This window comes from Oncorhynchus masou, chromosome 1 (assembly GCF_036934945.1).
Source record: "Oncorhynchus masou masou isolate Uvic2021 chromosome 1, UVic_Omas_1.1, whole genome shotgun sequence".
NCBI classification, from domain to species: Eukaryota; Metazoa; Chordata; class Actinopteri; order Salmoniformes; family Salmonidae; genus Oncorhynchus; species Oncorhynchus masou.
The window spans coordinates 58,103,310-58,389,699 of NC_088212.1; the positions used below are offsets into that span (position 1 = coordinate 58,103,310).

Below are 286,390 nucleotides of genomic sequence, written 5' to 3' on the forward strand. Positions count from 1 at the left end.
CATAGGGCTGCGCACAATTGGCCCAGAGTCATCTGGGTTAGGGGAGAGTTTGGCCAAGCGGGGCTTTACTTGGCTCATAGCGCTCTAGCAACTCCTTGTGGTGGGCTGGGCACCTGCAGGCTGACTTTGGTTGTCAGTTGAACGGTGTTTCCTCTGACACATTGGTGCGGCTGGCTTCGGGGGTAAGTGGACAGGTGTTAAGGAGTGTGGTTTGGCGGGTCATGTTTTGGAGGATGCATGACTCAACCTTTTCCCCTCCCGAGCCCATTGGGGAGTTGCAGCAATGAGACAAGATTGTAATTGGATATGACAAATAAATAAATTAAAACTAAGAAGAAAAAGAAATAACGCGTCAGTAAACCCACTAAAATTTAGCAGTTACATCAACGGGACCAGATGGCAATAAATGTGTAAAACCAAAACTTACCTTGACTTGATAGTGTTCCAGTGTTGGATAGCCATAGCTAGCTAGCGAACATATTGTAGCATCCCTCTCTGTTTGAGATGGGTGTTTGAGTAGGCTAAACTAGCTAGCTGCATTCACTAGCTAAGTGAAAGTGAAAAAGAAAATAGCACGAAGTATAGCTCTCGCTCTATCTCTCTTGCTTCTCCTTCCATTTATAAATACATTAATTTGTTCCAAACTGTTCAACTATCGTCTTTCTCTCTCTTTGTGTCAACTATTCACCACATTTTATGTACTGCACTGCTAGCTAGCTGTAGCTTATACTCTCAGTACCAGATTCATTATCTGATCCTTTGACAACACGTGGACAACACGTCAGTTCATGCTGCAAGAGCTCTGATAGGTTGGAGGACTTCCTCCGGAAGTTATCATAATTACTGTGTAAGTCTATGGAAGGGGTGAGAACATTGAGCCTCCTAGGTTTTGTATTGAAGTCAACGTATGCAGAGGAGGACGGAAACTAGCTGTCCTCCGGCTACACCATGGTGCTACCCTACAGAGTGCTGTTGAGGCTACTGTAGACCTTCATTGCAAAACAGTGTGTTTTAATCAATTATTTTTGATGTGAATATATTTAATAAAGTTTTAATCTACCAATAGGTGACCTTTTTTGCGAGGCATTGGAAAACCTCCCTGGTCTTTGTGGTTGAATCTGTGCTTGAAGTTCACTACTCCACTGAGGGACCTTACAGATATGTGTGTTGGGTACAGCAATGGGGTAATCATTCAAAAATCATGTTAACCACTATTCTTGCACACAGAGTGAATCCATGCAACTTACTATGTGACTTGTGAAGCACATTTTTACTCCTAAACGTATTTAGTATTGCCATAACAAAGGGGTTGACTCATCATTTCAGAAACGTAATTCCACTTTGACAATATGGGGTATTGTGTGTAGATTAGTGGCACAAATGTAATCCATTTTAAATTCAATCAGTAACATACAATATATGGAAAAGGTAAAGGGGTGTGAATACTTTCTGAAGGCTCTTGCTAAATACATGTATTTGACAATACTATACTACTGAATGCAATAGGCCACGCACCCGATCCGCGCCTATTGGTGTCAGATAGTTTGGTCAAGTCTTACATCATTATCAACCTCAATTATTCTAACAGTACATTTATTCACATTTGTAAGTAACAATGTCTGATTTGTACGTCTTTGTCTGTCTATGATCAAAACTCCTGAATGTGGTATGTCATTGCAAAGAGTTGGGGTAATTGTGTCCGACAATTCGTGAAAGTGGTCTGTTACTTTACATACGAAGCGTTTCATCAAGTCTACATCCGGGTTTTTTTCCTAGGCAATGGAGGCAAATCACCTCCGTTCCTTAGGCAAAGTGAAATAAATTCACCGCACCGTCACATAAAGTAGTTCCTCTACTAAATGCGATTTAATCTGTATTTATGCATACAATCACAATATACTGAAACGATTTAATACTTTAATTATATTATTGAATCAATCAGAGCCATTGGTGACTTGTTTTGTGCGAAGTGCCCCTTAGTTTTCCTTGCCCCGTTCTCGCTCGCTCTTCCTACGCGCATTGATGTGCAATGTGCTCAGGATAGGGGGGTGAATGAGATTGACGAAGAGTTCTTGTTCTGTATCTCAGTTTTTCTCTTTATACTCAAATTAAATAGTGGGAAAAATTATCGGGAAAATCACATCATATGCAATGGAGTGTATTTGGATATTAAGTGGATAAATACACGCTCTGGGCGTTTTTCGGTGAAGAAGTACTACGGTGTTTGTAAATATTTATTTAAATAATTTGTGTGAGAAGAGCAGGGTTGGCTGCTGCTCAAGTGAGTAAAAGAGGAGGGTAAGAACATCTCGGGATCTTTCTATTATTATAAGAACTTTCATTTTCATCTCTGCTACTCTCTTTATTATTTGATTAATATTGTTGTTTTAGATCAAGTGTATTCGCATTTTAGTCGAGGGAAAGCAGTCGCTGAGCAATCGTTTTGTTCATATATCCATATTCTAGGAGTTGGGTGATATTTTATAAGTGCCTTGCTATTGGAGGGCATTGAACGTAGTGCGTAAAGGGGCTGATTCTAACTTGCGCTAAGCTTTACGCCTCTGTTATACAATAAAAACACCGTTTGCAAAGAATTTCAAAGCACAATTATAATGTATTTTGTTGTGTAATGAACTACCGGACAGTCATCCATTTCAGATGTCTATGTTATTAAGTCGATTTGTCTGCTTTTTAGTTGAACGAATGCTTTGTTGCTTGCCCTCTGTTTCTTTTTCGTAAAGGAACGCTGTATCGCGACGAGTAACACGTAATAGCGCCACAAAAGCGTTAGTGAATGCTATTGAGTAGGTTACCATTTCACGTAAAAGAAAAAAACGTATCACACAAGTTATTGTATTTTATTCCAAAAGAGGTATAACATACGTATATCCTGTTCTCGCGTAGTTCATTTATGTTGCAAGTTAATACCATGTGATATTTGAGTTAATACTATACCATAACTAAGTGGTTTCACATTGAACAACCAACTTGCTATTTGGAGGAAGAACTCCAGCTCGCAAATGATATTTAGCTAATTTAGTTTTGCTTGCATCAAGTGCACTAAGATAGTTTCTCCTGGTGCCCTACATACTAGCATACTCTGAGAAAGAATAAGAATATTTCCCTACTGAACAATATATAACTAATTCTCAGGATTCGCTATACAGTCATTTCCCCCCAAATAAATGTGGCCTAGCTGGTGAAATCGTGGGGGGTAGTTGTAGGCCCTATTCCACTCGAACGGCTGAGATTGGAACGTTTGATATTGTATCAGTTTTTCTTAATCGAGTCCCTTATTCTTAGTTTGATTGAGTGGCAGACAGGTGCAGTGACGTGTCCAGTAGGTCACTTTAGGAGTAGGACGTGTAAGTCGACCCATCTGTAGTTTAAATTTCCAGTTTTGCATCACGTTCGTGTTTGGCCCCACTTTATATCATGTATTTAGACAGGTGCTGTGGAATTACAGTGTAGGAAGGGTACTCATTGGTGTACTCACTTACTGCACTGTTGGAGCTAGGAATACACGCATTTTGCTACACCCGCAATAACATCTGCTAAATATTTGTATGTGACAATAACATTTGATTTGATAGTATATAGGCCCAGCCTGGTCTCATAGACTTGACGTAACATAGTAAATGTAAAAACGGGACATCCAAATTAATATGATATGTTATGTTTGATATTGTTTTGTTTTTTTACCCCCTTTTTCTCCCCAATTTTGTGGTATCCAATTGGTAGTTACAGTCTTGTCTCATCGCTGCAACTCCCGTACGGACTTAGGAGAAGGTCGAGAGCCATGCATCCTCCGAAACAAAACCCAACCAAGCCGCACTGCTTCTTTACACAATGCCAGCTTAACCCAGAAGCCAGCCACACCAATGTGTCGGAGGAAACACCGTACACCTGGCGACCATGCATGTGCCCGGCCCGCCACAGGAGTCACTAGAGCGCGAAGGGACAAGGACATCCCTGTCGTCCAAACCATGCCCTAACCCTATTTTTGCCAACAGGACTGGATTTTTTTCTGTTTGTCGCACCATTATCAATAAACCCTAGAAAAGTCCAGGAGGCCCACCGTTTCTGAGATACTGCAACCGGCACATACCATGCTCAAAGTTGCTGAAGTCACTCATTTTGCCCATTCTAACGGTTACGGGGTGGTTTACCTAAACCGCTGAGTGTATGTATATTTTTTATTTTACTAGGCAAGTCAGTTAAGAACAAATTCCTATTTTCAATGACGGCCTAGGAACAGTGGGTGAACTGCCTTGTTCAGGGGCAGAATAACAGATTTGTACCTTGTCAGCACGGGGATTCAAACTTGCAACCTTTCGGATACTAGCCCAACACTTTAACCACTAGGCTACCCTGCCCCGCCGTATTATAATACATTAGTTTTCCGTATGGGTAACTTTATCCCCTAGCCTAGCTAATGTTATCTACCTAGCTAATGTTAGCTTTAGCCACCTGGCTAATGTTAGCCACAACAAATTGGAATTAGTAACATATACATTTTTGCTAATTCGTAAGATATTGTACGCATGAGTTGGAACCGGTTCAGGGAACAGAACCGAAAACTGTAAAAGAACAGAAACAGAAATGAAAGTGATCTATATTGTTCCAGAATAGAACCATTATTTTAAAAGTCTGGGACCCAGTTAATAACATTTATTTTACGTTCTTGACATTTTTTTCCAGTTTCCCAAAAATCGAACAAAGTGCCAATGCAAAGCCCTCACTGTCTGCCAGTGGATGTGTGTGTAGGCTACCTTCCCCTCCCCCTCAGAAGCATAGGTCACTGGAGTCTACTGACAACATTACAAACGTGATTCAGAAATTATGGAGAGATGTTTAATTATAGAAGAATGGATTAACTTTTTCAATGCTAATTAAGGATATTATAGTTATCAAGCTTCACATTGGATTTAACTGACTACAAAAAGGTAAGATGAGTTTTTAATTCTAGTGCTGTTCTGTACAAACAAGCTTGTTAGCTCGCTAGCTAACGTTTGCTCTGGTCCAACGTTAAACCAAATCGGAAATTCAAAGACATTCAAAGTTCCTCCATAGAAGCTGCTCCTCTGTAGGTATAATTCTGTGGGCCTAATTCAGATAATGCAACAAGATGCCCAGCGCTTCAAGGCAAGCTTCCTTCACCCTCTTGCTCTAAACTGGTCTGTCTGTAGTGACTGGCAGCACCGTGTTTGTGCTTGTCTTTTGTTATGATTAAACCATGATGTTACGGAAAAATGCAATTTGCTCTTAACAACTTTCATTTACAGATTAAATAATGGTTCTGTTCAGGACGAAACAATTTGATTTTTTTAAAGTTCCAACCCCTGATTCCACAAATTGCAATTCGTTACATATCATATGAAATGGATGATGGACATCCACAAATTAATACGTACCATATGAAATGTAACATATCATGCTAATTGGAGTGTTATGGATTTACATTTATTATGTTACGTATACCCCTGAGTCCAGGTTGGTAGGCCGTCACCTGTTATACCTATAGTACTAACATTAGCATGAGTATCATGCACAATTTCAAGGATTTCTGCAAAAAGTACAGGTTTTAGAAAATAAAGTAACTTAATGTTGATGATTTAGATTTTTCACTGCAATGTCCTAACCCTCACTCTAATAATTGTGCATACCATCAAAGAATGGGCCATGAACAAAAACATAAACAACGGTGCAAATGCATTTAATACATTACATTTTTACGTGCAAATAGCACTCACTTTCTATCATATGTTTGTAGGCTATGATGTTCAAGCAATGACATTCCATGAGAGCGACATACTGTAACGTTTTTTGAAACATAATTTGAAGCTATACAAAATTGTTTACAAAGTTTTCTATGATATCAAAAACAATGGACTAAGTGGTTTTAATAATGTATTAACAAGTCATATTCTTCTAAATCAAGAGATATAGACTATATCCATAATTGAAATTACTAGAACCCTTAGTAACCTACAGTATGAAAAAGCAGTGTACTTCTGCTAGATTATTTGAATAGGTAGTAGCTCAGCCTCCTGATATGTAACACTAAGGCTGGCAATTGCCAGGGACCTTCCCGATATTATCACAATGCTTAGGACCCGATATGATATGTATTGTGATTCTCACAATTCTATATGTATTGCAATTCGACATTGCGATTTGATGTTCCAAACATATTGCTCACTATTTGTCTGCAGCTGAGAGACAAGACAGAGCATGAGAAAATGAGTTTAGATCAGCCATGGAAGTAAAAGTGCTATTTGCACATAAAAATGTTATGCATTAAATGCATTTGCACCATTGTGCCACGAACAAAAACATAAACAATCTTTAATGGTAACGTAACAAAATGTAGAAAAAGTCTAGGTGTCTGAATACTTTTCGAAGGTACTGTATAGCAGCACCAACAAAAAAAATCATTCATATTTTATTTTTTTTACAAACCAAAACTAATTTGCAGGCTTCAGTATACAGTTATTTCCCCCGAATAAATGTGGCCTAGTGACATGTAACTGTATCGTATTCCCCCATTACTAATGTACACCTGGACTGTGTTTTACCTATATACCCCCTTCCCCTGAAATTGGCATGTTCTCAAGGATAGTGAGGGAAGGATATGGGGAGAGCAGGAGAGAGAGATAGTGAGAGAATGGGAGAGGGAGGAAACCAGTCCACTCAGCCAGGTGGTAAGCCCATGTAATGGCCCCAATGTTATTATTGTTCTCTTGGCAAAAGGCCCTGGCCGGAAATCAATCCGCCGGCTGGGAGGCTGTAACACTGCTGTGATTTGACTCGCTCTCTTTCCCAGTTTTCACTCACTATGAAATGCTTACACACCGTGTACAAAACTAGTAGGATGTTTTGGGGAGTTTGCACATTCATCTCTTTTTATTTTCTCGGCGTTATAGTTCATCATCAGAAAGCAGTAGGTTACTTTTAATTAAGTTGTACAGAACATCAAAATCTGGATTTAAATGCCAACGATTATCAAACTGTCTTCATAGAGAAAATACTCCATTTGTTTTATCCATTTTACTCTAGACTAGAAAATGGTCTAATGTACTATTAATACTTTAAAGGCCCAACCAGGCCTGAAGAGCAGAGGGTAGTCCATACTATCCAAAGCATAGTAAAGTGAGATGATGTAAAACAAAAACAGAAAAATACTATTCCAAAACATTATGCTGAATATTCCTTGCACATCACAATCTAATGACTTTGTGGAGTAGCCTTGGGCCCTGAGGTCTTTGAATGGGCTCTACAGAGAGAGAAGAGAGAGTGGACAGCAAGTGTTTTGGGCCCCTGCTGTGGGTTAGGAAAGCCCACGCTATGACATGCTGCTGGACGTCGCACTGCAACATTATTTAAGTGGAGTGGCTTATCTGATTGCCTCTTTTTTGTGTCACAGCTGCCACCCCCTCAATGCAAAATTGGATGGTGTTCAAAACTGAAGACTGTGTGAAGGTAAAGCTATGAACATGTATTGTGTGTGTGTGTACGTTTAAATGCAATCCTTAACATGAAGAAAAACCAATAACTGCAAATGTGAATAACAGTGCAGTTTTCACAAAACAACATTATTATACTTGTTATAGCCTAACTAGACGATAGGCAGGATAAAGGCCTCGAAAGTTGTGTAATTTAAACAAAACCAGAGAGGAAGAGGTGAACTTTAGGCTGCTTTGGTGAATTTGCGAGGCATGCAAGACAAAACATTGAAAGATACAGATAACCAAGACATACAGTGCGTATTCAGGCCCCTTGACCTTTTCCACATTTTGTTACATTACAGCCTTATTCTAAAATGGATTAAATATTTTTTTTCAGCAATCTACACACAATACCCCATAATGGTTATAGTATCTATATCTTTCAATGTTTTGTCAAAGTGAAAACAGATTTTTAGATTTTTTTGCAAATGTATTAAAAATATTAAACAAATACCTTATTTACATACGTATTCAGACCCTTTGCTATGAGACTTGAAAGACTTCAACATCCTTGAGATGTTTCTACAACTTGATTGGAGTCCACCTGTGGTAAATTCAATTGATTGGGCATGATTTAGAAAGGCACAGACCTGTCTATATAAGGTCCCACGGTTGGCAGTGCATGTCAGAGCAAAAACCAAGCCATGACGTCGAAGGGATTGTCCGTAGAGCTCCGAGACAGGATTGTGTCAAGGCACTGATCTTGGGAAGGGTACCAACACATTTTTTCAGCATTGAAGGTCCCCAAGAACACAGTGGCCTCCATCACTCTTCAATGGAAGACGTTTGGAACCACCAAGACTCTTCCTAGAGCTGGCCGCCCGGCGTAACTGAGCAATCAGGGGAGAAGGGGCTTTCAATAGGAAGGTCACCAAGAACCTGATGGTCACTCTGACAGATCTCTAGAGTTCGTTTGTGGAGATGGGAGAACCTTCCAGAAGGACAACCATCTCTGCAGCACTCCACCAATTAGGCCTTTATGGTAGAGTGACCAGACGGAAGCCACTCCTTAGTAAAAGGCACATGACAGCCCACTTGGAGTTTGCCAAAAGGCATCTGAAGACTCTGAGACCATGAGAAACAATATTCTATGGTCTGATGAAACTAAGATTGAACTCTCTGGCTTGAATGCCAAATGTCACGTCTGGAGGAAAGCTGGCACCATCCCTACGGCGAAGCATGGTGGTGGCAGCATCATGCTGTGGGGACATTTTTCAGCGGCAGGGACTGGGAGACTAGTCAGGATCAGGGAAAAGATGAACAGAGCAAGTACATAGAGATCCTTGATGAAAACCTGCTCCAGAGTGCTCAGGACCTCAGACTGGGTAGAAGGTTCACCTTCCAACAGGTCAACGAGCCTAAGCACACAGCCAAGACAACGCAGGAGTGGCTTTGGGGACAAGTCTCTGAATGTCCTTGAGTGGCCCAGCCAGAGCCTGGACTTGAGCCCAATTGAACATCTCTGGAGAGACCTGAAAATAACTGTTCAGCAACGCTCCCTGTCCAACCTGGCAGAGCTTGAGAGGATCTGCAGAGAGGAATGGGAGAAACTCCCCAAATACAAGAAGACCCGAGGCTGTAATCGCTGACAAAGGTGCTTCAACAAAGTACTGAGTAAAGGGTCTGAATAGAAATTAAAAAACTAAAAAAAAAAAAAAAACTTAATTGCTTTGTTATTATGGGCTATTGTGTGTAAATTGGTGGGTAACATTTAAAAAAAAATACATTCTAGAATAAGGCTGTAATGTAACAAAATGTGGAAAAAGTTGAGGGGTCTGAATACTTTCCAAAGGCACTGTATGCACACCTTCTCTCTTTCCCTCGTGCTGGCTTGCCTGTTATTTCTCTCTGCTCATGATGCGAGTGTGTGTAGAATATCCTAGCCTATTCATTGATCATAGGCCCTGCTTTACTGAAGTTGTGAGACATTGCAACCCAAGAAATGGAGAGTTACAGCATACCATTACGAGATGCAGCTTTTGATTGCCTAGTGCACTGACTTTGTCTGCTTGGTGTCTGACCTGCCTATACTGTGCCCCTCCCCTCTCACACTGTCCCTCGCTAGGTCGCTTTGAAAGTTGCAAGCATTTTTGTTCTCGGAAGTGCGCAACTAATCAGTCTCCTCAGTTCCAAAAAAAACCCCCACTTGTCCCGTGGAAAACGGTGTGCACAGTCATTTTAGCTTGGACTTCATGCTAGTTAAAGCTGCTGTCTCGGATCTTTACACCACACATACAGTACCCCGAGCTTGGCACATGCCAAACCCCAATTCAGCAGTCACAGTCTTGACACTCAGAAATGGGAGTCGACACCGCGAGTCGAAATGCAAGGAGTCGAGGAATCAATTATTTTGGAGTCGCCTCTCCGCCACTACGTCAGTTGGAAAAATGGCAGAGAAAGGCAAGTGACAGCAGTGATGTGTGGCAATACTTCGAGCAGTTAAATGAGAAGGTGGTGAAGTGCAAACTTTGCGAGGTGGAATTGAGGTAATGTAATGGTAGTTCACAGGTGCATCGCTTAACCATCTGAAAGGGACGCACCCTGAGACCCAAACCTTTGCTGGCATTGTGAATTCACATGAAATTGTAGTAAATTCTCATATCATTTTAATGGGAAAACCAAACAAATGTGTCTGTTTTAAACTTTAAGAAAAAAGTATGTATGTGTGTGTGTGTGTGTGTGTGTACAGGTTTATAAACAAATAATTAAATGTTTATAAACTACTTACAAACATGTTGTAAATCCTATTAAGTGTACTTCAATGTGAAGTGTTTTGGAAATGTCTACTTTAATGTCCACCTTAAAAGTAGACAAAAGATAACAACTTGGATAACGGCAACATTTTTACAGTGTTTTATGGCCTGATGCCATTGCTTTGTTATAAGCACAACTTGATTTCACTGTTACAAGTCTTTATGTTGACATATTAGTATTCCTATTGAATGAAGGGATAAAATATCCATCTTCCTGGCTGAACAGGCTGAAAGCTGTCCAGGACTGAGCTTCCGACAGAAGGGATCAATGATGGAATTACAGACCCTCCAAGAGTCCCTGAAAGCGGATATACAAGTTCATCAGGTAACGGCACTACAGCATCTCTCTGCTTTTCTGCCATTTAACCACCATTTGTTCACTTGATTCACCTGGAAATGATCAGACATGTTTCGGGAGGAAAGTTGGTAACACATTCAACTGTGTGGCAGAATGTGGTTGGGTTTTTGTTCATTACACTCCATCAGATTCTTGCCCTCAGGCTGCGCCATGAATACTTCCTCCTTCGACTCATCCTATCTGTCAGCTTATCCACCTCCTCTACTCTGCGTCCTCCTGCCTCTCCCTTCAGTGATTGTCCTTTAAGTATGGTTTAGTGTCGGGTTTGGGTCCGAAAAATATACTTCATCCTGTAAATGTATGCTCTACACTCTTTGAAAAACAAGTGCTACCTAGAACCTAAAAGGGTTATTCGGCTGTCCCCATAGGAGAACCCTTTGAAGAACCCTTTTTGGTTCCAGGTAGAACCCTTTTGGGTTCAATGCAGAACCCTTTCCAAAGACGGAAAGGGTTCTCTATGGGGACTGCCGAAGAACCTTTTTGGAACCCTTTTTATCCCTCTAAGAGTTTATGTGTATGTCTTTTTGAGTTGTATTTCTGTGCCATCCATAATGTTTCTGTTTTGAGGTTTGGCGCATGATACCCTCCGTCTGGTTCAACCCAAATACGGAAACCAGAAACATGAGGAAAGCTTATCCTCGCACCTCTATCACCAGCCAGATGTGCTCCTTATAGCAAAAATGCAAACAGGGCATGTGTTGATTACAATGAGAGTGATCACATTAGAGAGGCCCACATGTTCAGTGTAAGTCAGTATGGTGTTCCTATTCGCAACCACTGAATGTACCTCCTTGTGTTTGTCTGGAATGCTTTGTACAGTGGGGAGCCATGAATGTGCTCTAAGGTTGCAGTATTGGAAGGTGCCTCTGGGGGCCACTGTGTCTACAGTTTGTATGGCTGTGACAACAAGAATGCATTGGGTACTGCAACGTTAAAGGGGGGGGGGGGGTGAGCAAAAGGAACGTTCGCTCAGGAAACGTGAAAACCTATTGCAAAACCTTTTTTTCTAACCTTTATGAAGCATGTGACTTTAGGAACAAGTGACACAGCCTCTCTCCTTGTAGTATATTAGGTGTCTCAATGCATTTGTTATGTGGTTGTTAATAACTTATGTGTCTTTCTATGATTTTTCTCTCACAGAAACTAGTGTCCCAGATGAAACAGGATCCACAGGTAAGCCCCTCCTGTCACTACGGCGGTTGTACCAAATTGCTTGGCCCAAATACACAATATGTTTTGAGGTTGACGTCAGAGGTTTTCAAGCTTTTGAAAGAATTGTAGTATCCCTATTACTCAAAATCTACACAGTTGAAAGATATGACTTAAAACAGCCTAAGAGGAAAACCAGAAAAAAGACCAGTTAAGATATAATGTTTAGAATTTTTTCTCCCCAATTCTGTGGTATCCATTTTTTTTTTTTTTAGTAGCTACTATCTTGTCTCATCGCAACAACTCCTGTACGGGCTCGGGAGAGACGAAGGTTGAAAGTCATGCGTCCTCAGATACACAACCCAACCAAGCCGCACTGCTTCTTAATACAGCGCGCATCCAACCCGGAAGCCAGCCGCACCAATGTGTCGGAGGAAACACCGTGCACCTGGCAACCTTGGTTAGCCCGCGATGAGACAAGGACATCCCTACCGGCCAAGCCCTCCCTAACCCAGATGACCCTAGGCCAATTGTGCGTCGCCCCACGGACCTCCCGGTCGCGGGCGGTTACGACAGAGCCTGGGTGCGAACCCAGGGTCTCTGGTGGCACAGCTGGCGCTGCAGTACAGCTCCCTTGACCACTGCGCAACCCGGGAGGCCCAGGGGCTCAGAGATTTTTGATTGGTTCCAAACTCCACCTCTTTTACTTTACTCTGTCAATGTTGAGAACTGCCTTGAAATCTCCCCAGAGCTCTTCTATCTCTGTAGTATCCGCCCACCATACTTTATCATCCTGCAGCCCTTTTATGAGGACTCAGTGCTGTAGCAGCAGCGGCCCATCCCACATTTCAGCGGTGTCCCTACATCCCATGTCTGAGCTCCCCCTCATGTGGCTGACAGCCGTGGCAGCCCAGTGACGCGAGGGGAGTGGATTACTCTTTCCACCTTACTTCACTCGTCCTGTGGGAAACGGTGTGCACAGTCTTCATGCTAGTTAAAGCTGCTGTCTCGGATCTTTACACCACACCTACACACACACACACACACACACACAAATACAGCACCCAGAGCTTGGCACACTCCCCACATAACACGCAAACCCCAACTCAGCTGTCACAAATGAACAATTCTTCACAGCTATGTGTAAGTGAGCTATAACAGGCTTGTTGCTCTCTTCTTTTTTTTGCTGCAGAATGCTGATTTGAAGAAGCAGCTCCATGAACGTCAAGCCAAGATCACAGCGCTGAGTGAGCAGCAGGTAGGCAACTGAAACAGGAGAGGGGAGTGGTGGCTCTGGGATTTCATACACCATCACACTGGCACACACCAAGGTCTTTACCAGTCTTACATTACTGCACTGTGTATTAAAATGCTAGAGGTTCTCTACATGACAGAGCCTACTTTCACTTCCTGCCTGAGCTATCCTTTCTTTCTTTTCTTCTTCTCTGTCCTTCTTCTGGAGAGTAGGCCTAGACAAGTCAATGTGGCAGATCGAAGAGTCCTGCATGCTTCTGCATGGGATTGATGTTTTCTGTACAGTTGAGGGTGTGAGCCTAGGATCACTTTGAGTTGGGTTTTGCTTCTTCAGGCTAGGGGCTTAGAGCAGGTGTCTGACTGATCCAGTTTCATGGTGATAAAAAGCACCACTCTTTGTGAAGCTGTTAACATTCACATCCATTGACAACCGTGGGATGGTTAGAGATAAGAGTCATTTGAGACTTTAACAGTTTATAGGACCTATGTACAGCAGTGGTGCGAAGTACTTAAGTAAAAATACTTTAAAGTACTACTTAAGTTGTTTTCTATACTTTACTTTACTATTTATATTTTTGCAAACTTTTACTTCACTACAATCCTAAAGAAAATGATATACTTTTTACTCCATACATTTTCCCTGATACCCAAAAGTACTCGTTACATTTTGACAGGAAAATGGTCCAATTCACACACTTATCAAGAGCACATCCCTAGTCATCCCTACTGCCTCTGATCTAGCGGTCTCACTAAACACAAATGCTTACTTTGTCAATTATGTCTGAGCATTTGAGTGTGCCCCTGGCTATCCGTTTGTTGACGTCTGGTTTGTTTAATATAAGGAATTTGAGATGGTTTATACTTTTGAAAGTTAAGTACATTTTTGCAATTCCATTTACTTTTGACACTTAAGTATATTTAAAACATTTACTCAAGTAGTATTATCTTGATTTTTTCTTGAGTCATTTTCTATTAAGGTATCTTTACTTTTAATCAAGTATGACAATTGAGTACTTTTTCCACCACTGATGTAGAGTATATACCGTATATTTGTTATTGACTTACAAGTACAACTGGCATGCATGCAGGCTAGTGTTAGTGAATTTGCCCCTCAACCAATCATTAACATATTATTGTAAGAGGCTTTGTTTTGGCGATTTGAACTGAGTCAAACTAAACTTTTGGAGACATGTTGTTTTTCCTCTTAACCACTTTGCTGCATATAAACTTACCCTGTTATTGTGGTTTAATGAAGTCTTGGGAATGATAGAGGTTTCTATTGAACCTCTGTTTACAATGTCCCTGGTGTCTAATTTTCTTTACAGACTAAATGAAGGGGTGTGATTCCTGTAGAAGTGTCCCATTTCTTTCCACCTGTCACTTATCGATCGTCCTCTCTCTAGTCTAGGGCCTCTGTCGGCTCAACCAAAGAGGTTTTTAAAACGTCAAATTTAAACGCTGTTTGGGAAGGGCCTGGATTCCCTTTCAAAAGAAAAATAATTGCCATTTTATTTGTGCAGAGGCCAAAGCTTTTGTTGTACCTTAATTGAGTCTGTGTTGCTGTCTTAGTTTTGAGAAGCCTTAAGCTTTATGTTTGTTTAACGGTTATGCTATGAGAATATTTGGTCACATACTCACAGTGGATGCATGGGTATCTGATCTGAAGAGAAGTTCAACACCGATTGAGAGCTGTTCTTTGAGAATCAAGGGGAGCATTTTACTGGAATTAGCATCAAACCTGCATCCCCAAAGTCCCATCCAGACACTGCTTGTGGCGGTGCACTTTCTCAGTCTATTCTTATTACCCCCTCAAGATATGCTTATTAATACAACTTTGCTGTTGCAGTCTCTCCTGTATTCACTTTACATGGAGTCAATGTCTTCATTATTTAACTTACATGAAGTTGCTCCACACCTTGAGGCTCCTTAAGGGAAACATGTTTGACATATATTTGTTACTGGATTGTGTGTGTGTGTGTGTGTGTGTGTGTGTGTGTGTGTTGTGTGTGTGTGTTGGTGTGTGCGCGTGCGTGCGTGCGTGCGTGCGTGCGTGCGTGTGTGTGTGTGTGTGTGTGTGTGTGTGTGTGTGTGTGTGTGTGTGCGTGCGTGCGTGCGCTAAGCGGTTAGTGCTTTTTGATTTATGAGGTCGTTTCGGTTCGATTATTTAAAATAATTATTACGGTCTTCGGGTTTCGATTGAATTATTTGAAGCATTTAAATGCGCTATGCATTATGTGGGTTGAATCCTTTAACAACACAGAATAAAACAATGAATAAAAGTTCAATGATGGTAATGACCCATTGATACTTATCAGTTATTACCCATCGTTTATTCACCTTACTATATCTGAATTAAATATTTGTTGTGTATATTACATTGATTTTACTCGATGACTTTATTATTTCATTCCAAGTCATCTCTATAGAGCTGCCTATACTATGACAAAATCACTATTTTAGTAGTTTATAAAAGTAAATAAGGCATACTTTTACGACTGTTGAATACCAATTATCAACTACTTCGATCAGGGATGGGTAACTGATCAGGGATGGGCCTGTACCCAAATACACAAGCGAGTCCAGAACCAGAATTCAAAATAATGTCATGGGTCAGATCTGATATGATTGTCTCAGGTATGTGTCATTTTTAACTGACTTTTCCAGAAGGATCCATATAGTTTTGAATGCAACTGCTGCAGTAGAGAGAGTGAGAGAGAAATTGTATAATTTATTGCTGCTGCTCTTTACTTTTCACGTAGGTGGCACGTGTAGCTTGTTGTTGTTGTTGTTGGCCAATCATAAGCCATCAAAGCTGCAATAGGCTAGTCATAAAGCCTCTGCGTGGAGAAAAAGTTAGGAGATATCTATTCATTGGAAGATTCATTAAAAGTTTAAGGAGAAGGATAGGCTTCAACGACCTAAAGCCGACAGGTGGGCTGCTACTATTATATTATGAATGGAGTTGTTGTTGTTAGTAACTGTGTAGGACGAGAAAGCGCATGCAGCCTCAATTAGCCTAGCTAGCTAGATTAACTAGCTTCTCCAGGTTTGAAGACAAGTATTACATATAAATAACCTAGCTACGGCAGCTATTAGTCTACTATAGCGTGAGCCGGCTTGGTCGGTTGCAGTTTCTCATCTCTCCCTTCCTCCTCCCTGTTCCCCGGTCACTCGCTCACACTCATAGTAGCCTACACACACAGCACTGGCCCCTGCTAGAGCGTCACTTCTCTCTACCTCCTCCCCCTTGTGCTTTATCAGCTCCAGTTAATAAAGTAGCTTAAAATGTTATTTTTCTGCTGCTTCCCTCAATCAGATCGAACCGGGCCTGGATCCAACCAGGCCTATACGGAACGAGTCTAGCTGTTCCTCAGGTCCGTTTGGAACTGGTCTCTATATTGTAAAAGTTATCTTATGCGTATTGGGTCTGGTTGGGAAATCCCCAGGTCGGTTTTGGAACGGGTCCAACTATTTAGTTTCAAAAAGTCCAATATTCTACAACTCCCTACCACATCGCATAGTTCGGGCATTTCAGGCATAACGCTCTCAGTACTGTATCTTGCCCGGTGCTGAAAGGGACACCTGCTGACGGAGTGTGAATAATACCAGGTTCATTTAACAAGGATGGCAGGCTGCTCAGGCCAAGTATTTCAGCAGCTCAGCTATGAATTTTTAAAAGTGTTTTTTATAAATTCACACTAGCAGCTGATTTATATTCTATGAGGTGCGGGGCCTCCGCTGAGTCGATGTCAGATGAGTGTAGCGTATAAGACCGGAACGATTAGATGATTATATCCATAGAGCATTTACATTTCTTTATCATACTGAACTATTCCTTGTCTGTATGAATAGAGGTAGGAGTGGTGAAAGGTAAATTGAGAGGGTCACTTCATTCTAGCACTATGTGAAAGACAAATACTCAATCTGAGGATTCTCCGCTGACATTAGTCACACCAATGTGCTTTTGGCCATACGACCTCCACCACTGCATTGTAACCAGAAGGAATGAAATATTAAAGTGCTGACTGAAGGTCAGGTTGGTTGTGTGTGGAGAAACCTGGATTCCATTTCAATGGACCTGAGCTGTTTTCATCTAGTGTTTCACGTTGTTCGAGAGGATTCGAGCTGACTTATTTGCTGGAATAGCTTGATTAGGAGTTAAATACTGCAAAGCTCGTGAGGAATAGAATTGTCAATCTTGACATAAGTTGTGTAACACAGCATTTGACGTTCTGCTTATAAACGTATAAATCATTAGTTCATTGTTTGTTAACAAGCTTTTGAAAAAGGTCATTATATGCCATTCGTTCTTGTTAGGACCTTCGCTTAGCCCCCATAATGCACCGATGACTTATTTTATGAGCGGAGAAACGTTTTTCAGAAACCGTTTAGTTAACAATGTCCTGAAAGAGACACTTACAGTTCCACACATCAGCAGTTTTCATTGTGTGTGGACTGAAAAGATGTAGAAAACTCTCTCTCTCTCTCTCACTTAATGAAAAGGCTCAACTCCAGGGATGTCACCCCACCGGGGCTATGGAAGCAGCCAGGCTGTGCTTCTATAAATCATGCTGCAATGATCCAGCCATCGATTTCAGACTGGGGTTGTCTTTAGCACAGTTGAAAACCCTTAAAAATGTCAATTATTTTATTGATTCCTGTATTTTCTTCCTAACTCTCCCCTGTCCCCCATTTACAATATATATATATATTTTACCGTTTTTTTTTGGTCAATCGTCTCTCAGTACTGTGTCTATTTGTCGGTGTGATGTGTTATAATCTGGATTTACCGCGCAGTTCTTTCAACATCACTTCTTGGATTTAAAATAAACTGCCGTGCATTTCGCAGGGGTCGATACTAGGAGCTGTTCTTTTGACTATTTATACAAATGCAATTGGTCAATCTGTTAAACTGTTTACATTTGAATGGATATGCGGATGATACTATTGCGTATGCAATTGACCCAACTACTGACTGGGCTCTGACAAGTCTACAGTCTGATTTTTGCAATTGTGCAGGAAGCCCTCCAAGTAATCCCCGAAAGATGTTTCGATTGGATGCTTTGAAGTCCCTCGGACAATTCAGACAGCTGATTTTTATCATGAAGAATGTGTTAGTTTTAAATGAATGTGTTTTGTATCTTAATGTGTATATAGTCTATACGTTGTGTTTATCTGTACTTCCCTGTTGTATGTGCTTGTTTTTGTATGGCGCAGGGCTCATTTGTGAAAGCGACGTTAGTCTCAATAGGACTTCCCCGTTGGAATAAAGGCAAATAATCTGAATATTCCTCTGAAAATCCTTTTTACTCTGGAAGTGGGAAGTCGCTTTTCGTTGTGATTTGTAGAGACTCAGTAGCTTGTCTTGTGTTTCTGAGCGTTATGAGTTGTCTCATTTTCCCACAGATGACATTTGATTGGTTTTCGAGAGGCATACCCGCTGAGGATGTTTGTGAGAATAAAATGGGTTCAACCTCTGGTCAGACCTGAACCTGATAAACTTGGGACACATGGGAGCAGAAAGTGCTGAACCTCCCTTCTCTAATAATGCACTCCAGGGAGGCTGTGTGTGTCAGTGAGCTGGTGTCTTATGTCTCTTTGTGAGTTGGCAAAGGATTTATCCATATTTTCAAGCAGGTTTCAAGCAGTGGAGTAAAGTTGCAGCATTGTGTATTTATGATACTATGTGATGGTCCCTTCCTCTTTTAAGAGGTGTGCTATTCAACTTGCCCTGCAGAATTCATTTAAAAGGCTCTCCTTTTAAATGAGGAAGCTCTATTGTCTCGGAATACCTGTCTGCCTGTGTGGCTCCCTAGCTCCCACCCAGGGATAATAAAACACCTTGAGCTCCTCCACCGTAGAAATAATGACCCATGGCACTGAAACGAGGCACAATTGAATCGATTTAGCTGCAGTCTGTCCTTTCTTTGACTGCCTCAATGGTTTGAATAGTACGGGGCATTTTATGAGGAGACGGAGCCCTGTGGATCCAGAGAAATGGCACTGCGATGAATGCTTGGGCAGGTCTCAACTGGCCTGGCCAGGACTGAATACAGGGGAATCAGACAGACTGGCTGTGACATGTGACGTTATGGCTCACTGTAAAAGCCTCACAGCTGTTGATAAGCTCGTTGCACTTGTGCCATTTGTGAAAACATGAGGAATAGAAAGACCATATGATAATATGCAAAATACTGGAAAGACTAAAACATTGATGCCAAGGAAAGAACCTGCTCCCCATCTATTGTCAATGCTATTGTTCTGAAGTCACACACATTATCAAGATGTTGTAAATGGATTTACACAGACTTGCTATGCCCTTCTATTCCCCTGGGGACACAGATTTGCTAGTGGTTTTTTTTTGGGCAGGGCTGTTTTATGGCTACTTCAGGACTACTTGGGGCTGGTTCAAGGCTGGTGCAAGTTTGGTTTGGGCTTGGTACAGCAGGGGTAACCTGGCACTCAGTCTGAGCTGTATTTGCAGCCTCTAACGAGAGTCCCTGCTGCGAGGCCCAGATATTATCACTGCTGCTCCTCCATGCGCGTAATCTGGACGTGTGTCTCTGCTGTGTGCCCAGGAAAGAGAAGAAGGAGGTAGGGAGGAGAGAGAAGGGTGGGCATAAAAAGAGCTGGAAACTAAAAGTGCTTTAGTGTTGTTGAGGGATGACTCACAGTATTGCCCTGAAATGAACCCCCCAAAAATTCCTGCATACAATATATGGTCGTCCTCCGCTGCTCTCTTCTAAATGCAAAATATGCAGACAAGCATTGTTTCACGTAATGTCCAATTGAATATGCATCAAATAAAGTATTCTGACTCTTTTTAATATACTTTTTAATTATTACCACACTCTGAGGCTGTACCACACATCAAGTTGTACTTTCCCCTCCTCACACCTTGAAAGCACACACAGTAGAAGCATTCACATTACATTCAGCCCACCAGGTAGACTCCTATCTCTTCTCTGTGTTAGATACCTGCATTGGAGTTAGCCTGCACAGGGTTCAGTGATCACTGTTCCTTAGCAACAGGTGAGCCATATGGTCATTTCTGGCACAGAGTCAAGTCTTTTTGTGAGCAGCTGCCTAGAACTTTTCGTTTTTTTGTTCTGTTGGCGCTTGTAGGGCAATTACGGTTGTGCTTGTGACCGGTACAGGTGTACTGTATGTCAGTGATCTCCCGGTCACCTCCCAGGGAGTGATGACACATCTCTCTTGGACATCTAGCTCCGTCTCAGAGAGGAGAGTAAAAGAGCCAGCCCCCTCACTGACTTCTCCCACTTCCCACTTACAGTTCAAATGTTGGTGAAGTAGCTACGCCTCCATTCTACCCTACAGCCAGTTTAAGAACATCCTCGACACTTTAGAAGCTAACGGGGGAAGAATGCGTCTATCAAAAGCCTGAAAAGAAAGTCCCCATTCCTGAGAAGTGCTGCGGCAGCACGCTGCTAAGTCACTGTCTTGAAAGCAGAGGGAGGGAGTGTGTGTGTGTGTGTGTGTGTGTGTGTGACAGGAGGACGTGCTATCATCCAGCAGCACGGTGCCTCTCAGTGTTAGAATGTCAGCTCCACTCTTCCACACAGATGCTCCTTGCTGTGTGGTCTGGAGAGGAGACTGTGGCAGGCCAGAGGAGAGCAGGAGAAAGAGTGCAGCCTGGCTGGCCGTCACTGGGAGAGTGGGGCCAACTACTGTGCTCTCTGGGAGCTGTGTGGGGAGGAGTTTCGCTAAGACATGCCCCCGCACTGTTCCACTGCAAGCCTGTTCTGTCCGCCCCCGGAAACCTAAAACTACAATCCGGGATTATCTCCTTGATGTCTGACTAATACAGTGAAAATACAGAAATGAGCCTCGTGTACTACCTCCTGGGGTGTGCTTTCCTCGCCGTGTTCTTAAAACTAATGACCCCCACCTGCTAGTTCACCGATCCATAAATCTCCATCCTCCCGGTAGATTAACATTTGCTCAGGCTGAATAAGCGACCAGGCCAAAGTCTTTGACTCAATTGAAAAGTTCCTCCAAAAACACATTTGTTTGCCATGTTTGCCATTTATAGAAGCTTTGAAGGTGACTAAAGACACTGAGCTTGTTGAGTAAGTGGGTATTTGGATGCTGTTTTCGGTTTCCTTTCTATTGTTTCCTATTCTGTACTAAGAAGGATTTGCAGTGTGTGTCATACAAGAAATGCTGGAGGTAATTACGAAAGATTATGAATCACACTACAGCTCAGTGCTAAGAGGCGTCACTACAGACCCTGGTTTGATTCCAGGCTGTATCACAACCGGCTGTGATTGGGAGTCCCATAGGGCGACGTACAATTGGCCAGCATTGTTAGGGTTTGGCCGGGGTAGGCCGTCATTGTGAATAAGAATTTGTTCTTAACTGTCTTGCCTAGTTAAATAAAGGTAAATTAAAATGTAAATTATTTTGAAAATGTTAGAAGAAAATAAACAAGTCACACAATTGTTAATACTATTAGTTGCTTTATCTATATCAAAGCAGATAAAGCACTGCTCCTGGTAGACTCAGTAAATTGATTTTAGAAATTAAGTATGAACCAGATTAAACACATTCATGGAAATGCTAATCCTTTTCCTGCTCAGGGGGCAGTTTACATTGTTCAGCACATTGTACTTTGAAAGTAGATTCGTATTCAGTGCCCTGCACTTCCTCCCACCCCACTAGAGCGTATCTGCAGGGAGCAGGGCTGTCTGGATAGAGAAGAGGTTTTATACCTGCTTAACCCACTTTCACAGTGCTCTGTGGCTGACTGAGAGACTGACTGAGTAAAAGAGAGCAGCGCCTACCCCATGATGCATGTAGTTGCTGAGTAAATACTAAATTCTGGCAGTGATGTGCACTGTGCCAGGGGCTGTGTGTGTTCATGAGGAGACTGTAGAGCTTTTACTGTTGTTTCCACCCAGATTTTTAGCTCTAGTTGTTGTGAACAGGATGGGGGGGGGTAGAGCTAGGTCTGCTGGGTGATGTGTAGCTATAAGGCTGACAACATATGAAGGTGCTGTGTACTGTGGCCAGCCATGATTCCATTAATAGTAGTGACACGTATCCTGTTTGACACTAAACAGAGCTGTGCAGGTTCGTCTGTAGATCTGCTTTGCCAGAGGTTTAAGTAAGGCAGATTGTCGCCTAAAACCGCTACTAGCTACTACTATGCACGTTTATCGGATGCAATTGATCAATTTATATGTATATTTTTTACTCCTATGCTTGTGTATGCTTTTAGAGAACTTATGATTCATTTACTTACCGCCCTCTTGTTCAACCTCTCTGTCTCCACTCCTTTCTGAAATACAAAAAAAGAAGCTGCATTGTCTTTAACGCTCCCCGGCTAATTGTAATTAATTACTACCATTTAACGCACAACAGCATAGTAAATATCCCAGAATCCCAGATCCTTTACAATTCGCCTGTTGTCCGCCATGATGCCATCTCACGGTAGCTCTGACTTTAACCTCCGCTTCAGGCTCTGAGAGGAAGATGAAATGGACAGGATGACCACGGCTTTATTCACTCTCTGTAAGAAAATGTCTACCATTTACTATTGTCAAGCAATCCTTTCATAATGTAACTAATAATGTCATGCGATAATGTCAAGTAACAATGGAACTGGGTAGATGGATATCGATGCGGTATGAAATCACCACAATATAGTGCAACTGAGGTGGCCTGGTTGCGTTTTTGTTTTAAATCACACTCGTACTTACTGTAATATGCATTCGTCACTCTGTCTCCGTGAAGAGCGTTGTCTTGGCAGCGGAGGGTTTGACAGTTAAGGAAATTGACTATAACTATATCGGGTGATAATGAAAGGCACAGGGAAAGGGGTTGTGTAGAAGAGCTACGCAATGACAGGCTAGGACAGGATCACCACTCCTCCTTTCCTGTCACACTCAATGTCTCATCAATATCAAGTGTCATCATCTTTCACTCGTTCATCTCAGTATTTTGCACACAATCTCTGTCAGTTTGTTGCCATGTGAAAAGAGTGAAAATATGACCTTGACTTCATTAGACAGCTGTGGTGTGAGAATAATCTCAAAACAATACAGCTCTACCTGACACTTGGTACTTTTGAATTGACTGTGTGGGCGTAACTGCGTATGTGTGGTGATAGGGTCTTTTGAGCAGTGAATAATTGTTGCTGACGCATTGCATCCTCTGGTGGTGATTACTTCCTCACTATTCTTTGTTGCGAAACAAAAGGACAGTTAGTAGCCCCCTAACTCATGGTTTCCCAACCCCCCCCGCAGATGTTTTACATTTGAGTTTTAACCCTAAACTGGCACATCTGATTCAATTAGTCAAAGGCTTGATGATTAGTTGACTAATTGAATCAGGTGTGCCAGTAGGGTTAAAACAAAAATGTGAAATGTCAGGTGGGGCCGAGGAGAGGGTTGGGAAGCCCTGCGTCTAACTGAGAAAGTCAACAGAAGTCTACTGCAGGGGTTGGCAGCTCTGCAGGCACCCGGAGTTCCGCGAGCACTTCCTGGTTTTGATTGAACCGACCTGGAAGACCAGGTGTGTTGAATTTAGCCAGTCACTGAGATAATCAATTAGTTCAGTTACCTAGTTGGAACAAAATCCTGCAATACTTTCTGCACTCTGGGAACAGGGTTGCCTACCCTTGCTACTGTGTGTACAGATAGCCCAATGTAATCTGTAGTTCTTTGTGTGTGCGCGTGTGTGCATGTGCAAACATGACAGTATGTGTTACAATTACACACACTGGCTGCAGTAGGGAGGCTTTGTATGTGTCATATGGATCTGCCCAGATGGAGCGAGAGGAGAGTGTTAATGTGTGTCTGCGATGGGTTTAGATCTAGCTCAGAGAGATAGCGAGAAAGAAGGGAGAGGGAGAGTGCGGGAGGACTGTGAGGCAAGAGGTAGTGTGAGAGGAATTTCAATCAAGGGCTCAACATGCTGTTTAAATACCATCAGCACAAAAGGGGAGGGGAGACTGTCAAGGGGATAAATCCTCACACCTGAGAGGCTGAGAGGAGGCAGGCAGGCTGGACGGAGGCAGGCAGCCCCAGCCCAACCAGACCTCCCTCCACATGGCTGGAAAGCGCCAGATGTGCCGCTCACATTTCATCCTGTTTCAGAGGAAGATAAAAATGAAAATATAAAGATGAGGAAGAGATTATGGAGGTAGAGGAAAGCCAGAGTCAGCAGGCCTTAAGCCAATGACGATGCACAGGATCTGGCTTTTATGGAAAAAGATACATCTTAGGGAATGTTGATGATTGATGCTGGATAACAATCATTTATAAGTTTTTGTCACATGCCCAAGTACAGTGAAATGCTTTTCTTGCCTTCTCTTTCCCAACGATGCTGTAATCAATATCAGTAGGACTATTAAAAAAAGTAACTTGAACAAAAACACACCAAAAAAAAACTCACCAAAAAATAGAATGTAAGTAAGCTATGTACAGGGTCAGTTCCAGGGTCATTGTCAATAGAAGGTAAATCAAGTGATTGCACTTTTGGACTATTCCATTTGTTTTCCTCTGTACTGGAAAAAAATCAATAAAGCGCAGGGTATTCATTTTAAAAGTATACTGAACAAAAATATAAACGCAACATATAAAGAGTTGGTCCCATGTTTCCTGAGCTGAAATAAAATATCCCAGAAATGCTCTATACACACAAAGCTTATTTCTCTCAAATGTTGTGCACACATTTGTTTACATCCCTGTGAGTGTGTGTTTCTCCTTTGCCAAGAAACTCCATCTGCCTGAAAGGTGTGGCAGATAAAGAAGCTGATTAAACAGCATGATCATTACACAGGTGCACCTTGTGCTGGGAACAATAAAAGGCACACACACAATTCCACATATGTCTCAATTTTGTGGGAGCATGCAAGTGGCATGCTGACTGCAGGAATGTCCAGCAGAGCTGTTGTCAGAGAATTTAATTTTAATTCCTCTACCATAAACCGACCCCAACGTCATTGTAGAGAATATGGCAGTACGTCCAACCGGTCTCACAACCGCAGACCACGTGTTACCACTCCAGCCCAGGAGATCGTCTGAGCCCTTCCACCTGGACAGCTGATTAAACAGAGGAGTATTTCTGTCTGTAATAAAGCCCTTTTGTGGGGGAAAACTCAGTGTGATTGGCTGGGCCTGGCTCGTTTATACTTTGGTTCATTATACAGTGGCAAGAAAAAGTATGTGAACCTTTTGGAATTACCTGGATTTCTGCATAAATTGGCCATCAAATTTGATCTGATCTTCATCTAAGTCACAACAACAGACAAACATAGTGTGCTTAAACTAATAACACACACATGATTGTATTTTTCTTGTCTATATTGAATACATAATTTAAACATTCACAGTGTTGGTTGGAAAAAGTATGTGAACCCCTAGGCTAATGACTTCTCCAAAAGCTAATTGGAGTCAGGAGTCAGATAACCTGGAGTCCAATCAATGAGACGAGATTGGAGATGTTGTATAGAGCTGCCTTTCCCTATAAAAAACACTCACAAAATTGGAGTTTGCTATTCACAAGAAACATTGCCTGGTGTGAACCATGCCTCGGACAAAAGAGATCTCAGAAGACCTAAGTTTAAGAATTGTTGACTTGCACAAGTATCTCTAAAAGTCATGTTCATCAGTCCACGGTAAAATAAATGGTCTATAAATGGAGAAAGTTCAGCGGTGTTGCTAATCTCCCTAGGAGTGGCCGTCCTGCAAAGATGACTACAATAGCACAGCACATATTGCTCAATGAGGTTAAGAAGAATCCTAGAGTGTCTGCTAAAGACTTACAAAAATATCTTGAACAAGCTAACATCTCTGTTGACGAGTCTACGATACGTAAAACACTAAACAAGAAAGGTGTTCATGAGAGGACACCACGGAAAAAGCCGCTGCTGTCCACAACTGCACTTCTGAAGTTTGCAAAAGTGCACTTGATGGTCCACAACGCTACTGGCAAAATATTCTGTGGACAGGTGAAACTACATTTGAGTTGTTTGGAAGGAACACACAACACTATATGTGGAGGAAAAAAAGGCACAGCACACCAACATCAAAACCTCATCCCAACTGTAAAGTATGGTGGAGGGCGCATCATGGTTTAAGGCTGCTCTTCTGCCTTTGGGCCTGGACAGCTTGCTATCATCGACGGAAAAAGGAATTCCCCAGTATATCAAAATATTTTGAAGGATAATTTTATAGGCTATCTGTCCGTCAATTGAAGCTCCACAGAAGTTGGGTGATGCAACAGGACAACGACCCAAAACACAGAAGTAAATCAACAACAGAATGGCTTCAACAGAACTAAATGCACCTTCTGGAGTGGCCCAGTCAGAGTCCTGACCTCAACCCGATTGAGATGCTGTGACATGACCTCAAGAGAGCAGTTCACACCAGACATCCCAAGAATATTGCTGAACTGAAACAGTTTTGTAAAGAAGAATAGTCCAAAATTCCTCCTGAACGTTGTGCAGGTCTGGACCGCAACTACAGAAAACATTGGGTTGAGGTTATTGCTGCCAAAGGAGGGTCAACCAGTTATTAAATCCAAGGGTTCACATACTTTTCCCACCCTGCACTGTGAATGTTTGCACAGTGTGTTCAATAAAGACATGAACACGTATAATTGTTTGTGTGTTTATTAGTTTAAGCAGACTGTGTTTGTCTATTGTTGTGATCTAGATGAAGATCAGATCAAATGTTATGCCCAATGTATGCAGAAATCCAGGTATTTCCAAAGAGTTCACATACTTTCACTTGCCACTGTATATGCCATATGTACAGTATTTGACCCAGGTCTGCTGTACATGGTTTCTATGGTACAGCATGTCATGATGAGGGGGAGTGGGTCTGAACAGAGTGTACCCCTTCATTCCATCTGTTATATCCCTCCCCTGAGATGAGATGGGGAAATAGAGGAGCTTGTGCTTTTATAAAGTCAACCTCATCTGTGAGTCACTGCTTCCCCTCCCATTTGTATGCCATTTAAAATGACAGCATTCTGTCCCCATTGACAGGGGGATGGCCATCGAGGGCCGTGTGATGAAGTGCCATTTACCCTTCTTTCCTGTCACACGCACAGTAGAGATCCCAGTGAGTGTCGTAGGGGACTTATGACAAAGAGGTCTGGCAATGTCACCTAATAAATGCCTGAATTACGGCAATGCAGATGAAGCAAAGAAAACATGCGCTATGGGTTTTGACACTCCCCGAGGAAAGCTAGCAGAAGAAACAGCTGATGCTGTGAAGCCAGAGACTGGAGACCATTTTAGCAGAGCATTTGGTTCAGATTTTTTTTCTCCCGGCAGGCAGCCTTTGGACTTTCCACCATGTATAATTTGTGAACTACAGACCCTCCCAGAGAAAGTGGGAGGTGGGACAGTTATAGGGCGCACTGCTGTGCCTGCTGAGTGAGCACTGGGCCTTTGATTAGCCAACCACTGCTTTGTGCCGTATGTTCAGCAGCCAAGTCAGCACTTCAGCAGACACACGGGGCTTTCTCCCAAGACCTCCGCACACCCCAACAATCATCTGAAGATGACTCGCGTGTGGTTTAAATCTATAACTGGAAAGGAATTGTTGCTATGGTCTCTCAACAAATTATTTTAAGAAAGTACATCGGACTCATTGTGTGTAATATTTATGCTGTATGTAATTGTCCATTCTTGTTTTGGTTTTTTGAGAGGTTCAGGTCTTTTGACTTCTTGTTTATTCAGAATTTATCATTTTAAGCCTTGACCACGTTTTCTGTACGTACAACTTATAAACAGTGTCCCCCATCAAAGAAGTAAACACTTTGATTTCAGTCTTCAGAGGCTGTAAGACACATGTGACCATATTGTGCCCTCTGGAGGTCATCTCTGCCTGTGCATGTTTCTTACCGTACTCTACTGTGTTCTCTCAACAAAAAGCATTCCATCACTAGGGAGACCCCAAAAGGAAATGCAACTGGCCGACCTACCACATGCCCAAGGACTTCTGCATAATGAAACTTATCAAGGTGTGAAAATGGTCTCTGAAAAGCTGTCAGCTTTGTCTAGCTATTACTGAGCATCAGAGAATACTGAATGGTTATGCTAAAAGATGAGGTTCATTGAAGATGACAGTAGTTACAGGACAATAGTTCACATACTGTAGCTGTATGTGGAGTAAGAGATGTGGAACATTTGAGGATGATACAAGATGTCTTGCATTAGCCCGAGATGTCCCAAGACCTTAGCGGCTGATAGCTGTTGTCTGAGAAGGACAACTGTCAGAATCATGAGGGTAGTCTCTAATGAAACCTGTCTCACCATGGCAGCTGTCCTGCTGTGTGTGTGTGTGTGTGTGTGTGTGTGTGTGTGTGTGTGTGTGTGTGTGTGTGTGTGTGTGTGTGTGTGTGTGTGTGTGTGTTTGCGTGTGTGGCATAGAAAGTTATTTGTCCATCAACTCAATGTAGCTGATGGCAATAACAGCAGAGAAAGCTTGTGCCCAATTCTTCTTTGTGGAGCACTAAAGGGCAGCTCATGCATATGCATCACTGACCTTGCCAAATCAAAGCTACAGCAATACACTGACTTTTAAAAAGAATGCAACTAATGTAGAGTCCTTTACACGATCGACTAATTAGAATTCCCATAATAAGCGGACTGTAAAAGGCTGATTTTTAAAACAAAATGATTAGTTAAACCACAAAGAATAAGCGCAATCACTGCATCAGTTCTCAAAGGTTATTAACAGGAGTGCACTGAGCAGATTATGAAATCCCAATGTTGATCCTTTAGTGGCTATTAGTAGTGTTGCACGGTATACCTAAACGTCTGTACTTATTCTATACTATAACACTAAGAACGGTTCGGTACTAGATTTTGTGTTATTTTCAGTACTTCTGATAAATGTGTCTCACGAACCAAGCCTGTCTATCAGCGCAGTCGACCCTGTATTATAGCACGCACCCTGCCTTCTCCACTTACTCATTAGCCTGTACTGGGAGTCTGGGCTGCCTCATGTTAGCTCCCACTCATGCTGCGCAGAAGTTAACAGACTTGAATAATGCGACACGGCATGTAGAAATGTTGAAACTGTTCATTACTGTTTGCGAAACGGGCTAGTCCATTACAGGCTCGAACACTTTACAATGGAAGAAGATACTGGTAGCTTCCAGCTTTGTGTGCAAAATATATTTGCTAGCTAACAGCTAAAGCTAATATCATTTCACTACCCTAGTACTTTGTTTGTGATGATATGCAACTATAAGGCAAAATATGCAGTTTTTCCAAGCCGATTGCCACCAAAGACATGATTCGCTCACTTATTTGGTCTCTCGCTCACGTCTCTCCCAAAGATTATCTATAGAGAGCATTAGTAATGGTGTCTTTTTGGAGGCACTGTAACGTTCGTCGTTGGTAGAAAGAGAGGAGGACCATTGCGCAGCGTGGTAAGTGTTCATAGCTTTTAATGACGTACTAGAACACTGAACAAAACAATAACGAACGAACGAACCCATAAGGTGAAAGACAAAAACACTAAACAGGAAATAAGCACCCACAACTCAAAAGTGAAACCAGGCTACCTAAGTATGGTTCTCAATCAGGGACAACAATTGACAGCTGCCTCTAATTGAGAACCATACCAGGCCAAACACAGAAATCCCAAATCATAGAAAAAAGAACATAGACAACCCACCCAACTCACGCCATGAAAATACTAAAACAAAGACATAACAAAAGAACTAAGAACGTGACAGGCACTATCTCCACCATGAATCGTTGGACAGAGCCTATGGGGAAAATTAATGCAGTTTTTCGAGGGGTTTTGGATTAACGCAGAAGAGAAGGTCTGTGGTAAAAGCAGGCTTAGGAGATCTTACACGTCTTGTTCTATGAGATCATCTTCATCAGTGAATGTCACTTTTTGTGAATTTTGAAGAATTTATGTAATAAAGCACATAAAAGCTTCATAATTCATAAAGGTCATATTAACTGACTGCTATTATCTTAAATGGAAGGAAAACTGATTTTTTTATTTGTCATCTGTAGCCCCATGAAATCAGTCAAAACAAGCTCAATAACTCAATGCATGCACAAACTCCTATTGAACATGTGTTCACCTGTATTGTGGATATGCATAAGCTACATTTCATTTACCCAGTTTATCAATAGAAATGTACCATTGAAATAAATTATTCTGTAATTGGACTGGTAAAAACAAGGTCAAATTGACTGTATATTTGATTCATTAATGCACACATGGTTGTCTCAGAATGTATTTTGTAAATGTAATGATATTGAACTCAAAAGATGCGGCAGGTAGCCTAGTGGTTAGAGTGTTGGGCCAGTAACCGAAAGGTTGCTAGATCAAATCTCTGAGCTGACAAGGTAAAAATCTGTCGTTTTGCCCCTGAACAAGGCTGTTAACCCACTGTTCCTAGGCCGTCATTGTAAAAAGGAATCTGTTCTTTAACTGACTTGCCTAATTAAATAAAGGTTCAAATAAAATACAAAATGATAAACAAAAATGCCCAACAATTAAACAGAGCAGTAGCTGAGTTTATCTGTATGATTCAAGTGCCATTCTTTGACTGGCTAATATGCCTACCAAAAGGCAAAAGGCCTCCAGCAGGGACTAGGGCTGGGATTAAAAATATAGGACAAATCACACAACACGACAAGAGAGATACCTCAGCCTAAGGCAACAACATAGCATAGCAGCAACACATGACAACACAGCACGCTAGCAACACAACATGACAACAACATGGTAGCAAGACAATATGGCTGCAGCACAACATGGTAGCAGCACAACATGGCACAAACATTGTTGGGCACAGGCAATAGCACAAAGGGCAAGAAGGTAGAGACAACAATACATCACGCAAAAAAGCAGCCACAACTGTCAGCAATACTAAACCTGGTATCTGTATTGAAGTCAAAATTCTGGTATTGTGACAACAGTACTTATTAGTCCTTCATACATATTTCTCTATCTTTTGATTCATTATGGGGGTGGAAAGCTGCAGTGCCTGTAGCAAACAGTTAAATAGGCCTGATGCAGAGGAGATAAGGGAATGGGAGAGCTGACAGGACCCTCACCTCAAACCCAACGAAAGATTAAATTAGAGGTGTGCAGTGGTGGGATTATAGATCCGAGGGTAGATGGATGGAAGGGGAAAGTCACCGGCTAGTACAGATACATCCACGCTTGTTAAACTAACACACAAACACAGCGGTCATTCACCACAGCACGTCTAGAAAACCTCATGCTTATTGCTCTTCCCCGGAGCTGTGTATTTCACGTGCACAGGTTGGCCTTTTTGCTCAGACACGCCTGTGTTTGGTTTTTAATTGAGGGCGTTTGCAGTTCTCATGTGGCCTCAGAAAGCGTTTGTGGGTGCGAGTCAGATCTATTTCCAAATAGGCTGTTCCATATTGTACTACTGCTTGGTTTGATCGACAACAACAAGAAGATTTGATTTCAATGAATAGAAAGAAACATAAAGGTTGTTTTCTTATGGGGGATGAAATTAAGTTGAAATGGTATTACAGTGAAATGCTTACTTGCATGCTCTTTCCTCAACAGTGCTGTATTAATATAACAATTGTCAATGCCAGTAATATATATATATATTTTTTTAAAGAGCACGGTCAATACTGTACGAAGTCAGATAAAAGGTAAGAAATAGTACATGATTGGGATTTATATTTATTCGTTAGCGGTTATATTTTCCTCGCGAAGCCACAGTTGGGTGTTTTCGCTTGCTCTGACAGAATTCACATAGACGGCCGGTTACCCTTTGTTCAGATGCAGCACCCTCCAAGAAGTTTGGCTCAGCCTGCCCATGGCTTTCCCGAGAGGACATTGGCTCACTTTTCACTGCAGTGAGTGTGAGAGAATGGACAGACGTGAACTCGAGCGGTCAGACTCTGTCCCGTCTTATCAGACGCAGGCAGCAGAGAGGGGGGAGCGCTTTCGCTGCATACGTCAATGGAGTGAATGTGAGGGGAGAATGAACTGCGTCTCATTGTGCTGCCGTCATCATGCGTGTCCTCTCCTATCTCCTGGCTAGGCCCGCGAGAGGCCGCGGCAGTGCCAGAGTCAATGCAAACTAGTCTGAAGCCAGGCCAATTGGCAACTGGAAACTGTTTGTGAATGTGTGTTTATGCACGTGTGCTAATCTGAGGGATTGAGTGTGTGTGTGTGTGTGTGTGTTAATGTGAATGTGTGCGTGTGCACGGTTCTGCAATTAGCTCTCTGGGCATAAAGGAAAGCAATAAATAATTAGAAACCATAAAGCATTCTATGAGCCTACCAGAAAAGGATTGATGCTCACTGTGTGGGTAAGTTTGCAGATAATTGAGAATGTTTGTGACTTGCTGTGTCAGAACCAGTATAAACCTGTTGTTGGGGGATGGAACAGATTATTTGCCTAGAAGCAGGCTGCTCATGACTGGGGTAGGTGTCCTATGTGCAGTAGCCAGGGGGAATCTGGGACACCTGCCACTTTGCTTGCTGTCAAACTGGAAGCATGTGGGGGGGTGGGGGGGTGAGCCTTGTGTGTCTTTGTCACAGTGTGAGTATAACAGTTTCAGGCTGTATTTTATTGGACCAAATTCCCAAGCTGAATTTCAGCACTGGTTCTGCAGGAGGCTTAAATGATTGTTCATCTTCATTGACTTTCTGGTCATGTTTAGCTGTGGTAGTTGGTTGTGGTTACAATATAAACATATAATACTAAATCTGTGCCTTTTTTTGCAATTGCAAAGGTATAACTGGATGTATCCAGGGCACTTCCTGGTATTCCCCAGTGAGGGCTACTCTTGCATTTGTATCTAACAGGATTTAGGCCTACATGCGTGTGAAACAAATCCTCATGTCATTTTAATAAGGTCTCTAGTCAAAATAAAAATGTGGATACATGGAACATAGTTTTTTTGTGTTCAACAATCAACTGGATAATGTACACAGTTTGGATTCCATCATTGCCTTAGTTCAGTGCGCGATGTGGCCATTTTTTTTTTTGTCATCTGATCTATTTTCGGTGTGAATTTAACCTGAGGCAGATGCTGTTCCTCTCTCTTCTCACTCTTTCGGTTCCCATTTACCTCACCACCTCCCTCTGCCTTAAGCAGAAAGCATTTCTGTTACGTTTAAGCAAACAGTGCCTTTATTGCCTATGAAGATAAAAAAAAAAAAATGACTGAGTCGGCAACAGAGGGAATTGGGTTTGTATGAGGTAAAGAATATAATTTGTCAAGGACAGTTGCTTGTCTCTTTTTCCTTTGTTTCGTGCTTTTGATATTCTGGCACTGGACATTTTTTTTTGTTCGAGTCATCATTATGTATGTGCCTCTCTAGCACAGCACAATCCATATGAAAACTCTGAATTCCTTCTGTTGACTTAAATCTGTCTGTCTCCTCTGTCTTGCAGAAGAAGGTGGTGGAGCAGCTGAGGAAAGAGCTGCTGGTTAAACAGGATCATCCGGAGGTCCAGGCCCATCAGCAGCCCCAGCACCCAGTGCAGCCTGATGGGAAGGCCTCTGCCCTGCCTAACCTCCACACCCCACCCTCCCTGCCCTCGCCTGACAAACTGAGCACACCACAGGTACTTGCTCACACACACATACACACACACAGCTGTAATAGTAATCTGTATGTGTTGTTGAAGGGTAGCGCCATATTCAACTTAGCTTCTCTCCTGGACAGAACACGATGACGATCACCCCGGTCATCGCCACTAAGACTCTACCTCTGGTACTGAAAGCTGCCACCGCAACCATGCCTGCTTCTGCCGTGACGCCGCGACCCTCCGTCGCCAAGGTCACAGCCATCAGCAACACGCCCAAGACCAGCATAGGTCACCCTGACTCACTGAGTTCTCCTATCAACCTTCAGACATCCAGCAAGTTGACCAATCAGGGAATGGAGCCAGTTCGGATAGTCTCCAAGAACACTGTTGTTGTAAGTATACTGTATGTCCCACATGTCACTCACTCAGCTTCATTGTCTGCACATAAAATTAATTTACACTGAACTGTCCCTGAAGTCCTGATTGTGTTAATAGTATATGTCTGATTTGTAAACAAACATTTTAAATCACAGGGCACAGATGGGGTTGCTGTCTTCTTTACATAAGGATAATGTGTCACCCTTTTCTGTGTCGTTGCAGGGGTGTCTGTAAATGCAGATTTCACAAAGAACCTATTTCAATTTGCTGTGTGAATTGTACATTCATGAGTGTGCTCTCATGGTCTATCTCGTGGAGACTGCACAGCTCTGCGTTTTCACATTCTCTAACGTGTGTAAACGGATGGTTTCGTCACAGGTGCAGGCCACCGCCCAGCCTATCAAAGTTCCTCAGTTTATCCCTCCACCTAGACTGATGCCTCGACCTACCTTTGTACCACAGGTTCGTCCACATGGATCTCCCCTCCCCTCCCCCCGCAGCCTCTCTCCAGTAACACTAACAGGGGGCGTTTAGACTGGATATCAGTCCTAGAATGACCCGCTTCTAAGCTTGCAATTCATTAGGTATCATCTGACATCATGTAACATCAAATGTACTCATTTTGAGGCAGTTTGATCGCGTAGCCTACCAGGCTACAATGGTTTTCTATTCAGAGGTCTGAATAGGGATTCTACTGGAGGGGACTGTTGGAGCAAGTTCTTTTAAATTTGTTGTGTTTGTCTCGTGTCCTTTTTTGATGTGTGTTCCTGCATTCATATGCTTTTTGTTCAGGACCAGAGGCTTGGCCCAAGACCTGTTTCAGTGGCATTTTCGTAACCCCTTGCTAACTACCAGGCTTCACTATCTATGTCAGCAGTGTTGTTCCTTACCAAGTGCTTTGGCTGTTCCTTCAATCTACCTGCCCAGGGCCAGCCCACCTCCTGCTAACCTTTGTTGTGAATGTGGCATGCCCTCTGTTGTTGCTGCTTTGTGTGTTGATTACAGAGGGTTAATGACAAAGCTGTGTAATTGATATGCACTTTTTCTTGCTGTTTAAAAGGCATTGGCCCTTACAATACTGTATACTCACTATCCTCCTGTCTATGTTGTGGGCCAGGTCCGACCAAACCCAGCCACACCTACACCCACTCCCACGGTGCCCATTGCCCCATTGCCCCCTCCTCCCATGCTGGCTGCCCCTCAGCTCCTCCAGCGGCCTGTCATGTTGACCACCAAGCTGACCTCCACCTCACTGGCCTCCACCACCGGGCCCATCCACCAGGTACGCATTGTAAACGGCCAGCCCTGCGCCAGCATTACCAAGACCCTGCCCTCTGCCCAGCTGACTGGCATCGTCATCACCTCGCCAGCCACCATTACGGCCACCACCCCCCTGGCAACACATCAGACCCTTCAGATCAGAAGCCTCAGCCCTGACACCAAGGTGAGAGCAGGGGGAGAACGAAGAGGGGGCGGGCGAACTTGATTTGTCTTCATTGCATTAATCTCAAAGGATCCAATCAAAATGAAATCTTATTAGCTTCCAGGTAATATTTTGAGTAGGGCCTTCGGTCGTATGATTACCATTTTCATTGCTGTTTAACCAAAAAGCAGGCAGCTGTTAGCCTTGCTATTTTGTGTTCATCACAGGCTTCTTACTTAACTCAATTTGGTCTGCATAGGCACCTTGCTTTGTTGACGTGCATGGATAGGTACTTGAGCGGCTGCCACAACTCTCTTCCAGAGAGTGAATTCTTAGATACAGTGAAATATTGGAAGACGTCCCAATAACCTCTCAATAACGTTCATGATTGGAGAGTCCTCCACCTCCATAAGCTCAGGTTATCACATCCCTCTGTCCTGGTTTGCTGCGTGTTTTCAAAATGTGTGTTTTTCTCATCGAGAGAGAGAGAAGTCTCTCATGAAGGGACGTAGCGTTCACCGTGGAGGGACTGTGACTCTTGGAGTGTGCGGCTAACTCTGTCACTTCCGTCCTCCAGACTGTTAAAGCTCGGGGTGTTACCGAGCCGAAGACATCGGCCAGTGCGCCCTCCTCCCCCTCGCACGCCACTAGAGGTACCCCTCCACCCCTGCTGAGGAACAAAAGAGAGGACAACCCCCAGGTGGGCCTACACTCTATACACAGATGCAATGAAAACAAGAAAATGAAAAGTATATGGTCAGCTTTTGTGGGCCAATCTTGTTTTCTGGCACGTTTGAATGAACATTTGATTTCTTGTTCTCCCCCACAGAAACTAGCCTTCATGGTGTCCTTGGGACTTGTGACATATGACCATCTGGAAGGTTGGAAGACCCAAATGGAGCTTTGTTTTTTCATAACACCCCCGCCCTGTTCTGTATACGTTTTTTTTTTTTTTTTTACAATAATGTCTGAACTTGCAAGAGCACAATGTAACATTAGATATGTCCATAGTGTTATACAGACCTGGTCTATTCTATATCTGTGCAGAGATCCAGAGTCGGAGGCAGGAGCGCAAGCGGAGAACGACAGCAAACCCGGTATACAGTGGAGCAGTGTTTGAGCCGGAGGTACAGTATATAGACCACTAAGCTTATTATTATGGCATTACGATGATACTGTCAGGGTTGGGCTCAATTCCATTTAAATTCCAGTCAATTCAGGAAGAACATTGACATTCCGATTCAAATACTCTTCCATGGGGAAAATCTGGAATTGGAATTTGGTTTACTTTCTAAATTGACTGGAATTGAAATGGAACCGACTCCATACTGTACCCGTTCTAGCTCTGCTGTTAGAGAACCCTACCCAAGTAGTAAACACAACCTATATTCACAGCGTAAGAAGAACGGCGTCACATACCTGAACACTCCTCTACACCAAGGCACCAGGAAGAGAGGTCAGTATGAATCTCTTGTCAGGTTATGGAAACACCTAGCTACTCAGGGTTGTGTGGAGTGTCCCACCTTGTAACCTTGTTAACACCATGTCAATTGGACCTCCCAAATACCAGGAGGAAGGCTATGCTGTCATATCCTATAACTGCGGAGACTAGTTTACAGCATTTTGTTGTACTGTGATACTGTCCCATCACAGACTTACTGTGGTAGCTATTTTGGTGGCGCTGGCATGCTAATGCAATGTAGCTGGCTCTTTCTTTGGCTTGCATTTCCTGCTTTAATGCCACTTGACTCTGTGCTTTTTTTTTTGCCCTGTCAGTAATTCATGCTACTTAACCAGCTCTCTTTGCCCTCTCAGTAAGATGTCTTCCCAACCCACCCTGCTCTGAATGTATTGTTGAGGATGACCTCACAGCTCTGCTCTGCCTATACTGTATGTGCTCACCCCAGGACTCCACCAAGCAAAACCCCCATGCGGATTTGAGCCACGTCTCAGTCTGAATGCTATGGGTATGGCATTAGCCTGGGTACCAGTCTGTTTCAGTTATCATTCCAGTCCTTGCCGCTCCTTGTCATGTTTAGCATGACACGGAGTATATGGAGTGGAATGTTAACAAAAACAGGTTCTGGATTTCAGGCTAGTATGGCATGCCAAGTCAGGTCTCACTGCTAATTTGTTTGTAACAGACTTAAGAGGCCTGTTTTGTGACAGGTTGAGTGGTTCACTGCGGTTTTGTGAGTAGAACATGTAGGAGAATTGATCCTCATATGAACCAAGCATTTGCTTCCCACGTTCTGACTGACGATGTTGAATGTAGCTGTATTTGACCTATTGTTTCAAATAGTACATTGAAATAGTGTTGATAATAGCTGACATAATTAGATTTGACATTTGTTTCAACAAAGTTCTGCTCTGCGGGTCGATACGATGTGGCTTATATCTTGCTTTGACCTGCTTTGTTCTCGGAACTACTGTCTAATTAACTGTCAGCTTCTTTGTTCTCCGAACTACTTTCTAATTAAGTGTCAGCTTTGCCCAGCTCACCCTTCCTCTTGACCCGACTTCATGCTGTTCCCTCTCGCTGTGTACTAACGCTTCTGTCTGTGCTCCTCCTCTTCCTCTTCCTTATGCGCTAGCCAATGAGGACCCCTTGTCACAGGTATGTCATGAGAATGTTTTTTTTATTTTGTTCTCCCATTTTCCTTTCTTTTGTTTTTGTTTTGTTTTGTCGTGTCTCATCTCACCCAGGTCGCCCACCCAAATACAGCAGTGTTCCTGAGCTGGGTCTTCACACCCCAACATCCCCCACCAGCAGTCATTCCGCCTCCCCGGCCCACCACCGGCCAGAGAGGGGGGGCTCTCACTTCCCCGTCCACCCCCACACCCTCCCTCTGCCTAGCCCCAACTCCGGGGATGTAAGTAGCTGATGAAGACCCCACTGCACCTACCAGGACTAGAGGAAGCCTCCCCCAAATCACCCCTCAGTGGTATCTCCCTGAGGCCCTATGGTTTCAGGACAGACCATACCTCCTTACAACATGAAACCTTCCACATCCATTCACTTTTACACCCTACATGCCATTACATCCATCATTCATTCATGTGTGACAATCTATGTGTGTCCTGTTGTCCATAAGCATACAAAGTGAAAAGTCCCTCTGAGGATGTTTGGATCAACGCATCACACATCAGTGTTGTTGACAGTGGTGTTTGGGGTTTGGTAGGGTATCTTGACCAGCAACATTACTCGCGGTCATCCAGTGAAAACTGGGGAGTGTGAACAACCCCCAGTGCCCACAAACACAATTACAATGTGGACAGTTTGAAAGCACAGTCAGATTGGACAGGTGTCATTCAGTGAGGTTCGACTCCCCTCTCCTCTAGTCCCACATATCCAGTTATGATCGGTTGGGCGTAGTGGCCACAATACTGATTGATGCAATTCTTCCTGACAGGGAGACATCCATGAGGACTTCTGCACTGTGTGCAGGCGCAGTGGTCAGTTGCTCATGTGTGACACATGTGCACGTGTTTACCATCTGGACTGCCTCGCTCCACCTTTGAAAACCATTCCCAGGGGCATGTGGATCTGCCCCAAATGTCACGACCAGGTAACAGCAGCATCTGTCCCTGCAGTCTCAGCCACTTAGAAGCTCCCCCAGCAGTTCCCAGGCCAGTTGGAAACTAAATGCAGCTAATACAAGCTCCAGCTGAGCCACAACCACCCCTGTTTATCCAAGCCAGTTTGTAAGAGTGCGATATTAGAAGGTGAAACCTCAGTATGAACCACTCGTGCCACCGTGTCCTAGTGCTCTCAGGGATCTCAAGAGCGTGTCTTATTGTAGGGCGTCTGAGCAATAAGACTGTTCCTAGCTTTGTGAGTTCTCCCAACAAATGTTTTGAACGGGCATGAGAAAGCGACCATGCATTTCACTTCATTATTTGTACAAAATGCTTCTTGCACTGTCATCTTGTTTTTTCTTGTCCGTCTGGTCTCTGAAAGATTATTGCGATGTGGATGTGCTCCACAGGGGCCCTATATGTGTCCCTGGGCTTTTGGTAGCTTGGTTGAAAGGGAGGATGTGTTGATATCCCTCTGTGCAATGTTTCCATAACATACAGTATGATAACCTACAGTAACCAATAATCATTTGATTCATGGCCTTGTCTCTCTGTCCTAAAATCCCCGACAACAGCGTTCAGAGCCATGATTGTATACACATCTGAAAGTTGGTGAAGATATCAGGCAACTTCAACTAAAGTATATACAGTGCGGTCCAAAATTGTTGACACCCTTGACAAAGATGAGCAATGACGACTATAAAATAAATAATTCAAATACTGAGCTATATTTTATGCGAAAGAAAAATGGAAAGTATATTCTTTTATACTAACACAATTGTTTAGAGAATGATTTTGTTCAACAAGTAATAATGTTTTTTTGTTTTTTCCCCAAAAAAAGGTAGTCGTCAAAATTATTGACGCCAATAAATACTCGTGGAATTAAAGTGGTCAAAAGGTTATTATTTAGTCCCATATTCATAGGACGCAATGACTACATCAAGCTTGTGACTACAATGCATTTGCAGTTCATTTGGTTGTGTTTCAGATGATTTTGTGCCAAATACAAATGAATGGTAATTTAATGTATTGTGTCATTTTGGAGTCACTTTAATTGCAAATAATGTGGATGCTACTGTGAATAATGAGGTGTGATGATCATACCCCGAAAGACATGCTCTCACCATTACCAATAACAGGGGATGTTAGCATGTGTTGGGTGTATAATCTTTGACCCTCTGTAACTTTCTCACTCATCATTATTGGCGATTTCATTCAGGATTATCCGTAATCATGGTAGCATCCATATGAATGTAGAAGTGTTTAGAAACATTATATTCTTATTTACAATAAAAGTGACTCCAAAATGACACTACATTATTTACCATCAATTTCTATTGGGCACAAAATAATCTGAAACAACCAAAACGAACTGCAAATGCATCCAACAAGTTTATAGAATCACATGTAATAGTAATATGGGACCAAATACTAAACCTTTGACTACTTTATTTCTAAGAATTTTTAGGAGTGTCAATAATTTTGACCGACACTTTTTTTGAGAAGAAAGAAAAGTATTACTTGTTAAACAAAATCTCTTTCTCTGAGCAATTTTATTCTTATAAACAAATATAATTTCCCAATTTTTGGGGGGAGCATACATTATATAGCCCAGTATTTGAATAATACTGTATATCGCCACTCACCTGTCTCCAGTAAAAACCACTGAAACACAATTTATGGTTGAATGGCTATTACAACATTATGAAAAAGAAGCAGAAGAACTAAGCCTATTGACATGGATTTAAAATGTTGTTCTTTTTCTTCTTTAGATTTTGATGAAAGATGAGGCAATCCCATGGCCTGGAACCCTCGCTATCGTTCATTCCTACATTGCATATAAAGCAGGTACAGAAGGAGCCCGAACTTAAAAAAGAGCTACCACAAATTAATTTGTGTTAATATAATGAACACTTAGCGTTGACTGTAATGGTTTCTCCGTCTTCTGGCTGACAGCTAAAGAGGAGGAGAAGCAGAAACTGGTGAAGTGGAGCTTGGAACTGAAGCAGGACAGAGAACAACTAGAACAAAGGGTCAAACAGCTGAGCCAATCCATAACAGTAAGCATCACACTGCATGACACGGAGGCTAACCCTGAAGGCATGTGAAGTCATCTCAGAAACAGTGCATGAACTGGATGGTTAATTACTAATGAGTCTGTCCCTATTTCCCTCTAAAGAAATGCATGGAGAACAAGAACACTATCCTGGCCCGTCAGAGGGACATGCACAACTCCCTGGAGAAGGTGAAAGGCCTGGTGCGTCTCATTCAGGGCATCAACTTTTGCCCATCCCCCGAGGTCTCGCCGCCAGCGGTCCAGACTAGCATGACAAATGGTGGAACAGACGGTGCCAGTGCTGACCACACGGGCGACACAAGTCCTGAGGATCACAAGAACATGACTGACAATAGCGGCGACGACCTGAACAACAACACAGACGGGGCGACCGAGGAGGAAGGGAAGAAAGAGGACGTTAAAGAGATGGACAACCTCAACAGCAGCAGCCTTGGCAAAACCTTAGAGCCTCCCCAGACTATAGCACCGGCCCTTGTGGATGTAGCAGAGGGGGCCAAATAACACCCACCCACCAAGTCCAGGGACAGGAACAGGAACCCCCAAAGAGAGGGAAAGAAAAAGATAAAGCACCCCATGAAGTTGCCAATCGATTAACACACACCGATATATATATATTTTTTTTTTGGTCGTTGTTATTGCAGTTGTGTATTATCGGATTGTCTGTGAGGACATACGTTATGAGTATCGGAACGAGAAATGGAAAAGGACGAAGGAGGGTGACTTATGGTACCAGTGGTATGCCAATCGAGGTCAAAGATCATTATTCAAGTCTGATGATATTGACGCTCTTACTAATAATAAGGATATTGTTAATAGTAATAAACATCACACCAATGTGTGCCTCCAATAGTCGCCATGGCGTCTCTTTGTGGGGATGGTTTCTTAGGGTGTCTTAGTCTGCAGCTTCAGGGGAGATGGATCCGAGAAGTCCAAAGACAAGACCTGCCCGCCCGCCTGAAGATCCACCACCTACACCACACCAGAAACAATTGGATCAACCAAAACACCATAACAGCCATTTGGAATTTGAAAAACTACCAGGGGACTTAGGTTTTTGTTTGCTGCAGTATTTGTCAACAGTTTTGAAAATCACTACAAAGTATTGCCTGAGGGATATGATTGGTCCCAAATCACACTTTTTGTCTTACAGGAGCTCCAGCTCACCTCCATCCATCTATCCCACCTGCCCCCATTACAACCACTGAAAACTCTGACAATACAGCTTAAAGTAACATCACAGGACAGATGATGGATCAGCATCGGGTTAGCCTCGCGTTCAAGTTGCATCCACTGTCACCTCAGTGCTGCCCGACAGACAGCCAGACAGACCGGCTACAGTGGGAAGAGCCCAGCATTCGGCTTAATGAAGATCTGTGGTCTTCGGCTGCATCACATGGACTCATTGCATGCTTCATTGACATTGGAGGTGTTTTTCTTTTCAAGGTCATTTTATCATGACTTGTGTTGCATTGTCCATTGTTGCTGAACCTAGCATTCCTTTTTGAGAATATGATTGACCAATTTGTTGAGTGATACATTCAGAGACATAGCACGAAAGCGGCTGCATCAATATTCCATTTGAATGATAGAGGCCATGTGAATGCAGCTCGAGGCATGCATGGGGATTTAGCAACTATCAGTTCAGATGTTGTCTGAGAGGTTTTTTTTTGTGTCCGTTTGTTATGCCCCTGGGATCTGTTGCTGAAGGAAACTAAAAATGTATTCTGGGGGAAATCTGTTTATATTCAGGTCTTCCTAGTTTTCAAACATGGAGATATGCTTCTTCAAAAGTGCTTTTCTGTTTCGCATTACCTTGATTTCGTATCAAATATATTAGAACTGGAAAATACTATGTAAATAGCTTTCTTTCTTTTTTGATGTTCCTTGCAATTGAATTATCATTCAATATGCTGAATTCATAACTGCCAAATGCTATTGTATCCAAATACAGCAGGGAAACAGTCCTATTTTCTTACATAATGTTTTTTAAGGGTTCAATTAGGAGTCCCCATAGATAGGCACACATTTTGCATGGCCGTTACATGCATACAAACGAGAGTGTGGCCATGACATTGTTCCGAATGTTGTTTGGAAAAACTGTCAGGAACCCTGTAGGAAAAGCACAAACTTTTTGGCAAAAGAAACTGGAAGCGAACCACATACCCTCATCCTGCCATAAACATGTCTAAAGTAAACATGAACATTTTCATTATTTATATTTTACACCACAACATTGACAAGTCACTTTTCATTTTGACACTTTTGTACAGTACGTGTAGCTTTTGTTTATAATCTGCCTTTTTACATGTTTAAGTCCTTAGAGTTGCAATGAAATGTCGATATATTAGTTGTGAAACACTTGAGAAAGTAGGGACATGAAATGGAAATTAAGGAATAGGTTGCGTGTAAACATATCCCTTCATCACAGTCTACTTGCTGTACTACACCATACGGTATGGGTTCCCCTGGGGTGCCTTTTTCGAGAGAGTTTGAAGGCTTTTATATATTCTCTTGACATGAAATGACCAACTATGTTTTAGACGGGTTAAGTTTGAAAAAAATGGTTTCAAAATAATAACGAAATCTGCATAATAATGCAATTAACTGGAAAGCACAAGAGAAGATGCGAAGCGGTTTGAATCTATAGCCAGATCAAAAGGAAAGCGTTAGTTAAAGAATAAGTGATGGCCCAGTCCAATGTCTTGTGTTGAGGCCACTCTTCCTTTTGGTCTACAGTACTTGTCATCTTATAGCAATTGCCTTAAGAAATTCTTTCTCCTTGTGAAGAAAATGTGTTCGGTGTATTGTTGGTCTTGTTTGAGTGTCACAAAAAAAAATGTCTCTGGATTATGGAAATATTGTCTATTTGTGATGAACCACTTCAGGAAATCTACTTCTCTTTGCACCAAACTGAAAAGATAGGCTAAAATTGGAATCTATTGTTTTCACAAGGGGTCAGTTGCTCTTAGTCATCATGTAAGAGAGTTCTGATTTAGTTTTGACTTGATTTGCCAGTGTATGAAAAATAAGGATTTGTGATTTGAACTACTATTTGAGTTTTCACTCTACCAAGTTCCTAAAAAATACAAGCAATTAGCAAATATTAGAATGCACCTTTGGTTGAACACTCAACAGTGTTACATCCTTTAGTTCTCTCCTGGCTGTACATTTGCCATCTTCACAGGGCAAGATGCAAATGATAAAAGTGACAGCAATGATAACACACACCATGAATGTGTGTAATTAGGGCCTGATTTCCTCGCTTTTGAATTTTTCCTGAATATTGTTAAATCATTTAAATTTGATTCTTCATCGTTTCTTTATAATCCTTTTTGGTGTATTTTATTGGACCTTTGGTGCAGAAGCTTAGACCATGTGGCTCTCAGTGCCTCAATAACGCAATAGAAACGATAAGGATCTCAGCAAATACACTCCCCTCTCTGTGCTCAGCATGGTGAACCCAACATCAAAACTACAGCTGTCAAAACCTCAACAAATCTATGCCTACATATGCAAATAGATTGTATGGACATGATTATACTTATAAAAACCATTCCTACTTTTCATATATTTAGAACTGGATTTCGCCCTTTCCAACCGTGGTAACACTTTACTTTAAGGTGCCTTTCATAAAATATGTATAAGTAGTTTATAGACTGTTATTTAATAGTTTACAGATTTGAGTTCATAACCCATTATAACTAATAAGTAACACTTTATAGATCAGTGATGGAGGGTATAGAGTACCTTAATGTAAAGTGTTACAGCAGCCTATTGAAAACTACAGCTGTACAATTAAATGTTTCATGTACTGTATACGTACCCCAATTACTCGTGTAGGAAAAGAAATATTCCTATCAATTAGTGACTTTTATTGGATCATAACTTTGAAGGCAAAGTGCTGAATATTATGGGCGTAATTGTTTTTATTTTCTGATTTAGGAAGAAAAATCGGGGAGGATGTGGTATGGCCAACTCAAATATTGTGTAGTGCTTTGTGCTGTGAAAGAAAGTAAATGTCATGTTGTGGTAAAAAAAAGAAAGAAAATGGAAACAACATTAATATCCAAAGAATGATTTTAAAGCCTTTTTTTATTTCCCATTTATGATGTACACCAGCTAAATAATATTCACAAATGATAGCAACCAATTAGGAAAACAATATTGAGTAGATTCTTCATCCATACCAGTGTATTACTTTGGATTCACTGCATATCTTGATTAGTTCTGAAAACAGTTGTTCTCATGCGATATCATGTCACATCGGTGGCCTTCAAGTATTCTAGTTGCATTTCATTGCCATCAATATGGATACCCCCCCATCCTTGTAACCACTGTCCCACCTCTAACTTCATGCACTCATATCATTTGATTAATTTTGAAGGCTTTTTCTCAACGTAAAGTATTCTTCCTCTTTGTTAAGATGCATTGTAGCAAATCAAGCAAGTCAAAGGCACTAATGTGCCAAATATAGTGTAAATGGTTAATTACACAAACTGCATACTCTCTTGTAATATTTGTCAGTTGTATTTTTTCACAGTTTTTAAAGAAGTATTTCTTTATTTTTGACTACGGTTTTGTTACCAATCCTTTTTGTTGCCTGTGATCCACTGATTTCCTTTATCTCTTTCCTGTACTTTAGTTATTTTATGTAGCTATTTGTATGCAGTGTTTGGCAAATTCCATTGCAGTGTCAGAGTAAGTCAAGATTTTTGGAGCATTCGATCAATTTGTATTTATTTATTTGACCATTTTTAAATAAAATTACAAAGTTGTAATTGTGACTTCTCTTCTCTCTGAAAAAATATATCCTGATTTTAGAAACAGCCATCAAGATTTAGTGTGTGACAGTTCTCCTCATGAATACTGTAGACACCAAAATGTCTCAAAATAACATTTTAGTTTACACTCAAGGATGTCTAATGTTTTTGTAATAATGGAGTTACCCATAATTCAATGTCAAACAGGTGGTAGTAAGAGATAATACCTCGTGGTCAAAGTGCAACTTCCAATCCATGTTCAGCTGCTTTCTTTCAAACTCCCATTGATGTTGTCATGTGTCATATCAAAGCTGTGTGAACCCTTATGCAATTGTGCATTAACCCAAATATGTAGCCATAGACACACAATGTGTATATATATATATATATATATATATAATATATATATATAATTTCTGTGTAATGCTGTCCATTGTGTTCTTCTCCAACTTCTGTGTGCTTTTTTATAAGGAAACTAGCCACTGACCTCTCACTGTCAACTTAAAGCATAATGCAGATGAAGATAACAGCGTTGGCTAAGTAGATCTTCAGGCCTGTGCTCAGGGGGCCAGACTGAACGGCCTTGGTCACCACTGCATGGTCTTGCTGCGGGTAAGCTTGCGGCTCAGTGCGTGCCTCATCTGGAGCATGCGTGAGCGTTTCTCCATGGCCAGTAGGTGGCGGTGGTACTCCAGGCGCACCTCTCGTACCAACTTCTCAACCGCTAACTCCACAGCCACAGAACACTCCGCCACAGACAACTCAAAGAAGCTGCACCTGAAGATACACAAGAGGCTAAAGATAAGTTCTCCATTCCTCATCACCCACGGAAAACAATTGGACATTGGCAACTGGTCAATTTAATGTATGGATATGGTTGAGGGACAAATAAATGGTTTTCCAGCATGGATCATCCACCATTGGATTGATAATATTTTAATTCACTTGTGTTGGCAAAAGCTTTTACTACATCTTACTTCACGCATCTTCAGAATGTAGTATGATTCAGGGTTCCAAGATGATTTAGAATATAACCAAATAGAACGTCACCTCAGATCACTGGCAAGGGCCTTTCCTTCTTCTGTCCGCACCACCCTTCCATTCTCCATGTCACATTTATTCGCAACTATTACAGTAGGTATGCCTGATGAAAGAGCATAAAACAGAGTTTAGAAACCTATTAAAGGGATACAAAACTCACACAAGATACACACAACAGACAGAGATGATCTTGTTTAAGATTGTATATCTTGTAAGGAATTTGAGGCGATGCAATGTAGTAAAAGTGACAATTGAGAAAAGACAACCACCGCATAACGTTTGCAGTTACAATAAGCAGACCTACTGTTTTATAAACCTTGCCTCGTGGATTCATTGTACTGGTGTATAACTGTGGATGAAGTCGTTTGTCACACAGCAAAAGCAGTAAGCAGTCAAACTCCGCTTAACACAGCCTTGATAAAACCAGTTCCCCTGGTCACGAGTGATTTAATGGAATCATTATGATACATTTGACAAACATACAAAAGCAGAATACCCTTCAATGAAAGGATAGCTGGACTAGCCTATGTAAGGTAGGTTCCGTAAAAATCATGGGTGGGTCGGATTCTAGGCTGCCCTATAGCCTCTTAGAAGATGTAACCTCTACAATAATGAGATGCCCTCCACCCCAGACTCTATTTGATTGCCCTTTCCTGGTGTTTCCACTGGTCATAATTGCTGTCTCACCTAGGGTCTGCTTGACATGATCAATAAGCCTCTTTAAGTGTGAGACAGACTCAAAACTGCCCCGGTCTGTGATGGAATACAAAATAAGGAAACCATCGCCCCATTTAATGGAACTCTCCAGAGAAGGTGCTGCAGAACCCACACACTCCTGCAGAGAGAGAGAGAGAGAGAGAGAGATAGCAAGATATATGGGTGGGACCACAAAGGTTGAGTTTTCATTTAATGAAGAACTAAATACATCTACACAGGGGTTTCATGCTCTCAAAAGTGGTCTGTTCATGGCAACATTTAGACTCTAGCAGGGACATAGCACTTTTGGGAGCATATGCCAGTTTGTTTTGTTCTCTACAATTGTTTGTTTAAATCAAGCACCCGGAACATTTGTTTTTGCAGGATGTGCACATACCATGTCCTTGACCTCGCTAAGAAATGAGATGTCTGTTTACTCTTCTGTTGAATCTTTATTCAAAACTACTGACAGTAGATAGGATATTTAATCCACTCAAATGTCCTTGCGTGTTATTTTCATTGTCGCATCAGATGTTTCTTGTCCTCAGTACCATTATATTTGATCAACGTCAACATTGTTGATATTATGTCCAAGACACTTTAAGGCACCATGATTCAAGAAAACAGACTTGAAAGGAATGGTATGGGGGCCTGGTTGTTGTCTGAGCCTGAGAGTCATCTTCCTCTTTGGGTTTATAGAGGTCTGACTCAAGGGCAAAGAGAAACAAATCCCCAAAGCAGTACAATATAGACTGAATTCTGAGGTCAAATTAAAGCTGAGGGCATGATGACCTCAGTCTTTGGATAGTACCTTGTTGGCTGTGTCCAATATCTCCAAATCGATGGTCTCCTTGTCGACAGTTTTCCGACACCTGTAAGTTACTTCTGTATGAGAACACCACAGACAGAATACTGTCAGCCTAATATAGTCAAGAGGCAACTTACATACGGGACAGTAAAATTAGATGCAGTATGTCTTTACCCTTTTTATGGTCATATTCTCCTATGAACCGCTTGGTGATGAATCTAACACACAGGGCTGCAGTTTAAACAAAGCAGACCATGAGCACTCAGGTATTTTAAATATTTCCCCTTGCATGTACCTCCCCACGTTAGCTAAGCCTAGGCTACTGATAGTAAATATTAGTAAATAGCATAGTAAACATCATACTAAATTAACATAGTATCAACAATTTAGAGTATTATTATATTACATTCATTTTTGTATTGCAGATATGTCTCACATTTAGAGGTTTTTTTAAAAGTCAGCCCTGGATGTGCCATACAATAACACACTCAATTTAAGCCATCAGTCTCCAACTTAAACATTCGTTTCAATACCTGTCTTTCCACAGTTGTCTCGTCCAAGTATCACTAACTTTGCCCGTGACATTTTTCTTGACGGTCCAGAATCCGTCATGGCTTGGATGGTGTATTAATAACAGGCTGCATTGTTTCAATATCTAAAACATACAACAAGTTATTGCTCTCCGGCAAGCCTATTTCAAATTGTGTGGTCATCATGTTGGTGCTTGCGAAAAAGTTAAAATTGTGTGGCTGGCTACATCGTTATAACAATACAAATCAATTGCATGCCCCATCGACAATTTCGACCAATGAGTTATGTTGATTCGTTCTTTATAACTACTAAAACATCTATGAACGTACTTTACAAATACTCACAGCTCGTCTAAATTAGTTTAGACCTGTTTTCTTTAGCCTACAACAATTAGTTCAAAACCAGGATTCAGTACAGTTCTGAGAACTCCTACTACGTCTGTTCATGCATATTGTTACATTTTTTTAAACCGTGCAACAAACACTGGACGTCATTTTACGACTATATGAAATATTGTATATCCTTACTCACTCACTTCGCTATGTCTGGTTCTCCAATTACTCAATAAGATGTTTGTTCTCCATCACTTGCTCAGGTTTTCAGCTCACTGTTCAGTCCAGCCTTTAGTTTCCCTTTTCAAAATTAAACCTTTTTTTTTTTTAAGGCGTGCCCCTTCCAAGACTCATTAAATGTATTTGATGTATTGCTGTTGGTGGCCAAGCATGCTCTTCGATGAAGACATCTTGGTCTTTACACTTAACTCAAACAAACCTTTGAAATGGCTAATGAACTTCCTATCAAACCGTTTTTGGAATTAACATTAAACTGTTTCGTTTTTTACATAGTTGTGCATAGTTATGCGTATCTCTGATCAGATTTGAATAAAATGTTGGTTATAAAGAGTAAAAGAAATGAAACAGGCATGTACACATGTATTTATTGGAGCATATAAATCTTGCACACCCCACCACACCCTGCACTCTTGCAGACAATTCACGTGTCTGCAAATACACAGTGCCTTCAGAATGTATTCACACCCCTTGATTTTTTCCACATTTTGCTGTGTTACTGCTTGAATTTCAAATGGATTAAATCGAGATTTTGTGTCACTGGCCTACACACAATACCTCATAATGTCAAAGTGGAATGATGTTCTTAGAATTTATTACAAATTCATTAAAAATTAAAAGCTGAAATGTCTTGAGTTAATACTTGTTCAACCCGTTTGTTATGGCAAGCCTAAATAAGTTCAAGAGTAAACATTTGCTTAACAAGCCACATAATAAGTTGCTGGATTCACTCTGTGTGCAATAATAGTGGTTAACATGCCTATTGAATGACTACTTCATCTCTTTACCCCACACACACAATTATCTCTAAGGTCCCTCAGTTGAGCAGTTCATTTCAAACAGAGATTCAACCACAAAGACCAGGAAGGTTTTCCAATGCCTCGCAAAGAAGGGCACCTGTTGGTAGATGGGTAAAATAAAAGACATTGAATATCCCTTTGAGCATGGTGAAGTTTTTAATTACACTTTGGATGGTGTATCAATACACCCAGTCATAGCAAAATAGAGGCGTCCTTCCTAACTCAGTTGCCGGAGAGGAAGAAAACCGCTCAGGGATTTCACCATGAGGCCAATGGTGACTTTAAAACAGTTAGAGTTTAATGGCTGTGATTAGAGAAAACTGAGGATGAATCAAACACATTGTAGTTACTCCACAATACTAAGATAAATGACAGATTGAAAAGAAGGAAGCCTGTACAGAATACAAATATTCCAAAAACATGCATCCTGTTTGCAATAATGCACTAACGTAAAACTACAAACTATGTGTCAAGGAATTAAACTATGTCCTGAGGACAAAGCATTATGTTGGGGGAAAACCAACACAACACATCACTGAGTACCACCATATTTTCATGCACGGTGGTGGCTGCATCATGTTATGGGCATGCTTGTCTTCGGAAAGGACTAAGGGTTTTTTGGGGATACAAATTTAATTTTAGATAAATTCACAAACATTTCTAAAAACATGTTTTCACTTTGTCATTATGGGGTATTGTGTGTAGATGGGTGAAATATATAAATTTAACCCAACAAAATGTGGAATAAGTCAAGGGGTATGAATACTTTCTGAAGGCACTGTACATATACACCTCCTACAACCTATATTATTCTGATTATACAGAATCTGGTGTCAACCACTTGTCTATTGCAGGCAGTGTCTCTGTGAACCATACAGTGTTTTCCACATTGATTCTGAGCATGCACACCTAGCTGAAGTGACTAAGAATGAGCTCCTGACGGATTCGGACTGCCTCTGAGTCCACAGCCTCTGGCTTACAACTGCCCTCCTCCGACTGGTCTGGCATATCAGTCCTCTCAAACGTCCAGGCATCCAAGCCTGATTGCAATGACACGTTGTGCAAGACACAGCAGGCCAGAATGATGTGAGAGCACTTCTCAGGTAAGTACTGAAGGTAGCCTTTGGACCCATCCAGGCAACGGAAACGGGTTTGAATGGCCCTGAACGTGCGGTCCACAATCTCATGAGTGGCAGTGTGAGCCAAGTTGTATTGAAAGTCTGCTGAAGTTTCTGGGTACTGGACAGGTGTCATCAGCCATTTCTTTAAAGGATAGCAGCAGTCTCCTAGAAGACAAGACTTGGCTAGGTTAGACATTATGAAAGAGGGAGGCTTGAAGAGCAAAACAATTTGTTTTTATAAATTGTATTTTCAACAATGAAAGTTTAAATGGAGGATTATGAGCTATATTACCTAAAAACCAGCCTTCATGATTTTCCTGTTCTTCCAATTCCTTGTACACTGAAGACTGCTTTAATATGAAATCATCCTGTAAGCTGCCAGGCCAGTTAGTCTCTGCACTGAGCAAAAGTCCCCTGGCATCACACACAAGTTGGCAGTTAATTGAATGGAAGCCTTTCTTATTGACATATGAAGAATCCTCTGCATTGGGTGCCTTAATGGCTATATGGGTACAGTCTACAACACCCATGACGTTTGGTATTCCCGCTACCCTGAAAAACTCCTCTTTGGACTGCTGTTTTGTAGCTTCGTCTCTCATGAATACTATGCACTCTGGAGCTTTCTCAACCAGTGCCTTGGTTACATTTGTCACACAGCGACTCATGGAAGCCTGGCTAATGCCAATGGCATCTCCCATCCTCGTCTGGAAGAATCCTGAGGTATAGAATCCTAAAGCAGCAAGAATCTGAACTTCTGGGCTTATTGCTCGAGACCGTTGCGTACGTCGTGATAATGTGTCACGCAGTAGCTCCACCAGGTAGTAGATGAAATCTCGAGGGAATCCAAATGTTGTTAATAGGAACTCGTCTGAAACGGTCTCTATATCAAACCTGTCGAGAGTTTTATGGCCACGACCATGGAGCAGCAGGTCACAATCCAGGATGGCTATTTGTATAGCCATTTCTACTTATGTATATTCTGTAGGGGGCAAAAAGAGAAAGGCATTGTTGAATGCATCAAAACAGAGCCTGGTGTTTTCAGCATGGTCTATTTCTTTCAATATTATGTTCTGGTATGATATGCTTCTCTAACATTACTAGATATAAAAATGATTGGTTTTCTATACAAACGTTACTAGCTAGCTAACCAGCTAGCCTAGCAATGTCCTTATCAGAACAGTGAACCCGAGATGGTGCAAACTTAGAAGAATGCGAACTATAAATATCATGCATTTGTAAAAACACGTCAAATTTGAATCCTACCGGCGTTTACTGTTGTTGTTGTTGTGACTCGTCTGCGTAAAGTACATCGCGCATATCACTTTTCTGATAACTAGCAAAAATATGTGAGACGCAGTTTCGATTTTATTTTAAAATAAACAAAAAAACAAATGAACGGAATTATTGTTTCCAAAACAACGTGTAATATGTTTTTATTGATAATAAAACACTGACATATCAATATATGCAATTTTGCAGATTTTATAGACCACCGTGTTGGAGATGAATGTGCTTCTCAAAATACATCTCCTTCGAAACACGCCATACCCCCAATGAAAATAAACAACAAATGGGCCAGCTGGTCAAGGCTTGTGTCCCAATAACATAATGCGACGGTGTGAACTTAGCCAATATAAGAATATGTCAAATTTAGGCATATAGGTAACCAGAACTACGCAGTTCAGTACGCTATCAACGCAACATTCAAGTACAAGTTGTGATTTTCGGATGTGATGAGCTAACGTTAAGTACGTACATGCTAGCTAGCTATCTTGCTACGCTAGCTAGGTACTAGCTAGCCATGCTATCAAATTAATTAGATAGATAGATAGATAGCTACCACCACTCTTGAATGTTTTCTTGTCATTGACAGCCAATATGTTTTACTAAAATATTACCTAGCTAGAGTCTGAGTCTGATTTTTGTCAACACACACAAGCTTAATATGGACACACTATAGAGTTCTTAGCTAATATGACTATAGTCGCTCTTGCTTTTGGGGGGGTTGTTTTTTTTCATTGTTGGTTAAGGGCTTGTAAGTCAGCATTTCACTGTACGGTTTACACCTGTTGTAGTCGGCGCATGTGACAAATAACATTTGATTTGATTTTAATGGTGCTAGACAAAATCCAACATTGTTTTGACTGTGGCAAGCCGTCGATATAGCCTGCCAACAGTTGTACGATTCATTTGTCTGTCCTTGCTCACCAGAATGTGTTTTTACATTGCAGGGGCATTCCATGATGGACAGTGATCTAAGTCCTCAGGATAAAAAAGACTTGGACAAGTTCATAAAGTTTTTCGCTTTGAAGGTACTGCCTTTAATTATACGCAACATTGCCACACTTAGATTATCAAGCACTTTCTACAGTATTCCTGAGCTGATTAATTCACTGAGATTGATAATTCCCTAATTTCTCTCTGTCATCAGACAGTGCAGGTTATAGTCCAAGCGCGACTTGGGGAAAAAGTATGCACCCGTTCCTTGTCCTCACCTACTGGCTCTGATTGGGTAAGTCACAATGAATTCTTTGCCTCTCAACTCATTAATTTACCTGTGCCAATTTTCTCCTGAAAGGGTTGTGGATTCAAGTCTCATTAAACTCAATTATTTTCACCAGTTCAATCTGGCAATCAAAGATATCCCAGAAGTTACACACGAGGCAAAGAAAGCTCTGTCCGGGCAGCTTCCTGGCATCGGACGATCCATGTGTGTTGAGATCTCCCTCAAAACCTCAGAGGTAAGATAGCACTGACTGGTGTTCACAGACAGTTCTTGAGACAAGTGGTCTGGATCATTGGGCATTTGTTCATCAATCAATCCAAGTGACTGTAATGGTTAGAAAAACATGAACATGTTTTTGTCATATTTTACAGGGAGACTCAATGGAATTGGAGACATGGTGTCTCGAAATGAACGAGAAGTAAGTAATGAGAAGTAGTTTTGTGTTTTCTTATTTTAGTGCTTCAATTTTTGTAGTTGGACCGTAACACTCAACATTTCTGATTATTTTTTTTGCAGGTGTGACAAAGATATTAAGGTGTCCTACACTGTCTACAACCGCCTGTCGTTACTGCTCAAGTCACTGCTGGCCATTACAAGGGTAACCCCAGCCTACAAACTCTCACGAAAGCAAGGCCATGACTATGTCATACTGTACAGGTTTGTTTTCTTGTATACAGATAAGTGTTATCATTATTTTGACCGGTATTGCTAACAATGGAGTTTTATCGTGTTAGTAAACAATCTGACTAATAGATACATTATTTTGCAGGATATATTTTGGAGAGGTTCAACTCACAGGATTGGGAGAAGGTAACCATGCCCGTTATATTATTTACAGTGCATTCGGAAAGTATTCAGACCCCTTGACTTTCACATTTTGTTACGTTACAGCCTTATTCTAAAATGGATTAAATTGTTTTTCCCCCTCATCAATCTACACACAACACCCAATAACGTCAAAGCAAAAACTGTTCTTTTGAATGTTTTGCAAATGTATTAAAAATAAAACACGTATTACATTTTCATAAGTATTCAGACCATTTACTCAGCACTTTGTTGAAGCACCTTTGGCAAAGATTACAGCCTTGAGTCTTCTTGGGTATGACGCTACAAGCTTGACACACCTGTATTTGGGGAGTTTCTCCCATTCTTCTCTGCAGATCCTCTCAATCTCTGTCAGGTTGGATGGGGACCATTGCTGCAAAGCTATTTTCAGGTCTCTCCAGAGATGTTAGATCTGGTTTTGACTGGGCCACTCAAGGACATTCAGAGACTTGTCCTGAAGCCACTCCTCCATTGTCTTGGCTGTGTGCTTAGGGTTGTTGTCCTATTGGAAGGTGAACCCTCACCCCAGTCTGAGATCCTGAACACTCTGGAGGAGGTTTTCATCAAGGATCTCTCTGTACTTTGCTCCATTCATCTTTCCCTCGATCCTGACTAGTCTCCCAGTCCCTGCCGCTGAAAAGCATCCCCACAACATGATGTTGCCACCACCATGCTTCACCATAGGGATGGTGCCAGGCTTCCTCCAGATTTGTCCAGTCAGAGTTCAATCTTAGTTTAATCAGACCAGATGCTATTTACTGAGGAGTAGTATTCCATCTGGCCACTCTACCATAAAGGCCTGATTTATGGAGAGCTGCAGAGATGGTTGTCCTTCTGGAAAGTTCTCACATCTCTACAGAGGAACTTTGGAGCTCTGTCAGAGTGATCATTGGGTTCTTGATCACCTCTCTGACGAAAGTCCTTCTCCCCCGATTGCTCAGTTTGGCCGGACGGAGTCTTGGTGCTTGTAAACTTATTTTTGTTTAAGAATGATGGAGGCCATTGTATTATTGGGGACCTTCAATGCTGCAGACATTTTTTGCTACCCTTCCCCAGATTTGTGCCTCGACACAATCCTGTCTTGGAGCTCTACGGACAATTCCTTCGACCTCATGACATGGTTTTTGTTCGGACATGCACTGTCAACTGTGGGACCGTATATAGACAGGTGTGTGCCTTTCCAAATCATGTCCAATCTATTAAATCTACCACCGGTGGACTCCAAGTTATATAAATCATCTCAAGGATGATCCATGGAAACAGGATGCACCTGAGCTCAATTTTGCGTCGCATAGCAAAGTGTCTGAATACTTATGTAAAATGTCTAAAAACCTGTTTCATTTTGTCATTATTGGGTAATGTGTGTAGATTGATGAGGAAAAAAATAATTGTATCCATTTTGGAATAAGGCTGTAACGTAACAAAATGTGGAAAAAGTCAAGGGGTCGGAATACTTTCCGAATGCACTGTATACATTTTGTTGGTTGTCTGGGTCTTTGGAAGTGCTGTATAGGGCTGTGAAGATTTTGACGTTCGTTTTTTCTGAATGCTGTTTTTCAGGGTTCCAGACAGTGCGTGTAGGAGTTGTGGGAACTCCCATTGGAACAATCACCTTGTCTTGTGCTTACAGGACAAACCTGGCCTTCATGTCCACCAGGTACAGAAACAGAAGCTGTTCTTGTTCACAGCACTGCATGGGCTCACTCCTCAGTGGTCAAAAATGCACTGCCTGTAAAGTCTGCCACCATGTTTTCCCCTTTTCTTCCATGTCCTCTCCTTGTTCTCCACTGGTTTTAACTATATACTTCCCGTATTCCTAATTCTATATTCATAATCTCACAGGCAGTTTGAGAGGACGGCTCCGATTATGGGCATAATTATTGACCACTTCGTTGAGCGCCCCTTTGGCAACATGGGACACATGCGTCCATGTAACTACAGGTGGGTTAGCCCTCGCCCAAACACCTATACTGACCCAATACAGATATGTGCATGCCTATTATTTATTATCATCGTTAGTGATGGTATAAATTTAAAGGATTGAGTAATAATCTGGCCATGTTTGTTTGCCTTCCCTATACTCCAGAGCACCCGGGGAAGATGAAGGAACATACAATGGGGTGGAAGATTCTCAGGAAGTGTGCACCACGTCCTTCTCCACTTCTCCACCCTCACAAGTACGTATGTCACTGCTTAGCAAAGTCGATCTTTGCAACATGTGTAACTTCAGAGGTGGTGTCCATGGTGAGGTTTGAGATTTGTGAATGTTACTTAGACAAACCTATATGTAAAGACTCCCTCTCATGTCATAAATCACATCCAAATGGGTCAGGTGTTTTCTTAAACGATTATGTCTGGCACCGCATTCAAATAGACATACATATTCAAACATTTGACCCATATTGATGATCATGCATCCAACTGTTGTGTGTATTTGTGGATCTGGTGGTTTGGTATTCTCATACCCAAAGCTCATTTCACAAGTCTGGCTGTGGGGAAAAGTAGATGTTTTGTGTTGGAGACATTACCAAGCCCCCATACCATATTTCTCCTTTCTGTTTTCTGTATAAGTGCTTTCATCTCTTAGTCCCTTTTCTCTCGCTCTCTTTCTGTGCTGTCTGTGTAGTGTGTGTTCACTGTAAGTAAGGCACATTTAAAGACCCCTAAACCTGCAGTGATGGACACTCTGAAAGTCCCCATGATGGGCCTGGCCTTCTCACACCAAGTGAGTCTTGTGTGTGTGGGCATGTATCTCACTCACTCACAATGCCTGAGGTGTTCCAGGACTTTTTGGCCTATCTTCTATTACCTGTTTAAAAGTAATAGAAGTATGGAGCGCTTAAAAGCTGATCAATGGAAGCAATCAAATGGGACAGCTCTGTTTCCCTTACATTAGGGCGTCCAATCAAAAACGCATCTTTTGACCAATGGGTAAAATAATGTTTTTCTGTGTAGATATTCCTCTAAGAAAACCAATGGTCCTAACCTCGTATCTCTATAATAATCTGTTGAACCCTTCCAGAATTAGGGTTACTAAATCAATGGAGTCCAGATAGAGAAAAAAAAAGTGCTAAAAACTGAGGAAAATTGTGCAAGAAACCATGTTACTGGCTACCTGACAGGCTCACTTTCCCATTGAACTCATCATATTTCTTCTCAAATCCGCAGGACATAAAACAATATAGATATAAGATGGATATGAGTTTCGAGACGTGAAATTAATTATTTTCATATTTTAGTATACGCTTTTCATATTCATCTGAAATTCCTGTTATTTTTTTGAAGATTTCTCACAATAACGGGCGTATCTCTGTGAAATGTCAACGGCGCACTGAGCATTTTTTACCAAGCTTTTTATTTTCAAAGCCTTTTACATGATTTCTTCAGCTCGTGTCATGCTAATTGCGCTTTTTGCGACCCGCGGAAACAACTTTGAAGACGATGACCACAAAATGTAAAGTGCTCACAAGTTGTCACGAGAAACATGCACCGCTAGGTCAACAGAGCTCGGTGCTCATTATCGGATGTATTACGTTACGAAATCCGACTTTTTGTTTGTAATGTTAATGATATGTTAGAGAGAGTCAAGTTCATTGATAATCACATTTGTGGTATTTTATAACATAAGGAAGTACTTATGTCATTATCTACTGACTGCCCTAGAATTCCGAACCTAAATCCTTTCCACATTGGTTTGCTGATAATGATTCCTTAACAAATAGTTAGTCGTCACTTAAATATGAAGATATTAATCACGTTCATTGTCAGGGTAAGTCAAATCTGCCTTAGAATCTTTACCCTGTCCTCTCTAATGCTATACTTTCTACCTCCTGCTGCTTGCTCCCATCACCCCATTTCTCCTCTGTGGATTAATTAATGTTTTAGCTCGCTCTCTCTTTCTTACTTTTCTCTCTCTTTCGTACTTTTTCTCTCTCTCTCTCCTCTCATGTTCTCTCTCTCTCTCAGCTCTACTGCTCTCGTCTTTCTTATCAGCCTCCTGTTCTTGTCGGAGCTGCTGACTTCTGCCACCCTTCCACCTTAAACGCTGCCAACCCACACCAGGTAACCACCCAGGTATTGAGCGAGTCAAATCTCATCTTATTTGTCACATGCTTTGTAAACAGCAGGTGAGGACTAACCGTGAAATGCTTACTTACGGGCCCTTCCCAACAATGCTGAGAGAGACGAAAAATAGAGAAATAATAGAAAAGTAATAATAAATACACAATGAGTAACGATAACGTGGCTATATACACGGGGTACCAGTACAGAGTGGATGTGCAGGGGTACGAGGTAAATATGCACCTACTGTATAACTAGGAATAAAGTGACTAGGCAACAGGATCAATAACAAATAAGTAGCAGCAACGTATGTGATGAGTCAAAGTTAGTGCAAAAATGGTCCATGCAGATAGTCCAGGTACATATTTAACTAACTATTTAGCAGTCTCATGGCTTGGGAGTAGAAGCGGTTCAGGGTCCTGTTGGTTCCAGACTTGGTGCATCGGTACAGTCTATGACTTGGGTGGCTGGAGTCTTTGACCATTTTTAGGGCCTTCCTCCGACACCGCCTGGTCTATACCAGTCATGGATGGCGCATTGCGGTCGGATGCCAAGCAGTTGCCATACCAAGCGGCGACGCAGCCAGTCAAGATGTTCTATATGCATGGATTTGAGGGCCAACACGGGAAACAAAGCTTTGCATAGGTGTTTCAACATGACTCAACCAGTGCTAACTATGGCCTTTCACCCGTCCTATGTAGATGGGCATCCCAGGGAAGGAAGGGGGCGTACCCCAGCAGGTACCAGTGCAGCCTTGTCATGGTGCCCAGGCAGAGCATGGACGAGTGTCCTCATGTCCCCCCGCTGATCATGTTACCGCCACTCCCTCCAGCAGGTAAGCCCCAGTCTGCCATGACCCCCATGTGACAAAAGCGAAACACCCCGTGGGACCGTGGATCACCTGAGATTATACTTGCTTGGGAGAAACCTGTCGGTTACAACTTTGCCATGTTATCTTTCAAAGTGGTGAGGGTGCAGAGACCTTGTCGAGGAGCATTGAGGTGAAGGGTGTCTCTCCCTGTGATGTACTGGAGACCACCTTCACCAGGAAAGTGGGTGCCTTTGTCAACAAGCCAGGCACACAGGTAGGGACAACCTTATTATGTCCTTGTTTAAGTACACACCTTTGATATTTTTTGCTGGAAGTACCCATTTTTACGAGTAAAGGACCAAATACCAGTGAGTATTATACCCTTGTAATCACTGTCGTATTACTCTTTGTCCATTGCAGGTAACCACAGCAAGCCTGGACTTACCATTTGCAGCGTTTGCTCCCAGAGCCTATGACCTCGAGGAAAATGACCCTATGGTAAATCAAATATTCACCTACATAATTGTCACCCTTAAATAAAAAATTTCTGGGTTATGATTAGGAGTCATTTTAGTGCAGACATGGTAATGATACCACTTCTCCTTTATCCAAGGTTCAGCCGCCGGAGTCCCCAGCCACGTCCTCTCCCCTGCAGGGCAGTTTACACTCCCAGGGCTCTGGTGAGAGTGGTGGCCCGGCACAGGACGACTTTGTTATGGTGGACTTTGTAAGTACCCTGCCTTCGGTAACAGAGTAAAGCACAGACTGCATTTTGGTCAAGGATAATAATAATTAGATCAATCGAACCTCATTTCTATGCCGTATCAAATGCTGCTACGAACAAATGTCTGTTTATGTCTGTCAATTGTGGATGTTATCTGCAGAGGAAGAAAACATTTAATTTTCTTCGTGTAGAAATGAGCATTACTTACGTCACTTAGCAGTGGTCATTTAATGTGCCTGCATACTATGTTGGATTTGCTCCTAGCATAACTCGGCTAGACGAAGTGAATGTCCGTGCCTCGCAATACTCCCTTTAATTAAAGACCTTCGCTGGAAAAATGAGAGAAAAAAGCAGCAATAGTACTGTTTGCCCCTCTTTAGATGCCGTAGCAGTACACACTTAAGATAACTCAAGAAATCTGTAACAAATTCCGACGTTTCTGCGGAGGAGGTCTTAGTCACGCAATTTTACAACTAACTAAGATGTTTGATGCAGTATTTCTCAACTGAAACAATTTGCATGGCAACGAGTTATCTCTCGTTGAACGACATCAAACACTTCATTGAAGAGTCCCTACCGTTGACCCAGTCACCTACAAAAGGGGAGTAGACTTCGGCTACTGAACTTCTGATTGCCTCAGGAGAAAACATTTTGTGTGCAATGAACAGCCGAAGAAACCGTTTCGGATGGGAAGCATGCAGACGCCTTCAGACAGTATTTCTTTCTGGCCTGTATCTGGGCTGTAGTGACCATGAGAAATGAAATCCAAAACAGTCAAAGGCGAATGCGACAAAGCACATAGCAAGGCTTTTAAAGCAACAGAGGGAGAGATGACAGCTTTGAATATTTTAGATAAATTCTTCTGATGAAGAGAAAATGAAGCTTATGGGAATGAGTTTTCTTAAATCAAATCTCTGACCTGTTCTCTCGTGGTTAACAGTTGAGAATTAATTAGGACTGTTGCTGGCAAGAAAATTTTAAAAACGGAACCTCTTTGGGAATATGTGCTGCTGACAGCAAAATCGTAGGATCGATCGTCTATTATTAAGGAAGGGCCTGTTACAGTTGTTGCCCTGCACATCTGATTGTGTTCTGTGTGCTCTGTGTTATTCAGAAGCCTGCGTTCTCTAAGGATGACCTGCTTCCCATGGACCTTGGCACATTCTACAGAGAGTTCCAGAACCCCCCACAGCTCGCCAGCCTCACTATTGATGTCAGTTCTCAGTCCATGGCAGAAGACCTGGTGAGATGAGACACGGTTTCTGTTTTGTTGCCGGGTGGGGGTGTTGGGGTCTCCTTGTGTATGAAGTGGTCCTGTCGGAATGTAAATGACTGACAGATAGTAGTGAGAGGGGAACATAGTAGTTACCATTATGATTTACTGTGTGTTTGAATGTATCTTTTCTGTGGTGCTTTTTAGTCTAATAAATCAATATCTTAGTCATGAGTTTGTAATGATGTTGTTCATTTTCCCAACAGGACTCTCTTCCCGAAAAACTTGCAGTATACGAGAAGAACATTGATGAATTTGATGCATTTGTGGACACATTGCAGTAGGGATAGAAATAGATCCACTGGCTACAATGACAAATTATCCCATTTAGTCCATCTGCAAGGTCCTGTTGTCTTTCGAGCTTGTTTGCATTCAGTCTGTGTATGCCTCTTCTTTCTTCTCTAGATTTGAAATTCCACATTGATTTTTAATCAGAATGTTCCTCTTCAAACCTCACTGGTTGATGTATTGTAGAGTAAGAGAGCCTGTACCCAACATAAGACATCTTAAAAAAAAAAAATGAACGTTTTTATTTTCTGATGTGAGAAACTGCAACATTTGCTCTAGTGTTGAGCAGACTGTCATAGTGTAAATACCAAATCCCCTCTCATCTTGCTGTTATAGAACTTAACACACAATAACAAAACATTCAGTTCATGAAAGCGATTTTGTCTAAATAATGTCAGGAGGCATTGTATTATTGCTGTCCCGTGTGACACGGAGAACGTTCATAGCGCCTATGGAGTCAGACATGGCTATGTTTTAGTAGATGTGAAGAAGCCAAGCTATGTATGGAAAATGATCCGTAGTAGTCAATCTATACCCAAGAAACAACAAACATACTCTAGCTGAATCTGTATATTGAAAGAAGTTCTTTTTGTAAATTGGGAGAAATGTTGTCCTACCAACTTTAGGACAAGTATCACTACAAATGATGTACCATATAAAGGAAGTTTACTTTTTCCCCTTATCTGTAAAAAGGCTAAACATTATTTGCACTTTCAATGTATCAATCTTAAGTCCTCTTGATTTTCCCAATGCTTTGTTTATATACAGTAGCATGGTCATGCGTAATAAAAGTTATTTCAAATGGCCTATTTTGTATTATCGGAAAGGAATAAGCCAGAGGCCCTATATATTTCTGATTGTGGTCGTTTGTGATTTATACCAGCACACAATGAGTGATTGTATTTGTCACCCCTCTTGAAGCTTAAATACAATAGAGCATCAATACTCTTGTCAAATGAGTATGCCCCTCCACACAACGGAATAAATCAAACGAAGGCACTTTTAACCATCACCTTTTATTTATACTTTATATTCACAACATTAAAAAAAGATCTTGAAAGTAAGATACCAAGAACTGAGGAAAATAGTCTTAGAGAGACATTTCATTTTCACTGTAGCAACCAGGAAATACTATTTGACAATACAATAAAGGTGGACAAACGGGCACAATTTTCACGAGATATGACAAGTGGTAGTTACTCGCCTGTTTCCTTAAGGCACACAGACGCAAATGGGGTCAAAGGTTCTACTAAGCCACTGATCCGCATGTCAATGCAATTGTTTCATTGACATGATTAGGAAGATTTCATAATAGACAAAAACATAGAAGCACAACAGAACTCTTACTTATTCAGTCTTAATATTAGCACAGTTCTTGTTCAGGATATGTTCATTACAAAGTCATTCAGGATTACAAAGCACAGGAGTTGTACCCCCAAAAGTTTGGCCACTGCAAATAGAAAAAATGTTTTAAGGTAAAAAAAAAAAAATCAAATGGAACCCTCTTAGTGTTCTCCAACGCATTTGGAATTGAACAAAAGCAACGGACGTCAAAATTGACAAAATAAGGCTCAGAAAAAAAACTAATCTAACAGTTAACATATAGAACAAAAACAAATACAGTATGGCCTGAGAGCCCGTAAGTACACAGCATTTCAGTCTATCCATGACTAGGAGCCCTTTTATTTCCCCTACTGATTTTAAGGCTTCATAAAAGATCTTTCGCCAGCAATGACACTAGCCATCAAAGCCTTTACATCTGGATAATGATTTTCAAGGAATAACTTGGTAGAGTAGGTAGAGTAATAATGCACACAAAAGTAGAATATGTATCATGAACACAGTCCTGCATTGAGAAAGCAAATCCGGCATAACATGAAATGTAGAAGTTACACGATTAAGACTTAATAGTTTTTTTAAACAATTTTTTTTAAATAGTTGACCTGTACAAATGATCAAAAATTAAGACTTGGCAAATGTAATGCAGCAGAAAGAAACAAACGAAGGCTTGCTGGAAATATTTAAAAAGGCGATATGTGACAAACATTAAAAAAAAAAAAAGTAGATAAACACTTATGGTTTTATTTCGCTATAGACTGTAGCTTTACGCATAACCATGATACTTAAGACGTGCCAAAATATAAACTCCAGAAAGAATTTAGACTACATCGAATACCGGAGTACACTGGCACATTGAGTGGAGCGACCGATCATTTATGAAATTCTAAAATGATTTGTTCCAACGCAAATAGGACTAGACATACCAAGGAAATTAATATGAAATATATTTTGCTCCCCAGATACAAAACATTGCATAAATGTTCTCAGAAATCTGTACCATCAAAATAAATATTTGATATGATTCAAACCAGAACAGATGTGAACTGGTTTCGGTTATTCCAATTGTTTTAAAGACCAAATCGTGTACACTGTGTTGAACCTTTCCTGAGTGATAGATATCTGGCGGAGACATTAAAGCCTTCTTCATACCTGACTTCTAACCTGACTTTTGGCCTCTTTTGGCATCTTCAAACGGTTCGTCTCCCGTGTTTGTTTTTTTCTCTCTCTGTGTCCTCAGTCACAATACACTCATGCATTTGGCAACACTACTAGGGGACACTGGGAGAGACACAGTTACGCTGTACTAGACCAATACAGAGACAGGGTCAGAGATGGGGATTTAAACACGGAATGAAATGTGGCGTGGTTAGAGATAGCTATACAGGAGAAGTGTTATGGGGAAAAGACCTTGTGGTGTTGGTCCAACAGAGTTCTGGTGAAGTTATTGATGGGGCCGATGGCACTGAGGCTCATGGCCGCGTCTTGTCCCCATAGCAGGTTGGGTCCGAACACCACTGCCAGGTTGGCGTTGTTCATCTTGTTGATCTCACTCTGTGCGGACACCTACATGGGCAAGCATGCATGTTTGTAGAATATCAATAAGAACAAAACAACTCACTGGTTTATTTACACAAACCGGTGAGGGCCAGTGTCGCCAGGCAGTATTAAATGCCAAGATTGAAGACTATTTTAGACAGAAGCCTAAAATAACAGGCCTCCAAAGACAAAATGGAGTGTTTGCAGAGCTTCTGAGAAGTATTCAGCTGGGGATATGATGCGACAGAAAACGTACCTGCACCAGGAACTCAATGAGGAACTTCAGGGAGGCATAGTTCTCCTCAGGGAGCATTGCCAGCATGTTCCGGATCGCAGTCACTTGGGAACTGCTGTCAACATCTGAGGAATGAGTATAACAAATACACCGTTTATATTATACTGCTATGACTTAAAACTATCCTCTGAGGATTACGACCTACAAAACAAATTGACAGCTATAGTGATATTTTGTATACCTATAGTAAATCAAACTTAAAAATATATCCCCATTGTCTACTGTGTGGAGGATAAGAGAGTCTTCCCCAGACTTACTGTGGAAGTTGACAATGTCGTTGTAGAGCTGGTAGGTGAGGAGGGGTTCTGGTAGTTCTCTGAGGAATGTCTTGAGGATGACAGCTGCCAGGTGAATGTCCTCCATCTGGGAAAAACTCACCTCCTCACCTGGAGCCACAGACGGACACAATTACAGACAATCACAGTCGTACAAATCCCACAGCTACAGCCAAAGAGGTAATTAGGTCTACCCAGGGATTTCAAGACCAGATATTATTTTTTAGATATTCATTTAAGAGTAACAATGAGTGAAAATCATTCACCAGAGTTATATCTGTGCTGAACATCCTTAACGAGGGTCACGTTGGCTGACCGCCGGAATATCCCCTCAATTTCAAGACCTAAGACAGGATAAAAATATGGGGGAAACCATAGAAACAAAACCTTTTGTAAAACAGAACCAAATAGCAGAATTAGCCTTGTTTTGCAAGTCAAATACTAATCCAGGTACAGTATCCATGAAATTAGAATGTGATTGTCCAAAAGATGATCATCAGAACAAAGACTCAAAAGTTGAACCCATCACCATCAAGCAAAATTACCACTGGTAAAACATGCAAAAATGGTGCTCACCTTGTTCCATTAAGAAGGCCACTGTGTCTTGCATCACTAATGGAACTGCTTCGTTGTCAGATCTTCTTGCTCTTAGCCTTGACAAATCAACAAGAACAAAGCACTTAAAAACCTTTGAAACATACACTGGAGAATATCTTACGTACGTAACGTTAAGGTCGGATATTGAGGGAGTAAAATGCAATAGCCCTCATCCAGCTACCTACGTTGGCAAGGGGACTCCAAACTGTTGATTGGGCAGTGGTGGACTGCGAGGGGGGGACATCTGGGCCTGAACTGACGGTTTCAGTGAGGCTCGGATTTTTTCATCATAGCTAACGATTTTGGGTGTGAGAAAGCAGAGTAACGCACTTGATATAGTCAGATATCACAAATAGACATCCATTACACAAGAGTGAATAATTAATTGCCAATGTTGAGATACAATAGTCACACGTAAAGTGTGAGAAATGTTCTTACTCTCGCACCCGGGTGGGTATCACTAGCTGCTCACACTTAACAATGTCCTCCAGTTCACTCAGGTAGTTGATGTAGTTGATCTTTCGTCCAAACTTGAAGCTAGAAAATAAAGGATTCATCACAAATGGCAAACACTTTACAGTTAAAGGAATAAAGAGCATTTCTGGTGCTGGAATGCTAACCTGATGAGAGGCTTGAAGAGGATGAGAAGAGTCTTGATGAACATGGTGGGGTGGACAATGTACAGTGCCTTGATGTTCTTCTTGTACCTGAAGAAAACAGAGCAGTCAGCAAAAGTAAACTTTTGTTGTTAGAGAAGTCAAGCCATAAGTGCAAATAAAGCACGTCATTTTTTTTATAGACTTAATTAAGTATGGGTGAGGGCAAAGTCCACTTCCTCTTTGGCTTTAGTTTTCCGATTCAGATCTCTGGTGAAATGGAGTGCATCTCATCATTCATAGGTGAAAAACTAGCAAATGTGCTTTGCGACTATGGTCCCCAGTGTCTGGCTAGAGGTAGGCGGGGACTCACTTCCGGTCAAATTCTCTGTAGGCATCTCTCAGCCAGCTGAGAGATGGCTTGTTCTCACTGGTGAGGCCATTATGGAAGTAGATGAGGGTGTAGTCGCTCTCAACATACTGGTCTAGGGTGGCCTTCAGATACCTGGATGATAGTATGATAGTTGAGAAGTCAATCCTCATCACATGAAAACACAAACAACGACGACTACTGACTTGACTAGCAGCAGAGGGGGGGGGAAATCAAAGCACAAACAATTTATTAGAAATTTGGCAGTATGAAAATGTCTCAATAATCTCTAACAGTAACACCCACATCAGTAGCTTGTGGTGGTCCAGTTCGTGGTGAGGGGGCATTCGACAGGCGTTGAAGACAATCACCTTCCTGCCAAAGTTATCGTCACCTTGACAGCAGATTGAGAGGGGAAACAACGTCAACGGGATCCAAGACTGAACATTATATTCAGCACAGAAAAGCTACACAAGTAGAGACAAAGTTCTTACCTGCTACTTCTACAATCTGATGCCTGGCAATATCATAGTATGGGTGGTCCCAGGTCAGGTGTGACCCCTCCCCCAATCGCTTGGATATGTCCGTCTCTGTTGAGAGATTCAACCATCTCACACTAGCTCATATCTTTGGAGGCAGATCGCTCAGAATTTCACAACTCAACGTTTCAGATCTGCCACGTCACGGACAGCATGTGCTCACTGCTCAGGCACTCTTAGAATGAGTTTGCAAACACACTTTGAGCCTCTTCTCAATGCATCCTGAAATAAGTAGATGGGTGTGACATTTCATTTTACGGGCTTAACCCACACACATGACCACGACATCCACATTGTGTACTTCTGCCAGAAGCAATCTGCAGGCCACACTGACTAAACCAATGCCCTTCTCACAGAGTTAGTCATTAACATGCAGTTGCCCGAGGCGGGGTGAGACAGTGTGCGCTTCATTTGGTATCTCATAAGATGAACCCTTGTTCCCTTCTCTTTTATCATCTGTTCATGAATAATTAGTAATGATTTTGAGAATAATTCAAACTCTAAATAATGGTGCTGTAGATGCATCTATTAGCCACAAATAATGGCATTCGTCTTCAACCTCCCCACCCCTCTAACTCCAATCAGACAGGGGCTGGAGATCTGCTGTGAAACAGAAATTTGACTGTGCCTACAAATAGGATGCATAACTAATGAATGCACACTGTGTCAGAGGGCAATATGCAACGATGTTGTGATAATATTACACGAGTAACAAACATATCACTGCATTGGGCTGTGAAGAAGGCTCTTTTTGACTCTTCCCTTGGACTAAAGACAGATTGACGTAAAACTATGAGACGGTAAAGATGTTTAGAGAAATAACAGCAATAGTAATGGTCCTACAACAACGTTCCATTTCTAAAAACTCAGCTGATTTTACAACCGGACTGATTGGTATCATATTACAAGGGCAAACATTATTTTGCCAGGAATGTGTCTTTTTAAAACGGTGATCTCATGATTTTGTTTTACTCAAGGGATTCGTTGGCTTTTAGAACACTAGAAATTCTTTAAGCAATTTTAAAATTTCAGGAAGCTATTTGATTTGATTTCTGACAGCACAGAGAGGTTCAGCTTTGCTTTTAATTGCCTTTAGGTTCTTACCAGACTTGCTTATACTGGAGTCATCTGGGGGCCACAGCTTGTCCCCCATTGGAGACAATTTGAGCAGGTCCAGCGCATTGCTGGGTGGATCATCTACTCCAAGGTCATCATTGAGGTCAACCAGAAGGTCTGAAGACATGGTGGTGTACTATGGGACTCCACACAGAATAAAGTCTGGTCAAGTGCTCAGCCAGCCTCCTGTCACAAAAACAAGTGTTAAATTCTGGATGGATGTTGATTATCTAATGCAAAGAGATGGCACCTTATATCAGCAGTGGGATCACTTTAAATATCGTGTTTTTTAAGAGTCTTCCTCAAAAGAAAAGCATTCTTCTGACTGTGTCGATTCCCTCCCTATAGCCTAATTTAGACAAATAAAACAGCTAACAAGTGTTAAACAGGCACATTTTTTAAACATGCATTTTCTATTGTGCTTTGTGGTAATATATCACTGTTGTAATGGACCCTGTGCGAAATCCATGCAACTAAGTTACCATATTTTAAAGCTGTACTGATGCGTCATAACTGCAGAAGAGCAACTTCAATGGGACCAGAAAGGACAATGCATATGAAACATGGACGGAAGAAACAAATAGGTCAATAAGCGATTGTCCTTTAGACTAGGCCTATTTCACATCTGCAACCAGATTAGCATCATTTGAATACATGCCTGTCGAATGCAGCAACAATTGCATGGCTGGTTTGTTTGTGGAAGGCCCACACAACATTTCACACACACACCGATTTTCACATGGAATGACCCAATCTATTTTACAACACCACAGGTGTTGTGATGGAAGAAGAAGCGTTGTTGTGCTACCCGACGTTCTTCATTTGGCTGCAGGGCTCAAATACAGTCCTCCCCATCTATGAGATGCAATCTGTTCTGATATGTTGGTTCTTTAAATATCACGACTGAAGTCAGAAACGCATTCCTGTATGCGCAGTCCACGGGAGTAGAAATGCATTCAGGCAAAGTGCAATAATTTTACACATCTAGCTCAATTAGCCATAAGGGTATATTACGAAACACTGCTACTGCCATGTAACGTCAGCAACCAAAATAAGGCGTTTCGCGTCTTAGCTGTTTATCTATCGTTACGCAAAACAAGTCTGCAATTTGTCCCGAATCTTCTAGCTAACGTTAGCTATTTCACGTATGCTCCATTACACTGCGATGTCGATAGATTAAAAACAACAAAAAACGTTGCGTTGGCCAACGTCAGCTACCGACCGTACAGCAGTAGTTCACCTAACTACTCAATGTTTTACAAATGTCGATAGATTCAAATAAACGTTAACTAGCTAACCTTTAGGTGTAGACTGTAGTTAGCTAAATTCTTGTTGAGTAGGTAGCTGTTGTCAGCTAGCAAGGCACAGTATGTTGTTACCATTATTTTTCCTCGGCTGGTAAGGCTAACCACCTGGTTATAATTGGGATAATCCAAGTTAGCTCGTCTAACGTTTATGTCCTAGCTAGCTACAATAACGCGCAAAATACATTGATTATTTCATAAAATAAATTAAATTGTCGGATTTACCGTACAGTCTGTGAAATCGATCCCCGCTGAAAGGCTTTCTAAGTTGTTAGCTGGCTAGGCTACTAACGTTAGCTATGCCAGTGACAGCTGCTTGCTTCTCTCGTCACAAACATCCGGTTTTCGTTCGGCGGGTGGAGAGCTCTCTGTCTTGGCAAACACACTACTATACTTCTGACTCCGAAAACGAGACAGAGGCATAGGTGGAGGAGTGAGGCCTTGATCACACAACCGATCTTCGATTATGATAGCAGATATAGTTTCAAACCTGCTTGCTTTTACTTCATCATTAGATCTGTATCCTAAAAAAAGTTTCGAAAACCTTGTGCACAAAAACTACATGCAGAATTCTAGTGGCAGTCTCAGATCTGAATTAAGTTTTTGTTAATTTCTGTAAAAGGTAATATTGCTGAGTAATAACAAGCAGATCATGATCAGGAACACACGTTTATTTCCAATATTACATCAGTTTGCAAGTAGAGAAAATGAGAAGAAATAACAATCAATCATCATCATCATCACCGCCTGTTTTGTCAATAACCTTCTTCATCCACCTTCTCATACGGAAAAGATGGGTGTAGAATCCATATTTCCCATCCCTGTCACATCCTTCTCCCCAGGACACAATGCCGATCTGATACCAACGGTTGTCATCTGGGTTCTGTGAATGAGGATATAAGTCATTCTCATGCGTATATCAAATATAAAGGAATATGCAAGACATCTAATGAGTGAAGTTCGTGTTTCTCTAGTTGTATACCTTCATGACAAAGGGACCACCGCTGTCCCCTTCACAAGCATCACCAGTTTTCTGTTCCTCTGGTTTGAAGCCTGAAAAGTACATGGGCATTATGATGAAGCGTCATACTAATTGTAACACTTGTGGTTCACCAAGTCACACTGCACAAATTCACTTTTGGTTAACACATTGGATGGACTTGAGCTACAGTATACAGCAATTCCCATTCTGAGATGAGAACTGCTACTCACCAGCACAGAACATGTTGTCAGTGATGCGGATAGAGGTAGAGGCTCTGCAGATATCCTGTTCAACGATGGGTAGATGGATCTGCTGGAGAACTGTGGGTTGAGACTTGGGGGAGGAAGTCCATGTCTCATAAAGGTTCCCCCAGCCTGTCACACGGCCTTTATAGCCAGCAAACATCAGTCTAGGAGAAATAGAAAAAAGGATGCTACCATTGCTAGTATGTGAAAAAGCTCCGAAATGTTTTCATATTTAATCATTACTGATAGCTACATTACACTCTCTTACGTCTTAGCAACCTGCTTGGTTGGTAGACAGACAGGATGAATCTCATCGGTGAAAGTAACGGGCCTCCTCATGTGCAGCAGAGCGATGTCCCGGTTCAGGTTCTCCTTCCAGTTGTACATGGGGTGGACAATTATCTCATCAATGGCCACAATCTTCTCTGTGCCCTTCTCAAACCTGGGATTAGGTTGAAATAGGGTATTACCCAAGAACGTTTTGGTATGGCTATATTATTGTTTCGTCACGTCTTATGGCATGTCTTGGTTCACTGTTGCACTGTGCAAAAGTCGATGTGTATTGTTTGTTTAATACAGATAAAATGGGAAAATAGGAGATAATCACTCACTTAGCTCTGTTATGTTTGCCAAGGCGGACCAGGATGTCATTGATGGTGAAGTTTTTGTTCCATGGTGGGTAGAGGATGCAGTGGGCTGCAGTGAGGATCCACTCATCACTGATTAGACTGGCCCCACACAGAAGCTCCTGGGGGCTTTTCTTGTACAACATCACCTGCCTGACATCAAAGCATCCATGAATAACAGGCATCATCATTTCCTTCTGCCAAATTACATCTGTGTCTTTCTTTTAAGGCAGAGGCTCCGGATTTGACTTTTCCGGCCTTATGCATTTCTCACTGTCAATCGTGAAATTATAATTATTCAGGTTTTACAGGTGAAACATCTATGCAGCATCTGCATACCAACCATCTGATCTCAATGAGTTCCATGGGGATATGCATTTAAGTCTTGAGTTATAGGCTACCGTTTAAAGTAGCCTACAGTTTTGTTTTGAATGAATGTATTGTGAGTGAGTGTATTTTTAGAGCAGATTGTGTTTACAAACTGTAGCATAGCCTACCTGTGTTTAGTTTCAATCGAAGCACATATTTTGCCTAGTGGCGTACTTTAGAGTTTTGGCCACATGAGAAAAAAAAAACACTCTCAGACACAATCATCCTAAAATCTCATAAGAAATTAGGTGGTGTTTTTTTGTCTTACAGTAACGTTACTATGCTATTATATTTGGGCATGTTATGTAGAATAGGCTCCTATCATTATGTGTTCTTGCAGACATTGATTCAGCATTGATCTAACGTTATTAAACGGGCACCATTCGCCAGAGTAGCCCTGTTCTCTATGAGTAGAACAGAGACTGTGTATAAAGTAGAGAATCTCGCATGTGCAAAAGCTTCGGGCCTTTAGCTGTCTGGAAGAAAGGTGCAGAAAAGTCAAATCGGCAGCCACTCCATTCTTTTAATTGGGCAATGCATTGACAACCCCAAAACATATCCTCTAAATGATAGACAGAGATAACTTCCTTTCCCGCTCCCACCGTGTATATGGTCAAACATGATGACCATAATCCTAAGTAGTAGTCCTACGTAAAGCAATAGAATAAATGTGGTGTTTTGAATATCTATTCATTTCATTACCATGGTGCACTGGCCACTTCTGCATCAATCCCTTTAACAATACGGCCTCCTTGGTAGGAGTCAATCAGTTCTTGCTCTCTACCGTCCTTCTTACTTATCTTCTCAAACATGGGTCGCTCCCCGCACACTGAAAATAAAACAGAGTTTAATTCAAAGTCATGAAAATAGACACTTTCCTCCTTGGTCTGCCGTACCTTACACTTTATGTCCAAAATTATACTACTTACCCATCTCTCCACTGCCAAAGCTCCGAGGGCTGAAGAAGGTTTTTCTGGGCCCAGAGAGTGTTGTCCTTTCCCTTCCGCCAGCCGCCTCCTCATAGTTATCTATTGGGTCATCTGAAAGAGAACAACAGTCCAGCACTCCCAGTAAAAAGCATTTATGATACCTGTCAGATATTTTTCTTCAGAGTCCTAACATTTTAAGTGAATCGTTTACAACTGGAACAAGTGTTCAGCTCAGTGAAACAGCTCACCACACATTTCAAGGTCACAGTAGTCCACAGTGGTATTTCCATGCTGGTCCACAAAGCACCAGGGTCCCTCCATATCTCCGTCAGGGTTTCTACAGTGGTTCGCCACAAGTTTGACCTCTGGGATGAAATCCTTTCCTTTGCTGAGTGCCAATGCCTTTGGGGAGGCCCAAGGCAGACACTTTTGGCCGTTCATGGTAACTGAGAGATCCCCAGTATAATCCAAGCCATTGTTGGCCATGCAGTCCTTCTTGGTGTACGTGACTTTCCCATCCACTGCAGCGGATACTTTTGGGGGTACCCAAGGCTCCCCTGTAAGGGAACAATCACAATAGAGGACCGCTAAGACATATTGCAACATGCTCTGCACTTTGTTGTTGAGCAAGGACGCATAGAAACTACCGTATTGTCAGTGTAAAAGCACACCCAGCTAAGCAACAACATGCAGCCAAATGATGGTTATTTTATGCAGTAGGGAAATCATACCACATTTTGGAACGATACATTGCTCTCTCCTGACTGTGGGATCCCTGGTGAAGCACCAAGGTCCTTCAGGAGTTTTGTCTGGGTTCCTGCAATAGTTCTCATACAGGGTCTCATCCAGCAAAGTATTGAACTCCCTAAGAAGAGATGTTACCCCTCAGCAATGACACAGCAAGAATGGGACAACTTTGAAATTACATCCCTCAAGTTATGGGGTCAATAATACATACGTAATTCTGTGTGGGAAGTTACTGGACCAGTACTGGCATGTTTTTCCCGAGGAAGTAGTGAAGATGGTGCCGTTGTAGTTCTCACCAATGCCCACTGAGCACCATCCTGTAAGATGCAGGCCCACATAATATTTGAGAAACAGGATGTCCTGCTCAAAAAATTGATCTTTAACATTATACAATTTTCCTGGTAGATTCCTCACACTTTTTAGCTGGTTTCAACACAAACATTAACATTTTGTCACAAAATCATTGACATATTTGAAATGCACAGTGTAATCAGGCCATAAGTATTACCATCGAGATGAATACACCCCCTCACTGTATTTATATTGTCCTTGGTTCTCAGCAGTGAAGTGCCTTTGCATGCTGTGAAGAAGACAAGCAGAATTAGAAAACATGAGGAAATACTTGCCTCTACTTGCTTATCACTGCCAAAGTCGATATTAATGTTTATTCTTTAAGTATAAAGAGCACAGCATGTGTGGGAAGAGCAAAACTTGTGGGGTCACCAACACTGGGGCTAAAGCCTATTCCTCAACCAAGTTGACTCACATCTCAGTTGCACTTTGTTCTGGTTCAATATCATATATTTACATTGGTGTTGTGACTGATGACTGCACACATTCCATGGATAAGGTTTTGATAGAAAACACAAATACTTACCCAAATAGTTGCCCCAAAAGGCCTTCTATATTGAGAAAGATCAATTTAGACAGTTATTTGGGGAGAAATACTATAATCATACTTTATTATGCAAATTAACATAGTGTTACCCAGGTAAACATAAAGCTCCTGTTTTAGTTACTAGTAAACCAAGGTGAATATGAATTTGCTTTCCATAATACTTCAATCTAACGAGCCAGAAATTCTCACCGTCTTGTCAGGCTTTTCAAAGACTTCACGGGCTTCTTCATGGTCACAGATCTCCTCGATGCACTCCCGTTCCAAGTTCCCAGGTTTCAACTCCTCAAGGAAGGAATTTGCCCGTTTAGCACGGATAAAAACCTGTGAGGCCTCTTTGCTATTAAGAAATACTATAAACAAATATTTGATAACTCAACCCATTGTTTAGTGATATTAAAACAGACAAATAGCCTAATTCACATCAAGGAGTAACAGTTTAAGGGGTATACATTTTCTAAATATCGATATTTTCGAAACTTTCTTGCTTTTGTGCTCTCTGGGTTGGCAAATAAAAGCTGGTATCTTACCATTTTCACAAAGGGTGATCTGAAGAGTAGAAGAAAATAGTAGAGTGAAAATGAGAGTTGCGGGTATTTGACCCATTCTTATGGATAGTTAAGACAGAACTCCTTGCAAAACCTAGGACATCACCAAACCTTCTCACCCCCTCAAAATCCAGTACTCATTGAAACACCCCACTTTCTGTTACATTGAATCCACCTGGTTAATATTGAACCACTATACTAAGACTGACTCGGGGCTGCGCCTCCCATCTGGGCCATGTCACATACAATGTTGCATTCAATATTTCCATTAAAGTTTAAACTACTACATATGACCATGGATAAGCTTTCCACCCAATGTCAAGAATTGCTTTCTCAATTGTTTATTATCTGTCAGGGCCTACTCATGGATTACTTTATATATAAAGAAATTATATTCAGTAATTACAAGCAGAATACCAAATGATAAAGACTTAAAAGGCAATGTCAAAAACAAATACACAATAAATCAACCTTTTAAAACACCCCTATCTGCTAATTTAGACTATGATAGTGTGTGCCGCTAAGCTGCATAGACAGGCATAGCAAACACACACTCCAAACCAGAATGTTTGCTGATTCAGTCTCAGACTGTCCCAACCATCGAAAAATTTGCACCCAAATATTGAATGAAGCATTGGAGAAAGAGGTGAAAAGTCAAAAGTTGTGTTCAAAAACACATACAACTGTTGTAAAGCCACCACAGAGGTATTTATTTTCTCTCTTTTAATTGGAGTCTTCGACAATAATGATAATATTGTTGATGGGCTCATATTTACAACAGTGTGTTAAAATACAGTAAAGCTATTTAAAAAGCCTTCATAAACAATCTCCAGAGATCAAATATATTTTGGTCAGATAAAAAAGAAAACTATTCATGAGGATTTCTCTTTGTAACCATTAAGACATTTCCTAAAATACAGGGGCAGGTAGTTTTAGTAGTCCTTGAAAAGAACATTTGCTGCAGGTAGTGGCTAGATAAGGTCCACCACAAATGTGAGTCAATATTAGCTTATATCTTTAACTCGTTCACAGCTGTCTCCCTTCTCCAGTACCGGTAATCTAAATGGAGTATCCTGATGGTGATATCATTTATCATATCATATTTGATATTCATGAAAAAGGTATTTTCCAAGTAAGTACTGCTTATTGTCTTCTTTTAGGTATAGTACATCTAGAATGCAAAAATAGTTTTTATTCACATTCTTGGTTTTATTTGAAGATTTAATTAAACAGCAACAGAAAGCAAAATGGTGTGAATTGCAGTTTTAAACTCCCGTTTCGATCTCTATTGTCTCTGTAGCATCACCAGGTTGCTGTGTGTTTTGTGCTCCCTTACCACAATGCACTTATCATTAGAGTCTGAGACAATTATCTCAATGATATTCTCATTTAGCTGGAATTGGCCCACATCCTGTTCCAAACCTTCCTCTATTACCACAGGAGATATGTAACCATCATGATATGAGTCACAGGTGCTGACAATAACCTCCCATGAATTAGGCAAGTATTCAATGGCCTGAACATACACTACTGTCTGACTCACCATGTTCTCTTCAGGGACATCGACCCATGGCTTGACCTCTGTTTTGCGAGGGGTCTTTCTAGGTCTGCCTCTAGCAGAGGCAGAGTGGCTAGACTCCAGAGCTGCTAGGGCGTTAGCTAGCTTCTTTCCCTGGTACCTCCTTTCCCTGGTGTTAAATAGGTCTGGAGCCATCATAAGCTCCTCTGTGTCTTGCTTCCCCCCTTTGTCAAGATCCTTTGGGATTTCATCTGAGCTTATATTGTCTCCAGCTTTTATATCTGTTTCTTTTGCAAGCTCGTCCATTTTCATCACCAACTCTGGACGTAATCTCCAATGTCACTTGACGATCCAGATACCCATTTTTGCACACTTGAAGACGCTTGTGGATGCAGCTGACTAATGAATGCACCTTCCTGGGTTTAGCAGCCAGTCTGCAACTGGCCCTGACAACCTGTGGCCCCTTCATCTCCTGGGGTTTTCTTACCACATTATCTGGTTCTTCACTACTCTTTGAAGGCTCGTCAGCAGGACTCACAAGTTTGTCCTCAAAGCATAACACATTGGTTATTTCTGGAATGAAACGTTCTGATTTTATTATTTTGCAAGAGCGAACGTCTCTATTCTGTTCCATTGTTTTCTCACCACTGGAATGAGAGTCTCTCACACATCTCTTGTTCATTTTGTAGATAAGAGGTTTGCTCCTTTTCATTCCAGTCTGGCTTTTCTCCTCCTCCACCACCATAGACTCTGTAAACCCTAGTGGAGAAGTTGACATGTCTCAATCTTCAGTGTGCTCCTCAGGCTCTGTAAGACATACAAAATCTTCCACGTAACATTTCAAAAACAACTATCCAAATATAAAATGTAATCATTTCATAAAATAAAATCCTTATTTGTACAATATTTATTAGTTAGTGTGCATTAAGAATGCTATTGAATGTGGGTGTCAGGCTACCTATAAGCTTGAGCTCTTGCTCTGTGGAGTTTACACCTGGGGATCCATCCTCTCTGGACTTGCGAGGTGTAACATGTTTGCGAGGTTTGCCTGGTGTTGTTAGTAACCCTCCTTGGCTTCCATACGTGTTCCAGAGGATCAGCTAGGAAACTCTAAAGCAGAAGCTCTGTCCTTGGGTTGATGTCTTTGCAGGCCCTTAGAAAGAGACTTCCATTCACCTCATGAACAGCAATATTATGTTCACCTTTCCTCCTTGCATTACAGGCAAATCTGCATAAAACAAAGAAAGCGGGTTTCTCCCTCCCAATTACCAAATTAATTATGACAGTAATGTTCATGTGTTTGATACAGCTGAGCACTACCAAAAAATAACCATTTGTTGATTTATTTTTTTACCTAGAGACACCTACCTTATCCAATAGCACCTGTCCCAAAGACTCCCCTTGATTACCGTCTGATACACTTCTTCCATCAAGCTCTGACGACAACAAATGTGTTACATTCAATACACTTGCAATGTTATAGAAACTTGAGCAAGTGTGTGCCTCCGCCATCACAACCACTCTGATACATACCTCTGTAAAGTCTTCACTTTGGTCAAAGGTGTTGCTTTGGTCTTCCACGCCCAGAAGCATCCCTTTCTGCAGAGCATGTCCTACACACCAGAGCCCCAACTGGCCATCATTTGCTAGAGAGGGGCCCACTGTCAGTCCACGAGGAACAGCATTCAGCACACTGTGTAGTGAGTCCTGGTTTAGGGATGGGCCCCTCATACCCAGAGAGTCCATCCTATCGGGTGGCAGGTAGCCTAGTAGTTAGAGCGTTGGGCCAGTAACTAAAAGATTGTTAGATTGAATCCCCAAGCTGACAAGGTAAAAAAAAATCTGTCGTTCTGCCCCTGAACAAGGCAGTTAACCCACCGTTCATAGGCCATCATTGTAAATAAGAATTTGTTCTTAAACGGACTTGCCTAGTTAAAGGTTAAATAAATAAAAAATCTCTATAGCCACAAAATGTAGACTCACAAAAATGCAAATGTTTTGAATGTCGTGTACAATGTCAAGCTTACAATGACACAAAAATGCACGTTTTGGATATCAGTTATAATGACTAGCTGCATAGGAAGTGGAAACATATCTCCTTGACTTGTGTTTCAAGCTGTCATTGTCAGTATAATACAGTACTGTATAAGCAACTGCAGCCACATACACAACGTATATAGCTGAGATTTATGGCCATCGTTTATCAATAATTGTGTGTGACATGCATACGTGATTGCTTGGAGCTGCCAACATGAGTCCCCCGGTGGGTGACAAGATTCGTCGTGACAATGTGTGTAAGCCTGAGCATGCGCGGACAAGGCAACACATTTCAGCGCTAATGTAAGCCCCTGACAAAACAATTAGCTAATGTAATCGAGTTTGCTCACTAACAATAGTTGGCCTGCTTAACTGGAAATAGTTCACGTCGACAAGGGACCGTGAGTAAGTTTGTCAATGACTTCGTGACACAGGCAACAAATTATTATGAAGCACAAGCCAACTATTAACTGGCGAGTAGCAAGCTAACGAGCTATGTTTCAGTAGATCGCTGGAACAGGCTTGAGTATGTCAGAAATCTAGTAACAGTAGTTATTTAACTTGGTAGTTAGCTATTAACGAACGTTATCAACGTGTTTTTATTTATTATTGGTGGCACTGATGATGCTAACAAACTCAAACTAACGTTACTGTATTTGCGTTGTGCATACAACATTGTTGTCTGACTAACCCGTCGACGACAATGTGGACATGATACAACGCCGGTTGGGATATCAAACATCTTTCAAATAGACGTTCGATTCGCGGCAATAACTCGAAAATATTATTTCAATTAACTCAGGATTTCCACAGGTTCTTGGCCATTTTGTAGCATTATTTTTTTCAATTTGAAAACTCCGGGAAAATCATCGTTCTCCAGCCAAGGACAGAATCCGGAAGTCCTCAAGTTCCTGTCTTCCTAAACATTCCGACAGGAAACGTGTCCTTTCTCGCACATCGTAAATGCTATATTTATCATAATTCGAATGGTTAGAAAGTCACATGATTACATGTTATAGGCATGGGTCATTAGCTACCGTGCTTTGCTGTTTTTGTTATTTCCCAACTAGCTAATTTACAACAGTTAATTTGTCAGCGGCAATAGGAACTCATGTATGTTATCTCATAAAGCAAGCACCACAGTCCCGTTTATGGTTTTGCCACTGCCAGACTGAAATTGAATGTCGAGTTTATTTTAAATACTTGGCCTAAATGTATTACCTGAGCCACCTGTATTCATGGACTGCCATTATATTATATTTTTTCTACCAACAGACCTGCCATGGTATGCTGAGGTGGGGAGTCTGGGGACCTATGCACTATGGCAGAGTCACTTGCCATCCAGGACCATTCAACAGAAGCAGAACTATGCACTAAGTAGTAATATGAATCAATTTGGCCTAGTAGCCAGCAGATCCGACCCGCTTGCTTACAGCTGCAGACAGGCTAGGGTCGGTCAGGCTTCCTGTGTAAAGTAATACACCGCAGTGCTGGCGCGAGATATGGCTCTGGAAAAGTACCTCAATCCAGGGATGACAAATGTGTTGTACTCTGAATTGTCCCATTATCCCAACTGTTAAACAGAGAAGATTGAACAAATGCTCCTAGATCAATCGTTCAATATTCTCTGTGTAACAGAGATAATGGGACAATTCGGAGTGCAACGCATTTCTCATCCCTGTACTGAGGTATGTTTTGCTAGTGGTGTAAAGTACTTTAGTAAAATCACTTTAAAGTATTACTAATGTATTTTTGGGGATTCCTAAAGAAAATAATGTACTTTTTACTCCATATATTTCTCCTGGACACTCAAAAGTACTCATTATACTTTGAATGACTAGCAGGACAGGAAAAGTGTCAAATGTATGCACTTATCAAGAGAACATCCCGGGTCATCTCTATTGCCTCTGATCTGGTGGACTCACTAAACACAAATGCTTTGTTTGTTAATTTTGTCTGAGTGTTGGAGTGTGCCCCTGGCTGTCCTTCAATAAAAAAACAAGAACATTTTGCTGTCTGGTTTGCTTAATATAGGGAATTTGAAATTACTTTTAACAAGTATATTTGACCAATTACATTTACTTTTGATACTTAAGTATATTTAAAATCAAATACTTTTACTCAAGTAGAATTTTAGTGGGTGACTTTTACTTGAGTCATTTTCTTTTAAGGTATCTTTACTTTTACTCAAGTATGACAATTTGGTACTTTTTCCACCACTGCGTTTTGCGAGCCATATCTTGGGCCGGCTCCGCTGTTATTTGAAATAGCAGTTGTTCAATCTTCTCGGTATAACAGTTGGGATAATGGGACAATTCGGAGTACAACGTATTTCTCATCCCTGGATTGAGGTACGTTTTGCGAGCCATATCTCACGCCGGCTCTGATGTGTCTTAATCTACACAGAAAGCCTGTCTGACCCTAGTGCAGCTGTAAGCAAGCGGGTTGGATCAGCTGGATAGCCTAGTAGTGGCTATGTGTTCCATCCTCTACTATTTTGCTGTTTTGATCAGTGGAGGCTGCTGAGGGAAGGATGGCTCATAATAATGGCTGGAATGGAGTAAAAGGAATTAAGCACATGAAAACCAGGTGTTTGATTCCATTCTTGCCATTATTATGAGTCGTCCTCCCCTCTGTGGCCTCCACTGGTTTTCATATAACCGAGTCTGTTTTAATATCTGCTGCATTGATAGCCCATCTTTGCAGGTTAGTTGAATTAAAAGGATGCTAATCGGGTGCAGTTATACAAATAAAATAAAACGTTTGACACTCAGCGTTTGTATTTTGATTTGCTATATCTTATAGTGAAATAAAAGACATTGAGTCCTTTGAGACTGAAGGAGCCAACCAGAGATTGAAAGTCGACCACTTGCTTTTCACCATTGAGAGACATCAAAAATGTTACTTCTGGTGTGAGTATTAGCTATTTCTGTCCAGTGCCTTTACACACAGACTTGTACAAAGAGCCTGAGACTATGACTAAGAGCAGCAAAACTATGTTTAACTGTTTCATTTGTTCTGATACTTTGATACATTTCCCAGTGCCACTCGGCCTATAATTTTTTTATGTGAATATTGCATTTTTATTGCTAATGAAATGTACTCTACAACTTATATTGTTGCTGTGGTATTATTTTTTAATTCATGCATCATTGCTGTAATTTAAAAAAAATAATTTACCTTAAAATTATATTGCCTAAAATGTACCCTTGTCATGTCTTACAGTTTGTGAAGAGTGCAAAGAATATTTTATTGATGAATGCCCCACACATGGCCCTCCAGTTTTTGTGCCTGACACCCCTGTGCCAGTGGGCGTCCCAAACCGTGCCGCCCTTACTACCCCTAATGGCATTGAGGTCATTCAGGAAGGCAGCGAGGTGGACGTATGCTGCGTAGACAAAGACATTCCCAGGGGGGCACTATTCGGTCCTTACCAGGGTGAAGTGATGTCACAGGACAAGTCCTCTGGTTTCTTCTCCGGGACGGTGAGTTGAATCCACAAACCTTACTATGTTCTGAAAATCACTTTTCACTAGTATATGGTATGCCTCATGAAATTGTCTTCCTAACTTCATGCACCATTTGTAACTTTAAGGCTCTCGCATCTATGTATTTATGTCAATGATGTTTATCCCTAGTTGGTGGACAAAAACAACTCATACAAATCCATTGATGTTAGCGACGAAACCAAAGCCAACTGGATGAGGTATGTCCGAAATTCTTCAGAGGACATTGAGCGAAACCTGACAGCCTTCCAGCATGGCGAGCATATCTACTTCCAGGTGTGCCGTGACCTGTCAGTGGGAGAGAGGCTGCGGGTATGGTACAGTGATGACTACATGGACCGATTACACCGCATGTCCCAGGACACCATCGTTAGCAACTTGGCCACAGGTAACACACCTACCAGCCTCATCCCTTTGCCAGCCCTCTAGTTAACTACCAAACTTATTTTATTGCTTTCCAGAGTGCTACAATGTGTGTACTTTTCTACCCATATCACTGATCTAAGATCTCCTAAATAGTTACTCTAAGAAATTCATTAGTATGAGTGACTTTGAAGGAAAGATGAAGATAATCGAAATACATTTTGACCACCAGGGGGAGCCATGTTGCAAAATACATGGAGAAGCTCAAACAATGAATGGCAATATCAAACCCGTTGTCACCTTTTTGAAATTAATACTTCATATATCAACATGTCGCTTTATGCACAAATATAGTTAATGAAGAGGATGTTGTCATTTTATTATGTAAGAATGTTTGTTTATATTGTTATAAGCAGTTTTAAGGTGCTTACCCGTCAGAGGCTGATCAAGTTGAACTTGGGGTTTTGAATGATCATCTTGTCTCCCTCCACAACAGTTGAAAAGGACTCACGAGTGTGGTCAAGCCCCTGGAATGTTACAGCCCGGGACCGGGAGGCCACCCAGACCCTCATCGAGCACTATGGGTCCCCAGAAATCCAGAGCCTACTGAACGACCGGACAACCAGAACCAAGCAGATCTTTGAGATCATTGCCAGTCGGATGGAGGCACAGGGCTTCCTGATCAGTGAGAACTCCTGGCAGGCTGGCAAGCGATGCTTCCAAAAGTGGCGCAACATGGAGCGCACGTACAAAGACTATGTGCTGGCGTCCAAGAGGACTGACGCTGGACGCAGGAAACAGCCCGAGTTCTATGACCAGTTCCATGCACTCATGGGCCAGAGGCTGAGCTCCAAGCTGGCTGCTGCTGACACCCCAGCCAGGGCGTTGGCCAAGCTGAAGCCTAAAGCTGTAGCACCAACTCCAAGCCTGCCCCTCTATGCTATTGTAGTCCCATCAGGCCATCCAGTCAACCTCGGATTACCCTCCACCTGCAGCCCAGAGGCAGAGATTGGAGTCCATGCAGGCACCACTGAGCCTGAACCGCTAGCCAGGAAGTCCAGGAGCGAACGGGTCCCACATCCCAAGATACTCCAGTCAAATACAATGGAGGAGAGGGCAGAGAATCAACTCCAAAAGGGGAGGAGGAGGTCATGGCTTGGGGATGACAGAGGTAAATTTGTTATGATGTTGAATCTTAGCAGTTGGCCTATAACTGAAAAGGACGCAGCCATTTTCAAAATCATATTTACGTAATAAGTCTATATTTTTGTCTTCCTATCCATGTCTCCAGCTGCTGAGAACGGTGGGTCCCTGCCTGTGTGGTCGGAGCGGAAAATGATCAGTCAGGACATTGAGGCAACGGAGGCTTTAGTAGAGCTGTACAGCTCTCCAGAGATCCAGGGACTAATCAGGGAGAACAAGACCCGAACCAAGAGGATCTTTGAGATCATAGCTAGCAGGCTAAAGGAGCAAGGCTTCCCCATCAGTGATGTGCCTGAGCAGGCGGGGGAGCGATGCTTCCAGAAATGGCGGAACCTATCGAGGGCGTACAAGGAGTACATCCTCCACCCAGAGAAGGCTGACATGGCAAAGCGGAAGCTTCCGGCCTACTTCAACAGGCTCCAGGACCTCATAGGCCACCGGCTCAGCCTTCAACTATCTGAAGACTCCCCCGAGCCTGATGGCAGCATGGGAGATGCTGAGGCAGATGCAGGGGTTGAGGACATAAGCCAGAATCTGTTACACATTGTGGAGGTGCCGGCGAGCCCCACTGACATTGTCAGTCCCCCCTCCACTTCTGCCTCCTTCTCCTCTTCACATACAGGAAACCCCCTCCATGTTGGAGCCAGTGGGCGGAAGAGAAGGAGGATGGCAAACATCTTGGATGTCTTTCAGGGTTACAGGGAGGAGGACAAACGATTGCAAGAGGAGAGGGAAAGGAGGGCAGAGGAGCGCTTTAATCAGCTGCGAAGCCTTCTGCAGCAACAGCACACAGAGACTATGGCAGTGATGAGAGAACTGATCAATTCCATGAAGATGAAAAAACAATGAGATATACTGTGAATACAGTTGAAGTCCGAAATTTACATACACCTTAGCCAAATACATTTAAACTCAGTTTGTCACAATTCCTGACATTTAATCCTAGTAAAAATTCCCTGGTTTAGGTCAGTTAGGATTTTAAGAATGTGAAATGTCAGAATAATAGTAGAAAGAATGATTTATTTCAGCTTTTATTTCTTTCATCACATTCCCAGTGGGTCAGAAGTTTGCATACACTTAATTAGTATTTGGTGGCATTGCCTTTCAATTGTTTGAAGTTTCAGGTAGCCTTCCACAAGCTTCCCACAATAAGTTGGGTGAATTTTGGCCCATTCCTCCTGACAGAGCTGGTGTAACTGAGTCAGGTTTGTAGGCCTCCTTGCTCGCACACACTTTTTCAGTTCTGCCCACACATTTTCTATAGGATTGAGGTCAGAGCTTTGTGATGGCCACTCCAGTATCTTGACTTTGTTGTCCTTAAGCCATTCTGCCACAACTTTGGAAATATGCTTGGGGTCATTGACCATTTGGAAGACCCATTTGCGACCAAGCTTTAACTTCTTGACTGATGTCTTGAGATGTTGCTTCAATATATCCACATAATTGTCCTGCCTCATGATGTCATCTATTTTGTGAAGTGCACCAGTCCCTCCTGCAGCAAAGCACCCACACAACATGATGCTGCCACCCCCATGCTTCACGGTTGGAATGGTATTCTTCGGCCTCCCCCTTTTCCTCCAAACATAACGATGGTCATTATGGCCAAACAGTTCTATTTTTGTTTCATCAGACCAGAGGACATTTCTCCAAAAAGTACGATATTTGTCCCCATGTGCAGTTGCAAACCGTAGTCTGGCTTTTTTATGGCGGTTTTGGAGCAGTTTCATCCTTGCTGAGAGGCCTTTCAGATTATGTCAAAATAGGACTTGTTTTACTGTGGATATAAATACTTTTGTACCCGTTTCCTCCAGCATCTTCACAAGGTCCTTTGTTGTTCTGGGATAGATTTGCACTTTACTCACCAAAGTGTGTTCATCTCTAGGAGACAGAACGCATCTCCTTCCTGAGCGGTATGACGACTGCGGTGTCCCACGGTGTTTATACTTGCATACTATTGTTTGTACAGATGAACATGGTACCTTCAGGCGTTTGGAAATTGCTCCCAAGGATGAACCAGACTTGTGGAGGTCTACAATTTTTCTGAGATCTTGGCTGATTTCTTTTGGTTTTCCTATGATGTCAAGCAAAGAGGCACTGTGTTTGAAGGTAGGCCTTGAAATACATCCACAGGTACACCTCCAATTGACTCAAATTATGCCAATTAGCCCATCAGAAGCTTCTAAAACCATGACACCATTTTCTGGAATTTTCCCAGCTGTTTAAAGGCATAGTCAACTTAGTGTATGTAAACTTCTGACCCACTGGAATTGTGATACAGTGAATTATAAGTGAAATAATCTGTCTGTAAAAAATTGTTGGAAAATGTACTTGTGTCATGCACAAAGTAGATGTCCTAACCAACTTGCCAAAACTATAGTATGTTAACAAGAAATTTGTGGAGTGGTTGAAAAATGAGTTTTAATGACCCCACCCTAAGTGTATGTAAACTTTTGTCTTCAACTGTGTATACACTACCGGTCAAAAGTTTTAGAACACCTACTCATTCATGGGGTTTTATTTATTTTCACTATTTTCTACATTGTAGAATAATAGGGAAGACATCAAAACTATGAAGTAACACATATGGAATCATGTAGTATCCAAAAAAGTGTTAACAAATCAAAATTTATTTTATATTTGAGATTCTTTAAATTGCCTTGATGACAGCTTTGCAAACTCTTGGGATTCTCAACCAGCTTCATGAGTTATTCACCTGAAATGCATTTCAATTTACAGGTGTGCCTTCTTAAAAGTTAATTTGTGGAATGTTGTTCCTTAATGCGTTTGAGCCAATCAGTTGTGTTGTGACAAGGTAGGGGGGTATACAAAAGACAGCCTTATTTGGTAAAATACCAAGTCCATATTATGGCAAGAACATCCACCATTACTTTAAGACATGAAGGTCAGTCAATCTGGAAAATTTAAAGAACTGTGAAAGTTTCTTCAAGTGCAGTCGCAAAAACCATCAAGTGCTATGATGAAACTGGCTCTCATGAGGACCGCCACAGGAATTGAAGACCCAGCGTTACCTCTGCTGCAGAGGATAAGTTCATTAGAGTTACCAGCCTCAGAAATTGCAGCCCAAATAAATGCTTCACAGATTTCAAGTAACAGACACATCTCAACATAAACTGTTCAGAGGAGACTGTGTGAATCAGGCTTTCATGGTCAAATTTCTGCAAAGAAACCACTACTAAAGGACACCAATAAGAAGAAGAGACTTGCTTGTGCCAAGAAACACGAGCAATGGATATTAGACCGGTGGAAATGTGTCCTTTGGTCTGGAGTCCAAATTGGAAAATGTTGGTTCCAACCACCGTGTCTTTGTGAGACGCATGGTGGGTGAACGGATGATCTCCGCATGTGTATTTCCCACTGTAAAGCATGGAGGAGGAGGTGTTATGGTGTGATGCTTTGGTGCTTTGCTGGTGACACTGTCTGATTTATTTAGAATTCAAGGCACACTTAACCAGCATGGCTGCCACAACATTCTGCGCTTAGTTGGACTATCATTTGTTTTTCAATAGGACAATGACCCGACATACCTCCAGGTTGTGTAAGGGCTATTTGACCAAGAAGGAGAGTGATGGAATGCTGCATCAGATGACCTGGCCTCCACAATCCCACGACCTCAACCAAATTGAGATGTTTGGGATGAGTCGGATGGCAGAGTGAAGGAAAAGCAGCCAACAATTGCTCAGCATATGTGGGAACTCCTTCAAGACTGTTGGAAAAGCATTCCATGTGAAGCTGGTTGAGAGACTGCCAAGAGTGTGCAAAACTGTCAAGGCAAAGGGTGGCTATTTGTAGATTCTAAAATGTCAAATGTATTTTTTATTTGTTTAACACTTTTTTGGTTACTACATGATTCCATATGTGTTATTTCGTAGTTGTGATGTCTTCACTATTATTCTACGGTGTAGAAAATAGTTGTTTTTTAAAGCTCATGAATGATTAGGTGTATCCAAACTTTTGACTGGTACTGTGTGTGTGTGTGTGTATATATAATATATATATATCTTCTTTCTATTATTTGCATTTGCTATCTGCCCTGTTATTTGTATTATGTATTATTAAAGTCTTATGTATTGTTGAAGACTATAGAAAGTTGCATAAATGTTTATATAATAAGGGTTGTGTCTTTGGCATCCACAGTTCACTTTTCTACATTTCACTTGGAAAATATACTGTATCTTACTTCCCGCGAGTGCCATTATTTTTTAATGCCAACTGATTATTTATAGGTGCTTTAAGTCTAACCCAGTCTGTATTGAGCTAGAACATTTGAAACTGTGGCTTATTAGTCAAAATAAACCTCTTGGTTCGAGCTAGACGATACTTGATTTTGGTCATTTTATTTATTCATTGCACAATGATGTCACAACTGTTAAGCCTCATCACATTGTCCTACATCAGATTTGACTCTGGCCAAGACAATGGCTGAAACAGAACTAGGCAGCAACAGGCATTTTTTTTCTTTTTTCTTTTAAACTGAAAAGAGATGTATCAGACCCATAGGACAGGCTGATCTAGTCAGTACGTTTCACTTATTAATGAATCAGTGGGTTTATTTCTTGGTTCTCATTATTGCAATTATTCTTCCAGGTTCATGTTGTCCTTGCCAGGCAATGGATTACAACATGTCCCATCGTTTTTCTCTCTTTTCATTTAGGGGCCATGATGGATATTGAGGTTGATGAACTGTGAACTGTAATATTTGGTTATGTTATATAACCGGCACATTGGAAACGGCATTCATTATTCATTCTGGGCATGTCTGCAGCTGCAGGGAGATTGTAATGGATAGTTCACAGAAGACAACTGCCTGGAAATGCTGGATGATTTATTGTTGCTTTATATCCAACCACTGCATCTGCACCAGTTATTTTACATAACAATGTAGCTACATCATTAGTTGGAAGTGCTGTTGTTTAGGGCTATAAAGTGTATGCGCTTTGCACACCATCGCATGCATAATGGTTGCACTACTTACACAGTAGATTGCTCATATCTTAACAAATAGGCAGGAATATAATGGCCATGGCATCCTAAAGCAATCTGGCAAATGATCAATCAGTCTCATGAAGATAGGTCTTTAAAAAATGACTAATATCTACAAATGATGACCTAAGGCCTAAGTACAATAAGCACACAAAATAAGACATTTGTTGAAATAATTTCGTCCAAAAAAATATACATTTGTTTTAAAATGGAAACTGCAAACACATTTTTTTTTCAGCAGAAAATACAAGCCTGTGATTGTGAGTCAAGGAGTAGGCTACGTACTGTGAATAGGATTTACGTAGGTGTATTGAGAGAGATGAATCCCTTGTTGCACTTGAAGAGTGACATGATTTACAACAACAACAAACAACTCAGCATACAGTATTACCAGTGTTCTTGTAAATACAACACGTGCATGTGAACTAGCCATAGTTATCATTTAATAGGTTGATTATATTCCGGTCTGTTAACAGTAAATCTTCGTTTTTTTTGTGAAATGGCTTGGATGGGTGATATTAATATGTAACTTCATCTCAGCATGATAACGGTAGTGCTCATTCAGCTATGAAAAGCTAGCTACTGTATAGCAGGTCAGGTCCAAAGTTATATCAGTTACGCATAATGAGCTCTGAGTATAGGAAGTATCAATAAATAAATATATTACATCCATGTCTGCCCGGATGTGGTGTTATGGGCTGATACTGTACATAGTGGTGTTATGGGCTGATACTGTACATAGTGGTGTTATGGGCTGATACTGTACATAGTGGTGTTATGGGCTGATACTGTACATAGTGGTGTTATGGGCTGATACTGTACATAGTGGTGTTATGGGCTGATACTGTACATAGTGGTGTTATGGGCTGATACTGTACATAGTGGTGTTATGGGCTGATACTGTACATAGTGGTGTTATGGGCTGATACTGTACATAGTGGTGTAATGGGCTGATACTGTACATAGTGGTGTTATGGGCTGATACTGTACATAGTGGTGTTATGGGCTGATACTGTACATAGTGGTGTTATGGGCTGATACTGTACATAGTGGTGTTATGGGCTGATACTGTACATAGTGGTGTTATGGGCTGATACTGTACATAGTGGTGTAATGGGCTGATACTGTACATAGTGGTGTTATGGGCTGATACTGTACATAGTGGTGTTATGGGCTGATACTGTACATAGTGGTGTTATGGGCTGATACTGTACATAGTGGTGTTATGGGCTGATACTGTACATAGTGGTGTAATGGGCTGATACTGTACATAGTGGTGTTATGGGCTGATACTGTACATAGTGGTGTTATGGGCTGATACTGTACATAGTGGTGTTATGGGCTGATACTGTACATAGTGGTGTTATGGGCTGATACTGTACATAGTGGTGTTATGGGCTGATACTGTACATAGTGGTGTAATGGGCTGATACTGTACATAGTGGTGTTATGGGCTGATACTGTACATAGTGGTGTTATGGGCTGATACTGTACATAGTGGTGTTATGGGCTGATACTGTACATAGTGGTGTTATGGGCTGATACTGTACATAGTGGTGTTATGGGCTGATACTGTACATAGTGCTCTCTGGATACCTGGGTATTTGCACATCCTCAGTTTCATTCGACTCAAAACAGATTTTGGCATTACATATTTCGAAGATCGTGCAGGTAGCTTTTTTTATTTTCACACACGTTGTGTGTCCGTATGTAAAGTTTCAAATTACACAGTATGTTTCTCACTGGCTCATTCTATAGCACTTCACTTAACAAAAGCTATGTACAAGCAATACTACACTGGAGAAAAATACCTTTTGTACATAATAACTGAAGCAAAGTGGGTTGAATGGAAACAGGTGTGAAATGGGATAAGTTGATAGTTGTATTGAACTACTTTGAATATAACATGTGTAACAACTCTCGTAATTCTCCAAAGATAAAATACAGCTGTGCATATTCATAAAAATGACAAATACCGTATATTACCTGATTAAACACTGCATGATTTTTTTAATACATAATTTCTATAACTTTAGCTGCCGTTTTTAGGCCCTGTGTAATGAGATCAACTTTAAAATGTATAGTCGCCTGTAATTCCATCACAGGGCTTTTGAATCTCTGATCCATTCAATATTGGCAGGCTTTTTACTTTCTGCTCGGCGCATTTTCTCCATTGCTTTCCATGTGTGTGAATACATCACTTTACAAATACAATGACAGCTCTACTGTAGAATAATTCACTTGTGTTAATCATATCATTACAGACCATACACATAATCCCCCATATCACAGAAACACCGACATGACTTATCATGTTTATTCTGTTCAGCTATAAAAACAGATCATAGAGGTGGTTAAGTATAGGTACTACAAGTATTACATTGCATTGATGAGTTTCGTTGAATATATCAAATGTGTTCATAGTTGGAAATCTTGGGAAATTCTGTGATATCCAGTGATATGTTAGTTCGGTGTATGCTATTGTTGACATGTTATAGGATGCTGTGGGATAAATAATGGCAGGCAATGGGATAATTTCCATATAATTTCCATATATATTTCCATTTCCATATAAGTGGATACATAGATTTAGGCTCTTAAATCCTGATCCAGGTAGGCAGGATCCGGAATTACTCAGTCCAGCCTTGTATGGTTACATTTTTATGTGTGGTATACTATTTGGGTATTTGGAATGGCAAAGCGGACAGGTGGTTATCTTAATCATACAGTGGGTGCCACATGGCGATCTGCTTACGGGGGTTGTCTAGCATCTGCTGCCAGTGTTGGAGGCCAGTATTAGAGGCATGTAAACCCAGCTGACAGCGGCCCAGGGACTCCTGCTCACCAGGACCTGCCTGATTTAACACCTCCAAGTCCAGACTGGATTTAGATAGCAGCTCACGGGGAACCTCCAGCATCATCATCTCATTCCACACTGGGTTCATCTTGTGCTTGACCCGTCGCGTCTGCTTCTTCTTCAGCTTGGTAGTCTGGTGCTTCAGGGCCAGTTTCACAGACAGGTCTAGGAACAAGGAACAAATCCGTCACTGCAGTGAAATCCACCAACAACAATATTTTTCAATTTTAGTATACTCTGTCGTCAACCTGTGGCTGAATGGTTGTTCATGGTTGTATGATTTGAAGAGCAGTTGTAGGCATCATACAATATGAGCTGCAATGGGTCATATTAATAAACAGGGTGTACCTATGGAGTCCTTCAGCTTGTCCGACTGTAGTCCTCTAGCCTTCATCACCACTACTCCCAGCCGGTTGGCTGCAGGCAGGTAACTTATTGACAGCAGGAGCTCTCCAGCTGACTGGACATCCTGCTGATTATAGTCAATCACACCAGTTCACTGTGATTAGAACAAGTCACACGAAAACCTTTACTCTGCAAATAATGTCAAAAAAAACAGTGCAGAAAACTTCAACAGACTTTGGTACACATAGGCTAGAACAAATATCACAATAAGCAATGTCCATTTATGAATGACAATAAGGTGTGTACACGTGCCTGTTACCTTGACGCCATCATTAATGGACACAAAGGTCTGATTCACTCGTAAATGGACTGGATGAATGGCTGTGTGAGTCACCTCTGTGCCTCAGGACGATTCATTAGGCACAAATCATTATAATCACTGCTATTACGCTTCTGATGCTACTGGTGAATCTCACATTGATCTGAAATCGTGCCACTTTCGTAAATGGTCTTCGTGCGTGGGTTAGCGGCATACTGCAATATGCACCAATATGTCACTTTACTAAGTGGAATATCAGAGACTCTTATAACCAGGAAAGAGTCTGTTGTAAAAGTAACATCATTTCAACGTAATGTGTGTGTAGGAGGGGCTTTACAGTCAACACTCCACCTTTTGTCAAACTGTTATCATGCATAGCCATCTATGAGGAGGGTTGATTAGTGAAAGTGATTGATATCTAGGATCTTTGGTCTTCCAGTAGTGCACATAAGAGGAAGTGGTTTGTATTATGTCCAAACAGGCCACACAAAAAATAGGGAGCCCACTAATGGGCAAAAAGTCAAGGGTTATGCATTAGTGAATATGCAGCGTCGACGAGGCATAATTGGCTTTTTTAGGGGGTGCTTGAAAATGACATGTTAACTACATCATTTTAACAGCACCAAAGAGCACAATACAGTTTTACAGCTTGAGCGTCCCTTTATCATCTGCGATCCATGGCAAGTAAACACTTTAAAGTAGCTGCCTGACTTACTCTTGGATTCGCTGTGAGCAATATATCAAAGGATTGGTAAGTAATCGATGCAAAGGGAATGGGGTAGTCTTGTTCTTTGAATAGTGTTCTTCTCTGAGTCATAACTCTATACAACTAAACTCAACAAAAAAATAAATGTCGCTTTTTCAGGACCCTGTCTTTCAAAGACAATGAGTGAAAAACCCAAACAACTTCACAGATCTTCCTTGATAAAGGGTTTAAGCACTGTTTCCAAAGCTTGTTCAATGAGCCATAAACAATTCATGAACATGCACCTGTCGTTAAGACACTAACAGCTTACAGACGGTAGGCAATTAAGGTCACAGTTATGAAAACTTAGGACACTAAAGAGGCATTTCTACTGGCTCTGAAAAACACCAAAAGAAAGATGCCCAGGGATCCTGCTCTTCTGTGTGAATGTGCCTTAGGCATGCTGCAAGGAGGCATGAGGACTGCAGATGTGGCCAGGGCAATAAATTGCCATGTCTGTACTGTGATGCCTAAGACAGCGCTACAGGGAGACAGGATGGACAACTGATTGTCCTCTCAGTGGCAGACCACATGTAAAAACACCTGCACAGGATCGGTACATCCGAACAGCACACCTGCGGGTGAGGTACAGGATGGCAACAACAACTGCAAGAGTTACACCAGGAACGCACAATCTCTCCATCAGTGCTCAGACTGTCCACAATAGGCTGAGAGAGGCTGGACTGAGGGCTTGTAGGCCTGTTGTAAGGCAGGTCCTCACCAAACATCACTGACAATAGCGTCGCCTATGGGCACAAACCCACTGTCGCTGGACCAGACAGGACTGGCAAAAAGTGCTCTTCACTGTTGAGTTGCGGTTTTGTCTCACCAGGGGTGATGGTCGGATTCGTGTTTATCGTCAAAGGAATGAGCGTTACACCGAGGCCTGTACTCTGGAGTGGGATCTATTTGGAGGTGGAGGGTCTGTCATGGTCTGGGGCGGTGTGTCCCAGCATCATCGGACTGAGCTTGTTGTCATTGCAGGCAATCTCAACGCTGTGCGTTACAGGGAAGACATCCTCCTCCCTTATGTGGTACCCTTCCTGTAGACTCATCCTGACATGACACTCCCAAATCATGGGACCTGATTTGTCGGAGGGTGAGGTCTAGGGCCATTCCCCACAGAAATGTCTGGGAACTTGCGGGTGCCTTGGTGGAAGAGTATGGTAACATCTCACAGCAAGAACTGGCAAATCTGGTACAGTCCATGAGGAGGAGATGCACTGCAGTTCTTAATGCAGCTGATGGCCACACCAGATACTGACTGTTACTTTTGACCCCCCCATTGTTCAGGGACACATTATTACATTTCTGTGAGTCACATGTCTGTGGAACTTGTTCAGTTTATGCCTCAGTGGCTGAATCTCGTTATGTTCATACAAATATTGACACGTGCATTTTGCAGAAAATTAACGCCGTTGACAGTGAGAGGACGTTTCTTCTTTTGCTGAGTTCACAACCAAATCAATGGTTTAATGAAAATGTTTGTCTCTCTTTCAGTGGACATCTAATAAATGAAATATCTCCTATCTTTCTTCAGTGGAGTATCATAGTGTGTGATTTCCTGAGGAACTATAGCGCAGTCTACTGCTGTGTGTGTGTCATCCCTGGCTTCTGTCAGCTCCATCTGCTCCTGCGCTCTCTCTATGCAGCTAGGACCATTAAATAAAGAGCTGAGAAACTTCTCACTGTGCTCAATTAGAAAATAATTTATAGCTATTTTTCCGCAGCGGCGTGTATCACTTGCGTCACAACCCACATCATACAAACTCCCGCCTTCCCCTCCCTACATCCCTCAGCCTCCTCCTGTCCTCTGTCTCCTCTATCTGCTCTTCCTTTTCATCTTTGGCATGACTTATTTATCTCATGTCATCCTCGTATCTCTCTCCGTCATCTCACACTCCTTCTCCAGCTCTCCATCATCCCTATTTGTGATTCCTGGCAGGACTTCAGGCTCTCTTGCGCATCCCTGAAGAAGAAAAAAATCCCCAGGGTTTGTGATGACGTAGATTCTGATCTGCTGCCTAGCTCGGAGGCTCACGATGCAGCAGCCAGGAAAGACTGGAGAGCTGGCTGTTTTTTAAAATTAAATCCTCATTTTCACACAGGTGTCCCTGTAGCTGATGTTTTAATTGAATAACAGCTTGTGGGTGGACAGAATGAGCTGTTTTGACAGAAAAGAGAAACCAGATCAAATTGGGTTTCTTAAAAAAAACTATTTTTTTAAGGCTTCCCAGCCTTTCAAATGGATCAGAAGCTAATAAACTGAAAAGGACTTGCAGTATATAATTTCTCCCTCTATGTACTCAATCCTTTCAGAGATTTCAAACAAAACGACCAACAACAATCTCTCTTTCAACTCTATATACAAATCCTCCCTGTGTCACTGAGACTGAGGCGAGAAATGGATTGCATTTTTCTATAGCAGCTTGAGTAGCTGTCCTTTTTACTAAATCATCTTTAGGTTACCATAAAGGCGGATGGTTACAACTGTATCTTGAGGAGGCTTAAAAGTGCTTGTTACAGGGTAGCCATACAGACAGGCAGATCAAACCCAGCCATTGAGCTAAATTAGTATGGCCTTGAATAAAAAAAAATATTTTGATCACAGTGCCTAGTATTCAGTTTTACCAGATCTACAGAACAGTTGTCTTGTTTGCGAGCTGGGATGGCTCAAGTCACTACCAGATCACAGAGGGGTAGGGTCTCTCGAAGGATGCCATGGCAACACCTACTTTTTATAATGAACACCTTCTGACAGCTCAGAGAAGCAGAGGAGAGACAATTAGCACAGGTTCGAGATAGTTAGTGGAAACACACTAAACACACAGTGACGCATCTCACCCCAATTCAGAATCACTCATGATTCCACCCAGTCTTCAAAAGAAAATAAACAGTTATAGTACTCCTCATGACTAAAAATTATATATGTGATGGTCTTGAAGAGGAACACAGTCCTACACAATTCAATTGACAAAAAATATAATAATATTGGAGGGAACAAATCACCTGGTGATTTGGCCTCGTTTTTTGGCTTGCTACGGCCGTCTGGGAGAGAAGAGGAGGAGCTGGGATCCTATGAGAGGTTCATGGGTCTGTTCAAGATGGTCTTTGACCATCCTCCAGAGGGCAGAGAGGGAGGGGAGTGACTTCTCCAGCTCCAATAGGATGCCCAGACCGCTGCGAAGTACGCCCTCAGATTTCAGATTGTGGCAGCCTCCAGCAGATGGAATGAGCCGGTGAGGACTGCGCGAAAAGAGGTCCAAACGGAGTTGGCGTGTCGGGATGACATTTACATTTACATTTAAGTCATTTAGCAGACGCTCTTATCCAGAGCGACTTACAAATTGGTGAATTCACCTTCTGACATCCAGTGGAACAGCCACTTTACAATAGTGCATCTAAATCATTAAGGTGGGGGGGGGGGGTGGTGAGAAGGATTACTTATCCTATCCTAGGTATTCCTTGAAGAGGTGGGGTTTCAGGTGTCTCCGGAAGGTGGTGATTGACTCCGCTGTCCTGGCGTCATGAGGGAGTTTGTTCCACCATTGGGGGGCCAGAGCAGCGAACAGTTTTGACTGGGCTGAGCGGGAACTGTACTTCCTCAATGGTAGGGAGGCAACCTATCCTTGGACGCATTCATCGCGATGGCCATCCGTCTGGATAATCTTGCTTGGGCGTGCCAGCACCTACCCCTCCCCTCGCCCTCCTCCTTTGGCTGTTGTGAGACAGAGCCTGAACCCATATGGAGGTAGGGGCCACACACTTCTCCACGGCAGAGCAGTGTCGCTGGAGACAGCTGGGGCTCTGTCCCTATTTTGGCCAGGAGGGGCACCAGCTTCAGTGGTGTCCGGTGCGTCCTAACCCGGGGTCCACTATGGCAGAGGTGCAGCCCTGTGATCTTCCATCTCCCAGGGTAGGCTTTGAGTATCCAATCATCACCGTTTCCCGCCAAACCCTTTCTGGTTTCCATTTCACTGGCTGGCTGTCCCTCATGTGTTGTCTCTAAAGCACTAGTGGAATTTAATCAATCAGGCCCTCGCCTTGTACTCACTCTCCTCTCCTTTTCCAGTCCAAGCCCTGGATAATCGACCATTGGGATCTGGCACTATCACGCACATCACAGCACCACTCACCCTCACCGTGGGACCATGCACCAGGAAAGCCTTCCTCATCATCACCGCTCCTGTACACAGTCATCCTCGGCCTCCCGTGGCTCCAACGACATAACCCCACCATCTCCTGGTTGAAGATGAATATCACCCCCTGGGGAACAGGATGCAGGAGGACCTGCTTTCCCGTACCCTGTGGTTCCACGTTGGTTGAGAGTTCTGTGAGTGCCCTTAAGCCCATCAATCTGTGCTCCTGTATTGTTGGCCCCTTGTTTCACGATGTAGACATCCACCAGGCTCTGTAAAGGGAATCCGCTCCGGATACCTGTCCTCCAGAGCACATATACGTCTCCACGGGGGTAAGAGATCGGCTGTTGACCTGGGCACACACATCCCTCGCCGCTGGGCACCCAGGTATCACCTGCACCATCCAATCCCTCTCCGATAAGTACTGGTGGCCCACCTTGGCGCAGGACGTTGCCCCCTATGTCAACTCCTGCTCTGTATGTGCACAAACCAAATCTCGCCGGCATGCTCCAGCAGGGCAACTACTTCCCCTTCACGTGCCTCAGCGGCCTTGTTCCCATCTGTCCATAGACTTTGTTAATGATCTCCCCCCTTTCTGATGGTTTCACCACTGTTATGGTTGATGCTCCCCCTCTCTCACGCTCGACGTCGCCAGTCTACTAACCACCGGCCCTACAACCATCATTAAGTACACCTGCTCCCCATCATTACGCACACTTGCTTCCCATCATTACGTACACCTGGACTTCATCATCACCTTGATTACCTTTGCTTTATTTAGCCCTCAGTAGCCTCAGTCATCGGGCAGTATTGGTTTGTTTTGATTCGTGTTCTATACGCTTCTCGTGTTTTACTTCATCATTATTAAACTCACCTTCTGCACCTGCTTCCTGACTCCTGGCGTATACGTGGCTATGACAGAAAACACATTTGAGGTGGCTTGGGGGTGTGGGGGTGGTTTGACGTGGGTGTATCTTAGGTGTGTCCTTGCCACCACCAAGACACCCATCTGTCAGAAGCTTGCCCGCAGCTGTGCCCCCCCCAGTCCCCCCTCCCACCCACTCAATCGCAACAAACCTCCTAGAGGGTGAGTTCAACAACTACAGATGTATGATGAGATGCCGGAGGAAACTTTGAATAGGTCAGTAGCCTACAGAGTAATATGAGAAGAATGCAATTGCTATTTTAAACTAAGTGTTTTTGATCACTTTTAAATGTAGTAGCAGAAAGCTGTAGAATAAAAAACCCTTTACATAATGCCATAGAAGCAGTGTTCTGCTAACATAACAATGAACACCTTTCATTGTCATTCTCAGCCGATACAGACACTGTGACTATCAGCATGCGTGTCTGGTGGTAAAGGGGATACCTTGGCAAACATGTCAGTGTGGTCATACAGTACCTTCCTGTGTGGTATCCCATATACAAAAGGAATTCCCTGATCAGATGCAGAATACACATGGTTTCTCCCTCCCCATGTTCACTGATACCATTCAATTCAATAATTAAAAAAGACAATACAAGTAAAAGTTGTTTCTAGTAAAAATGTTTATGCAGAGTGTAAACTCTCTCTCCTTTCAGAGACATCAGTATCAAGCCCATCTGTCATCACATCATCTTGCAAGTCTCCATGTTCTGGCTCCATACATGTTTCTGTGAACACATATGCACATAGTCACTGTTCTATTACCAATGGCAGTTAGGATAGGTAATATCTGATGCACAAACAGGTACTATGTTGACGTTTTAACAAGTCAGACTAAACCTACCTAATGCTGTTCTCCCCATCAACGACCGTTGGTGAGCAGGTAAGAGGTGAGGCTGGAAGTGAGGTATTTGCCAGAGCCCCTTTGATGGGCATAGCAGCATAGATCAGCTCCTGGCCCCTCATCAAAGATACTGGTCGGTCACACGCACACGCACACACACGCACACGCACACACACACACACACACACACACACACACACACACACACACACGCACACACACACACACGCACACACACACTCACACAGAGATTATGATTAGCCTGGTGAAACCAACCTGATCGCTGCGTTCATCTTTCTATTTCACTTCAGATCAAGCTTGTTCCACCAAGCTAGGTAATGCTCCGGACATTATATGCATCTAAAAAAGTAGAAAATAAGCAACAAGTAATGTCAGTTTACATCAATTATGTTTCACAATTGGGTTATCAAATGTATCAAATGTAATGAAGTGGGTTACCTTCTGTATTTTGTTTTACAAATGATGAGCCTGTGAAGGCTGTTGCCGCAGACAGGTGAAGGTTGCTGGCCGGATACTTGCAATTGGAATGCTCACAGCGAGGGCCCCCTTGCTGGTCTCTATGCTGCATGTTTGGTTGCAAACAGGACATCTCTCGAATAACAATATTTATATTGTGCCCTCGACACTAACTTAGAGTGGCATGGAAATATGATTACATCCCTAGCCAAATAATTAGTAGGAAACAACTTTGCCATAGTATGATGTCGTCAAATAACATCCGCTATGCTAGCGATGATCGTGATAATGATTATCAATATACATAACCAGATACATAACCAGCAATCTATGGTTTAGCTAGCAGTATACTCACCATCACTGGGGACCAACAAACTCCAACCACCTATTCCGCATGATAGGGTCCTTCGGCAGGGCATGCAAACCATAGTTGTTGGCTGTGCATCTTGCTGGAAGCATGCGTTGCATGGTCAATCCGTTTAAGTCTTTTCAGTCTCAAACGGCCGTGATCCTTTGAACATGTTGGTTGAGGAGCCCCATTCAATGAAGGTAAGCGAAGTGGGCAGAGTGGACATTTGCACGTGGAGCTTGGTAAAAGGGGGCATGATTTGTTGACATATTTGTAATCCAAACCCGACCTTCATTTACTCGTTGTGATGCACTGAGGTTCCAAACTCTTTTATTTTTTTTATTTTACCTTTATTTAACCAGGCAAGTCAGTTAAGAACAAATTCTTATTTTCAATGACGGCCTAGGAACAGTAGGTTAACTGCCTGTTCAGGGGCAGAACGACAGATTTGTTCCTTGGCAGCTCGAGGGTTTGAACTAGCAACCTTCCGGTTACTAGTCCAACGCTCTAACCACTAGGCTACCCTGTCACCCCTCTATTTTAGACGAGACTGACTTCATGACCAAAATGGCCTTATGTACACTTTGTAGTCAATTTTGATACTAAAATAAATGTTTCTGACTCATAGTTCTGAGAGCCATGCCACAGGACTACCTGGCCTGATGATTCCTTGCTGTCCCCAGTCCATCTGGCCGTGCTGCTGCTCCAGTTTCAACTGCTGTGCCTGCGGCTATAGAACCCTGACCTGTTCACCGGACGTGCTACCTGTCCCAGGCCTGCTGTTTTCAACTGTCTAGAGACAGCCGGAGCGGTAGAGATACTCGGAATGATCGGCTATGAAAAGCCAACTGACATTTACTCATTTAACATTTAACATTTAAGTCATTTAGCAGACGCTCTTATCCAGAGCGACTTACAAATTGGTGAATTCACCTTCTGACATCCAGTGGAACAGCCACTTTACAATAGTGCATCTAAATCATTAAGGGGGAGGGGGGGGTGAGAAGGATTACTTATCCTATCCTAGGTATTCCTTGAAGAGGTGGGGTTTCAGGTGTCTCCGGAAGGTGGTGATTGACTCCGCTGTCCTGGCGTCGTGAGGGAGTTTGTTCCACCATTGGGGGGCCAGAGCAGCGAACAGTTTTGACTGGGCTGAGCGGGAACTGTACTTCCTCAGTGGTAGGGAGGCGAGCAGGCCAGAGGTGGATGAACGCAGTGCCCTTGTTTGGGTGTAGGGCCTGATCAGAGCCTGGAGGTACTGCGGTGCCGTTCCCCTCACAGCTCCGTAGGCAAGCACGATGGTCTTGTAGCGGATGCGAGCTTCAACTGGAAGCCAGTGGAGAGAGCGGAGGAGCGGGGTGACGTGAGAGAACTTGGGAAGGTTGAACACCAGACGGGCTGCGGCGTTCTGGATGAGTTGTAGGGGTTTGATGGCACAGGCAGGGAGCCCAGCCAACAGCGAGTTGCAGTAATCCAGACGGGAGATGACAAGTGCCTGGATTAGGACCTGCGCCGCTTCCTGTGTGAGGCAGGGGCGTACTCTGCGGATGTTGTAGAGCATGAACCTACAGGAACGGGCCACCGCCTTGATGTTAGTTGAGAACGACAGGGTGTTGTCCAGGATCACGCCAAGGTTCTTAGCGCTCTGGGAGGAGGAAACAATGGAGTTGTCAACCGTGATGGCGAGATCATGGAACGGGCAGTCCTTCCCCGGGAGGAAGAGCAGCTCCGTCTTGCCGAGGTTCAGCTTGAGGTGGTGATCCGTCATCCACACTGATATGTCTGCCAGACATGCAGAGATGCGATTCGCCACCTGGTCATCAGAAGGGGAAAGGAGAAGATTAATTGTGTGTCGTCTGCATAGCAATGATAGGAGAGACCATGTGAGGTTATCACAGAGCCAAGTGACTTGGTGTATAGCGAGAATAGGAGAGGGCCTAGAACAGAGCCCTGGGGGACACCAGTGGTGAGAGCGCGTGGCGAGGAGACAGATTCTCGCCACGCCACCTGGTAGGAGCGACCTGTCAGGTAGGACGCAATCCAAGCGTGGGCCGCGCCGGAGATGCCCAACTCGGAGAGGGTGGAGAGGAGGATCTGATGGTTCACAGTGTCGAAGGCAGCCGATAGGTCTAGAAGGATGAGAGCAGAGGAGAGAGAGTTAGCTTTAGCAGTGCGGAGCGCCTCCGTGATACAGAGAAGAGCAGTCTCAGTTGAATGACTAGTCTTGAAACCTGACTGATTTGGATCAAGAAGGTCATTCTGAGAGAGATAGCGGGAGAGCTGGCCAAGGACGGCACGTTCAAGAGTTTTGGAGAGAAAAGAAAGAAGGGATACTGGTCTGTAGTTGTTGACATCGGAGGGATCGAGTGTAGGTTTTTTCAGAAGGGGTGCAACTCTCGCTCTCTTGAAGACGGAAGGGACGTAGCCAGCGGTCAGGGATGAGTTGATGAGCGAGGTGAGGTAAGGGAGAAGGTCTCCGGAAATGGTCTGGAGAAGAGAGGAGGGGATAGGGTCAAGCGGGCAGGTTGTTGGGCGGCCGGCCGTCACAAGAAGCGAGATTTCATCTGGAGAGAGAGGGGAGAAAGAGGTCAGAGCACAGGGTAGGGCAGTGTGAGCAGAACCAGCGGTGTCGTTTGACTTAGCAAACGAGGATCGGATGTCGTCGACCTTCTTTTCAAAATGGTTGACGAAGTCATCTGCAGAGAGGGAGGAGGGGGGAGGGGGAGGAGGATTCAGGAGGGAGGAGAAGGTGGCAAAGAGCTTCCTAGGGTTAGAGGCAGATGCTTGGAATTTAGAGTGGAAGAAAGTGGCTTTAGCAGCAGAGACAGAGGAGGAAAATGTAGAGAGGAGGGAGTGAAAGGATGCCAGGTCCGCAGGGAGGCGAGTTTTCCTCCATTTCCGCTCGGCTGCCCGGAGCACTGTTCTGTGAGCTCGCAGTGAGTCGTCGAGCCACGGAGCGGGAGGGGAGGACCGAGCCGGCCTGGAGGATAGGGGACATAGAGAGTCAAAGGATGCAGAAAGGGAAGAGAGGAGGGTTGAGGAGGCAGAATCAGGAGATAGGTTGGAGAAGGTATGAGCAGAGGGAAGAGATGATAGGATGGAAGAGGAGAGAGTAGCGGGGGAGAGAGAGCGAAGGTTGGGACGGCGCGATACCATCCGAGTAGGGGCAGTGTGGGAAGTGTTGGATGAGAGCGAGAGGGAAAAGGATACAAGGTAGTGGTCGGAGACTTGGAGGGGAGTTGCAATGAGGTTAGTGGAAGAACAGCATCTAGTAAAGATGAGGTCGAGCGTATTGCCTGCCTTGTGAGTAGGGGGAAGGTGAGAGGGTGAGGTCAAAAGAGGAGAGGAGTGGAAAGAAGGAGGCAGAGAGGAATGAGTCAAAGGTAGACGTGGGGAGGTTAAAGTCGCCCAGGACTGTGAGAGGTGAGCCGTCCTCAGGAAAGGAGCTTATCAAGGCATCAAGCTCATTGATGAACTCTCCGAGGGAACCTGGAGGGCGATAAATGATAAGGATGTTAAGCTTGAAAGGGCTGGTAACTGTGACAGCATGGAATTCAAAGGAGGCGATAGACAGATGGGTAAGGGGAGAAAGAGAGAATGACCACTTGGGAGAGATGAGGATCCCGGTGCCACCACCCCGCTGACCAGAAGCTCTCAGGGTGTGCGAGAACACGTGGGCGGACGAAGAGAGAGCAGTAGGAGTAGCAGTGTTGTCTGTGGTGATCCATGTTTCCGTCAGTGCCAAGAAGTCGAGGGACTGGAGGGAGGCATAGGCTGAGATGAACTCTGCCTTGTTGGCCGCAGATCGGCAGTTCCAGAGGCTACCGGAGACCTGGAACTCCACGTGGGTCGTGCGCGCTGGGACCACCAGATTAGGGTGGCCGCGGCCACGCGGTGTGGAGCGTTTGTATGGTCTGTGCAGAGAGGAGAGAACAGGGATAGATAGACACATAGTTGACAGGCTACAGAAGAGGCTACGCTAATGCAAAGGAGTTTGGAATGACAAGTGGACTACACTTATCGAATGTTCAGAACGTTAAGCTTACGTAGCAAGAATCTTATTGACTAAAATGATTGAAATGATACAGTACTGCTGGAGTAGGCTAGCTGGCAGTGGCTACGTTGTTGACACTACACTAATCAAGTCGTTCCGTCGAGTGTAATAGTTTCTACAGTGCTGCTATGCTGCTATAGTGTTGATTACGTAACGTTACGTTAAAAGAACGACAATAGCTGGCTAGCTAACCTAGAAAATCGCTCCAGACTACACAATTGTCTTAGATACAAAGACGGCTAAGTAGCTAGCTAGCTACGATCAAACAAATCAAACCGTTGTACTGTAATGAAGTGAAATGAAAATGTGATACTACCTGTGGAGCGAGGCGGAATGTTGACCGGGTTGTTGAAGTTCAATTCGGAAGACGTTGGCTAGCTGTTGGCTAGCTAGCTAGCAGTGACTCCTACGTTAAGGACGACAAATAGCTGGCTAGCTAACCTCGGTAAATTAAGATAATCACTCTAAGTCTACACACTCTAAGCTACACAATTACCTTGGATACGAAGACAGCAAAGACAACTATGTAGCTAGCTAACACTACACTAATCGAGTCATTGAGTGTAATAGTTTCTACAGTGCTAGTGGACGTTAGCTAGCTGCTGTGCTAGTGGACGTTAGCTAGCTGCTGGGCAGAAAGCAGTGTAGACTACGTTAGGACGACAAAATACGATCAGCAAAGACAACTATGTAGCTAGCTAACACTACACTAATCGAGTCGTTGAGTGTAATAGTTTCTACAGTGCTAGTGGACGTTAGCTAGCTGCTGTGCTAGTGGACGTTAGCTAGCTGCTGGGCAGAAAGCAGTGTAGACTACGTTAGGACGACGAAATACGATAATTACGCAATTATCTTTGATACAAAGACGGCTATGTAGCTAGCTAAGAAGAGATTGCTAAGATTAGACAAATCAACCGTTGTACTATAATGAAATGTAATGAAAAGTTATACTACCTGCGGACCGAAGTGTAGATGCGACCGCTCGCTCCAACCCGGAACCGGAGTTTTGTGATTTGATATCGATGCCACATAGGCCACAATGATTTGTTGTTTTTTAGGGGCAGTCACTCTTTAACTTTAACTACTCCTGAGGTGCTGACCTGTTGCACCCTCGACAACCACTGTGATTATTATTATTTGACCCTGCTGGTCATCTATGTGTTACGTTCCCACGTTTCTGTGTTGAAGTTTGTGTATTTGAGTGTGTGTTTCAGGAGATGGCTTCCTGAAATTCCCCAAGCAGCTGAGTGGTCGACTCCACGGCTAATTGGAGCTGACCCCGCCCCCTCGTCAAGTTACAGCTGTACCCGATTAATCTCCTTCTGAAGCTATATAAAAGCCAGTGTTCTGTTCAGAAGAGAGATGATAGCTGGGAGGTCATTGCAGAAAGATTGATTGTGATATAGAGAGATGATGGCTGAGAGAGGAGGCTGATGGCTGAGAGAGGAGGCTGATGGCTGAGAGAGGAGGCTGATGGCTGAGAGAGGAGGCTGATGGCTGAGAGAGGAGGCTGATGGCTGAGGGTTATTTACTGTGTTAGTTGTTGCTGGGAGCAGTTGGTATGTACTGTGTTAGTTTGTTGCTTAGTCAGAGCATATTTGATGTCCTGTGTTTCTTCAGTTTGTGAAATTGTTTAATATTCTGTTTCATTTGTTCCCAGGGGGAAGGGGAAGGCACCTAAGGAGTGTTTAGGCAAGAGGCCCGCGGGCATACATACTGTATACACGTAGTATATTCACTTTCTAGGCACACTAGGTAAGACCTGGGCGGACCACACCCTGTATTTTGGTTAGGGCACCGGGTGGTGCTAAATTAGGTAAGTAGTGGTTAGGCAGGTAAGATAGGAGAGGGCTCTGATATTTACTTTCTTTGCTTTGGTTCTGTCCAGCCCCTTTTCCCCATATTACCATGTGAAGGAATAAAATCCTAGTAAGCGGTAAATTCTGCCTTTTTGTCATCCTTACTCGCACCTACAGTCCATACCTCTTTCACTTCACGGGGAGTTGAGTTGTAGCAGGGTGTTGCATTCCCTCTTCACAGAGGTGTGTGTAACATATGAACATTTGAACATATTGGCCATGTTCTTTTATAATCTCTGCCTGGCACAGCCAGAAAAGAGAACTGGCCACCCCTCATAGCCTGGTTCCTCTCTAGGTTTCTAAGTTCTAGCCTTTCTAGGGAGTTTTGTGATTTGATATCGATGCCACATAGGCCACAATGATTTGTTGTTTTTTAGGGGCAGTCACTCTTTAACTTTGCAGCCAATGCCATCTACTATGTATCAATGGTAGGAACAGGGTAGTCTACCTGTTTTGGTGGTTGAAGGTCGACCCAGCAGTCTGCGTTGGACATCATGCCCACATCAACCAGCTTGAACCTCATAACGCCGAGGTTGGTGTTCTGGGAGAAGCGGTCACAACTGTGCAGGGAGAGAGCCACTTCGCCCTCCACCTCATACCCTCCTGGCAGAGAGAACACCAATCCTTCCTCCCAGCGGGTGTGGTTGGTCAGGCGTCGCGACGAGGTCTGGGCCTCCCTCTGTCCTGCTGCAAAGGTCAGGACTCCGGCCACATAGCCCTCACAGCCCGACCCCACACACAAATGCTCCGCTACAGAGAAAGACGGCAAGGGGAGGCAACAGAGAGAGGGGAGCAAACCCTGAGAATAGCAGTCTATTGATGTAGTTTTAATTACATTTTTACATTTTACATTTGAATAATTTAGCAGATGATCTTATCCAGAGAGACTTACAGTTAGTGCATTCATCTTAAGATAGAGTAGCTAGGTGGGACAACCACATGTCATAGTAAGTACATTTTTCCTCAGTAAAGTAGCTATTAGCAAAGTCAGTGCTAGTAAGGGGAGGAGTAAAGTTTTTTTTTTTCATAAAAGGCATTCTTGAAAGGGGGGGATTATTTAAGATACCATTTGAAGAGGTAGGGTTTCAAATGTTTTTGGAAGATGGGCAGGGTCCATGGTCCTAGCTTCTTCCACCATTGGGGTGCCAGGACAGAGAAGCGCTTTCGGGGTGGGAGGGCTAAGAGACCAGACGTGGCACAACAAAGTATTTGGGTTGGGGTGTAGGGTTTGAGCATAGCTTGAAGGTAGAGAGGGGCAGTTCCTCTTACTGCTCTGTAGGCAAATACCATGGTCTTGTAGTGGATGCGAGCTTCAACTCGAAGCTAGTGGAAGAGATTCTCATAAGCTGTTCCCAATTCCCTATTTCTGAAATAAGCATATATGACAAAGTCTGCCAAATATCTTATTATGTAGAATACACTGATGCTAGAACTGTATAGGCTATGTATAAATAAGGAGAGTATGTGTATGCCAGGCAGGACTCACAGACAGCTGGCCTGCAAAGAAGAGGGCACGACAAAACCTATTCCCCTCTCAGGAGACTGAAAAGATTTGGCATGGGTCCTCAGATCCTCAAAAGGTTCTACAGCTGCACCATCGAGAGCATCCTGACTGGTTGCATCCCTGCCTCGTATGGCAACTGCTCGGCGTCCGACCGCCAGTCATTACAGAGGGTAGTGTGAACGGCTCAGTACATCACTGGGGCCAAGCTTCCGGACCTCTATACCAGGCGTTGTCAGAGGAAGGCCCTAAAAATTGTCAAAGACTCCTGCCACTCTAGTCAGAGACGGTTCTCTCTGCTACCACACGGTACAGGAGTGCCAAGTCTAGGTCCCAGAAGCTTCTAAACGGCTTCTACCCCCAAGCCAAAAGACTCCTGAACTTCTAATCAAATGGATACCCAGACTATTTGCAATTGCCCCCCCCTCTTTTACACCGCTGCTACTCTCTGTTGTTATCGTCTAGGCATAGTAACTTTAATAACTCTACCTACATGTACATATTACCTCAACTAACCAGTGCCCCCACACATTGACTCTGTACCGTTACCGTATATAGTCTCGCTATTGTTATTTTACTGCTGCTCTTTAATTACTTGTTACTTTTATTTCTAATTCTTATCCGTATTTTTTAAAACTGCATTGTTGGTTAGGGGCTCATAAGTAAGCATTTCACTGTAAGAGAATGACACAAACATTAATTTTTATAAAGTCTGCTGCCTCAGTTTGTATGATGGCAATTTGCATATACTCCAGAATGTTATGAAGAGTGATCAGATTAATTACAATTAATTGCAAAGTCCCCCTTTGCCATGCAAATTAAATGAATCCCCAAAAAACATTTCCACTTCATTTCAGCCCTGCCACAAAAGGACCAGCTGACATCATGTCAGTGATTCTCTCGTTAACACAGGTGTGAGTGTTGACGAGGACAAGGCTGGAGATCACTCTGTCATGCTGATTGAGTTTGAATAACAGACTGGAAGCTTCAAAAGGAGGGTGGTGCTTGGAATCATTGTTCTTCCTCTGTCATCCATGGTTACCTGCAAGGAAACACGTGCCATCATCATTGCTTTACACAAAAAGGGCTTCACAGGCAAGGATATTGCTCCCAGTAAGATTGCACCTAAATCAACCATTTATCGGATCATCAAGAACTTCAAGACGAACGGTTCAATTGTTGTGAAGAAGGCTTTAGGGTGCACAAGAAAGTCCAGCAAGCACCAGGACCATCTCCTAAAGTTGATTCAGTTGTGGGATCAGGGCACCACCAGTATAGAGCTTGCTCAGGAATGGCAGCAGGCAGGTGTGAGTACATCTGCACGCACAGTGAGGCAAAGACGTTTGGAGGATGGCCTGGTGTCAAGAAGGGCAGCAAAGAAGCCACTTCTCTCCAGGAAAAACATCAGGGACAGACTGATATTCTGCAAAAGGTACAGGGGGTAAAGTCAATTTCTCTGATGAATCCCCTTTCCGATTGTTTGAGGCAACCGTAGAAAAGCTTGCCGGAGAAGACATGGTGAGTGCTACCATCAGTCCTGTGTCATGCCAACAGTAAAGCATCCTGAGACCATTCATGTGTGGGGTTGCTTCTCAGCCAAGGGAGTGGGCTCAGCCATGAATAAATGGTACCAACACATCCTCCGAGAGCAACTTCTCCCAACCATCCAGGAACAGTTTGGTGACGAGCAATGCCTTTTCCAGCATGATGGAGCACCTTGCTATAAGGCAAAAGTGATAACTAAGTGGTTCGGAGAACAAAACATCGATATTTTAGGTCCATGGACAGGAAACTCCCCAGACCTTAATCCCATTGAGAACTTGTGGTCAATCCTCAAGAGGCGGGTGGACAATCAAAAATATCTAAAGACACTGAGGCAGCAGACTTAGTGAAAATTAATATTTGTGTCATTCTCAAAACTTTTGGCCATGACTGTACACCTGTTGTATTCGGCACATATAACTTATAAAATGTGATTTGATTTGAACCTGTGCCCTTCGTTAGCATATCACAACAAGCGTATGATGCTGGTGTGAACAGAGTGACATCTTGCAACACTACCCCCACCACCAACTAACACCCACCCACCCGCAAGGTAAAGTAGATGCATTGCTGACCTTTTCATTTGGCGACGCATCAGCATCTACAGTCGATAAGCGTCCACATACGGGGACCAGCTAACAGAATGCCAACGCAAAGGCGTCCGAGCTACTCAAACCCTTATCAAATGACCCACAGTCTTATGAAGAGGGGAGAACGGAGGATTGCTTTGTGTCACCACAAATTAAATAAATTATATTGTAGATGGAGGACATAAAAGAAGTAAGGCAGAATATTGAAATAGATGAAGCTAGTGTGATAGTGTTTGTGCGTCATCACTTTGCCACTTTATTGGCTTCGGAATATTGCTCCACACGACACAATGCACAGAGGGATTGGGTTGTGAGGTCTCCATTTACAATTTCCTGTCACACCCTGATCTGTTTCACCTGTCTTTGTGCTTGTCTCCACCTCCCTCCAGGTGTCGCCCATCTTCCCCATTATCCCCAGTGTATTTATACTGGTGTACTCTGTTTGTCTGTTGCCAGTTCGTTTTGTTTCGTCAAGCCTAAAAGCGGTTTTTCCACGCTCCTAGCTTGCTCTAGATCCCGTTTCCGACCATTTTGCCTGCCCTGACACTGCCTGCCGTTCTCTACCTTGTCACACCACCCTGGACTACTGACCCCTACCTGCCCTGACCCTGCCTGCCCTCCTCTACCTTTTGGACTCTGCTCTGGATTACTGACCTCTGCCTGCCCTTGACCTGTCGTTTGCCTGCCCCCGTTTCTATAATAAACTTTTGTTACTTCGAAACTGTCTGCATCTGGGTCTTCTCTTGAGCCTTGACAATTTCCATCTATTTGTTACTCTTGATTGACTGTTGCCTCACATTGATTTCTTATATTTGCAGACAACTGCCAATTCGTTTTTCCCCTAACTTTGTTTTCATTTGCAGAAGACTTCTGCTTGTTTACCTCTTTCGATAATGTTAATAAATTAGGTTTGACAAAGAAATGCACTGTCATGGAAGTACTTAAATTAACTTAGCAAAAAATAAATGTCCCTTTTTCAGGACCCTGTCTTTCAAAGATAATTAGTAAATATCCAAATGACTTCACAGATCTTCATTGTGAAGGGTTTAAACACTGTTTCCCATGCTTGTTTTATGAACCATAAACAATTAATGAACACGCACCTGTGGAAAGGTCGCTAAGACACTAACAGCTTACAGACGGTAGGAAATTAAGGTCACGGTTATGAAAACTTAGGACACTAAAGAGGTATTTCAACTGACTGAAAAACACCAAAAGAAAGATGCCCAGGGTCCCTGCTCATCTGTGTGAATGTGCTTTAGGCATGCTGCAAGAAGGCATGAGGACTGCAGATCTGGCCAGGGCAATAAATTGCAATGTCCGTACTGTGAGATGCCTAAGACAGTGCTACAGGACGGACAGCTGATCATCCTTGCAGTGGCAGATCACGTGCAACAACACCTGCACAGGATCGGTACATCCGAACATCACACCTGCGGGTCAGGTACAGGATGGCAACAACAACTGCCCGAGTTACACCAGGAACACATAATCCCTCCATCAGTGCTCAGACTGTCCACAATAGGCTGAGAGAGGCTGAACTGAGGGCTTGTAAACTTGTTGTAAGGCAGGTCCTCACCAAACATCACTGACAACAACGTCGCCTATGGGCACAAACCCACCATCACTGGACCAGACAGGACTGGTAAAAGGTGCTTTTCACTGATGAGTCGCGTTTTTTTGTCTCACCCTGGGTTATGATCGGATTTGTGTTTATCGTTGAAGGAATGAGCGTTACACCAAGGCCTGTACTCTGGAGCGGGATCAATTTGGAGGTGGAGGGTCTGTCATGGTCTGGGGCGCTGTGTCACAGCATCATCGGACTGAGCTTGTTGTCATTGCAGGCAATCTCAACGCTGTGCGTTACAGGGAAGACATCCTCCTCCCTCATGTGCTACCCTTCCTGCAGGCTCATCCTGACATGACCCTCCAGCATGACAATGCCACCAGCCATACTGCTCGTTCTGTGCGTGATTTCCTGCAAGACAGGAATGTCAGTGTTCAGCCATGGCCAGCGAAGAGCCCGGATCTCAATCCCATTGAGCACGTCTGGGACCTGTTGGATCGGAGGGTGAGGTCTAGGGCCATTCCCCACAGAAATGTCTGGGAACATGCGGGTGCCTTGGTGGAAGAGTGGGGTAACATCTCACAGCAAGAACTGGCAAATCTGGTGCAGTCCATGAGGAGATGATGCACTGCAGTGAACTAGGGTCAACATCATGTTTAGTGACACCTCACCCTTCATAATTTACATGAAGTGGAAATACTGGCAGATGATACTGTTGAGATCGTTGCCTTACCTTCTATCACGGTGATATGTAGCTCGTTCTGGTCAGTATAATAGGTGAGAGAGAAATGCAGCTTAGGGTGGAAGATGGAGCTGCTTGTTGTCATCCCATTGGTAAGATCCCTGGCACAGGGAGTTTCGTCCTTTGAGTCTGGGAAAAGAGGCTGCGTTAGGGCTGGGAAATTCTACGGTTACAGGTTTGCGTTGAGACTCCAAGCAAAAAAACATTGATTTCAAAGTTTTACAAACCATACAACTCCCTCCACGAGGTCTACTTTTAACAATTAACACTGAAGATTTTACAAAAACACATTTACTGGAAGAAATATGCAGATGCAAATTTTGGAAACAGAATTTTGGTAAAATATCCATTTTTTTATGTGTCCATGTTTTCCAAAAACTCTTAAATATGTGCTCTGAATTAAGATTTAACGGTGTCTGCAGAAATAATGAAAGCTATGACATGACACATTGACTTTGAAAAAATATATTTTGGTCATTGAACTACAGCAAGTGAAGTGGATTTACACCTGGTAACGGAATTTATTCATGGGTCTTTGATCTGTACTACACAGGAATTCATAAATATGGATATGAATGTCATTCTCTTCATGGTGACGTATCCTAAATAGGTATACAAAGGTAGAAATATGCAATATATTCCTTTGCATATTTGGGTATTATTCTATACACTGGCTATTATTTTAATGAGCTCTGCCCCCAAACAAGACCAAATTTGGTTGGTCCAGACCAGACCAAATCTGAGCCAATCGTAAACGACTATGTTTCACATGTTTTGACATCGAAGTACAGCACAGTAGAGTGCAGTAGAGTTTGGTACAGCACAGCACAACACAGTAGAGTAGAGTTCAGTACAGTACTGTAGAGTTCAGTACAGTACATTAGTGTACTCAACTCCAGTGAGCTCTACTGTGTACTGTACTGAACTCTAGCCCAGTATTGTACTGAACTATACTCTATTTTTCCTTGCTGTACTGTACTCTACTGTAATGTACTGTGCTGTCCAAACTTGTGAACCCAATTGTGGTTTGTGACTACTATGATTTCCCATTGTAGCCAATTTAATTGCAGAAATTCTGTTACTCAATTTTTCGGAAATTCCATTACCGATTTGGTAACGGAATTTCGAGTTTTAATCACTTAATAATTCATAAACAAAATTGGTATCAGTAAAAACACTATAACTAATTAATAGGTCTTCCTTTACTTGTTCCTTCTGTGAACTTTCATTATCCTCCCACATGAGGGACAGTAACTAGAAAATATCTTAAAGATATGTGGGTTTTTGGTAATGTAATTTCAAGGCTCAAGGAAGTTTTTCTTAAACTTACAGAAGGAAGAAAGATTTCTCCAAAATTAAATATAACTGTTGGTATTAGTTTGGTACTTCAACATTATTGTCTTTTGATGTATTTCTGATACATTTTTAGACTATTTCTGTTAGATGTTTTCTAAGATAGAAGAAATCAAAGCCTTTGCTTATTCCAAATTGTTAGGAAGGAAAATGTTTGACAAATGTATACACGCCTTACTTTCTCAAAAATATAGACTCTTAGCTTTCATTTGACACCCAATGTGATATGCTCATATGAACCTAAAATGTTGGTGCCAGAGGGTCCTTTTATATGGAAATGGCCGTCTGTTTTTCTTCCAAGGGACATCGAATGGTAAATGTGTGCATCAACTAAACCATGAAAATCAGTGTATCTTACATTTAGTTCAATTTTTTTAGAAACAATTATTTGAGAAATAATTCATAGTCAAGCGTGTGTGTTAATAATTTTTTTTTTCAAATAATAAATCCAAGTATCCATGTATAGCCAAGTATTGCCAAACTGTCTGTTACTGTAAGGCAACTGCATTCAGGTACTTAAAGCCCTGAAATCCTTAGATCAGAGAAAGCCTGCAGGTCCTGATCTTTTGGATCCCTGCTTTTTAAATCTGGCAGCTGATTTCATAGCTGAACCACTTACACATCTGTTCAATCTAACCCTGGAATGTAATGAAATTCTGAAAATCTGGAAATCAGCATTTGTCCTACCACTTTTAAAACGGGGAGATCCAACTCTTTTAAATAGTTATAGGCCAATCTCAAAGCTTTCACCCCTGGTGAAAATACTTGAAACCCTTGTGAGTGAACAGCTAAAAGAGTTTTTATTTACTAACTCTATTTTATCAATGTACCAATCGGGCTTCAGGAAGAAGCATAGCACAATTACAGCATCCATGAAGGTTTTAAATGATATCACTGAAGCCCTTGACAAAAAACAGCACTGTGTCTCACTTTTTATTGATCTCTCCAAGGCTTTTGATACAGTTGATCATGCTATACTAAGGCAGAGATTGTCGAGTGTAGGTCTTTCAGAGCATGCAGTTGCATGGTTTGCTAACTCTCTGTCTGATAGAACTCAGTGCACTCAATTTGATGGGCTTATGTCTGTTAAATTGTCTGTCTTTAATGGTGTGCTCCAAGGTTCTGTACTTCGTCCTCTCTTATTCACTATTTATATAAATTATTTAGACAAAAATGTCCAAAATGAGCTACTTCATTTTTATGCTGATGATACTGTTATTTACTGTTGTGCCTTGTCTCTTACAAAAGCTTTCCAGAACTTGCAAACTGCTTTTTATATTGTTCAACATACCTTGTGTCAATTGAAGCTTATCCTCAATACTGAAAAACTAAACTAATGGTGTTTTCTAAAGCAAGAAATAGACCTCTGAACCTTTCACCTATTACTACCTGTCAGGGCAAGGATATTGAGGTGGTAACCTCATATAAATATCTTGGAATTTTAATTGATGATGGCCTCTCTTTTAAATTGCATATTCAACATCTTACAAAAAATTTAAGCTTAAATTGGGATTTTATTTTAGGAATAAGGCCTGTTTTTCTTTTGAAGCCAGAAGGAGGCTAGTATCAGCTACATTTATGCCTTTACTAGACTATGGGGATATTTTATATATGAATGCTTCCACTCAGTGTTTGAGATCAATTGACACCCTTTACCATGGAACTTTGAGATTTATTTTAAACTGCAAAACCCTTACGCACCACTGCACTTTGTATATCAGGGTTGGCTGGCCTTCTCTAGTCACTCATAGGCCCAGGCACTGGTATACTTTTATTTACAAAGCCATTTTGGGTTTACTACCTTTTTGTTTGGGCATTTTTATTGTTTAGAAATGTGGTGGGTAATCTCTTCGTTCGCTGGACTTTATCCTGTTAACTGTTCCAAATGTCCGAACTGAATTTGGTAAAAAGGGCTTTTATGTACTCTGCGCCATCGTCTTGGAACACCTTACAAAATACCTTTAAACTGGAAGAACTTGTCCCGATTGGTATTTTTAAATCACTAATTAATGATCTTGAGGCTGATTCCCTGACCTTTCAATGTTTTTAATTTGCTGTTTTTGATTTTGTTATACTCTTGTGAATTCTATGTTTTTTACTAGAATACTTGTAGTTTTTCATGTTGTTTGTCTGTAATTTTTGTAATGACTTGGTGCTGCCTATCTTGGCCAGGACGCTCTTGAAAAATATATTTTAAATCTCAATGAGCCCTTCCTGGTTAAATAAAGGTTAAAGAAAAAAAGGAAGCACCAAGAATAGCAGTATGAAGCTTTTAGCCCTGTGGGACCAGTCCTATCCATCATGCATTAGGTTCCATTGACTGGACACATCAATAACACTGAGTGGATGAGTGTAGGGACTAGGGAGGAAGGAGGGAGAGCGGGGCAAAGCCTTTGATCACAATGCTCTGGCAGGAGGAGAGGTGCGTTAAGTAACATCAACAATTATCTAGACTGAGTGAGTGGTAACTCTAATAGTAGGAAGTGATTAATTACAGTAATTACCAACAAAATGTGCTTCTTCCAATAATTGTTTTTCCGATTTACAGCGAAAAAGTGGATGCGATCCAAAAATCCATTTAAATGTACAATTACACCTGAAAAATGTTGAATCTAAATAACTGAATAGTATTACACATGATGAAGGCATAGTAGCTATGAAAAGAACAGGAAATTATAAAGGTATTTATTTTGTTCAATTCAGGGTGTTTGTTATTGGTTGGGGTTTACCTTGTCTGAGGATCGTGAACGTGTCAGAGCTGTCCGTTGCTTGGTTACCAGCATCAGGCTCAGTCGAGGGTCCCTCGGGAGAGGGTTCGCCCCCCTTCTCTGAAGCATGATCAGGGTAGCTGATGACCTCAGATGAGGTCACAGACGGTTTGGGCTTGTATATTTTGGGAAATTTCAACAATGTCCTTGGTTGGATGGGCTCTGTGGATTTTTCCACACTGAACTAGAGGAGGAGGAAGAGTTGGTTAAAGACAGGCTCATAAAACTGTACTATGATACAATGTGTGGTGAGAAATCACAAATAGTTTGTAGACTGCTTTCATGAAGATTTAGTATTGGTCGTGCAGTTCAAAGACAGCATGCCTGCTGTATGAAACCAATCCCAGAGGGGTTCAATACGGCCATAACAGTCCATTATCACTGCAGTCTGGCAATTCACAGGAAAACATGGAACACCAATTTACAGTGAATGCACCATTACTCTCCCAAATCAAACTAAAACTGGTAACTGGTAGCCATTATATTAAAGTATAGAACTTTATGCATGCTTGTGGAATAAATTGCACATTGTTAAGTTACATTCCATAATGGGATATAAACATTAAAGAGGAGGACTAAAGAGTAAGGTTGTTATCTCTCCAACCAGCAAGTGTTCTTTCACCTCCTTAGCAACACATTTAAAGTACTGCAAAAAGCAAGCTGACTGGAACATGGTGTACCCCTGGAGCACGCATCATGTGTGAGGGCTTGTGTAAGCTGAGGAAAGGAAGACTGTGTGCAGCCTGGTCTCATAGACTAGACTTAACATAGTAAATGTAAACCTGGTATGATATATTACATTTGGTATGGTTACATAAGACAGAAGGTTAGGAGTTAGGTTAAAGGGTTAACGCAAACTGCACGGACAACTTTAACATTTAGCTAATTAGCAACTACTTAGCATGTTAGCTTAACCTTAACCCTTTAACCTAACTCCTAACCCTAACCTTAACTCTAACAATCCTTTAACTTAACTCCTAACCCTAACCCCTAGCCTAGCTATTGTTAGCCACCTAGCTAACATTAACATTAGCCACCTTGCTAATGTTAGCAACAACAAATTAGAATTCGCAACATATCATTACAAATTGGTAAAATATTGTACGAATTGCAAATCATAATATTTCATAAGAATTGTAATTCATAACATATCATACAAAATGGATGATGGACATCCACAAATGAATAAATACCAAACAAAACTTAACATATCATACTAATTGGAGTGTCCCGGATTTACATTTACTATATAAGGTCTACCCCTGAGTCCAGGTTGTAGCGTGAGCTGCACGGGTACCCTGCTCCTCCTTCCTCCCCAAATTACACTGACACAGATGTGGAGGGAACCTATGCATTCATTATTAGGCTAGTTCTAGCAGTTTTTTCCCACTCATCATCTCGTCACAAACTCATCGGATGGGTATCTGCTTCTAACACCATTATTTAGCCATCTTCAAATGAGACACATATGCAGGAACACTACACAGCCCATAACGAAATAGGAATTTCAATTAAACACACTGTAGTTCTTCAAAGTGGTTGCTGAGGTGTTAAGTCTGCTTCAAAGCTATGGAATCTCACTCCATGACTAATCAGTCAAGGTCAAATGTGGACATACGTGCGACACCTTTTCTTTGGCTCAGAGAGGACGGGTGGGTTCACTGTAAAGGGGACTGCAACAGACAGTCAACCTTTCCCACAGAAAGGACACGGTTTGTGAGCTGAACTTTGATACAATGCCACAAGTCGAGTCACAGATTTAGACTCCTGCAGCCCATTGCAACATGAATACAGTGCTCTACTAACTGTACTCCAGTGCCCATAACAGTAAAAAGACTACAACAAATGATCATCAGAGGAGCCAAATGGAGGGCTCTATCTTACCGCAGTCCATTATTGTAATGTAACCCCTATCTGATGTTTTTTAACTGCTGCATTTCCTGTGTTACAATCTATATATCAGTTAAGGGTGATATCAAAGGTTGTCATAAGCAGATATGGCAAATCGTCTTCGCCCACTAACTTCCCTGTTCAAAAATCTAAAGCCTAGTTGTTATATTAGTGTATTAACCAACTGTAATTAGCTATATTATTTACCAGGATGTCATTGCCACTCAGAGTAACTGTAGTTACTCAAATCAAACATACAGGACAAAGCTTTCTGCACTACAATTATAGATCACCTATGAGATAGCTCTACACGTGATATGACATTTAGTCAATGGTATCACTCAATAATCATGGCATTCACTCCAGTCCCACGTCACATAAACCTACTCACACAGATTCACCAAGTCACCTGCGGTGTTGGTAATTACCCTCCCAGGAAAGTAAGTTCTCCAATATCTGAGTTCATGTGCAAGTACTGTAGTAGGGCAGCTCACCTGCTCTGAGGAGTGCAGAACACTGGGTTTAGCCTTCTCTAGGTCTGCATCTTCACCACTTTCCAGCTTGCCTTTCTTACAGGACCTGCAGATCAGTGAGAGCCCACAGAGAGTGAGGATGCCTGACGCAGTGCCCAGCGTGGCACCAAGGACAGCAGCTGTGGTGAAAATCATGCTGGTCAACAAGGGCAACACAGGAAAAAATAAAGAGGAAGAAGAAAGGAAGCTAAATATGTCCAAGTTACTCTTCAGGCAGCATTACAAATAAAGATGCAGAGATGCTGATTGGATAGTCTGCAGCAAATGTCCCACAAAAATAGGACGATTTTTCAGGAGACAGGCTGCACTTCATTCGGGTCCCAGCAGTTGGTTGCAAGCACTTTCAGTATGCAGTTCCCTCATCCAGAGACAGAGGGATAATGTTCCTGTCTGCAGAAGAGAACAGCATGAGAGAGAGGAAGCCCGCCTTGTCTACTTACATATATTCAGTGAGAGGAGGGATGAGAAAAGACAAAGGGGGAGAAAGGAGTGGGAGGGTAGAGGCTGGCTGGCTGCTAGCTGGTTAGGACAGAATATGTATGTTTCATTGTTGCTTCCTTTCTCTGTCTCTTTTTGCTCTTTAGCTCTATGTTCCTTTCTCTTCCTTCCTTGTCTTCCTCATTACCACTTTCCTGTTGCCCTCAGACCCATCCATGTCTGGCATCTGAATGACGTCAGAGGTAAAAATCCTACTCCCCAGAATAACCTTTTTTTTTTTTGCACACCAACAGAAAGTTTTAAAAAAAATAGGCTGCTCTCAGTCCCCTTCTCTCAACGCACTATCCCCATTATGCTGTTCAGCCAGGAGAATGTGCATCACCACAATATTGCTGTTAATTCCTCATGGTTAAGCAAAGGATACCTCTCTGAATTAAACATCTCTCTGAATCTGAAATTGCTAGAGTAAGAAGACATTTCATTTAGCCACATGAACAGTCAAAAACAAATCTATTCTCGCTGAGGGGGAAAATCTCCCATCAAATTCTATATTTGGTCCCCCAACTTTTGCATTAATATGCAGTTTCCATGGAAACAACATAACCCACACTCCAAACAGACCCTCAAAATCTGTGAACATCTTGGGGCAAAGCACTGTTCTTAGCACTGCCGTAACCAGAAGTATAGTACTTGAACATGACAAATAAAAAGGCTCCATGGCTCAATACTAACAACAGTAGCTGACTGCAAGTAGTTTCACTTTGCAAGCTCTTCTGGAAACATGCTGTATAATGAAAGCCATCATCATAGCTGTCTGAATAACTTAATAACACTTCAGTCTTCTTTTACATTCCATCCCCATGTCTAGATTAATCACATCCTGAAATGTCCCCCAGGGCACTGTCCATCTCTCCAAACTGTGTGATGATGTATGACATATGATGCCTCAGTTTGGTTTTCCTGACCGCTTTCATTCAGAAGGCAATACTGGTTCATAAATCTGTTTTTTTTAACACAGCTTATCTATACATTTTAAACAAAAAGATAGCATTCTATAGGTATACATGTATCCAGCAATCTGCGTCCAATGTTACACCCGCAGGAGGCCTTTTGCCTTTTGGTAGGCCGTCATTGTATATAAGAATTAGTTCTTAACTGACCTAGTTAAATAAAGGTTAAATAAATGAATACAATATTATCATTTCAGACAGTGAGGGAATTCCCTTTTAAGACAATACTCATTCATGGATTTGAATTGAACATGCAAGAGTACAATATGTGAATTGAAGGACTACCCAATGCAGAAAATAGGCCTAATCTTTGATGCCATCTTGAGGATGTAAGAGAAAGTAAAATCTGCAGTTGCTTCATTCATTTTTGAACGTATAACTTAATGATATGTAGCCACTGATTCTTGGAGAATGCAATTTATTAACTCCACATGAGCTTAGTTCAACTGTAGTAACCCATCAGAACCCAAAATATAAGATTGTTTTACTCCAATGTTCGCAAAGAAAGTAAATGTAAACATCGGAGGCTCTCGAGTGCCGCAGCTGTCTAAGGCACTGCACTACCAGCTATAATAATCTTTGGTACTATACACAAGGATATAATGTCCCGATAATTTTATGTGCCACACAGGCCTCTCAACCAAGCTTGGCCAGAAGACCGGTCTCAAATACAGGGAAACTACTACACAGTATGTTACTACAATCCAGAGTGTACACCATAACCGTAGGTGCACACATGCCTAGAATTGGAAATTCCCTGAATAGGGCATTGGTGAAAGTATTTTATGTTGATTCATATCAACCACCTACGTAAGCATCCTACTAGTTTGAAGTAATCCATTGCTAATATAATGTGTAAATGTTTACACAAGAAGTTGAGATAGATGAGAACAACCTGATCACATTTTTCATATCAACTTCTCTCAAGCCCCACTCCCCATGTGCGAACTATTTGATAACAAGAAAGCATGCGGAAACGCTCTGTCACAATAGATGGGGCGGGACTTGGAAGCAAAACTCCAGGTTCCAAAATGGCAGCGTCCATGGAGCTAAGCTTAAACAATTTACCCTCCGATCCTTTGCTGTTAATGTTATCCTTTCTTGACTTTAGAGATTTGATCAGGTATGTATAACACGCTTCAGAGGGATAAATGCCTGTGCACAAAATACCATACGAGTTTATGTTGCGTAATAGAGCTATGCTTAGCTACAGAAGCTGGCTATAGTTCGCGTTCTCAAGATGTTGTTAGCTAAGCAAATAATTCACTTTTGTTTACTAGCTAGCTTGCTATTGCATGACACTGTGTTGTCTTTCCTGATTGTTTGGTCATTAGTCTTATTCAATATGACAGTTGCAGGTATATTTATTGCATAAAAATGTAACTTTCAATTAGCCGTGAGCTAATTTACCGTCGCTAGCTAGGGTTGGCTAGTAGCTAGGCTAATGCTGCGTTCCTAACCAAGTGGGAAGGTGGTATTTAGTAGTTACATAAAGAATCCACTTTAACTCCCCTCCAACTGGTAATTTCTAGTGGGAAATGTCTATCATCCATGTGCTGACCCCTGCCTGACGTCACCTACTAAGAAATGACCTAGATAACAGCATTTTCGGCAGTAACATTTATTATTTATAAAAAAATAAATAGCTATATGATTTTTTAACACTCATTTGTTTACAAGCATGATAGCTCCACTTTAAGTTGATTGGGCTTGTTGGCCATAAGCCAATCAGTGTTTCTCAACAAGTTCAAAGCACCTGAATGCAGCCAACTTGTATTTACGACTTCACAGCTGATAATTACCACCTTCCCACTTTGATATTAAAGCAGCATAATGATTTGTTTTGGTTTCAGATGCCTTGTTGTTGTAGCTAGCGAATGTTAGCTAACTTCTCCGCTATCCCATTCAAATTAGTCTGTAAATGTTATTAGACATTATACCGCGTCTATTCCCAAAGCTGTCTGCCGCCTGTAGACGCTCCGACGCTGTACACAAATGCTCTGTATAAACAAAAAGAGCCCAGCACGGGATACAATTTTCGAAACATTTGGAACTTAAAGGTGCGATATGCAGAAATCGCTCCGCCATTTCCTGGTTGCAAATTGTTTTGTTTATATGACAAAGCAATGCATAGTGTTGAGAATCATTGTACAATCTAAACCACTGTGAAATATATTTTCAATAACCGAACAATATTGTTTTTTCAGCTGTTTGAACCTGGTGTACAAAACCGAACATAAAAGACTCAAAAACTACATTTAGGAATAGGAATCATAGAAATAGCACACAGAACATATCTACCGTTTCTTGTACTTGCTTTAAAGACAGAAAACAGCCACAATGGGCAGAAGCTGGTCGTTCCTGGGTATGAGAGTACTTGAATCTAAATAATTATTTGTCTAGATTTGTTTTTTTGTGCAGCTGAATAAGATGAATTTACATGAAAAACTGCAGACCCTAAGTGTATATTTTGTATTTTAAAGATTATTTCTCACTAGTATGAAAGTTAAGTTCCAAAAGTTTACAATGCCTTATCACTAGTGAGGTGTATTTGCGTTTAGACAGAGCGTCGGTATTGAACGGAGAGCAGGGATTATAGTTCATGAGGGAGTCAACTGTGATCAGTACCATGAGCTGAGAACCCAAGAGGTGCAGGCTGTAATCTGGATATACCCAAAGACGAAGAGAGGCCCAACTCGGCTGAAAATCTTTGTCCCTCCAGCGGGTGGTGTTTTTTTTCCGTTTCGCCCACCAAGCAAGGTGTTTTTGTATGGAGGTCAATGAGAGAGTGTCAAATTTGGTCATCAAAAAAATGTATGGCTTATTTGTTCTGTGAGATTTATTTGATCGAATAGAAGTTTGGTAATGCTTATGTTGTTACGGAGTGAATTGATATAAGGAAGACATTTACATCCGGGCAACTTTGAGAACACTTTATATCAGAATGGCAATGCATATTCATGACATGAGGCTAGTAAACATAGCATCTCTATTGAAAACAGGCGGAAACGATAGGCTGGAGCTTTACAGTGTGCAGTGCCGCTTTGTGGACATTGTTTTTTTATTTTTATTTAACTAGGCAAGTCAGTTAAGAAAAAATTATTATTTACAATGACAGCTTACCAAAAGGCCTCCTGCGGGGACGGGGGTTGGGATAAAAAAAATATATATATTTATTTATGAGGACAAAACGCACATCATGACAAGAGACAACGCAACACTACATAAAGAGAGACCTAAGACAACAACATAGCACGGTAGCAGCACATGATAGCAACATGGTAGCAACACAACATGGCAGCAGCACAACATAGTACAAACATTATTGGGCACAGACAACAACACAAAGGGCAAGAAGGTTAGGGCGGAGAGACATGTATCTTTACAGTATATCGATAATCTTTGGTATACACCTTGGGTTCTTGAGAGCTACTTATTTGCCTATTAGCGTCCGAGCTAGCTAATGCTAACCTGGGTCTATTGATTTTATAAGCCTCAAATTATTCTTCCCTGTATGAAGTGTGATTTCAAGAGAAATTGGCTAGCTAGTATAAATAGCAAGCTAGCTTTGCCGTCTTATACAGTTGAAGTCGGAAGTTTATATACACTTAGGTTGGAGTCATTAAAACTCGTTTTTCAACCACTCCACAAATTTCTTGTTAACAAACTTTGGTTTTGGCAAGTCAGTTAGAACATCTACTTTGTGCATGACACAAGTAATTTTTCCAACAATCAATTGTTTACAGACAGATTATTTAATTTATAATTCACTGTATCACAATTCCAGTGGGTCAGAAGTTTACATGCACTTAGTTGACTGTGCCTTTAAACAGCTTGGAAAATTCCAGTAAATGATGTCATGGCTTTAGAAGCTTCTGATAGGCTAATTGACATCATTTGAGTCAATTGGAGGTGTACCTGTGGATGTATTTCAAGGTCTACCTTCAAACTCAGTGCCTCTTTGCTTGACATCATGGGAAAATCAAAATAAATCAGCTAAGACATCAGAAAAAAATGGTAGACCTCCACAAGTCTGGTTCATCCTTTGGAGCAATTTCCAAACGCCTAAAGGTACCACGTTCATATGTAAAAACAATAGTACGCATGTATAAACACCATGGGACCACGCAGCTGTCATACCGCTCAGGAAGGAGAAACGTTCTGTCTCCTAGAGATGAACGTACTTTGGTGAGAAAAGTGCAAATCAATCCCAGAACAACAGCAAAGGACCTTGTGAAGATGCTGAAGGAAACAGGAACAAAAGTATCTATATCCACAGTAAAACGAGTCCTATATCAACATAACCTGAAAGGCCACTCTTCAAGGAAGAAGCCAATGCTTCAAAGCCACCATAAAAAAGCCAGACTACGGTTTGCAATTGCACATGGGGACAAATATCGTATTTTTTTGAGAAATGTCCTCTGGTGTGATGAAACAAAAATATAACTGTTTGGCTATAATGACCATCTATATGTTTGGAGGAAAAAGGGGGAAGGTGGCAAGCCAAAGAACACCATCCCAACTGTGAAGGTGGCAGCATCATGTTGTGGGGGTGCTTTGCTGCAGGAGGGATTGGCGCACTTCACAAAATAGATGGGATCATGAGGGAGGAAAATGATGTGGATATATTGAAGCAACATCTCAAGACATCAGTCAGGCAGGAACTTAAAGCTTGGTCGCAAATGGGTCTTCCAAATGGACAATTACCCCAAACATACTTCCAAAGTTGTGGCAAAATGGCTTAAGGACAACAAAGTCAAGTTACTGGAGTGGCCATCACAAAGCCCTGACCTCAGACCTCAAAAAGTGTGTGCAAGCAAGGAGGCCTACAAACCTGACTCAGTTTCACCAGCTCTGTCAGGAGGGATGGGGCAAAATTCACCCAACTTATTGTGGGAAGCTTGTGGAAGGCTACCTGAAACGTTTGACCCAAGTTAAATAATTTAAAGGCAATGCTACCAAATACTAATTGAGTGTATGTGAACTTCTGACCCACTGGGAATGTGATGAAATAAATAAAAGCTGAAATAAATCATTCTCTGCTATTATTCTGACATTTTATATTATTAAAATAAAGTGGTGATCCTAGCTGACCTAAGACAGGAAATCTTTACTAGCATTAAATGTCAGGAAGTTTTTAGAGTTTTTAAATATATTTGTCTAAGGTTTATGTAAACTTCCGTCTTCAACTGTAACAGGTAATTTGAGCTAGCGAGCTGTCAGCTGATTTCTACAGGTATCGCACCATCACATCCTGATATACCGAAATTCATGCAAAGAACCTGCTAACTAGCAATAACTTTTTTATTTTCTATCCATAGTTGCAGTTTTGTGAGTAGACGACTCAACGAGCTTTCCGGTCACAACCCATTATGGAAAGGCCTCTGTTTGAAACATTGGCTCTTAACTGAGTAAGTCTGTTGATCAACAACAAAAAACATGGATTTCATCAGCCTATGGACAGTGTAAAGCCTGTGTATGAGAATCTTGTCTAGCAAAGAGTAGAGTTGTAGATAACTTCCTCTGGTTTGTGGTGAAGAGTAACAGCAAAACATTCACATAAAAACGTTTCAAATTGAAAAGGATTCAAAATGGCTTGGACCAACATTCTTTTCATCTCTTATTTGATGTAATTATTAGGAATGCTTGTATTGAATGTTTATTTTGCAAACGGAAATTATACAGATATGTTTGATTAAGCTAAATATTTTGTTGTTGTTGAGCAGGTCAGACAAAATTCAGAAGGTTCAAACCTGGAAGGAACTCTTCCGAGAGTTCTATACTGACTTGGGTCGTTACATTGATCACTATGGCACCCTGAAGAAAGCCTGGGATGACCTGAAGAGATACCTTGACCAGCAGTGCCCCAGGATGATTGCCTCTCTCAAAGGTAAACCTCCACCAGGAATACACATCACCACTTTAGGGGATTTGATAGCTGTGGGATGGTTCAATGGAACCATTAGGCCTTATTGGGGTGGCAGGTAGCCCAGTTAGAGCGTTGGGACACTAACCGAAAGGTTGCTAGATCGAATCCCCGAGCTGACAAGGTAAAAATCTGTCGTACTGCCTCTGAACAAGACAGTTATCCCACTGTTCCTAGGCCATCAATTGTAAATAAGGTTTTGTTCTTAACTAACTTGCCTAGTTAAATAAAGGTTATGTAACAAAAGTAGAAAATTATCTTAACCTTCAACCAATATGTTGATGGATTTCCAAATGTATTGGATAGGCAAGGTATGGATTTTCTAAGTCATTTTATGATTTCCCCTGAGCAGAGGGAGCTAAGGAGGAAGAGCTGGATGGCATTGAGGCCCAGATTTGTTGCAAGCTTTCAAATGACTATCGGTGCTCATACCGGATACACAATGGGCAGAAGCTGGTCGTTCCTGGGTATGAGAATTCATCAATTCAAATAATTGTTTGTCTATTTATTTTTTTGTGCTGCTGAGCTGAATAAGATGAGTTTACATGAACAAATTTACATAAAAGTATACTTATGGTAAAAATGATCTATCCCTATTTTCTTCCAGGTTAATGGGAAGTATGGCCCTGTCTAACCACTACCGCTCAGAGGACCTGCTGGATATTGAAACGGCAGCAGGTGGCTTTCAGCAGCGCAAGGGCATGAGGCAGTGTTTGCCCCTCACCTTCTGCTTCCACACAGGCCTCAGTCAATACATGGCCCTGGAGGGCACTGAGGGCCGCAGCCGCAGCGAGATCTTCTACCACTGCCCGGTCAGTTTTCATATGAGACCCCGGCCCCCTCCCCAATTACAACTGGGGGACAGCCTTTTATTCTCACACACAGGTTAACGATGAAAAGAATAAGGAAGTGGGTAGCATCGCTTAGTAATAATAAACCACTCCTTAATTTGAGTGTTATATAACTTTCAGTATTTGGGACAGATATAACCCATTGCAACTGGGGGGAGCCATTTTCTAGCTATCTCACCACGTCAGTTGCAAACAGCTTTCAGTGTTTACGTTTCATAACTTGTCTGGGGAAAGGACAACTCTTTGCCACTGGGGGCAGCCCTTTTCTAGCTATGGTATCTCACCACAGGCAGGAGATAATGTTGAATAATGGAAATTAACAAATGGCAGTGGTGGAAAAAGTACCCAATTGTCATACTTAAGTAATTTTCTATTAAGATATCTTTACTTTTACTCGAGTAAAAGTCACCCAGTAAAATAATACTTGAGTAAAATTGTAAATATCTTAAGATATACTTAAGTATAGAAAAATAAATAAAGTATAAATGATTTCACATTCCATATATTAAGCAAACCAGAGAGCACAATTTTTATTTTTAAATTTAAGGATAGCCTGGGACACACTCCAACACTCAGACATAATTTACAAACAAAGCATTTGTGTTTAGTGAGTCCGCCAGATCAGAGGCAGTAGGGATGACCAAGGATGTTCTCTTGATAAGTTTGTGAATTTGACAATTTTCCTGTCCTGCTAAGCATTCAAAATATAACGAGTACTTTTGGGTGTCAGGAAAAATGTATGGAGTAAAAAGTACATTCTTTTCTTTAGTAACGTAGTGGAGTAAAAGTTGTCAAAAATATAAATAGTAAAGTACAGATAGCCCAAAACTTCTTAAGTAGTACTTTAAATTTTTTTACTTAAGTACTTTACACCACTGACTAATGGATGACTAATAGGATTTTTCTACATTTTTCTACTATAGGATCAAATGGCACAAGATCCATCTGCAATTGACATGTTCATCACAGGTATGATGAGCTATTAGTTTGTTACATATATTATACAAATATTTCAGTTAGGTTGTGTGAAAATGTTTCATTGCAACATCTCACTGCAAGTTGAGCAATTGTAAACTTTTATTTGGATGCTTAACAACGAGGTTATTATGCACTTCTTGGATTTGTTCAAGGTACAGAGGATGCAGCGCCCGGTTAATCTCTCCCCAATCTTACTTAAACAGGAAGGCACTGCTCCCATTCTTCAAATATAAATAAATACAACACATCACTCCATGAATGGAATCATTTAATTAACCTTTATTTAACTAGGCAAGTCAGTTAAGAACAGATTCTTATTTACGATGAATAAAAAAATGGAACTCTGGATTATTTGCTAAATTAATTTGTATTGATATTCAATGTGTTAGTTCCTCAACATATGGGTTTGAACTTCTAATGCAGTGTCTCACACTTTCTCATTATTTTGCTTCCTCTTACTCTAATTTCTCACCTTAGGGTCCAGCTTTACTGAGTGGTTTACCTCATACGTCCATAATGTGGTAACAGGAGAATACCCCATCATCCGGGATCAGATCTTCAGGTAACCTCTAACTTTCCCTTTCTGGAATACCTAACAGGCACATGCAGGAAGGTCGTAGTTTCTATGTCATTATGGCAATATGTAGTAAGGCTGACCCCATGTCGTCGACTGGTCGATTGTTTGGTCGATAGGCTGTTGATCGACCAAGATTTATTTAGTCGAGCAGTAGCAAAAAAAGATCTACAGTATCAGTCAAAAGTTTGGACATACCTACTAATTCAAGGGTTTTTCTTTATTTTTTACTATTTTCTACATTGTAGAATAATAGTGAAGACAAACTATGAAATAACACATGGAATCATGTAGTAACCAAAAAAAGTGTTTAACAAATAAATATATTTTATATTTGAGAATCTTCAAAGTAGGCACCCTTTGCCTTGATGACAGCTTTGCAGACTCTTGGCATTCTCGTAACCAGCTTCACCTGGAATGCTTTTCCAACAGTCTTGGAGTTCCCACATATGCTGAGCACTTGTTGGCTGCTTTTCCTTCACTCTGCGGTCCAACTTCTCAACCAACTCAATTAGGTTAAGGTCGGGTGCTTGTGGAGGCCATGTCATCTGATGCAGCACTCCATCACTCTCCTTCTTGGTCAAATACACAGGCTGGAGGTGTGTTGCGTCATTGTCCTGTTGAAAAACAAATGATAGTCCCACTAAGCACAAACCAGATGGGATGGCGTATTGCTGCAGAATGCTGTGGTAGCCATGCTGGTTAAGTGTGCCTTAAAATCTAAATAAATCAGTCCGTGTCACCAGCAAAGCACAATAACGCCACCTCCTCTATGCTTCACGGTGGGAACCACGCATGCGAACATCATCCGTTCACCTACTCTGCATCTCACAAAGACAGCGGAACCAAAAATCAAAAAATGTGCACTCTTCAGACCAAAGGACAGATTTCCACTGGTCTAATGTCAATTGCTTGTGTTTCTTGGCCCAAGCAAGTCCATTCTTGTTGTTTTCTTTTGGAAGTGTTTTCCACAATTTGACCATGAAGGCCTGATTCACGCAGTCTCCTCTGAACAGTTGATGTTGAGATGTGTCTGTTACTTGAACTCTGTGGCTTTTATTTGGGCTGCAACATCTGAGGCTGGTAACTGTAATGAACTTATCCTCTGCACCAGAGGTAACTCTGGGTCTTCCATTCCTGAGACGGTCCTCATGAGAGCCAGATTCATCATAGCGCTTGATGGTTTTTGCAGCTGCACTTGAAGAAACGTTCAAGGTTCTTGACATTTTCCTTAAAGTAATGATGGACTGTCGTTTCTCTTTGCTTATTTGAGATGTTCTTGCCATAATATAGACTTGGTGTTCTACCAAATAGGGCTATCTTCTGTATACCAGCCCTACCTTGTTACACCACAACTGATTGGCTCAAAAGCATTGGGAAAGAAGGAAATTCCACAAATTAACTTTTAACCAGGCACACCTGTTAATTTAAATGCATTCCAGGTGACTACCTCATGAAGCTGGTTGAGAGAATTCCAAGTGTGTGCAAGGCTGTCATCAAGGCAAAGGGTGGCTACTTTGAAGACTAAAATACATTTTAGATTTAACACTTTTTTGGTTACTACATAATTCCATATGTGTTATTTCATGGTGTTGATGTCTTCCCTATTATTCTACAATGTGTAAAATAGTCAAAAAGAAAAAACCCTTATCCAAACATTTGACTGGTACTGTATATCTACAGAAATAAGACAGATCCTGCTTCTGTTACCTGTAGCCTACTGATTCCATGAGCACCAAGCATCACGCAATGACATGTCAAGTAAACAATTTCACAAATTTGTCTGTTTTTAATCTTTGCTTTGCTGTAATAAAGGCTTTACACTTAATTTTGTCAGAACAGCATATATGGTATTGTTTATAATTTATTGTTTACACTGTTCAAATTATATTATTGATAATTATAATAATGCTCCATGTAATGTCATTATCATCATAGACTTGTATAACCACCATTTGATTTTTAGGCCTAAGAGCGTATCCTGTTTAGTCTTAATACCATAACTTACTTAGGCTGAAAAACATCCCCACAGCATGATTGCTGCCACCACAGTTCTTCACCGTAGGGATGGTGCCAGGTTTCCTCCAGGCGCGACGCTTGGCATTCAGGCCAAAAAAGTTCAGTCTTGGTTTCATCAGACCAGAGAATCTTGTTTCCTTTTGGCAAACTCCAACGGGCTGTCATGTGCCTTTTACTGAGGAGTGGCATCCGTCTGGCCACTCTACCACGAAGGCCTGATTGGTGTGTGCTGAGTGCTGCAGAGATGGTTGTAAACAATTGTTGGAATAATTACTTGTCATGTCCTAACCTCCTTGCCAAAACTATAGTTTGTTAACAAGACATTTGTGGAGTATTTTAATGACTCCAACCTAAGTGAATGTAAACTTCTGACTTCAACTGTAGTTTTGGCAAGGTAGTTAGGACATCTACTTTGTGCATGACACAAGTAATTTTTCCAACAATTGTTTACAAACAGATTTCACAATTCCAGTGGGTCAATAGTTTATATACACTAAGTTGACTGTGCCTTTAAAACAGCTTGGAAAATTCCAGAAAATTATGTCATGTCTTTAGTGGCATCATGTGAGTCAATTGGAGGTGTACCTGTGGATGTATTTCAAGGCCTATCTTCAAACTCAGTGCCTCTTTGCTTGACATCATGGGAAAATCAAAATAAATCAGCCATGACCTCAGGGGGAAACAAACAAGCATACTTCCAAGGTTGTGGCAAAATGGCTTAAGGACAACAAAGTCAAGGTATTAGAGTGGCCATCACAAAGCCCTGACCTCAATCCTATAGAACATTTGTGAGCAGAACTGGAAAAAGTGTGTGCGAGCAAGGAGGCCTACAAACTTGACTCAGTTGCACCAGCTCTGTCAGGTGGAATGGTCCAAAATTCATCCAACTTTTTGTGGGAAGTTTGTGGAAGGCTACCTGGAACGTTTGACCCAAGTTAATCAATTTTAAAGGCAATGCTACCAAATACTAAATGAGTATGCAAACTTCTGACCCACTGGGAATGTGATGAAAGAAATAAAAGCTGAAATAAATAATTCTCTACTATTACTCTGACATTTTACATTCTTAAAATAATGTGGTGATCCTAACTGACCTAAGATGGGGAATTTTTACTAGGATTAAATGTCAGGAATTGTGAAAAACCGAGTTTAAATGTATTTGACTAAGGTGTATGTAAACTTTATTTTTTAATACATTTTCAAAAATGTCAAACCTGTTATTGCTTTGTCATTATGGGGTATTGTGTGCAGATTGGTGAGGGGAAAATGTGTAATCCATTTTAGAATAAGTCTAATGTAACAAAATGTGGAAAAAGTCAAGGGGTCTGAAAATTTTATTTATTTAACTTAAGTTAAGGCAAGTCAGTTAAGAACAAATTCTTATTTACAATGACGGCCTACCCCGGCCAAACCCAGACAACGCTGGGCCAGTTGTGCGCCGCCTTATGGGACTCCCAATCTTGGCCGGTTGTGATACAGGTCTGTAGTGACACCTCTAGCACTGAGATGCAGTGCCTTAGACCGCTGCGCCACTCAGGAGCCCTAAATGCACTGTAGTTGATTCGATTAAAACACATAGGATGTGTCTATATATGTAAAAATACACATTAAAAAAAATGTTGGCCAATCGATTGGTCGACTGAACAGACAACTCTTGGTCGACCAAGATTTTTGTTGGGTCGGGACAACCCTAATATGTAGTTAACAAACATTCAAAGCAAGGCTTCCAACGAATTTTGAAGGTTTAATAAGCTTTTTCGCTATTCACAGGTACGTCCATGATAAGCAGTGTGTTGCCACCACGGGGGATATTACTGTTTCAGTGTCTACCTCTTTCTTACCGGAGCTTAGCTCCGTGCATCCTCCACATTTCTTCTTCACCTATCGGATCAGGTACCACTATTTCACCTACTGATTTCAGCTCCTGATGATGATTTAAAAAGATAAATGTGTAAATGGATCATAATACACCTGTCATAACTTAACCCTAACCATATGCATTAAATTCTACCCTCAGGATTGAAATGGCAAAGGATGCCCTCCCTGAGAATGCTTGCCAACTGGACAGTCGTTATTGGAAGATCACCAATGCTAATGGCAACGTGGAGGAGGTCCGTGGGCCAGGCGTTGTTGGTAGGTGACTAGACTAGAGAGGATTCCGTAGACTTACCATAATGTTTCATTCTTAATTGTCTCCATTTGGTAGCAGAGGGCAAAAACCTGTTATGATCAAAGAATGATTTACAGCTAACAGATTACTAATGTAATTGTCATGTTATACTAATTAAATAAGTTAACATTTCATGAGTAATTTATGCAAGAGATATACTAACCGCATGACATTGTCTGCAGGAGAGTTCCCAGTGATGACTCCGGGTAAAGTACATGAGTACGCCAGCTGCACGACCTTCTCTACTACCTCAGAGTACATGGAAGGCCACTACACCTTCCACCGCCTCAAGAACAAAGAGGAGATCTTCGACGTCTGCATCCCCCGCTTTCACATGGTTTGCCCTCCGTTCCGTGAGTCAATTGTACGGTCGGTAAGTGTTTTATGGTTTACGAGATGGAGATGAGTAACAATTGGATTCAGTTTTAAGAAACTTGGTAAATCAATGATCAGGGCCAACTTTTAGGTTAGGGTTATTAAATTAAAATGTTTTGTTGGTCTTTTTATTTGTCCATTTTTGGTAATACAACAAATGGTAACGTTTTGAAACAAGAACTTGGTTTAATATTTGCTCCCCCCCCATCAGCAGGGATCGGCAAGGGATGTTTCAAGTGCATCTTTTAACGAAGACAACTCGTCAGACACCGATGACCATAATGAGGGTGAGCTTCGAGGCATTAATATGGCAGCCCCAGGGGGACGATGCCCACGCCACATCTGATACACTTTTCTCACCACAGGACTCAATTAGGAAAGGGGCTAGGAAGGACATTCACAATTACATAAGAGTAAATTTTGTTTTTGTTTGTAAAGCTGTATTTACCATTGGCTGATAGTCACTGCCCTGTGTGAACCTTTCCACCCCAGCTCGATGAGATACTACCACAGCCTCTGCAATATGCCCTCCCATGTAAATCCAAGATCGCTCCATTGTTTGTTTTCTTTTTTTTCAACAATGGAGCGATCTGGAACTGGACATTGTCTATTGAGAGCATGGTTGTCACCTCTTTTTCAATAGTAACATTGTTCATTCTCTAGCTGGCTGCCTAGTGCATAGAGATAAAATGTAGATTGGTGCTCTATCTAAATCCTGAGTATTCCCTTTTTTCCTTGGCGTATATAGTGTGTGTGTAGTCATATTCCTTGTATAAAAAGCCACAGCATCTCTACAGGTCCACTGTGGATGTATTGTCAATGCATCATCAAAAATGACTTATTTTTACATTGCAGCTGTTTCTGCAGCAGTGTAAAACATGTGTAACTATGATGATCTTAATCAGAGATGGTCACTGCCAGTGGTTTTCAAACCAACAAAATAAAAACAAGGAATTATATGGAAACACACAACTCATAAAAGCTGGGATGTTTGCATATGCTAACAACAATGACAAAGAGAAGCCCACATCAAAGTTGTTGTGCTACATTGGATGCTGTCTGAATATCTAATCGATATTCAGGAACATGTTAATGTGGGCTTGACTCTGTCATGCATTATCTCTGTCATGCATTAATGCATATCATATTTTATTAATTGCAATGTGATTATGACTATGATCCTTTGAAAGTCTGCAGAAACAAACAACTGTTTAGTAAAGCAGCCAATCAGTGTGCAGTTTCTCATAGAAATCTGAATGTTTGAACAATGAGCTACAGCATCACACCCCTCTGTATTTATTTGGACAGTGAAGCTACAATTAGTAAATTTGGTTCTACTCCAGCATTTTCAATTTGACATCAAGTGTTTTTTATGAGGCGACAGTACAGAATGTCACCTTTTATTTGAGAATATTTCTATACATATCTGTTTTGCTGTTTACAAATGAATGCACTTTATGTACAGTGCCTTCAGAAAATATTCCCACCCATTTACTTTTTCCACATTTTGTGTTACAGCCTGAATTTTAAAATGGAATAATTTGAGATTTTGTGTCCCTGGCCTACACGTAATACCACAATGTCAAAGTTGAATTATGTTTTTAGAAATGTTTACAAGTTAATTAAAAATGAAAAGCTGAATTGTCTTGAGTCAATAAGTATTCAACCCCTTTGTTATGGCAAGACTAAATAGGTCCAGGAGTAAATTTGTAAGTGATTTGCTTAACAAGTCACATAAGTTGCATGGACTCACTCTGTGCAATAATAGTGTTTAACATGATTTTTGAATAACTACCTCATCTCTGTACCCCACACATACAATTATTTGTAAGGTCCCTCGGTTGAGCAGTGAAAGTCACACAGATTCAACCACAAAGACCAGGGAGGTTTTCCAATGCCTCGCAAAGAAGGGCACCTGTTGGGTAAAAATGTTTAAAAAGCAGACGTTTAATATCCCTTTGAGCATGGTCAAGTTATTAATTACACTTTGGATGGTGTATCAATACATCCAGTCACTAGAAATATACAGGTGTCCTTCCTTACTCAGTTGCCGGAGAGGAAGGAAACCGCTCTGGGATTACACCATTAGGCCAATGGTGAATTTAAAACAGTTCGAGTTTAATGGCTGCAATAGGAGAACACTAAGGATGGATCAACAAGATAGTATACTGAACAAAAATATAAACCCAACATGCATCAATTTAAGCAATTGTACTGCGTTATAGTTCTTATAAGGAAATCTCATTAGGCCCTAATCTATGGGTTTCACATGACTGGGCAGGGGCACAGCAATGGGTGGGCCTGGGAGCGCATAAGTCCACCCACTGGGGAGCCAGGCCCAACCAATCAGTATTAGTTTTCCCCCACAAAGGGGCTTTATTACAGATCGATCTGCGGTTGTGAGGCCGGTTGGACGTCCTGCCAAATTCTCTAAAATTATGGTAGATAAATTAACATTAAATTATCTGGCAACAGCTCTAGTGGATATTCTTGCAGTCAGCATGACAATGGCTCCCTCACTCAAAACTTCTGTGTTGTGTGACAAAACTGCACATTCTAGAGTGGCCTTTTATTGTCCCCAACACAAGGTGCCCCTGTGTAATGATCATATTGTTTGATCAGCTTCTTGATATGCTACACCTGTCAGGTGGATGGATTATCTTGGAGGGGAAATGCTCACTAAAAGGGATGTAAACAAATTTGTGCACACATTTCAAGAGAGAAACTTTTTGTGCGTATGGAACATTTCTGGGATATTTTATTTTGGCTCATGAAACATGGGGCCAACTCTTTACATTCTGTGTTTATATTTTTGTTCAGTATAGTTACTCCACAATACTAACCTAATTGACAGAGTGAAAAGAAGGAAGCTTGTACAGAATAACACAAATTCCAAAACATGCATCCTGTTTGCAATAAGGCACTAATGTAAATCTGCAAAAAATGTGACAAAGAAATTAACTTTATGTCCTGAATACAAAGAGTTATGTTTGGGGCAAACACATCACTGTGTACCACTCTTATATTTTCAAGTAGGTGTTGGCTGCATCATGTTTTGGGTGTGCTTGTCATCGGCAAGGACTAGGGAGTTTTTTTTAGGATAAAAAGAAACGGCATAGAGCTAAGCACAAGCAAAATCCTAGAGGAAAACCTGGTTCAGTCTGCTTTCCAACAGACAGTGAGAGACAAATTCACCTTTCAACAGGACAATAACCTAAAATACAAGGCCAAATCTACACTGGAGTTGGTTACCAAGATGACATTGAATGTTCCTGAGTGGCCTAGTTACTGCTTTGACTTAAATAGCCTTGAAAATCTATGGCAAGACTTGGAAATGGCTGTCTAGCAATGATCAACAACCAATTTGACAGTGCAAAAATAATGTGCAAATATTGTACAATCCAGGTGTGCAAAGCTTAGAGACTTACCCAGAAAGACTCACAGCTGTAATCACTCCCAAAGGTGATTTTTAACATTCATACGACTCAGGGGTGTAAATACGTATGTTAATGTTTTTTATTTTCAATACATTTTCAAAAATATCTAAAAACATGTTTTCACTTTCTCATTATGGGTTATTGTGTGTAGATGGGTGATAAAATATAGATATTTAATCTATTTTGGATTCAGGCTGTAACACAACAAAATGTGGAATAGGTCAAGGGGTATGAATACTTTCTGAATGCATTGTATCTAGTCTCATTTGTTTGTTTTTTTCCTCAAGTCTTTGGACAAATTCAAAGAATTTACAGAAGAACAGGAGAAAGTGTAAATTACAGAGCAACAAAGATCATACCCCCGCAAAATGCTCCCCTCTCACAATTACCATAAACAGAGGCGGTTCTCATTTTTCCCGGGGTATGATCTTTGTTCTTCTGTAACTTTCGCAGTCTTCATTATTCAATATTCGTTCATGATTATCCATAAGCATGGGAGCATCCACATTAACATCTATTCTTATTTACAATAAAAGTCACTCTAAAATGACACTACATTATTCACTGTTCAGTTCCTATTGGGTGAAACATAAACTGAAACACAACCAAAACAAACTGCACATACATCCAACAAGTATGTAGTCACAAGCTTGATGTATTCATTGCATGCTAGGAATATGGGACCAAATACTAAACTATTGACTACTTTAATAGAATAGAATATACCTAAAGTTCTTTCATTACTAAACGGTAAAACAGATATGTTTGAAAATACCCTCAAATAAAAGGAGATATTATGTGCTGTCGCCTCATATGAAACGTTTGATCTCAAATTTATAGAGCCACATTTAAAAGAAATGTTGCTTGACTGTCCAAGTAAAATACATCGGAAAGTGTATATTGTCTGGTTTATATTGCTTTCTGGTGCAATTTCAGGTCATTAGAGGGACATTATCTCAGCTTTGAGCACACGTATATCACTCATCTCAGCACGTACTTAACTGGACATGAAAATACCCTGGCTGAGCTGAGCAAATTCAGTTTTTCCAAGGAGATGTTTTAGCTTTGACATTGTTGCCAGGAAGATGTGTGCTGTTATGTATTATTTGAAAATAATTTCCTCTAAATATGGAATTAAGGCGTTTGCCTTCTGTTCTTCTTGTCTATGAATGGCAAGACATATTTTGTGGGTAATAACTGACTGTTTTAATCCTGTTTTCCCCTTGTACTTAGCAAAGCTGTGCAATAGTGTCTGGCTATTCTCTATGATAATTTCAAACCTCATTTGATTTGCATTTAGGTATTTGTTCAGTATCACTGTTTTTTACTTCATAAAAGTGTGTTTTTGTTTTTCTATGTTTGGGGTAAATAAACACTAAATGCTGAATTTGTAAGCACATTGATTTTTGTTCATGAATTGTTGTGATGGATTTATTTCATCTATATAATTTGTGTTTTTATATTCTATTACCTGCGGCTACTGAGAAATAGATTCATAAGAATCAGTTAGAAATTGAATGCGTCAATGTTTTTAAGACTCTCTTTTGAGAACAATTGTGCATACAGTACATTACACAATCTCTACGTTGAACCAAGATGCCTATTGAAGAATATTGTACAAAATGTTTCTTAATAGGCCGATCTTAGTTCAACTTTCACTTCTGCAGAGATTGTGTCAGGTTGAACGCACAATTCACAAAGAAATTCATCAAATTGTTTCATTAAAATAACAAGGGTGGTCCCACACAAATGGCATACTGAGACAAGCTCACAATTGTCTATTGTTTGTTTTGGAATGTGTCTTGATGTTGCCAGATATTCCTCAACTGGTCTCTGTTGTGGCCCGACCAATGTTCCTTTGTTCAGCTGTTGTGTTGGCCTACTGGTGGAAACCAATAGCCTCATTTCACCCATTCATGTCATGATAACTAATGTAAAGTAGGGTGCAATAAGTTGGTCTTTCTTATGACAAGAATTCAGTCTGATATGACAACTGTATTACAGTCGTCAGTTTCAGTTCATTTTGTCCTCTATATAGCACATTCCAAGGATGCATTGTACAACCCAGCTGTTAAATTTGCCCTGATATTCATTTTCTGAAACAGACTGGTGCAGACAGTTGTGGGGTCAGTTAGTCTACCTGAAGATAGGAGTTTCGGCCCAAATAGTTGGCCATTTTGAAATGCATTTCAACCTCCAACTTGGTATGGTTCATGTCATATGTAGATGAATAAATAATGAATCAGTCATTAAATTACTAACCCTTCCTCATACAATATTAGGAAATGGAAATTGTTGTACCCTGAACATAACATCCCACCTTGAATAATACTGAATGTATTTAATAGGTTGGTGTGTCACCACCAATCTGGATAAAATAAGGTCACCGCCGAACCACGCTCCCAAGCAGTGGTCAGTTTATTTTCTAAAGGGGAGGGGCCATGGTTATTTTGGGTTCCGAAGCGCTTGCTTGCCATTTTGCTCTCGTTATTCGATGAAGCAGGGTAAGTAAATTCCTCTTTCGTTAAAAATGTCCAGCTTCCTAATAATTACTTAACAATAACTATAGGTGTATTTGAACCAAAAATATGAACAAACGTAGCTATTTGAGAGTTAATGTGATGTGGTTGGCTGTCTAGCGTGCATAGATTTTAGCTAACTTTACACAACTAATGTTAACTACTGCAGTTAATTTAATTTTAGTACGGCCAGTTGATCAAGTTGTTTGGCCATCACTTGTTACTCTGTTGGTCAGGTTACTGTAAACCATATCCATATCATATGCAGATAGAAATATAAAGCTGTCTCTCATCTCTGCAGTGTTTTAACAAGGCATGGACCATAGGCAATACATTTGTGTGTAATCCGGTATTCGTAATGGCAATTTTAGCTAGACATAGGAATTGCCAGTGACCTCACGATACGATATTATGTGTGTTCGTAAATTCAATTTGGAGTGCCATATTTACTCCTCGGAGAGAGCTTCCGGGAATGTGGGCTCTGAATTTACGAAAAAGACAATATGAGCGCACTCTTGCACTCCAGATTGAATTTACGAACATGCGAGTCGATGTTCCAAGCATATCTCACCATATGGCTGCTGTCGATGGACAAGAAAGAGCCATGATAACTATTTTTGATCAGTCAGGGAAATAAAAATGCTGAAAACAAATTAGGTGCCTATTTAAAAAGATGGTGAACAACTATGAAGGAAACATACTGGGCTTTTGGTGAAGGTACAGAAAATTAGCGCAAAATGTATATTGCGACATGGTCAAAATGATATGATATATCGTCAAACATAATATCCAGATATGTAATTGAATAGTTTTTTTAATCCCATCACTAGTTAATACCAGTCCTAAATCGAAACAATGACAAAGCAGTCACCACACCCCAGTTTTGGTAATACGATGAGGGATGTGGCCTGGAGAAATGTGACCACTGTAACCACTTACACATTTACATTGTTTACAAACAAGTTTATATTTTGGTCTCTGATGGTGTACAACAGTTGACCTAAGTTCGAGGCCTTTATGTTATTCTTCAATAATGAATTGGTATATATCGTTAATTTACAAGTCCAAAAATGTATGTAGCAACTAGGGATTCCAGCTTTAATAAATGATTATTGTCTCCTTTTTTCTCTCCAGACGTGACAGTCAGCAAAAAATCAAAATCATGAACAATTATTCTGGGATATGCTTAGTGTTCTGTTTTGCAATATTTGGATTGGGTAAGCAATACTTTTTGTTGTCTTCACACTGCCATTGAAGTTGGTTATTTTGATACTGTTGAGTCTCGCCTAGATCTCGAACTGAAGGCCGTATAGCCATAGGGATCGCATTTACAATGCCTGTCTAGCCGTTAGTAATCACTGCATGCAATACGGTTTTGGAATCCTCAAACTGTACTTTCATAGCACCGAAAATCATTTTACAAATACAAAAGATGCATTTATTGTGCACCGTTCTAAGATTCCCACGGAAGTTTTTTTGCATAGCTCAGGAAGTGCAATACAAACACATCTGTGGAAATTTGTGGTAAAACAGTACGTTTGTTTTGTATCTGTGAAGTTATTTTTGGATGATAATCAAGTTCAGTGTTCAAGTTTTCCAAAACTGTGTCGCAATCAAGGATACATGTTTTTCTAGATGAATCACTCCACTTCCCTTTTGATTAGCTGCTGGGATTTGGTCAAATGTGAAATGCTCAGAGTCACGAGAAGGTGCTAAGTGTCTCACCTTGTTTTCTCAGGATCTGCCATCCGCTGTGTCAAATGCAAGGATTACACAGGGAGCTGCACAAAATCACAGGACTGCAGTTATGAGGATGCCTGCCTGACACTGACTGAGAGAGGTGCAGTAAAATGTGTAATCTGAAACAAATAATGAAAATCCTCCATGTCTCTGCGTTACCCTGTAACTCCTATGTTCTTTGGCACAGGGGGACAGAAGTATCGGCAGTGCGTCAAGTACTCTGACTGCGACTACAGTCGACTGTCCCAGATGTTCCCAGCTGTACAAAAATTCTCCTTCAACTGTTGCACCAGTGATCTATGCAACGGAGCCACATCCATTGGCACTGGCAAGCCCTTGCTGGGCCTTCTTGCCTCATTGGCAGTGATGTGGTGGTGCATGCACTAACTTCTCCTCACACTTACGCCTTAGAAGCTCTAATGCTGCCACTCGACTGAACAGAAGCCACTGATGGAACGGCAAGCAGGAAGATATGGGTTAATGGCTCATGCTGAAATTCTGCCGTATTAGTATTTGCCTGATTTACTGCTGCACATTTCTAATATTGAATTTGACTCTTTGCACTAATTGGATTTTTAAAGCTTTCTACGATAACCTATTGGTTGATTACCAATGCTTTGTGCTTCAGCCCAAAGGCTGAAAATAAGGAATGTGCTCACAGCTCATGAGTTTGAAGAAGGGATATCATTCAAACAATCCTCTTTTGAGGCTAGTATAATAGACTTTGGCACTTAATTTCCATCTAAGGGGGTTTACTATAGGTTGTCTATAGTTTGCCGACCAAAGTTACTGTAACGTGTTTAAATGTAAGGGATAATTTGAGAAATGTTTGAGTTTTTGTGTGTCTGTGATTGAGTGGACAAAGTATTGCATAATTCAAAATGCAACTACTGTGGAATTGATGATGTGGAATTTAGAACTAAAGGTTGATCCATTTGGGAGAGGTGTTTGTTCACACGCAATGCCTTCACTGCTCTTTTACTGCCTAGCGGCATACCCTGTTACATAACATTGCTTTTCCTGTTTAATAGGAATCTATTAAACCAACCAAGTATTTTTTAAAGGGCACAGTAAAGACCTTTTTGGATTAAATATTTCACGTGGATGGTGTTGTCTTTTTATTTTAATCTCTGGCCAATAAAAAAAATTATTGCCAAATAAGCCATATTTATTTGTCAAAAGGATGCCTTCATGTTTATTTTGTTTACCTTCCTGTTTGGATACAGAGGAATGTATAGCATCGTTTGACAGTGGACTTCAACAATCTTAGTATTGACGAATGGAGTTTGTTTTGTGAAGCTCTCAGCATCTTCGGTTAGAAAGAGGAGCTAGAAGAGTAGTGCATAATTATTAATTTTCCTAATCTACAGCATAACCCAAGGAGTCCCTGTAGTGGTGAACTAATGGTGTATCTTATAAGTGACAATAGCATGTTCTTGAATGTGATTAGAGATATGTTTCAGAAATTTGTTTTAAAATGTATGCTAATATCTCAGCAAAATGGTTGATTATAGACTTTTATGAACAGGGCAGGATCTCAATGTGTTGAATACGCCATTACTTTTAGTATGTTAATCAAGAGTTAAACTGAGCAAGCATTGAGAAATGCATCATACAGAACATTTGCAGAATGGTTTAATGTTATCCGGTGAATTTGATCTCCCAAAATGCCTACCTGGATGGCAGTCTGGGAAGTCTGACTTTGAAATTAGTGGATGTAATCCATTCAGCTTTATTTCCCCATTTCCCTTTACACTCCTACTGATATGTTCTGTTGTGCGGGAGTTTGTCACAAGAGTTGGCTTTACTTATCCATACTAAAGCCAAATCCAAGGTCCTTAACTATGATAACATCCATGGCTTCTCATTTACTTAGTAGAGAGATGCCAGAGGCCATATTCCCCCATAACCTACTGTTTGACCCTATGCCCTTCATAAATGTCATCCTGTTTGGACAGCTGGATGAGCCAAATAGCAGAGAACAAGAAAGGAAGTAAATGAGAAAGCAGAGAGCAATAGCAAATAGAGAAGTAAAAAGGACGCACAGTGGTAGGAACTTGGTTTTGGTGCATTGTTAAAAGAGGTTACAAGTTAGTATGGCTTGAGTGGGCACTATCAAACAGCTTTTACTTGGTGTCTTGATGCCTGATACTTTTCTAAATGGCATGAACAACAGCTATTAATAAAGTAACCCATGATACAGAGCACAGCAACAAAATGCATTATGGCCCTTGGCCTGTGTCAAGTAGAATTTGTCAAATGCGATTTTCAAAACTTGGACCTGAGATTTGAAATATTCCTTCATAAATGCTGTGTATCAATCTGAGCAACCTAATTTGACAGAATAAGCCTAAAACACAGTGTTTTGGAAAAAAGGTTGCTGAGATAAACCATTCTGGGGGACAAGATGTGGCCACATGTTGTTCTTTCACACATCGGAGAGGAGAAAGTGGTGTTTCAATATTTACACAGTGTCACAGCGACATCCTATAAACCCTTGGCCCATTGGTTATGCTAACGACATGCCACAGTCTTAACTCAAAGGTACTCGTCCTCTATTGACGTGGTCTTTTCACCCCCCAGACCACAGACATAGGGCCCAGTGTTGTGTGAGATGACTCAATGTTTGTGCTATTTACTGTTAAATGAAAAGAATGTGGGATGCTCTGGCAACAGATGTGTGCCATCACAACTAGCAAATGAAATTGTAACCCTTCGGGTCAAATCATGATGCTGACCAAGCCTGTAGAGACACATTATTACAGGAATGAACTGTTAGTCAGTTCCCAGGACATAGGAACAACTGAAGGCTGTACAGTATGACACAATTATGTGTATGTCCATATTGACAATAGTAACAATAGTAGGATTTATGTGTTAACCTGGTGTTATTAACCTGTTATTAAAATGTCTTTCATTTCTGCTGAAGCACTTATTGGATCTATTTCTTTATCAAAATTCCCCAAAAGTTTGCTGGCATAGTAAGTCACCAGTCTAAAACAGGATACACAGCCATCCTGACCTTGGAGATTCCCAGAAATTCAAATGTTAGTACTCCCCTGAGTATCATCAAGACAACAGCACAGACTTATATTATATGTGCCCCACATTTCCGGCATGTATTTGCCCTGGTGAGCATCTATTAACAGACTGTTTAATGTTTGCAACTCTTATTGTCTTTTAGGCTTCAATGTGACTGGCATTGTTCAGACATTGTGCAAAAGAGAGTCTTGGTAGGTATACATTGTGTATATTTTGTTATATTTGTGCACAGTTAGTGTGTACTGTGGGACAGGGATAATGAGGTCTGTTTGCAGGTCTCACAAAGATTCTCTGGGGTGGTCTGAGAAGAGGAGAGCAGGGGAGTGGGAGGGGCTGAGGGACAGGGAGATCTACTATATCTGGAGCAGGGGGATTCACAGAGCACTAGTGAGACACACCTCCAAGCCTGGACAAAAATGACCTGAGACAAGAGAAGAGTGGTTTCAGTGGAATATGGGAACAGGCTATCATCACTAAAGTCCGTTTTCAACAAGTTCAGAAGAAGAAGACCCTGATCTTCAGGTGTTGAGGTAAGCCTTGTAAACATTTACGTACATATTGTTATTTGATGTACATACTCTTCTTGTCAAACACTAGAATCTTATTTACTTGACCGATGGTGATTCTGTCAACCCCCAAGTTCTAGGTTCCTGTTATATGGCATACAATAGGAGTATATATATATATACTTTCTTAAAAATATTTTTTTTCCTTCAGATGCTGTGTACAAGACTCAACACAGAAGTTGTCATAAAAGCAGAGACATTGACCTGGAAACATTGAAAACAAGAGAAAGAATATAATTTTCTTAACCCTGCAACAAAAGACAGTGGCTGGTCATAGACTCTCACATTTATCCACTCTGCCCATCCCATTTATGTCGGACTCTGAGCTGCTGCCCTCAGCATCCCCCTCTCCGCCCCCGTTTCACCAGTGTGACTACAGAGAATGGAGACCCACATGGGTAATCATACCCTCAGTCTATCTCCTGGTATTTGTTTTGGGCTCCCTGGGAAATGGGCTTGTCCTCTGGTCATACCTGGATCGACCTGAGGGTAAACCAGCCGGCGTGGGGACCTGCACCAATCGGCGTCTTCAGCAATCTGGAAGGAGTTCTACCCCCAAGTTGTCTGACTCCTCCCGTTCCCTTACTGACTCACTCATTGCCAGCCTGGCAGCAGCAGACCTGGCTTTTGTGGTAACCCTGCCCTTGTGGGCTGCCCACACAGCGCTAGACTACCACTGGCCCTTTGGCAAGCCTCTTTGCCAAGTCAGCAGCTATTTAGTGGCCCTCAACATGTATGCCAGTGTGTTCTCCCTTACGGTCCTGAGCATGGAGCGTTACTGGGTTATTGCTGGCCGACGGCGGTCCAGTAGGGCCCAGGGGAGTGGAGTCTGCCGAGCTGCTTGGGTAGTGGGGAGCGTTTGGGTGGTGGCAGGTATCCTTGCTCTTCCTGCGCTGCTACTGAGGACTGTAAGGGAGGTGGATGTAGGGGGTCAGTATGAAGAAGACTGGCAGACAGCCGAGGAAGAGGAACACTCGGATCATGATCACATGCCCATGTTCATATCTTCCTGTATGATGGACTACTCTGGTCTGATCTCAGCAGAGCTGGAGGAAGATGACAGGGAGCAGGCAGAGCTACTGTGGACGGCGGCTCTAGGACTTAAATCCACCCTGATTGGCTTTCTGTTGCCTCTGATCATCTTATTGATATGTTACTGCTCCCTAGGCCGCCTCCTCAGCCGCCATTTTGGACAGGGTCCTCGCCCCGACCGCCGACGCCAACGCCGCCTTTTGCGAGTTATCGTCACCTTAGTGCTAGCCTTCTTCCTCTGCTGGCTTCCCTTTCATGCCAACAAAACACTTTCCATGCTCGTGGATTTAGAGCTGCTGCCCTACTCCTGCCTATTTGATCGGACTCTGGTTGCAGCTCACCCCTATGCTACCTGTCTAGGGTATGTCAATAGTTGCCTCAACCCCCTTCTATATGCTTGTTGTGATGTGGCCTTTCGGAAGCGCTGCCGGGCCTTACTGCAGTGGTTGTGGTGCAGGGGTAGGTGTGGGTGTGGGAGTCCAATGACAGTAAATGATGATGACAATAGGGAACAAGCCAGCCGGAGTTCTGCAATTCCTTCTGGAACACGCAAGGAAACAGGAGATGGAATTGAGGGGAAGGATGACGTGAGGCATGGCAAAGACTGAGAGGAGGGTAGGAGTGCTGTGGAACCTCAGTCAGAAGAGGACACCAATAAACAGAGACGGATATCCTGGGAAATGTGCAACCCTTACTGTATTCACGTAACCCCTCAGGAGATACATAAACTCAATAAATTCCACTGGGAATGTTTTTGATTGAAAAACTGTCATTTCTTCCAAGGAGATAGAAAGGAGACCTTCTAGAAAGACACTGGCAATAAAGAAAATGTATATTATGTGCTACCAAGCCAACATATGGGTTTTCTGTATATATTTTTTTATATACAGTACCAGTCAAAAGTTTGGACACACCTACCCATTCAGTACTATAGCTGCATAACAATAAGTATGAAATACACATTACAATTGAATACTAAGAATTGTGAATGTAGTATCCCTTTTTTTCTAAGTGCAATAAAATGAATGCTTCTCTGTTAAGGACAGTGATGTTCACACAAGCTTTCTCCAGTCCATGAGAATCGTGTGTCCCGCTGAGGTGGAGGCGGCAGAAATGTTGTTACCAAATGAAATCCTTTAGCCATGGAACTGATACAGCTCATAGTTTCTCACGGAGACACATGGCACTCTCCCTGACACACACACACACACACACACACACACACACACACACACACACACACACACACACACACACACACACACACATATATATGTATATATATATATACATATATATATATACTCTTATTGTATGCCATATAAAAGGAACCTAGAACTTAGGGGGTTGACAGAATCACCAACGGTCAAGTAAATAAGAATTAGCCAGCTAGCTAGCTTACGTTAGCTAGGCTAGGAGTTAGGGTTAGAGTTAGGAGTTAGGATAAAGGGTTAAGGTTAGGGTTACAGGAAGGGTTAGCTAAAAGGGTTAAGGTTAGGGTAAGGTGAAGGGTTAGCTAACATACCAAGTAGTTAAAAATAAGTAAGTTGTTGAAAAGTTGCTAATTAGCTAAAATGCTAAAGTTGCCTGTGATGAGATTCGAACACGCGTTATACGTCCACCCATCCACCCCGACCAACCACGACCAGACAGAAGTAACCTTCTGTCTGGTGTAACCATGCCAAACATAACATATCATATAAATTTGAGAGTTACGGATTTACATTTTCTATGTTCCATCTAGTCTATGAGACCAGGCTGCCAGAGGTGGTGAGAAGAGCGAAAGAAGGGAACAATTTTGAATAAACTATGGTAGGTGGATTAGAGACACCATTAAATGTTCCTCGCCCAGGATCCTGACATGTTGTATGTTAAAAAGTTGCACTTTGTATCATTTATTTTATTGGTTATAAACGGCACAGCACAAACAAAGAGGAAATCTGAGAAAACAGGTATCATAGTGATTCTGGCTGAACATTTTTTGGACCTAAGGGATTTTACAGCAGAGGCATTACAATCAAATAAATTAAAATAAAATGTTATTTGTCACAGGCTTTGTAAACAACAGATGTAGATTATCAGTGAAATGCTTACTTACAGATCATTTTCCAACAATGCAGAGTTAAAAGTAGGAGGAATAAATAACATTATGAGTAGGCGTAAAAATAATATGTCTTTAAACAGGGAGAAAGAGTACAGAGTTGATGTGCAGTAATACAAGGTAATTGAGGTAGCAATGTACATATGGCATGGGTAAAGTGACTAGGCAACAGGATAGATAATAGACACAGTAGCAGCAGCGTACTGTGTGTGTGTGTGTGTGTGTGTGTGTGTGTGTGTGTGTGTGTGTGTGTGTGTGTGTGTGTGTGTGTGTGTGTGTGTGTGTGTGTGTGTGTGTGTGTGTGTGTGTGTGTGTGTGTGTGTGTGTGTGTGTGTGTGTGTGTGTGTGTGTGAGTGAACGTATATGCAGTGTGTGTGTGTTGGGGTGTCAGTCTAAGTACAGGTATGTGTGAGTGTGCAAGTAGAGTCCAGTGTTTTCATAGAGTCAATGCGAGAGAGTTAGTGCAAAAAAGGGACAATGCAGTGATGTATTGGGCTGTACTCACCACCTTCTGCGGCGCCTAGTGGTCGGGTGCCTTGTAGTTGCTGTACCAAACAGTGATGCAACCAGTCAAGATGCTTTCAATGGTGCAGCTGTAGACTTTTTTTAAGGATCTGAGGGCCCATGTCAAATCTTTACAGCCTCTTGAGGGGGAAGAGGCACAGTCATGCCTACTTCACAACTGTGTGGGTGTGTGTGGACCATGTTAGTTCCTTAGTGATGTGGACACAGAGGAACTTGAAGCTCTCAACCTGCTACACTACAGCCCCATCGAACGTTTATCTCAGTCACTACCCGTACAGTAGGTGGCGGTAATACACCTCATCGATTGTAGTCTGCCGATTAACCTCAAAGAAGAAGTAGAAGAACTACCAACACGAAGACAAGAGGAAAGATGGCGTCGCTGAATGACAGATCAGTTTGGGATGAGGTGGAGGTTTGTTCCTTGAATTAACAGATTTGAATGTGTTCATCAATTTATTTTGATTACAACATCTTTTATTTGAATATGATCGTAATTATGAAGTTAACATGTATCCAATAAACGAAAGAGCTTATACTGATGTCAGCTAGCATAGCTACAAGCTAACGTTAGCTAGCCTGTTAAATTGATGGGACAGTGACACAGGACATTTTCAAATTTTCTGTAACGTTAGCTTGGTCACATAAAACAAATGTTATTCTTGGTATTTAGCCTGTTAACATAGTTAACACCTTTCTGGTCACTTAAAAACGTTGTTGGCTAGTAACGAACGTTACACACACTGAGACTCGTAAATATATCTGCAAGTTGTTAGCTAACGTTAGCCTGGCTATTTTGCTTGTCTTATTAGCCGCCAGCTTGTTCGCTTATAGCCAGGAGTCAGGATTACTGTATTTCGTTAACGATAGTAGCTAAATAGCTACGTTGTATCATAACATTACAATTTTGTTTGTCAACAATAGGATGGGATCGGCGAAGAAGTCCTCAAAATGTCCACCGAAGAGATCGTTCAGCGGACACGTCTTCTGGACAGTGAAATAAAGGTAGATAGCGAACTAGTTATTTTTGCTGCTATTGGTGTATCAGATGGCCCTCACTATTCTCAAATTTTTTCAGCTTCTTATCTGTTATGTCTCCACCATATACTTGACCCTTCCAATTTTTAAATGATGATATGAAAATTCTGAATAAGTTGCCTAGGTCTATACATTCAATTGGACTCTTATGTTGTAGATCATGAAGAGTGAGGTATTGAGGGTAACGCATGAGCTGCAGGCCATGAAGGACAAAATCAAAGAAAACACAGAGAAGATCAAAGTGAACAAGACCCTGCCGTACCTGGTCTCCAATGTCATCGAGGTAGGAGCATGAAGAAATGTGTACACTTTCGTCTCAGTGCCAAATTGTTTTATTGTATTGAACAGTTTAGTATCAAAAGCGCAATTCTTGTGAAGCTCACCTTTGTGATGGGTGTAGAGCTAATTGTCTGTTTATGACCATACAACAGTGTCTGGATCATCACAGGTTAGGTTTGAGATGTCTTAAAACTGTCTTGCAGCTTCTGGATGTGGACCCAAATGACCAGGAGGAGGATGGAGCAAACATTGATCTAGATTCCCAGAGGAAGGGCAAATGCGCTGTCATCAAAACATCTACAAGACAGGTAAGTAACAACTAGGAATATGTCCAATCCAGTGTTTTCTGCAGCAGCCATTTAGCTGTGGCGGTGTGCACCAACAAAATTATTGCCGCCACACCAACAAAATATGGAACATTAAAAAATATTTATTCCAAGGAGCACTTTGAAGATGCTGGAACAGTACACATTTACTTTTCCTCTGCAAACAAACACGTAATGAATAGAAATGTCTGACAACCCCATAATAGAATAGTTTATCCATTTACCTAGTTGGCTTGTTTTTTGTTCTATGCGAGATTAATAATCCTTTTGAGGTGCATTCAAATTACGAGTGCCATAGGGAGGGGGAATTCCCAAAATTGAATATAGGCTGTGAAAATAGGCTTTATTTAGTAGGCTAATAAAACTTTTACCAGCCACACCAGTTTATAGTTTATATGGCCTGCGTATGTGTAGCCTAGTGGTTAGAGCATTGCACTAGTAACCGAAAGGTTGCAAGTTCAAATCCCCGAGCTGACAAGGTACAAAATCTGTCGTTCTGCCCCTGAACAGGCAGTTAACCCACTGTTCCTAGGCCGTCATTGAAAATAAGAATTTGTTAACTGACTTGCCTAGTAAAATAAAGGTAAAATAAATATGGTATAATGAACTAATGCCTGAATTAATGTAATAATGAACTGAATTATCTAAACCAATAGGCCTACCTGCTTACAGGCTGTTTATCCATCTACTGTGTTGTCCTTCCAAACTGGGGATTTCACTCGTGCAGCCCCATTTCCACTATATTTTTGTAGTCTGTTCCCTTATCATAACTGTTATTTTTATTTCTCCGCTTAGGCCTACGTTAGCCATTTTCGCGTGAGCTAGGCTATCCAGGGAAAGTAAACTTAGCAAAGTTTTGTATTATCACACGGAGAGAGGGAACGTTTTAGCACCACACAAATAAGGGACAGTTCCCGGCTCCACACTCAATGCATGGCTGGTAGCCTTATGACTGGCTTTCCCGCTCACAGAATGGAATTCGCAACACAATAAACTCCTGGGTTTTTAAAATGTGTATTATCTTGATTTAAAATGTTTCCGACCATCATTTAATTGTTCTGAACTGTGAGCCGACCCATGGGGTTGAAAGAATGTGGGTATCCGACCTGATGCTCGACTACTAATGATTAGCCCAATCGGGTAAATGCAGATAGGAAACCCCATTCTTCAGCCTATTTATTTATAGCCACTATGCTGCATCAGTTGGGCTACAGGTGATAATATATCAAAATAATTCTAATTTTACCAATATGTTATTTTTTTTGTCATTTCTGGGGGTTTAAATTATATTTTAGATGGTGTCATCATAATTTTATTTTCATTCCTTTTGGACTAAAATGTATATTTTTAATGTCACCAGAACAAAATAAAAGAAATCAGCCCCTCTGTGACATTTTACCCACACCGCAACCAATTCTCCCAGAGGAAACACTGGTCTGATCTCCTCCCAAGTTCAACTGCATTTTGATCAATACTTTTCCTGTGTCATTCTTAGTAAATTAAAACAGTTATTAATAGGAGTTATTCAGCAGTTGTAGTTGACAGCGGTTGCCCCTTTTGTGCTCTTGCAGACATACTTCCTCCCGGTCATTGGCTTGGTGGATGCAGAGAAGCTGAAGCCGGGAGACCTCGTGGTAAACCCCTTATGTTCACTTGAGTGTCCTTGAATAGCAGCTCCCTCTGCTCAACAAGCTATGGATTTATTTTTTGTTTGTGCTTGAGTGTCACTTTTTCTCTTTCCCTGTGGTGATGACCAGGGTGTAAACAAGGACTCATACTTGATCCTGGAAACCCTGCCCACAGAGTATGACTCCAGAGTCAAAGCCATGGAGGTGGACGAGCGCCCCACTGAACAGTACAGTGACATTGGTGGATTAGACAAACAGATCCAGGAGGTCCGATATTATCATTTGTATCTTATCTCTTTAGACACTCGTATGTGAATGTAATTGCAGTTTTAACAACATGTGATGCTATTCTTTTGACTTTCAGCTGGTGGAAGCAATTGTTCTGCCCATGAACCACAAGGAGAAGTTTGAGAACCTGGGTATTCAGCCACCTAAGGGGGTTTTGATGTATGGCCCCCCAGGCACAGGGAAAACCCTACTGGCTAGGGCCTGTGCTGCCCAGACCAAGGTAAAACAAAACATTGACCTTATGGCTTGTATTTTAGCAAGGGGTTATTTGTTTGTGCAGGAGTGTCAACTCCTTTTCTGTTTTGGGTAAAATTGTGTAGACAGGCAGAGTTTTATTTATTTATCTTTCATCCTACTACAGGCCACATTTCTCAAGCTGGCTGGCCCACAGCTGGTCCAGATGTTCATTGGTGATGGTGCCAAGCTTGTCCGAGACGCCTTTGCCCTGGCCAAGGAGAAGGCCCCCTCTATCATCTTCATAGATGAGCTGGACGCCATTGGAACCAAACGGTGAGTGGTGCAGTTAAACTGTATGAGTCCTACACACTGTAAACCAGCTATCGATGAGAAGTTTCACAGTTGCTTTCTATAGCTGTTTTAATAGCATCGACATAAGCCTCTGATCCCTTTTGATTTCTCCAGGTTTGACAGTGAGAAAGCAGGTGACAGGGAGGTTCAGAGAACTATGCTTGAGCTCCTCAACCAGCTGGATGGGTTCCAGCCCAACATGCAAGTTAAGGTATTACTAATTTCTTCACTTCTTAGTGATCCCTTCCCGCTCGAATTCCGGTAACGTGATTGATTAGACAACATCCAGTGAAATTGCAGCACGCCAAATTCAAAAACAGAAATACTCATAAAAATTCACAAAACATACATGTGTAACACATCAAAATAAAGCTTAACTTCTTGTTCAGCCGCAGTGTCAGATTTCAAAAAAGCTTTATGGCGAAAGCAGACCATGCGATTATCTGAGGACAGCGCCCCGCATACAACACATGAAAACATATATAAACACACATATTTCAACCAGGCAGGTGCTACACAAAAGAACCCAGGGCCAACTGCACCAGCATATAGTCTCACAAGGGGTCTGAGGATCTCATCTCGGTACCTAATGGCAGTCAGGCTACCTCTGGCGAGCACATGGAGGGCTGTGCGGCCCCCCAAAGAAATGCCACCCCACACCATGACTGACCCACCGCCTAACTGGTCATGCTGGAGGATGTTGCAGGCAGCATAACGTTCTCCACGGTGTCTCCAGACTGTCACGTCTGTCACGTGCTCAGTGTGAACCTGCTTTCATCTGTGAAGAGCACAGGGCGTCAGTGGAGAATTTGCCAATCTTGGTGTTCTCTGGCAAATGCCAAACGTCCTGCATGGTGTTGGGCTGTGAGCACAACCCCCACCTGTGGACGTCGGGCCCTCATACCACCCTCACAGAGTCTGTTTCTGACCGTTTGAGCAGACACATGCACATTTGTGGCCTGGTGGAGGTCATTTTGCAGGGCTCTGGCAGTGCTCCTCCTTGCACAAAGGCGGAGGTAGCGGTCCTGCTGCTGGGTTGTTGCCCTCCTACGGCCTCCTCCACGTCTCCTGATGTACTGGCCTGTCTCCTGGTAGCGCCTCCATGCTCTGGACACTACTGACAGACACAGCAAACCTTCTTCCCACATCTCGCATTGATGTGCCATCCTGGATGAGCTGCACTACCTGAGCCACTTGTGTGGGTTGTAGACTCCGTCTCATGCTACCACTAGAGTGAAAACACCACCAGCATTCAAAATTGACCAAAACATCAGCCAGGAAGCATAGGAACTGAGAAGTGGTCTGTGGTCCCCACCTGCAGAGAACCACTCCTTTATTGGGGGTGTCTTGCTAAATGTCTATAATTTCCACCTGTTGTCTATTCCATTTGCACAACAGCATGTGAAATGTATTGTCAATCAGTGTTGCTTCCGAAGTGGACAGTTTGATTTCACAGAAGTGTGATTGACTTGGAGTTACATTGTGTTGTTTGTGTTCCCTTTATTTTTTTGAGCAGTGTGTGTGTGTGTGTGTATATATATCACACACACACACAGTGGACGCCTATATGCATGCAATGCCCTGATGCATTTGGAGCTCAAATCTCCAACAGCTAAACCCGTGAGGTAGACAATTGTTGTTTTAGGAAAAAATATTTTTTTAAATGCGTAACATCAAAACAAAATTAGTTTTAGAGTAATTTGTTATTGGAGGTTTATTAGGACACCTAACTAGATAATTTGGCCAATACCACTTGTTTATTGATGGCACTGGCAGCGACCAGTTGGAGGTTTCTTTCTCTTTCTACTCTCGGATCTGCACGGTCTCTCAGATCCAAACCAGCACTGGTTTGTTTGCCATGGTCCTTTTCGGAACAGGTCAGACTGTTCTCGGGTCCATTCGGAATAGTTCTCCGTTTAAAAACACATCGGGTCGGGTGGGAAAGCCACAGATCCGTTTCGGAATGGGTCCTGTTTTTTATACCAGTGAAGACCTACTTTAGACTGAGTTTCATAAGCTGTTCGATTGTGGGGTTTGAATAGTGAGAAGACACAGGGTACAAAGTCCAGTCTAGTTAATAAAGGGGCAGGAGCCTACATCGGGTGTATAATTTTCAATTACAGCGTTATTTAATCTGCAGTTTTTATTCTACCAATAATATTGACATGTTAATTATAATCAGATTATATTATCTTTTAGCTTCCAAAATGTGAGTACGTATATCTAGCTGTACGATAATGGAATGGCTGGTTCTGTTCTGCACTTTGTAAAAACAGAGTGCATTGAGTGGGACGACAAAATAGGTGAACTGGTAAAGTTGAGTCCTCGTTCAAAGGCAGTGTGAATACAAAGTTAATTTTAGAGGACTGAGATCTGTTATTTTAAACACCCTCAAATGTTTTATTTTCCCCCGGGGGATGAGACTTCTCATTGTTTGGATTTGAAAATCCAATAGTTGTAATGGAAGGGGGTGGCGACCAGGGGCTGTGTTTGATTGGTTAAAGCACAGCCCCCTTCGTTATCGACGTATCGTGCCGACAACGTCTTTCCAGACTGAGGTCAGGAGGACTTCGAGTTAGGTGTTAGCGTACAATACAGTAGTCTGGCTGACGCCTCGACTTTCTGATCCTCTTCTGCCAGGTTATCGCTGCCACTAACAGGGTGGATATCTTAGATCCCGCACTGCTGCGTTCTGGACGTCTGGACCGTAAGATTGAGTTCCCAATGCCCAATGAGGAAGCACGAGCCCGCATCATGCAGATTCACTCACGCAAGATGAACGTCAGGTTTGAACCAATCCGCTATGCTTCATCAGCCAAATTGATATGCATGTTATGATTTATAATTAAATAAACTCTGGTCTTCCCACAGCCCTGATGTCAACTACGAGGAGCTGGCCAGGTGCACTGATGATTTCAATGGCGCCCAGTGCAAAGCAGTGTGTGTGGAGGCGGTGAGTCATATTAACACACAAATTTGTGAAAGAACCAGCCCAATAACTAAAGTTACGTTGTTTCCTTTCCCCTGGTGAAACTGTTCAGTGATTTAATTTGCCCATTTTCTTTAAAAAGAAAGACCTAGGTGCATTTAAGAACAAACATGTATAACTTTCTTTCTCTTCCAGGGTATGATCGCCCTTCGCAGGGGGGCAACTGAGCTCAATCATGAGGACTACATGGAAGGCATCTTAGAAGTACAGGCCAAGAAAAAGGCCAACCTGCAGTACTACGCCTAAGGCCCTGGAGCTTCAGGGGAAGGGTGCCCTTGATACTCTCCAGATGTGTCCAAAACATGAACCAATCTCTGTACTGTTAGTGTGCAACATTGTCACTTCTCTCGTGTGAGACCTTTTTTGGCTTGTTTATGGTCCATGAAAGAATAAAGGCTTTACATTTGCCCTTTTCCATCCAGCCAAAGATCTCTCTGCATTATATTTCAGATGTTCCCATTTGGGGAAGTCAAAAAAAAAGCATCTTTATTTGGATCAGTCAATGAGTTAATACAAGCACCTGACTGCTTCGACAAGGCGATAGACATTTGCCAGCTCAGTGTGGCCCAAAGCTACCACACATCCCTTTGAAGTTGTTGCATGATCACGTAAATAACAAATCCCTTTGAATTAAACATTACATGCACATTTTCAATAAAACTTACATCTTAAACTCAAGGAGAGCCTCCATTCCAGATATACCGAGTATTCTGAAACGTATATATTGGCAATAGGTGACTTAAGATTCAGTCTCCCATCACAGAAAGAGGAACTGGGCACTATTGCAATCTTGTTTGTTCCTGGATTTAAGTGAAATGGCTCCATTTAATTAACCTGCAGTACAGTTTTAAAAATGTCTATTAAAAGGAAGCTCTTCACATTTCCAATCAAAGCAGTTTTATCTTTACTTGATGACAGGTAAAAAAAAAAAAAAAAAAAAAAGTATAGTAAACAAGTGCATACAAAGGATTAGATGCCAGCGATCCACCCCCATTCAGGCAATGTCAATTTATATAATTACAATTAGATTCTATGCAGGTAGTTCAAGACTTCAAAAAAATCTCTTCTGGTCGATTGCATACGTCTTCCCCACAGGCAGCTTCCGGAAAAATAAACTGTTGCCTCTGCTCATGTTTCCCTATAAATAGAGAGGGAATGCAAAGACGAAACAGGCACATATTATACAATTCACCAATTTAGAAACACTTAACCAAGGATCTTGTTCTTTGTGTAGCATTAACATTTTGAAAGCAGCAACCTACCTCTAGGCTCAGGTGCCTCCAGCAGTCCACCCAGGTTGGATATATAGAAGCATAGGGAGGGAGACCGCCAGCCAGCCTGTAAAAGACAGGAGTGCTTATGTGGAAAGCCAGCCTTAAACTTTTTTTTTAAAGGTCAATGGTCTTGAGCAAGAATTTTGCTAGGACTGTCAGGGTGGTCTCAGTGAGGGATCTATTTAGACAAGCCTAACAAGAGGGATATGTAACCTGAAAACTAGCTATCATTGGCAGAGGTTTAAAACTATGGATGGCCGATATGGCCTGAAAGTCATTGTTTCACGATTTATCAACAAACAAAAAGTTAAGCTTTGTTGTACAATTAAATCATACACTGCATTTCAAACAGTCAACAATAATTAAATGAATTCAGGGCTTGTGAAATTATACCTAGGCTAAATAAGCCTTCCATAACCATAGACCCACTAATAATATAATCTAGTTCAACCTTTAAAAAAAAAAAAATTATAATTACGCATCTGGTGTTCAACTGAGTATTAAAATGCCCTTTTTGTTCATTTAACCAGAACCACGCATAATGCACATTCACTAATGACTAACGTCTTGTAGCAAGCTTGCGAGACAATTAACACAGGTCTCAATTAGAAGTTGACTGATTAATTAGGGTCAATTTCAAGTTTGCATAACAATCGGTAATCGTCATTTTTGGACACCGATTATGGCCGATTACATTGCACACCACGAAGACTGCGTGGCAGGCTGACTACCTGTTATGCGAGTGGAGCTAAGGTGCTAGCTAGCATTAAACTTATCTTAATGTTATTACTAGTTTATCTAGCTTGTCCTGCGTTGCATATAATCAATGTGGTGCCTGTTAATTTATCATTGAATCACAGCCTACTTTGCCAAACGGGTGATTTAACAAGCACATTCGCGAAAAAAAAGCTGCTGTTGCACCAATGTGGACCTAACCATAAACATCAATGCCTTTCATAAAATCAATACACAAGTGTATATTTTTTAAATCTGCATATTTAGTCACCGCTTCCTGCTAACATGAATTTCTTTTAACTAGGCAAATTGTGTCACTTCTCTTGCATTCTGTGCAAGCAGAGTCAGGGTATATGCAGCAGTTTGGGCCGCCTGGCTCGTTACGAACTGTGTGAAGACCATTTCTTCCTAACAAAGACCGTAATTACTCAATTCTGCCAAAACAGGCTGAAATATCAGGTGTTCTGTTCTTACACTAAAATGACAATTTTTCACAGTATTTTTCCAACCTCAATGTGGCAAAATATATCAAACACTGGGCCTTTAAACCAGCAACGTTTTTGTTTAATACTGGTTAAGATCCAAATGTGTACCTGCACAGAACTAGTTCAGGAAAAACAATTAGGAAATAAAAGGCTTCCTCAAATGGCATGAAAATCAATGATGCAAACGCACGCATTGCAACTTGACATCTTTCAAAACGTTCTACATTTTGTAAATAAACTAAAACCAAAAAGATTAAAAACATCCAAACACAGCTACTTACCCGCAGTCATTGACAGCCATGAGGTTTGACACCAAAACAAAGGGGTATGTGAGCATACTGGCAAAGAACTGGAACACAAGAGGGTGAAATTACAGAACTAAAACAGTCCAACAAAATTGACAGAACATGAACAACCAAAGCAATACATTAACATTTTAGTCATTTAGCAGACGCTCTTATAAAGAACGACTTACAGTAGTGAGTGCATTTATTTTATTATGTACTGGTCCCCTGTGGGAAGTGAACTCACAACCCTGGCAATTGCCATGCTCCATTAAAACCTTTTAGGAATAGGGGGCAGCATTTTCACTCTGGATGAATTGCGTGCCCATAGTGAACTGCCTCCTACTCTGTCCCAGATGCTAATATATGCATATTATTATTACTATTGGATAGAAACTTCAGAGTGTTTTCTAAAACTGTTTGAATTATGTCTGTGAGTATAAAAGAATTCATAGGGCAGGCAAACTTCTAAACAGGAAGTGGAAATTCTGGGGCTGGTTGATTTTCAACTCATCGCCTATTCACATGGGGCGGCAGGGTAGCCTAGTGGTTAGAGCATTGGCCAAGTAACTGAAAGGTTGCAAGTTCAAATCCGAGCTGACAAGGTACAAATCTGTTGTTCTGCCCCTGAACAGGCAGTTAAGTTAACCCACTGTTCCTAGGCCGTCATTGAAAATAAGAATTTTTCTTAACTGACTTGCCTAGTTAAGTAAAAAATATATAAACATCCAAATACGCCTTCCACTAGATGTCAAGTCAGTAGAACGTGGAATGAAGCCTCTAGTGTGATTTGGGACTGGATGGCAGCTATTTGAGTCACTGGTCTGGCAGAATGCCAGTTCCTGGTTACGCGCAGTAGTCATTATATTGCCTTGCGTTCCATTACTCTGTAGACAAAACAAATGCTCCGGTTGGAACTTTATTGGATATATATATGATAACATCCTGAAGATTGATTCTCTACTTAGTTTGACCAGTTTACATGTGAACTAAACGTGCTAGCAAAAGTAGCTAATTGGACACTAGTAATGGACATTTTTGAAGATTAAACGATTTATTGCGGAACTAGGATTCCTTGCACTGCATTCTGGATGAAAGATCATCAAAGGGAATATTTATGATGTGATTTCGTATTTCTGTTGACTCCAACATGGCAGAGAAATACACTGCTCAAAAAAATAAAGGGAACACTTAAACAACACAATGTAACTCCAAGTCAATCACACCTCTGTGAAATCAAACTGTCCACTTAGGAAACACTGATTGACAATAAATTTCACATGCTGTTGTGCAAATGGAATAGACAACAGGTGGAAATAGGCATTTAGCAAGACACCCCCAATAAAGGAGTGGTTCTGCAGGTGGGGACCACAGACCACTTCTCAGTTCCTATGCTTCCTGGCTGATGTTTTGGTCACTTTTGAATGCTGCCGGTGTTTTCATTCGAGTGGTAGCATGAGACCGAGTCTCATGGTATGAGGGCCCAACATCCACAGGTGGGGGTTGTGCTCACAGCCCAACACCGTGCAGGACGTTTGGCATTTGCCAGAGAACACCAAGATTGGCAAATTCGCCACTGGCGCCCTGTGCTCTTCACAGATGAAAGCAGGTTCACACTGAGCACATGTGACAGGGTCTGGCGACGCCGTGGAGAACGTTCTGCTGCCTGAAACATCCTCCAGCATGACCGGTTTGGCGGTGGGTCAGTCATGGTGTGGGGTGGCATTTCTTTGGGGGGCTTCACAGCCCTCCATGTGCTCGCCAGAGGTAGCCTGACTGCCATTAGGTACCGAGATGAGATCCTCAGACCCCTTGTGAGACCATATGCTGGTGCGGTTGGCCCTGGGTTCCTCCTAATGCAAGACAATGCTAGACCTCATGTGGATGGAGTATGTCAGCAGTTCCTGCAAGAGGAAGGCATTGATGCTATGGACTGGCCCGCCCGTTCCCCAGGCCTGAATCCAATTGAGCACATCTGGGACATCATGTCTCGCTCCAGCCACCAACCAGACTGTCCAGGAGTTGGCAGATGCTTTAGTCCAGGTCTGGGAGGAGATCCCTCAGGAGACCATCCGCCACCTCATCAGGAGCATGCCCAGGTGTTGTAGGGAGGTCATACAGGCACATGGAGGCCACACACACTACTGAGCCTCATTTTGACTTGTTTTAAAGGACATTACATCAAAGTTGGAACAGCCTGTAGTGTGGTTTTCCACTTTAATTATGAGTGTGACTCCAAATCCAGACCTCCATGGGTTGATAAATTTGATTTCCATTGATAATATGTGATTTTGCTGTCAGCACATTCAACGATGTAAAGAAAAAAGTATTTAAGAATATTTCATTTATTCAGATCTAGGATGTGTTATTTTAGTGTTCACTTTTCTGTTATCTGACGTAGCTCTCTGTAATTACTCCGGATATTTTGAAGGCATTTCTGGACATGGTGCCAAAGTAAACCGAGATTTGTAGATATAAATATGCATATTATCCAACAAAACATTAATGTATTGTGTAACATGATGTCATATGAGTGTCATCTGATGAAGATTATCAAAGGTTAGTGATTCATTTTATCTCTAATTCTGCTTTTGTGACTATCTTTGGCTGGGAAAAAATGGCTGTGTTTTTTTGGATTTGGTGGTGATCTAACAAATATATGTTGTGTTTCGCTGTAAAGCAATTTTTTATTTTTTTAAAAATCGGACACGATGGGTAGATTATTAAGAAAAGGCTAAACTTGAGAGCAGGTGCATTATTTTCATTTTATTTGCGATTTTCAGAAATCGTTAACGTTGCGTTATGCTAATGAGCCTGAGGCTTTATTCAAGATACCGGATCCGGGGTGGGTAGTATCAAGAGGTTAACAAGATGTTTATCTTTAATTTTCTGGATTGGACTTGTTAATGTGTGAAAGTTAAATATTTCCAAAAATTTTTTTTGAATTTCCCGCGCTGACGTTTCAGCGGAATGTTGGGGGTTGGGGGGGGTTCCGTTAGCGGAACCTGTGTCCTAGACAGGTTCAGCCACACTGGACCCCAATAACAATCCCATCAACTGTTTATTATTTAAGACATGTTTTACACTTACCCCAGTCACAGCCTGAGAGCAGTTCTTTATTTCTCCTGTGTGACTCATCTTTGAGAAAAGGATAAAAAAAAAAAATATGTCACAATTCACATACCCATGCATTCTACACTGACATACAAATGCACTTCAGTACAGGGTATTTTTTTTTATGTGAGGGCCACATCTACTTTAAAGGCCCAATGCCGCCCAAAACATATACATAGAATACCAAACTATGAGCTTGGAATAATACTATGAAAATTATGATGCCCTTTTATTTTAGTGTAAGAGCAATTTGAAAAGGCCACCTGAAAGGTGTTTTGGTGGGATGGTGTTTTGGCCTGCCTGGTGACGTCACCAGGTGGTAAACTAGTTAGACCAATAACGAATTCCAAACCTTTCAGCCAATAACGGATAGTTTTCAGTTTGCCTCTCAGACTACTCCTAGACAGTCCTAGCAAATCTGTTGCTTGAGAAAATGCTCTTTGCTAAGAAGCTATTTGCTAAGAAGCTTAGGTACTTAATTGTTACCCAGAAGCGATTTGAGATGGAGATAAAGACGGCTGCATTGGACCTGTAAACAAGTGGCAAAATCCCAAATCCGTCTGACTTACTGAGTCATCAATGGCGTATGTGTTGATGAGGTGGGCAAGCATGTTGCAGATCCACAGAGAGAGCACGTCACCCAGCAAACGAGGAATAAGGCCCCTGCACGAGAGCACAGCTATTAGTCGGCGGTTAAGACGACAAGGAAAGAGAAGTTATGGCACAGACATCCAGAGGAAACGGCATTCAGAAAACTTTTGCAAGATTCTGGAGCAAGCATAAACCTACTTCTAAAAATAACTTCCAAAATATTGACTGAATTTACTGAGGTCAAATGTATTCTAGTAATTTAGCAAGTCAAGAGTAAAGTATGCCGATGAGACATTGGTCATGTAGCCAAAGGAAGATCATACTTACGCAAAGAATCCCAGAACTCCTTCATTCTTGTAGACAGTGACGATGGAATCAAACACTCCACTGCAAGACAACAAGAAACATTTGTAATATTCAGTATTACATGGCTATAAATCGTATAAACACATATTGAACTTAGGTTAAGAGAAACTCACCTGTACTTGGTTTCTCTACCGATAAACTGGACCATGCATCTCAAGGTGATCACTTTGGTACAAACAGAAAATAATCATTAAGAACCCAGTATCCATGCAGTAGTCATTATCCTATGAGAAAATGCATTTAGGGCAAAGGATAACAAGACAAAAAGTTGCCCGACACAAACAGTACAATTACCATGGAAGGGGTGCGTGACGATCGTGGCACAGGAGCGGGCTATCATCTCTTTGGTTGTCTGTGGTAAAAGAAAAACAGAAAGAATGGTGATGCAGAATTTAGGAAGAAATGAGAATCCAACTTGGACAGCTTAAGCTGGGGATAAATCCCCTTACACCAAGAACCATCTGCGCACCAGATATGAACGTACGGTGAAAAAAACACAGCCAAGCAATTAGACATGCTCAGATGATGTCCACGGCAATAAGCCACAACTTAATTTATAGATTACGGTCTGTTCAACCCATGTCTAACAGAACTCTGAAACAAATCTGAATATTTCGATTGGAACAAATTTGACACGCCCAAGATCAAAGGCAATAACATGCTAAAAAACAAAACATCTGTCAAACCATCTGCTTTACTGGATAAATTAATATATACCTCATTCACAACATGCTGTAAAGATCCCTCTTCAGCTTTCTGACTGGTTCCAGACACCTAAATAGGATTTTAAAAACTGACCATAAATATCTACAGCCTGCATTTAAAAATAAGTTTAATTTAATAAAATAAATAAGAGTCAATTATACAATTAACCCATAACCAGGCCAAAAATATTTACCTCATATTTGCCTGCATCCTGGCATCTCTGTAAAAGACAAGAGTGATTAGTTCAACAGGGATCCAGTTTCATAATGGTGTGTCGACACTTTGCCATCCAGAGCATGTATCAGTTCATGAATTTAGAAACAAATAGCATGTCAAACTCACCATCCTAAAACAGTGAAAGGCCAATCCAGCTCAAGTCAGAGTCAATTCCCAAGCCAGTATATAGCTTATTCTCTGACGAGCACTACTTTCCACACAGAATGTGATCACATTTAGGGATTGAGGCTAGACTATTGCTGAGGTCTGAAAACGTCAGATACCATTTATTTAGGAAGCTACATTAAGCCAGCGTGTTAGTTAGACCCACCTGCAAGACTCTGCTGTGTACGAGGGTGCCGATGGTCCCTGCACAGAGCCGGGGGGCTAGGCCATTAAAGAGACCTGCCTTGCCATCAATCTTTATGATGTGCTTCGCTAAAAGACAGAAATTACAGGATCAAAGAACAGACACATAGAAAATCAACACGTTCATTGGCCTGTCTGTACCATACAGTCTGACCAGTCTTATTTCCAGTTGCCTACTAGTTGGAGTTTAACATCAAGATAAGTTTAAATCAATCACTATTAGTGATGCGCAGGTTGACCGATATAATTATAATCTGCAGGGTGGGCTGGTTTAGGGTCATGAAATAGTCTGGATGAAGCCCAGGTTGAAATAAGACCAAACAATACTTAAAAATGATATAAAATGTATAACTCTTGAGCAATAATATCTAAAGGCAAAATATTTTTCCCCCTTTCATTATTTTAAGCTATCTGGCGTTAGCTTGTAAGCCAATAAGCTTTAGGGCCATAACTGTACACCCACCAAATAGCCGACACGCCAATAGTCAAATGCTTTTGCGAACGGGCAGAAAGAGTTAACGTGGATCCACGGAGGCAAAAAGGACAATGTCAGAGTTGAAAATGAAGAGAAGGGAGGGCCAGAAAAGTCAATGTTTGGGAAAGATTTGGTGAAGTGGTAAAAGAGGATGATATGTTGTGTGATATGACTGTGAGGTGTTATACTAAATTGGACAGTCAAGGCGGGGACTTCAAATAGACCTATTGCACGTCAAGGGAACTGTAGCCTACTGTTCTGATGGGTTAAATGAATACTGAAATATGGACACTGACTGTAGGTCTGTAACCTCTCACATAGCCATAATATTAACTCCTGCAGAATTAATCATTTCTTGCAGTAAAATAATACACTAAACGTAGGACACATTTTGACTCAGAAATTATTTCTTTCAGCATTTTGAGAGTATGCGAAAGCGCATTTAGATGCAGTCTGTAGAGATGCTATTGTTATCAGCGTCATAAAAGCTGATAGTATTTCAACCACATAAAATATGCATCCATGGGGCGGCATGTAGCCTAGCGGTTAGAATGTTGGTCCAGTAACCGAAAGGTTGCTCGATCAAATCCCAGAGCTGACAAGGAAGAAATCTGTCGTTCTGCCCCTTAACAAGGCAGTTAACCCACTGTTCCTAGGCCGTCATTGTAAATAAGAATTTGTTCTTAACGGACTTGCATAGTTAAATAAAGTTTCAATAAAATAAAAATACGAAATCTTATTAGAAACAAGAGTGATTATTCAGAGCTTTCTATTTCTTTACAACCGGTCAAACAAATGGAATTGGAAATTTTACTACATGTTTCCTCTTTGTTTGTTATTTATTGCATTTTCTTCCTAGTCCCTAAATGTCTGCTCCACAAAAGAATCAGGGATGACAGAAAAATTTAGATGTCAACCAGATTGCATTCTAACGATTTATGACGTTCTGGTGAGCAAGGGCTTATTTAGTCTTCTAGGACAATATAAGTGACAGAAGATAAGCTGCATGCATCTTAATTATAAGCACCAACATCTTAAAATCAGGCAAAATAAATCCTGCACCCCATGTCAAAAAATAGTTTGCCGTCTGACTGTAGTCTACAGTGCATTTTATATATTATGCTTGAGCCGAAGGTGTGTTCGTTTGGGGACTCTGTATGGAGGTTGACACGCAATTGTGGAGCCTCCGCAGGCATGCAGAGGCAAAATTGAGATTTGTACCAAATGTTGTAACAACGCGGAGGGCTCTGTATCGCTCTGGATTGACATGACTGGTTGACGGTAGGTGGGGGTGAAACAGAAACTCACTTCCTTGCGCTGCTCCATGACGTGCAAGTAGTACACTACATGACCAAAAGTACGTAGACACCTGCTCGTCCAACATCTCATTGCACTATTATGTGCATTAATATGGAGTTAGTCGCCCCTTTTCTGCTATAACAGCCTCCACTCTTCTGGGTAGACTTTCCACCAGATCTTGGAGCATTGCAGCAATTAGGCCTGGCTCGCAGTCAGCTTTCCAATTCATCCCAAAGGTGTTTGATGGGGTTGAGGTCAGGGCTCTGTGCACTCCAGACAAGCTCTTCCACAACTATCTCAACAAATCATTTCTGTAGGGAGCTCACTTTGTGCATGGGGGCATTGTCATGCTGAAACAGGAAAGGGCAACCGCCAAACTGTTGCCATAAAGTTAGAAGCACCAATTCATCTAAAATGTCATTGTATGCTGTAGTGTTAAGACATCCCTTCACTGGAAGGAACTAAGGGGCCGAGCCTAAACGATGAAACACAGGACCAGACTATCATTCCTCTAACAAACTTTACAATTGGCACTATGCAGGCAGCCTTCTCCTGGCATTCGCTAAACCCAGATTTGTCCGTCGGACTGCCAGATGGTGAAGTGTGATTCATCACTCCAGAGAACGCGTTTCCACTGCTCTGCTCCAGAGTCCAATGGTGGCGAGGTTACAACACTCCAGCAGACGCATGGTGATCTTAGGCATGTGAGCGTTTGCTCGGCCATGGCAACCCATTTCATGAAGCTCCCGACAAATAGTTCTGACGTTGCTTCCAGATGCAGTTTGAAACTCTGTAGTGAGTGTTGCAACCCGAGGAAAGACGATTTGTACGCTCTTCAGCACTAGGGTGGACCCATTCTGTGAGTTTGTGTGGCCTAACACTTCGCAGCTGAGCCGTTGTTGCAACCTAGAAGTTTCCACTTCACTATAACAGCACCTACAGTTGACCGGGGCAGCTCTAGTAGGGCAGAAATTTGACTAACTGAATTGTTGGAAAGGTGGCATCCTATGACAGTATCATGTTGAAAGTCACTGAGCTCTTTAGTAGGGCCATTCTACTGCCAATGTTTGTCTATGGAGATTGCATGACTGTGTGCTCGATTTTATATACTTGTCAGCAACGGGTGTGGCTGAAATAGCCGAATCCACTCATTCGAAGGGGTGTCCACATACTTTTGTTATTTATAGTGTATGAATGCCCCGACTTCTTTAGAAGCAGTATCCCCGTAAATGTTGCATGGCCAATGCAGACATTGGATTGACCATGCAGTGCATTTTAGGGCCGGTTGGGGGCCTCAACCCATATGGTTGGGCGGATGGGTTATTAGCAACTGCAGGCGGGTATGGGAGAACAAACAGCTGACCCAAACACCACTAAATCACTAGTACCATCAAGGAACAAGGACTGATTGCACCAGTCGAGCGTAATCTTAAATGAATGGTCTTAAAATGTTAGTTCGGCATAGCTGCGTCTGACTTCGGGATCAGAATTTACACCTGCTGCGCTAAACAAAAATAAGACTAGTCGTAGCTAAGCCAGGCATAAGCATTGCACATTCATGAGATTTGATGATTGATAATGATGGTTGCTGGGCAGTGCCCTTTGCTTGGCTGTTATCATCCTCATGGCATGTTCCATCACGTTTTCTTAACCACAACTGGAAGGATCAATCGATAATTACCACGGAAATGAATATCACTGAATGATGAAAACACTGGAATAAAGTAGACTAATGCCATTAATTTGCTCTTCACTCAAGTAGTAGCCGAGGCTATATCCCAACTAAAAGCCCTGGGCAGAATCACATTGATTATCATCTAACTGAATCTCAGTCTGTATATTTTGTTATTTGAACTCTGGCTGGCAAATAAGTGGAGGTAGCAGCTCATCTATTAGTTTGCTAATATCCGCTCAGACACATTTAACATGCTATAATGTGGCATAAATCAAGTGTATTATCAGAGTTTCTAAACGCAGAGGCTCATCATTGCGAGACTTCTGGGAACGTTTGCGGAACAGACCGGGCCAGTGTTCAGCGATTGAAAGGTGAGAGAAGTGAAAAATTCTTCCTTAGTAGTAAAATTTCCTCAATCTAAAAGACAACCTAGATTCCAGAAAATGTCTTAGGTAGTTGAACATGTTAATACTTCAACCTTGTGAAAGTGACAAACTGACATGTTATCATTTGTCAAAAACAACTTCATATCGAAGGACAGCCTTTGATAAGACGGCTTACACATGCACATTTCAGGTCGGGACGACCTTTAGACCTGATTACGTGTTTCTATGCATAAGCTTAGCTAGCCAACGTCGCCTACAAGTGTGGTCAAGGATTTCTAATGGAGAAGCCGTTTTAGCCTAGGGCTGGGCGGTATACCATGTTTTACGATATACCGGTATTGATGCATGGTTTGGGTTTTACTTTACCTTCTAAGAGTATTTGTATGTTTGGTTTGTTAAAATGTGATACGCTGTCTGTAACGTCCATTTTTATAGCTTACTTCGCTACCCTCTCGCTCTATACCTCCTTTCCACACAGACCTAGCCCCGACCGCTGTCATCAAGGAGCACATTTGGTGTTCCTCTACCATGACACTTGTGTTCAGTCTTTGCATGGTCAATGCAGCACATGAAACAATGTTGTTCTTAATATAAATTCCCTAGCGTTATATACAGTGGGGCAAAAAAGTATTTAGTCAGCCACCAATTGTGCAAGTTCTCCCACTTAAAAAGATGAGGCCTGTAATTTATATCATAGGTACACTTCAACTATGACAGACAAAATGAAAAATCCAGAAATCACATTGTAGGATTTTTAATGAATTTATTTGCAAATTATGGTGGAAAATAAGTTTTTGGTCAATAACAAAAGTTTCTCAATACTTTGTTATATTCCCTTTGTTGGCAATGACAGAGATCAAACGTTTTCTGTAAGTCTTCACAAGGTTTTCACACACTGTTGGTATTTTGGCCCATTCCTCCATGCAGAGCTCCTCTAGAGCAGTGATGTTTTGGGGATGTTGCTGGGCAACACGGACTTTCAACTCCCTCCAAAGATTTTCTATGAGGTTGAGATCTGGAGACTGGCTAGGCCACTCCAGGACCTTGAAATGCTTCTTACGAAGCCCCTCTTCGTTGCCCGGGCGGTGTGTTTGGGATCATTGTCATGCTGAAAGACCCAGCCACGTTTCATCTTCAATGCCCTTTCTGATGGAAGGAGGTTTTCACTCAATCTCACGATACATGGTCCCATTCATTCTTTCCTTTACACGGATCAGTCGCCCTGGTCCCTTTGCAGAAAAACAGCCCCAAAGCATGATGTTTCCACCCCCATGCTTCACAGTAGGTATGGTGTTCTTTGGATGCAACTCAGCATTCTTTGTCCTCCAAACACGACGAGTTGAGTTTTTACCAAAAAGTTATATTTTGGTTTCATCTGACCATATGACATTCTCCCAATATTCTTCTGGATCATCCAAATGCATTCCTCATGACGCTGGTTGAGAGAATGCCAAGAGTGTGCCAAGCTGTCATCAAGGCAAAGTGTGGCTACTTTGAAGAAAATAAAATTTGTTGGTTATTACATAATTCCATGTGTTATTTCATACTTTTGATTTCTTCACTATTATTCTACAATGTTGAAAGTAGTATAAATAAAGAAAAACCCTTGAATGAGTAGCTGTGTCCAAACTTTTGACTGGTACTGTACATCTGCATGTTTTTTGTGAAGCAGTAGCTTCTAAATCAAAGAGGAATACGCAAAGCAACAATATGTTTGCAAAATTAATTAGTTAAGCGAAAACATTCAATCTAGCCAGAGATTAGTGTCCCCTAGGAAACACTTGTCAACACGTCTGTTCCTTTAGTACTTATTTTTAAATGTAACCTTCATTTAACTAGGTATGTCAGTTATGAACAAATTCTTATTTACAGTGACGGCCTACCAAAAGGCAAACGGCCTCCTGCGGGGACGGGGGCTAGGATTAAAAATAAATATAGGACAAAACACACATCGACAAGAGAGACAACACTACATAAAGAGAGACCTAAGACAACATAGCAAGGCAGCAACAACATGGTAGCAGCACAAAACTGGGTACAAACATTGGGAACAGACAACAGCACAAAGGGCAAGAAGGTAGAGACAACAATACATCACACAAAGCAGCCACAACTGTCAGTAAGTATCCATGATTTAGTCTTTGAACGAAGAGATAAAACTGAGATGAAACTGTCCGGTTTGAGTGTTTGTACCCTGTATTTGTTGTTATATCAAACACCGTATTCAAAGCATTCACAATTATATTCTAAGTATAGAATTGTAATAGGCATTCAATTTCCATAACTGTTTTACTCTAAATCACAAGTCAAATCGTAATTGCAACATTTGGATAAAAATAAGGCCTAAATTGTTTGCACATATAGTGCAGCCCTATGTGGCACTGTGGAAATGATCTCAAATGAGTGCAGGAAATGCAGAACCTCTACGTGATCGGTGTCCCTCCACCGGGCTAACGTAGTTGAGCTAACGTAGGCTCATGCGATTAGCAAGAGGTTGTAAGTAACAAGAACGTTTCCCAGGACATAGACATATCTGATATGGGCAGAAAGCTTAAATTATTGTTGACTTAACTGCACTGTCCAATTTACAGTAGCTCTTACAGTGAAATACCATGCTATTGTTTGAGGAGAGTGCACAGTTATGAACTTGAAAATGTTTTAATAAACCAATTAGGCACATTTGGTAGTATTGATATAACATGTATTATTATTTTTTACCCCCTTTTCTCCCCAATTTCGTGGTATCCAATTGTTAGTAGTTACTATCTTGTCTCATCGCTACAACACCCGTACGGGCTCGGGAGAGACAAAGGTCAAAAGCCATGCGTCCTTCAATACACAACCCAACCAAGCCGCACAGCGCGCATCCAACCCGCACCAACATGTCAGAGGAAACACCGTGCACCTGGATAGTGTGCACTGCGCCCGCCACAGGAGTCGCTGGTGCGCGATGAGACAAGAATATCCCTACCGGCCAAACCCTCCCTAACCCGGACGACACTAGGCCAATTGTGCATCGCCCACAGACCTCTCGGTCACGGTCGGCTGCGAACCCAGGGTCTCTGGTGGCATAGCTAGCCCTGCAATGCAGGGCCCTAGACCACTGCGCCACCTGGGAGGCCCATTGATTCAATGAACCATTGTTATATCAGTCTAATACTTTTCACATTGACTACTGCCATCTAATGGACCAAATCTAAATTGCACCTAACCTGGAATATTATATTTTGGCTTTTCTCTTGCATTTCAAAGTCGCATGTTTTTTTCTTTGTATTATCTTTTACCAGGTCTAAAGTGTTATATTCTCCTACATTAATTTCACATTTCGACAAACTTCAAAGTGTTTCCTTTCAAATAGTATCTAGAAAATGCATATCCTTGCTTCAAGTCCTGGGCTACAGGCAGTAGCTACAGGCAGACTTCTTTATGTCATTTTACCCATTGTAATCAATTAGAATGTATGTGTTGCCACCGTAGGGTCGGTCACACACTACTCAAAGCCAATGTTGAACTTTTATTATTCAAACATTTAAATACCATTATATGATATTTTGGCCATATTGCCCAGCCCTATCTTAATACTGTACTGTCTTTGGTATTATTTTGCTATTGAATCGGGCATAGGCACCTCAAAAAGCGGTTGTGAAATATTAACACAAGACTCACATCCTATTGGGGGAAAAAAAGTATATTATTTTCTGTGCATATCATGAATTATAGTCGCAATTTAACACCCTACGCCTGCTCCCCTACTAGGCGTAGCTCATAGAAGGGCTTACGCCCAGGTGGGTAGCCAGTAGTTACGACCCACTTATAACTAACTGGTGCAACCAGCCCGATGCTAATTGAAAACTAGCTAGCCATTTTGCAAGTGGGTAGACTGGAATTTAGGCCTCACCATAGGCAAACAATCCAGGCAGCTGGTACACTTGTCTACCAAACAGGTTTCTTCCAAGGGAGGGAGGGAGAGGTTCATGGCCAACCTGAAAAGGAGTACATGAGCAATTGCCACTTATTAGGTAATGACATATATTGGAAGTGAACGCCAGTATAAGGCCAAGTGCTAGTCAGTTCTAGTTAGGGCTAGTACCATTTCATACGCTAGCTAGATTAACAATATGCAACATTTGTTTTACTTTCTTTGCAAACATTTGACACAGTACAATTGTAATCAATTTTAAGATAACAGCGTACACAGTTATGATCCAGCGAAATGCCCTGTCCTTTTATAACCTTAGCGAGCTAGTTCGCGTTACACGGGTAAGTGGGCCAAAGGGCGCCCATTGTGTCCTGAACGTTTAAAACGTGACTTAGCTAGTTACGTTAGCCAGTCGTTATTCTCATAGTATTTATAATGTCGCACAAATTAACATGATAGCTGGTTAAATAGGGGCATATCTAGTTTGGAACTGTTTATCAAATGTTGGTAAAAGGTATATTGTTTTGTTACATTTTAGCTAACCCAATTCTCCCAACCGGTTACTTTGATTCTCATAACCTGATGCTTAAAGTACATTTTGACGAAAGCTGTAAACCTTTTAGACATAACCGCGAGATATAAATAATTGTATAACAATGTAATTGTTTATCTGCGGCAAAATGTAGAAACCCACTTCCTTAGTCAGCTAACAAGCTAGCTTAGCTCTTCGACCTTTTCGTGACGACTAGCCCCTAGCTAATAATTTTAGCTAGTTATAGAAACACACTGATTGAAACGGTAAGTGAACTGCTGTTTATATATATATATATTTTACCGAGAGCTTGAATTTATCGGCTGTGAGGAGTATGGAAAGTTCAACACCGGAATGTAACGGGAGTTCTATTTAGCTAGCTAGTCGTTACGGCTGTTGTGGCAGCTAACTACAGTAGCCTGTCAGTTACAGAAACGGTCGCGGAGTAAAGATAGCTGGATCAAAACATTCTGGTCAGTTATGTTTGTTTAATCTCAATATATATCTTACCTGAACTAGAACTTTGATGTACATGAGGGGGTGGGAAAGGACCGTTAATCCAGACCCCAGAAGTACTTGGCCACACGTGTCCGCCATGTTGGAGCAAACTGACAGGATTCTTCTCCTCCCACCAGCTGGGAAGAGAAGGAAGCTTCAGTAGGTTAGCCACTCAACTCACGTGACACCGGAGAGACCGGACCGGACAGACCGCAGATTCTTCAGAAGACTGGCCAAGACTTCATAGGACCCGACTGTGCTAGAGTATAGACATTTGAAATAATTTGTTTTCATCCTCTGAAAGATTAGTGGTTATATCAATTTAGTGCATAAACATCAATTTTTAGTAGGCTTAGACACGTGCGGGAAGTGTTATGCTCTTAGCATCTTGAGGTGAAAAGACCATGAATATAAAAGTAAGCGCACCCACCGTCAGCCCTGCAGCAGCCAAGCCGACCTTCGACCAGACCAGAGTTGACCAGACGAGTTGCCCTTCGACCATTGACCAGCACTGAGCCACCCAACCAAACCAGCGTTGACCAGCCAACCAGACCAGTTGACTGACCAGCTGACCGTCAACCAGACCAGCTGACCGTCGACCAGACTAGCGTTGACCAGCGTTGACCTGACGACCAGACCAGCGCTGAGACACCTGACAAGACCAGCACTAGGCCACCCAACCAGACCGTTGAGCAGACCAGTGTTGACCAAACTAGCACTGAGCCACCCAACTAGACCAGTGTTGACCAGCCGACCACTGACCAGACCAGTTGACTGACCAGCTGACCGTCGACCTGACCAGCGTTGACCAGACCAGCGTTGACCTGTCGACCAGACCAGCACTGAGACATGTGAGGTTCTGTGTTATACACTATAGCCCTTACCATATCATATGTGATGGAATATTATTTGCTGTTGGCTTGTGTGGGTATATGTGTTATGCAACATAGCTGACTTGAGACATTGTTAACAGTTTCAGGGCCATGGGTCTTGCTCGTGATGGAAAAATACAGAATAACATGAAGACAGGAACTGTGCAATGAGTTGTGAGGGCACATTCAGAATGTAGTGTTGCGGGAACACACGGTCTTTTGTTAGATAACAGGAGCCAGGTGTGAGATAACTGTATTGAGTGTGTGAGCGCAAAGATATTCTACACAACTACAACGACTGACCGCTGAAGTGCCTAGGAGGCTGGGACCAGCCTGTGCGCCAACAATCAACGATAGGCTGGGTGAGTTTAATCCACGCCCAGTCTCTACTCTGACAGGCCGGCTCAGAAGCAGGAACTCCTGTCAGAGTATATTATAATATCTTTGTCAGGAACAAGTCAGTTCTCTGTTTGCCCTGAATAAAATGAGAAAAAAAAGAAGGAACCCACACACTGCTCTTGATAGTATCACTGCTCTTTAATAAGCCTTACGTATCGGCATCACGGCCTTCATCAGAGCTTTTGAGAGTTTTTTAAATTAGCACCGTTTTGTAGACCTTGCCCCACCCACATCTGTTCCACACATCGATGCGCAATAGGTTTCTAAGAAGATGCTATTCTCCACAATGTGTGGATGAAGCTCTTAATTTGGCATTGGGGAAAACACGAGATTAACTGCTACAAAAACTACCCACTAGAACTAAAGAACACTCTGTAATGTTCACAACCACATACACTTTGAACTTACAAAAAGTGGGAGATGCTGTCAAGAACCCCTGGCATGTTTTATCATCAGACCCAGCTTTGCCTGCTGAATTTAAGAATCCACCACTTATTGTGTATAGGAGAAGTCGCAATTTGCTCAAATTGGTTCTCATTAAGATATCTTTACAATTACACTGAACAAAAATATAAACACAACATGTCTAGTGTTGGTCCCATGTTTCATGAGCTGAAATAAAAGATCCCAGAATTTTTTCATATGCACAAAAGGCTTATTTCTCTCAATTTTGGTGCACAAATTTGTTTACATCCCTCTTAATGAGCATTTTTCCTTTGCCAAAAGATAGTCCATCCAGCCGACAGGTGTGGCATATCAAGAAACTAATTAAATAGAATGATCATTACACAGGGGCACCTTGTGCTGGGGACAATAAAAGGCCACTCTAAAATGTACAGTTTAGTCACACAACACAATGCCACAGATGTCTCAGATTTTGAGGGAGCCAGATAAATGAATGTTAATTTCCCTATCGTAATCCACCTCCAACATCGTTATAGAGAATTTGGCAGTACGTCCAACTGGCCTTACAACCCAGGACCTCGACATCTGGCTTCTTAGCCTGCGGGATCGTCTGAGACCAACCACCTGGACAGCTGATGAAACTGAGGGTTTGCACAACCAAAGAATTTCTGAAAAACTGTCAGAAATCTTCTCGGGGAACCTCATCTGCATGCTCATTGTCTTCACCAGGGTCTTGACCTGACTGCAGTTCTGGGTCGTAACTTGGGTTGCACATTTTGGGGAAAATTCAGAGGTGGAAACTTTCCATGGGAATATATGGGAATTAACAGAAGTATATGCAAATTAATGTCAATACCATTTAAATGTAGATGCTTTTTTGCATTGGATATATTTTCCATATCATGTGCAGACAAACCTTTTACCTTATCATAAGTAGACATAATTGCAAATGATTAAATCCTTCCAATAGAAATAAAAGAAACTATTTAGTTATGAATTGAACTTAATTAAATGAATTGACACTTTACATGGGATGATTTCACTGAACAACAAAAGAAAGGGAATATTGAATGATCCCAATGATCCATTGCATCTCCCATTTAAAAAAAAAACATACATCTGTAAAATGATGGTCTAGAAACTAAAGCTTTGTTTGTCTTCCTCTCGGGCTTCCATGTCTTCTCCCTGGACCTCCTCAATGTCCACCTCTTGAACATCCAACTCTGAGGTCTCATCTTCACTGTCCCTTTCCAACCTTGTTGAGGATGGCTCGTTGTCAGGCTCAAAAAGCCTCAAATTTGCCCGGATGGCCACCGATTTTACGATCCTTGTATTGGTCAGCCTGTTGCGTGCTTTGGTGTGTGTGCTACCAAATAAGGACCAGTTGCGCTCTGAGGCGGCTGATGTTGGTGGGATTTGGAGGATGATGACGGCAACAGGGGAAAGAGCCTCAGATCCACAAAGTCCCTTCCACCAGGTGGCTTGTGAGATATGTTGGTACGGCTGCCATATTGCATCTACATCCCAAAGCCCTTGCTTGGAAGTGTACTTCACCAGACTGCCAAGAACCTTGCCCTCATCCTGGCCAAGGTGGCAAGACACGGTAGTGATGACACCATAGGCCTTGTTGATTTCTGCACCAGACAGGATAATCTTGCCAGCATACTTGGAGTCCAACATGCATGCTGCGGCGTGTATGGGCTTCAGGCAGAAGTCTTCACGCTTTTTGATGTATTTCAGAACTGCAGTTTCCTCTGCTTGGAGCAACAGTGAAGTGGGCAGGGCAGTACGGATTTCTTCTCTTACATCTGCAAGCAGAGTCTGAACATCAGACAGGATGGCATTGTCTCCCTCAATCTGTGCAATGGCTACTGCTATAGGTTTCAGGCGTTTCAGGCTGCTTACCACTCTCTCCAAAAATACATAATCCAGGAGGATCCTCTTGATGGGGCTGTCCATATCGGCAGACTGTGATAGGGTCATTTCTTAGAGAGACACCTTCCGCTCCAGAACACTGTCAAACATAATGACAACACCACCCCAACTGGTGTTGCTGGGCAGCTTCAATGTGGTGCTCTTATTCTTCTCACTTTGCTTGGTGAGGTAGATTGCTGCAATAACTTGATGACCCTTCACATACCTAATCTTTTCCTTGGCTCTCTTGTGGAGTGTATCCATTGTTTTCAGTGCCATGATGTCCTTGAGGAGCAGATTCAATGCATGAGCATCACAGCCAATGGGTGTAATGTGAGGGTAGGACTCCTCCACTTTAGACCAATCAGCCTTCATGTTCGCAGCATTGTCTGTCACCAGTGCAAATACCTTCTGTGGTCCAAGGTCATTGATGACTTTCTTCAGTTCATCTGCAATGTAGAAACTGGTATGTCTGTTGTTCCTTGTGTCTGTGCTCTTGTAGAATACTGATTGAGGGGTGGAGATGTAGTTAATTATTCCTTGCCCACGAACATTCGACCATCCAGAGATGATTGCAAGTCTGCTTCCCCTATGATTTGCTTGACCTTCACTTGAACTCTGTTGAACTCTGCACCCAGCAAATGAGCAGATAAAGCATGTCTGGTTGGAGGGGTATATGCTGGGCAGAGAACATTCAGAAGTCTCTTCCAATACACATTGCCTGTGAGCATCAGAGAACCAGTTGCATACCCAGCTCGAGCAAGATATTCATCAGTATTTCTCTGACTACATTCTTCCATTGAGACAAAAATACTTCTGGTTCCAGGAGGACCATGAGCTGTTGCTATCGATAAGGTGTCTCATCATTTTCACCTCAAATAGAAGAGGGACTTTTGTCGTCAGAGGTTGCTTTTTGTGAGCGCAGATAAATAGTTAAGCAGTTAGATTAAACTACTAATTTGTTTAATCATGTTCCATTTAAAAAGTTTTTAAATGAAACATGTATGGAAACAGGTGAATTAACACTCCTCAGTTAGCAGGCTCAAGCAAGCTAAAACCTGCATGGTAGCAAAAACTAACTAGCAGAAATTGCTAACAAGTTAGAAATGATTTAAACACACTTTGCTGTAGGCTACTGTTTACGAGTTGACAAATTATTTTTTTGTTATATCAAATATATTCACCCCACCCAGTATTGTAATCAAAATTTACCAGAAAGCATGTAGTCCTTGGCTCAGAGAGTGTAGTAGTGTGGGCTCAATAGCATATCATTAGTGTGCAAGATCTTAAGAATCAGCTGTACATGTGATGGAAGTGCACTGTGCATGCAGAGGATTGAAATCCCATTGAATTTGGGATAGTTTAACCAGAATATGCCACAAGACCTAGAATTGCCTTTATGTGTATCCCAGAAAAAAGGTTCACTGTTATAAGCTAACTGTTTTGATGAATTTAAGCAAAATTCTTGGGCTTAACCTCACATGGAAATTTACCAGAAAGTTTCCGACCCTTTGCAACCCTAGTCTTAACCGACTTCAGTGGGCAAATACTCACCTTCGATGGCCACTGAAACGCTGGAGAAGTGTGCTCTGTACAGGTGAATCCCGGTTTCAACTGTACCAGCAGAAGGCTTCGTGTGGGCGAGCGGTTTGCTGATGGGGTTATGGTATGGGCAGGCATAAGCTACTACAGACATCAAACACAATTGCATTTTATCGATGGCAATTTGAATGTATAGAGATTCCGTGACAAGATCCTGAGGCTCATTGTCGTGCCATTCATTCACCTCCATCACCTCATGCACAGCCCCATGTCACAAGGATCGGTGCATAAATCCTGGAAGCTGAAAATGTCCCAGTTCTTCCATGACCTGCATACTCAGACATGTCACCCATTGAGCATGTTTGGGATGCTCTTGATCGACATGTGCGACAGCATGTTCCAGGCCGATGTGAGAAGGGTCTTTAATCAGGTCAACACCCACAATTCTGCGGCCCCTGACGGTATTCCAGGGTGCGTTCTCAGAGCATACACAGAACAGCTGGCAGGCATATTCACTCTAATTTTCAACCTCTCCTTGTCCCAGTCTGTAATCCTCACATGTTTTAAGATTATCACAATGATACCTATTCTTAAGAACTCTAAGGCTTCATGCCATAATGATTACCACCCTGTAGCACTCACTTCTGTAATCATCAAATCAAATCATATTGTATTTGTCACATGCGCAGAATACAACAGGTGTAGACCTTACCATGAAATGCTTACTTACAAGCCCGTAACATGCAGCCCGTGCAGTTCAAGAATTAGAGTAAAGAAAATATTTACTAAATAAAATAAAGTTAAAATAAAAAGTTACAGTAGAATATGTTGTGTCTTTGCTATGCCGGATTAAGTGATATGACATGCTATTCTATAAAATAATTTCTGCGTAATTAATATTACCTGATTAAACTAATCATGTAAATGTAATTAACTAGAAAGTCGGGGCACCACAAAAGAATGTTTATAGAGCTGTTATCTTCCGAATAAACTCTTAAAGACCTGGTAATCTTTTACATCAATAGCAGTCAATTCTTAATCATCACCTTATTCAGTCTCATCTGAAGTCATAGAATTCTTGGTTATTTTCACAAACCCTGGCTAACAAGTTGAATCAGCAATAGAACATTTGGTTTAATTATTTATTTACTAAATACCTAAACAATCACGCAGAATTACACATACCCAGGATGGGTCATACATTGATTACTAATTATGTCATAAAAGAAAACGTCCCTAGTGGACAGGACAGATATGACGGCTGGTTACACAAAGAAAGGGGGTTGGGTTTTGAAGGAAATTGTGGGAAGACTGAGGAACAAAGGAATAAGGGCTCTGATCGGACCTTGTAAAGCTATGCTATCGTAAATACCGAATCTTATGCATTCTAAATAACCGCCCATTTGGAAAAGGAAAATGCAAGGAATATTTACTCTGTGCTGTGATTCAATAGGTTGGTCATAGATGGAAGGCCGTGTTTGTAACGGCTGTCGTCGGTGGAAGGAGCGGAGGACCAAAGCGCAGTTCTTTTTAATAAAACTGAACACTTCAAAAATCCAAAACAACAAAGTGACAACCGAAACAGTTCTATCTGGTACAAACACTGAAAACAACCACCCACAAAACACAATTGAAAACAGGCTACCTAAATATGGTTCTCAATCAGGGACAACGATAGACAGCTGCCTCTGATTGAGAACCATATCAGGCCAAACACAGAAATAGAAAATCATAGAAAAACTAACATAGACAACCCACCCAACTCATGCCCTGACCATACTAAAACAAAAGACAAAACAAAGGAACTAAGGTCAGAACGTGACAGTGTTGCCCAACAGAGATCTTCCTGTCCTTTGAAGAATGTGTGGTAGAACGGATGCGTTGTAGTACCGTTGTGTGTTTGGTAGAAGAGATACTTTGTCCATCCTTCCCTAGCCCACGTTTACAGCTGCTGCTGCTCACTGAACGGCTAGGAGTTATCACTGCTTTAGTGAATAAGATTTAAAAGTTCATACCAAGTTGCCATACTTTAAGCTCAGAGCTGAAGTTGGCTTAGTTCTGTAGTTTGATATTAGCGGTGGGTGAGTCTCTCTTTACTCCCATTCCTTGGTAGAACCACACGAGTTAAATAAACAGGGGGATTAAGAGAAACCAGAAAGGCACCAGAATCACTTTCAGCACGACTCGTATGAGCTTCCACCAACACCATCATTCCAGCATGTTCAAGAGCAGTTACAGACATTTTCTTACAACTATAAACAGTGACCAAAATCATCAAACCTCCCACCAGTATAGGAATAAACAGCGAAAACAGAGTCAACAACTTTTCCCATCACATTTCCAAATTTAGCATTAAACCTGTCACCAATTTTGTCAAAAACAGATTTTTCAGATTTTGAGAGTTTTACTAAAATCAGCAATCTTATCAATTATTTCAGTCATATTCTTAGAGGAGTCAGGGAGGAGCATAACACCATTTTCAGGATCAATAATACCTAGTACGTTACAGTGTCCTCCTTACTTCGCCAAAAGATCATCTAAAGCCAACTCAAGGCAGCTAACTACTGCTTTCTTATTTTTGACATCTAATGAGAGTTGGCTAAATCCTTGGATTGTTAAATTCATATGGGCCTGTAAAAGAGGGCTTCCTGATTGTCTGGGATGAGCCGTTTGGCAAGCTTCAATACCCAAGAGTTGGTTTTACCTGTTTCATTGAAAAGATTGAAAGGTGACCGGCATTCTTAACATGTACATTTCTGTTCTTCCCAAATAACATCCCCCCATCCGGGAGGTAAAGTGAGATACTCCTTATCACTGCATACTCACATTCATTCAAAAAGTGCTCCCGTGCCTTCCTCTATCCTGGAAATGTTTACCCCTGTCACCTGTTGCTGTAAGTCTAACACACTACAATCCCCTTTATCATAGTTTATCCTATCACTATACTCTTCTCTCAGTTCATGACAAGCTCTAGTATCTCTCATATCTTCCCTCTACCACATTAGGTAAGTTTGCTCCCTTCTTGTGACCACCCCAACATACATGTGTCCCATAATCCCCAAATGTTCAACAGTCTTTCTAGACAAGCACTTTATCATACATAAATCAAAAGCAAAACACAGTAGTCCTACCAGGAGCGGAACAATCATGGCAGTCATGGACATCATTACCTTACCCATCACGGTTTCCAAATACACCATTAAACCAGTGTCCAATTTGGTTAAAGATGGTGTTGTCAGCTTTTCACAGAGTACCTCCTAATTTAGCCAGGTAATAAAAAATAGCTGTCATGTTGTCAGAGGAGTAAGGAAGCAACATGACACATCTTTTATTCCAAGGGACCTGTCTTTAGCCAATATGTGCCATTTCGTCTCTGGTCACTACTGCCTTCAAATTCGGCACATTTAGTGACAACTGAGTAAAACCCTGTTTTATCAAATGAGTAAGGACCTGCATGGAGTATGTCAAATTATGAATCCATTTACCCATTACTATAACTTCCCATGCTGCTTCCTTCCCCCTTTGACCAACATCAGAATAGTATAATTGTTTTTCTTTGTTGAGCCCAAGTTTTGTTCCTTTCATAAAATGGAGTAATCTACATCCAAAATCATAATTTCTAATTGGTACTGCCTGGGTTCCGCACAGAAAATCTGTGGAGGTGGGTTTCTGGAAAATCATTACCCGTGTGCCAGATGTGTTCCCCCTCCCCTGTAAATCCTATTTATTATTCTCCACATCCCCGTCCACAAAGGGAACGGGTAGATTTGGAAAGCAACAAATACCCTGCATGTGTTTTTTCATGGTTGCGATTTTGTAAGGGATTTCCTCCTCTTCTTCCGAAGAGGAGAGGCGAAAAGGATCAGAGGACCAATATGCGGCGTGGTAAGTGTCCATGGTTCTTTTTTAATACGTAATGTACACATGAACACCTGACTACATAAAACAAGAAATGTGAAAACCCTAACAGTCCTATCTGGTGCAAACACAGAGACAGGAACAATCACCCACAAACAAACAGTGCAACCTAGGCTACCTAAGTATGATTCTCAATCAGAGACAACTAATGACACCTGCCCCTGATTGAGAACCATACTAGGCCGAAACATAGAAATACCCAAAATATAGAACAAACAAACATAGACTGCCCACCCAACTCACGCCCTGACCATACTAAATAAAGACAAAACAAAGGAAATAAAGGTCAGAACGTGACAGATTTTCTTGTTTCACAACAATAGAGTGTGTGTATGATGGTTTCCTCGACATCTGATGACTCTTCAGGTTCTGTGGCTGAACCCTCTGTTGGTTCGTCTGGCCTTTGGTCTCTTCCTTCTGCTCCTGTCCTTTGGCTCTGACTTTTTCCTCCTTCAGATGTTCTCGGGGCCCTGCTCTCCCTCCCTCCAGTTGCTCATCCATGGCTTCTACTCTGGGAGATGCTTGCAGTGTGAGAGATGATGCCAGCCAGACCTCTCCTCTACCTGCAGGGCTGGTGGTGTTACCATGGTTACCTGGAACAGACCCATCCATCGTGGTTGGTTCCATTTTCGCTTTTGGACCCTGAGTTTCACCCACTCTCCAACGTTCATGGGTTGCTCGTCAGGGTCTTCACCTGGGATTGGTTCTGCTGCTTTCCTAGTGTGAGAGTGGAGAAAACTTACAACAGAAGTTAGTTCCTTTATGTACTCAAGATGGTTACACTATATCTCAGTTAGGTCTATCTATTGGTCAGTCGTAGGTCTCACCCTTGGGGTGTTCATTGGTCGTCTTGTTAACATTTCATAAGGTGTACACCCAATACATTTGTTAAGGCTTCTGCGCATTTTCATGGGGACAAGAGGTAATCCCTCTGCCCATGTCATTCCTGTGGAATGGCATAGTTTGACAAGGGAGAATGACATGTTCTTATTAGCCCTCAGTAAATCTCGTTACTCCGTGGTTGATAGATGGACACAAACTTCTGGTCATCACCCATCATTTTGGCCATTTGGGTAACCACATCTCCTATGAGATGGGTCCCATTGTCTGCAGACAAACCTCAGGCACTCCGAACCTGAGTATAATTTTCCTAACTAGCAACTGTTCGCGCAACGCAGTTGGATGGTTCCACCCACCTGGTAAACCTGTCAATTATCACCAGGCAGTATCTCTTTCTTTTCGCTCTATCATGTCTATAAAAATCCATAGCTATGTGGACAAAATATACTTTTGGAGTGGGGGACTTCCCTGGTTGCAGTGGATAAATTAACTGTTTTACGTGCTGATTCAAATTTTGGGTCAAATTTAAATTTCAAACATTCTCCTCCTCCTCCATTCTCCTCTCATATCCCCCTTTGACGAATGGCTCACTTCATGAGCCAATTGGCAAATATTAAAGGTCATTGGTTGATGGTAAACAGGGCATGCCAGACAAAAGATGTAGCCATAAACCAGACCTAGGACAGAGAGCACACCCTCTCTCCCTCCACACCTGGTGATTGAGAATATCAGACTGCTGCTGTTTCTCAAGATCAGTAGTTTCAAATGATACAAACAACAACAAAAAATCAAATGCATATGTGTGACAAAGGGAAACCGCCAATTTGGCCGCCTCATCAGTAATGCTGTTACCAATTCTAGCATTATCACACCAGCCCGTGTATGCCTCAACCTTAACAATAGCCAGTGTGTTAGGTTTTCACATAGCTTCAAATAACTGTTCAACAAAAGGTCTGTTTTTAATAGGTGCGTCTGTGGTATTAGTAAACTCTCTTGCTCTCCAAATCCTACACCATGACAAACAAACCCCAATAACATATGCTGAGTCAGAGTAGCCAGTAAAGGCCTTCCCTTCCCCCAATTCACAAGCTGTGGTCAGAGCTAATACATCTGCCTGTTGCGCTGATAAATGGTCTGGTAGGGGCCGTATAACCTCAATATTACCTCCCAAATCTACTACAGCTAATCCTACATGTTTCTACCCTGTGCTTTGATCTATGTAGGCAGATCCATCAACGAACAGCAACATGTCAGAGTCAATCAGAGGTTCAACAAACAAGTTTTTGTCCAGTACACATTCCTGGGCTGTCCAGATGTCCCTGTTATTGTTACTGATGATTTGCTCAGGGAAGCTCTCCAACAACCTTGTCCAGGTTTGCCTAAACAGGAACAGTGAGCTTTGATGTCTATTATAAATTATAGGTCATGTCCTTAACAGTAAGAGTATCCATTGGCTCTTCTCTTCCATCATTGAATTCATACTGGAGTAGGGGAGTCAGGCACCTTCATTGTTGATTCTGAGGGAAATGAGAACTGTTGGTGTTCTGATTTACCATTGGCCATGGCTGTCCTCTGTCTTTAGCAAAGTGTCCTCTTCCAGGGTAACATTTTCCTTTGCCTCTGCTATAACCTATTCCTCTTCCATTTCCCCCACACTGTGAACTTATATGCCCCATGTCACAACTTCCGCCGAAGTCAGCTCCTTTCCTTGGTCGGGTGGCATTCGGCGATCGACGTCACCGGCTTTCTCGCCATCGCCGCTCCATTTTTTCATATGTCCATTTGTTTTGTCTTGTTCCATACACATCTGGTTTTCATTCCCCAATCAATCTACATTTATTTAGTCCTCTGTTCCCCATCATGTCTTTGTGTGTAATTGTTCATTGTTAACTGTGTATGTTCACACGTGATACTTTTATAGTTTATGTTCCGTGTTTTTGGGCACTTATGTCATTTTTTGTGCCTATTGTTGAACGGAATAAAAGTGTGCCTGTTTACTCTGCTCTCCTGCACCTGACTTCGCCTCCCTTACACAGCCTTAACACCCCAACTTCCCACAGGTCCAGCATTGAGTGTTGTTCCAGTCAAGAGGAGGTCTGGCGGGCCCATATCCTCTGCCATACCATGTTTTTGTGTCACCATAAGGCTGAATGGGGAAAGACCCAGATCCTGCAGGCACCAGGTTCACGGGTACCAGATGTGACTGTGGGGGTGCTGCAAGTCGTGGTTGTGGGGAGCCTGTAGGAACAAATTGAACAGATGTCTTGCATCTTCCAGTCTGTTCCTTTTTGTAGAGTGAGTTGGGGTGGCAAGGGAAACTCCCTGCAGGAACTGTGCCTCCTTTTTCTCCCAGCACCATCATTCCCATCACAGTTTCTGAGACAAGGGCACTCGTCATCTCCTTCTGTTTGTCCATTTTTCTTGTCTGAATTATATCCGATGCGCCATTTTTTTATTTAGATAGTCTGCGTGTAATGTGTCCTCTAACCTCTATATGCTTATCCTAAAGCAGGTGTAATATGTATGAATATATAAATTCCACTCTATCTCATTTCAGTGTATGTTATATAACAGTGGTTGATACTGCAATCCTATTCTATTCTCACTTAATCCAGGCTATAGGAGTTGGTTCTACTAAACTCAAATATATTTCAGACACGGGTCTCACAAAGAAATCTGCATGGTAAACTTAAATTTCTAATGTTTTATCTCAAGAGTGTAGAGTAATAGTTATATATTATACACCAGTACCACCTGGTGTAGGATCACAAAATAACCTTTTTATTTTAATTGTCTACAGAAAGTCTTTATAATTCTCTTACTGATATACTAAGGGTTTGTACATTTCCAAGACTGTCTTATGGTAGGAAATTGTCACTAACAAATACGTTCAATCTTTTATTAGAATATCTTCTGTCCTACTCCTAACTTTGCATTCCACTTTCGGGTCATTCCCCAATAACTCCCGCCGAAATCCACAGCCAAACAAACAATGAAACATACAACGCACCATTCATAAACAACTCAACTCATTCACTGGGTACCTTTTCAACATAAACACTACAAAAAATGCACTTAGTTATATAGTAATGGTCTCCCGCATTACAACTCAAAATAAAAGCAAAACCAAAATAACTAGTATTAGGGTAATTACCTCTACAAAAATAAAAAAAATAGGTGATCATTATCTCTGAACCACCTCTCCTAAAGAAAATAACTAGTATCATAGTAATGGACGCCGCATTACAACCCAAAATGAAATAAAAGAGATGGTAATGGTCGCTGCATTACTCCCAATATAATGGAAGATCAATGCTGAACCACCTCTTCAAAACCGAAATAACTAGTAATGGTAATAGTGACCCGTATTACACACCCAAAATGAAATAGATGATCATTACTGAATCACCTCTCAAATTAAAAACTAGTATTCAATTACATTTACATTACATTTAAGTCATTTAGCAGACGCTCTTATCCAGAGCGACTTACAAATTGGTGAATTCACCTTCTGACATCCAGTGGAACAGCCACTTTACAATAGTGCATCTAAATCATTTAAGGGGGGGGTGAGAAGGACCACTTTATCCTATCCTAGGTATTCCTTGAAGAGGTGGGGTTTCAGGTGTCTCCGGAAGGTGGTGATTGACTCCGCTGTCCTGGCGTCGTGAGGGAGTTTGTTCCATCATTGGGGGGCCAGAGCAGCGAACAGTTTTGACTGGGCTGAGCGGGAACTGTACTTCCTCAGTGGTAGGGAGGCAAGCAGGCCAGAGGTGGATGAACGCAGTGCCCTTGTTTGGGTGTAGGGCCTGATCAGAGCCTGGAGGTACTGGGGTGCCGTTCCCCTCACAGCTCCGTAGGCAAGCACCATGGTCTTGTAGCGGATGCGAGCTTCAACTGGAAGCCAGTGAAGAGAGCGGAGGAGCGGGGTGATGTGAGAGAACTTGGGAAGGTTGAACACCAGACGGGCTGCGGCGTTCTGGATGAGTTGTAGGGGTTTAATGGTACAGGCAGGGAGCCCAGCCAACAGCGAGTTGCAGTAATCCAGACGGGAGATGACAAGTGCCTGGATTAGGACCTGTTCCGCTTCCTGTGTGAGGCAGGGTCGTACTCTGCGGATGTTGTAGAGCATGAACCTACAGGAACGGGCCACCGCCTTGATGTTAGTTGAGAACGACAGGGTGTTGTCCAGGATCACGCCAAGGTTCTTAGCGCTCTGGGAGGAGGACACAATGGAGTTGTCAACCGTGATGGCGAGATCATGGAACGGGCAGGCCTTCCCCGGGAGGAGGAGCAGCTCCGTCTTGTCGAGGTTCAGCTTGAGGTGGTGATCCATCATCCACACTGATATGTCTGCCAGACATGCAGAGATGCGATTCGCCACCTGGTCATCAGAAGGGGGAAAGGAGAAGATTAATTGTGTGTCGTCTGCATAGCAATGATAGGAGAGACCATGTGAGGTTATGACAGAGCCAAGTGACTTGGTGTATAGCGAGAATAGGAGAGGGCCTAGAACAGAGCCCTGGGGGACCCCAGTGGTGAGAGCGCGTGGCGAGGAGACAGATTCTCGCCACGCCACCTGGTAGGAGCGACCTGTCAGGTAGGACGCAATCCAAGCGTGGGCCGCGCCGGAGATGCCCAACTCGGAGAGGGTGGAGAGGAGGATCTGATGGTTCACAGTATCGAAGGCAGCCGATAGGTCTAGAAGGATGAGAGCAGAGGAGAGAGAGTTAGCTTTAGCAGTGAGGAGCGCCTCCGTGATACAGAGAAGAGCAGTCTCAGTTGAATGACTAGTCTTGAAACCTGACTGATTTGGATCAAGAAGGTCATTCTGAGAGAGATAGCGGGAGAGCTGGCCAAGGACGGCACGTTCAAGAGTTTTGGAGAGAAAAGAAAGAAGGGATACTGGTCTGTAGTTGTTGACATCGGAGGGATCGAGTGTAGGTTTTTTCAGAAGGGGTGCAACTCTCGCTCTCTTGAAGATGGAAGGGACGTAGCCAGCAGTCAGGGATGAGTTGATGAGCGAGGTGAGGTAAGGGAGAAGGTCTCCGGAAATGGTCTGGAGAAGAGAGGAGGGGATAGGGTCAAGCGGGCAGGTTGTTGGGCGGCCGGCCGTCACAAGAAGCGAGATTTCATCTGGAGAGAGAGGGGAGAAAGAGGTCAGAGCACAGGGTAGGGCAGTGTGAGCAGAACCAGCGGTGTCGTTTGACTTAGCAAACGAGGATCGGATGTCGTCGACCTTTTTTTCAAAATGGTTGACGAAGTCATCTGCAGAGAGGGAGGAGGGGGGAGGGGGAGGAGGATTCAGGAGGGAGGAGAAGGTGGCAAAGAGCTTCCTAGGGTTAGAGGCAGATGCTTGGAATTTAGAGTGGTAGAAAGTGGCTTTAGCAGCAGAGACAGAGGAGGAAAATGTAGAGAGGAGGGAGTGAAAGGATGCCAGGTCCGCAGGGAGGCGAGTTTTCCTCCATTTCCGCTCGGCTGCCCGGAGCACTGTTCTGTGAGCTCGCAATGAGTCGTCGAGCCACGGAGCGGGAGGGGAGGACCGAGCCGGCCTGGAGGATAGGGGACATAGAGAGTCAAAGGATGCAGAAAGGGAAGAGAGGAGGGTTGAGGAGGCAGAATCAGGAGATAGGTTGGAGAAGGTATGAGCAGAGGGAAGAGATGATAGGATGGAAGAGGAGAGAGTAGCGGAGGAGAGAGAGCGAAGGTTGGGACGGCGCGATACCATCCGAGTAGGGGCAGTGTGGGAAGTGTTGGATGAGAGCGAGAGGGAAAAGGATACAAGGTAGTGGTCGGAGACTTGGAGGGGAGTTGCAATGAGGTTAGTGGAAGAACAGCATCTAGTAAAGATGAGGTCGAGCGTATTGCCTGCCTTGTGAGTAGGGGGGGAAGGTGAGAGGGTGAGGTCAAAAGAGGAGAGGAGTGGAAAGAAGGAGGCAGAGAGGAATGAGTCAAAGGTAGACGTGGGGAGGTTAAAGTCGCCCAGGACTGTGAGAGGTGAGCCGTCCTCAGGAAAGGAGCTTATCAAGGCATCAAGCTCATTGATGAACTCTCCGAGGGAACCTGGAGGTCGATAAATGATAAGGATGTTAAGCTTGAAAGGGCTGGTAACTGTGACAGCATGGAATTCAAAGGAGGCGATAGACAGATGGGTAAGGGGAGAAAGAGAGAATGACCACTTGGGAGAGATGATGATCCCGGTGCCACCACCCCGCTGACCAGGAGCTCTCGGGGTGTGCGAGAACACGTGGGCGGACGAAGAGAGAGCAGTAGGAGTAGCAGTGTTATCTGTGGTGATCCATGTTTCCGTCAGTGCCAAGAAGTCGAGGGATAATAGTCACCTGCATTATTACCCAAAATTAAAATCAACAATCATGAATTTCATTCATTCTATATTGACAACATGCATGTCACCAATGGTCCGTTAGGTACTTTCTCCAAACTAAGGTCCGACTATATCATATTCAAAGTGTATGTCTATAATTTAGATTGAGTGAGGTGCCACTTACTTGTTAGAGGGAAACCACACCAGTGAGTGCAATTTAATTACAGATTTAGATTAAACGGGTGTCTGTTTACCTTATTTAATTTTGAGCTCTGACAACGTGGTGTGGAATCTCCGCAAACCGGGTAACACTCACTCCTGGCAAGCTCGCCAAATGTTAAGGTTCGTTTCCTTCGTCATTGTCAATAATCATTGGCTCATTGGTGAAATTAGCATTATGACAATATATTTAATTAAATCATTCAAAAACCTTTATTAATGCAATTGCAGACAGACGTTGACAATCAGGAACATAGCACTCATGTTTCCGAGTAAGTTCTGCATCAAATAAAAAGTCTCCAGTTGTTTTCTTACACCCTCAGTCTATCCTGGTGATGTCACGACCTACGTCATTACTTTTTTACTCCTGAGACCAAAACCCTATATAAACAATGGCTTTTAGTGTTATCTTAAATTTAGCAGTAAACGTCCACTCCCCAAAGCTGATTTATTTTGGAATTATTATTAGTGTATTATCTCCCACACTCCCCTGCAGAGTTCTGTCTCAGTCACAAATTTCTAAGAAATCAAAATCAAATCAAATTTTATTTGTCACATACACATGGTTAGCAGATGTTAATGCGAGTGTAGCGAAATGCTTGTGCTTCTAGTTCCGACAATGCAGTAATAACCAACAAGTAATCTAACTAACAATTCCTAATCTACTGTCTTATACACAGTGTAAGGGGATAAAGAATATGTACATAAGGATATATGAATGAGTGATGATACAGAGCAGCATAGGCAAGATACAGTAGATGGTATCGAGTACAGTATATACATGTGAGATGAGTATGTAAACAAAGTGGCATAGTTAAAGTGGCTAGTGATACATGTATTACATAAGGATGCAGTCGATGATATAGAGTACAGTATATACGTATGCATATGAGATGAATAATGTAGGGTAAGTAACATTATATAAGGTAGCATTGTGTAAAGTGGCTAGTGATATATTTACAACATTTCCCATCAATTCCCATTATTAAAGTGGCTGGAGTTGAGTCAGTGTCAGTGTGTAGGCAGCAGCCACTCAATGTTAGTGGTGGCTGTTTAACAGTCTGATGGCCTTGAGATAGAAGCTGTTTTTCAGTCTCTCGGTCCCAGCTTTGATGCACCTGTACTGACCTCGCCTTCTGGATGATAGCGGGGTGAACAGGCAGTGGCTCGTGTGGTAGATGTCCTTGATGATCTTTATGGCCTTCCTGTAACATCGGGTGGTGTAGGTGTCCTGGAGGGCAGGTGTCTTCTTTATGAGAGAGAGAGAGAGAGAGAGAGAGAGAGAGAGCAAACAACTGTGGAACAATTCTAAAACTATATAATGAATATATATATATATTGTTAATTTGTAGTCTAGGACCCTATAAATGTAAGGAGGGGGGGGGGGTCTTATAACCCCTCCCCTTCTATTAATATAACATAAGCGTAATCAATTATTCTAATACATCAAGCATTTGTACAACCCCAAATCATGACCCCTAGGTGAATCCTGACACTATACACAGGGGGCCCGGAACCGAGTAAACGTGCGGGGGTACAGGTTAGTCGATGTAATTTGTACATGTAGGTAGGGGCAAAGTGACTATGCATAGATGATAAACAGTGAATAGCAGCAGTGTAAAAACAAAGGGGAGGGGCAATGTAAATAGTTTGGGTGACCATTTGATTAATTGATAAGCAGTCTTATAGCTTGGGAGTAGAAGCTGTTAAAGAACCTTTTGGACCTTGACTTGGCGCTCCAGTACCACTTGCCGCGCTGTAGCAGAGAGCACAGTCTATGACTTGGATGACTGGAGTCTTTGACAATTTTTTGGGCCTTCCTCTGACACCGCCTGGTATAGAGATCCTGGATGGCAGGAAGCTTGGCCTCAGTGATCTATTCGGGCGTACGCGCTACCCTCGGTAGCACCTTACGGTCGGATACCGAGCAGTTGCATACTAGGCGATGACGCAATCAGTCAGGATGCTCTCGATGGTGCAGCTGTTGAACCTTTTGAGGATCTGGGGACCCATGCCAAATCTTTTCAGACTCCTGAGGGGGAAAAGGTGTTGTCGTGCCCTCTGCACGACTGTCTTGGTGTGTTTGGACCATGATAGTTTGTTGGTGATGTGGACACTGAGGAACTTGAAACTCTCAACCCGCTCCACTTCAGCCCTGTCGATGTAAATGGGGGCCTGTTCAGCCCTCCTTTTCCTGTAGTCCATGATCATCTCCTTTGTCTTGCTCACATTGAGGGAGAGGTTGTTGTCCTGGCACCACACTGACAGGTCTTTGACCTCCTCCCTACAGGCTGTCTCATTGTTACCGGTGATCAGGCCTACCACTGTTGTGTCATCAGCAAACTTAATGATGGTGTTGGAGTCATGCTTGGCCACACAGTTGTAGGTGAACAGGGAGTACAGGATGCTCCCCTGAGGGGAACCGGTGTTGAGGATCAGCGTGGCAGATGTGTTGTTACCTACCCTTACCACTTGAAGGCGGCCCGTCAGGATGTCCAGGATCCAGTTAAGGAACAGCATTCTCACGTATGTGTTCCTTTTGTCCAGGTGGGAAAAGGCAGTATGGAGTGAGATTGACTAGGCATAGATGATAACCAGACTTCTTTAATATCAGACATCGCGCACCAGCAGTTAATGACAAATAGACACACACCCCCACCCCCGGTCTTACCAGACGAAGCTACTCTGTCCAGGTGATACACAGAAAAACCAGCCAGCTCTATATTATTGTGTCGTCGTTCAGCTACGACTTGGTGAACATAAGATATTCAAGTTTTTAATGTCCCGTCGGTAGGATAGTCTGGAGTGTAGATCATCGAGTTTGTTTTCCAGTGATTCCACGTTGGCCAATAGAACCAATGGTAATGGTGATTTACTCACTCGCCTACGCATCCTAACAAGGTATCCCAACCTTCTCCTTCGGTATCTTGGTCGCAAATGGGTCTTCCAAATGGACAATGACCCCAAGCATACTTCCAAAGTTGTGGCAAAACAGCTTAAGGACAATAAAGTCAAGGTACTGGAGTGGCCATCACAAAGCCCTGACCTCAATCCTATGGAGAATTTGTGGGCAGAACTGAAAAAGTGTGTGCGAGCAAGGAGGCCTACAAACCTGACTCAGTTTCACCAGCTCTGTCAGGAGGGATGGGGCAAAATTCACCCAACTTATTGTGGGAAGCTTGTGGAAGGCTACCTGAAACGTTTGAACCAAGTTATACAATTTAAAAGCAATGCTCCCAAATACTAATTGAGTGTATGTAAACTTCTGACCCACTGGGAATGTGATGAAAGAAATAAAAGCTGAAATAAATCATTCTCTCTCCTATTATTTTGACATTTCACATTGTTAAAATAAAGTTGGTGATCCTAACTGACCTAAGACAGAGAATATTTACTCTGATTAAATGTCAGGAATTGTCAAAAACTGAGTTTAAATGTATTTGGCTAAGTTGTATGTAAACTTCCGACTTCAACTGTACATCCTTCGCGTCGGACTCATTAAAGAAAAAAATCTTTCTCTACTTCGAGGTGAGTAATCGCTGTTCTGATGTCCAGTAGCTATTTTCGGTCATAAGAGTCAGTAGCAGCAACTTTATGTACTTGTACAAACAATGTGAAAAAATCAAACAAAGTGGCACAGTTGGTTAGGAGCCCGTAAAACGCCAGCCATCCCATGTGGCGCCGTTTTCCCGTTCATGAAGCGCTTTAATCATGAAGTGCTTTGAGAGGTTGGTTATGGCACATGTTAACTCCCACCATCCCAGCCACCCTAGACCCAATCCAATTTTCATGCCGCCCCATCAGATTCATAGACGACACAATCACAATTGCTCTCCACACTGCCCACACCCACCTAGATAAGAGGAATACCTATGTGAGTATGCTGTTCCTTGACTACAGCTCTGCGTTCAGCACCATTATACCCTCCAAGCTTGTCACCAAGCTTAAGACACTGGGTCTGAACACCTCCCTCTGCAACTGGATCCTGCACTTCCAGACCGGCCGACCCCAGGTGGTGAGGGTAGGCAACATCACGTCCAACATGCTGACCCTTAACACAGGGGTTTGCTTAGTCTCCTCCTGTACTCCCTGTTCACCCACAACTGTGTGGCTACACACGTCTCCAACACCATTATCAAGTTCTCTGAAACCGCGACAGTGGTAGGCCTGATCACCAGCAATGATGAGTAAGCCTACAGAGAGGAGGTCACTGACCTGGCAGTGTGGTGCCAGAGCAACAACCTCTCCCTCAAAGTCAGCAAGACCAAGGAGCTGATCGTGGACTATAGGAAATGGGGGGGTCGAGCACATCCCCATCCACATCCACATCGACGGGGCGGCAGTGGTCTGTGTCCAAATCACAAAAAATGGTCCAAACACACACGCACAGTCGTGAGGAATGAGCGACAGAGCCTCTTCCCCCTCAGGAGTTTGAAAAAGTTTGGCATGGGCCCTCAAATCCTGAAAAGGTTCTACAGCTGTACAATTGAGAGCATTTTGACTGGCTGCATCACTGCTTGGCACTGCTTGGTATGGTAATAGCGTGGACATACAGAGGGTTGTGCGGACAGCCCAGTACATCACCGGGTCTGAGCTCCCTGCCATCCAGGACCTCTATGTCAGGTGTTTGAAAAAGATTCCCTGAAAATCGTCAAAGACCCCAACCACACGTGTGCCATCACCAGCACATTAGAGGCTGCCCTCTATAGACTTGAAATCATCACTGGCCACTTTAATAATGTAATGCTAGTCACTTGAATAATGTTTACATATTTTGCATTACTCATCTTATATGTATGTAATGTATTCTATCCTATTCTACTGTATCTTAGTCTATGCCGCTCTGACATTGCTCACCCAAATATTTATACATTATAAATTCCATTCCTTTACTTTAGATTTGTGTGTATTGTGTGTATTGTTGTGAAATTGTCAGATGTTTTTTGTTGGATATTACTGCACTGTTGGAGCTAGAAACACAAGCATTTTGCCACACCCCCAATAACATCTGCTAAACACGTTTATGTGTTACAGGTACCGGTGCATGTCAAGAGGTACCGGTGCATGTCAAGAGGTACCGGTGCATGTCAAGAGGTACCGGTGCATGTCAAGAGGTACCAGTGCATGTCAAGAGGTACCGGTGCATGTCAAGAGGTACCGGTGCATCAAGTCTGACACCAACAGGCTCTTGAACAGCTTCTATCCCTAAGCAATACGACTGATAAATAGCTAACAAAATAGCTACACGGACTGAGTTTAGCTGGTATCTTTATTGAACTTTAATTTCAATATTTGCACTGTTTCTGTGCACACTCACAAGGCCCTACAGACTCACACACACTGTCACACTTTCACACACACAAACACTTACTCCATCATTTGCTCACTCACACATAATATGCACATACAATTTATACTGACTCTACACACCCGCACACCCACTTCTGCTACTCTGTTTATCTTAAATCCTGTTGCCTAGTCCCCTTACCCCTATACATATCTACCTCCATTACTCCAGTATCCCGGCACATGTCAATTTCGTATTGGAACTTACTTTTTAAATACTTCCTATATTATAGTATGCTTGCTTACTTACTTTTTATTGTATTTCATATTTCATATTCTTATTTGTCGTGTGTTTTTTTTTTGTAGTAATACATTGTTATTGATTATTGCATTGTTGGGTTATGAGTTTGCAAGAAAAGCATTTCACTGTACTTGTGCATGTGACATTAAAACAATATTCCACAGGCCACAATCAACAGCCTGATCAACTCTATGCGAAGGAGTGATGGTCACACCAGATTCTGACTGGTTTTCTGATCCACGCCCCTACTTTCTTTTTTAAGGTGTCTATGAATATCAGATGCATATCTGTATTCCCAGTCATGTGAAATCCATAAATTACGTCCTAAGGAGTTTATTTCAATTGACTGATTTCGATATATGAACTGTATCTTAGTAAAATCATTGAAATTGTTGCATGTTGCGTTTATATTTTGGTTCAGTGTAAATTCTTGGTTGTGGCTGAATTTACCTCTACCAGATGCCTTTTATAAAAAAAAGTACGCTGAAAACCATTGCACTACGTTTTTACCCATTGAATACCATTCAAAAAAACATCAAAAATTTAAAAACTACAAGGCTACTTCCTGGAAAACCATGCGCCACTTTCATATGGAATAAACCCTAATATGGTTTAAAGTTAAGGGGCCAATTGCGGAAGAAAATGTGACTGGGATGTTTGAGATGAATATGGGAAACACTGGGTTAATGATATTTGAAGGCCATCTCCGCAGATGAGAGTAAAGTACAAAAGCAATACAATTATGTTGGGCCGCCTGCTGCAGAATATTGCTTCATTATTGGAAAAATTCAGAATCCCCATTTAACACGACTTCAAAATGGTTTCTCCTTACTGAACACAACCTCAATTGATCCAGTAGGTGGTAGTGTTGGACCTAACTGTGATGACAAGGTTTGATCATAAATCTAAGGGTGGGATCCCCATTTGGGAGACAGGATTTTCTTTCTGGGGATTTTTTCATAACCCTCAATAGTTATTATACTGTGCTCTATTCTAGATTTTCTGCTACTCTACACTGTAGGCTATATTTAATTTATAGGCTACAATGACTACACATTTTATGTTCCAAAATCCAATCCGGACAGCAGCCTCAGCAAGCACTGTAAACACTTAAATAACAGAACAAATTGAGGAGACAAAAATACTTGGTGTTACCTTAGATTGTAAACTGTCATGGTCAAAACATAGATTCAATGGATGTAAAGATGGGGAGAGGTCTGTCCGTAATAAAGAGATGCTCTGCTTTTTTGACATCACACTTCACAAACCAAGTCCTGCAGGCTCTAGTTTTATCTTATCTTGATTATTGTCCAGTCATATGGTCAATTGCTGCAAAAAAAGGCAGAGTTAAGCTGCAGCTGGCCCAGAGTAGAGCAGCAAGTCTGACAGTAGTGAAGAGGGCTAATATTAATACTATGCATGCCAGTCTCTCTTGGCTAAGAGTTGAGGAAAGACTGACTGCGTCACTTCTTGTTTTTATGAGAAACATTAATGTGTTGGAAATTCCAAATTGTTTCCATAGTCAAATTACACACAGCGCTGACACACACACTTACCCCAGCAGACATGCCACCAGGGGTCTTTTCACAGTCCCCAGGTCCAGAACAAATTCAAGGAAACGTACAGTATTATACAGACCGCAAACCTGGTTTCAAAAAACAAATAAAGCAACACCTCATGGCACGACGCCTCTCACCCATGTGACCTACCTGTTTTGTGTATGTAATGACATGTAGTATGTGTAACTGATAGATGCCCGCACACCACATCTTAATGTTTTTAAGTGTATGTAAATTGTAAAGTCTTTTGTCTGTAATGTATTGTTTGTTTTGTCGGACCTCAGTAAGACTAGCTGTTGCCATTGGCGTCTGCAAATGGTTGATTCTAATAAATCACATAAAAAAAATGTAATACAATAATTTAGCCGAAGGGCATTCAAATGGAAATGGTTATTTTAACCACAGTGCCATCATTCACATACTTATCTACTTCACTTTGCGTAATGGAAGATAACTCAGACGTGATGTAATTGTGGCTTTGATAGGCTTATGGATTTAAATAAAACATGACTAAATGGCTCAGAAACACAAGACAGTAGTGAAGACACATGGAGTGTGTTAGTTAGACATCAACAAGCTCCCGAGTGGCACAATGTTCTAAGGCACTGCATTTCAGTGCTTGAGGTTTCACTGCAGACACCATGGTTCGAATCCAGGCTGTATCACAACTGGCTGTGATTGGGAGTCTCGTATGGCGGTGCACAATTGGTACAGCGTTGTCCGGGTTTGGCTGGTGTAGGCTGTCATTGTAAATAATAATTTGTTCTTAACTGACTTGCCTGGTTAAATATAAAATAAAGCCTGTAGGTAACAACTTTCTTATTGTTTTGCTCAGATACTCGAAAAGAACCGCTCACAATTAAATGCTTTTTTTAGATGGTAACCTGAGTGTTTAGAGAATGTAGGTTGAGGATTGGGAGGGATTTTGTAAAGGGGTTGAAGAGGAACACTGCCCATCCATTTGAAAAGTGTAAAACTATGTACTTCCAGTGGATTTTTTAGTGGAAACAATGAATATAAGCCCTACCTTTGGGTTGATTATTATATTGATGTTTTAATTCCTTTAGGGAATTATTGTTAGGAGCAAACAGGATAATTGCCAAGCCGAATGTGTGTAGTTGTGCAGATACATTTCCAACACAAAGACAAGCAAGTAATGAAGATAGAAAAATAGCTTCAAATATGCATTTTTGTTGAATATTACTTAATGTACAGTTCTGTTGTAGTTTTTTTTAAACATTTTATATTCAACACTTTAGGTTTCAGCATTATTTAACTAGCTAAACCAAGCTTAACTGTTATTAATCAATTTTTTTATTTTATCTACAATGTATCTTCTATCTTATCTTATATTCTATCTTATCTTATTATATTAACAGCTGAAAAGATATATTTGAAGAAAGTGGAAACCTACTGACAATCTATTCATGAGTTATGCCTACCAATATGTATACCTTCTAAAAATATAAATATATACAAATATAAATATTTATAACAGCATATAATATCCTCAAACATGCAATACATAGTAAGATTTTTTTTAAGTTAATAGAAGGATACATTGGGAAAACAATTTTTATTTCAGTGCCTCAAAATCTGTAGCCTATCATTGGTATAGTGAGTAGACAAGCTAATTCAGAAAAAACGGGGGTGTCTTTTGTCCCTTTTTAACATTCCAAAATAGAAATTGGAAACAGATTAACTATTTAAAAATACAAAATGAACATAGGGTCTCATAGTCCCCTTCTGTGTTTTCATCTGTTTCTTTCTTGTTAGCATTTTCCCATCCTGGAGTGTGAGACATTATGGGAATCTGTGAGAGAGAAGAGGATATATAACAATATATCATAGACACTCTATGTACTATACACATAACACTATCCTCATTATCATGATTTATACAATTTAGGCTTAGCTAGTTATGTTATCCACTGCTAGCTAATAATAATAATAATAATATCTATCTGGTGTTTAACATTACTTGCTAAGACTAATATCTAGCAACCACAGATGAAAGGTGTTCGCTAGTTATCACAACTTTGGCAAATACACTATCTAGTAAGGTAGTGTTAACATTGGAACAAAATGTCATGTACAAAATGTTTACACACCTCACACCGTGTCATGTTTCACACACGTTTCAAGGATTTCCTGCAGAATTCCCACCTGATGTGCAGCAACCTCGACTCAAGATAAAATGTCCTTATCTTTCAGCATATTCGTGTGCCCATATTCCCTTATTTGGGGGTCCGTTATCTACGGGTAATGCCTGAGGAAACAGAATCAAAAACGACCCCAACTACTGCCATTTCACCCATTACTTCTTGGAGCTCTGAGGTAAGCGATGTGCTCAGGATTGTGGTGGTTCATTTCTTTATTATCAAATGAGGAGAAACAAACTTATCACACAGAGTTACATACTTAAACTAAATCTTTCTTCACTTATTAATAGGGCAGCAGGTCAATACAACGCACACATAAAGTGAATCGATTGAGTGCTCTACGATTATGATGGCTGGTCGATGAATCACCCTCAGATGATTCATTGAGAGCCCCGAGACAAAAGTACAAAGGTCTTTTATAGCCAAGATACACCCCTTTCAACCTACAAGATGAACAACAGATGTATGGAATGGGTCACAAGGTTAAGATTTGTATGAAAGACACTTATAATTCACAGCAGCCAGTATCTGCTTTAAAAACAGTTATCTTTGTGTAGAGACCAAGGTCTGTTTGTGGGGTAATCTCTCCCTGGTACCATATAGAACAGAAACATTAACTCATGCTCTGGAATGCGGTCTCTAGGTTTTATCACCCAAAATACATAGTAAATCTCCTGTCAGTGTTATCTCCCAAAGGCCCACTTTCAGTTCACACAGACACAATATATATGAACCTTCTATTACGTTGCATAAAACAACCATTTAATGCAATAAAAATATTATAACACAATCTTGTAATTTCCACCATAGTATCCCTACTGTGTGTGAGCTTCATTGAATAACACCATGGCTGTTTTTAATGGTTTTCCCTATATGTTTGTATTCATCCTACAGTCCTTTTGCTGCCATATTTCAAGTTCACTGTGGGTCTCCTGGCCCTGATACTTGTGAACTCCTTTGTCTAGGTTGAGGAACTGACTTAGGTAGGTGACACAGGATACGGAGCAACCATGCCATAAGATTGACGCTTTGCTAAAGTCAATCGAACAGTCAATGCATTTTCAAAGTAACACTGGGACCTACTGGGACCCTAGTAACAGCGGGACCCCCATTTCAGATGACCAAAATGTATTTGGACAAACAGTGCATTCAGAAAGTATTCAGACCCCTTGACTTTTCCCACATTTTGTTATGTTACAGCCTTATTCTAAAAAAATTTTTTTTTTTGGTTCCTCATCAATCTCCACACAATACCCCATAATGACAAAGCAAAAACTGTTTTTTAGAAATTGTTGCAAATGTATAAAAATACAAATTAAGAAATATCACTTTTACATAAGTATTGAGACCCTTTACTCAGTACTTTGTTGAAGCACCTTTGACAGCGATTACAGCCTCGAGTCTTCTTGGATACGACGCCTCAAGCTAGACACACCTGTATTTGGGGAGTTTCTCCCATTCTTCTCTGCAGATCCTCTCAAGCTCTGTCAGTTTGTACGAGGAGCGTTTCTCAACAGCTGTTTTCAGGTCTTTACAGAGATGTTCGATCGGGTTAAATTTTGGGCTCTGAATGGGCCACTCAGGGACATTCAGAGACTTGTCCCGAAGACACTCTTTCATTGTCTTGGCTTTGTGCTTAGTGTCATTGTCCTGTTGGAAGGCAAACCTTTGCCCCAGTCTGAGGTCCTGAGCTCTCTGGATCAGGTTTTCATCAAGGATCTCTCTGTACTTTGTTCCGATTATCTTTGCCTCGATCCTGACGAGTCTCTCAATCCCTACCACTGAAAACATCCCCTCAGCATGATGCTGCCACCACCATGCTTCACTGTAGGGATGGTGCCAGGTATCCCCCAGACATGATGCTTGGCATTCAGGCTAAAGAGTTCAATCTTGCTTTCATCAGTCCAGAGAATCTTGTTTCCATTGGTCTGAGAGTCCTTTAGGTGCCTTTTGGCAAACTCCAAGCAGGTTGTCATGTGCCTTTTACTATCACGACTCAGGAGTGGCCCCGATGCAGACACAGGAGGTGGATGTACAGTTCTCAATCATTTATTAACCTTTTGCGACGAGGAATCCCGGATCCGGGATCGTAATCATAGCCTCAAACGAATTAGCATAACGCAGCAGACATAAATACCCCTAGAAACTTTTCCTATTCATGAAAATCGCAAATGAAATGAAATAAATATATTCAAACATAAGCTTAGCCTTTTGTTAACAACACTGTCATCTCAGATTTTCAAAATATGCGTTACAGCCAATGCTAGACAAGCATTTGTGTAAGTTTATCATGGCATAATGGCTACCTCAGTATTTTACGCAAGATTTTCTGCGGGAGACACCATGTGACCACTTGCTATATATGGTCCCTTACGGCTATTCTTCAATGGAAATGCGTAAAAAGACGTCACAATGCTGTAGACACCTTGGGGAATACGTGGGAAACGTAAGCTCATTCGTAGCTCATTCACAGCCATATAAGGAGTCATTGGCATGAGGCGGTTTCAAAAAAATGTGGCGCTTCCTGGTTGGATTTTTATCTGATTTTTATTTAGCCTGTAACATCAGTTCTGTGGCACTGACAGACAATATCTTTTTGGAAACGTCAGAGTGTTTTCTTTCCAAAGCTGTCAATTATATGCATAGTCAAGCATCTTTTTGTGACAAAATATCGTGTTTAAAACGGGAACGTTTTTCATCCAAAAATTAAAATATCGCCCCCTAGTCGCAAGAATTAATGCACGGAGCAAAGGGCAGGTCGAGGACAGGCAGAGGTTCGAAATCAGGTCAGAGTCAGGTAGGTACAGGATGGCAGGCAGGCTCGGAGTCATGGCAGGCAGAAGTTTGTAATCAGGTCAGAGTCAGGCAGGGACAGGACGGCAGGTAGGCTCGGGTCAGGGCAGTCAGAAAAGGTCCGAACCGGGAAAACTAGGAGACAAACACTTGAGAAACAAGAAAACGGGAAAGCACACTGGTAAGACCTGAAAAGACAAGATGAATGTGGGCGACACCTGGAGGGGAGGGTGGAGCACAAAGACAGGTTAAACCGATCAGGGTGTGACAGTTACTGAGGAGTGGCTTCTATCTGGCCATAAAGGCCTGATTAGTGGAGTGCTGCAGAGATGGTTGTCTTTCTGGAAGGTTCTCCCATCTCTACAGAAGAACTCTGGAGCTCTGTCAGAGTGACCATCATCCCATATTCCTAGCACGCACTGACTGCATCAAGCTTGTGACTACAAATTTGTTGGATACATTTGCTGTTTGTTTTGGTTGTGTTTCAGACTATTTCGTGCCCAATAGAAAATACTGGTAAAAAATGTATTGTGTCATTTTAGAATCCCTTTTATTGTTAATAAGAGCAGAATATGTTTGTAAAAACTTTAACATTAATGTGAAGGCTACCATGATTATGGATAATCCTGAATGAATTGTGACTAATGATGAGTGAGAAAGTTACAGATGCACAAATATCATACACCCGCCCAAAATGCTAATCTCCCGTTATTGTAGTGGTGAGAAGTTAGCTTGTCTTGGGGGTAAAATATTTGTGATATGTATGAAAATACTCTCAAATGAAAGCTGTCAGTCTGCACTTTAACCTCATAGTCATTGTATCGTTTCAAATCCAAAATTCTTGATAGGGAGCCAAAAAAAAAAAAAAATGTGTCACTGTCCCAATACATTTGGAGTTCAATGTATTTCTTGTGTGAAGTATTTTTAAGGTCCCACTGTTACTGGTGTCCCAGTCCGTCCCTGTGTTGGAGAGCCCTGCGGTTGCGGGCGGTGCAGTTGCCATACCAGGCGGTGATACAGCCCTACAGGATGCTCTCAATTGTGAATCTATAAAAGTTTGTGAGGGTCTTTGTCATGTCTTATTATGTCTGTTCCTGTCCTTTCTCTTCACTCTGTCTCTCTCTGCTGGTCTTATTAGGTTACCTTCTCTTTCTCTCCTTCTCCAGCTGTTCCTCATCTCCCCTAACTACCTCGTTCACCCTTTCCCCACCTGTTCCCTTTTTTCCCTCTGATTAGGTCTCTATTTCTCTCTCTGTTCCTGCTACTTTCGGTGTCAGATTCTCGTTTGTGTTTCTCATGCCAGAAGCAAGCTATCGTCTCGTTTGCTTCCTCCTTGTCCTATCCTGTCGGAGTCTGCCTGGCAGGTGCATCCTGTACACTTCTAACTGTCTTTCGTTTGCACTGTGTCCAGTTCATCTGATGCTACGTGTGATCAGGTACCACCGTTCCTCTGTGACCCGCACCGACCCAGAGCGACCTGCAGCCTGTCGCCGCTAACCTGCTATTCATCAGAGGGACTTTATGTTTCATTTGTCGCCCTCTCTGCGGGTAGTCTATTGTGCCATTGTCAACGTCGGAAGAGGATCTATGCCATTCCTGTTTTCTCATTAAAGAACTCTGTTTCTGTTAAACCGCTTTTGGGTCTTCACTCAAGTGCATAACAGTCTTCTTCACCACACTGCGGTCCCATCAATGTGGATAGGGGCATGCTCCCTCTGCTTTTTCCTGAAGTCCACCATCTGCTCTTTCATTTTTTTGACGTTGAAGGAGAGGTTATTTCCTGGCACCACTCCACCAGGGCCCTCACCTCCTCCCTGTAGTCTCTCATCATTGTTGGTAATGGTTGTGTCGTCTACAAACTTGATTGAGTTGGAGGCGTGTGTGGCCATGCAGTCATGGGTGAACAAGGAGTACAAGAGGGGGCTGACTATGCCTTGTGGGGGCCCTGTATTGAGGATCAGTGAAGTGGAGGTGTTGTTACCTCCCTTCACCACCTTGGGGCGGCCTGTCAGGAAGTCCAGGACCCAGTGTGTTGAGGATGAGTGAAGTAGAGGTGTTGCTACCTCCATTCATCACCTGGGTGCGGCCTGTCAGGAAGTCCAGAACCAGGTTGCACAGGGCGGGGTTCAGACCCAGGGCCCCAAGCTTGTTGATGAGCTTGGAGGTACTATGGTGTTAAAGGTACATAGGTATTCCTCTTGTCCAGGCATTTCGCTACACTCGCATTTACATTTGCTAACCATGTGTATGTGACCAATAACATTTGATTTGATTTGATTTAATGCATAGTACATTTAAAGTTAAAAAAATAATTAAACCTACATTCGAAAACCATGATTATTTTTTTAATACTGAACCGACCACAAAAAGCACCCATCGTTCAGCACTCGTGTGCTGACAAATGATTCAAGCTCGCTAACTTACCAGTTACCTAGTGTCACGACTTCCGCCGAAGTCGGCTCCTCTCCTTGTTCGGGCGGTGTTCGGCGAGCGACGTCACCGGCTTTCTTGCCATTGCCACTCCAATTTTCATATGTCCATTTGTCTTGACTTGTTTTCATACACACCTGGTTTTCATTTCCCCAATCAATCTACTCTGTTTCCCATCATGTTTTGTGTGTAATTGTTTTCATGTCAAGTGATGTTCGTTAACAAACAGATAACCGACCATTTCGAATCCCACCGTACCTTCTCCGCTATGCAATCTGGTTTCAGAGCTGGTCATGGGTGCACCTCAGCCAAGCTCAAGATCCTAAACGATATCATAACCGCCATCGATAAGAAACAATACTGTGCAGCCGTATTAATCGACCAGGCCAAGGCCTTCGACTCTGTCAATCACCACATCCTTATCGGCAGACTCAACAGCCTTGGTTTCTTAAATGATTGCCTCGCCTTGTTCACCAACTACTTCTCCGATAGAGTTCAGTGTGTCAAATCGGAGGGCCTGTTCTCCAGGCCTCTGGCAGTCTCTATAGGGGTGCCACAGGGTTCAATTCTTGGGCCAACTCTCTTCTCTGTATACATCAATGATGTCACTCTGGCTGCTGGTGAGTCTCTGATCCACCTCTACGCAATAGACACCATTCTGTATACTTCTGGCCCTTCTTTGGACACTGTGTTAACTACCCTCCAGACAAGCTTCAATGCCATACAACTCTCCTTCCATGGCCTCCAACTGCTCTTAAATACAAGTAAAACTAAATGCATGCTCTTCAACCGATCGCTGCTCGCACCTGCCCGCCCGTCCATCATCACTACTCTGGTGTCTGGTTAGACTGTAATCTCTCCTTCCAAACATCTCCAATCCAGAATTAAATCTAGAATTGGCTTCCTATTTCGCAACAAAGCATCCTTCACTCATGCAGCCAAACATACCCTCGTAAAACTGACCATCCTACCGATCCTCGACTTCAGCAATGTCATTTACAAAATAGCCCCCAACACTACTCAACAAATTGGATGCAGTCTATCACAGTGCCATCCGTTTTGTCACCAAAGCCCCATATACTACCCACAACTGCAACCTGTACGCTCTCGTTGGCTGGCCCTCGCTTCATACTCATCGCCAAACCCACTGGCTCCAGGTCATCTACAAGACCCTGCTAGGTAAAGCCCCGCCTTATCTCAGCTCGCTGGTCACCATACCAGCACCCACCCGTAGCACGCACTTCAGCAGGTATATCTCACTGGTCACCCCCAAAGCAAATTCCTCCTTTGGCCGCCTCTCCTTCCAGTTCTCTGCTGCCAATGACTGGAACGAACTACAAAAATCACTGAAACTGGAGACACTTATCTCCCTCACTAGCTGTCAGAGCGGCTCACAGATCACTGCACCTGTACATAGCCCATCTGTAAATAGGCAAAACAACCACCTCATCCCCTATTGTATTTATTTATTTATCTTTGCACATCTACCATTCCAGTGTTTAATTGCTATTTTGTATCTACTTCGCCACCATGGCCTACTTATTGCCTTACCTCCCTTATCTCACCTCATTTGCACACATTGTACATAGACTTGTTTTTATACTGTAATATTGACTGTTTGTTTGTTTACTCCATGTGTAACTCTGTGTTGTTTGTTGTATGTGTCGAACTGCTTTGCTTTATCTTGGCCAGGTTGCAGTTGTAAATGAGAACTTGTTCTCAACTTGCCTACCTGGTTAAATAAAGGCGAAATACAAATAAAAATAAAATAATGATTAGTGAGAAAGTTACAGACGCATGAATATCATACCCCGCCAGAAAATGCTAACCTTCTGTTATTGTAATGGTGAGTAGATAGCATGCCTTGAGGGTATAACATTTGTGATATGGATGAAAATACCCTCAAATTAAAGCAGGCAGTTTGCACTTTAACCTCATAGTCATTGTATAATTTCAAATCCAAAATGCTGGAGTACAAAGCCAAAACAACGACAAATGTGTCACAGTTCCAATACTTTTGGAGCTCGATGTATTTTCATGTATTTTGCTCTTCATGAATTCATATTCTCTATGTTCATTTTATATGTATTCTCCGTTGTCGTTGTCTTTTTTCACATTGTCATACAAAGTTTGAAGGTGAGAAAAAAAAACAGTTTTGGCACTATCTCACATTACCAAGCATATAAATAATAAAAACAATGTCATGATTTAGCATACTTAATGGATCCAATGTTCTTTCTTACAGAGAATGTTGTGGAAGAAGACACCTCTGCTGAGCTCTCTGTTGGTGAGCTGCTGACCAGAGCCAACAGGGACCTCAGTAAGTTGGTTCAATGCTCAAGGAATAAAGAGGATGCAGATTAATATTTTGGATTAACCCTCAGAGTAACCTGTTCTCCATGTTCTTTACTCAAGCCCCCGAAGCCGATGAGCCTACTCTGATGGGAGACATTGCCATTCCCTCGGAGAAGAACGCTGACCCCTGCACCGCCCGCGGATGTCTGTGGCAAAAGTACAGTGACGGAAACATCTGGGTGCCCTACGTTATTGCCAACCACTTCTGTAAGTGTTCACTTTTGTGTACATTTCATTTCATATGTTGAGATATTGCACAAGCGATGCAACACTTTCACTATCGGTTGTTGTTCATTTGATCTCTACAACAGCATCTCGCGAAGTAGCTATCATCCTGCGGGGTCTTGACTCCTTTGCCGAAACCACCTGCATCCGCTTCTTCCAGCGCCAGAATGAAAGGGACTACCTCAGCATTGAGTCTCGCAGCGGGTGAGCCTGAATTTAAACAACATTATTAAACAAATTAAACATTACTATTTTATGTAACCTTCATTTAACTAGGAAAGTCACATCAATACATATGTAACTGAATTTCCCTTTGAAGATTATAATCCCTACAATAATAGTTGTTGATCCCCACCACCATGTATCTCTTATGAACCCATTACCCCGAGGTTTCCTAAAACCCTTACAATGAACTAGATGATTAGGGTAGGCCTTATTTCTGGCATTGGATTGGTGCACCTTGACTCTCCTCTGCTCTTCTTCACAGATGTTACTCCTATGTTGGCCGTCAGGGTAATGCCCAGACTGTGTCTCTGGCCCGTCAGGGCTGCCTGTACCACAGCACCGTCCAGCATGAGCTCCTCCACGCCCTGGGCTTTAACCACGAGCAGACCCGCAGCGACCGTGACAACCACATCCATGTCTACTGGGAGGACATCATTGATGGTCAATACCATTCATTTATCCTGTTTCCCTTGAACTTACTTTCACTTTACATGATAAGAAACGGCCTCTATCTCTAACTGCTAATTCTAACAAAAGACAATATTTTGGGGGCTGCATAATGCTGTACTTGTCAGCATGCCTGCTTTTTGTTTTTCAAGCTGTAGTGTCATCTATAGTTCTATAGTTGTTCATTTCTGTTTATTAATATTGTAACTGAGGGATCTTGCTCATAAAGTAGGGTGAAACGCAGCCTATCAGCTCTATGAACATTTTGTGTTTAATCTGTTTATCCCAGACATGAAGTACAACTTCGACAAGATCGCCACTCTGAACCAAGGAACTCCCTATGACTACAACTCTGTCATGCAGTACGAGAGGTCAGCTATGTGATGTCTTTCGAATAATTACAAATATCTCTGGAATGGACCCCAATTATACGTAATGTTCCATCCCTTCCACAGTGTCCTTTCATTCAGGCCAATATATACTGTACCTTCAGCAGTGACATTGTTGAGTAGGCCTAAATTGTGTTGCATTGTGATTTGTTGTGGTCACAGGTACGCCTTCTCCAAGAACAACCGCCCCACCATGGTGCCCTTCCCCGACAGCAACGTGTCTTTCGGCGAGGCCACTCAGATGAGCAAGAACGACATCGACAGGCTGAACAGGCTGTATGGCTGCTGTGAGTACTGTCACACTGAACAACTTACTGTACCTGGGTTTGGATGATTCAATCTAGGCCAAGGCTGCTAGAATGGATCATACATCCTCGTTACAACCTCCTGGATGCCTCTTCCCCAGAGCTAATATAGCTTGAATATATCTAGAGCTTAATAACTGTGAGAATTGTGACATTGAGGGTGGGAGGATATATTACAATGGACATAACTTTATGTGTATGATTAAATAACCACTATTGTTTTCTCCTTTCCCCCCAATAGAAACCTGTGGTCTCACTTCCCATGGACTCACTTCCCAAGGAGTAAATTGACCTCTAGTGGTAGAACTATTAGAATTCAATTTGCCTCAAAACATCAAGGCTGTGCAATCTCTAATAATCACAATAAAAATATGATCAACAGAAATCAAAAGCTAATCTGTGTTGATCCTTCCATTTTAATACAGTTCTCCAAATATGTGTCCATACATGCTTTACTCAGCATAAGTATTATAATGCTTTGAACAAGTATTACAGCTATGGAACGTCTTCATAGTAACCCAAAACAGAAGCAATTGTGGACTGTGTTGAATAACAAATACAATCATAAAAATATTTTGTGTTTACTTCTATGTAAGAAAAGTATTATAACCAGTTTGAGGAAAACATAAAAAGTGACTTCTCCCTCAACATCCTACTCATCTCAACAGAGAAAACATCAATATAAAATTTGAATGCACAATATCATCTATAAAAGTGTACAATATTCATAGTTTAGTTTTCCCCAATTCCCTTATACTACATAGTTGGAATTTAGACAGTGAAGCTATTATGTTTAATTTGGCTCTATACTCCAGCATTTTGGATTTGAGATCAATGTTTAATATGAGGCGACAATACCGAAATTCACATTTTATTTGAGGGTATTTTCATTCATATCTGTTTTACTGTTTAGAAATTAAAGCACTTTACGTATCTAGTGCCCCCGTATTCAATTTAGTCAAGTTCAGTATTTGGGCTCATATTATCCTAGCATGCAATGAATACATCAAGCTTGTGACTACAAACTTGTTGTATGTGTTTCTTAAATTGTGTTTCTTAAATTCTGTCTGGTTAATCCCTCTTACTTCGGACGTGTCACTCAACAGACAGTCTAGGGGTTCAACACAATGCGCATTGCAGAAGTCGCAGGTTATAACACAATTGAAATGTGCATTATTGAAATGTGAAAGTAATGCAGTCTCCGCAAACTCGGGAAAATTGACTTTTGATTATTATATTGCGCTGCAGCACGGATCTTCAGTGCTACGGACTGAATCGAGCCCTGGGTGATCTAGGAATAGGAACTCCAAGGTTGTCCTCCATGCACTGTTAGGCGTTTGTCCCATAACGGATTCATCACCTGTCTTTCCCACAGTGCAAGTAGTAGTGTTCCTTTTCCTACCTTACATTGCCAACACACATCGTCTTGTGACAAACCCATCCTATTGTAATCTAAGGAGAGTCAAATCTAATTTATGAATAACTTTCAGCTGAATACCTTTTCCCTTGGCTTCTCTGACATTTTGTCCAATTATTGGATATAATATACAACAATATCTTCGCATCTATCTCACATTGTCTATACCGTTGCCATACAATTCTCACATTTTCACGTGTCATTACTAACTTTTAAAAGCATTTCGTAACATAAGGGAGCTGATTGTACAGCGATGGCAGTGGGAAAAAAATATTCTAAAAACATTGTCTTTTGACATTACTGCCCCTCCTAGTTGGTGTGTAGCTCGTTGGGGTTATATTGTGTTAACTTTTGTGCAGCCTAAAATTAGCCATTCAAGTGCGTACTTATCCTCATTATTGTGGAATTATTGTTGAGGGAAATCCAGCCTGTTGGAAAATATCTCATGGCATCCTCCAAAACCAACCAAATAGTAATCCTTTGTATTACGAGTAGTAATCAACAGGAATTAGCAAAACTATTCACATGAATGGCTAATTCTAGGCTTCGCAAAGGCTTTTAACACAGCATACAACCTCAGCCAGCTACATACCATCTAAACTCAGCAAAAAAAGAAACCGCTCACTGTCAACTGCGTTTACTTTCAGCAAACTTAACATTTGTAAATATTTGCATGAACATTACAAGATTCAACAACTGAGACATAAACTGAACAAGTTCCACAAACATGTGACAAACAGAAATGGAATAATGTGTCCCTGAACAAAGGGGACACAAAAGTAAGTTAGTATCTGGTGTGGCCACCAGCTGCATTAAGTACTGCAGTGCATCTCCTCCTCATGGACTGCACCAGATTTGACAATTCTTGCTGTGAGATGTTACCCCACTCTTCCACCAAGGCACCTGCACGTTTTCTGACTTGTCTGGGTGGAATGGCCCTAGACCTCACCCTCCGATCCAGCAGGTCCCAGACGTGCTCAATGGGATTGACATCCGGGCTTTTCGATGTCCATGGCAGAACACTGACATTCCTGTATTGCAGGAAATTATGCACAGAATGAGCAGTATGGCTGGTGGCATTGTCATGCTGGAGGGTCATGGCAGGATGAGCCTGCAGGAAGGGTGCCACGTGAGGGAGGAGGATATCGTCCCTGTGCTGCACAGCGTTGAGATTGCCTGCAATGACAACAAGCTCAGTCCGATGATGCTGTGACACACCGCCCCAGACCATGACGGACCCTCCACCTCCAAATTGATCCCACTCCAGAGTACAGGCCTCGGTGTAACGCTCATTCCTTCGACGATAAACGTGAATCTGACCATCACTCCTGGTGAGACAAAACCGTGACTTGTCAGTGAAGAGCACTTTTGCCAGTCCTGTCTAGTCCAGCGACGGTGGGTTTATGTCCATAGGCGACTTTGTTGCCGGTGATGTCCAGCCTCCCTCAGTCTAGCCTCTTGTGGACAGTCTGAGCACTGATGGAAGGATTGTGCGTTCCTGGTGGAACTCGGGCAGTTGTTGTTGCCATCCTGTACCTGTCCCGCAGGTGTGACGTTCGGATGTACTGATCCTGTGCAGGTGTTGTTACACGCGGTCTGCCACTGTGAGGATGATCAGCTGTCCGTCGTGTCTCCCAGTAGCACTGTCTTAGGCGTCTCACAGTACGGACATTGCAATTTATTGCACCGGCCACATCTGCAGTCCTCATGCCTCCTTGCAGCATGCCTAGGGCACGTTCACACAGATGAGCAGGGACCCTGGGCATATTTTTGTGTTTTTCAGAGTCAGTAGAAAGGCTTCTTTAGTGTCCTAAGTTTTCATAACTGTGAACTTAATTGCCTACCATCTGTAAGCTGTTAGTGTCTTAACTACCCTTCCATAGGTGCATGTTCATTCATTGTTCATGGTTCGTTTAACAGGCATGGGAAATGAAGATCTGTGAAGTTATTTGGGTTTTTACTAATTATCTTTGAAAGACAGGGTCCTGAAAAAGGGACATTTCTTTTTTTGCTGTATTTAGGATGCCAATACCAGCCAGCACCATGGCGAGAGGCATACGCACTGTTTGTTTAAGTTTGTTTTTATGTTGTGTTATTGTCGTCCTATCCTCTGTTATTTTTGCAAGCAAGTTATGCCTAGTAGCTAGGTACTATGTGTAGCCTAACCTAGGTACTATGTTAATGTTATTTATTTATTTTCTGAACCACAACAAAAAGAAGTTCCCTTGCGGGAAAAATGAAGTTGTTCTATTCTATCTTATTTAACTCTGATGTCAATAGAATGTCAAGATACCTCATACCGGATTGCATCGACTTTAAATTAAAAGGTTTAGGTAACCATGGCTGATGCCATATTGTAGAAAATGGCATCTTCACTAACTCGTCTTTGCTCGCTCCTTGGAATGTGGCGCCTCAACATATGGATTTCCACACCATCTTATTCTGGGCCAGGTCCCAGGCTGATCTGGTGCTGAGTCCGAGGTGGTGTAGGTCGTCATCCAACTGGTAGGACCATCTCTGGCTTTTGGTCTTCGTCTTTGGTGTGGCCAGTTGGGGCATGGCTCCTTGAGGATAAGGGCAGGCTCCTAAGGTGGGTTAGATTGGCCAGGTGACCAAACAGTCGGAGACGTGAGAATCTAACCAGGGTGGAGACAGGTGGTTGGTTGGTCTTTTGGAGTATTGTAGAGTTTTGGATGTGGTCGCGCCATGTTCTACCCAGTACTCTGCGAAGGCCCTTGCAGTCAAAGGCGTCCAGGTGACATGTGAGGTCCAAGGTGAGAGTCCATGACTGATCCATACACCAGGATGCAGATGACCATGCTATTGTAAATGCAGAGTTTTGTTTTTAGAGAGAGGGTCCGTTGTTTCCAGATGTTGTCATGGCTGGTCATGATTGAGGATGCCCGGCCAATGAGTACTGTAGGTAGATGTCGGTGTTGCTCCTTCAGTTAGTTGTTAGGGTGCTTCCAAGGTAGCAGAACTTAGGAACAACACCAAGGTGGTGGGTATCAATAGCAGGCTTGTTGGAGGGGGGTTCAAAGTCACTTAAAGTTGCGCTCTCAAACTTTTGTATAATTTCAGCCAGTGGTTTTGAAAGTGGTGTTCACAAGCCAGAAGTGTTCCCCATTTTTTGTGGATTATGTCATCCAATTGTGTACTATGTCATCCATTTCATGGGATATTCCACAAATGTGTTGTGCTTAAGATCCCAGAGTGCATCTTTAAGGACTAGATTTTTGTTTTGTCCAGGCTGATCATGTGCCTGAGCGGGTCTCCTCATCCATGATTTCAAGGGCAAGACATGTAACATGTCAATGAGTTTAGCCAGGATTGCAACGTGCATAGTCCAGGTCAGAGAAGCTGAGATTCCCATATCTGGTACCACACATACTTCAGGCGACAGTCCTTCCCATGACAAAGTCGATGGCTGTGTTGAAGATGGTAGGTGCTAAAATACAGCCCTGCCTCAAGCCACTGTTGATATTAAATGTGTGAGGGGTTCGGCCGTTGACGAGGACACAGGAGAGGGTACTCCTGTATAGCAGGGACAGCAGGCTTGTTAGATTCCCTGGAACTTCCTAGGATCCTAAAGGATCCAAAAGGCTTCCCAGAGGGCTTGCTGCTTTGTTCACAGTGCTGTTTTTGCAGAAGTAGGAGGTGTCAGTATTTTTCCTGGGATGCTGAGGAGTGTGATGCCTCTGTAATTGCGGCACTGGTCCTTGGGTCCAAAGGTAGAATGACTCCCAGGAGCCAGTCTTTGGGGATTGTCATCGTCTGCCAGATGGAGTTGATAAGGCTGGGGGGGGGGGGGGGGGGATGTTGTCTGCGCCTGCTGCTTGGGCCTAGCTTCAGTTTTCCTAGGGCCTTCTCAACCTCTTCTTCAGAAGGTGTCTCTGACTTGGCTGTGTAGTCTTCCACTGTGGAGAAGGAAAGCCCATCTAGTAGTTGAGAGGGAGATTGGGGGGGGGGGGTTGCTTGCCTTAGAGGCAGCCTTGGCTTCATCAGCAAGGGTGTCATGCCACGTCTGTTTGTCCTGGTTACACAAGGAGTCCCGCCTTCTGTACTTCTGTACACTTCTGGCCTCACTTGTACTCAGAGTTTCCTGAGATGAGGTACTCCTTTGTTATTTTGTGACCAAATATCTTTGCATGCTGCTTCAGTGATTTCGTTCTTGAAGATCCCCTCTGGATTGTCTGGGATATTGTGGGCAGGAACAGAGAAGCGGTTGTGCGGCTTTTAAGCCCTGTGTTTTACCACAGGGAACTGTAGTTTAGCAGAATCAAACCTGGGTTGATTGGAGGAGGATGCGTTGCGTTTTAGGTGAAGATAGAGGGTCATGGAAAGAAGCCTGCGTGATATGTGTTCGCAGGGGTTAGTGAATATTTATTTGATTTTGCAGCCATCGTTACAAATCTGGAATATATGTATTTATGAGAGTAGACGGATTGTTCAGTTCTTAGACTGTGGCTGGTTAAAAATTCCAGGAGTCCGTTACCATTGTCTTTTCGGATGCAAGAGGCATGGTTGTCCTAGTGCGCTATCAAAGCCATTGCTGTCCGAGCCAGTAGTTCAATTGGTTAGGCTTTACAGCTGTGTGTAAAATAAGTCATTTTTATCTTCTGAGGCCACATCTGTTGGATCATGACACACTATAACTGTCAGCTTGCCGTGTTATATCATAGTCAGGCTAGTAGGAATCGGTTGTGTGTTGTTCTCGAGGATACGAGGGGCCGATTTGCATCGGCTGAGTAAGCTAGGTTCACACCTTGACGATGTAATTCTCTGCCTGACCAGAGAGAGGTCATGCCGTTGGAGGTGCAGGTGCCAGAGCCTGGCCAGAGCACCTCAGTTAGCAGAGCAATGGCAATGTTCATGCGCAACAGTTCTTTGGCTACTAGCTGAGCCATCTTTTTTTCATAGATATGACATTCCAGGTTGCAATGTTGAGTGTGGGTCCATTATTCTTATGGTCAAGGTGGTCCAGGGTCAAGTCATCAGGGTCAGTCTGAGTAGAACTACATTTTTGTCAAGGTTTTGTGGCAATGTCTTTTTCTGTGGTGGGTTGCTAGCCCAGTGCACAACCTCCCCATTAATGTATATTTCGCCCTGCGTCGGCGGTGCAGGTGCTATTAGCCAGCAGTAGCTCCTCCTGGATGTGGTATGGAATACTTGGGTCATTGCTGGGGTCATCGCTGGAGCCGTTGCCAAGGGAATACAGCAAGGAGGTTAGCACTCTGACTTCATCTGATTTAGTAGAGACGGGCATAGCCTTGTATTTATGCCATTATTTATGCCATCCAGAAATAACTGAAAACATCTCTACAGTTTTGAGCAGCGGTTGGATTGATGACATGGGGTTTTGAAGCAGCAACAGAATGTCACCATTATATAAATAAATCATTAAACGCATTATGGGAGCAATGAATGAATAGCGGAGACCAGGGTTGGTTATCACACGTTTTACTCTTCTGTGTATTTCTTGTCACCAGTATATCTTACAAGACTATTTTCAATATTAGGAGAAAGACCAAGGTCTTGTGTTGAAATGGGGATCCTTTTTTATCCTCATATCTTATTCCAACATGGAGTTATAAGCCATCAAACACACTCTGTCCACCTGTGACAACCAGCCCCATTGCCTTTTGTAACAGGAAATGAAGCAATATAGTATAGTCTTAGAAATAGCCTTTCTTTGATAGAATGATATTCCTAACAAAATTCTGCGTTTTATGTCTCAAGTTTAGTGTCAAATGAAAATGAAGTCTAGGCTGTATATTTTTTTAATGAAGGCATACTGTACATACCGTTTTCAAGGAAAAAGCTAAGGCTTTGATTTCTGGTCTTAGAAAACAGTAGAGTATAGTTCAGTACAGTATAGAGAAGTACAGTACAGTACAGTAGACTATAGCTCAGTACAGTACACTAGAGTAGAGTACAGGATAATTCACTCTATTGTACTGTACTGTACTTTTCTGTACTATACTGTATTGTGCTGTGATGTCATGCTGACATTAATTGACGAGTTGGAATAGTTATTTCAAAGAATTCACACATTTCACCCTTAAAATGATTACACAGTGACATTTAGTTTGGGAGTATTTAGGACTGTGACAACCAACCACTGAGAAAACCAACCCCTGAGAAAACCAACCCAGGTCAAGCCTAACCCAAAGAGTAACCAACAAAATAAAGTTTTTCAAGTTCTGTCTGTATCAGATCAGCAGTGTAGTTCTGATCACAGGAGCGAAGTGCCTTTATCAAAGTGTCTGTTTTGGCCTCAGCTTTCTGCATTTTTCGCCAATCCTTCAAAAGATCCAACACTTGCTCCTCCAGGTCATTAGGGTGCTTCTGTGCGATTATGGTCCAGTTTGGCCTCTGGCAGGCCAAGTACACGGCCATGCTTGCCACCTTCTTTAAGGTTGTCAGTGATCACTTTGGTTGCAATGTTGCAAAATTTTTCTAGAAAAAAGAGAAGGTACCAACAATGTAAATGTACTGTATATCACCACCACAAAAAAATCAAAATTTTCAAAGACATTCTTGATAAATTAATACAATTATATGTTCCATCTTTGTGTTTTCTTTTATTTGACAGGTGCTTTATTTACACGGGCAAACATTTACTGTATGTGAGATCAAAAGGTAAGATTATCTCTCACAGTGGTTGTGAAAGGGTTCCATAATAGAAACTCCCACACCCACAGACAGAACTTTATTACGCAGGATAAAGGAAATGTAACGTTGTTCTGTTACTTTTGCATTTTGGAAGACTGAAGCAATGACATGAGGGGAGGTTACAATCACTGTAGAGGGAGTGTCCAGTACAGTCAAGGATGGTAGCCTATTTGTTTTCCCAACTACTTAAGTCTATTTGTGAAAAACCTCTTATGATTGTGTCGGTTGCCCTTCTATGACCTTGCTGGAAACCGTTACAATCTTATCCAATGTGTTCTTGCACACATTCAAATGACTAAACCAGGCCACCTTAGAGAGAAATAGAGTTGAACAAACCCAACAATATGGATATAGCAAGCTACTTCTAGCCCCATCCATAGGCCTACCGTATAAGAGACAACATTTGATTACGCTAGGTGCACAAGAGTAATGAAACATCTATGTTGAATGAGAGAACACACTGACACCTAATGGAGCGCGTGGGCTGCCAACAAAGGCTTTCACAGCAGCAGATATTACATCAGAGATTTCACAGTGCGTTATTGGAGCAGCCTTTTGGGGATTGCCAACATGTTGTGTATTTAAATATAAGTTGTATTCTGTTCAATGAGAAAATTACGAAAAAGATCCAACAACTTTTTGAGAAAAACAACAACCGTACACCTCAAAGTATAACTACTATTTTGGAATATGAAAAAAGGCACCTGGTTTGAAGTCCTCAAGGTCAAACATAGGAACACAAGTTGACATCCACACCTCACACATGTCACGTTTCACACCGGTTTCAGAGATTTCCTGCAGAATTCCCACCTAATGTCCTCAACTGTCAGCCTTTTTTGTGCTCATATTCCCTTATCTGGGGGTCCGTTATCTACGTGTATATATGCCTGAGGACAAAGTATAAAAACACAACCCTAACTACTGCCATTTCACTCATACTTTCTCGGAGCTCTGAGGTAAGCAATGTGCTATGTATTGTGTGAGTGAGCTTCAATGACTAACATTATGTCTTTGTTTTAATGATTTTCACTATGTGGTTGTATTTATCCTACAGTCCTTTATCTGGCATGTTTGTGTTCAAGTTCACTGTGGGTCTCCTGGCTCTGATGTTGGTGTCCTCTGCTTGGGCTGAGGAACTGACTGAGGTGAGTGACACAGGATACGAAGCTACCATGCCATTAGAATGACTGCTTTGCTAAACGATCGAACAGTCAATGCATATCCAAAGTAAAACTGGGACCTACTGGGACCCAGAGAATGCATTTGAAATACGTACAGTATTTCCATTACCTTTGAGTATTTTGTAATATACAGTGCCTTCGGAAAGTATTCAGACCCAATTACTTTTTTTCCCTTTTTATTACGTTACAGCCTTATTCTAAAATTGATTAAATATTATTTTCTCAGCAATCTACACACAATACCCCATAATGACAAAGCGAAAACAGGTTTTTAGAAATTTTGGGAAATGTATTCAAAATGAAAAACAGAAATACCTTATTTACATAAGCATTCAGACCCTTTGCTATGAGACTGGAAATTGAGCTCAGCTGCATTCTGTTTCCATTGATCATCCTTGAGATGTGTCTACAACTTGATTGGAGTCCACCTGTGGTAAATGCAATTGATTGGACATGATTTGGAAATGCACACACCTGTTTAAGGTTCCAAAATTGACAGTGCATGTCAAAGCAAAAACCAATCCATGAAGTCGAAGGAGTTGTCCGTAGAGCTCCAAGACACGATTGTGTTGAGGCACAGATCTGGGGAAGGGTACCAAAAACGTTCTGCAGCATTGAAGGTCCCTAAGAACACAGTGGGCTCCATCATTTTTAAATGGAAGAAGTTTGGAACCACCAAGATTCTTCCTAGAGTTGCCCACGCCCGGCCAAACTGAGCAATCAGGGAAGAAGGGGCTTGATCAGGGAGGTGACCAAGAACCCGGTGGTCACTCTGACAGAGCTTTAGAGTTTCTCTGTGAAGATGGGAGAACCTTCCAGAAGGACAACCATCTCTGCAGCACTCCACCAATTTTTATTTTTATTATTTTTATTTCACCTTTATTTAGCTAGTTGTTCTCTTGTTCTCAAGCTAGTTGAGAACAAGTTCTCATTTACAACTGCGACCTGGCCAAGATAAATCAAAGCAGTGCGACACAAACAGCACAGAGTTACACATGGAATAAACAAGCGTACAGTCAATAACACAATAGAAAAAAAATAAAGTCTATATACAGTGTGTGCAAATTGCGTGAGGAGGCAAGGCAATAAATAGGCCATAGTAGCGAGGTAATTACAATTTAACAGATTAACACTGGAGTGGTAGATGAGCAGATGATGATGTGCAAGTAGTGATACTGGTGTGCAAAAGAACAGAAAAGTAAATAAAAACAATATGGGGATGAGGTAGGTAGATTGGGTGGGCTATTTACAGACGGACTATGTACAGCTGCAGCGATCGGTTACCTGCTTGATAGCTGATGTTTAAAGTTAGTGAGGGAAATGTAAGTCTCAGGCCTTTATGGTAGAGTGGCCAGACGCAAGCCACTCCTCAGTAAAAGGCACCTGACAACCCACTTGGAGTTTGCCAAAAGGCACCTAAAGATTCTCAGACCATGAGAAATAAGATTCTCCTGTCTGATGAAACCAAGATTGAACCCTTTGGCTTTAATGCCATGCGTCACATCTGGAGGAAACCTGGCACCATCCCTACGGCGATGGGTGGTGGTGGCAGCATCATGCTGTGGGGATGTTTTTCAGCAGCAAGGACTGGGAGACTTGTCAGGATCGAGGCAAAGATGAAATTAGCAAAGTACAGAGAGATCCTTGATGAAAACATGCTCCAGAGAGCTCACGACCTCAGACGGCGGTGAATGTTCACCTTCCAACAGGACAACAACCCTAAGTACACAGTCAGGACAATGCAGGAGTGGCTTTGGGACAAGTCTCTGAATGTCCTTGAGTGGCCAAGCCACTTTCTGAACTTGAAACCGATCGAACATCTCTGGAGAGACCTGAAAACCTGAGCTTGAGAGGATCTACGGAGAAGAATGGGAGAAACTCCCCAAATACAGGTGTGCCAAGCTTGCAGCGTCATACCCAACAAGACTCGAGGCTGTAATCGCTGCCAAAGGCACTTTAACAAAGTACTGAGTCTGAAGGGTCTGAATGGGTCTGAAAACTTACGTAAATGTGATTTTTCAGTTTATACATTTCTTTATTTGCAAAAAAATACATATTTTTACTTTGTCATTATGGGGTATTGTGTGTAGATTGATGAGTAAAAAAAATATTTCATCCATTTTAGAATATGGCTGTAATGTAACAAAATGTGGAAAAAGTCAAAGGGTTTGAATACTTTCCGAAGGCACTGTATATTTAATTTACTTGAACAAACCAATGTATTTGGTAACAAAATACTTTCGAGAGCTACCATTTTTATTTAAAAAAAGCCAAAATACTTTTCTATAAAAATTTTTTTTGTCATGGTTCACAATTTAGTGACCCCCTTTCAGCCTGCGTTGGTATCCGAAGTCTGATCCCCGCAAACCGGGAACATTTACAGAACATTATCTTAAGATTCCTATTAAATTCTAGTTAGGGTTTTATCTAACATTAGCATGATAACATCCCAAACACATTAAAATAATGCATTTGATCATTTAAAAAATATATTTTTATGTTTTAAATCAAATGTCCTTGGAATGCTCTAACATTGACTAAAATATTGTGCACAACATCTGTAACATCAATGACAAAACCTTCCCCAAAATGTCTCATTAGGTTTCCAGGTAATCTAATAACATTATGTTCCAGTAAGGTTTTTCCAGCAAACAAAATTTTCTGGATTCCCAGAACATTTGTTAGGCCACGGCAAATAACACAAAAACTGTACAGTCGTGCTGATGATTATACACTGATTGTATAAAACATTCACCTGATGTTGCAAGAATGTTCTACGAACACATTTTGTATGTTCTTTAATGGTTCACAGAATGTTTCAGTAGGTTGTGGTGACAGTCTGGTGGGGACATCACAAAAAATATGTTTCCAAAACATAATAAACGCACAATTGACACAGCGTCGTCCGTGTTAGGGGAGGGTTTGGCCGGGGGGGGGGGCTTTACTTGGCTCATCGTGCTCGAGTGACTCATTGTGGCCGGCCAGGCGCCTGCAGGCTGGCTCCGGTCGTCAGTTGAATGGTGTAGCCTCATACACGTTGATGCGGCTGACTTCCGGGTTAAGAAGGCGAGTGTCAAGAAGCACGGTTAGTTGAGTCATGTTTCAGAGGACTCATGACTCAACCTCCGCCTCCCGAGCTGTTGGAGAGTTCCAGCGATGAGACAAAATCGAAAAGGGGGGTAATTTTTTACATATTTTTTTATTTAAAAAATGATTCCTAAACATCTCTTTAGGTTGTGGGAATAATGTGAAGTTGTGACAGGAGATAAGTTCCCAAAACACAAAAACTGTTCAGTTGTGCGAGTCATTCTACAATGTTAATTTTAGTGCAAAAAACATTCCCCTGATGTTACAAGAATATTCCAGGAACACATTTAGTCTGTTCTTTAAAGGTTTCCAGAATATATCTTTAGGTTATGGGAACAGTCTGGTCGGAACATTATGGGAACATCACAAAATATATGCACCCAAAACACAAAAACGGTTCAGTTGTGCGGATGATTATACAATATTCTAGGGAGACGCTGTAACGGAGGAGTGTAAATGCTCTTTTTTTAGGCTGGATAATGTTGTTGTATTGTATTGTTGTATGTTTTAATTATGTAATGTATTGATTGTTGCTGCCTCCTTGGCCAGGTCTCTCTTGAAAAAGAGACTCTGGGTCTCAATGGGCTTTTCCTGGTTAAATAAAGGTTACATTTTAAAAAAGGGTGCAAAAAAAAAACATTCACCTGATGTTACAAGAACGTTCCCAGAACAAATAATGTGTAGCTATGACAAGAGAAAGGTTCCCAAAACACAAAATATGCTCAGTTGTGATGACATTCATACAATGTTAAAGTTAGGTTGCATAGGATATTACGCTAATGTTGTAAAACTGTTAACAGAACACTTGGTCTAAGTTATTTAAAAGTTTGCAGAAGATTTAATTAAGTTATGGGACTTGTCTGGGATGTTGCAAAAATATGATTGTGCTATTCACGAAGGTTGAACGAACATTACCACAATGTTCCACAATTTTCAAACAAGTCATGCCGTTTTTATGATGTTCATAGCATATTTGTTTTAGGTTTAACATAATATTCTATTGATGTTCACGCAATATACATTTTACTTTGTCTCGGATGTCTTCAAAACATGTAGAAAATGTTATATTTACCACAGCATTCTCAGCATTCAAATTTGTAGCTCTTTAAAGCATGTTGGAATATCAGTGGTGTAAAGTACTTAAGTAAAAATACTTTAAAGTACTACTTAAGTAGTTTTTTGGGGCATCTATACATTACTTGACTATTTATATTTTTTGACAACTTTTACATTTACTCCAATACATTCCCAAAGAAAATAACATACTTTTTACTCCTTACAATTTCCCTGACACCCAAAAGTACTTGTTACATTTTGAATGCTTAGCAGGGCAGGAATTCACATACAGTGCCTTGCGAAAGTATTCGGCCCCCTTGAACTTTGTGACCTTTTGCCACATTTCAGGCTTCAAACATAAAGATATAAAACTGTATTTTTTGTGAAGAATCAACAACAAGTGGGACACAATCATGAAGTGGAACGACATTTATTGGATATTTCAAACTTTTTTAACAAATCAAAAACTGAAAAATTGGGCGTGCAAAATTATTCAGCCCCCTTAAGTTAATACTTTGTAGCGCCACCTTTTGCTGCGATTACAGCTGTAAGTAGCTTGGGGTATGTCTCTATCAGTTTTGCACATCGAGAGACTGAAATTTTTTCCATTCCTCCTTGCAAAACAGCTGGAGCTCAGTGAGGTTGGATGGAGAGCATTTGTGAACAGCAGTTTTCAGTTCTTTCCACAGATTCTCGATTGGATTCAGGTCTGGACTTTGACTTGGCCATTCTAACACCTGGATATGTTTATTTTTGAACCATTCCATTGTAGATTTTGCTTTATGTTTTGGATCATTGTCTTGTTGGAAGACAAATCTCCGTCCCAGTCTCAGGTCTTTTGCAGACTCCATCAGGTTTTCTTCCAGAATGGTCCTGTATTTGGCTCCAGCCATCTTCCCATCAATTTTAACCATCTTCCCTGTCCCTGCTGAAGAAAAGCAGGCCCAAACCATGGTGGTGGCCATGTTTGACAGTGGGGATGGTGTTCAGGGTGATGAGCTGTGTTGCTTTTACGCCAAACATAACGTTTTGCATTGTTGCCAAAAAGTTCAATTTTGGTTTCATCTGACCAGAGCACCTTCTTCCACATGTTTGGTGTGTCTCCCAGGTGGCTTGTGGCAAACTTTAAACAACCCTTTTTATGGATATCTTTAAGAAATGGCTTTCTTCTTGCCACTCTTCCATAAAGGCCAGATTTGTGCAATATACGACTGATTGTTGTCCTATGGACAGAGTCTCCCACCTCAGCTGTAGATCTCTGCAGTTCATCCAGAGCGATCATGGGCCTCTTGGCTGCATCTCTGATCAGTCTTCTCCTTGTATGAGCTGAAAGTTTAGAGGGACGGCCAGGTCTTGGTAGATTTGCAGTGGTCTGATACTCCTTCCATTTCAATATTATCGCTTGCACAGTGCTCCTTGGGATGTTTAAAGCTTGGGGAATCTTTTTGTATCCAAATCCGGCTTTAAACTTCTTCACAACAGTATCTCGGACCTGCCTGGTGTGTTCCTTGTTCTTCATGATGCTCTCTGCGCTTTTAACGGACCTCTGAGACTATCACAGTGCAGGTGCATTTATACGGAGACTTGATTACACACAGGTGGATTGTATTTATCATCATTAGTCATTTAGGTCAACATTGGATCATTCAGAGATCCTCACTGAACTTCTGGAGAGAGTTTGCTGCACTGATAGTAAAGGGGCTGAATAATTTTGCACGCCCAATATTTCAGTTTTTGATTTGTTAAAAAAGTTTGAAATATCCAATAAATGTCGTTCCACTTCATGATTGTTTCCCACTTGTTGTTGATTCTTCACAAAAAATACAGTTTTCTATCTTTATGTTTGAAGCCTGAAATGTGGCAAAAGGTCACAAAGTTCAAGGGGGCCGAATACTTTCGCAAGGCACTGTATCAAGAAAACACACATGGTCATCCCTACTGCCTCCCTACTCATTAAACACAAATGCTTTGTTGGTAAATTATGTCTGAGTGTTGAACTGTGCCCTTGGCTATCCATAAATGTAAAAACTTGAACATCGAGTCATTTAGTTTGCTTAAATGATTTATACTTTTACTTTTGGTACATTTAAAATCAATTACTTTTTGTCTTTTACTCAAGTATTATTTTACTGGGTGATTTTCACTTTTACTTGAGTCATTTATTTGAAGGTATACATTTTTTTTCATACCTTACATGTTGACAATCTGCAGCTTATTTAATTCATAGGACATTTGAACAGCATCATTTGAGCTCCCAAGTTGTGCAGTGGTCTAAGGCACAGCATCTCAGTGCAAGATGTGTCACTACAGTCCCAGATTCAAATCCAGGTTGTATCACATCCGGCTGTGATTGGGAGTCCCATAGGAAGGCAGACAATTGGCCCAGTGTTGTCTGGGGTAGGCCGTCATTGTAAATAAAAATTTGTCTCAACTGACTTGCCTATATATACATTTTTTACATCATACAAACACAATCATATTTTTTTGCACATATGTTGACAATCTTCACGTGAGGTTTCTTTCCCAAGCCAGGCCTTTCAGCCTCTGCACCACCAGGGATGGTCTCTTACATCTTCTTTTTCAGTATATAGCCATGGCAATATGTGACCCATTTCAGGAAACTATGTGTATGTAGTGTGTAACTACTTCACAGGAGAGGCATTTGAACTTAATATATATATTTTCTTTTTTATTCAAAATGTATTTTTTGGCAAACTTGTATGCCATCTGTAAATAAGAATAAAATTGTTAAATTATGAGCCTAGTTAGTTTAGCTCCGCTAGTCATGATTGGCTGAGATAATAGCTGGGCTGGACATGCTGAAAGATGAGTTTGGATTGGTGGTCAGCCTCAAGCCACTGGCAGGCTGCCAACTGCCTAGCCAGTTGTAGCTCAATCTTGGGTGCAATGATCACGTTCCCGCACTGGCTGACTGTGTGGAGGCTCATTGTTTTAACGTTACATTAGCCTACATGCTACACTAGTAAAGTTATAAATTATACAGCTGTTGGCTATATTAGCTACGACTTACCGTTCTTTGTGCAGCTTCAAATGTCAAACAAAGTTGGAAATTGTTGGCCTCCATCTGTAATTTTCTTCCCGCATGTTTTGCAAGGTGCAATCCGTTTTGTTGTTGATACAGCGTCGTCTTTATATCCAAAAATAATAATTTGGGGTATCATCTTTCCAAGGGCTCCATCTGAATTCACCCGCCGACGTTCCTCTGCACTGCCACACACAACTTTTTCTCAGCTGGCACAATTTGATTGGCTGCTGTCCGATTCAAACTGTAACCCGTTAAATGAAGAGTTGATGTGCTGCACACTTTTTTAAATAGCATTATTTATAATATTTGGACTTGGGGAGGGTATCAAGTCAGGTCGAGTCAAAAGGCTCAAGTCCAAGTTAAGTCACGAGTCATTGGTGTTAAAGTCAAAGTCGAGATGCAAGTCATGTCACATCCAAGTCCAAGTCATGTGACTCGAGTCCACACCTCTGGTAATTAGCATTGCCAGACACAGAACACCACACGGGCATGATGACAAACGTTAGTGGAAAATAAACATTAAAAAAAATATTGCCTAGAGAAGTTCTGAGATTGTTGTGTTGGTCGTTCGAGGGGAAACAATTATCCAAGTTTGTGGGCACGCCCCATCTATCTAGCAGGTGGTATCTGCATTCACTATGATTGCTAGACTGTGTGGTACACTATGAGCAGAAGATACAGAAGAAATTGTAACTTCCCGATTCTACCAGAGAAATGTAGAACTGATACATATCAACATATCAACTTTCCCACAGTACATTTTTTAATATGCTGTGCTATTATGCAGAATTTTTATTGAATTACCTTTTAACTTGTAGGGATGAGAACTCTCGAATGTCTTATTTATAGGCTACCCTGAGTTCCTTTGTTTCATATTTCTATCATATTAAATATTAGCCACTGTCAATATAGACTGTCCATAGGCCTAACCACGCATATTCAACTGCCAATTTACTGTTAGTTCCCTTCAGCTGTATTGCCCACATTATCATTCAATTTAATGACATTGTTTGGTTTAACTTGATTTGTTTCCTTGCTGAGGACCATTAGTAACAGTTGATAATATAAAAAAAAGGCATGTCTAATGAAATCATTTTCGAACAGAGCGCAGACCAAGTTGTAACAGTTTGAACCCGACTCATGGTGCAATACTTGCCCCTGTCATCACATAGTACCATGGTTAGTGTAGGCAATAGACAAGGGTATAGCCTTCTATTGTACACTATTATCCCTGTTATAATTCTATGCACACTAACCTTCCAACCAGGGGTTGGAACCGGTTCAGGGAACAGAACAGAAAACCGTAACAGAAAGACATTTTCAGAGGAACAGAATCACAACCTGGAATGCAAGTGATCTACAGTTGTGACCAAAAGTTTTGAGAATGACACAAATATTAATTTCCACAAAGTTTGCTGCTTCAGTGTCTTTAGATATTTTTTACTATGGAATACTGAAGTATAATTACAAGCATTTCATAAGTGTCAAAGGCTTTTATTGACAATTACATGAAGTTGATGCAACGAGTCAATATTTGCATTGTTGAACCTTCTTTTTCAAGACCTCTGCAATCCGCCCTGGCATGCTGTCAATTAACTTCTAGGCCACATCCTGACTGATGGCAGCCCATTCTTGCATAATCAATACTTGGAGTTTGTCTGAATTTGTGGGGTTTTGTTTGTCCACCCGCCTCCTGAGGATTGTCCACAATGGGATTAAGGTCTGGGGAGTTTCCTGGCCATGGACCCAAAATATCGATGTTTTGTTCCCTGAGCTACTTAGTTATCACTTTTACCTTATGGCAAGGTGCTCCATCATGCTGGAAAAGACATTGTTCGTCACCAAACTGTTCCTGGCTGGTTGGGAGAAGTTGCTCTCAGAGGATGTGTTGGTACCATTCTTTATTCATGGCTGTGTTCTTAGGCAAAATTGTGAGTGAGCTCACTCTCTTGGTTGAGAAGCAACCCCACACAGGAATGGTCTCAGGATGCTTTACTGTTGACATGACACAGGACTGATGGTAGCGCTCACATTGTCTTCTCCAAACAAGCTTTTTTCCGGATGCCCCAAACATCAGAGAAAATGACTTTACCAGAGTCTTCAGCAGTCCAATCCCTGTACCTTTTGCAGAATATCAGTCTGTCCCTGATGTTTTTCCTGGAGAGAAGTGGCTTCTTTGCTGCCCTTCTTGACACCAGGCCATCCTCCAAAAGTCTTCACTTCACTGTGCGTTCAGATGCACCCACACTTGCCTGCTGCCATTCCTGAGCAAGCTTTGTACTGGTGGTGCCCTGATCCCGCAGCTGAATCAACTTTAGGAGACGGTCCTGGCGCTTCCTGGAATTTCTAAGGAACCCTGAAGCCTTCTTCACAACAATTGAACCGCTCTCCTTGAAGTTCTTGATGATACGATAAATGGTTGATTTAGGTGCAATCTTACTGGTAGCAATATCCCTGCATGTGAAGCCCTTTTTGTGCAAAGCAATGAGGGCACATGTTTCCTTGCAGGTAACCATGGACAGAGGAAGAACAATGATTCCAAGCACCGCCTTCCTTTTGAAGCTTCCAGTCTGTTATTCGACTCAATCAGCATGAAATTGATCTTACACCTTGTCATCGTCAACACTTACACCTGTGTTAACGCGAGAATCACTGACATGATGTCAGCTGGTCCTTTTGTGGCAGGGCTGAAATTTTTGGGAGATTCAGTTCATTTGCATGGCAAATAGAGACTTTGCAATGAATTGCAATTCATCTGATCACTCTTCATAACATTCTGGAGTATATGCAAATTGCCATCATACAAACTGAGGCAGCAGACTTTGTGAAAATTAATATTTGTTTCATCCTCAAAACTTTTGGCCACAACTGTATACTGTTTTGGAACAAAACCATTATTTTAAAAGCATGGAAAACAGTTAATAGCGTTATTTTCCGTTTCTTGCATTTTTTTCCAGTCCCACAAAAAACACAACAAAGCTTCCATGCAAAGCCCTTACTCTTGTCACTCAAAAACGTATTCCATTGTCTGCCTACCAGCTGAAAATCTTTGCCAGTGGGTGTGTGTGTAGGCTACCTTCCCCTCCCCCTCTGAAGCATAGGCTACTGTAGCCTACTGACATTACAAGTGTGATTCAGAAATTAGGGAGAGAGATATTTAATTAGAGAAGAATGGATTTATGTTTTTAATGCTAGTTAAGGATACTATCGTTATCATGTTTCACACCTCCTCCACCCTCTCTTGCTCTCTCCCAACCTGCAAAATTGCAACCGCATCTCACACCCTACACTTGTCTGTCCAATGCATGCATATAGCTTGCACGTTCCAGCAAGCTGCTCTATCCGCACTGATTGGTGAAGAAATATAATGTTGAGCTAAATGAAAAACTATATATACTTCAGAGGTTTAAAAAGGAACAGAAACTAATCATATAAACCATTATATTTTGGGGGTTCAAACGGTTTCCTAACTTTATTTTGCTGTTTGGAATGTATAAAGACTGAATGCTTAAAGTAAACATCCCAGACAACTCCCATAACTTAATAAAATATTCTAAGAACATTTAAAGAACAGGTGTTCTGTCAACATTCGTACAACCTTATAGGAATGTCTTGTGCAATCTAACTTAAACATTGCATGAATATTATCACAACTGAGTATATTTTGTAATGTACCCACACTGTTCCCACAACCTGATTAAATGTTCAGGCAACCTTTAAAGAGCTCAGAAAGGCTGTTCTGTTGACATTTTTGCAACATCAAAGGAACGTTTTGTACACCCTGATATGAACATGATCTGAATGTCAGCACAGCTGCAAAAGAACATTATTTTTCTGATGTTCCAAACATCTTCTCACCAGACTGTACCCACAACCTAATAAAACATTCTGGGAACCTTTACACAACAGACAAAATGAGTTCTAGGAACGTTCTGGCAACATCAGGTGAGTGATTTATACAAACATTCTATATTTATCAGCACAACTGGACAGTTTTTTGCGTTATGAGAACTTGCACAGAGCTAGTTTTGGTTTGCTTGGATGACACTATATTGTGGGATGTCTGTTAAATGGCCAAAATGTTCATGTTGACGTAGAAAAGAACACTTGCAAAGCATACCTAGTATTATTCTTATGAGCTTTGCCCTGAAACAAGGCCAATACAAATACGGTTTAATTTTCAGTTGTACATTTGTACATTTACATTTGCTTTATTTAGCGGACACTTTTATACAGAGCGACTTACAGGTAGTGGATTGAACTAAGGCCGATAAAACAACACAATCACAGTCATAGCAAGTAAAACATTTCTGTAACCATTAAGGGGCTACTTGCTAAAATAATGTAAATGTTTGTTGTAATTTATTTGGTTGGTCTTTAGGGTATTTTGTAATTGTATTCTGTCATTTTTGTCCATCCCTGCTGTGACCTTAAAAAAAACTTCACACAATAAATATATTCATGCTGTGTGTTCTTTATAAAGTTCACACACTTTACATTCATTTCATTTGTATTCTACTTTGTCATTGTCTGTCTTATTTCATGTTGTTCCCCGAAGTCTAAAGGTGAGATGAACTAAAACTATTTTGGCACTATCACACATTTCCAACCATATGACAAATATTAACAATGTCATGTCATGATTTAGCAGACTTAACGGATCCGATGTTCTTTTTACAGAGAATGTTGCTGAGGAAGACACCTCGGCTGAGCTCTCTGTTGGTGAGCTGCTGGCCAGAGCCAACAGGGATCTCAGTAAGTTGGCACTATGTTCAATGCTCAAGGATTAAAGAGCATTTTTTTTGACTAACCCTCAGAGTAACCTGTTCTCCATGTTCTTTACTCAAGCCCCCGAAGCCGATGAGCCTACTCTGATGGGAGACGTTGCCATGCCCTCGGAGAAGAACGCTGACCCCTGCACCGCCCGCGGATGTCTGTGGCAAAAGTACAGTGACGGAAACATCTGGGTGCCCTACGTCATTGCCAACCACTTCTGTAAGTGTTCACTTTCGTGTACATTTCATTTCATATGTTGAGATATTGCACAAGCGATGCAACACTTTCACTATCGGTTGTTGTTCATTTGATCTCTACAACAGCATCTCGCGAAGTAGCTATCATCCTGCGGGGTCTTGACTCCTTTGCCGAAACCACCTGCATCCGCTTTTTCCAGCGCCAAAATGAGAGGGACTACCTCAGCATTGAGAATCGCAGCGGGTGAGCCTGAATTTAAATAACATCGTTAAACAATTAGAATATTACATCATCACATTATTCATTGAATTTCCCTTTGAGGATCATCCATACAATAATTGTTTTTGCAAACATGCCCGTTTCCTTTATCCTTCATGATTTGCCTTTATCTTTCATTAGCCTGAAGTTTTCTGAACGTTATGCTGCGTTCATAACCAAGTGGGAAGTCGAGACGACAAAATCTAATTTATAAAAAGCAATCTATGAATATGGTTTTTGGACACTATAATTAGTTTACAAGCACGATAGCTGCACTTTTAGTTTATGGTTTACACAAGTTGTTGGCCATTAGCCAATCAGGGTTTCTCAACGAGTTCAAAGCCTGTAAATGCATCCAACTGGTATTCATGACCTCACAACTGGTAAATTCCCACCTCCCACTTGCTTATGAATGCAGCATTACTGAACTGACTGCATACATAATTAGGATATTTTCTGACATTGGATTTAATGGTCTGCCTTGATCCTCCACTGCCTTATATCATCAGCACTAGAATTTCAATAACATCCTTAAACAATTATAACGTCACATCAACACATAGTTAATTGAATTTCTCTTTGAAGATCATAATCCATACAATTATTGGTTTTGCAAACCTGCACTGTCAGGTGATCCCCACCACCATTCATCTCTTATGAACCCATTACCCTGAGGTTTCCTAAAACCTTTACAATAAACTAGATGATTAGGGAAGGCCCTATTTCTGGCATTGGATTGGGGCACCTTGACCCTCCTCTGCTCTTCTACCCAGGTGCTACTCTTATGTTGGCCGTCGGGGTAATGCCCAGACTGTGTCCCTGGCCCGTCAGGGCTGCCTGTACCACAGCACCGTCCAGCATGAGCTCCTCCATGCCCTGGGCTTTAACCATGAGCAGACCCGCAGCGACCGTGACAACCACATCCGTGTCGTCTGGGAGAACATCATTGATGGTTTGATTCCATGCCTTTATTCTGTTTCCCTTTCACTGACATTCATTTCTAATGATAAAAAATGGAGTGCCTCTATCTCACTGATAAGTCTAACAATAGACACTGGGGTTTTCAATGTGTGACTTCATTGGGGTTGCACATGACTTGTCAGTATGCCTGCTTTTACTTTTTGTTTGTCCAGCTGTAACATTAGTGTAATCTATAGACTCCAAATTTGAGGCCTATAGATGATATTACAGTTGTTGTTCATTTCTGTTTAGTACACAGGTAGCTGCTGAAGCCGTGTCACCACACTGCCAGGTCTCTGACCTTCCCCTTATAGGCTGTCTCATCATTATCTGTGATCAAGCCTTTCAAATGAACAGTCTTTCGCTGTCTGTGATCAGGCCTTTCCCATGACCAGCCTTTCAAAGCACTTCATGGCTACAGACGTGAGTGATATGAGTCGGTAGTCATTTAGGCAGGTTACCTTGGTGTTCATGGGCACAAGGACTATGGTGGTCTGTTTGAAACATGAAGGTATTACAGAAAATGTCAGTGAAGACACTTGCCAGTTGGTCAGCGCATGTTCCGAGTACACGTCCTGGTAATCCCTCTGGCATCGCAACCTTGTGAATGTTTGCCTGTTTAAAGCTCTTACTCATAACGGCTATGGAGAGCGTGATCACACAGTCATCTGGAACAGCTGGTACTCTCATGCATGCTTCAGTGTTACTTGCCTCAAAGCGCACATAGAAGTAATTTAGCTCAACTGGGTATCTCGCGGCTGGGCTTCTCTTAGTAGTCCGTAATAGTTTGCAAGCCCTGCCACATCTGACGAGCGTCAGAGCTGGTGTTGTAGGATACAATCTTAGTCCTGTATTGAAGCTTTGCCTGTTTGATGGTTCGTCGGAGGGCATAGTGGGATATCTTATTAGCGTCCGCACCTTGAGAGTGGCAGGTCTACCCATTAGCTCAGTGCAAATGTTGCCTGTAATGCATGGCTTCTGGTTGGGGTACGTACAGTCACTGTGGGGACGACATCATCAATGCACTTATTGATGAAGGTACTATTGTATAGTTTTTAGCCAGTACACTCTTAGGAAAAAAGGTGCAATCTAGAATCTAAAAGGGTTCTTCGGCTGTCCCCATAGGAGAACTTTTTGAAGAACCTTTTTTTGGTTCCAGGCAGAACCCTTTTGAGTTCCACGTAGAACACTTTCCACAGAGGGTTCTACATGGAACCCAAAAGAGTTCTACCGGGAACAAAATGTGCTCTACCTCTAACCAAAAAGGGTTCTCCAATGGGGATAGCGGAAGAACTCTTTTTTCTAAGAGTTCAGTTCTTAAAGTAGCACTCAGGAGCCAAAAGTGGGACCCGAAAATTGCATCCGATGTCACATATGTGAACCACGTCATATCTCTCTCTCACCCCCCCCCTGTGTCCACTGAGCTGTTGTGCAGCCCTGCAACCTCATTGGACAATGGTGGGCAGGCCACTGAAGCTCAGATTTGGCCTTTTGTAAATAATAATGGTAATGTATTCAATCATTTTCTTTGTTATTGTTTCGCCGTAATACTACTAGCCACCTAGCAATTTGGCTTCAGCTATCCCAGATGGGTTCCCAATCTCAACCGCAAAGAAGGACATGAACTTAAGGGTACTTTGGTGAATTTACGAGGCATTCGAGACAAGACATTGCGAGATACAAATTACCAAGACATGAGCATGGTTCTTTCTGCTTGCCCCCTTCTGCTCTCCCTCACGCTGGTTCACCTGCTCTTTCGCTTTGCTAATGATGGGAGCGTGTGTTCAGTCTTCGCCTGTTGCATGTAGAATATCCTAGCCTATTCATTGCTGATAGGCCCTGCTTTATTGGAGTTGCGAGAAGTTGCAAGCCAAGAAATTGCAAGATACAGCATTCCATTGCGAGATAGAGCTTTTTATTATTGATAGATAGGCCTAGTGAATGGTTCTGACTGTCTGCCTGGTGACCAACCAGCCTATAGTGTACCCTTCAGAAGTACTGCAACTAATCAGTCTCCTCCCTTTCAAAAATGCTGAATATCAAGAGTCGATTCCTAGCAGAATCGAATCTTGACACTCAGAAATGGGAGTCAAGGAGTTGAGGAATCAATCACAGTACCAGTCAAACGTTTGGACACACCTACTCATTCAAGGGTTTTTCTTTATTTTATTATTTTATACATTGTAGAATATAAGTGAAGACATCAACACTATGAAATAACACATATGAAATGATTTAGTAACTAAAAAAGTGTTAAACAAATCAAAATATATTTTAGATTGTAGATTCTTCAAAGTAGACACCCTTTGCGTTGATGACAGCTTTGTACACTCTTGGCATTCTTTCAACCAGTTTCATGAGGTAGTCACCTGGAATGCATTTCAATTAACAGGTGTGCCTTGTTAAAACTTCAGTTGTGGAATTTCTTTCCTTCTTGATGCATTTGAGCCAATCTGTTGTGTTGTGACAAGGTAGGGGTGGTATACAGAAGATAGCCCTATTGGGTAAAAGACCAAGTCCATAATATGGCAAGAACAGCTCAAATAAGCAAAGAGAAACATCAGTCCATCATTACTTTAAGACATCAAGGTCAGTCAATCCGGGAAAATTTCAAGAACTTTGAAAGCTTCTTCAAGTGCAGATGCAAAAACCATTAAGCACTATGATGAAACAAGCTCTCATGAGGACCGCCACAGGAAAGGAAGTTACCTCTACTGCAATATACAAGTTTCATGTGTGCGTGCTCAGTCCCCTCCTTTACTCTCTGTTCACCCACGACTGCATGGCCAGGCACGACTCCAACAACATCATTAGGTTTGCAGACGACACAACAGTAGGCCTGATCACCTACAACGACGAGACAGCCTATAGGGAGGAGGTTAGAGACCTGGCCGGGTGGTGCAAGAATAACAACCTATCCCTCAACGTAACCAAGACTAAGGAGATGATTGTGGACTACAGGAAAAGGAGGACCGAGTACATCACTGGGGCTAAGCTGCCTGCCATCCAGGACCTCTACACTGGCGGTGTCAGAGGAAGAAAAATTGACCCCAGCCACCCCAGTCATAGACTGTTCTCTCTACTACCGCATGGGAAGCAGTACCAGAGTGCCAAGTCTAGGAAAAAAAAGGCTTCTCAACAGTTTTTACCCCCAAGCCATTAGACTCCTGAAAAGGTAATCAAATGGCTACCCAGACTATTTGCATTGTGTCCCCCCCACAACCCCTCTTTTATGCTGCTGCTACTCTGTTCATCATATATGCACAGTCAGTTTAACTATACATTCATGTACATATGTACAGTGGGGCAAAAGAGCTGGGACCAAAGTAACAAAGCCTACCATCAGTAACACACTACGCCGCCAGGGACTCAAATCCTGCAGTGCCAGAGGTGTCCCCCTGCTTAAGCCAGTACATGTCCAGGCCCGTCTGAAGTTTGCAAGAGATCATTTGGATGATCCAGAAGAAGATTGGGAGAATGTCATATGGACAGATGAAACCAAAATATAACTTTTTGGTAAAAACTCAACTTGTCGTGTTTGGAGGACAAAGAATGGTGAGTTGCACCCAAAGAACACCATACCTACTGTGAAGCATGGGGGTGGAAACATCATGCTTTGGGGCTGTTTTTCTGCAAAGGGACCAGGACGACTGATCCGTGTAAAGGAAAGAATGAATGGGGCCATGTATCGTGAGATTTTGAGCGAAAACCTCCTTCCATCAGCAAGGGCATTGAAGATGAAACGTGGCTGTGTTTTTCAGCATGACAATGATCCCAAACACACCGCCCGGGCAATGAAGGAGTGGCTTCGTAAGAAGCATTTCAAGGTCCTGGAGTGGCCTAGCCAGTCTCCAGATCTCAACCCCATAGAAAATCTTTGGAGGGAGTTGAAAGTCTGTGTTGCCCAGCAACAGACCCAAAACATCACTGCTCGAGAGGAGATCTGCATGGAGGAATGGGCCAAAATATCAGCAACAGTGTGTGAAAACCTTGTGAAGACTTACAGAAAACATTTGACCTCTGTCATTGCCAACAAAGGGAATATAACAAAGTATTGAGATAAACTTTTGTTATTGACCAAAAACTTATTTTCCATCCTAATTTGCAAATAAATTCATTAAAAATCCTACAATGTGATTTTCTGGATTTTTTTTTCTCATTTTGTCTGTCATAGTTGAAGAGTACCTATGATAAGAATTACAGGCCTCTCTCATCTTTTTAAGTGGGAGAACTTGCACAATTGGTGGCTGACTAAATACTTTTTTGCCCCACTGTACATCCTACCTCAATTGGCCCGACTAACCAGTGCTCTCGCACATTGGCTAACCAGGCTATCTGCATTGTGTCCCGCCACCCGCCACCCAGCACCCGCCAACCCCTCTTTACACTACTGCTACTCTCTGTTCATCATATATGCATAGTCACTTTAACCATATCTACATGTACATACTACCTCAATCAGCCTGACTAACCGGTCTCTGTAAGTACTTTTATAGCCTCGCTACTGTTTTTCACTGTCTTTTTACTGTTGTTTATATTTCTTTACTTACCTATTGTTCACCTAATACCTTTTTTGCACTATTAGTTAGGACCTTCATGGCCGAACTGCTGCAAAGAAACCACTACTAAAGGACACCAATAATAAGAAGAGACTTGCTTGGGCCATCACACACGAGTAATGGACATTAGACCGGGGGAAATCTGTCATTTGGTCTGATGAGTCCAAATTTGAGATTTTTGTTTCCAACCGCTATATCTTTGTGAGACACAGAGTAGGTGAACGGATAATCTCTGCATGTGTGGTTCTCACCGTCAAACATGGAGGAGGTGGTGTGATGGTGTGGGGTGTGCTTTGCTGGTGACACTTTCAGTGATTTATTTAGAATTTGAGGGACACTTAACCAGCATGGCTACCACAGCATTCTGCAGCGATACGCCATCCCATCCGGTTTGCGCATAGTGGGACTATCATTTGTTTCTCAACAGGACAATGACCCAACACACCTCCAGGCTGCATAAGGGCTATTTGACCAAGAATGGGAGTGATGGAGTGCTGCATCAGATGACCTGGCCTCCACAATCACCCGACCTCAACCCAATTGAGATGGTTTGGGATGAGTTGAACCGCAGAGTGAAGGAAAAGCAGTCAACAAGTGCTTAGCATATGTGGGAACTCCTTCAAGGCTGTTGGAAAAGCATTTATCATGAAGCTGGTTGAGATTAATGCAAAGAGCGTGCAAAGCTGTCATCAAGGCAAAGGGTGGCTACTTTGAAGAATCTAAAATATAACATGTATTTTGATTTGTTTAACACTTTTTTGGGTCACTACATGTTTCCATATGTTTTAATTCATAATGTTGATGTCTTCACTATTATTATACAATGTATAAAATAGTAAAAATAAAGAAAACCCCTTGAATGAGTAGTGTCCAAACATTTTACTGGTACTGTACATGTAGATAGGGGTAAAGTGACTATGCATGCATAATAGATAATGAACAGTGAGTAGCAGCAGTGTAAAAAAAATGGGGGGGGGGGGGTCAATGAAAATAGTAGCCATTTGATTGGCTGTTCAGCAGTCTTATTGCTTGGGGGTAGAAGCTGTTCAGAAGCCTTTTGAACCTCGACTTGGCGTTTCTGTACTGCTTGCCGTGCTGTAGCAAAGAGAACAGTTTATGACTAGGGTGGCTGGAGCTCCCAAAAACACTTAATTGCTGATGAAACATACTCCAAAAAGAAACGAGGGATTATTAGACTACTTATCTTCATCAACAACATTGATCCTTTTTTGCCACTTCCCCCTTTATCTGCTGACAAGATAACCACTCTGACCTACAGTGGGATGGGCCAGAGTCCAAATTTCCATTCAGACATGCTGATTGGCTGAAAGGAATGGCCTTTTCTTCAAATGAGGGGATTCAATTAAGCTAGCCCGGGTTGCACCAGGCTATGGCCAGTCACGTTACTGGATGAAGCCGTTCGGGGAGGCCAGAGAGGAAGAGAAGAGTCTTCTCCTGCATGTGGCGAGTTCTTGTATGGAGGTCAATGAGAGTGTCGAATTTGGTTAACAAAAAATGTAATTTCTTATTTGCTATGCGTGGCTTATTTGATCAAGTAGAAGTTGTGTAATGTTTAGGTTGTTATTAGTGTAATGATATACGTAGGACACATGACATCCTGGCAACTTTGAGAAAAAACACTTTATATCAGAGTTGTCTCTGTTGTCACACTTGTATCTGCCTTCTCATTGGCTAGAATGGCTGCCTGGTCTCATAGACTAGGCGTAACATAGTGAATGCAAATCAGAGACACTCAAATTAGTATATGTTGTGTTTGGTATGGTTACATAAGATAGAAGGTACTTAATGCAAATACGAAAAGAGGGTGTTTGGTCAGGTGGATGGGGTGGGTGTGTTTGAATCTCCTCACGGACAACTTTAGCATTTTAGCAACTACTTACTTATTTTTAGCTAATTTGCAAACTTCTTAGCATATTAGCTACCCCGTCCCCTAACCTTAACCCTTATAGCTAACCCCTTTCCTAACCTTAACCCTTTAATCTAACTCCTGAATTTAGCCTTAACCCTAACCTCAAATCCCTAGCGTAGCTAGAGTTAAGAGTGGCCAATGGAGTAGCCTATCTGGTCAATATAATGGATAATCGGTGGGGAGGCGTGACCTGCTGAAATCTAACCGTAATCTGAGCCTCTTGACTTATTGTCAACAAGGCAGCATGATGCATCGTTCAGAAACATAGGCCCACATCTCTTTTCCATAAAATATATATGTTTGACTTGTCAAACTACTTTTCATTGGGAAGGCAGATCTTTGCCTCTATTCAATCTGCGTAGCTGAAGCATAATAGATTGATTGATAGAAATGTCATGGTAATTTCCGATTGAGCCGACATATGTGAATCCAGTCTCCGCTAACACAGGGATATTGCCTTTACATTTAAATGATTGCTTTAATGCTGAACTTCCGCAATATGGACTGAATAGAGCCCAAAACGTTTTTACTTAAAGCAATCACCTATGCATGTTAAAACACAGAATCCTACATTACTCCACAGGCTTAACATGCTTCACTTTTGATTTGAGCCCAAAACGCCATTGGCCAGGGTAGAGGCAGACCGTTTCCAAAATGAATGCAATCACTTCAGACCCGGGCACTAGGGCCATCTTAATCGAATCCCCTTACAGACCTTGCTCATGAAGTAGACTGAAACACAGCCTATCAACTCTGTGAACATTTTGTCTTGTGTTTTTCCAGAGTATAAGTACGCATTCGAAAAGATTGCCACCCTGAACCAGGGAACTTCCTATGACTACAACTCTGTCATGCAGTACCACAGGTCAGCTATGATGTCTTTATAATCATTACATATACGTCTGGAGTGGACACCTATTGTATTGCAAGTGCTAATTCACCATACATCCCTGTGAGCTTTCATTCAGCCCAAGCTATATTGTACCTTCAGCAGTGACATTGTTAAATAGGCATGTATTGCGATTTGTTGTGGTCACAGGTACGCCTTCTCGAAGAACAACCACCCCACCATGGTGCCCTTCCCCAACAGCAACGTGTCTTTCGGCGAGGCCACTCAGATGAGCAAGAACGACATCGACAGGCTGAACAGGCTGTATGGCTGCTGTGAGTACTGTCACACTGAACAACTTACTGTACTTGGGTTTGGATGATTCAATCTAGGCCAAGGCTGCTAGAATGGATCATACATCCTCGTTACAACCTCCTGGATGCCTCTTCCCCAGAGCTAATATAGCTTGAATATATCTAGAGCTTAATAACTGTGAGAATTGTGACATTGATGGTGGGAGGATATATTACAAAGGACGTAGCTTTATGTGTATGATTGAATAATCAACAAAATTATAATTTTCCCCCAACAGAAACAGTTGGATACCTGTGGTCTCACTTCCGATGGACTCAAGATCATTCCGCTGAAGGAGTAGAGTGACCTCTAGTGGTAGAACTGTTAGAATGTAATTTGCTTCAAAACATCAAGACTGCAACCTATTACATAAGTAGACAATTATTTTTTACCAGCTGGAGGGGGAGACTTCTTTCAACAAAATTTTACTAATCTCAACAGTGGATACATCAATATCAAATTTGAATGCACATTATCCATACAATTTCATAATATCCATAGTTCAATCACGTTTCTCCCAAATTCCCTTACAGTACGTAGCAGGAATGTATGTACCCAGAGTGCACTGGGCTACTCTGTATAAAACTATACTGGTCCATGAGAATACTGGTATACTAATATTGCAAACAAATTGTGGTGATTTACTGAATCTTATAAAAGTACCAACATCACTGGGAAAGCAATGAATAAATAATCCATTGAGTAAATAACAAAAGAAGAGATGAATGTTGTTTGTCACACTTTCACTGTCTCTCATTGGCTTTAAGTTTTTCCAAGTTCTGTCTGTATCAGATCAGCAGTGTAGTTCTGATCACAGGAGCGAAGGGCCTTAATCAAAGTGTCTGTTTTGGCCTCAGATTTCTGCATTTTCCGCCATTCCTTCAAAAGCTCCACCACTTGCTCCTCCAGGTCATTAGGATGCTTCTGTGCGATATGGTCCAGTTTGACCTCTGGCAGGCCAAGTTTACGACCATATGCTCGCCACCTCCTTCCAAGGTTGTCAGTGATCACTTTGGTTGCAATGTCAAGTTTTGCTGGGAATAAAGAAGATGCCATGGAATGTAAATAAGTCTCCTACAAAAGTCATATTTCCAACACACTGCACTATATACAGTAGGCTATACATTATCTGAGGCATACAGTTGCATTTTATATTTGCCCTCAGAGGAAATATTCTATTTACACTGGCAAACATTTACTGTATGGGAGATCATGTCAGAAAGATAGTGACAATGTAGCCTAATATCTTTCATAACAATTGTGACAGGGTTCCCCAAATAACATGAAGTCATGTTCTCTGAAATATTCTTACATTCAACAAGCTATAGGGCACTTCCCTCTGTAGAATGACTAAGCAACACCTCCCTTTTAACTATTGAAACAGGCGTCACAGCCCAAGAAAAAATGGCCTATGCTTTGTCAACATTTTGCCATCAATATTCGGGAGTGGGGATAACCACTTAATTTACCTTGCTCCTCATCGTTAGGAAGATCATTCGGTGATCCAGCATATTGACTTTCATAGTTGGTAATGTTGTCTGCAAGATCTAGGCGACCAATGTCTTTCAAAAGCGAAACTAGAAATACCGTGTTGTCAGGTCCAAGTTTATTTCTTTCCATTAAACCAGTGAAAAGTTGTAAACCACTGGTCATCTTCTCGAGGCGACTTTTCCCTATTTCTTTAATACAAAGGAACTTCATTTTCTCCAATTGATCACCAACAAGTTCACCTGAAATCTTCAGCAAAAAGCTGTTAAATGCGCTCATCTTGGCTGTAGTGGAACCAAGTAACTTCCTCACACACGACAGCCCGTCTTCTTTGGGATTGGGTTGGCGGATCGCATTCAACTTTCAAGGCGTATACATCGCCACCTACTGTACTGGATTGGGAGGCCAGGCACGGCCAAACTACATGACATTTTCTTCATTAGTCCCGTTCCTCTAAGAAAGTGAAATAGACCCCTAGACACCACTTCCCTCATCTCGTCTACCCCACTACACCACCCGAACATGCCTCTCTAACCCTGTCACACAACCTCTCTGTCTACCTCATTCCGGCAAACACTCATCACACATACCCGTTTCATGTCCGGGTACCGCTTACATACTCCAACATTACAATCTGGGATACATACCCAAGCCCCCACCCTTCCACTCACTGGATCCTTTGAACTATCTGTATATATTCTTAAATAAAACTAAAACTGATTCTCTCTATATCTCTCCTCACACCTTCTCACGTCCCCACCCCATTCTCTTCTGGCCTGTCACGTCCCCATAGGCCCTCTGCGTACCCCCTCCTCGCTACACACACGACAGCCCTTTGCCAATGTTTCGCTTTTGATTAACACTAGTGGCTCTTTTGTTCCATGTTCAGGGTGAAAACATTGTATTGCTAACGTGAGGCATCAATTATATAAAGAACACATGACACGCAAACATACATATACTGTACACTTCTCATAACTTGTATTCTTTTATTGGAATTCAAACATCCAAAAATGTTAACTTTAGCCCGACAGACCTCTAGTGTAAATATAAGCCCTGCTGTCAAAATAAAATAAAAAATAAAAAATCACAACTGAAATAAATGTAGTACTATCCTAATCAAATATAGTTGTAATGTTGCTGTACAATTCAGGTAAATATTTAATACACCGAGTTGTTCTCCACTGCTCCAGTTAAATCTATATCAAGAGGAATATCAAGGACTGAAATACCTAAGGATCAGTTGGGAATAAGATGCCACTCGAATCTAAAACAAGGTATTGCGGCTGCCATTCAGCGTCGTCCTATAAGTCGTACAATGAACAAACCATATTAAGTCGATTAGTAGTTGAAAAAAAACAAGAACATGTCCTTGCATCAGAAATTACAATATGAGGCAATGCAATATTCTGCAGTGTCCTAACAAATACATTTTAGACGATGTTAATGGTCAGAGTTCTTTCTATAAGCAAAAGGAAAGACATCTTATATAAATTAGTATCAAACACCTGTGTATGGATCCAGGTGTAATGTAATATTCCAAACATATTCTATTGCAAGAGGTCGATGTTGATACATTTCAATACCGCAGACACACAAAACAGAAGTTTAAGAGGTTCCATGTCATTCCATTGAAGTGAAGTAAAAAAAATAAAACACCTATTTGATCAAAAGTCTTATGGCACAGAAAAGGGATTCAATCAAAGGTCAGTCACATTCCTAAACACAGATTTACAGATCATACTGTATAAAAAAAACAGTGGTCACAAACAAGCAAAACAAGGAACAGGGACATGGTACCACAAAGGATAGAATTTTTTTTCAAATCTTCTCGTTTTTGTGCTTCATTTGATCATGCGGTTTTAAAAAGGCTTTTAATGATGTTTAACTTGGGTTAAGATTTTTTTGTTTTATGAAAGTTGATCCTGTTTTACTAATCATATACATTGAGTGTACAAACATTAGGAACACCTGCTCTTTCCACAGACTGACCAGGTGAAAGCTATGATCCCTTATTGATGTCACCTGTTAAATCCACTTAAATCAGTGTAGATGAATGGGAGTAGACAGGTTAAAGAATCATTTTTAATCCTTGAAACATGGATTGTTTATGTGTGCCATTCAGAAGGTGAACGAGCAAAACCATAGATTTAAAGTGCCTTTGAACAGGGTATGGTAGTAAGTGCCAGGCGCACTGGTTTGAGTGAGTCAAGAACTGCAACGCTGCTGTTTTTTTTTACACAACAGTTTCCTGTGTGAATTAAGAATGGTCCACCACCCAAAGGACATCCAGCCTTTTTGACACAACTGTGGGAAGCATTGGAGTCAACATGGGCCAGCAAACCTGTGGAATGCTTTCAACACTTTGTAGACTCCATACCCTGATTGAGGCTGTTCTAAGGGATAAAGAGGGTGCGACTCAATATTAGGACAGTGTTCCTAATGTTTTGTAGACTGTATATTAATAGGATTCAATATTGACTGTGTATTGGATATGCATTAAAAAGTATAGTTTACTTACAAACAATATACAAAATGAGCTGACAAAATACATTCTTCCTCTCCTTGAAATAGTTGTCTGTGCATGGGATCCATTCAAAATTTTGTTAATCAGAAAATAAAAACTCCAAAATAATTTGTGCTTATGAAACAAAAATGGAGGCCATTGACCCCTTCAAAATGTTTGACAGAGCATTGCTAGAATTTTATTCACAACATGGCTATTATACATTTTCTGTAACCAGGTTTCCATCCAACCTTTTTATGCTAGTAAAGTACATGTCAGTGTAAAAAATGTGACAGGTCTGATGGAAACAGTAAAATGTTTAGTAAACTTTGCAAATATCGACAAGGTGGGTTATTTTTGTGTATGTAAAATTAATTATGCGAGATATCGGTGGAATAACCATCATATCGAAGTTAATTTGGGAGTGACGCGATGAGGTGTGGTCCTGCCGCTACGAATTGTCGGAAAAGCAAGCATTTTCTATCCATTATGATGAACTTCACATAGTGGTGAAAGTGATAGGTGATGAGTTTGATGCTGCTTTCCAATAAATATCGAGGATCTTATTCTTGTGATATGATCGTCGATGCCTGGCTGCTATTTGACAAATTAAAACAATCTCGCTCTTTTGTCCATGATGTCATCATCATGTAGGCTATATGCGCACTCTAGCCAACAGCGCGCAGATACATTGGCTAGAGCGCACTTGCCAATACCAGAGTGGGCACACTCGCTATATAACGTAATATTTTTTGTTGTTGTGAGAAAACCATCAGTAGATTTGAAAATGTGATGGAAACCTTTAACTTGTAGGCTATTTTTTTATTAGGTAAGTGGGAATTTCACTGCAAACGGTATTTTTATGTGTACTACGTCATCATGGACATACTTTTATCTGCAACATGTCAATTGGATGGAAACATAGCCCATGATAGTTATGAATTAGTATAATAACAGGACATAAAAAAACATGACATAAGGGCAAATTGGCATGGTAAACAGGCAGAACGGCAAGCTCCTTTACCTGATCTCAGCGTCTTAAAAAGGCAAAAGTTACAAAATAAAAACATTAGCTAGCAAAATTGCATATTCAAAAAAGATCTACATGTTTTCCTGCATTGTACTATTAAAAAAAAAATAAACTCGGAGCCTTCTGCCTGATACGTGGTTCACCAAAAACATGGGCAATGACTTGCTACAAGTCAGAAGGGGTGCAGATGCAGAAGCCTGCCAATAAATGCCTCCCTCGTTTCTTGAGTAGGCCGCTGTGTGTGTGTGTGAAGTGTGCAAGTCCAGACAGAGGGGCTGAAGGTTTTTGAACAGACTAGATGAACGGACAGATGGAGCCGCCCCCTAGGGCACTAGCATTTAGAAGGTGCATGCGAGGCAAGGCGAGAGCGGGGCTGAAAAGGACTTTGGTTGGTGTGGTTGTCTCGGAGGAGCTTCTTGCCCTCTTCCTCCTTCATGAAGAGCTCCACCATGAGGATCTTCTCCTTGTGGATCTGCAGACTGATGTCCTTGGGGATGTCTGGGATCAGCCAGTCAACAAAGTCGCTCATCAGCATCACCACATTCTAGAAGGGAAAACAGACGGTAAGGAGCGAGGCATTTCTTTCACAATTCCTTCAATACAACTCCAAAAACAGTCACTAAAATGGATATGATAAAACACTTTCAGCATAAAAAGATTGAACCCTCAAATGACTTGGGTTTGTTTTTGTGCAGGCATCTGACCTGAAAAACAATGACAAAGGCCAGCCGGCAAGCCAGTATAGCCCAGAACTCCTTGGAGAGGTCATAGGGGGTGTTGGACCATAGTGTCTCTCTGTAGTCTTTGTATCTGGAGAGAGGGTAGAATTGGCAAAATGATTTACTATAAAATGACAACGCATCCAACGAGTATGATAGACTTCACGCACATTCTCATGAATGCAATACCTATTTGAAAACAAGGCACAGTAAACATGTCGGCCCCGCACAAATGATGCAGCCCCCCACCCCCCCACTTGGGACAATTAGTGGCAACAATTCAAAAACGGGAGAGGCTATCCGGACACGCCTGGTGCACAAATTGAGAGTCGAGTGGAGACGAACGGATTCGGTTCAGTAAGTCGTCCTGATGAGCCCTTCCCAGCTAGCTATTTAATTGCAAGCTAGCTGGCAACAACAGCAGCATGGCTCTAGTTAAAAGTTGTAAGATAAAGTGATTATTTCGATGGGCGAGGGAGAAATAACTTGTAGTATACGTCACCCTCTGGATGTCACCGTGACATGGCAACAAGCTATCGCAATGATAAGTCGGTGTGAATGACAAGTGCAACAGTGTAACGTTAGTATCGAAAGTGTTTCCCAGTTACCAATGTTGCTTCCCATTGGGCAGCAGTTGCTTCACCGGGCAGCTGTATCACATGTCGCTGGCGGTAGCTACGTTAACTACTTTGTTTAGCTCACATAATACAATTTAAAAGTATGCATTAAGGTGTCATGGAAAAAAAACAAAATGTACGCATTTTTTTATTTTTAACAAATGGTGGGTTAGCGCCAAGACGGACGAATGTGCGGTGGCTTCAAAACAGCGCACTCTGTCAGTCATCTAGTGTACGCAATGAACAAAAAAATTAAACGCAACATGCAACAATTTCAAAGATTTTACTGAGTTACAGTTCATAAGGAAAATTAAATAAATTCATTAGGCCCTAATCTAAGAATTCCACAACTGGTAATACAAATATGCATCTGTTGGTCAAAGTAGGGGCATGGATCAGAAAACCAAACAGTATCTGGTGTGCCTCATGCAGCGCGACACATCTCCTTCGCATAGAGTTGATCAGGCTGTTGATTGTGGCCTGTGGAATGTCGTCCCACTTCTCTTCAATGGCTGTGTGAAGTTGCTGGATATTGGCGGAAACTGGAATAAGCTGTCGTAAACGTCGGTCCAGAACATCCCAAACGTGCTCAATGGGTGACACGTCTGGTGAGTATGCAGTCCATGGAAGAACTGGGACAATTTCAGCTTCCAGGAATTGTGTACAGATCCTTACGACAAATTTTAGAGTGGCCTTTTATTGTCCCCAGCACAAGGTGCACCTGTGTAATGACCATGGTGTTTAATCAGCTTCTTCATATGCCAGACCTGTCAGGTGGATGGATTATCTTGGCAAAGGAGAAATGCTCACTAACAGGGATGTAAACACATTTTTGCAACATTTGAGCGAAATAAGCTTTTTGTGCTTATGGAACATTTCTGGGATCTTTTATTTCAGCTCATAAAACATGGGACCAACAGTTTACATGTTGCATTTAGATTTTTGTTCGGTGTATATAAATCATTGGACAGCGTTTCCTTCGCTCCCGCTTGCAGAGCACTGCTGGGGGAAGTAGTTCGATAGTGTAGCCAATATCATCACGCCAGTGTGACAGCTAAAACACATTCATTGGAGTGATTTTCACCCACAATGTACAACTACGGCATTAAAAATCTATATTTTGGAAGAAAAAAAAACTATTACTCTGCTAAAAACAGAATGATTCTGAACACTCTCCCAAGTCCCTACTAAGGCAGACAAGTTTTAAATCCTCACTGAATCTTCTAGCCACAAGAATAAACAAGCTAGTTGGAGAAGGCTCATTAGGATGACTGATGGAACTAACTGAACCCAATCCATTTGTCCCCACTCAACTCTCCCTGCCTTACATAAGTCATCAATATTGGGAAGCAGGCATGTCTATATATCCTCTCCCAATTCAACCTAGACTATACTGAAAGTAACAAAACATGTGCCTGTTACAGTGCCATTGTGTGGTCGATATGAATGTGATTGCATATGTTGAGTCTTGAGAATGGTTGCAAAGGGACAATATATTACTGGAAACTTGTGAAGTTTACAACTAAACAACCAGAATTTTGGTTTCTTTCAAGGATTTTATGTAATCTATCACAAGACAGATTACAGGTGTCTGTAATTATCTTTGGCCCACTGTGTGGCCTTATCACATGTAAAATATATGAAATAATATAGAATGACAAAGCTGTAAAACATCCTAAACCATCAACTTTGTGAATACCATTGGTATGTATGTGGAGACCGCTTAAAATGAGTGGATCCGGCTATTTCAGTCACACCCATTGCTAACAGGTGTATAAAATCGAGCACATAGCCATCCAATCTCCATAGACAAACATTAGCAGTAGAATGGCCTTACTGAAGAGCTCAGTGACATTCAATGTGGCACCGTCATAAGATGCCACCTTTCCAACAAGTCAGTTCGTCAAATGTATGCCCTGCTAGAGCGGTCCCGGTCAATTGTAAGTGGTGTTATTGTGAAGTGGAAACGTCTAGGAGCAACAACGGCTCAGCTGCAAAGTGGTAGGCCACTCAAGCTCACAGAACGGGACCGCCGAAGTTCGTAATGCATAGAAGTTGCTTGTCCTCAGTAGAAACACTCACTACTGAGTTCCAAACTGCCCCTGTAAGCAATGTCAGCAGAATAACTGTTCGTCAGAGCTTCAGCAAATGGGTTTCCATTTCCGACAAGCCTAAGATCACCATGTGCAATGCCAAGCATCAGCTGGAGTGGTGTAAAGCTCACCGTCATTGAACTCTGGAGTAGTGGAAACGCGTTCTCTGGAGTGATGAATCACGCTTCACCATCTGGCAGTCTGACAAACAAATCTGGGTTTGGCAGATGCCAGGAGAACGCTACCTGTCAGAATGCATAGTGCCAACTGTATAATGGACTCGGGCTGTTTTCCTTAGGTCGGGATAGTTCCCTCAGTTCTAGTGAAGGGAAATCTTAACACTACAGCATACAATGACATTCTTGACTATTCTGTGCTTCCAACTTTGTGGCAACAGTTTGGGGAATCCCCTTTCCCGTTTCAGCATGACAAATGCCCCCGTTCACAAGCGAGGTCCATACAGAAATGGTTTGTCGAGATCGGCATGGAAGAAATTGACAGGCCTGCACAGAGCCCTGACCTCAATGCCATCGAACACCTTTGGGATGAATTGCAACGCCAACTGCGAGCCAGGCCTAATCGCCCAACACCAGTGCACGACCTCACTAATGCTCTTGTGGCTGAATGGAAGCAAGTGCCTCCAGCAACATCTAGGATGTTTCCAACATCTAGGCTGTTATAGCAGCAAAGGGGGGACCAACTCCATATTAATGCCCATGATCTTGGAATTAAATGTTTGACATTTTGGTCTTGTAGTGTATTTGTTGTCAAACTTTTTGTCGTCAAACTGGTGGAAGTTGTGAAAAAAGTCAATAGTTGGAAGAGTTACAGAGTTTATTGAAAATAATGCCATTGTTGATTTAGATGCTTTTTTCATTAATTAGGCTAATATAAACTCATGGACACAGATAACTAATAAAAGTTATTTAAGTATAAATGACAAAAGTTACCATAGATTCTGTGACTCAATTATGTAATCACACAAACAAAGACCAACACATTTGTGAGGGATCTGTGTTTTCAGATGGGAAACTCCTGCAATCTAATGCAATTTGGTATCTATTGTGTAGGGTCAAGTCGAAGACTCCGATTACTATGGTAAATTACAATTAGCTTTGGTCAGTAGCGGCCATGTTGTTTTAATTACTAGTCTGGAAAATATTGCACTGAGACCTTTCGTGCAGATCGATAATTCAGAACCAGAGTAGCGTTTTTAGTGTTTTTCACAACATTCAAAATGGCAGAAAATCCATCATGGTGGATCTTATGGGTCGCTGAGGCAAACTCGTTCCTTTTGAGGAGAGGAACCTATGTAGCGAATTTCATGACATTATGTCAAACAGAGTGAGGAGCGTGACCTTTCAAAGTTGTCATTTTCTATCGCTTGTTATAGCACCACCACCATATAGCATAGTCCACTTCCTGATTTCATCGTGGGGGGGGGGCAATAATATTTCAACTGTCTTACCTGCATATCTGCACTTCATACCCCAGGTGCATAGGCTGCAGAGGGGCAGTGCCAGGCTGGAAGTCACTGACGTTGAAGTAGGACAGAGTGTGGTTGACAAAGCCGTGCATGGAGCCATCAGGGCTGTACATGTACTGGTAGACTAGTCGAGGGATGAAGTCGGACGTAAAGGAAATCACAAACGCCTGAAGAGAGCAGACAGAGGAGAGGGGAGTGGTGTGATGACCAAAATTATTTTCAAATGTCCACTAAATGCAAATGACAAAATGTCAGCATTGTAAAATCTTGATGACAGATCTGGAAATAATGAACACTTTAAGATGTTTTTTTTTTATTCATGTGAAGGTATGCACTTACATTTACAATGACTGCTACTTTGCTGAGCCCTCTCAGAAGATTATACCAGATGCCTGAGAGAACAAATAAGATAGAGAAATGCCCGAAACACCAATAACTGGGTAGACAAACAGGCTTCATAACATGTACCTATTTTCATTTTAAAAAATGGTAGATGCAATGATTGATTCATTGGTTAAAAAAAATGTATAATGGTCACACCATAAATGTGCACCACCAGAAAAACATTAACATAAAATGGATATCCCACTGATATACTGAATGGATATAATAAGGGCTTTTAAGGATCATTAGATTTTACTGCATTATTGTAGGCTAAAAATGTGCTGCATTCAAACCAAATAGCCACAGTATTTGGTCAAAGTCAGAGACTGACTCAATTATGTAATCACACAAACAAGACCAAAACATTTGTGAGGGACCTGTGTTTTCAGATGGGAAACTCCTGCAATCTAATTCAATTTGGTATCTATTGTGTAGGGTAAAGTCTAGGACTCTCCAATTAAGTAAAAATGTTCCTTTTATTAGAGCATCAATAGACCAGTGCTGTTAAAGTGTGGAGATGGAAACCTACTGTACCAATGTCTTTTGCTCTGGCTGCGATGGGCCTCCTGACCTCTGTGACAAACTTCTTAGCATCCAGACGGATCTCGATGATGTTGTTGAGCAGAGCAAAGAGTGGTGCCAAGGGAAAGGAGGCCACAAACAGGGTCACCATTCCAAACTGGATGACTGCAAGTTTTTAAAAAAATTAAAAAAATAGATATTCAAATGGACATTATAACCACAAGGAAATCAACAAAGCATGCTGGGTAGATTAGATAACTGGAGCACGAGTATAGAGGGAAGTGGAAAGAGGAGCACAAGCCTATAATAGTCATGCTCTTAATTCCAGACTACACTAGATATATGTTTACATTTAAAATACACAGTATTAAACTACAAGGAGAACATATGAGAGATGAACATGAATGAGATGGTGGAGTGAGGACACGCCATGTTTCTGCACTTGCTTTCCGGGTTGCCAGTCAGAAACTTTACTGAAATGTACTGGGTAAAACTTCCAGAGATCCAAGCAACAAAATATATACAAAAATTGCCCACTTCACATTCTGAATGGGTACAAACACTCTGGCCTTTTGTGCCTGTGTGCAGGTTTCATGTCTGCTGCATCCATATATTAAACCTAGCTGGTTTTCAGTCGAGTACCCTTGGAAAAAGCCACTTAAAAACAGGCATGCCTACCAACCTAAAGATGGACTGAATCTTTGAGTCAGTGTATATAGGACTGCTATGCTACAACAATAAGACTGTGCTTCTATAGCTGCTACCCAGAGATGAACTATTTCTAGTTGATAAAGTTGTACAGTATAACTAATAACTAGACATATTGGGAACAGTGGGTTAATAACTGGGGCAGAACAACAAATGTTTCCCTTGTCAGCTCGGGATTCGATCCAGCAACCTTTCGGTTACTGGCCCAACGCTCCTGGTATACAGCAAGTAATATAGTAGTATCAGTATGTTATGGCACAGATGTACGGACGTTAGAGGTCCCCCCCCCCCCATCTCCGTCTTACACAATGTGTCTTTTCAATGAACATGCTTTTGAGATTGTCCAGTTATTCAGTCGGATGCTGCCATTATGAAAGAAGCCACTTGATAAAGACATCTAAGGACTAAAGTAAAATCAGGTCAACTAAATCCACTTGCGTTGATTACGTGGGCATCATAGACAAAACAGTTCTCTGCTCCTCCACTATAGATTATCTCAAGCAGAGAACATGCATTTTTAGAAAGGGTTCCACATCGGCGGTTTTACAACTAATCAGGCTCTAATACCGTGAGCGGCATGAAGCAACATTTCTCATCATTAATTCAAATGTCAAGCTATGCCGTCAATAAAGTGATTACTGGAATTAGCAAGCAAGAAAATGTTATCCTCGGTAACACCGCTCATTACTCCGTAATCAGTGACATTTATAGAAGTTGCCAATTTCATACAAACATGGTTGTGTCGTCCCTGCATAAACACACACAAAGACCTGACCTCAATAGCAAGAGCTTAAAAGCTTAAAATAATTGGTCAACTAATGTACATTAGTTGACCAATTATGTATGTAGTGCACAGTACATTAGAAGTAATTCATTGGCAGTAATTGGTTGACCTTAAAAGGGAAAATCCAATCAGACATGCTTATCACACCCCCTAGAATTAAATAGTATATCTTTGATCTCTATGTTCCTTTGCTCCAAATCTCTACTCACGGCACACTGCAGTAGTTCATTTCCCTTCTGTCTCGTGTGATAACGAGCATTTGGTATAGGGTGGGCTGAGGGCGGCTGATCCTCAGTAAGCTGTCAGGAGCTTTACTGGACAGACTGACATATGACTCACTCATCTCCATGTACTCTGGGCTGAGGCCCACAAAGGGACCCAGGAAGTGGTCCTTCTCATGACGCTGTAGGGTCATGTTATAGTCCTCCTGCTGCTGAGAGTCCATGTCAGACTTCCGACGCCTGATCAGCTTCTTTATTTTACTGTTTGGAGCAGAGAAAAGAAATGGTAGTAATATGAGTCTAGCCCTGAGCATCTTTCTTTTAGTGCTTGGGTGTGTGTGTGTGTGCCTGCATGTGTGGGAGAGTGGGTGTGTGATTATGTTCTCGTTTCATCCAGACAGAATGTCGCCTGCTCTGTACTGTACTTACGGGATGCCGATTTCAAAAAGGTTGTTCTGGATGAGCTGTTTGCCAAGCATGGTGATGCAGAGCTGAATACACAGCTCCATCAGGCAACCTGCGTGGGCACACTGGTGTGCAGACGAGACAGCAGTCAACCCCGTCAGACACACAGATAAGAGGTAATCTCAATCTAACAGGTTTGAAGGTTGGCTAGCTTTGATTTGATCTACAAAGCAACCTGTCTTTAGGATAGGGCTCAAGGGCACCCGACCTGGAACCTACACAACTGCCCTGGGATCTTGCCCCTGTTACTTCGTAAATAAGGGAGGGTTATAACCATTACAGCATATGGTAATATTTCCATTAATTATCCAGCATTGAATCATTAGAACTTATTTTGGTCAACATTTAAAAAGGCATTCTGGTCAATGTTTAAAGATAAACAAAGATGAACACAGTTGATTACCTCCTCCATCCTGTATGACCCGATAACATACACATAATCCCCAGGACGCCCAACCATTCTGTGGACATAAGTGTTGAAATAAGTTCATGTTCATTGGCCACCATCCTTAAGAGGCGTAAATCACACTACAAAACAAGTGATTACACACAAAATCAGGTTTCATGGTGAAAGTGTATCTATGGTTGAATATCTGTTAAGATGTTTGAGTTGTGGAGAAGCTTATTAGTCAAATAGAGTAGAGGAGAGCTCAACCTGCCCCTGAAGAAGGCGAGGTAGACGATGGGGGAGAATGCATTGGCAAACTTCAGAACAAAGGTCTTGATTATCAGCCTCTCTTCAAAACTCTTGTCAGTCTTGGGCACCTCTGAGAATAAAAACACAACGAGTTTATATCACTTGACTGATGGAGAACTGAAGAGGTTTCAGTGGTCAAGGGGGTTATCATCCAGAGCTGTAGCTTTTGTTGCAAACACCAAAAAGTAGTTAAAAATGTAGTTTTAAAAAATGTGGTAAATACATTCGACACAACAGGTAGCACTCGCAGATAGACTGTAGGGTCTAATACAGGGAGAGCTTTGCTAATATGGTACAGTTGTTTGATCACAGCATCCTTTTCATATTTGAGCGACTAACCAAGAAGAGTGAGCCAGCGAGCTACAGCACCGTAGACCTCATCCATGATGATGATAATCACCAGGTTGATGACAGCAGCGGTGCCCTTGACAGTTGCCCGGATGTTGGAGCGAGCCGTGGGATTGGAACTCATGTGTAAGGCAGCCCTGATGGAGATTCTGTACAGGATGACCCCGAACACTACAGCAAAGGTCACACCAATCTGCAGAGGAAACGAGAGAAGAAAACCTTTGACTTCATGAGCTGTTTAAGGTCAGGCACCACGCCCTAATAAAAAGGTTTATCTTTTTTTATATCTTGATCATATCACAAATCAACTTTTACCAGTTGAATGTAAACACAAATTAAATACTTTTTGTATTAAAATGTTTCTGAAATAGTGTTAAATATTAGCATACCATGCAAATTAACTTTTCTGGACACTGGATGAAGTCAACCTAAATATTTTTGTTTCCTTTTGTCAGGACACTCCAGGACCGGACTTGTCCACATCTGCTTTCAAAATACTTTGTATCCCTCATTTACTCAAGTGTTTCCATTATTTTGGCAGTTACCTGTAGGCCTAATTGTGTGTGTGTCCAGAAGATCTGCATTGCTTTCCACTGCTAGACTAATGATCAAGAGCACTCACTTCAACTTAGCTACATTTTCCCGGCCTAATTGTGTCACCAAATATACAAATGAAGATTCAGTGAAAACGAAAAACAGACATTGATTGATCAAGACGAGTTCCTGTGCTTGTCTCAATGGTGCTGAAATTACCATCTAGTTGACCACACACGGCAATTGCTTTCCGTTTTATTATAACGCTTGGATGACTTTGGGGAAAAGTCACGTAACCCCCGGCTCTACGAACTAAGCGACGCATTCAGTTGACTTTAAAACAACAACAAAAATGTAACACATTCGCAGCAGCGCAAAAGCCCTGGGGCCAACCCAAAATCATTCAAGGCTAAATCCCTGAAAGCCCGAGCCTAGTGACGTCTCTGGATCTAATACCACATCATAACATGCTGTGTGGGCCCTGGGCACATCAACTTACCATAAAAAGCATTATGAAAAGTCCCATCATATATGCTGGTGCACGGTCTGTACATGTCAGTTTCACTTTTTTATCCTGAAACAGAGTAATTAACACACAACTGGGTGAGAAATAGGAGCAAACCTAAACAACCACCTGACAGCAATTTGTGTCCTCTGCCGTGATTGCTTATGCTGGCAGCCATTTCCAAACAAGTCAGAGCGACTCTCGCCCTGAGCGGACTGATGCCGATCCAGCCAAGCACACATAATCTGAGCTCCTGGACACGAAACTGTGCAGTCAAACCGCATCGCAACGTGTCTAAAAAAATACAAAAATAAATAAAAAGAGGGTCAGCGACTTCAGACCGTGGTTCCAGATGAGCAAGGGAATGTAATGACCCCTTCGTGGTTCGATGAGAAAGGAGCTAACATGCACGAGCTGCAGTTCAGAGGAAGCCAGACATAAACAACCACCCTGGCATGTGTTGACATCCAACATGTGCTAACTATTGTTGTGCAGCAGTAAACAGACACGGTGAAGGTTGTTCAGCTTACTGTAGACGGCAGAGCATCTAAGACTTATAAAATAGCTGATAGGAGTACCTGAGGTTGGTGTTATGGGTTGTGGACAACTCCAGGATACATTATATTTTAGAGCCTAGGAGAAGACGAGACGTGCATGTGCAGACAGTGGCAGTAGAATTGAGGTCATCTATATAGGAGTCCAACTTTAGATTGGCATTCTTCGGTGACATTGAATACAATTCTGGACTGTGACTACATCGATAACTTTACAACGGTGGAGTTCACCAGAGAACAAAAAGTGGGAGGCGACAAACGCCATGTGTTACGTAACGGTGCCTTTACTCATAGCGCATATGTGTTCGCGGATAGGAAATTTCGCCCAGAGACAAGAGAGAGGGGAGAAGCAGTCCGTGGTGCTTCCATTAGGATGGTCCCAGTCCCCATCTCTGACACTATAAGTCAAGAAACACTGAACACCATAAATAATCTTCAACAATTCATTTATTCTATGCATGGATGCATACATAGAATTAAATAAATAATGTAATAATATTTTTGGTCTGTTGTTTGACAGCCCACCAAGAGGCACATGAGTGATAGGAAAAGGCCTACCTTGGGAGACATATCCTGTTTCTTCAGGGTCTTCTGCATGACTTGGATCTCATACTCAGCCCTATGGTGGTCCTAGAGGGGACAGATGCACATTAATATACAAGTTCGTCCAGCGGTATCACCTTAGCGGCATCAACACATTTTACTCAAAACGGAGGAACTGACAGGTCAAATGGTGTTTTTACCAGTTGTCAAGAACATAGCAACACCCACACAAAAAAAAACTTGGTCATCTGCTAAGTGTTTCAGCTCAGTGCGGTGGGGTACACCACCAACATTTATTGCATACAGGAGGAAATGTGTGACAGAACAATGTTAGGAGTACAGTATCTGTAAGAGGGGATGCAGGCTTTCAAAAATGGGTTTGGCATTCATGCATTTAGAAATGTTTACTTCACCATCATTTTGATAAGGACACCTACTAGAATACCTTTACGGGTTATATTCATTATCTTGCCAGTCTACTTAACAACCTTACCCCATCTACCGGTAAACATAAACAGTCATTTGATATTAAACAGAAACAAGCCCATAACTGTGCGAGCAGACAGAAACGGAGAAGGCTAAGCAAGTGTCTTTTAACCATCTCTGACATGCAAAGAGCCGAGGGAGAACCGGGGCAGGCAGTCAGGAAGCACAGTTTACCAGACACCCTGGTGGTAACGCAGGTATGAGGGAAACAACTGTCAACTCTGCTAACATCAGTAGGTGCTGCCTAGTGACTAAACTTTTTTTTTAAAAGACAGGGGATATTAAGAAGCACCTTAGTGAGAGAGTGAGACAAAAAGAGAGAGAACAGATATTTCTTCCACATCTAGACAAAAAGACACCCTCTTTACACTACCTCTTCTTTATATTTAAAAAGGGGTGGGGCTAAAACGGGACTGCTAAATAAGGGACTGTTTGAAAGGGGGTCATATAAACAATGCCTTATTTTAATTTTATTTTTTACAAGTAACATACCATCAATTCTGTCTGACATAGATAAGAATGTCAGAGTGAGGGAGAGTGATATAAACCTTGTCGGGGGAAGTTGGTTAGTATTGAGTAACAGCAGCTGTAGAGACAGCTGCAAGAAAAGTTAATAAATAAAATCAATTTCAAACCTTGTGTGCCTGTGTCAGGAACCACCATAATATAAAACATAAAAAACATGATTAAGAAAAAACGTGATTAAATAATATCTCATTGTATTAGACGTTCATGTCCAAATTGGCCAAACAGGTCCAAAACAAAGGCATAGGCTCACCTCTTCCTCTTCAAAGCCAGTCAAATCCCAGATGTAATTGAGTCTCATTTGCCTTCTCTTCCAGTGCTCCATGAACATGGTAGCTGGGAAACAAAACACAACCCATCCTTAAAATCAGTCCCTCCAGGATTTTGCGATCAAAATTAGTTTTTGCAAAATCAACAATAGCCAGCATGTTATGCATAGTCTCTCGAAAACCAGACACTAGGCAACAGTGACCAGGGTCTGGCTTCAACGATGGACTCTTTTGGCATAGAGGAACTACATCTCTGCCTACATCACTACTCTATCCAGGGTGGGTCCTATTTAGACAGAAAACTCAACCAACATATCACGAGGCAGACATGCCAGGACGTCGCGATTCAAACCAAAAGTTTGAAGGCAAAACCTTTGCAGTGGTTTTAGAAAGGTAATTGATGTAAAACTAGCCACTTGTAAAATGCACTCATTAAAAATAACCTCTGATCTCCATTTTCTAGCTACTATTTTGTATTTTATTAAAGTGTACTGACTGACGTCGGCAATGTTGAAGTTCCTCTATGCCGGGGTATTCAACCTTTTCTTGCCCAGAGATCCCCTCCCAGGCAAACCGGAGGCCCAGGGATCCCCTCCCAGGCAAACCGGATGCCCAGGGACCCCCATCATACGTTAGCAAAAAAAAAAAGTAGTAATAATATAATAATAATATGGCAAGGAGAAGAAAAAAAAAATCTATATATTAAAATGTATAGATTTGGAAGATAGTTATTCATTATTTTGATCTCCCAACATAATTGGAAGAGACAGTGTAAACGAACATAGCCCATAAGCTAGAAAGGTAACTCAGAACTCCTAAGAGCAGCTGTTGAGACAAAGGTTAGCCATGTGTTGGCAACAATGTATATCCAAGTCAAGAAAGCTTACCAGCAGCAACACTGTAGTCTATACGCAGATGATTTTTTAAAGTCTGTCAGATACTCCAGTTAGTGTAATTGGCTCCAATGAGTGTTATTTGCTCAACATTAGGTGTTGAGAAATAAAGTTGACACCATTATATATAAGATATTGTCCTATTTTCGACTATATGTATGTAATTCAAAATTCCTTTATTCTGTTGGTGCTAGCAATACATTTGGAAAAAATGCAGATCCCTGCAGTACCCCCACGGACCCCTGGTTGAATGCCCCTGCTCCGCCAAAAGAGTCCAACATTGAAATCAGACCCTAGGTCTAGTTACTGCCTAAGGTTTGGTTTTCAAAACTATTATGCAAGGGCTTGCAAATTTGACCAATTACTGCACTATTACCACTTAAAACAGTCAACTCATTGCAGTAATGTGTCATTAAAACTGACCGATCACCGCATAACAAAGGGGACTCACAATTTCAACCAATCACGGCACATTTACCGCATAATATGGTTCAATCAAGCCACATGTCAAACTTTTTCCCTCAGCGTATGTGACAAATTGGACAAAATCATCGCATTTTCCAATGAACACTATCAGAATTGCCACAATATTTTTTATAGCCATCCTTGCTTAACCTCTTACATCTATGGGGGCGCTATTTCATTTTTGGATGAAAAACGTTCCCGTTTTAAACAAGATATTTTGTCACAAAAAGATGCTCGACTATGCATATAATTGATAGCATTCGAAAGAAAACACTCTGACGTGTCCAGAAATACCAAGATATTCTCTGTGCGTGCCCTAGAACGTGAGCTTCAGGCAAAACCAAGATGAGATGGCATCCAGGAAATGACAAGGATTTTTGAGGCTCTGTTTTCCATTGTCTCCTTATATGGCTGTGAATGCGAGAGGAATGAGCCTGCCCTTTCTGTCGTTTCCCCAAGGTGTCTGCAGCATTGTGACGTATTTGTAGGCAGATCATTGGAAGATTGACCATAAGAGACCACATTTACCAGGTGTCCGCCCGGTGTCCTGCGCGAAATTGGTGCGCAAAAGTCACCTGCCAGTATTTTTCCATGCGATACAGAGAGGAAAGCAAGCTTCCCGAACTGCATATCAATGAAGAGATATGTGAAAAAACACCTTGAGGATTGATTCCAAACAACGTTTGCCATGTTTCGGTCGATATTATGTAGTTAATCCGGAAAAAGTTTTACGTTGTAGGTGACTGAATTTTCGGTTCGTTTCGGTAGCCAGACGCAATGTAGAAAACGGAACGATTTCTCCTACACACAGACGCTTTCAGGAAAAACTGCGCATTTGGTATGTAACTGAGAGTCTCCTCATTGAAAACATCAGAAGCTCTTCAAAGGTAAATGATTTTATTTATTTGGTTATCTGTTTTTTGTGAAAATGTTGCGTGCTAAATGCTACTCAAAATGCTATGCTAGCTTTGCATACTCTTACACAAATTAGTCAATTTCTATGGTTCAAAAGCATATTTTGAAAATCTGAGATGACAGTGTTGTTAAGAAAAGGCTAAGCTTGAGAGCAGACGCATTATTTTCATTTTATTTGCGATTTTCAGAAATCGTTAACGTTGCGTTATGCTAATGAGCCTGAGGCTTTAGTCACAAACCCGGATCCGGGATGGGGAGTTTCAAGAAGTTAATGACTACAGTACGAGAACGAACCAGGAACCAGGTTCATACTTTATAAATAGTCAAAAAGATCAACATCTCTGAAACTCAAACAGGTCACGATCTTATCTCCTCCAAATATAGGAACCTACAATCCAAACCATTATCACCATTTTAATCACCACTGACACTGGTCTCCCGTGGCTCCTGTACTTCCTGGTCTCATAGACTAGACGTAACATAGTAAATGGAAATCCGGGACACAAATTAGTATGACATGTTATGTTTGGTATGGTTACATAAGACAGATGGTTATTTAAGTCATAAACGAAAGTAGGGTGACTCTGAGACCAGGTTGCTCTGCAGGACTCTGCCTGGTCCTGTGGTCTGTAGCAGATGGCATTGTTTTATTGGCAGAAGATGAGGGAGAGAACACGGGAGGGACAGCTCACCCCAGAGGGCCATGAAGATGGAGAAGAAGACGGTGGCCGGGTTGTCAAAAAGATGGCTGGCCCTGGCCGTGCCGCATGCGGTCTTCAGCTTCCAGTAGCTGCAAGCGCGGTCACACAGTGGGCACATGGTGATGTTGTTTCTCGGATCACAAATCTCCATGCTGCGTGTGGGAGAAGAAAGTTAGTGGAAAGCCTCAGTAAAAAGAGATCTAACCAGAATGGTCAGCATAAACTAAATTACCAGTTTGAGAGGCTATAGAGTCCAAAAGCAACCAGGAATGAAAGAATGTTAAAAAAAAGACTAAACCTTGCATGCGCCTGTTCCCGCAAAAGGTTGGTATTTATCAAATGTTGAACTTGACGGGAATGTGTGGGTATGTCCACGCAAATCTCGTACGCACAACTTCTAGTGGTTGATCAACTGTATTGCAAGCAAACTGTCATTTTGGGAAATGGAGGTGGTTGATGAACAGTAATTCTAGTAGGCTAATAAAAACATAGGTCTAGTGATAAAACAGGTGCATTTGCCATTGGTAAGAAGACGGCATAGCAGCATTTATTTACTGATACACAACAAATATTAGGCTACCATTCCATCGCTCATTTAATAGCCAACCATGCTCGAAAGTAAATAGACCGGTAGCCTATGACAGTATGGGTAGGCTACAGTATTGCTGTGCAATAGGAGCGCAACACAATGGCCTGTTTAAATCTCAGAGTCAATACCAAGGTAGGAGACAGAAACACAATCATGTACTGATGAACAAAACATTGAACGGCAATTCGTATTTTGATTAGAAGTGTTGGCTGTAGGCAGCATTTACTTTTAAACTGTTCAATAGACAATCAATCTTGTAGATTGTGCGGCCAGTGTTTGGCACTAGGTATAGGCAGCATTAATTTTTTTTGTTAAAAATAAAATAAAATACTGCAAAAACATTCTGCCCACACCTTTACAGAAATGTGATCAACTTTGCCATTGCTCTCTCTTTTATAAACTGTCATGGTCCAGATTCAACATCTCCAAATCATACAACAAATTAGGGTGTCTTTTTGTTACCATAAAAGGTGAATAGAGGGCGTTTTCTAGGCGGGGTTGTAATGCTCGTTAACGAGCGCAGAAATACAGTATGGGTCTGAGTTATCAATGAAAACGTGGATATGTTGCATGCAACAGTTTGTTGAGCATGCAAATCCTACAATGTCCACAGACACCAGAATCTAGTGAGAAATGTATGCATGGTTGACATACGAGGCCACTGAGAGCTACCGTACTGCAGGTTTAGCCCTAATCTAGCGCACCTGATTCTAATAGTTTGCTGGTTGATTAAGCTGAATCAGGTTTGTTACAACTGGGTTTAGAGCAAAAACCTACAGGAGGATACGTGATCAGAAAGTGGGTTTGCCGCCCAATCGTTCTGCTCTAGGTAGACTGTGTGGTGGCAAGGTCCACAGGAGCATTGGCTTATGGCCAAGGTGACATACTGTTCTAACTGGCAGAGTCTCTTCACTCAGACCAACAGACTGTTAGAAGGCGCTACACAGGTAGGGTCGCTTATAGATACATACAGGGGATAGAAGAAAAAAACACCAAGAACGCACAGACTCAAAATGAAAAGCAAATAACAAATCACAGTATGTCTGACAGTACTGTGTTCAGTAGCTCTTGGGTTATTGATAAACCATCACATGTGCTTCCATGCCGTTAGAAATCTAACCATGCAAGTGTAGTTGTGGATTTAACTGAAGTTGTAAGATGTCATTGTACCTGGGAATGTCATTGTCCACCGTGGCACAACCGTACAGGAACACTATGACCCCCACTATGGCAGCAGGGATCAGCATCTGGGTGTAAACCCCCAGCCAGGCAAAGTACAGGCCAATCTTCTCCCCAAAGTACTTCCTGCAAGAGAGGAAGGAAAGCAGCACTGAGTACATACATCAGGAATCAGTTCAGATATGGTGATTAACTCAAGCCAAGCCAATGATATGTTTTGTCTTTTTGATTGCTACAATACAGTACAGCATATAGTCTCTGCATTATCATGTCTTAGAGTTTAGAGCAGGATTCTCTCACCTGATTAACCCAATTGGTTGGTACTTGTAGAAGACACTGTAGCTTGCCCATTCTTCATACAATATCTGATGAGACAATAACGGGTAAAACAACATCTTAAATTAAACAATACTTAGAGGCAAAACCATGATGGAAGACTACATTTAATATATCTTATCTTAATTCTGAGTCTCATTATAGAACAGAGGAAAAGTCAGTTTGGCCTCATAAATGATTGAAATTCATCATGCAAATTATTCATTTAAACAATGTTGACAGGAAAAGGTCAGTCCCATTACAAAGCCCTTATGAAATATTGCATAGCCATTACTAGTCACAGCTATGCTGTGATCTCAATTGTAACGATGTGCGCTGAGAGTCGGGAAGCAAGTTCAGAGACTGAGTGTTTTAATAAAATAAACGGGACATAATACAAAAACAAGAAACACTAACAGCACACAGACATGAAACAGAAACAATGATGCCTGGGGAAGGAAACAAAGGGAGTGACATGTATAGGGAAGGTATTCAGGGAAGTGATGGAGTCCAGGTGAGTGTGATGACACGCAGGTGCGCATAACGATGGTGACAGGTGTGCACCATATCGAGCAGCCTGGTGACCTAGAGGCTGGAGAGGGAGCACACGTGACATCACAATGCTATATTTGCTGCCTGAGTTTTGCCAAAGAAATCAGTGCCATTAAGGCCCAGGGGTTGGTTGCATAAAACCCCTTAAGTTTAGTTTTCCCTGATCTTTTCCCTTAAAGTTTAACTTGAATCAGGTGCAGTACACATTTTAAGGTGAAGTCCCCCTTAAATTAAGTAAAAAAGTTAAAGGTGCCTATGAAGCCCCTTAACTGCTTCCTTCAGTGTGGATATCAATGTAAACCGCATTTGTGAAGGTGAATGTTGCAATAGGAGTTACAATAGGAGAACAATAGGAGAACATCAACCTGCTAAGCTACCTAGTAAACAATGGAAGATGCACAATCCATAGCTATACAGCTAGTAGAAACGAATAGAAACAATTTGAGAAAGAAGTTACTACAAGAAACGTGGTTCATTATCTTCTGAAGCAATTTGGCTATCCTGTCTTGATTGTAGAATATCTATTTTGCTAGCTCACAAAATAAATGTGAGCTCTTTGATGAGATGTTCAGTCAGTGAATCAGCTCTTCTCCATGGTAACCAGATACTATTTCTGCAGTGCATGCCTTCAAACTACCACAAAACCCCCTTAACCTGTTAAACTCTGACCCCCTCTGGTGGCATTTTCTAAATTATGCATAATCTTGTATACTACCCTCATTACGTAGAAAGCAAAGAACTGTGGGATTCCGATAAAGGTGTCAGAAATAATGTTACTGGGACTCCCTAGGGGACCCGGGTTCGATCCCGGGCTGTCACAATCGGAAGTCCCATAGGGAGGCACACAATTGGCCCAGTGTCGTCCGGGTTAGGGGAGGGTTTGACCGGGGGGGCTTTACTTGGCTCATCATGCTCTAGCGACTCCTTGTGGCGGGCCGGGAGCCTGACCTCGGTCGCTAGTTGAACAGTGTTTCATCCGACACATTGGTGCAGTGGGTGGGTGTTAAGAAGCCCAGTTTGGCGGGAGGACGCATGACTCGACCTTCGCCTCACAAGCCCGTTGGGTGAGTTACAGCGATGAGATAAAATTGGGGAGAAAAAGGGGGCAATTTAAAAAATAAATAATAATAATGACTACTACAGAGCCTGAGATACTAGCTAGCCAACAAGACTACCTAGGTAGCTCACTCCCTCACAAGACTAGCCAAGTTATCTGCGTCGTTGCTTGCATGCGATTGGCTGTGGTCTTTGGGGTGGCACTCGGCCTGGGAGACAGGGCTGCCTGTCAGGCATCATTCAGGGCTTAAATACCCCACGAGCTCAGAAGCTCTTAGGTCAAGGTAAGGAACATTTAGCTTGCTAACGTTCTAATTTATAAACTGATCATGAGCACCAAACACAAACGAAAGCATGATGTTAGCATGAAATGTACCATCCCTTATTGTAGCAATCAATAAAAACGCATGCGCCGATCCACTGTGGATTCTGCCGCCCAGCCATACTGACAATCTATCATCACTACGTCCACTCCTATTTATAGAGTTTCTCGGGATCTCGACAAAACAACTTTTGTTATGTCGTGATCATGGGATAAATAAGTTGTGATCTCGATAACGAGGGAATTATTTTTTTATTCATATGTCCTCTCTGGACTTTCGTACTTAAGGGAAACACTTAAGATGTTTTATGCAACCAGGCCCAGGATCAGCATGTAGGGACAGGGTGCTGCGATCTGTGTCGTCTGACAGGTCAAGGTCATCCTCGAGCATCAAATGTTATTTAGATTGCCCCTCGGTCGTTCCTAGTGTGTATCTGCATTAAATAATATAAGTGAATTTCATTGTTGGTCTCATGTTGCACTCCTCTGCCTGTCATACATGAGGTTTCACTAATGAAGTGCCATCACTGTCAGGCAGGGAAATGGGCACCCAGGGGTCATACCATCAGAGCCTCACAAATATTTATTTTTTTACTGAACAGTAGTCCCAATGGCACAGCACCAAACAGAGCTTCGGTAGGTTACTATCCTCCAGCCAAATGGCCCCGTCTGTTCCCAAACAGAGCTCCCACTTTGCAAGACAAATTAGTGATGCTTGTGACTCATCATAGACCAGTCTAGCGTAACAGAACACAGGACTGGAAAAACAACAAACCATGGAACAACTCATAACGACATAGCCTCTGAAATGTAATCATGCCGTCATCTCAAGGACATAAGTCATTTCTGTGACAGAGCACTCAATTTGCTCTGTGCACGGACTACACCAGATGGGTAGGGAAAAAATACCACTGCCATATCGCAGCTTGGGAATGGAGTATTTCTCTGAGGCTTTAGATTTTCTTTGCTCTGGGCTTAAATCGCTTAGATTCGACCAGACTCGTTGTCGTACAATGCTTGAGGATGGTGAAAAGGGATTAAGCCTGTTGCCGTGGTGACACTTTCAATACATACAGTATAATTATTATCTAAGCCAAAGGGGGCTTTTCCTCTCCAACGTTGCTGACGGCTTGTGTCTAGAAAGCGTTTTGAATTCTGTGCTTTAACCTTTTCAATATACTCCGACGCCAGCGACAAGACTTTCCTGTCCTTTCCTGGTTTATGATAATCGCTAACAGCGACACGAATAATGGATGTCTTTGTGGTTTCATTGATTGCTTATTGACCAATGATTTGCTCGCCTCACCTTTCTGTCATTGGCCTCCGCCCCCATGCCGTCAACATCCCCCTGCAAGGGAAGTAATGACAGAATTATATCTGGTCACAGAGTGCCTGGCTTCGCATGGGTATTGATATGTGTGGTAATATACTCACATCGTGAAGAGGGTACGCAGCAGTGTAAACACCGTTGCCAAGGAGACTGGTGATTCCTGTAAACGTCATTTTCAAGAGATCAAATTTACTATCAAGCAGAAGGCACACAATAGCAATCATATTCTACCACAGCATACTACATGTAGTTCAGTCTAGGAAGATAAGACCGATGTCATTTACACCCCTAAAGGATCCAAATTCATTGTAATATAAGAGATAGGGAACATGGCTTGGCTTACCCATGGTGTATTTGGCTTTAGTGCATCTTGTACGTTTCAACACTTCATATACCTAAATGGGTAAAATAAAAAACATGAAAATAAGTACAAAAATACTTCTGCAATGTATGAAGATGATCTCAGGTGAGAATCACATTGAAATAGGGTAGAAATCGTGTCTTGTGCCATGAATTTGTAAACAAATGGATCTAAACTCTAAATGCATTGATGGACAAGTTGTTTTCAAACTTCACAACAATCTTCCAAAAGTCATTTTAGCTCAGTAGTGATGTTTCTGTTGAGCAGTAAAGTTCTACACCATCTCCACTGCGAGCAACATACGCTGACTGAGAAAGAATCCAGTGAAAAGTGAATTATATTAGCAAATCATACATTTACTTGTGGTGCGAAGGGCTTTTCATTGACTTGCCCATCATTCAAGCAGATCTATAGTACTTACTATTGAGGCCCTGGTTTTGCTGTCGAAGAAAGACGCTCTGTCTGAGAGATCAAACCTGTTAATATACAGAGAAGCATTCTGTCAGCGGGTTATTTAACAGAGCCGTGTACTCAACCAGGAGAAAGAATGTTAGTTTTCTAGGTACGTGGAGAGCAATGCTTTTTTTTTGTGTGTGTGTGTGGCCAAGATGTCACACACATTGTCATTATTTAGACCAAACATACAATACAGGGTTGGCTACAGGGATAATACTGGTTGCAACATGTCTTGGTAGCTAGTGTTAGTCAGACGCCTGGCCTACACAGTGTTCATTGAGAGTCAGGAGCTCAAAATAGCCTGTAACCTCTATGCCCACTCTCTTGAATAAAACTGAGCTTGTTGACTAGCCTCACTCAAAACACATTCAAATATTGTGCTTTTTACAATACATAATATTCTAACATCCAAACGCAGATTAACTATTCCCGGAAAATCAGAGGATAAGTCTCGGATTAAAAAATAATATTGAATAGCAGTGTGGATGTCTTCCAAACGACATCTCGGTTCAAATTTTGTTTCTGTTGATTTTGTATCCATTGGTTTTGTGCCTGGTGATTTTGTGCCTGTTGATTGCACCTCTACGTTATTACTGTCAAGGCACAGTGGGGCCATTAGCCATGTCAAAAATGACAAAGAGCTCAAGACTGGTGAAGACTGCGGGGGTAGAAGAACCATTTCAATTCCATTTATTTCAGCTCAGCCAGATCACATTATGGGGAAATACACCTACTGAGATTAACAATTACAGGTAGCAGCCTGTATCATTCATACATAAATCTACACATAAAGCATCCAGCTCACTAATTAAAATCTTTTAACATTAAAACCACTGGGCCTTGTGGGACCCCTCCCCCTCCCTTCAAGCTAAATGAGCAGTCATTTTTACTGCAACACTAACAGTGTAATTAATATATTTCATATATGCGATCGCCAAAAATTACAATTAGATTGTGCTTATGAAGGTCTAACGTAACAGAATAGCCTTTGTTACAGCTATGAAACAGAAAGCATACAGTATGTCCATTGAACACGCTAACAGCTTATTTTTTGTATAAATAAGTCCCCCCCCCCCAAAAAAATAAATAATAATAACCCAACCACCAAGGTGCGCAGTCTAATGATGAAAACATCAGTAGCCTAAACATCATTATAAGCCCAAATGTGCTTAATAAATAGTGAAAATCAGCACATAAGCAATAATGGCATTATAAGAAGTGTCGATAAGACAGCAGCGAAAAATAGTCCATTATTTATACGTTGGATACCATGGCAAATGTGTTTGCTACTTCGTTATCAAAATCTGAAGTGATCCCTTGACATGTTTTATCCAAATAAAAGTATGCCATACAAGTCTGACCAGAAGCTCTCCATATTCACGCTCTGGCCACCGAATGCTCCATGGACGTACAGGATGAAAATGAACGCTTTCGGCTCAACAGACAGATCCCAGGCAGTGTCTCCTTACCCCGTAATGACATTTTGAGTTGATCATCGCCATGTAGCAAATGTCATTGTTCTATCTAAATGGTGCCATTCTTTCCGCTCTCCTGTCTCACTGTTACATTTGGTAATGGGGGGGGGACCTACGCAGTGCCCACCATTCTGGCTTTTTTTGCTCTTAACTCTAGAAGGTGTAGGTTATTCAGGCTAAGGCTCAGAATCAGAACAATAATCATCAGAGATGTCATGATTAATTTCTTCCCGCCATCCGAGTTGTTTTCAATCGGATCTTGCAGCGTCGCTAACGCAACATGTGCATCCATTCATCTTGGTCGTCTTGCCATTGTAAATTACGCACGCTCTCACTGTGTGCTCCCCCCAATTATTAGAATATATTTTTTAAATGGCATGTCCTCATAAAACTAGTTATAACTCCAGTTCTGTTTGTCCTATTGAGATTCTAACAACCCCAGTGTGTTATATGTACTTATTTAGGAATAAGTCAAGGACTGAGGCGGCAAAACTTAAAAAATGGCAGAGTAATAATTGTTTTAAACTCAAGAGCAGTCAGAATGACTGCTTTAGCGGTTATAGTGTTAAAAAAGCCACAACCAATACTGTAATAATTTCAATAGCTATACTCTTGCATTGTACCCATGTCTTGAATTGCAAATACATTTCTTTCCTATCGCATTACAAACATTTCAGGCCGCTTTGAATTTCTCACATGCATGGTACTGGAAGTAGACCCATTAACCTTTGAGCTCTGCATCCTTGATCACTTGTCAGAACGTGCTTAATGTTCAATGATGAGCCTAAACCCCTGAACCCATGCCACAGGTCTCAGTGCTACTACTATACTCACAGGTGCTGCTTTTCCCGGGAGAATGGGTGGGAAAGATGCTTCACATTTTGGGGTCTATTTGGCTCCACTTTAGGATGAAGTGGCGCAGTCACTTTGTGGATGAACAGATTGATCCTCTCCACCACATTACTTCCCTGTTTGACCTCGTACACCTGAAGGGAAAGGGAAAACAGGAAGAAAACATGTTGAGAAATTAGTACATGAAAGGTCTATCGGTTACATTATTGTTTTTGTTTTTTTGTTTTTTAAATACAAAAATTGTCAATTAGCAGACGCTCTTATCCAGAGCGACTTACATTTATTTGCATTCATCTTATGATAGGACATGTTCCCTCAACAATTTGTTTATCACCAATGTCAGTGCTAGTAGAAAAAGTCCTTTTTTTACTTTTTTGGGGTGGGGAGGGTGGCGTCGGGGTGCTGTGAGAGTTATTTAAGATGTTTTTGGAAGATCTGCAGGGACTTCGCTGTCCTGACTTTAAGGGGAAGCTTGTCCCACCATTGGGGTGCTAAGAGAGAGAAGAGCTTCGACTGGGCTGAGCAGGTATTGCCCTCTCATAGAAACTAACCAGTGATCCATCTAAAGGCAGGCCATACCTTTTTGGTGGGCATCTTGAGCTTCATAAATTCTGCCTCCCGACAGAGCACATTCCAGGGAGCATGGATCTTCAGGAAGCCAATTCCTGGGATTTTGTTCTGGAAAACAGAGAATGTGATGTTGAATAAAATAATAAATCAGGCAAAAGGTTTTCATGGATATTTTATGTGTGTTGAAATACGTTTCCTCTGTTTGATCTGCGTGATATATGCATACCTAGAATAAAGCTACCGTCACGTCTCTAAGGGACTACAGTAAGTCTTTCCAAGGTAAAGCACAGAAATGCTACTGCAGCATTGCAACTGAAAAGAAGTCGCAATGCTACAGTAGCAAGGATTGTTGTTGGTTAGTGTCAGCCAAAGTCTGTGTCCACTTGATTAGAAAACAAATGTCTGATAGTCGAATATATACCGGACAAACGTTCTCTCTCCGCAATGTCCTCTATAAAAAAACAACAATGGTTGTTGTTGTCAGCCCACTTCAGGGCCCTGGCCCTGTCTGTTGAGAACACCGTGGCAAACTACACTTTCCACAGCAATATCAAGCAGAAAAGATCCTGCCAATTCTATTTTTGGGGCTCTGGTTCGATTATCCACAAACAACCCTCATTCATGGACAAAGTAAGTTAATAAAAGAAAACAAGGAGGGTTGAATAAACTATGTTCAACAAAGCGTAAGGATGTTGTCAACAAGTATGAAATCATTTTGAATTTGCCTTAATATCACTCAATACAAAACTTATCCCTTGTGAGCAACACTCTCCCAATCTGAATGGGACACACAATGTATCTTGTGTCTTGATCAATGCAATGATTTATGATGACTGAATAATCATTAATGGGTCAATAGCCACTCTCTAGGGTGTACAGTATGTAATTACCTATGACAATAGGCCTCTTTTTGCTTGTAAGGCTGAAAATAATTACTCCCATTTTAGATCAAATCTATTGCTCATTATGGTGGCAAAATTGCAAGATTATGTTATAATACTTTTATTGCATCAAATGGTTGTTTTATGCAACAGAATAGAGTATTCTTAACGATTGTGTGTGTGTTGGGCCTCTGGGAGACAACAATGACAGGAGATGTACCATGTCTTTTGGATGATAAAACCTAAAGAACATTCCAGAGCATGAGTTAATGTTTCTGTTCTATACAGTACCAGGGAGAGATGGCTCCAGTTTGGAGTCGGAGGGCCAGACACTGGTCTTTACAATGAATTCTGTTGACACAGCAGATACTGTCTGCTATGTATTATAGGTATCTTTCATACAAATCTTAACCTTGTGACCCATTCTATATATCTGCTGTTCATCATGTAGGTTGAAAGAGGTGTATCTTGGCTATAAAAGACCTTTGTACTTTTGTCTCGGGGCTCTCAACGAATCATCAAAGACGTTGATTCGTCAACCAGCCATCGCTATTGCAAAGCTCTCACTAATAAAGATTCAGTTTAAGTATAACTTGTGTAATAAGTTTGTCTCTCCACATTTGTCTCTCCTCATTTGATACAGAAATTAACAGAATTAATTAACAGAAATTAACAGTACAGAAATGAACCACCACATTTGGCAATGGATGGGATGTGAATCTTCATTTGGTGACCGCGCCAAATGACATGGGTAAACCGTGCAAGAGGGATCCCTCAAATTTGGGATCTCCGGGAGACCACACTACGGGAATGAAGCAGATGGACCCACTGTTGATCTGATACCACATCTCGAACATAGTTTTAAAAAAAGAAGAAAAAAGAAGGAAAACAAACAGGTGAGCGAACAGCATTGCGAAGTTGAGTTTGTAAGAAAAGCCTCTGTTACGTAGGCCCTGAGGGTGTATTCCTGTGTGAGGGGGGCACCTTGCAGCTATAAACAGGGCAGTCCGGGGAAGATGATCTGAGAGTTCGTCGACTCAAAGACACCTATCATTGGTCAGTTGCGGGCGACCTAGAGCCGCCCTGACACTGAATTGATCACAGTGGGGATTGGTGTGGTCTGTAGAGGTGAGGGGTCAGGGTGACTGTGGGTTCTGTGTGAAGCATGGTACCTGGTGAAACCCTATTGGAAGAAGAACCTCAATCTGAAAAGTGTCTGTGTGACTGTCTAACTGCCCCTCAGAAGTGGTGAATTCCAATTATTTTAAATGTGCTAACCAGGTAAGCCCTGGGTTTGGTAATTTAGCGTTAAATATCTAGAATCTGTGTGAACTAGTTTTGACCATTTAATGTTAAACCAACTGGAATCTGTGTGAACTAGTTAAGACCATTTATGATATAGTATAAGATAGTAAGGTGAACCTGTACTTGTCTTGAACCTGCTTCGTAGCTGTGGAAAGTCCTTGAAAAAGCTAATGGAATGGTTGTCCTGAGTACCTAAGAATTTCTTACGTTTTATATGGATTCTGTGAATATATGAAAATATGATAAATTGTCGGTGTGCATAAAAGATTACTAGAGATTTAATAAAGTAATACTGGGAATATAATTAGATACGATTTAAACCACCCATTCGTAGAGGTACTGTACATATGTTTTGAGTTGGTATCTTTAATGGATCATTTGATAAAGATGAGGTTTAAGCATTATTAAACTGTCTAAAAAGTCTGGGCAATTGTCTAAAAACTGATTGAAGTATGTCCACTTTTGGTTAACTTACCCTAATGATGTAAGTAATAAACGCTTATTGGATTTTCTCCATCTGGATACAACATTTGAAATAAAACTGCCCTTCAGGCCTGAAAATGTGTTTTATTTTTTTCTTCCCAGAATGAGGAGTTGCTGGATTTATTGAATAAACCTTTTTCCATAAAGTTAGAGCGATTCAAGATGGAATCTCGACCTAATTTATAACGTCGTACGAAGCCTAGGGTATCCATCAAACTAATTATCATTGCGTGATTATTGTGATATAGTAAATTAATTGAAATACGTTGCATGAGAAAACAATCTAGTTTTATTAAAATGTGCAAGATCTGTTTCCTAGTCAATGAATGTCAATTTAACTCTGACTGCTAATCTATTCACTTGGCATGTGAGGATCATCGCCGGAGAAACGCTTGGACCTTTAATTAAGGTTATTTTCTGGGAATTGTGTCGTTAGTATGTGCCTGATTTTATGACTACAGACAATTATAAATTGGGTTATTTGTGGGGTTTCAATAGCATCGTCATTTCAATAGCATTGGGTATATGGTATTGACTAAAATCTGGGTTTCTGATTGTAATTCAACAATTGGTATGTTTTGCCTGGAAAGATACGGTTGCTAGTGTTTGTTTAAGATATAAACTGAACGTTTTAACAGCTTGCTTAGTTCAAATTGAAAGACAAATTCATTCAACATAAATAGCGAGGCGATTTCAATGTAATACGTTGTCTGTTGCCTAAATGGTCTGTTGGAATAACATATTGAGAATGGAGTCGTATTTAAATAACTGAATCAAAGAAGAGACAGTTACCTAAATCTAATGAATTCTAATAATAGCAGATAGGTAATTGCGATAGAGTTGTGCCCACCGAAATGTGTTTTTTATTCTTATGGATCGACTGATGTATTTTATACATTTGGCGCATTACATGTTATTTTTAAAGTCTTGGACATTTCATAAGTGTGAAGCAGAAAGAAAAGAGAAAGTTGTAAAGTTTGTTTTTAATCTTACGATTGAGGTAAAGCAGAACGTTGTTTGAGAATGGGTTATAGTTGGTTGTGCTCGCTGGGCTATATTGGGCTGTAAGGGATTCAGGTCTGAATAGTTGAATCGGAAACGTTTTGTGACAGTTTCTGATTATTGTTGCTTGGTTTTATAGTTTAGGTAACACCAGTTACTAACTAACACTAACATTATAATCTGTTTCCATTACGTGGAACAATGTCAGGTCATTAAAGTGGATTGCCGTTTGAGTTTGACTTTATATTTACAGGGACAGTGCACATTAATCACAGTTGTGTGTATCTAATGGCAGGGTATTCCAGACATGGGAAGCTCTCACAGAGTAAGCAGATTGACTAAAGGTGCTTTTCCTTAAGGGAACTATACAGTAACCTCTCGTGGCGGACCTTGTGGATCTGCTGCCATAAGGTTTGGGTTTTCTGTTTAACAAAAGTACTGAGTGCAGGGGGAGCCTGGTCATTTACAATCTTGAATACAAGACATGCGTCAGTGTACTGCACAAGATTTTTCCAACTCAGGAGCTCATGCTTTCTGAGAATGTAACAGTGATGATAGCTATTAGTCTTCCTATCAAGCATTTTGAAAGCCTGTTTGCAGACAGACTGAATGGGTTTTAATGTTGTAAAGCAAGCTTGGGCCCAACTAGTCAAGTATAATGTTAAGTTGGGGAGTATCATAGATTTTAAGTACAGTTTTGTTACCTCTGTAGTCAAACAATTTCAATTTCATATGTTTTGGAAATTAGCTCGGTTGAATTTGGTTATTTGAGTTACCTTTTTCATTTGCTTTTTAAAAGAGAGGTTAGAATCAAGTATGATGCCAAGGAGCTTTTCCCCTGACACATAAACATCTGGCTCAGTGGCATCAGTTGTCCTCTTTGTGAGGAACATGCAAACTGTGTTGTTTTTTTAAAACATTTGTTAAACAACAAGTTTGTTTTTACTAAATGTATGCAAAAGTTTGAAATGATTAGATTACAGGAAAGGGGTTATTGTTTATTGTAGGTGTCAATTTCACTTAATGAAACACTGTATTATCTGATCTGTTTTGAGTAGGATTCCTCCTTCCGGGACTGATGGACGTCACCCAAAGTACGTATGTTAAAGGAGACATAGGAGAACACGTCTCAAACAACATTTTATTAAATGCCTGGGATTAAATATCACCGATTCCTTACGCTGAGAAATGTACTACGTTTGCAACATCATTTGTTTTACATTTAGAGGGGTAACAGGAACAATCTAAGGGGAAACAGCTATCACATATTTGTTGGACATTGGTCTAGTAACGATACCAGGATAATTGTATTTAAGGGTAGCGCATGCTAAATTAAGCACATCAAAATTGAGGAAGTTTGAAACTAATGATTAATGATTTGAGGGAGTACAGTGGACTTATCATTATTATCAGATTTTGTTTGTTGTTAAAACTTTTGGCTAAGTCTCTCCTCATTTGATAGTACAGAAATGAGCCACCACAAAATGCTGTCCTTTCTTATCAGATATATATTTGGTGAAAGCTGTTCTTTTGATACAGATCAATAACGTGACGAATGCAGGTCTATTATAGATTTTAAAAATCATAATGGATCACAGTAAACTCTCAACACCTTGTTCCAGTATTGAAAAAGATACATGATACAATCGCTACATGAAAAATAGATGGACAAATGTCAACCAGTAAGGAGGAATGGAAAATTAAGTCGTGTTCAATAGAACAACCTGACCTCAAAGACAACATCTGAACATTGATTGCCAAGATGTGAAAGAATGCAGCTACAAGCAAGCATTTAGGCTAAATGCACCAACACACCAGGGCTTGAATATTACCCCAGAGTCTACTACAGAATAGTTTGATCAACATTTTTGTATCAGTTAGGTTAAGGAGTCTAATTGCTAGGTTATTCCAAAAAGACCTCTTGAGATGTTCTACTGTTGAGGTTTTCCAACGTGTGGGCAAAACACACAGTCCAAGTCCACTAACTCACCCCCTCATCCTTCTCTAGCTCCAGTCCCACCTCTCGAAGGTTATCCTCAAACTCAGTCTGGCGGAAGCGCTTGTCATCCTCATGGTAGTCAAGGCGATGCTTGTGGGCAGCAATCTCAGGGTCTTCTTTGGATGGTGGCGTGCCCCCACTTCTCATCGTGCTCAGACTGCGGCGCAGGCTCCTGAGGATGCGGTAATCTGCAAACCAGGATGTCTTGCGGCGAACACTCTGGGGTTTCTGGACATGATATGTGAGAACATAGTCCACATGCCGCTGGCCATCCTGGAATGTAGGCCCCTGCTTTGGGCCTGAGGCTGCCTCATCTGACTTGAGGGAGTTCAATGGCTGAGAAGAGAGAGAAAAGGGAGATTGTAGTTTTAAATGGAGACATGTTGGCAGATCACGAGGAGAAGGCACGTGTATTCTAGCCTGTGAGAGTTGTGTCGTATGAACATTTGTCTATCTTTTGAAATTGCAAAAGCTTAAGCCCTGTGGATAGTAATATCGCCCCTCTCCACCATGATAAATCAGTGCATTCAACCCCATCTCTGCTACTGCCTTCTTCAAGGAGGGGGGGATTTAAATCATTCTGTACAGATTAAAATGATGCCCTGCAAAAGATGACAAAATAATCTTTGCACCCTTCAACACATTACGTTAGACTTTCTCATAATACTTCATGTCCTAATCCAACTCATAAGGACATACTGTCCCGGAAGACCAGTGACCAAATCAATTAAACGCTATTTGACAGTACGACTCATAGAGGAAGATATGGTAACAAAGTGACTCTGGTGTTTGTCTTCGCCTGTGAAGTAAAAACGTGTTTTCTCCATTATCCTTAAATACATGATTTGCTGTAGTGTGAAATGGGACTTGGCAGCAAATTGAAGTAAGGCTTTAAGTTAAATGTTGTTTAAAAACATATATATACACACACATCACAAATAAAAACGAGCATCAAAACACAACACATACATCTAAAACTATATCTAAAAATGCAAACAAACAAAAATAAACAGGGCAGATCCGAGTTCCCCTCCCACCTCGAGCCACCGGCCAGGCGAGGCCCACATCCCTGGCCCAACGGGATACTAAAGGATGAATGTTGTAGTTCAAATTGTCCCCATTGACAAAATCAATCTGTTTTTACAGATGAGGATTGTGTAAATGACACATGGATTGTATTTCATCTTTCAAAAATGGACTGCACATGTCCACATTGAACTCATGACCTTGTCAAACTAAATTTACTGCATCTGATAACAGCTGATATGTGAAAAGCTACACTTGTGCCATATAGCATGCTATAAACAAATAAACAACAACTTTGACTCTGAAATAATCCTACTCTGCGGGGAAGGGTTCCTGAATACAATCGTGTTTACACATTTATATATTAAGCACAAATACAGTGCCTTGCGAAAGTATTCGGCCCCCTTGAACTTTGCAACCTTTTGCCACATTTCAGGCTTCAAACATAAAGATATAAAACTGTATTTTTTTGTGAAGAATCAACAACAAGTGGGACTCAATCATGAAGTGGAACGACATTTATTGGATATTTCAAACTTTTTTAACAAATCAAAAACTGAAAAATTGGGCGTGCAAAATTATTCAGCCCCTTTACTTTCAGTGCAGCAAACTCTCTCCAGAAGTTCAGTGAGGATCTCTGAATGATCCAATGTTGACCTAAATCACTAATGATGATAAATACAATCCACCTGTGTGTAATCAAGTCTCCGTATAAATGCACCTGCACTGTGATAGTCTCAGAGGTCCGTTAAAAGCGCAGAGAGCATCATGAAGAACAAGAAACACACCAGGCAGGTCCGAGATACTGTTGTGAAGAAGTTTAAAGCCGGATTTGGATACAAAAAGATTTCCCAAGCTTTAAACATCCCAAGGAGGACTGTGCAAGCGATAATATTGAAATGGAAGGAGTCTCAGACCACTGCAAATCTACCAAGACCTGGCCGTCCCTCTAAACTTTCAGCTCATACAAGGAGAAGACTGATCAGGGATGCAGCCAAGAGGCCCATGATCAGTCTGGATGAACTGCAGAGATCTACAGCTGAGTTGGGAGACTCTGTCCATAGGACAACAATCAGTTGTATATTGCACAAATCTGGCCTTTATGGAAGAGTGGCAAGAAGAAAGCCATTTCTTAAAGATATCCATAAAAAGTGTTGTTTAAAGTTTGCCACAAGCCACCTGGGAGACACACCAAACATGTGGAAGAAGGTGCTCTGGTCAGATGAAACCAAAATGTAACTTTTTGGCAACAATGCAGAACATTATGTTTTGCGTAAAAGCAACACAGCTCATCACAATGAACACACCATCCCCACTGTCAAACATGGTGGCAGCATCATGGTTTGGGCCTGCTTTTTTTCAGCAGGGACAGGGAAGATGGTTAAAATTGATGGGAAGATGGATGGAGCCAAATACAGGACCATTCTGGAAGAAAACCTGATAGAGTCTGCAAATGACCTGAGACTGGGACGGAGATTTGTCTTCCAACAAGACAATGATCCAAAACACAAAGCAAAATCTACAATGGAATGGTTCAAAAATAAACATATCCAGGTGTTAAAATGGCCAAGTCAAAGTCCAGACCTGAATCCAATCGAGAATCTGTGGAAAGAACTGAAAACTGCTGTTCACAAATGCTCTCCATCCAACCTCACTGACCTCGAGCTGTTTTGCAAGGAGGAATGGGAAAAAATGTCAGTCTCTCGATGTGCAAAACTGATAGAGACATACCCCAAGCGACTTACAGCTGTAATCGCAGCACGCCCAATTTTTCAGTTTTTGATTTGTTAAAAAAGTTTGAAATATCCAATAAATGTCATTCCACTTCATGATTGTGTCCCACTTGTTGTTAATTCTTCACAAAAAAATACAGTTTTATATCTTTATGTTTGAAGCCTGAAATGTGGCAAAAGGTCGCAAAGTTCAAGGGGGCCGAATACTTTCGCAAGGCACTGTATGTTCCCCTTGTGATATATAGATGTGTTACTGCAAAATAACTGTTAGGTATAGTGACACACATTGATATATAATAGGGATATAGGTATTTTTACCTTAACATAACTCATTCAAAATGGATTGTATGCATTAATACAAACTAAATGTGTGTAGATCTAGTTTGAATGGCCTCACCTGTATGTTCTCTCTATTGATACGGCACACCCAAAGAGAATATTTGCTCTGCAATCATCTGTTAGAAATTCCTCGCTTTTGTTGAGAACAAACAGTCGCTTTCTTATGGAAAACAAACCTATTTGATAAATCGAGAGACAAAACAGCTATAGTTGTGGGAGAAACATCTCAGTCCAAGCATCCCACTGAACAACAAGCCTCAGCCCCCTCAGAACAGGAAGTCACAGCAAAGGTCACTCCTCACAGGGAATATAAGGATGTGGTTACGGCATGTTGCAGATAAAGGAACGGAGAGAACCAGTAACCTTCCTTCAGCCACCCACTGCTCCTGTGCTGTGAGCAAAACCAGCATGCATATCAATCGTGTTTATTACTCAGCCACAGGCCCCCCTAATCTAGAGAGGCATGCATCACTTCTGACACATTTGCATATCAACCTTTCCAGGTGTATGGCTACTGAAGCTAAGCCACCTAATGATCATGCCCATTCACTATCAGCTAAGTCCCATGGGAGAGGGTTGAACATAACATCCGTAGGGTCACTATAGGATAGATGAACAACAAAACTGCATCATTTTAATATTATAATGAATACATAAACTAATTCTGGAAATAGGTCCTCATAACAACAAGAAAAATCCATCAGTGTCTGTTTAAGTAGTCACTTGATACATAACATACATCCACATCCCGCATTGATTTAATTGACTCAGTGTTTTCGAACAATGTACTTGACCTTTCTTAACTGCTTTAGACGCATACATCAGCTTGCTTAATCATTCCAGTGTGTCTGTGATTAGATAGTCCAAGACCGCAATTACTGTCCAAATGACCCTCTGACCCAATGGAAGGTCCACAAGTTTGACCTAATGCAGTCTTCACAGTGATGGGGCAGTAGTCCTCATCAAGAGAGGAACACCAACTCTGACTTTTTAACCTTCTACACCGCTAACACAGGGCAGTACATGAGGGCGACTTCCTATGAGCATTCATTATTTGCACCATTTCTTTCTTTAAAAGCCAGTTGAACAGTGCTGAAGAGATTATTTTGAACGGTTTTAGGTTATTAACATACAATAATTATACACAGAAGTTCATCTTAGTGTGGTAAAAATGATGACTGGGGATCAAAACAAAGATTCCACCCAGGATTAGATACAGTTGAAGTAGGAAGTTTACATAGACTTAGGTTGGAATCCTTAAAACTCCCTTTTCAACCACTCCACAAATGTCTTTGTTATGAACTTGAGTGAAGACCCAAAAGCGGTTTTAACAGAAAACAGAGTTCTTTAATGAAAAAACAGGAATGGCATAAATCCTCTTCCAACGTTGTCAGCGGAACAAAAAGAACGTTAGTATAGTGCAGGTGGCACCTGCCAGGCAGACTCCGACAGGACAGGACAAGGTGGAAGCAAACGAGACGACAGCTTGCTTCTGGCATCAAAAAACACAAACAAGAATCAGACACTGAAAGTAGCAGGAACAGAGAAAGAAATAGAGACCTAATCAGAGGGGGAAGAGAGAACAGGTGTGAAAGAGTGAATGAGCTAGTTAGAGGAGATGTAGAACAGCTGAAGAATGAGAGACAGAGAAGGTAACCTAAAAAGACCAGCAGAGAGAGAGAGTGAAGAGAAAGGACAGGAACAGACATAACAAGACATGACAGTACCCCCCACTCACCGAGCGCCTCCTGGCGCACTCGAGGAGGAAACCTGGCGGCAACGGAGGAAATCATCGATCAGCGAACGGTCCAGCACGTCCCGAGAGGGAACCCAACTCCTCTCCTCAGGACCGTACCCCTCCCAATCCACTAGGTACTGATGACCACGGCCCCGAGGGCGCATGTCCAAAATCTTACGAACCCTGTAGATGGGTGCGCCTCGACAAGGATGGGGGGAGGGACGAGCGGGGCGCGAAGAACGGGCTTAACACAGGAGACATGGAAGACCGGGTGAACGCGACGAAGATAGCGGGAGAAGAAGTCGCACTGCGACAGGATTAATGACCTGGGAAATACGGAACGGACCAATGAACCGCGGGGCCAACTTGCGAGAAGCTGTCTTAAGGGGAAGGTTCTGAGTGGAGAGCCATACTCTCTGACCGCAACAATATCTAGGACTCTTGGTCCTACGCTTATTAGCGGCCCTCACAGTCTGCGCCCTATTACGGCAAAGTGCCGACCTGACCCCCTTCCAGGTGCGCCGCAACGCTGGACAAAAGCCTGAGCGGAGGGGACGCAGGACTCGGCGAGCTGAGATGAGAACAGCGGAGGCTGGTACCCGAGGCTACACTGAAAAGGGGATAGACCGGTAGCAGACGAGGGAAGCGAGTTGTGGGCGTACTCTGCCCAGGGAGCTGTTCTGACCAAGATGCAGGGTTACGAAAAGAAAGACTGCGTAAAATGCGACCAACAGTCTGATTGGCCCGTTCGGCTTGACCGTTAGACTGGGGATGAAAGCCGGACGAGAGACTGACGGAAGCCCCAATCAAACGGCAAAACTCCCTCCAAAATTGAGACGTGAACTGCGGGCCTCTGTCGGAAACGACGTCAGACGGAAGGCCATGAATTCGGAAAACATTCTCGATAATGATCTGAGCCGTCTCCTTAGCAGAAGGGAGCTTATCGAGAGGAATGAAATGAGCCGCCTTAGAGAATCTATCGACAACCGTAAGAATAACTGTCTTCCCCGCTGATGAAGGCAGTCCGGTGATAAAATCTAAAGCGATGTGAGACCACGGTCGAGAGGGAATGGGAAGCGGTCTGAGACGGCCGGCAGGAGGAGAGTTCCCAGATTTAGTCTGCGCGCAGACCGAACAAGCGGCGACAAATCGACGCGCGTCACGTTCCCGAGTGGGCCACCAGAAACGCTGGCGAATGGAAAAAGCGTACCCCGAACGCCGGGGTGGCCGGCTAACTTGGCAGAGTGGGCCCACTGAAGAACGGCCGGACGAGTAGGAACGGGAACGAACAGAAGGTTCCTAGGACAAGCTCGCGGCGACGGAGTGTGAGCGAGTGCTTGCTTTACCTGCCTCTCAATTCCCCAGACAGTCAACCCGACAACACGCCCGTCAGGGAGAATCCCCTCGGGGTCGGTGGAGACCTCAGAAGAACTGAAGAGACGAGATAAAGCATCAGGCTTGGTGTTTTTGAGCCCGGACGATAAGAAATAACAAACTCGAAACGAGCGAAAAACAGAGCCCAACGAGCCTGACGCGCATTAAGTCGTTTGGCTGAACGGATGTACTCAAGGTTCCTATGGTCAGTCCAAACGACAAAAGGAACGGTCGCCCCCTCCAACCACTGTCGCCATTCGCCTAGGGCTAAGCGGATGGCGAGCAGTTCGCGATTACCAACATCATAGTTACGTTCTGACGGCGATAAGCGATGAGAGAAAACGCGCAAGGATGGACCTTGCCGTCAGAGAGAGAGCGCTGAGAAAGAATGGCTCCCACGCCCACCTCTGACGCGTCAACCTCAACAACAAACTGGCTAGAGATGTCAGGTGTAACAAGAATAGGAGCGGATGTAAAACGATTCTTAAGAAGATCAAAAGCTCCCTGGGCGGAAACGGACCACTTAAAGCACGTCTTAACAGAAGTAAGGGCTGTGAGGGGAGCTGCCACCTGACCGAAATTACGGATGAAACGACGATAGAAATTAGCGAAGCCCAGAAAGCGCTGCAGCTCGACGCGTGACTTAGGAACGGGCCAATCAATGACAGCCTGGACCTTAGCGGGATCCATCTTAATGCCCTCAGCGGAAATAACGGAACCGAGAAAAGGGACAGAGGCGGCATGAAAAATGCACTTCTCAGCCTTCACATAAAGACAGTTCTCCAAAAGGCGCTGGAGGACGCGTCGCACGTGCTGAACATGAATCGAGAGAGACGGAGAAAAAATCAGGATATCATCCATGTAAACGAAAACAAAAATGTTCAGCATGTCTCTCAGGACGTCGTTAACTAGTGCCTGAAAGACAGCTGGAGCGTTAACGAGGCCGAAAGGAAGAACCCGGTATTCAAAGTGCCCTAACGGAGTGTTAAACGCCGTCTTCCACTCGTCCCCCTCCCTGATGCGCACGAGATGGTAGGCGTTACGAAGGTCCAATTTGGTGAAAAACCTGGCTCCCTGCAGGATCTCGAAGGCTGAAGACATAAGAGGAAGCGGATAACGATTCTTAACTGTTATGTCATTCAGCCCTCGATAATCCACGCATGGGCGCAGGGACCCGTCCTTCTTCTGAACAAAAAAAACCCCCGCTCCGGCGGGAGAGGAGGAGGAGACAATGGTACCGGCGTTGAGCGAAACCGACAAATAATCCTCGAGAGCCTTACGTTCGGGAGCCGACAGAGAGTATAATCTACCCCGGGGGGGAGTAGTTCCCGGAAGGAGATCAATACTACAGTCATACGACCGGTGTGGAGGGAGAGAAGTGGCCTTGGAACGACTGAACACCGTGCGCAGATCGTGATACTCCTCCGGCACCCCTGTCAAATCGCCAGGCTCCTCCTGTGAAGTAGAGACAGAGGAAACAGGAGGGATAGCAGACATTAAACAGGTTACATGACAAGAAACATTCCAGGATAGGATAGTATTACTAGACCAATTAATAGAAGGGTTATGGCTCACTAGCCAGGGATGACCCAAAACAACAGGTGTAAAAGGTGAACGAAAAATTAAAAAAGAAATGGTTTCGCTATGATTACCAGAGACAGTGAGGGTTAAAGGCAGCGTCTCACGCTGAATCTTGGGGAGAGAACTACCATCTAAAGCGAACAAGGCCGTGGGCTCCCTAACTGTCTGAGAGGAATGTCATGTTCCCGAGCCCAGGTCTCGTCCATAAAACAGCCCTCCGCCCCAGAGTCTATCAAGGCACTGCAGGAAGCAGATGAACCGGGCCAGCGGAGATGGACCGGAAAAGTAGTGCGTGATCCAGAAGGAGAGGCCTGAGTAGTTGCGCTCACCAGTAGCCCTCCTCTTACTGATGAGCTCTGGCTTTTACTGGACATGAGGTGACAAAATGACCAGCGGAGCCGCAGTAGAGACAGAGGCGATTGGTGATTCTCCGTTCCTTCTCCTTGGCCGAGATGCGGATACCCCCAGCTGCATAGGCTCAGCATCCGAGCCGGCGGAGGAGGGTGGCAGTGATGCGGCAGGTGGCAGTGATGTGGAGAGGGGAGCAGCGGAGAACGCGAGCTCCTTTCCTCGAGCTCGGCGACGAAGATCAAACCGTCGCTCTATGCGAATAGCGAGAGCTATTAAGGAGTCCAGACTGGAAGGAACCTCCCGGGAGAGGATCTCGTCCTTAACCTCGACGAGGAGACCCTCCAGAAAACGAGCGAGCAAAGCCGGCTCGTTCCAGTCACTTGAGGCAGCGAGAGTGCGAAACTCAATAGAATAATCCGTTATGGATCGATTCCCCTGACATAGGGAAGACAGGGCCCTGGAAGCCTCCTCCCCAAAAACAGAACGGTCAAAAACCCGTATCATCTCCTCCTTAAAGTCTTGATACTGGTTAATACACTCAGCCCTCGCCTCCCAGACTGCCGTGCCCCACTCACGCGCCCGTCCGGTAAGGAGAGAAATGACGTAGGCGATGCGGGCTGCGCTCCTGGAGTAAGTGTTGGGCTGGAGAGAGAACACCACATCACACTGAGTGAGGAATGAGCGGCACTCAGTGGGCTCCCCAGAGTAACACGGCGGGTTGTTGATCCTGGGCTCCGGAGACTCGGAAACCCTGGAAGTGGGCGGTGGATCGAGGTGGAGTTGGTGAACCTGTCTTGTGAGGTCGGAGACTTGGACGGCCAGGGTCTCAACGGCATGTCGAGCAGCAGACAATTCCTCCTCGTGTCTGCCTAGCATCGCTCCCTGGATCTCGACGGCGGAGTGAAAAGGGTCCGGAGCCGCTGGGTCCATTCTTGGTCTGATTCTTCTGTTATGAACTTGAGTGAAGACCCAAAAGCGGTTTTAACAGAAAACAGAGTTCTTTAATGAAAAAACAGGAATGGCATAAATCCTCTTCCAACGTTGTCAGCGGAACAAAAAGAACGTTAGTATAGTGCAGGTGGCACCTGCCAGGCAGACTCCGACAGGACAGGACAAGGTGGAAGCAAACGAGACGACAGCTTGCTTCTGGCATCAAAAAACACAAACAAGAATCAGACACTGAAAGTAGCAGGAACAGAGAAAGAAATAGAGACCTAATCAGAGGGGGAAGAGAGAACAGGTGTGAAAGAGTGAATGAGCTAGTTAGAGGAGATGTAGAACAGCTGAAGAATGAGAGACAGAGAAGGTAACCTAAAAAGACCAGCAGAGAGAGAGAGTGAAGAGAAAGGACAGGAACAGACATAACAAGACATGACAGTCTTGTTCTATAGTTTTGGCAAGTCGGTTAGGACATCTACTTTGCGCATGACACAAGTAATTTTTCCAACAATTGTTTACAGACAGATTATTTCACTTATAATTCACTGTATCACAATTCCAGTGGGTCAGAAGATTACGTACACTAAGTTGACCGTACCTTTAAACAGCTTGGAAAATTCCAGAAAATGATGTCATGGATCTAGAAGCTTCTGATTGGCTAACTGACATAATTTGATTCAATTGGAGGTGTACCTGTGGATGTATTTCGAGGCCTACCTTCAAACTCATTGCCTCATTGCTTGACATCATCGGAAAATCAAAAGAAATCAGCCAAGACATCAGTAAAGAAAATTGTAGACCTCCACAAGTCTGGTTCATCCTTGGGAGCAATTTCCAAAACGCCTGAAGGTACCACGTTCATCTGTACAAACAATAGTAAGCAAGTATAAACACCATGGGACCACGCAGCCGTCATACCACTTAGAAAGAAGATGCGTTCTGTCTCCTAGAGATGAATGTACTTTGTTTGCGAAAAGTGCAAATCCATCCCAGAACAACAGCAAAGGACCTTGTGAAGATGCTGGAGGAAATGGGTACAAAAAGTATCTATATCCACAGTAAAATGAGTCAGATATCGACATAACCTGAAAGGCTGCTCAGCAAGGAAGAAGCCACTGCTCCAAAACCGCCGTAAAAAATGCAGACTACGGTTTGCAACTGCACGTTGGGACAAAGAACATCGTTTTTGTAGAAATGTCCTCTGGTCTGATAAAACAAAAATAGAACTGTTTGGCCAGAATGATCATTGTTATGTTTGGAGGAAAAAGGGGGAGGCTTGCAAGCCAAAGAACACCATCCCAACTGTGAAGCACCGGGGTGGCAGCATCATGTTGTGGGGGTGCTTTGCTGCAGGAGGGACTGGTGCACTTTAAAAAAACAGAAGGCATCATGAGAATGGAAAATTACGTGTATATATTGTAGCAACATCTCAAGACATCAGTCAGGAAGTTAAAGCTTGGTCGCAAATGGGTCTTCCGTATGGACAATGACCCCAAGCATACATCCAAAGTTGTGGCAAAATGGCTCAAGGACAACAAAGTCAAGGTATTGAGTGGCCATCATAAAGCCCTGACCTCAATCCCATTTGGGGCGGCAGGGTAGCCTAGTGGTTAGAGCGTTGGACTAGTAACCGGAAGGTTGTGAGTTCAAACCCCCGAGCTGACAAAGTACAAATCTGTCGTTCTGCCCCTGAACAGGCAGTTAACCCACTGTTCCCAGGCCGTCATTGAAAATAAGAATTTGTTCTTAACTGACTTGCCTGGTTAAATAAAGGTTAAAAAATATATATATATATATATATATAATTTGTGGGCAGAACTGAAAAAGCGTGTGCAAGCAAGGAGGCCTACAAACCTGACTCGGTTACACCAGCTCTGTCAGGTGGAATAGGCCAAAATTCACTCAAATTATTGTGGGAAGCTTGTGGAAGGCTACCCGAAACATTTGACCCAAGTTAAACAATTTAAAGGCAATGCTACCAAATACTAATTGAGTGTATGAAAACTTCTGACCAACTGGGAATGTGATGAAAGTAATAAAAGCTGGAAAAAAATCATTCTCTCTACTATTATACTGACATTTCACATTATTAAAATAAAGTGGTGATCCTAACTGACCTAAGACAGGGAATCTTTACTTGGATTAAATGTCAGGAATTGTGAAAAATTGAGATTAAATGTATTTGGCTAAGGTGTATGTAAACTTCCGACTTCAACTGTATGCCCATCAGCTGTTTATACACTTTGAACTACTTTATTAAATGCTTTGATCTTGAGGGCGAAAAAAAGTCACATTATTTTGAATTATATCCCACAAGACATGCCATCAGAGGTCTCTTCACAATTCCCAAGTCAAGAACAGACTATGGGAGGTGCACAATAGCGCATAGAGGCATGAGTACATGGAACTCTATTCCACATCAGGTAACTGATGCAAGCAGTAGAATCAGATAAAAAATATATACAAATACACCTTATGGAACAACAGAGACTGTGAAGACATACATACACACAGGTACTGTACAGACATGCGCAGACACACACACTCTACACACACGTACATTGTAATCTTGTTGTATGGTGTTATTATACATGTTGTATTGTAGATATGTAGTGGTGTAATAATGTTATATGATGTACTGTTTTATATTTTGTTGTAGGTGTGATGTAAGTGCCTTAACGTGTTTGGACCCCAGGAAGAGTAGCTGCTGCCTTGACAAAACTAATGGGGATCCCTAATAAATACACATTCCCAATGTAGAGAAGACCACTTACGATGGAGTCATACTTGCTATATTTGCTAACGCCACCATCCTTAGTGTTCCCAAAGTCAGCAGCCTTCTCCTCGCCAGATACAGGGATATAATAGTCATTCCTCCTCATGGTGCCTTGCTCTTCCAACTCAGGGAGAAGACTACCAGAGAGGTTGTGTACTAGGAACGTTGTACCTGTGTGGGAGGAAAGAGATATGATTAGTATGGCACAATATACTGTAAGTATTTGATACTCTGGGATGAGCTTCCAGGTCAAATGGTGCTAAGAGGGTACTGTCCAGCTCAATGGCATGAGAAGCATCCCACCATTGTGTACTGTCTGATGAGGTTCTTGACAGCCACAAAAAAAAATAACCAACATGCTTTGGGTATTCATTTTTAGGGTAAACCAACAATGTGGATGAGGAAGTACACATATAGCTGACTATAATCACTGAGAATCTGACCGTAGTTGAAATCGCACTCAACATCTACATGCATGTTGTGTGAATGTTGAGCAAAAAGGTTTTTTTCAAAGCTCTAATGTAAAAGCACTGGTTGTGTAAACACGTCCATGAATCTCTAAAAGGCTAATGTTGTTTCGGTTTACCGTTTAGTCTTTTGTTCATTTGTCACCCCCACATGCCTGTATGACAATATTTCTATAAATATTTTAACATCTGAGCATACCTAGACAACGTACAGATCTGGTCTTTGATTAGAATCCCTGAGATGCCTTTTACAGTACATTGAGAAAATCTTCTTAGAGGGAATAAAATGGAACCCCACCAAGTATCTGCCTTTTCTTGGGTAATGACTCACAAGGATTCCCCTACCCTAGGCAATGCTAAGGACAGCTTCTGACAGTCAAAGACTCCTATATACTGTAAGTCAAATCATTGTAATAACCTTTCACAGATAAGGGGCCTTGGGTGCTCTTTAGGGAAAAAAAGGAGTGTGAGATGAAATTTGGAGGAGCCTGATATGGACCATTATAGGCTTAAGAATTACATGATATAATTACACTGACAGCTCCATTCAAATCAAAATCTGTGACCTGATGTCTTGCACTGCAAAATTCTGTGTTGGAATTTACAATTCAGTAATGATACAAAAATAATTGTGTATCTCTCCATAAAGATGCTATAAATGGTCAAATAGTCAAGTGAATCTATTCTGATTTAGAAGCTTGATTTGCTATATCAACATTAAACAAGTTATTGAGAGGTGAAGGAATATGATGTGATGGAGTAGCTAATACAAAATGAAATTACACCAATTCGATGGACATTTCCCAACTATGAACCAGCCTTCATGCTTATCAGAAAAAAAAACACTTTTCTATGCTAATTCCATTCCTCATCCCATTCAACATTAGAATAATTCAATAGCAGTCGTAGATAGATACTGTATATACCAAAAGCTGTCAGAAATATATTTCTTAACATATTTGTTTTTACGAATTCAAGCTGGAATGGTTTGAATGGTAGTATAAGGCATGCTTGAATAGAGTCGTGCTTACGTAAATATATTTGTCTGTGCGTATCGCTCTATCAGCTACTGTAGCCTAGCGTAGTCCAACTGGTTCCACAATGAACACTTGTCTCAGAATACTGACATCCAGGAAGACAAACCTCTCAAAGCTACATTATAGTGAATGGTCATGATGACAAATGTGTAATAAATCGTTTCAAACCCCCCAAAATGCCTAAAATATAAACATGCACAAATAATGTGTTAAAACTAAATCGAGTGGGCTTATATATAGTTAATGAAAGGCTACAGCCTGACTGCCTTCCTACACTATACATTTACTTTAGTCATTTAGCAGACACTTATCAAGAGCGACTTAGATGATCAATTAGGGTTAAGTGTCTTGCTAAAGGTCACATTGATATATTGTTCGCCTACTCGGGTCGGGGATTTTAACCAGCAACCTTTCAGTTACTGGCCAACGCTCTTAACCGCTAATCTGCTGCATATTCATCGATCAAATAAAGCTCTACTTTATCCAACCATAGACTACCTGTGGTGCGCTTTTTATTGGAGTTTATAGCCTACATTTAGAAAATAAATTCAAATTAACCATTATTCAAACAGAATTAACTTACCAGATACTTTATCATGATTGTTTATGGTTTGCATCGGATCATTTTCACCAGGTCTCTCCATTTGAACAGACTATTTAAACCAGTGATCACAACATATTTCCTCTCTCTGTCCTCCACGCTCTGAAAAACATATATCTAGACGATGCCTTCACTGCGCCCGTGGGCTCAATGCTATGGTGTGGCAAGGAAACCTCGGGTTTCCCACAAACGTCCCACTGCTTCCCCGCGAAGGCTAGCCTACTACAGAGGCTCGCTCTCTCTAAACAAGACATCTAATCCATACGCGTTACGAACTATATAATGTGCATTATGTGCCCTCCCACAATACGTCGCGCAAAATAGCTGTAATATATTTCAATGTAGTTCATCACTAGGATGGTAAAAGTGGTGGTGAGAGCACCAGCAAAAGACAGCTGGTGCCGCCCACGCCACGATCTGATGTCTCCTCCAACATGGGTAGGTGTGAGGGTATCCGTCAAAATCAGATGTTTCATTTGACTGAGCAACGCGGCAACATATTACATATGGTTCTATGATTTCTAATAATAT

At 41.9% G+C, this 286,390-nt stretch overlaps 17 protein-coding genes across 35 annotated transcripts; 9 read left to right on the forward strand and 8 right to left on the reverse strand.

The window, feature by feature from the left end:
• The first annotated feature begins 2,037 nt into the window (after positions 1-2,037).
• On the forward strand, positions 2,038-45,801 carry LOC135546988 (PHD finger protein 21A-like). 4 transcript variants are annotated; one of them, XM_064975550.1, is made up of 18 exons: positions 2,038-2,298; positions 7,427-7,482; positions 10,488-10,586; positions 11,760-11,792; positions 12,961-13,026; positions 33,429-33,602; positions 33,704-33,958; positions 34,323-34,406; positions 35,062-35,388; positions 35,945-36,067; positions 36,197-36,248; positions 36,415-36,494; positions 36,763-36,823; positions 38,074-38,240; positions 38,781-38,936; positions 40,719-40,794; positions 40,903-41,006; positions 41,126-45,801. In XM_064975550.1, the coding sequence occupies exons 2-18, from the start codon at positions 7,441-7,443 to the stop codon at positions 41,522-41,524; spliced, it is 2,298 nt and encodes a 765-aa protein (XP_064831622.1). In that variant the 5' UTR covers positions 2,038-2,298; positions 7,427-7,440; the 3' UTR covers positions 41,525-45,801. The 4 variants fall into 4 exon arrangements, with proteins under 4 accessions (XP_064831622.1, XP_064831630.1, XP_064831646.1 ...); XM_064975558.1 differs by having other exon boundaries at positions 2,038-2,281; XM_064975574.1 differs by lacking the exon at positions 38,781-38,936.
• Positions 45,083-49,721, reverse strand: LOC135547015 (ras-related and estrogen-regulated growth inhibitor-like). Of its 3 annotated transcripts, none has more exons than XM_064975584.1 (7): positions 49,395-49,721; positions 48,862-48,983; positions 48,503-48,559; positions 48,332-48,405; positions 47,512-47,659; positions 46,834-46,927; positions 45,083-46,560 (listed from the first exon to the last, which is right to left on the reverse strand). In XM_064975584.1, exons 2-7 carry the CDS (start codon positions 48,938-48,940, stop codon positions 46,371-46,373), a joined length of 642 nt encoding a protein of 213 aa, XP_064831656.1. In that variant the 5' UTR covers positions 48,941-48,983; positions 49,395-49,721; the 3' UTR covers positions 45,083-46,370. The 3 variants fall into 3 exon arrangements, with proteins under 3 accessions (XP_064831656.1, XP_064831663.1, XP_064831671.1); XM_064975591.1 differs by having other exon boundaries at positions 49,391-49,721; XM_064975599.1 differs by having other exon boundaries at positions 49,387-49,721.
• A 68-nt stretch (positions 49,722-49,789) lies between these two features.
• On the reverse strand, positions 49,790-52,818 carry harbi1 (harbinger transposase derived 1). Its single transcript, XM_064975608.1, has 3 exons — positions 52,613-52,818; positions 51,642-52,328; positions 49,790-51,514 (listed from the first exon to the last, which is right to left on the reverse strand). The coding sequence occupies exons 2-3, from the start codon at positions 52,309-52,311 to the stop codon at positions 51,138-51,140; spliced, it is 1,047 nt and encodes a 348-aa protein (XP_064831680.1). The 5' UTR covers positions 52,312-52,328; positions 52,613-52,818; the 3' UTR covers positions 49,790-51,137.
• A 77-nt stretch (positions 52,819-52,895) lies between these two features.
• atg13 (ATG13 autophagy related 13 homolog (S. cerevisiae)) lies at positions 52,896-62,644 on the forward strand. Of its 6 annotated transcripts, XM_064975731.1 has the most exons (18): positions 52,896-53,097; positions 53,581-53,661; positions 53,781-53,861; positions 53,971-54,090; positions 54,227-54,273; positions 54,372-54,512; positions 54,625-54,665; positions 56,241-56,337; positions 56,523-56,621; positions 56,767-56,857; positions 57,307-57,405; positions 58,647-58,742; positions 59,444-59,577; positions 59,707-59,827; positions 59,974-60,051; positions 60,167-60,280; positions 61,392-61,520; positions 61,757-62,644. In XM_064975731.1, exons 2-18 carry the CDS (start codon positions 53,590-53,592, stop codon positions 61,832-61,834), a joined length of 1,638 nt encoding a protein of 545 aa, XP_064831803.1. In that variant the 5' UTR covers positions 52,896-53,097; positions 53,581-53,589; the 3' UTR covers positions 61,835-62,644. The 6 variants fall into 6 exon arrangements, with proteins under 6 accessions (XP_064831803.1, XP_064831753.1, XP_064831763.1 ...); XM_064975681.1 differs by lacking the exon at positions 57,307-57,405 and having other exon boundaries at positions 58,647-58,754; XM_064975691.1 differs by lacking the exon at positions 57,307-57,405.
• A 191-nt stretch (positions 62,645-62,835) lies between these two features.
• On the reverse strand, positions 62,836-70,177 carry LOC135547086 (rho GTPase-activating protein 1-like). Of its 2 annotated transcripts, none has more exons than XM_064975743.1 (13): positions 70,033-70,177; positions 68,492-68,689; positions 67,343-67,438; positions 67,155-67,242; positions 66,852-66,983; positions 66,503-66,589; positions 66,321-66,419; positions 66,068-66,175; positions 65,862-65,938; positions 65,552-65,629; positions 65,268-65,396; positions 64,972-65,075; positions 62,836-64,742 (listed from the first exon to the last, which is right to left on the reverse strand). In XM_064975743.1, the coding sequence occupies exons 2-13, from the start codon at positions 68,628-68,630 to the stop codon at positions 64,572-64,574; spliced, it is 1,308 nt and encodes a 435-aa protein (XP_064831815.1). In that variant the 5' UTR covers positions 68,631-68,689; positions 70,033-70,177; the 3' UTR covers positions 62,836-64,571. The 2 variants fall into 2 exon arrangements, with proteins under 2 accessions (XP_064831815.1, XP_064831824.1); XM_064975752.1 differs by lacking the exon at positions 70,033-70,177 and adding an exon at positions 69,802-69,979.
• Positions 70,178-70,457: 280 nt separating this feature from the next.
• On the reverse strand, positions 70,458-75,309 carry LOC135547062 (prothrombin-like). The gene is made up of 14 exons (XM_064975668.1): positions 75,131-75,309; positions 74,793-74,953; positions 74,583-74,607; positions 74,214-74,285; positions 73,917-74,022; positions 73,690-73,823; positions 73,207-73,515; positions 72,959-73,069; positions 72,732-72,858; positions 71,646-71,813; positions 71,303-71,476; positions 71,020-71,198; positions 70,790-70,860; positions 70,458-70,690 (listed from the first exon to the last, which is right to left on the reverse strand). The coding sequence occupies exons 1-14, from the start codon at positions 75,204-75,206 to the stop codon at positions 70,532-70,534; spliced, it is 1,872 nt and encodes a 623-aa protein (XP_064831740.1). The 5' UTR covers positions 75,207-75,309; the 3' UTR covers positions 70,458-70,531.
• An 815-nt stretch (positions 75,310-76,124) lies between these two features.
• On the forward strand, positions 76,125-88,112 carry LOC135547043 (uncharacterized). Of its 5 annotated transcripts, none has more exons than XM_064975637.1 (7): positions 76,125-76,280; positions 79,980-80,084; positions 81,510-81,616; positions 81,930-82,189; positions 82,343-82,598; positions 83,070-83,744; positions 83,865-88,112. In XM_064975637.1, the coding sequence occupies exons 2-7, from the start codon at positions 80,026-80,028 to the stop codon at positions 84,623-84,625; spliced, it is 2,118 nt and encodes a 705-aa protein (XP_064831709.1). In that variant the 5' UTR covers positions 76,125-76,280; positions 79,980-80,025; the 3' UTR covers positions 84,626-88,112. The 5 variants fall into 5 exon arrangements, with proteins under 5 accessions (XP_064831709.1, XP_064831689.1, XP_064831727.1 ...); XM_064975617.1 differs by lacking the exon at positions 76,125-76,280 and adding an exon at positions 78,911-79,109; XM_064975655.1 differs by lacking the exon at positions 76,125-76,280 and adding an exon at positions 78,911-79,109 and having other exon boundaries at positions 79,980-80,081.
• A 2,330-nt stretch (positions 88,113-90,442) lies between these two features.
• syt13 (synaptotagmin XIII) lies at positions 90,443-118,743 on the reverse strand. 2 transcript variants are annotated; one of them, XM_064975774.1, is made up of 6 exons: positions 118,138-118,743; positions 115,715-115,937; positions 111,624-111,761; positions 106,139-106,440; positions 91,983-92,103; positions 90,443-91,799 (listed from the first exon to the last, which is right to left on the reverse strand). In XM_064975774.1, the coding sequence occupies exons 1-6, from the start codon at positions 118,309-118,311 to the stop codon at positions 91,495-91,497; spliced, it is 1,263 nt and encodes a 420-aa protein (XP_064831846.1). In that variant the 5' UTR covers positions 118,312-118,743; the 3' UTR covers positions 90,443-91,494. The 2 variants fall into 2 exon arrangements, with proteins under 2 accessions (XP_064831846.1, XP_064831838.1); XM_064975766.1 differs by having other exon boundaries at positions 91,983-92,106; positions 118,138-118,737.
• A 1,891-nt stretch (positions 118,744-120,634) lies between these two features.
• On the forward strand, positions 120,635-137,351 carry fbxo3 (F-box protein 3). Of its 2 annotated transcripts, none has more exons than XM_064975789.1 (11): positions 120,635-120,747; positions 124,946-125,035; positions 125,351-125,514; positions 125,903-126,017; positions 126,158-126,362; positions 127,325-127,370; positions 127,857-127,941; positions 131,743-131,865; positions 131,990-132,105; positions 132,325-132,515; positions 132,729-137,351. In XM_064975789.1, exons 1-11 carry the CDS (start codon positions 120,656-120,658, stop codon positions 132,861-132,863), a joined length of 1,362 nt encoding a protein of 453 aa, XP_064831861.1. In that variant the 5' UTR covers positions 120,635-120,655; the 3' UTR covers positions 132,864-137,351. The 2 variants fall into 2 exon arrangements, with proteins under 2 accessions (XP_064831861.1, XP_064831869.1); XM_064975797.1 differs by having other exon boundaries at positions 132,732-137,351.
• Positions 137,352-138,363: 1,012 nt separating this feature from the next.
• Positions 138,364-141,380, forward strand: cd59a (CD59 molecule (CD59 blood group) a). Its single transcript, XM_064975856.1, has 4 exons — positions 138,364-138,458; positions 139,608-139,690; positions 140,212-140,313; positions 140,401-141,380. The coding sequence occupies exons 2-4, from the start codon at positions 139,636-139,638 to the stop codon at positions 140,598-140,600; spliced, it is 357 nt and encodes a 118-aa protein (XP_064831928.1). The 5' UTR covers positions 138,364-138,458; positions 139,608-139,635; the 3' UTR covers positions 140,601-141,380.
• Positions 141,381-143,628: 2,248 nt separating this feature from the next.
• Positions 143,629-145,887, forward strand: aplnr2 (apelin receptor 2). Its single transcript, XM_064975811.1, has 2 exons — positions 143,629-143,785; positions 143,973-145,887. The coding sequence occupies exon 2, from the start codon at positions 144,133-144,135 to the stop codon at positions 145,459-145,461; it is 1,329 nt and encodes a 442-aa protein (XP_064831883.1). The 5' UTR covers positions 143,629-143,785; positions 143,973-144,132; the 3' UTR covers positions 145,462-145,887.
• A 1,895-nt stretch (positions 145,888-147,782) lies between these two features.
• On the forward strand, positions 147,783-154,973 carry psmc3 (proteasome 26S subunit, ATPase 3). 2 transcript variants are annotated; one of them, XM_064975824.1, is made up of 12 exons: positions 147,783-147,891; positions 148,401-148,481; positions 148,672-148,797; positions 148,997-149,101; positions 150,691-150,753; positions 150,877-151,014; positions 151,112-151,255; positions 151,397-151,545; positions 151,678-151,774; positions 154,204-154,349; positions 154,435-154,516; positions 154,688-154,973. In XM_064975824.1, the coding sequence occupies exons 1-12, from the start codon at positions 147,850-147,852 to the stop codon at positions 154,796-154,798; spliced, it is 1,284 nt and encodes a 427-aa protein (XP_064831896.1). In that variant the 5' UTR covers positions 147,783-147,849; the 3' UTR covers positions 154,799-154,973. The 2 variants fall into 2 exon arrangements, with proteins under 2 accessions (XP_064831896.1, XP_064831904.1); XM_064975832.1 differs by having other exon boundaries at positions 147,786-147,885.
• Positions 154,974-155,439: 466 nt separating this feature from the next.
• Positions 155,440-171,626, reverse strand: LOC135547132 (mitochondrial carrier homolog 2-like). The gene is made up of 13 exons (XM_064975844.1): positions 171,488-171,626; positions 170,425-170,509; positions 162,654-162,760; positions 162,300-162,326; positions 162,119-162,175; positions 161,696-161,753; positions 161,515-161,566; positions 161,363-161,422; positions 161,014-161,107; positions 160,421-160,468; positions 157,328-157,395; positions 155,815-155,890; positions 155,440-155,690 (listed from the first exon to the last, which is right to left on the reverse strand). Exons 1-13 carry the CDS (start codon positions 171,572-171,574, stop codon positions 155,604-155,606), a joined length of 906 nt encoding a protein of 301 aa, XP_064831916.1. The 5' UTR covers positions 171,575-171,626; the 3' UTR covers positions 155,440-155,603.
• A 20,163-nt stretch (positions 171,627-191,789) lies between these two features.
• On the forward strand, positions 191,790-209,016 carry LOC135539737 (hatching enzyme 1.2-like). The gene is made up of 9 exons (XM_064965852.1): positions 191,790-191,930; positions 192,944-193,043; positions 204,686-204,760; positions 204,856-205,002; positions 205,107-205,224; positions 205,508-205,686; positions 205,982-206,063; positions 206,244-206,368; positions 208,703-209,016. The coding sequence occupies exons 1-9, from the start codon at positions 191,790-191,792 to the stop codon at positions 209,014-209,016; spliced, it is 1,281 nt and encodes a 426-aa protein (XP_064821924.1).
• A 5,145-nt stretch (positions 209,017-214,161) lies between these two features.
• On the forward strand, positions 214,162-237,072 carry LOC135539801 (hatching enzyme 1.2-like). Its single transcript, XM_064965977.1, has 11 exons — positions 214,162-214,224; positions 214,399-214,445; positions 215,533-215,623; positions 217,072-217,220; positions 227,500-227,603; positions 227,697-227,843; positions 227,948-228,065; positions 228,854-229,032; positions 236,313-236,394; positions 236,569-236,693; positions 236,951-237,072. Coding segments are annotated over exons 1-11 (1,107 nt in total). The 3' UTR covers positions 236,953-237,072.
• Positions 237,073-237,121: 49 nt separating this feature from the next.
• fadd (Fas (tnfrsf6)-associated via death domain) lies at positions 237,122-238,542 on the reverse strand. The gene is made up of 2 exons (XM_064975868.1): positions 238,182-238,542; positions 237,122-237,746 (listed from the first exon to the last, which is right to left on the reverse strand). The coding sequence occupies exons 1-2, from the start codon at positions 238,477-238,479 to the stop codon at positions 237,475-237,477; spliced, it is 570 nt and encodes a 189-aa protein (XP_064831940.1). The 5' UTR covers positions 238,480-238,542; the 3' UTR covers positions 237,122-237,474.
• A 617-nt stretch (positions 238,543-239,159) lies between these two features.
• Positions 239,160-286,262, reverse strand: LOC135547157 (anoctamin-1-like). Its single transcript, XM_064975881.1, has 25 exons — positions 285,842-286,262; positions 283,753-283,925; positions 271,889-272,233; positions 266,237-266,335; positions 265,640-265,791; positions 263,296-263,350; positions 262,857-262,908; positions 262,618-262,673; positions 262,490-262,531; positions 259,239-259,303; positions 258,930-259,064; positions 257,162-257,322; positions 254,181-254,263; positions 252,932-253,003; positions 251,814-251,888; positions 250,772-250,973; positions 250,391-250,502; positions 250,139-250,196; positions 249,700-249,800; positions 249,389-249,531; positions 247,570-247,722; positions 246,991-247,043; positions 246,634-246,818; positions 242,441-242,546; positions 239,160-242,280 (listed from the first exon to the last, which is right to left on the reverse strand). The coding sequence occupies exons 1-25, from the start codon at positions 285,900-285,902 to the stop codon at positions 242,068-242,070; spliced, it is 2,952 nt and encodes a 983-aa protein (XP_064831953.1). The 5' UTR covers positions 285,903-286,262; the 3' UTR covers positions 239,160-242,067.
• Positions 286,263-286,390: the final 128 nt, after the last annotated feature.

What these genes read in the sequence shown, in the direction of transcription:
- cd59a (XM_064975856.1), top strand. Translation starts at nt 139,636, where the DNA reads ATGAACAATTATTCTGGGATATGCTTAGTGTTCTGTTTTGCAATATTT. An exon ending in TTTTGCAATATTTGGATTGG is followed by an intron (nt 139,691 to 140,211) that starts GTAAGCAATACT and finishes TTGTTTTCTCAG; the next exon opens with GATCTGCCATCCGCTGTGTC. An exon ending in CCTGACACTGACTGAGAGAG is followed by an intron (nt 140,314 to 140,400) that starts GTGCAGTAAAAT and finishes TCTTTGGCACAG; the next exon opens with GGGGACAGAAGTATCGGCAG.
- aplnr2 (XM_064975811.1), top strand. Translation starts at nt 144,133, where the DNA reads ATGTCGGACTCTGAGCTGCTGCCCTCAGCATCCCCCTCTCCGCCCCCG.
- fadd (XM_064975868.1), bottom strand. Translation starts at nt 238,479, where the DNA reads ATGAGCGCATTTAACAGCTTTTTGCTGAAGATTTCAGGTGAACTTGTT. An exon ending in TCCTAACGATGAGGAGCAAG is followed by an intron (nt 237,747 to 238,181) that starts GTAAATTAAGTG and finishes CTTTATTCCCAG; the next exon opens with CAAAACTTGACATTGCAACC.
- LOC135547086 (XM_064975743.1), bottom strand. Translation starts at nt 68,630, where the DNA reads ATGTCTTCAGACCTTCTGGTTGACCTCAATGATGACCTTGGAGTAGAT. An exon ending in CTCTTCAAGCCTCTCATCAG is followed by an intron (nt 66,420 to 66,502) that starts GTTAGCATTCCA and finishes TTTATTTTCTAG; the next exon opens with CTTCAAGTTTGGACGAAAGA. An exon ending in TTTGGAGTCCCCTTGCCAAC is followed by an intron (nt 65,939 to 66,067) that starts GTAGGTAGCTGG and finishes TGATTTGTCAAG; the next exon opens with GCTAAGAGCAAGAAGATCTG.
- LOC135547062 (XM_064975668.1), bottom strand. Translation starts at nt 75,206, where the DNA reads ATGGGTCAAATACCCGCAACTCTCATTTTCACTCTACTATTTTCTTCT. An exon ending in AACTTCCCACACAGAATTAC is followed by an intron (nt 73,824 to 73,916) that starts GTATGTATTATT and finishes ATCTCTTCTTAG; the next exon opens with GGAGTTCAATACTTTGCTGG. An exon ending in ATGTATCGTTCCAAAATGTG is followed by an intron (nt 73,516 to 73,689) that starts GTATGATTTCCC and finishes GTTCCCTTACAG; the next exon opens with GGGAGCCTTGGGTACCCCCA.
- LOC135547132 (XM_064975844.1), bottom strand. Translation starts at nt 171,574, where the DNA reads ATGGCGGACACGTGTGGCCAAGTACTTCTGGGGTCTGGATTAACGGTC. An exon ending in TACAGCATGTTGTGAATGAG is followed by an intron (nt 161,754 to 162,118) that starts GTATATATTAAT and finishes CTTTTACCACAG; the next exon opens with ACAACCAAAGAGATGATAGC. An exon ending in GGAGTTCTGGGATTCTTTGC is followed by an intron (nt 161,108 to 161,362) that starts GTAAGTATGATC and finishes GCTCTCGTGCAG; the next exon opens with GGGCCTTATTCCTCGTTTGC.
- syt13 (XM_064975766.1), bottom strand. Translation starts at nt 118,311, where the DNA reads ATGATTTTCACCACAGCTGCTGTCCTTGGTGCCACGCTGGGCACTGCG. An exon ending in TTCTGCACTCCTCAGAGCAG is followed by an intron (nt 115,938 to 118,137) that starts GTGAGCTGCCCT and finishes CTCCTCCTCTAG; the next exon opens with TTCAGTGTGGAAAAATCCAC. An exon ending in ACCTTCAACCACCAAAACAG is followed by an intron (nt 92,107 to 106,138) that starts GTAGACTACCCT and finishes GACTATAATCAG; the next exon opens with CAGGATGTCCAGTCAGCTGG.
- atg13 (XM_064975731.1), top strand. Translation starts at nt 53,590, where the DNA reads ATGATGGACAGTGATCTAAGTCCTCAGGATAAAAAAGACTTGGACAAG. An exon ending in CTGGCCTTCATGTCCACCAG is followed by an intron (nt 56,338 to 56,522) that starts GTACAGAAACAG and finishes ATAATCTCACAG; the next exon opens with GCAGTTTGAGAGGACGGCTC. An exon ending in GCCTGGCCTTCTCACACCAA is followed by an intron (nt 57,406 to 58,646) that starts GTGAGTCTTGTG and finishes TCTCTCTCTCAG; the next exon opens with CTCTACTGCTCTCGTCTTTC.
- psmc3 (XM_064975824.1), top strand. Translation starts at nt 147,850, where the DNA reads ATGGCGTCGCTGAATGACAGATCAGTTTGGGATGAGGTGGAG. An exon ending in TCAAAACATCTACAAGACAG is followed by an intron (nt 149,102 to 150,690) that starts GTAAGTAACAAC and finishes GTGCTCTTGCAG; the next exon opens with ACATACTTCCTCCCGGTCAT. An exon ending in AGCCCAACATGCAAGTTAAG is followed by an intron (nt 151,775 to 154,203) that starts GTATTACTAATT and finishes CTCTTCTGCCAG; the next exon opens with GTTATCGCTGCCACTAACAG.
- LOC135546988 (XM_064975550.1), top strand. Translation starts at nt 7,441, where the DNA reads ATGCAAAATTGGATGGTGTTCAAAACTGAAGACTGTGTGAAG. An exon ending in ACAAACTGAGCACACCACAG is followed by an intron (nt 33,603 to 33,703) that starts GTACTTGCTCAC and finishes TCTCCTGGACAG; the next exon opens with AACACGATGACGATCACCCC. An exon ending in GACCTACCTTTGTACCACAG is followed by an intron (nt 34,407 to 35,061) that starts GTTCGTCCACAT and finishes GTTGTGGGCCAG; the next exon opens with GTCCGACCAAACCCAGCCAC.
- LOC135547157 (XM_064975881.1), bottom strand. Translation starts at nt 285,902, where the DNA reads ATGGAGAGACCTGGTGAAAATGATCCGATGCAAACCATAAACAATCAT. An exon ending in ATAGCAAGTATGACTCCATC is followed by an intron (nt 272,234 to 283,752) that starts GTAAGTGGTCTT and finishes CTCTCTTCTCAG; the next exon opens with CCATTGAACTCCCTCAAGTC. An exon ending in CGGAGGCCAATGACAGAAAG is followed by an intron (nt 259,304 to 262,489) that starts GTGAGGCGAGCA and finishes TTGTCTCATCAG; the next exon opens with ATATTGTATGAAGAATGGGC.
- harbi1 (XM_064975608.1), bottom strand. Translation starts at nt 52,311, where the DNA reads ATGGCTATACAAATAGCCATCCTGGATTGTGACCTGCTGCTCCATGGT. An exon ending in TCATGAAGGCTGGTTTTTAG is followed by an intron (nt 51,515 to 51,641) that starts GTAATATAGCTC and finishes CTTGTCTTCTAG; the next exon opens with GAGACTGCTGCTATCCTTTA.
- LOC135539801 (XM_064965977.1), top strand. Translation starts at nt 214,162, where the DNA reads ATGGTCCAGTTTGGCCTCTGGCAGGCCAAGTACACGGCCATGCTTGCC. An exon ending in GGGCTGAGGAACTGACTGAG is followed by an intron (nt 215,624 to 217,071) that starts GTGAGTGACACA and finishes GTTTGCCAAAAG; the next exon opens with GCACCTAAAGATTCTCAGAC. An exon ending in CAGAGCCAACAGGGATCTCA is followed by an intron (nt 227,604 to 227,696) that starts GTAAGTTGGCAC and finishes TCTTTACTCAAG; the next exon opens with CCCCCGAAGCCGATGAGCCT.
- fbxo3 (XM_064975789.1), top strand. Translation starts at nt 120,656, where the DNA reads ATGGCAGCGTCCATGGAGCTAAGCTTAAACAATTTACCCTCCGATCCT. An exon ending in GATGATTGCCTCTCTCAAAG is followed by an intron (nt 125,515 to 125,902) that starts GTAAACCTCCAC and finishes TCCCCTGAGCAG; the next exon opens with AGGGAGCTAAGGAGGAAGAG. An exon ending in AATTGACATGTTCATCACAG is followed by an intron (nt 127,371 to 127,856) that starts GTATGATGAGCT and finishes TTCTCACCTTAG; the next exon opens with GGTCCAGCTTTACTGAGTGG.
- LOC135539737 (XM_064965852.1), top strand. Translation starts at nt 191,790, where the DNA reads ATGCTGTTCCTTGACTACAGCTCTGCGTTCAGCACCATTATACCCTCC. An exon ending in GCCGACCCCAGGTGGTGAGG is followed by an intron (nt 191,931 to 192,943) that starts GTAGGCAACATC and finishes TATGTGTTACAG; the next exon opens with GTACCGGTGCATGTCAAGAG. An exon ending in CAGAGCCAACAGGGACCTCA is followed by an intron (nt 204,761 to 204,855) that starts GTAAGTTGGTTC and finishes TCTTTACTCAAG; the next exon opens with CCCCCGAAGCCGATGAGCCT.
- LOC135547043 (XM_064975637.1), top strand. Translation starts at nt 80,026, where the DNA reads ATGGCAGAGTCACTTGCCATCCAGGACCATTCAACAGAAGCAGAACTA. An exon ending in CTGGTTTCTTCTCCGGGACG is followed by an intron (nt 82,190 to 82,342) that starts GTGAGTTGAATC and finishes GTTTATCCCTAG; the next exon opens with TTGGTGGACAAAAACAACTC. An exon ending in CGTTAGCAACTTGGCCACAG is followed by an intron (nt 82,599 to 83,069) that starts GTAACACACCTA and finishes CCTCCACAACAG; the next exon opens with TTGAAAAGGACTCACGAGTG.
- LOC135547015 (XM_064975584.1), bottom strand. Translation starts at nt 48,940, where the DNA reads ATGACGGATTCTGGACCGTCAAGAAAAATGTCACGGGCAAAGTTAGTG. An exon ending in AGAATATGACCATAAAAAGG is followed by an intron (nt 48,406 to 48,502) that starts GTAAAGACATAC and finishes GTTCTCATACAG; the next exon opens with AAGTAACTTACAGGTGTCGG. An exon ending in TATTGGACACAGCCAACAAG is followed by an intron (nt 47,660 to 48,331) that starts GTACTATCCAAA and finishes CTCTCTCTGCAG; the next exon opens with GAGTGTGTGGGTTCTGCAGC.